We start from the raw sequence: 268,616 nt of genomic DNA on the forward strand, positions 1-268,616 counted from the left end.
TATTGCAAAAACAAATTTTTTGTTACTCATTATGATGATTGGCTGACCTATTGGGTGGGAGGGAACCAATTGCGTACCCTTAACACTAAGATTTAATAACTTCGAGTGTTTTGCCAAACGTTTGACTGCTTTAGTCGACTATACTAAGGCAATCACGATAAAAAAAATCCACGGAGTGAGATTCGACTAAAATGCCACGGGTTGTGCTCTACTCGACCAAGACTCTGACTTAAATAATAAGGCGTGCTGACTAAATAAAAAAAGACTGCCAATAACCAATACTTTGAGATAAAATTCAGTGGAGGTCAGATGACCTTGGGAGACCGATGTTACAAGGGCATAAGTCTCCTGATGGAATGGCTCAGCACAAGTCACCGGTAAATACACCCGAATGTAAAGATGTCAAATCTTAGGTAGCTCTCCTTCTCTGGTGCATTGGATGCAGTTTCGATTTCTCAAAACGCAAATGTATCCCTGCTCAGGCGAGCATCTCTCTTGGTGACCGTGAGACAATGATGGTGGTAATTCCACATTCCCATGGTGGGAGGGAAAAAAACCCAATCAACCCATAGATGGACTATAAATGACAGCAGGGATGCTGTCATTGTGTAATGGCACACTGGATTAGCAATTCACATGTTGCCGGTTTGATCTGCTGGCACGGCATTGCTGCAAGTATCTTCAACGCCCCTGCCTCTGTTCACGCAGCCGTATAAAAGGGGTTCACCACAGTGAGTCGATCGGCAGGTCACGCGCGGAGGGGTAAAATGTTGGCACTCCCACCTCGTGGGTTGATGTCTGGCCATCATGGAAGAGTAGGCCAAATACTCTCTAGAGCGGCTGCCTAGAGCCACTTTTGTTGGAGGCCCTTCCACCAGCAGTGGCGTGAACAAGCAATTGCAGGGCTGAATTACTGTGTCGCTCTTAGCATTCAAATGCTGTGTGTTTAAATTTTGATTTAAAGCTTTCGTGACTGCAGGGATTCATATTCTTGGTTCTTTCGGTAAAGTCACGTAGAAGGGAAATAATGAAATAATATAAATATAAAACAATAAAAATTCTCACGACGTTTCGACTGCAACACAAGCAAACGTCTTCAGGTGTGAAATCAACAACAAGAAAATTTGAAAGCTGTGTGTTTATTTTCGGATTCTTAATGTTGTGCAAAACGCTGGATGGATCGACGAGTCGCAGGACCGCGACAGATGGCGATGGCGAGATGCGGGTGGGGAGGCCTTCATCCAGCAGTGGACAGATCACGACTGCTGACGTTGATGATGAAGGTGGGCGCGGTGCGTGGGCCTCAACTCGACGAGCTTGACGAAGGCGCCCTGACGCGACAAGGGCTCCGTGTCGGACGGCTCCATTGTGGTTGCGTGCAGAGTGCCTCTTCCGTTGACATTTTCACCGCGGACCGTGATATCGGTTACGGAGATGGGCTGGCTCAATTATTTTTTATTCATCATCCTCAGCCCAACTAATAGACAAATAATTGTGGCCGTGCACGAGCAACGGGCATTTGTATTTATTTGGCGTTTAAATCCCGCAACGTCCATTAAACACCTCCAGAGTTAGGGGAGGATTAACGAAAATCGATCACTCGCAATAGCGTACGGACGAGTCTTTAGATTTTAAGGTCGACAATGTGGACAAGGGAAGGACGGCCACTCCAGGCTGTAAGAGCAGCACGAGAGCGAATGGCATCATCAGTCACCAACGGTGGTAGGCCGTAATGCACCTGCCACAGTCCAGAAGCTTGAACGTAAATTTAAATGAACAATTCAACAGCCCTTTGTCAATACACTGCTGGAAGAAGGAGGCTTGTTCACACTCTCTGGTCGTTTGGGGGGGGGGTTGGTTCACCATACTTCACCACGCTGGTCAGTTGTGGACTGGTAAGCGAGAGAGGGGCGCGTTTATGACTCGCCACTGATGCGAGCCGTGGCCGGGAGTCCAACTCGGGTCGCCGGGGTTAGTGAGCACAGCGCAGTGCTAACCACCGTGCCACAATGGAAAGGTACACGAAGTAACAGTTCATCTCTGCATAGCTGTGGCCCTCCATCATTAATCTCAATGGGTTCTCACCTGATTAAATGAAGGACATTAATCAAATTATAAACATTTTATTTGCTATACGTTTTTTTTTGCACGGTCAATTAAACACTTAAGCGTAATTGATATGCCAATATTCATCATCGTCATCATTAGTCTTGGTCAATCCACTGCTGGATGAAGGCCTCCCAAAGCTATTGCTATCTCGAGGTGAGAGGATATGACGCGAGCTGATTTCATCGCTCCATCTCCCCGGCGGACCTCCGTTTCTTGGTAGCCACTCTCTCACTATTCTTGACCACCAGCCTCCATCCCTTATTGTCACGTGCCCCCCACCCCCACCCACTGCACACAGCTTTAACGAATGCTCTCCTTCCCCCACATCTCCGATTAGCGCGGTTGGCTGCGTACGGTGCGAAAGAAAGTTCAACAAACATACTTAGGTCTCTAATCCATGTGTTCCTCTTTAGGGAATTTCAATACCATCACCATTAATACAGCGCGTATATATACATCTACACGGTAATGCACTGTATCATAAACATTGCATTCATTCCACTCGGTAATAACTTATTCAGATAACTTATTACTTATCAGTATAATTGAGTAAGGCCCCGCAGAGCTATATCGCCCTTTTTTCAGAGGCGACCTGGCCACACTTGATAGCTCAACGAAGTGGCTTATCACGTGGAAATTTATAACAGCCAAATTACTCTGAACGCACGTTTCTAAATGTGAAGGGGAAAAAACCCCAGAGGGACCTGGAGTAAAAGCCATGGGACCACGCGGCGAGAGACACGCAAACTCAAAGTATACAGGGTCAGGGTCGGGATCAGAACCACACGACCTACTCCATACCAGGCGAGGCAGATAACATCTCGCCACCGTGGTGCTCCTCGTATTAAACTCACTCAATGATTTCCTGCTCAAATGAGCATTGAGGCAGTGCTCCATCTCCCGTTTACAGCCCTGAGCCAGTACGGTATTGGACATTCCACGTTCCTATGGCGGAGGCGAGTCTGAATCGACGTAATAGCTTTGAGAGGCACATAGTGTCCGTTGGAGACACCCGGCCTCATTACCGCACATCCACCATCAGCGCGCGTTCAGCATCAACATCACGGGGGACATGCGGACACACCGAACCATTGCACAGCCTCACAGTGCTCACCACTGTCTACCCACACGCACTGAGATGCTTACGACACTCACGCTCATCACTAACCACCCACACGTGCTTACTGCACACACTCACCACCAACTACAGACACATGCTTACCGCACACGTGCTCATCAATATCCATCCACACACAATGCTTACTATACACAGGCTCACCATTAACGACCCACACACACACATTGCTTCCTACACACACACACATTCATCATCAACCACAGACACACGCTTACTACACACACACTCGCCACCAATCATACTCACAGGGCTTACTATACACACAGTCACCGTTACCCACACACACACAGGCTTACTACACACAGTCATCGTTACCCACTCACTCACAGAGCTTACTACACACACAGTCATCGTTACCCACACACACACAGGCTTACTACACACACAGTCATCGTTACCCACACACACACAGGCTTACTACACACACAGTCATCGTTACCCACACACTCACAGAGCTTACTACACACACAGTCATCGTTACCCACTCACTCACACAGCTTACTACACACACAGTCATCGTTACCCACTCACTCACACAGCTTACTACACACACAGTCATCGTTACCCACACACTCACAGGCTTACTACACACACAGTCATCGTTACCCACTCACTCACACAGCTTACTACACACACAGTCATCGTTACCCACTCACTCACACAGCTTACTACACACACAGTCATCGTTACCCACACACTCACAGGCTTACTACACACACAGTTATCGTTACCCACACACACACAGCTTACTACACACACAGTCATCGTTACTCACACACACACACAGCTTACTACACACACAGTCATCGTTACCCACTCATTCACAGGGCTTACTACACACACAGTCATCGTTACCCACTCACTCACAGGCTTACTACACACACAGTCATCGTTACCCACACACACACACAGCTTACTACACACACAGTCATCGTTACCCACTTACTCACACAGCTTACTACACACACAGTCATCGTTACCCACACACACACACAGCTTACTACACACACAGTCATCGTTACCCACTCATTCACAGGGCTTACTACACACACAGTCATCGTTACCCACTCACTCACACAGCTTACTACACACACAGTCACCATTACCTACACACACACACTAACACACACTCACAATTACCCACAAACTCACACACACTAACACACACTCACCATTACCAACACACACACACTAACACACACTCACAATTACCCACAAACTCACACACTAACACACACTCACCATTAATCACCCACACACACACTAACACACACTCACAATTACCCACAAACTCACACACTAACACACACTCACCATTAATCACCCACACACACACTAACACACACTCACCATTACCCACTCACACACTAACACACACTCACCATTACTCACACACACACTAACACACACTCACCATTACCCACACACACACACTAACACATACTCACCATTACCCACACACACACTAACACACACTAACCATTACACACCCACACACACACTAACACACACTCACCATTACCCACCCACTCACACACTAACACACACTCACCATTACACACACACACTAACACACACTCACCATTACCCACCCACTCACACACTAACACACACTCACCATTACCCACCCACTCACACACTAACACACACTCACCATTACCCACACACACACACACTAACACACACTCACCATTACCCCCACACACACACTAACACAAACTCACCATTACCACAACAACAACCGCCATTCGCCACTAAGTGGCGGTGACGTCACCACGACGCTTGTGCCAGGCCATGTGCACCTTGAGGCCACGTGAAGTGTCGAACGCCCGCTGGCAGGAGGTCACGGGGCAGACCCAGCAGGTGCCACGGGTCGACTGACCGAGATGACCGAGATGACTGGCTGATGCACCACCTGTGCCCCCTACTGTGCCAACTTGCTGTGCTTTAGCCACCCGGCGCTCCGCTCGTTGTTGTGAGCGTCGCTCCTCCGCCCTCCGTTGTTGTTGGAGGGCGACTGCCTCCAACTGCCCAGTAGCGTCCTTCACGAGCCTCCTCCACTGAGGCCGATCTTGACACCGCTGGTACCAGTCATCGGCAAGTCCACTCAGCTCCACGTCCTCCTGTACCACATCACTCCATCTCTTCTCTAGCCCGTGCCGCGCCCGTTTAGCCCCCTCGATCCGGCCGAACAAAAGCTGTTTAGGCATGCGGTGGCTGGGCATGCGGGCTACATGACCCAGCCAACGCAGCCTTGCCTGCCGGAGGAGCTCACTGATGGGACTTTGCCCAGATCTTTCAAGGACTTGTGAGCTCCTCACACAATCCAGCCTGGTTAAACCCAGGATGGATCGTAGGCAGGCCAGCCTAAATGTTTCCAACCGGCGAAGATGCTCCACTAGGGGGGTCCACGTTTCGCAAGCATAGAGAAGGGAGGGAATGACCGTGGCCGAGAAGACCTGAAGCTTCGTGCGGAGCGACAGACCAGGTAGCTTCCACACAGCGTTACGCAACCGATGAAAAGATATTGCCGCTCGACTGATTCGGAGTGAGACCTCTGCTGATAAACTGGAGCCGGTCATGAGCACACTGCCCAGGTATGGGAAACTCTCTACTCTCTCCACAACTGCCCCATCACCGATTGGGAGTTGTGGGGGTGGAGTGCCCGATGGTACAAAATACCCAGGCAGGTGCTTAGTTTTGGTGGGGCTGATGGTAAGGCCCCACCTCTTAGTGGCACGCTCCAGTCTCAGCAGCAGCGTCTCCAACTCCTCTTCTGAATGAGCAGCTATTACCAAATCATCGGCATACATAACGTGGTTGACCAATAGGGAGCCATCCCTTGATCGCACCCGGGCGTCGATCAGCCTCCCATTGTATCTGTACCAAATGGTAATTCCCCCGGTACAGCTATTGAAGGCTTCACGAACTACGCAGTCGAAATAGATGTTAAATAATGTGGGAGCCAGAGGACATCCCTGTCGCACCCCAAGGTGTACAGGGAAAGGCTCCGACTCCCGGCCACGTAGTTTTACCCGGGCCCGCTCACCATCATGAAGGTCCTTAATGATCGTGAGCAGAGGGTCAGGGACTCCGAAAGCACGAAGAACAACCCAGAGCCCAGTCCTACTGATGGTATCATAGGCCTTGACCAGGTCAATAAAGCAGAGATGTAGGTCTTTTTGGAATTCCCTACACCTCTGCTGTAGCAGACGGACAGAAAATATGGCATCTGTGCAGGACCGCCCTTTCCTGAAACCACATTGGGGCTCCGCAAGCCTCTCCTCAGCATGCCTAGCAAGGCGATGTTGAATAATCCTTGCCAGGACCTTACCCGGCACACTGAGGAGTGAGATGCCCCTGTAGTTGTTACAGTCGGTACGGTCCCCCTTCTTAAAGAGGGGGACCACCAGGGCATCCTTCCAGTCCTGCGGAACCCGTCCAGTGGTCCAGACTGTTGTTATGATGTCATATAGGGCAGTCTGTGCACAAACGCCACCATTACCACACACACTAACACACACTCACCATTACCCCCACACACACACACTAACACACACTCACCATTACCCACACACACACACTAACACACACTAACCATTACACACACACACACTAACACACACTCACCATTACCCACACACACACACACAGTAACACACTCACAATTACCCACACACTCACACACTAACACACACTCACCATTACCCACACACACACAGTAACACACTCACCATTACACACACACACACACTAACACACACTCACCATTACACACACACACTAACACACACTCACCCTTACCCACACACACTAACACACACTCACCATTACACACACACACTAACACACACTCACCATTACACACACACTAACACACACTCACCATTACCCACCCACGCACTAACACACACTCACCATTACCACACACACACTAACACACACTCATCATTACCCACACACACACTAACACACACTCACCATTACACACACACACACTAACACACACTCACCATCAAACACACACACTAACACACACTCACCATCACTCACACACACACACTAACACACACTCACCAACACACACTCACAATTACACACACACACTAACACACACTCACCATTACCCACACACACACCATTACACAGTCACACACTAACACACACTCACCATTACACAAAGATAAAGATCCCCCGTATAGCCTTAACAGACTGTAGGGGCAAGTGCTGTTAGCGAGCACCTATGAAGGCCGGAACGGCACACGAGGGGGTGGGTGGCCAGCACCACGCCCGGCCGCCTTTGTCTCCCCAGTGGTGATGTTTTACACACCGCACCAGGTACTCATTTAAGGCTGAGTCGACCTAGGGGAGGCCCAGGACCGGTTCAGATAATCGTCACTGGTGTTGGCCGTGAGCGGGAATCGAACTCGGGTCGCCAGGTTCATAGCGCAGCGCGCTAACCGCTGCACCATCGCTCCCCACCATTACACACACACACTAACACACACTCACCATTACCCACATACACACTAACACACACTCACCATTACACACACACACACACTAACACACACTCACCATTACACACACACTAACACACACTCACCATTACCCACACACACACTACCACACACTCACCATTACCACACACACACTCACCATTACACACACACACACACTAACACACACTCACCATTACACACCCACACACACTAACACACACTCATCATTACCCACACACACACTAACACACACTCACCATTACACACTCACACACTACCACACACTCACCATTACCACACACACACTAACACACACTCACCATTACACACACACTAACACACACTCACCATTACCCACCCACGCACTAACACACACTCACCATTACCACACACACACTAACACACACTCACCATTACCCACTCACTCACACACTAACACACACTCACCATTATCCACACACACACACTAACACACAATCACCATTACACACACACAATTAAGCTTAGATATACCCACTCACACACCGATTCGCAACCCACTTATTCATTAACTGTACACACGTGAACAAAGATCGGCAGGCATATGCGCACGTATTGATCTGCGGTACACCCACATAGACACATTCTCTATTCGTATGTAGATGCTCATTCTATTGTCACGTTTGTATAAGCCCGCACACATCCATATTATGGGGAAATAGAGTACAGACATTCACACACACACACAAACACCAATACACATATACAGACCTATACACACACGTATACACACAGACACAACTTACCTATGCACATTCAACGTATCCACACTCAACAAACGACACGAAAACAACGCACACACAGAGCGGCATTTGACAAGTGCCCACATGCGGTGCTGTACCCGGGACAATTAAGCACACGCATGAATAGAATCGTCCGGGCATATTCACACACGCACACACTCACACACACACGTGGCCACGACAGTCACGGGCCATTCGCCACGAAGCGGCAGCGACGTCCCCGCGTCGCTTGTGCCAGGCTAGGTGCACCTCGTGGAATGTGGAAGGCTCGCTGCTGGCAGGAGGTGACGGGGGTCAGAGGCAGGTGCCGTGGGGTTTACCGAGACGACTGGCAGATGCACAAAGACAAAGGTGCCCCGTGTAGCCTGTTAACACACTGTGGGGGCGAGTGCTGTTAGCTGTTAACCCTTATGAAGGCTACCGGCACGGTGGCACACGAGCAGGGATGAACGATTACAAATCGATTTCAAATCGATTAATCGCAATTAGAAACAACGCGATTGGCAAATCGCAAAGGCTGCGATTTTTTGGGATTTGAAAAGTCCCTTTTACTTTCTTATTGGAATTGTTTTATTTTTTATTATTATAACTTTATTGATTTAATTTAACAATTGTTCTACGTTTGACTGTTCTATTTCAACTAAAACATTTGAAGAAATACACGTTTGGAAGCAATTCATATATTTTAAGTTCTCATCCTTGCATTAGAATATATAGAGCAGTTCATATTTTGATGGTATCATGTGGTCATGCTCCATCACATGTTTTAAATCTATTACACGGTGAATATTGAACTGAAGCTTGACTTCAAAATTTTGTAATCGCAAATCAAATCGCAATATCTGTCAGAAAAATCGCAATTAGATATTTTCCCCCAAATCGTTCAGCCCTCCACACGAGGGGGGGGGGGTGGCCAGCAACCACTTCCGGCCGCCTTTGTCTCCCTAGTGGCGATGCTTACACATATGAGAAGCACTCATATGCACAGGAAATGTGCACTCAGTTGGTAACATTATACATGAACGGTAGTCACATAGCAACAGACCTATTCGTATTGATCTGCAGTATACCCGCATAGACACATTTTCCAGACATTCTATATTCGTATGTAGATGCTCATTCTATTGGCAAGTGTGTGTATACGCATGCACACACACACACATCATTATTATGGGAAAATAGAGCACGCAAATTCAACAAACCAATACACATATATAGACATACACACACACAACAAAACAGACACAATGAACCAATAGACACATCGATGCAAAGGCATACACACAAACCAATGAACATATACTCACAACGCACCAATACACTCACACGTACAAACACCAATCATCCGATACACATTCTTATACCAATATAAACCCACCTACACACACAGACCCATACCAATAGACCTTCAATCCCCAATGAAGACGTTTACAGACTGTTGGGGGCAATTGATGTTAGCGAGCAGCACCTATGAAGGCCGTGCCGACACGATGGAGGTGGTGCGACCCAGCCACCTTTGTCTCCCCAGTGTTGATGTTCACACACACGCTTCGTTTTAAGGCCGACAACGACGCCGCTATTGGTATCGTGAGCCACCGGAATCAAACTCGGGTGGCCAGGGTTCGTAGCGCAGCAGCGCTAATCGCTGCGCCACCACTCCCCCCCACCCGTGGTTCGGCCCCAGCCACCTTTGTCTCCCCAGTATTGATATTGACACACACACACGCTTCGTTTCAAGGCCGACGACGACGCCGCTATTGGTATCGTGAGCCACCGGAATCGAACTCGGGTGGCCAGGGTTCGTAGCGCAGCAGCGCTAACCGCTGCGCCACCGCTCCCCCCCACCCGCCCGCCCGCAATGCATTCCCACCACGCACACCTGCACACACGCACACGCGCGCGGAGAGAGGACGATACCCACCAAATCACTCGGCGATGCCCATTGAAGACAAAGCAATGCAGCAGCCTCTGCTGCTTCTCGCTGTGCAGCAACAACAACTCCTCAACGCCAGCCTGCCGCCCCTGCCCTGCATCGGCAGCGCAAGGCTAAAGGCAAAGATCCCCCGTGTAGCCTGCACAGAACGCCGGGGTCAAGTGCCGTCAGCGAGCACCTCCGAAGGGCCGAGACGAGCCCGGACCGACGAGTGAGCGCTGGTGTGTGGGCAAGCACGCCGCAAACCCGGCCGCCTTGTCTCCCGTCAGTGGTGATGTTTGACACACACACGGTGCCAGATACGAATTGAAGGCCGAGGCGACCTAGACGTTGGCCCCAGTGGCAGGGGCGTTTTTAAAGATATTGGGTCACTTGACGTTTGGCCGTGGAGCGGGAATCGAACCGGTTTCCTTTCTGGTGAGAATTTATGTATATTTTTTTTACACAGAGTAGTGTGCTACCACAGTCTCACACGGCGTAATACAAATACAACGCATCATTCACCTAAAGCCCAGTGCACGGCGTGTGTCATGCAAAGACAATAGGAATTCATGTGCTGAACCCCTGAAGGGGGGACAGCGACTTGGGGGGGGGGGGGGGTGCCTTCATGCAGTAGTGGATTTATCAAGGCTGCTGATGATGGTGATGAATATGAGAAGCACACGCGCAGGACCACATCAGCCGGCATGTGTCTCCGATCTCGTCAGATCTCGGAAGCTCAGCGGAGTCGAGCTTGGATAGCAATGATTTGGATGGATGACCACAACGGATGTTACAGGCTGCTCTGGTTGCCCAGCAGACGGCAGTAGAAGCAAACACCCATTGTTGTACTGTAGTTTATAGGCTTCCACATTTACCTATGCTCCCCTGGCTTTCACCAACCCCAGCGTGGTGAAGTATGGTCAAATACTCCGCAATGACGGACGCGGCGTGGGCGAGGGAGGCCCACATCCAGAAGTGGATCGACAACAATAGCTATATACTGTACAAGTGCATTTACGAATTAAAATATGAACAATTCAGTTAAATATATCAATTAAAAATGTGTAATGGTGTGTGTGTGTGTAATATGGAAATGAAGGCCAGACAATAAAATCGTGATATATATTTGTTGTCATTTAAATGTAAAATGGCGATTTATATATTTTAAAGGATTATAAATACAAATATATATACTAGTTCCCGAATGAATTATTGTATATGAATACAGCTACAATCAATGCTTCCACTTGTGTGTGATGTCATGGGTGCACTACACAGCACAGAAGTGGGGTTTTCCCTATATTCACTAACACATTTAACACATTTGTACATATAGATCTCACGACAGTCATACCAACATTATTCCATTATCACTATTATCAATAAGTAGTATCTGTTGTGTTATTGTAAATGGATATAGATGCGCACTGACCGGATGACTTTAATTCTTCTTGGCTTGAATCATCGTCCGGTGATTTAAATTCGACCGTAAATACCAAATCAGCACCCCCTCCAATACTACACCTTAACAAAAACGCACCCCGTGTAAAAAAAAAATAATGAAAACGATGCTGTTTGACTATGACTTGGTATAAAATACTAGAAGAGAAACGTTAGGAAAATATACTGGAACCGACACGCCACCACTCCTACCACCACCACCACCATCACACGCGCACTTAAATTGTTCCAAGATGCCAGCCGGCTGATGAGATATCTTAAAGGAAATAAGATGACGATGTTAAGAGAGAGACTGCCTGAGATGTCAGTGAGCGATGTGAGAGGGAATACAGCAAAGGAGGAGGAAATGTGCGCTAGAGAATGGATGAATACAGTATAGAGTGTATACTGTGCCGATTACGCATGATATACGACGATGGTGTCGAACACACGTGCACGCCATAGCGCACGCGCGCGGTGCTCAAATAGAACAGCTGATTTGAGATCATCATCGTCGTCATCAGCATCCCGCATCATCATCGACGTCGTCACCATCGCCATCATCGTCACTAAGAACATCGTCTTCAACATCTCCATCACCACCGTTAGCCGTCAATATCATTAAGACTATCATCTTCTGCATCTTCATCACCACCACCACGTGTACCATCATCATTGTCATCATCGTCACCACGACCATCACCCATCAACATCACCGAGGCCATCATCTTCGACATCATCATCGCTACCACGTGCACCAGGCCATTGTCATTATTACCATCATACACCAACATCATCTACACCATCATCTTCAACACCACTACGACCACATCACCGTTACCACCACTGTTATCATCGTTAACATCACAAGACCACCATCTTCAACATTTCATCACCAAAACCAGCACCAACACGTCATCACCGTGTTTGAATTAAAATGATAAATTCACTTAAATCATTAGTATCAACATTCATGCAGAGAAATAATTCATGAATGACTTACTATCATCTCGTTAACCATCACATCTCGCAATCATCACCACCATCATTGTGATCAATCAATACCAACATCATGCACACCATCACATCACACAATCATCAACAGCATGATGATGTTGCAATGGTACGTGTGTTGCATCACACGTCACCACCACCACCATCATCAATACCAACATTACGTTCACAATCACCACATCGCACACTTAACACCATTGTGACCATGTATTGTTGCATGACGATAACTATACTACCACCAATAGCAACATCACATTACTAAGTTATCTTCATTACCACCACCATAATGTTTATGATGTTGTGTTTGGTAAGCGATCTGTCGCATCAAACATCACCACCACCAATCAACACCAACATCACCTAGATTTGAAGCTTTCGTGACTGCAAGGAATCATATTCTTAGGTTTTTTCGGTAAAGTCACGTAGGTAAAACATCAAAATTAATGAAAATAAAATAAAACAAAAAATCACGACGTTTCGGAGGCAACACAAGTCTCCGTCATCAGGTAGTCACCTACGTGACTTTACCGAAAAAACCTAAGAATACCAACATCACCATCACCGCCAACATCACAACGCACTGTCACCACCATCATCGTTACGTTGTAATGCTGCGTGTGCCGCGTTGCATCGCAATGACCTTACCTGGGGGTGGGGGCTACTGTGGGGACTGGTGAAGGAGGGGTAGAGAGGAAGGCGGAGGAGAAGGAGGAGGAGGAGATGATGATGATGACGAGGCAGGGGGTAGGAGCCTTTCCCCGAAGATTTTGACGTCAAATGCCCTCGAATAAAAATCCTTGCTTCCATTTGCCCCGAGGGCGTCTCTCAACCGAATCCGAGTTTTCTTCCACTTCATTTCCAATGCCTTAAGACTCGCAATGCATATAGTGCCGTATTACACACACACACGATCCGCCACCAGTGGGGTGTGCACTGTGCACATACATATGCACAGAGTGATACGTGTGTACAGTATATGCGTGTGTGTGTATATATACAAAACGGTAAAATCTTCTTGGTTCTTTCGGTAAAGTCACGTAGAAGGGAAGTAATAAAATAATAAAAATAAAACATAATAAAATTATTCTCACGACGTTTCGGCCACAACGCAAGTAGCCGTCCTCAGGTGAAAACCAGGTCCGTCGAGGCGACAGAGTCTGAATGAAAGAACCAAGAAGATGAATCCCTGCAGTCACGAAAGCTTTAAATCAAAACAACGGTAAAAGTGCAGCCCTGCAATTTCCTGCTCACGTCACTGCTGCCGGAACGGCCTCCGCTCGAGAGAGCTTTCCTCTCCTGTCTTTAGGGTACTTGGCCTACTCTTCCATACTGGCCAGACGCCTTGGAAGAGGTGTAACTGCCCACACTTTACCCCACCCCCCACACGGGTTCACCAGTCCAATTAGCGGGTTGAGTGTGTGTGGTGGGTGAAAGTGTGGGGACTCCCACGTCTTACAAAAACGTCTGCCCCAGCGTGGCGTATTTGGCCAAATTCCCTCCGGGGAAGCTCTCTAGAGCGGAGGCCGATCCGCCACCAGTGGAGTGAGCAGCTAATTTCAGGGGCCTGTAGCTTCATATTTACAGTTGATCATTATTATTATTAGCCATGAACTACATATTTTAATTTCTATCATCAGAATAATCAGCCTGGGTCAATCCACTGCTTGATGAAGACCTCTCCCAATCCGCCGCCTTCTCCCGCGATGCAAGATCACCTGTAGCACCTGGACACGAGCTAATTGCATTGCTCCATCTCCCGCGTGTGCGAATCCTCTTCGACACGTTCCATTAACTGGATGCCACCCGTAATAATTCCTCACCATCGTCCACCATCAGCATCCCTTCCCAAGGAGAAATGACCTGCCCAAGCCTACTTTGCCTTTCTCAACAAGTTTGAATTCTGTCTCTAACCGGCATGTTCTCTAACCCACGTGCTCAGCTTCTTTCTGTCTCTCAATGCAATTTCCAGCGTGTAACTCCATGCTTGTTTGGGCACTCTTTATTCAATTTATTCTTGTGCGGGTCTTTAAGAGTTATATACCGTATTATTATTATTATTATAAAATAGAGACCCCCCCACCTTATAACTATTACAGACTTTTGGGGCAAGTGCTGTTCACGGACACCGATGAAGGCCGGCACGGCACGAGAGGGGGTGGGTTGCCAGCACCACGCCCGGCCGCCTTTGTCTCCCTAGTTTACACGTCACACCAGATGCAGTACTTATCGAAGGCTGAGTCGACCTAGGAGAGACCCAGGGCCAGTTTAGACATTTGCCACTGGCGCTTGCCTTGAGCGGGAACCGACCTTGGTTCGCCGGAATCGAATCGCAGCACGCTCACCGCTGCACCACCGCTCCTCACCTCTATTATTAGAGCACCGTATTATTAGACGTATTATTCGGTGACGTTGCGTTGGCTTTAAGTGTGTTATTAGAGTATCATTACACCTGCCTTATTGCAGTGTTATCGATCTGAAATGTGGTATTGATCCGAGATGTGTCCACACAGCCCCCGCCTTTGTCGCAATTCGTGGCTGAATGACCTCATCACGCGGTCAGTGGTGGGGCCTGGGACCATGAGCAGACTTGATTTTTTTATTACAAAACTCGTAGTGAAATAACAGACATGAGATGGATATGCAGTAAGGTAAGAGAAATTGCCAAAACAAAAGAGATCCATTGGCTTCGTACGGTAATCAGCTTTGTTAAAAGTAACATTTCGTGCTGATTGATGCACCCGTATTCTTCATGAATATAGGGCCCCTTGAGCTACTTGGAGGAGGGCCCCCATGCACTTGCTTAGCTTGCTTTTGCCTTGCACTCGCACCGCACAGAGTCAACGTTGCACGAGGGCTGAAAAGCTGGGCAACGAAACGTCGAGTTGAAGGACGGGCAAATTGACCTTTGAAGAAGTTGAGCGTTGGCAATGTTTAATTTATTCTTCACATTCAGAGGAGGAGGGCATTTTTTGTGAAACTCTTGCAGTGGTGTGGCTGGCCGGAAGGTTTAGACCGTGCTGCATAAGTCTCGCACAGCTTAAATGACGTAATATTTAGGATTAACGTCTTACACATTAATATACACTTATTAAACGTTCTATGGTATCTACTCTCCCACGCGTACGCAACTGGCGCGTCTTATGGGCTTGCCTTGATAAGCAGCTTGAAACCTTGCGACACCATCCGCCCACTGTCATCTGCACTGACAAGTAAGAACATTTACACGGTGCAGTCAAAAATAACACTTTTACAATGTGTACCCAAATACAACCACGGCCAGAAAAAAAAAATGTAAACATACATAGATATAAACGTACCACTACCTTAAACGGACCCTGCCATGGTCCAACGATCACCAAACTGGGCTTGTGCACGAGTGCGTTTTGTTGCTGAAAAGTGGCACTGAATTTCCACGGGCATATTCGATATTTCTCCTGCACAGTATCCATTCCGCGTACTGTGCCCTCCCCTGAAAGACGAAGAGGCATTGCGCTAACCACTGCTCCACCATTTTATTTCTGGGTACAGCATGTAAATATACTGTGGGGGGGGGGCACACCCTTATGTGAGGTGTTGGGCAAACAGGAAGGATAAATGAAAGGGGGCAGTGGTGGTGCCAGAGGAAAGGGCAGGCCCGAGTGAGTGGTTAGTGGGGGGAGTGGCGGTGGTGGGGGGTAGCAGTGGTCATGATCCACGTGGACAGAGGGGCACAGTAAGGGGCAAGGCAGAAGAGCAGGGGACAGCGAGCCAGGGCAGCACCAGTAATGTGGGGCAGCTAAGAGTTCAAACTTCACAGTAAGTGTACAACCTACGATGTGACATTAATGTTGTATATATATACCATACGTAGAGAGTGTTGTGAACCTCGAATTAATATACGTAACATATTGCCGTATATCATTTAATGATGAAGTTGTACACAGTAACACACACCCACTGTAGGAAAGTTAAATACATAAGTGCAGATTAACCCGTCATCAAACATGATTCGAGAAAATTATTAAGTGGCAAAAGCATATTCCCATACAATTTTCTGCGCAATTCATTAGATAGCAAATGTAACCCATGTTGAGAGAAGAGCAAGTGGGTTGGTGTAATATAGGATTAAGTTAACATCATAATCATACAACAAATACAGAAATTGTGGATTATATTGTACATTTCTGTGCATATATAGTACACATAGAGATTGCATACTAAATCAAACACGCTGTGTATATATTTTTTACATAGTGTAAATTACAGTCACACCCATACACACGTGCATACAACAAGGAGCCAGAAGCTGGCCTTATCCATATTTCAGTTTTTTGCATCACATTCCACGAGAGGCAAATGACTTGGTCCGCTGATATCGGAGATCGAAAATGTTGAAGTGTTTAGCGGGTCTTAAACCTTGGTACTCCCACCTATCATGACATTAAACCTTCGAGTGTAACCAATTACCCTCCAAGCTGTTACTTTTTAAACTAGTTGGCTTTGGGGATTTTTCGAGTTACAAGCATCTCGACGTGGCCATATTCGCATCAAATTTCTCCCCATTCCAGACGAGCATAAAATACATCAGTCACGCTCATTTGCTGTGCATTGGACATCCCGAAGTCAGGTCCACACCTAACCCTTGTGCAGATTTCACTGGCGGCTACCACGACCATGCTGAGCCTGCTGCTGAGCCTGCTGTTCGCAGGCTGCCCTCTCCCCTCCGATGCTGCCACATGCCCCCCGCAATGCACCTGCCCGATCCGGGGCTCCGTGCACTGCAATGGCCTGGGCCTCAGCCTGCCGCCCACGGGGCTGCCCTCCTTCACCACGGACCTGCAGCTGATGGCCAACCGCATCTCCTCGCTGCCCTCCGGCGCCCTCGCGCAGCTGCCGCAGTTGACCTCGCTGGCGCTCTCGAAGAACGCGCTGGAATCCCTGCCGCCCGATGTCTTCCACCAGTGCCCTCGTCTCGCCCGCTTGTCCCTCTCGAACAACCGGCTTGCTCGGCTGCCCCCGGAGCTCCTGGAGCGAACGCCCGAGCTGTTGGAGCTCTTCCTCTACGGGAACGCTCTGAGGGGTGTCCCTCGGGGCATCTTCGACGAGCAGAGGCAGCTGCAGCAGTTGTGGATCAACGACAACCGCATTGTGGACCTGCAAGAGGGCGTCTTCTCGCGCCTCGCTCAGCTCCGCAACCTCAGCCTGGAGAGAAACCAGCTGAGCGACCTCCCGGTGGGCATATTCGTCGGCCTCGGTAACCTGACCGGCCTGTGGCTGTCTTGGAACCGTCTGACCTCCCTACCGGAGGCGGTGTTCCACCCGCTGAGCTCCCTGCAGGAGCTCATGCTGTTCGGGAACTCACTGCGGTCCCTGCCGCCGGACCTGTTCGGCGGTCTGGAGTCGCTCACGAATCTGGGTCTGTCGCGGAACGCGCTCACGACTCTGCCCGCGGGCGTCTTCGGCAGCCTGCGGGAGCTCAACCACCTCTCGCTCTTCACCAACCAAATCTCCGTGCTCCCCGCCGGCGTCTTCGACCCGCTCGTCAAGGTGCAGGAGCTGTGGATGTACAGCAACAACCTCACTTCGCTGCCGGGCGGCCTCTTCTCCCGCATGCAGAGCCTCGAGCTGCTCATTCTGAGCAAGAACCACCTCCGCGATCTGCACCCGGACACCTTCCAGGACCTGAGCGGCCTGACGGAGCTCTCGCTGCACACCAACTTGCTGCGCACGCTGCCACGCGGCCTCTTCCGTGACCTCTCGTCGCTGCGGTCGCTGTCGCTGCACTCGAACCGGTTGTCATTCCTCGCCGGCAGACCCTTCCGTGGCTTGTCTGGCCTGCTCAACCTGCAGCTGCACTCCAATAACATCTCGTCGCTCGACGAGCCGCTGGCTTTCGAGGACCTACGCGCCGTTGCCAACCTCACGCTGCACGCCAATCCGTGGCGATGCGACTGTGCCGCCCGGCCGCTCGGCGCGTGGCTGGCCGGTCGCTCCATCTCCCTGGGCAACACGGAGCCGCGGTGCGAAAGCCCCCTCTTACTGGAAACGGTGGAGCTGCTAAACATGGACGTGTGGCTCGATCCCCTGTGCTCCACCTCGCCCGCTCCTTCCACGACGACGACCGCGGCAAGGAGCACGCGCGAGGCTTTCACGGTGGAAGGCGTCACCTCCGGTCGTCGGTCCGGTGGGACTTCACCGGACACTTCATCTCCGCCAGCTCTCAACTCCTCTGCAGGGCCGACAACAGAAGGGCATCTTCCGGACTCGACCACGAAGCATTCTACGCGCTCCGCCACACCGCCTGCTCCGTGCGGGGCGCGATGCGAGTCGTTCGCCACGGAGGCCGTGACGGATCTGGTGCCCGGCGTTGAGCGTGGCGGCGTGGGCTGGCACCGGGCCGGGTTCATCGTGCTCGTGAGCGTGGTGGTCGTGCTGCTGCTGCTTCTGTTGTTCCTGCTGCTCGTGCGGTGCTGTCAGCCGAAAGCGCCCAATGTCAGGCTAATCAGATATCACACCAGGCCCATGTTTTAATTGGCGATTGGAAGCATCCAGTCGACCGGCGTTGTTTGACCGCGCTGCGTCTGATCGAGATGGACACGGGACTGTCCGCGTCGGAGGCACGGACTGCTCAGTTCATACTCTTAGGTTTTTTCGGTAAAGTCATCACGACGTTTCGGAGGCAACACAAGCTTCCTTCATCAGGTGTAATAAAATGCACAGCAAAATAACTGTAGCGAGAGTTATTTGTGTGCCCTTTTTACACCTGATGAAGGAAGCTTGTGTTGCCTCCGAAACGTCGTGATTTAATTTAGTTATTTTCATTTATTATAATTTTATCTTTTTTTTTTACCTACGTGACTTTACCGACATTGGGCTCTAGAATCGGGTGCAACCGCAACGAACAAAAACACGAACAAGAAACATCAGCGAGTGACGGGAGAGGTTTAAGGGCTCTCACAAGTCGTTTATCGATCCAGCGCTGTAGTCGGTAGTAGTCGTCGAGGTTTCATTAAATGTCTCACAGACGTTGCGTTAAACAAAGCCAAATATCCCACGTGTAGCATTTAACACGCCGTTGGGGCAAGTGCTGTTAGCGAGCATGACCCGCGAGGTGGTGGTGGTGGTGATCAGCACCTTGGCTCGGCCGGCGTTGTCTCACCAGTGGTGATGTTTACCCACCACACCAGCTCCTGATTTAGAGCCGAGTGGATGACCTAGGGGAAGCCCATGACCGGTTCAGATAATCGTCACTGGTGTTGTCCGTGAGCCAGAATCGAACTTGTTCGTAGCGCACCCCGCGCTAACCGCTGCACTACTTCTCCCCCCAGTGATCACCGCCACTCCCCACACACACAGACACACGTTCACAAACACTGTGACACGTTGACCAAACTGTGGTGGTTTTCACATTTAATTTCGAAATATTCCGAACGATTAGCAGACTTGGACAATGTCCAAAACTATATTCAAAACTATATTAATAGTCTTAGCATACAAGCATCGCCCAGTTGAGAAGAAAAACTTCATTTAATACCTGTTAATCACTATGAACATAGTAATAATTGTAAAATAACGATAAGTAATGTATCCAGAAATGCCTCGCTAAGGGAGGTCTTGTGTGAGATGTTTGGCCAATTGCTTTTTGCGTATTCAACAACAGCAAGGCATGGTGACGAAATCAAGATATCCATTATACGCTCAGTATGTGTGCAACGTCCAGATTAGCGTTGTCAAGTCAAATGACTTTCAAGATCTTGTCCGATAGGTTTAGAAGAAGAAAAAAACATTCTGTTCAAGTTGCTCTGGAATCGAGGCATTACAACACTTGCTTTGATCAGAATCTTTACCGGAGTGTTCAGTCAACACCCCGCGGCCATGATTTTCCACTGCTGGATGAAAGCCTCCCCAAGTTGTCGACAATCTCTTACCAGCAATAGATTAACATTTTTACTTCGTGATACATGCAGCAGCCACTGGTTGCTGTGGGATTATAGTAACTTTATGAGCGTTGATTCTTACACTTAGCCATTTTACGCGTGCGTCGTGATCATTCGGAATCGAGATCGATACATCATTGATACCAAAAACACATTCCTGCGGAGGGAGCTGGTAGGAACGTTGGGTTGCTCGGTCAATGGCCAGGGTCAACGGCGGCGTGGTGTATTCCGCAAATATGCCCGACTGTGAGGGCGGGCACAAGCCGGCGTGAGTAGGTTAAACGTTGAGTTTTATAAGGGTACCACGGGGTGACCAGCCCCTCCCCACCCAGCCCCACCCCTCCCACCCCCCACCCAGCCCCTCCCTCCCCACCCAGCCCCTCCCCACCCAGCCCCACCCCTCCCACCCCCCACGCAGCCCCTCCCCACCCAGCCCCTCCCCACCCAGCCCCACCCTCCCCTCCCCACCAAGCCCCTCCCTTCCCACCAAGCCCCTCCCCACCCTCCCCTCTCCACCCAGCCCCACCCCTCCCATTTTTGGATGCACGACGGACGGACGGACACAATAATCCCCTGTGGGCTGGTGTAACCAGGAGGGTCCTACCAGTATAAAGTCTGCGTCGTTTATAGTGTGAAGTTACATTTAAAACAATATTTATACAGAACGATGAGTTTCATTGTTAATCAACTTCATTATGTTTGCAGTGTTGTAATACATTTTTTGAAATCATAAAATGAATCAGTTTCAATCCACTGCTCGATAGGCCTCTTTCATGATGACAACTCCCACACTCATGACCTTTTGTATTATCACGTGTTATTAGAGGTTATAGCTCAGAGCCTGTAGTGGTAATATATTGCTATAAAATAGATTTCTGTTTATATGATTGTGGTTAAGGTTGTACTTTATTAATCCCTAATCTCTGCCATTATATACAACGAAACAAGGTAAAAAAAATAAAAAAAACAGAGCAATGTAATACAATACACTATTAGACATTATTGTAAAAAAGAAAAGTCGTCCCATGTGTTAGTGAATTTTTTTTATATTTTAGGCAGGAAATTCGTTTTCAAATTTAGATTTTTTTCTGGGGGGGGGGGGACCCCCAGACTCCCTGTAAGATTTGGTCCCCCCTAATATTACTCCATGGCTACGGCCCAGTGTTCCTTGTCAATTCACTGCTGGATGAGAGTATTCCCATTCCGCGCGGACTGTCAAGAGGTTACTTCACCGCGTTGGTCAGTGGTGGTTGGTTAAGACAGGGAGCATTGAGGCAGGGTGCACAGAATTATAGTAACGACAATGCATAACGTGGCGTGCCAGCGCACGAAGGATTGCAGAATGGCCATGGAGATGGCCCAGGACAAGAATGAGTGGAGGACGAGGACCTGGGAAGGGAGTTTCTATACCAGTGGGGAAGATGCCGAGACTTAGGGAACATGGAGTTTTCGTAGCGTTGTATCAAATGATGTGCAATGTCACCAATAACACAAGCACATATTATTATTCGCCGAGACACGCAACGCCAGAAGGTGGCAGTGTCACTGCACAGGAGCGGTGATTAAATTAGAATTGACTGGAATCGGGGCTTTGTACATTGACAAATCTCAGCTGGGGGGCAAGATGTAGACTTTTTGCCGCGAACATCGCAGCTGTTTCTGCACGACAACAAAGCACGAGCGTGGCCGCATGGCACCATCATTAGCGGACAGCCCTTTGTCAATCCACTGCTGGATGAAGGCCTCCCTGGGATGAGTTGTTTTGGTCATGGGGGTGTGACCATAGTTTGTTAAAGATGTGACGATGACGGTGCTAACGGAAATCGTGAATTCGAGACTTCGGAAAAGGCTGTAAAACGCATTAAATCAAGCGCTGCCTTTATTTCCCTTTCAAAAATGCCATACGTGGGGGAGGACCACCCTACCTCACTCGGTGACCTTTCCGTGGATAAAAAAAAATTGGTCCGTGCACCTCAGCTATGAATCCTACTAAAGATTACTGTGATAAAAGTATATTAGCCTTACTCATCGTTGATGTTAGCCAAGGCCGGGCAGCTCATATCACAGTGCACTGACCACTGCACCATCACTCAACCCCCATGGCACCTTCACTAGGTCCTTTATATTTCAGCGCGTGGGTGACGGTGAGGTTAGTGAGGGGGCGGAGGAGTTCACGAACCTGGGTAATTTGAGGCTACGGCTCTCTCCTCGCTGCAGAAATCTGTGCCGTGGCTGCGTAATGCTGCGTGGAAGCTGCCTGGCCTGCTGATCCACGCAAAGCTTCGGGTCTTCTGGGCCAGACACATTAATGCAGCCATCTCTCTGTGCTCGACAGATATGGGACCGCCTTGCCAAAAATAATATCTGCAACAGCTTCATATGGTTAAGTTGGTCTGCTTAATGTTTGACCCATTTTGGCTTTGTCTGGTTTGAACCTCATTATAATAATTAATAATTTACAGCCCTATCTCAATCCGCTGATGGATAAAGGCCTCCCCACATCATGTCGATCACGAGGTTTGGGCCAAACTTCACCACGCAGGTGAGTGCAGGTTGATAAAGATGGGCTGGTGGGGTAGGGTGGTGCCCAGGATCATTTAGAATATCACTCGTCACTGATTTTAGCCGTAGCCAGGATTCAAACTCAGACCTCTGGGGTTTGTTGTCGCAGTTTGCTAACCGCTGCAGCAACTCATTAGCAGGACACAAATGTTTGCAAGACCTGGATTGCTATCCAGACAGAGGATCCTTTGGAATATCGACCTCCCATTCAGTCAATTATTTGTGGAATAACTTAACAGCTATTGATGTAAACTCTACCTGCACAGATATTCCCAACATCTGCACATACAGGGAGGGCATCTTTAAACAAATTGTGTGCATGTACATGAGCGTGTATAAAACAATCTTTACACAGACACACGTGTATAGAGCAATCGTGAAATTACACATGCAGAAGGACAAGGTTCTTTACATATCATCTGTACACAATACGCAGATCCAATTATAGATACCCCACTAAAATAAGCAAGAAATTATAGATAAACCAAGGGTTTCATTTTCAAAGCTTCTACGTGCCTCTCACCATTTTCGATGCACTTATTAAATATTCTTTAGCGCTCTCCCTCTGATAGACGCAAAACGATCGATTTCACAATACAGTACTGTGTATTCAATATGGTAACCTGTTGGAAAGAGGGTCATTAGAAATCAGTGTGATATCTATAATTGGATCACCCTGTATAACAACGTGCACAAGATGGGGCTGAAGCAAGGATCCTGCCCCTTCCCAAAAGTTCCACGGTTCAGCTCTGGTCCTCGAGCACAGACGAACTGCTTCTTGTGCTTAGTTTGTTGTCCTTTCCCCCCCCCGCACCTCCGATTAGCGCGGATGGCCGCGTGCGGCGCGAAAGAAGTTCAACGTACACATGCGTCACGCTCGTTCAACAGAGCACAAAAGCGTCGAACATCTGAGTGCGACACGTCGGCGATTTGAGCTCGCGCGGCGCCGCCTTCGAGCCATCCACATGGGAAGGTTCGTGGACGAGAAGCGTTCCTCTGTCCACGTGGCGTCTCCTCCCCCCTGCATGCTTGGCAATCACTCGCTACTCGCTCGCAGGTTGAACACATTGCACACCAACAGCAACGCGGCAGCACAATGTACCGAGTGCCGGAGCTTCTTGCGTTTTATTGTTACAGTTCGTTTCGGGTGAAGCAGACGATTTGTGTGCTATAGGGGGGGCGACACGCGGCATCGAAATAAAATGTCAGGAAGGACTGTGCTGGCAGTCGTGCAGCAACGGAAGCCGGACCCACAGAAAATAAATACCTGACTATTGTCTTGAAGTAGCACCGTCTAACACGGGAAAGGCATAGACCCGCAGAGTTATATCTCAATTATTTGTTGGCAGATTATCCAGGTCGCAGTTCAAGCAAGCTTGGAAGAAATACCAAAAATGTGTGTAAGCCGCTCCTCGCTTGTTGAGGGTCAGCGGACTCGGTGCTCCCGTGAGCGTAAACGTGTCGGCAAGCAAAGCAATTGCTTGTGCAAGGGGAACACACGTGCTCTTCAACCCTCATTCTACGTTATTTCAACGATAAATATATATTTTTTCAGCCTAATTTACATATGGCTCACATCACCTGTGATTGTGTTAGCCACGGCATTCCTTAATTCCCTCCCCATTACCCCAGATAACTGAGAGTTGACTCATAGCAATTAGAGGATTATTATTGTTTTTACGGTCAATACATTAATACAAATTTGTTATAAGACGGCACATTTTTTGGTGATGACGGTGCCGAGATTTATTTTTATTTTTATTCGGTCCATGCGAGCAAAAACCGTAAGTTTTATGTCCATAAAACATTCAAGACGGCCGTAATAAATGGGTGAAAAATGTAACGAGCCATCACGGCGCAGGCAACATAATCAGCCGATGAACGAGAGCGCATGCCGTGCGGGTCTGCGACGGGGTGTGAGCCCAACAACAGGCGTTGACATTTGGCTGTCACAATCTCGGCTCACTCCGAACGAGACCGCCGAGCAACGTGCACAGCGCGGCTGGAATGATGGCAGTTCGTGAGCACGTCCAGCCCTATACTTTAATCAGACGTTAGATAGAGCAAGCCAAAGCCATCGGTCATCATCAATCTAACACAGCCGTGTCCAAGCAGCATTCCCCCGATCGCCTCGGCACCAAAGCCAGTGAGTGATTATTAGACGACTAATCATGGATAAACCACAAGTGCACAATGATAAACCCATACGCAAGCAGTAAGAGTGAGCAGTGGAGGGGGCGGGAGGGAGAGGGATTGAAGGTTGGGGTGAGAGGTGAAAGCCAGGGGAGAGGCAAGGAAGGGGACTGGCAGTGATGTTATTTGACTGGACAGGCGAAAGAGACCTCTGCACAAATGGAATTAAGCAGCGATGCCTAGTTTAGACTAGGACCAGCGTGTGTACAGTCTCTCTCTCGTGTGCATTTGCGTACCATACGCCTCTGCCGATACCAATGCATGTTTGAATTAAGGCGCCTAAAGTCAATCGACTGCTGGATGATTAGTTGAGTCCATTCATCGACCAAATATTGTAATCGACTATATTTTGGATTACTCGGGCCCCTTTATACACGTTGGCTACCCCAACATCCAGGCTCCCGAAGGCAGGCAACCCCCTACCATCCACGCCCAGTGTGACGCAATTGAAGATGCCGATGATGTCGCCAAGCTCTGCCTATCACCTTCCGTCCAACGGCACGTCAAGAGAGGTGATCTTTTTTTTACAACAATTTTTGCATTGCCAGTAGTTATCGATAAACTTAGATAATCAGATATCCCAGCTGGTCGAGTGTTCATTAATGCTAACAGTGACAATGCATGCATACGGTTGCCAATGTTATGCATGTAGCATTTGCGTTGTGCACAATTTAATTATGCCCGCCCATGGCCACGTGGCCTAATAAAGGCCACGTTGTGACATAACTACGAGAAAGTGGCTATGACCAATCTGTTGTGGAGAGAATATCTCATTTGAATTAGGGCTGGTAGCCCTAGGCCATCTTAAGCAATTGGAGCACACCAAAGACACTTGCATGGTGCCAATTGCATAATCCAACGATTTTGGCGCTTTAATTTTTGTCTATGCACCAAGTTTGCAATGGAATCTTGTTGGCAGTGTAACATTTACTTAAGATTATACAGTAATAACAAATGCTCGATTGCCTCTCAACTTTCAATGTAGTTTTATATATGAAGGGGTTTGTAATTAGCAACCTTCACAAGTTTCCAAATCATTCGAAGCATTCTGAAGTGAATAAGTTGTGTCATCGTAATTCACAGAACCGTCAATGTGCTCCTGCTGAAGACCTGCCCATGCCGTGTCGGTGAATGGAATTTTTTGAATAAAAAACATATATTTTAGCAGGATAAGGCCCACTGAGCTACATAGATATATATTTTTTAGAAGCGAGCCAGCCACAAATGTTAGCTCAACAAAGTTGCTTATCATGTGGAAATTTATAGCAGCCAAATACTCTAAACGCATGCTTCTAAATGTGGAGGGGAACACCAGAGAAAGATCCATGCCACCACGGTGAGAATATGCAAACTCCAAATATATAAAGACGTCAAGGTCGGAACTCACGCCCTCCTGTGTACCAGGCGAGGTAGTTTATATCACGCCACCGTGGCACCCACAGTTCATGCTGGCCAATGTGTATTGGGAAAAGGACCCAGAACGGATTCATACATCACTTGTCACTGATGTTAGCCGTGGTCGGATATCAAATTTGGATCGCAGGGTTCATAGCACAACGCACCAACCACTGTGCCATCACTCCACCCCCCCCCCCATTTAACAGAAACCACCACCGACCATAAAAATACGGCTCGCATTAAAATGGGAGCTCAATTTTCTACAATTAAAAAATATTGTACCAGGTTATTTACTCTATTTACAGGGGATGTTTTTTTTTATTTAAACATAGGACGTGCATTTCTAAAACAGGGCTTTAACATGAACACTGAATAGAACATCACCTCGAGATGACATATACGCTCCGTCTAACTTAGCTGGGAGAGTAATGTCTGGAACATCAGCCATGTGCTTGTACACCCTATTTGTCACTCCACTGCTGGATGAGAGCTTCCTTACGCTGTGCGGGTAGTTTTTTTTACCATACTTCACTGTTCATATCAATGCAGGTTGTTGAAGGCTGGAAGCACATAAACACACAAGGCAGTTGCTATACTGCCCTCTGCTGCCCACACAGAGCCGCACAGCCTATAGCAACCCAACTAGGACCACATCCAAGAGAGGCTACTTGCCTATAAACATCTGGCAATGCACTTGCATCGGTTAAAACAATTCCTGACTCTGCTGATGAAACATTTTAAGTCGAACTTGTCCGGCGTTTTCTTGTGTTCAACCAATGCTGCTGAAAGCACTCGTGCATTGGTGGTCACCCATCCAAGCACTATCCACTTTCTGAATGGGTGCATTCCAGGTGATTTGGTCATAGGCGGGCATGAGTGATACATTTCAGAAAATAAAAAAATATCTGTCAGAATTTATATGATGCAAAATGGCCATGACATTTTTTGGATAAAGTCACAAATTGGGTTGAGTCAATAATCAGGTAAAGTATTAACTCAATTAGAATAGAGACACCGTGTTCCGAGTTTTGTGTCATCTCTTTTGGCAACATAAAAAACGTGCGATATCTCACAGACACACATATGTTTGAAACACCAAAACCACATGTACTGAATATGTAATCTGGGCTCTAAAGCAAACAGGGCAGTGTACAATTTAAGCATTTGTCCCTTTGCATTGAAGTGAGCAGAAGGTTTATCGAGGCCAAAGGAAAACACAGTGTGCCGTTTATATATTAATAAATCATTTTGCGGTTAAGGTATTTATTTTGAAATACATTTACACTGGACATATCCACCGAGACGCATACATCTTGTTTTACTTTCATGCAATCCCGACACAGAAACAGCACATTTTTTATAAATTAACCATATGGGTGAAATTTAGCTAAAATCCAAGATGAATATTATTTAATTATGAGCTGTGTAATGACATTTTAGCAGGGACACTGGAGCTAACAACTCTTCTGAAATCAAGAGCACCAGGAGCATCTTAAATATCCACAGGTCTGACCGCACCTCACTTCTATAACTCTCATCCATATATTCATTCTGAGTTTCTCTCGTGTTAAAATAAGTCAAGATTTAAATAACATAAATAAAAACAAACAAACACGGCTCACACATTCCCAATTATATTCGTCATTCGCTCACTGCATATCCGAACAGCTTTTATTACCAACAGGCCAGGGATTGTGGCATCTCCGGGGTCATCTTACAGGCTGCGCACAGAAGTTCACGTTGATCAATGACTACTTGTAAATTCACTTTCCCCACTTAACAAGTGAGAAGAAACTAGCGATCGTTTTTGGAAATGTGGAATTTGTGTGCAGCTAATAAGGCTCGGAGGTAACACATCCCTACAACTCAAGGCAGCCAGAGGCACATGCAAAAATCCGAGATCTAAAATTGATGAGTTTTTTTGTGAGATGTAAAAAAAATACAATTATGATGGGGCCCCCCCGTCCAGTTCAATTCATTAAACCGCGAGTGGTTTTTACAGGAAATTACGTTAAATATATACACACAAATAATCCAGCATGTCCATCATCAGTGAAGATATGTAAAAACATCTATTTTACAGAACTATAAAATTCATTAAAAATACAAAGCGGTTCAAACAAATAAGCAAGTGCTTTTTCATGAATCCTCTACCAAACGAGCACACGACTCGCGGAAGAAGAAACCTATCGTGTGAGAAACTGTAATAATTTACCGTAAACTGTCAGGTTGAGTGATCCGCACGAAATGAAACCTTGACAGAGACTGCTTTTCCTTTGAACAAAGGTGGTTTTGCAATTCACAATGCTGTAGGATTTGCTCAGAGCAGGCTCAAAGTGCTAAATGTCCAAATGATAACAGTGTTCCACTCATTATCAAAGCAGCGCGCGCACCTACGTGGAAAAAGAACGTCTATGACAAATGGCCGCCTTCTGGATGTAATTAAAGGCAACGAGCACAAACCACCACCATGGTAGCTTGCGATACGTCACGTAGATGCCTTACAGTCAACATGTATACGAGGTACGTGTAACTGCTATATTTGTGTGTGTGCGCATATTATTTCAGGACCATACTTTCCAGGTCTGACTAAAAACAAATCAGGTGCTTCTTGTATACGCCGTCACATAAAGAAGGACATTTTAACGATGTGACGTGTTAAAACCAGAACATTCCTATGCGAGGTACACAGTACACCTAAAATGAGGTTGAACAAATGAGGACCATCACTCGACTTGTTAAGAGGATCTGTAAATTATTTTAAATGAGCATGGTGCTAGCAGTGGTTGTCTGAGAATTTACACGCAAGGCTCATCATATGCAAATTTACTGGTAAGCTACGATAGAGGGGCACTGATAGGCAGACGGGCATGAATCGTGACTGATAGGAGAGATGGTGCAGGAAGAGAATCACTTTTTTGTAGGGTGAACCGATTAAGGTTCACGGACATTAACCAGACCGGGTGCGCGTGCGTGCAGTCGTAGTATGTATGGAGCGGTAGTATCCCGGTTAGCGCGCTGCGCTACGAACTCGGCGACCCGAGTTCGATTCCCGCTCACAATGGCGGTTGGCCGTGGTGCTGGCCACATTTGCGCGTTTACCGTTCCAGTACTTGCCCCAACAGTCTGACAGGGCGATAAGGGGACTCTTTATCTTTGTGTAGTATCGAGACGCTCTCAACAACGAGCGGAGCACCGGGCGGCTAAAATGCAGCAAGCTGGCACAGTGGGAAGCACACAATGATGCACGTGCCCAGTCATCCCAATCAACCCACGGCACCTGGGTCTGTTCCATGACCTCCTGCCAGTGAGCCTTCAATACTTCACGCGGCCTCAAAATGCACCTAGCATGGCACAAGCGCAGTAGTGACATCACCACCACTTAGTGGTGAACTGCAGCTGTTGTTGTGAGTGGCTCAGCCTGCATCGTGTGTACAGAATTGCAATAACCTGGGCTAGTTTCAGGTCGGAGTCCTGTCTCCCCAACTGAGTGGAGTGATGCATCTTACACTTTGGCTTTCTTTAGTTTAAAAACAAAGCAAGTACTTAAATTAAGCATTACAATTGCTGTAAGGCAAAGTACTATGCTCTGCTGATGATATCATTTACAACAATAATAAATAACTCGCTTATAACTCCGTTAGATAACGCCCATTATATAGCAATAATACATCTTAAATTAAATTATACTTAAAACTAAAGCTCTTCCCCAAAAAAACACACATTTCAAGGTGGATGAAGCAAGCCCGAGGCAGGGGCAACCTGAAAGGAAACACTTGGGGAGTTGAAGGGTGCAAAACCTTCCTTCCATCTGTAGGACAGGGGAGGCAAATGCTCATATAATAATTGCCAAGAAATGTTTGGTATGCTCGGGGAACTGTTTTTTTAAATATAAATTTAAACCCCCCGACCCTCCGATGCATTCCTGCCCGTGATATTTAACGTACAATTTGTTCAAACCGCTTGAAGTCCAAAACTTCGCGCAAGCGGTGACGCGTCTGGACACCGAGACGACAGCGAGGGAAGAAGTTTATTTACAAAATGGGTGAGATCCTCCCCCCGTGCTGCAGTCATTACTAAGTTATTGAGAATCCTAGCCAAGTATGACTGCATCAGTGCGAATTTCCATTCCCGGGTTAAGGATCAATCCTGCTCCAAATAGTTTGATGTTACATTTGGAATAAAATCAAGACCTGTAATTCCCCTGTCAGTTCATCGTTGAAAAGAAGCAGCACTACCAGGTTTTCCAGACTCCACAAGACGGATGTCAGTGCTTTAGTAAGTGTACATTAGTCACATCAGCGGCTGCAGCCAGACTACCAATGCGTAGGCAATGTTCCAATTAATCCGAGGAGTGCGTTTAAGCGTCACGGACCCAACAGGGTTCAACCCAGTTCATCGTGGCCCGGGCCGATTAATTTATGTTTACAGTTGATTAAACTGCAGTGTGTGCCTCTTAGGCACGGTGATGCCATATAAATAGTTTGTGATATACACAATCGGTAATTCATGTAAACGTCCATGCTTTCTGGGTTCAAAATATTAACCCTGCCCCAGAAAAAAAGACGGACTAATATACCTCGGTTTATTAAGTAACAGGTGTAAATCAGATTTTTTTAATGTGTCCATGCATTTCGTGTATATTAAAAAGTACGTTCCCATGAATTACATCCCAATGTGATGCCAGTGTCGGGTATAAAATATAGAAACTATCACTATATTTTCAAGATTAATGTACACAGGGGAACAAGCTTGGAAGGTGGCATTATCGGGACGTGGATTAATTCTCATCCATTGATCTCTTTTGACAAGCCACAAGGTGTCGCTCTGTATCTGTGCAGGTGACCGAGAGCTGCAAAGTTGTTGTTGACTGACGTACACTCAAGAGATGAGGATGGCAGTTAAGTGCAGTTGTACCTGTTGTTATGATTGGGGTTCTCTCTCTGCATTGGTGAAGTTTATATTTGAGGACCCTGTTATGAGCACCCGGATACCTTGTATCGATGTCTTTTACTCCCGACAAGATATAGCAGAATTGCAGGGAACTGGGAAAATCTATGGAGCATCAGTGCCCTGCAAAGATAAACAGAAACGTTCAGCAATACTTAAAAAAAGCATGAGTGGTATCAATTCATATTTCTTTTCCAGGAGACCAATTTTTTTTTTTTAATTGACGCAAACCATAATTTTGCATCATACATTGATGACTAAAAAATCCAGTGTGGTATTTTTGATTGCACGATTGGAAAATGTAAAGCCATCATAAGCCAAACACCTCCTGCTGTTGGGGTAGAGGACTAAAGAATAATGTAACATTGATAAAAGACAAAATGTTCCGTATCAAAAATAAATTAACTTGAGATGGCGCACAAGAAACAAACAAAATAAGTATAACCCGTAAAAACTAAGTTTTTCACTATAAATCCTTTATATGCGTGGCAGCGAACTTAATATAAAGGATTTCAAAATATATTCGCCTGTGGAGGACGCGGGGATCGATCCCGCGACCTTTGGCATGGGAAGTGAGGGCGCTACCAACTGCGCTACTCCGCCACGGCCTGTGGAGGGGTTACGCTCTGGGCTCTTACACTGTGACGTTCAGCCAAAGCCATGATTGAGTTCTATTTGAATATATCTAAAATAAAACATTTTTGCCTAAAAAGTGTAAAATTTTGGGAATTTTTTTTCACGAACATTAATTGTCTCGCACAACGAGTCTGTGTGGAAAATGTCAGCTCGATTGGATCACGGGAAGTGGGCTAAAAAACGACCGAAAGATTTGCACGGTCGTAAGCAAGCAAGCACGCAAGCAAGCAAGCACGCAAGCAAGCAAGCGAACTTAATATAAAGGATTTAAAAACCTTTATTTGCTTTTCCACTGACCCACCAATGCAGAGCACAGTTTATATATTGCTCAAGTTGCGGTCAACATCTGGACCACCCATTTAGAATACAGAGCTGTTGCTCCACTTCAGTCGCTCTGCGATCAGGGGAGAAACGTTCTTGGTCGGCTGGTACGGCATCACAAAAACCTCCCCCCACACTCTGCTGTGCTCATGCAGTGACCTGAATCCCCGTTCACCTGGAACCGAGTTCCAAGACACAAAGAGGCTCTCTGTCTGTATTTATCCTGTTTGTGCTACCCCACATCTCACTTGGGCTATGGGAGCCACGTGTGAAATCCAACCAACAAACATATACGCCAGGTTTCTATCGAAACCATTAACCACGCAAAAGCAATGTGACGTTTGCATATACGGTACATTTGTTGTTCACATATCATAAATATATATAAAAATAATTATTTACACACATTTGTCAACCCACTGCTGGATTAAAGCCTCCCCTTGCCACGTCAGTTACGGTGGCTGTAGGATCGTACGTCACCAGACTGGTCAGCATGGGATGAAGGGGAAGATCAGTACTAGTTCAGATATCACATGCCATTGAAATCTGGCATAGCCAGGAATCTAACTCAGGAGGTAGGAGGTTTCATAGAGTAATGCACTAGCCACTCTCTGTTCAAAATGTGAAATTAAATATTTCGTAAATACAAGTTATACAGCGTCGTTCAAAGGGATCGTACACAGCTATGTCGACATTTTGTTGTGATACGCAAGTCTTGTTTCTTAAATCAGTGGTCAAGAACTCTAAATAACCTCAAGCCTTACAAGCACATAAAAAAATAACAAAAAATCTGTACTAATATAAATCCACGTATTGTACGTCTATTAGTGTTACTAAACAGAAACTACCATGTGCATGCATTGCAGAGACGGAGAAATGGATTCCACAATTACCACCGTCTGTAACATCCACAGCAGCAGTACGACCATGGCAAATGTAAACTGTAAAAACGCAACGTGGCATCGTCTCATGGCAGTGGGGAGGGGCAGACCAGCGGTTGGTGGTGGAGGGGGTAGAGAAATAACAAATTCCTCGCGTGGTGCTACATCAAAGCAGAACGACACGACCCAATGCAATGCAACCACGCGACAACACTCGCACAAGCATCGGCGCCGCCTTTGTTGCATATTTACTGCTACAAATTGAATCAAAGACGACGGTGTCAATCTGTGCGCATAAACACAAGAGGACCGTAGCAGCGAGCCATTGGGGGGCATTTAATGAGGCGTCAAGCGGAGAAAAGTCTGCATATCCCCGAGCCACTCTGTGGGTGGGTGCAACATGCCTGTCACATTACATTTGGATGTAACGGTGCATGTGTACAAGCATCGGTTTAATTTTTTTACCCAGCATGCTGCACTGCTGTCAAGAGGCGGCGATCTTGCTTGCTTCACGCACCCCGCTCAAGTAGGCCCCTGTGACAGTCTGCGGGAAGTGCCTGTTTGTTGCCTAAAAAAAAAAATCCATAATTGACATTGACAGTGAAGTTAAAAAGTGTCTCCATGCTCAAATTCGAGTGAGGCAGAGGTGGTGGGGTGGCTCAGAGGTCAGAGCATTGAGTTGGCAGTGCTGAGACCCTTGGCTCGAAACAAACGCTTATCTAGTCTCAGCTCTCTGCCACAAATGACTGCACAAAAACCACTAAATTCACATTAAATGTGCTTAATTCAGCTAAATTCCAGCACTGAGAATGACAAATATTTGTTTTTATGCACTGAACATGACTCTCAGTGGTAGAGCTGATGGGAAAGTGCTGCCCCCTCTACTTTGTGAACCAGAGGCCACTTTGAGGGATTTCAGATGAAACTATTTTGGGGAAAAATTACGATGAAATTTGCATGCGGTGATGCTCATCCACGTTGTCGACCGTGAGGTACGAGTGGAAATATTAAATTCTGACAGCAGTTTCCAGTTGTTCCATATGACTACCACACTATTGGACTTTCCACTAATTTCCACTCATTTTATGAATCACAGGAGGGATGATGGATCTAGTTGACCCTGGGCAGTAACTTGAACACTGGCCTTTCTGCGAGTTGAGAACTTTGCCACATCGCCACCCAGCCAGAATTTACCATTATTACTTATGAGATTAGAGGGTGTGCGGTTCAAGACTATCTGTGCCTGGAAAATAGTATTCGCAAGTATGCAGTGGGCAATGACAAAAAACTACAACAGTGTTCACTTAATTGTGTATCAATGCCATTTTCAGAAGAGTTCTAAGTCGGCTGCATTCCCTAAGGTTGAGAACCCCTGTACAAATGTCCTTTAAAGTAGCCACCTGAACTCACCTCACCAGCGAAGAAGAGCTTGCCATTGAGGTCCTGGGCCAGCACATCATAGGCTTCGCCAGTGCCGCCAGGCCGTACGTAGCTGTAGGCCATGAGGGCCCAGGGGTCAGAACCCCACCGCGTTACGAACCAACGCAGGGGGTCGGGCACGTTCTAAAGTACACACACAACGTTTCCACAACTATAGCCAACAGCAGTGGCAACATGAACATTCATCTCTTTATGGCTGTCATGCAATTATTTTTGCGAATAATAGTGTATACGTATATCTGTATCTTGGTGGACTCCTTCAGTACGTGTGTGTGTGATGTGTTGCAAAGGGGCACTTGCCTGCTCAGGAAAGATGGCCCGCAGTGCCTGCATGCACTGAGACACCACCTGGGAGTCGCTGAGGTCACGGATCAGCGCTACCGAGTCACCGCTCACAACGGACATGAGCACGCACTGCTCTCCCTGCAACACACACACATAGACAATGATCCCCTCCTCTCAGAGCTTGTAACAGACTCTCAGAGCAAGTGCTGTTAAGCAAGCACCTATTCATGCCGGCACAACGCTAGAGTGGGGTGCTGTGGCAACCACCACACCTCGCTGTCTTTGTCTCGCCTGTCCCGCTGCTGACACACTGCACCAGGTACTCATCTAAGGTGAAGTGGGGGGGGCCCAAATATTCTCCATTGATGTTAGTCACGACCAGAAATTGGACTCGGGTAGCAGGGTTCGAAGCAGTGCACTAACCACTACGCCACTGATCCCAACGCAGTGATGCACAAAAATAGAGGAAATCAATAAAGGAATATACAATAGTTAGGAGGGAGGGTCAAAGGCTGTGAGAAAATCAGTAGTTGAGAAAGTGATATGACGTCAACGTTGGAAAGATGGGAGGCGTGAATAGATGCGATGAGGGCAAGAAGTCGAGAAAGCCAGAGAGGACAGGGAGGGGTTAAGGCAAGGCCTACCTTGGGATCCATGTCGTAGAAGACCCCAAAGAGACCCCTACGGTCATGACTCGGTGGAAGGTGTCCAAAATAGTCGGCTCCGCGGATCTTGTGCTCCCAGAAACGGAACGGGAACTGCAGCCCGATCTGTGTGTAGAAAGCCAAGTGTGCCATTGCATTCGTTCGCTCGCTCACTGTGCCACGCCGTGATACGCAAGACAACAAAACAGTTCGGGTCCTCGTCAAAAATTCCCACAAGCATTACACCGACTTCGAAGGAAATTGTGCCGCGTGTGTGTGTGTGTGCGCATTACCTTCTCGATGAGCCCGGCGCCCAGACTCTGCAGGGCCTTGATCTTGCGCTCAGGAAGTGGGGGACAAAACTCCAGCACTCCCAGCTGCATGAGCGCCAGTGGGATTGTCACCAGTACCTGGGAGCAGCACCGTGGTAATACACCATTACAGTAGCACACGTCGCACTTTCACAGCATCCACCACCACATGATCACACCGTCGGTGGACAGTAAAACCTTGGATTGCGAGCATAATTTGTTCCGGAAACGTGTTCGTAATCCAAAGCACTCGTATATCAAAGCGAATTTCCCCATAAGAAATAATGGAAACTCAGATGATTTGTTCCACAACCAAAAAATACTGTATTCATATAAAAATTATTAATACAAAATACCTTTTTATATTTTTATTATTTACATTTAAAGTAATCAAATTTATTAATCAAATTTAATCGTGGCTGGTTTTGAGGGAGACGAGAGAGAGGAGAGGAGGAGGAGGGTTATTGTGTAGGACGACTTTTATTTTCAGTACAGTTACTAAAGAACAGTCACTACACTTGGACACCAAAATAAAAAAATGCTTTACGCACACACGTGGTCACAACACTATAGTAAGCAGTATACGCTCGCACGGATGTTGACTATACGAGTGAGGCACGCCGACTGAGACCGAGCATGGGAGACCATTACCCACAATCCCGCAGCGAGAGAGAGAGAGAAGAACCATCGGCTCAGTTGTGATCACGTGACGCTCAGCAGACAAAGCGTATACCGTACGTACTGCTCGTGTTGCAAGATATCGCTCGTTTATCAAATTAATATTTATTAAAAATTTTTGCTCGTCTTGCAAAACACTCGCAGACCAAGTTACTCGCAATCCAAGGTTTTACTGTAATTGTTTTCAGATGCAGATAAACTGCCAACTGTGGTAGCCTCTATTGCATTCTGAGATTTAATTACAATTTTATTGCACAGACAAATGTACAGCTCTTTGTCAATTCACTGCTGGAAAAGGGTCCATTCTTTACCATGCTGGGTCAGTGCAGGTTGGTAAAAGCGGGCAGCAGATGTACAAGCATAGAAGTACAGAACCATGAATATTTCTGAACAGTCCTCTACTGGCTCACCACATAGCCATGCGGGGGGCTTCATCAAGCTGTGGACTAACAAAAGGCAAAAAACTAACATATTTTTCTAAACCTGATTAAAGTAGCATTAACGTAATTTATACATGGATATCAGTTTCATACCTTTTTAATAGTGTCTGTGCGCCTATCTGCATTTCCCACAGTCTCCCTCGTAAGAGGAAATTTGCATCTACAGACTCATTGGTTTCTATTGAACCAGATTCTAATGACCCATGCAGAAGCAATTTAGATGCAGTGTGAATGTCGCCTGACCTTATCAGCAATGTAGGTCATCCCTGTAGCTGTATGCACCTTCACACATTCCCCCGAGTAGTCCACTCGTTTTACCTGCAGATAAAACAAAAGACAAAGATCACCCATGTAGCCTGCAACATACTGTTGGGGCAAGTGCTGTTAGAGAGTACCTATAAAGGCCAGAACGGCACACGAAGGGGTGGGTGACCAGCACCATGCCCGGCCACATTTGTCTCCCTAGTGGCAATGTTTAGACATCGCGCGAGGTACTCATTTGAGGCTGAGTCGACCTAGGGGGAGGCCCAGAACTGGTTCAGATAATAGTCACTGGTTTTGGCAGATGTACAATGACAAAGATCCCCAGTATAGCCTCAACAAACTGCTGGGGCAAGTGCCGTTAGCGAGCACCTATGAAGGCCGGCACAGCACATGAGGGGGTGGGTGGCCAGCACCACGTCCGGCCGCCTTTGTCTCCCTGGTGCCGATATTTACACACTGCACCAGGTACTCATTTTCAGGCCGAGTCGACCTAGGGGAGGCCCAGGACCGGTTCAGATAATAGTAGCTTAGTGCTTAGCTCACTCCGATACAAACCCAGCAGCCCTAGTTTGATCCCCAGCCACAGCTAAAATCACTGGCAATTGCTACCATTTATCCTACTCCCTGTGCCTCCCCGAGGTCGACTCACCCTCAAATGAGTATCTGGTGTGGTGTGTACACATTAGTGTACACATTAGCACTGTGAAAAGGAAGCTGCGGGTGGTTCTGGCCATACAACCCCTCCCTGAGCCATGCTGCCTTTCATAGGTGCTGATACTGGTAGGAACCTCCTGGTTACACCAGCCCACAGGGGATTATTGTGTCCGTCGTGCAGGGAGGGTCTGGGTGGGGAGAGAGGGGTTGGGTGGGGTGGGGAGGGGCTAGGTGGGGAGGGTGGGGAGGGGCTGGGTGGGGAGGGTGGGGAGGGGCTGGGTGGGGAGGGTGGGGAGGGGCTGGGTGGGGAGGATGGGGCTGGGTGGGGGGTGGGAGGGGTGGGGCTGGGTGGGGAGGGGCTGGTCACCCCGTGGTGGCCTTAGAAAACTCAACGTTTAACCTACTCACGCCGGCTTGTGCCCGCCCTCGCAGTCGGGCATATTTGCGGAATACACCATGCCGCCGTTGACCCTGGCCATTGACCGAGCAACCCAACGTTCCTACCAGCTCCCTCCGCAGGAATGTGTTTAATGGCACTTGGCTTAACAGCCAGTGTTGGCTATACGGGGGATCTTTGTGTCGTTGTGCGATGTGTTGGGTGTGCAAAGAGAAGTGGTGGCGGCGATGCAGCGGTGTTGCAGGGTTTAACACACTGTGCTACAGTCCTGGTAAACCTGAGTTTTATTCCTTGCCATAATAAAAAAAAGGCTAGAAGTGGCATGTGAAACCAGTCCTTAGTCTCCTCCGAGTATTCCGTGCGGCATGTAAACATCAGCACAGGAAACACAAAAGTGGTCGAGCATGGTGCTGGCCACCCAGTTTCGTGTGTTATTCTCACTTGAGTAGATACTCTCTTGTAGCACTTTCACTTAAGATTAACAAATCTGGCAAGTTGGGAAGTGGTGGCAGAGAGGTAGCACACTTCACTACCAACCCGGTATAAAGAAAGTTAAATTCCTGACCACAGCTGTAATCAGCGAGGTGTGATATGTGAACTGGTCCTGTGGTCTACCCTCACCAGAACGCACTGACCAGTGTGGTGAATAATTGTCAAAGAATCCCCATGACCGACAACCGTGTGGGGGGGGAGAGGGTCATACGTACGGGGGTGTGTAGCCGAACGTCCAGGCCCTCGGCCAAGCGGTGTAGGATGGTAGAGTACCCGGCCGTCAACAGGGTGTGGTCTCCGGCAAACTGAGCAAAGAACTCATTGTGGTCCCAAGAGCGTGCGGATACCTGGGCACACAGATACAACGATTCCCCCGTTCAGTTCTGCGGACTCGTGGTGAAAGCGCTGCTACAGGCACATTTCACAGACGTATGCGCAAAGACAAAGACTGCCTTGTTTAGACGTATTGTTGGGGATTGTGCTGCTACAAGCACACGTACGCAAACTCAAATGCACATGTACGCAAGTGTAGACACTAGGGGAGGCCCAGGTCTGGTTCAGATAATCGTCACTGGTGTTGGTTGTGAGAGGGAATCGAAGTATAAGCACGTGTACATATGCACAATACCAACAACTGCCATTTGCCACTAAGTGGCGGTAACGTCACCATGGCGCTTATACCAGTCGGGCAAAAACAAGCCCCTACCTCCTCAGTGGTGCCGGACGTGAGCAATGCCATGCGGGGAAGGCCAATTCCAATCGGCTGTTCCCCTCATGGTGCTCATAGCCACCACAGTGGCCAATGGGCTGGTAACCCCTCCACCTTCAATTTACTTACCGCAAAACCACGTAAAACCATGTATGCACACATACACACACACATCGATAGAGATAGCCCGTTTAGATGCAGACTTGGAAAAGGTACTGCTCCAAGCAAATGTCTGTATGTATGTGTACACACGTGTGCACTTGCGCACCTCCGATTAGCTCGGTTGGCTACGTACGGTGCGAAAGATTTTCAACATACATACGTACGCATGTACACGTGCATACACACACAAAGTGCCACGGCCTTCAACAACACGGCACTGTGCACCTGGCGTAGGTTGGCTCCGCATGCGTACTCCAGGTTAGCCAGGTGGAACTGCAGCAGCTTCTCTTCAAGCTCCCCAAACGAGAGCCCCGACTCCTTGCGGAACGCGTGAGTCAGCTCCTCCATCTTTTCTGCTCACACACACAAATATAAAGAGCCTCCGTGTATCCTTCACAAGACTGTTGAGGCAAGTGCTATTAGCGAGCACCTATAAAGTTCAGCATGGCACAGGAGGAGATGGGTGGTAAGCACCACGCCGGGCCACCTTTGTCTCCCGAGTGGCGATGGATAAACATCGAACCAGGTACCCATTTCAGGTGAAATTCGACTTCGGGAAGGCCTAAAACCGGTTCAGATAATCGTCACTGGTGGTGGCCATGAGCGGGAATCAAACCAGCCTCACCGGGTTTGTCGCGCGGCACGCTAACCACACAACACGATCGCACGTGCGCGCATATACACACCCCCCCCACCCAAACATAAACACACACTTGAACGCATGCACGCACACGCACCTCCCAGCGAGACGTCGTGAGCAGGCTCCGTGGTGGTGCGCCACTGTGCGATGATGTCGAGGAGAGCGTTAAAGTGGAAGTCCATGCGCTTGTCCAGCGCTGGGTCGGTGACGCGGCCGCTCTCGTCCAGCAGCTCGCAAGCCTCGCCCAGAACGTGCATGCGAATGCCCAGCTGCCGGGCGGCACAGGTCGGGATATCGTAACCATTCCCCCCGCCCCCTCCACCGAGCATTATCGCGATGACAGTGCTCACACGAGCGTTTAAATTAGGGGTGGGGGGAATTTTTTCCTTACTTAGGGCGGAATACGGCTTTAAGAGAGGTTTGGCAGGCCTCGTATTAACACACACCTTAGCCTTATGCAATAATAACACGTAAAAAAATATAGGGGCACACCGTTACCGAGTGGGCTAAAATGAGAAATACAGTGCTGCCACGTCTAAAATATTCCCCTCCTGTACTGGAAAAGTGCAGCTAAAATTCTTGCACAATTGATGAATAAATATCATTTGTGGGCCGTTTTGAAATTGGGATGTCCCATGTGACCAGAGGACGCATAAATTCAAGTCGCTGGCTGTAAGGTTCCCCCCGCTCCTGATATAAACGGAGACTCAATTCCATCCATTAGTCATGTAACGATTCACCCCCTCCACAATGCGATGAACTGTCACAATTCAGGGGCATGATTTTATGATATGCCATGAACTGGGATCATGGTTTGAGGAATTGATTCACAGATAAATTATGTTCTTGCCCTTGCGGTTCATGCATAACTTATGGTGATGTGAACCAATGCAGTCTATAGTGATATACATGTACATGAATCTGAATGAATTGATAAGTCGTTAAGATGCCACTATCCATAGCGAACAGCTTGAAACTCAATGTTGATATATTAGAATGCAGTGTATGGGAAAAATACAATAAAATCACAAATTGTTGGCGTAATACTGTGATATCAACTCATGAACCACGTTTTGTTTAATTTAAACACAAATGACCAATTACTTTGAAGTGCGTAATTTATACACCAATTATTTGTGATTCATTTACATTCGTAATTAACATATACATTTAGATGCGTTCACGTATCAAAACGTTCTGAGAAACAGCAACACATTTAAGTAAACAAGGTTCTTTTTTTACAACAAATTTTTCTGCTTCTCTATCTCCACACCCACTCCAACCCCTCACCTGTTCACACATGAGGCTGATCGGGTTATTGACACAGCCGTTGACAATCTGGGCCCCCCGTCCGACGGTAGTGCCCCCCAGCGAGCGGTCGTCCCACACGCGCCCCCCTATCCTCTCTCGGGCCTCAAGCACAATCACCTGGTTGCACACGGACAGACGCAGAGGGTCCTTCACATTTACTTATCTTCGCTCCAACACCACCAACCAAGCAATACATTACATGGGTCGTTTGGGACTGCTCTATGGACTCTGTCATGGACTGTGAAGGCCTATACACAGCAAGAGGAGTTATATCATTAATGGCCTCTTAACAACAGCTAGTCTGGGTCTAAGATTATGCCCCTAGGACAGGGTGCTTCAACTAAATTTTTTGACGAGCCCCATAATGAATTTAGTGTCCCGTGTACGAGCGCTAAGTCACGAGGTGTCATGATGTTAAAATATCTGTACATACGACCGCTCTTTTGTTCTTATTACCGGGTCTTTCACATTTATCTTGTTTATCTCACTTTCAACTCACTTATGTTGATCTCTTGTCTACAGCTCTATCTCTGTATTTTGCTTATCTATAATTTTTACATTATTTTTCTTCATACCTAAGCGAGCCGTAGCTCTCGGCCAAGCCTTAGCTTGGCGGGCCATTCAAAGAGTCCATGGGCCAGATGTGGCCCCTCAGGTGGCTAACTGAAGAACCCTGTCCAAACAAAAACCCCATGATCCAAAGCAAATTCGCTTTTACCTTGAGGCCAAAGTTATGAAGCTGCCGAGCAGCGGCAAGGCCTGCCGGACCGGCTCCAATAACCACCACGGAATTCTGTACAACATAACATACATAGCAAAATTATGTTCATCACACAAAGGCAACACTAAAGGATGCGCAAACAAATACAACGTTATATACTGGAGCTGAAGTCGCTGAGCTGTGAAAAAGCTCAATTGTTAAGAGGAACAGTCTCCCGGGCTTAATGGCATGAGTTTAAATCCCAACGAGGATCAAAGAAGAGTAGTTGCATTATGAAAAGGAAAATTGATACCATTGTAATAATAAAAAAATTGAACAATTTGCCACCTTTTGTCAATCGACTGCTGGACAGATGCCTCCCCACATTCGGCAAGCGGGTAGGATGCTGGTGATAACTGTAGCCGGGAATCAAACACGGGTTTCCGGTTCATAGGGCAGAGTGTTAAGTGATCCCACCATAAATACCAGTAATTTCCACTACTTGCCATGAACACCATCAGGACCACAATCGGATATGAACACCACCCATTGCTTATATGAGAAGTGCTAAAATAGCAAAAAAAAATTGGATGATGATTATTTTATCGCTGTCGCGGATGACGGTGCAATAAGTGATTTTAAAAATGGCAGCAGAGATGATGATGTATGTGACGATGATGATGAGGGGGATGATGATGATAACTGCCAAAGAAGGTGATAACGATGCTGACCACAAGCATTGTGGTTAATGCAGACATGATTCCTTGTAAAAGGCTTCAGTTTGGTGTTTTAACATCTTAACACCTGCTTTGTTGCCAGAAAAAAGGGGAAAAACCCTATTATCATATTTGGTACTGACAAAGGAGGTCCCATGATGACAGTGAGAGTGATGACCATATGGAGGGTGTGCCTGCCTTGCGGTAGTGTAACGGTAAGAGCGGGCGTCCCGGGTGTGCAGAGAGCAACCCGGTGTTGATGAGGCCCTTGCGCATGGCGAAGTGAAGGATGCCCTCCAGCTCCTGCATGCAGCGCACACGAATCAGGCCCCGTACCAGCAGGTGCTGCATGCACTTCTGCACCGTCAGGAATTCCTGCATGCACAGCGGGAGCATGCACACAACAACACACATTAACCATTACTCCAGCCCCTCCACTGGCTCCCAATGCAATCCCAGACAAATGTTAAGACTGCACTCGCCCATCGTCAAGATGCTTTATGAACTCGCCACTACCGACCCCTCCTCCTTCATCTCACTCTAATCCATACGCTAGCCCACCTCTCCCATCTCATCTCACTTTATTCTCCTCCATGCATTCTCCGCTCCAGCAACCAAGGCCTTCTATCAAACCCTCCAGTCAACCTTTTCTCAGCGGTAGGTAGCCCATTCCCCTTCTTGGTTCAGAATACAGTACAATGGCATTTTTTGTACTGCCTGTGTTATACTTGGTAGTCGCCCATCCAAGCATTATCAAGGCTCAACCATGCTTAGCTTCGGAGCCAATGAGTTTGAGCGCATTGCAGGTACTTGGTCATAGACCATGTTTAGGTATGTATTTTTTTTAACCCTTGATTTTGTACGTCTCTTTCTGTCACTTCTTGGCCGAGTGAATCCATGCATTCCATCATTTGGGTGAAGAATCAAATTTGCTGTCGGTGCATAATTTCGGCCAAAGTGAAGTGTGCAACGTTGAGGCAACCCATTCACGTAGGAATCACCTTGCAGTTGATGTTCCACAGCGCCAGGATGAGGTTGCGCAGTGCCAGGTACATGGTGGGGTCGCGTGAGAACTCGGGGAATTCATACAGCTCATCCAGTTCCATGACATCTGGCCGCACGCACAGGGCCTTGCCGCTCTCGTTGGGCTGGTAGAAGGGCTGGAAGTATGGGTTCAGGCCAGGCACTGGCAGCACAAAAAACATATACAGTCATACCTTGGTATACGGCCGCTTTGGAAAACGTCATATTTGGTATACGTCGTGTTTTGACGAGAAAAAAATGTCTTGGGATATGACGCCTTGCTTGTGATACGACGTGCTTGCTAGAACTTGTATGGGTCGGGATGAGTCACCGCGTACAGTACCCGCGTACACAATACTGTTACGGCTCTAACAAGGCAAAAACAAACTTCAATGGACAGGTTTTTAGTAAAACTCAAACCTGGTGAGCCTCAACCAGGTCCAAGTCAAGAAAAAAGACATTAAAGAGAAAATGAAAAAACCCCAGAATTTCAGCTTCCTGAAGTTTTAATGGAAGGGGACTCTCCTTCAAAAAAAGAACATCTCCTCCTCCTCCCCTTCCTCACCATCATCCTCGTAGGCTATCAACTCCTCTCAGCAAGGTAAAGTGATGTTAAATTTTATTTAAATTTATTTTAATTGATTTATGCATTTATTTTGATTTATGTATGCTTTTTAGTAATAAGTAGTGTCTACATTGTTTTTTATACAACCCCATTAATGTATAATATGCCATATAAAATATCATTTCTTATACTCTGGAATGGATTATTTCCTTTCCCTTTATTTCTTATGGGAAAAATTCGTTTGGTATACGTAATTTTTGGGAAAATCCTACCTTCTGGAACGAATTAACGACATATACCGAGGTACCACTGGAGTGTACATGTACAGCTCTGCTGGATGAGGGCCTCTCCAAGCCATGTGGATCATAGAGTTGATATTTTTTGTTACCACATTTCATCATAATGGTTTCTGAGCACAAGCCCAAAGTATCAAAAATGACAAGCAATCAACAACAAATGGTACTATTAAGTGTGTTAAAGATGACATTCAAAACGTTACCTAGGATCTTTGGCATGATGGAGTGGAGCATAGATGTTGGATTACACAAGTACAGTACAACAATGCATTTTTCTGCACTGCTCTCTGATATACACATATGAGTCCCACTGTCTAAAGGCTATAACTAATGTCAAGCGCAGAAGTCGCCCATTACAGCACTATCTAGGCTCAAGCCTGCTTGGCTTTTGAGATCTGATGAGATCAGGTGCTATTCAGGCGATTTCCATATACTTTATGCAGAAACACAGTATTTCCAGATAAAAAAAATTCCCCTCTAGTGTCCGATTAGTGTGGCTAAGATGCTTGCAGTGACAGATAAATATTGTTTGCAGGCTGTTTCAAAATGGTAGGTCTCAGGTAGGCGTGGGCCGTATGAAATGAAATCACGGGCCATTCCTGACCTTTGGGCCATATGCTTCCCATCACTGGGTTAATGGGCTAGTCTTTTCACCTGCGTAGGTTATGCTAGGATAGTTCTCTCTTGGAGGTAATGTGCTCTAAGAAATCTGTGACATTATCCCAGGACATTAAAAGTCCAAGTTTTTGTCAGTTGCCTAATAATGCACCACTCAAGATAGTGTATATACATGTCGTTCTCACCACTTCGGGTATGATGGGATCTTGTCCTACCCATGATATATCCCAGTTACTTTTCAGTTCAGAGGTGGCGACCCCATAGTGGGCAACTGTGTGAATGGTCGCATAGCCAGCAGCAGAGGTGTGGTGTGAGCATGAGCACCTGTGGTGTGTGGCACGGCATGCGAGTAGTTCTCGAGGCTGGTATATCGTGGCACCGAGCGCTCCGTGCCGGCGCATGCCGGGCTCATGCCTACGCAGTCCAGGTAGTAGGCCGAGAGGAAGGGAGCGGCGGGACTGTCCTTCAACAGCGGGGGCAGCAGCAGCATTGCAAACCAGCGCGGTTCGCTCACCTCGACCACCCTCTGCCAGCCACACAACAGAGACATGAGATCTCCGATATAAAAAGGATTTCAATGTATAATTGTAACATGTTTTAATAGTACTAAACTATTATACTCAATGTTCAATGCATGAATATTAATATTTGTAATGCTTGAGCTAAGCTTGTCAAACATACCGAGTCTTCTGGTGGGGCGCATGGATCAAAACCTTCATTCTGTGAACAAAAGAAAACAATGTTCCACACAGATGATCAAACCCACAACAACATCCATCCATACCAACGGTCGTACATCTACAGGCTTTTTATGCATCCACTGTACCTTGCGGTTATTGGCTGTTATTGGACTATTCTTCACCACGCTGGCCAGTGAGGGTCGGTGAAGGTGGAGAGTATCAAGTATAAAATAGTAGAATGGATTTTGCTGCACTACCCTCTGCTGACAACAGTCTTGTAACAGTGTAAAACACCTGCTTTATATGCACGGTAGTCGTCTGAACAAACACTTATCCAGGCTAAAGTCTACTAAGCTTCAGATATCTGACGAATTCCGGGTGATTTGGTAATAGGTATCAAACAATTAAGAGGGTTTAAATGCTCTGTTGGCACGACAGTATGTTCCCTTGTTTTGTAAAATGGAAAGAAAAACGAACAGCGTTAGCCTAAATCTGGACAGAGAGTACTGAAAATGTGACACGGAGGAAGGTTGGCACATGTTACAGCAAAGCTCAAAATGACGGAGAGTGCAGTAGCTTCATCATCGAGATGACAAATACCCAGCAATGACTAACGAATGCGTCCTTACCTTAATAGCGGAATTTACTTTCATGCCGCAGCAGTACGTCTGGGCGAGCTCGGTCGTAAGCATCACCTCTCGTGTGAGCTGCCTCCACTTGCCACAGCCCGGCTTAGTGCACTGCACCTGCACAAATGACAAGCACCGCACCCACCAATTTACTTAAGGACATTTTAACTGTTGGGATCTTTCATAGAGCAGCGCAACGCTGCCATGTTGGTGAATAGCCTGCGGTTTTTGTTGTCGGAGCTAGCTCGGAGACCCCTTTAAATGACCTCTGGTCCACACAGTAGGATGCAATCCTTTCCCACAAATAGTTGCATTCTCAGTCTGCAGATACAAATTTGTGTCAAATAAAATCTTATTAAATTGTTTTTTTTATGTGGCCATTGTGGCCAGACTGATACCATCAAATGACTACACATGAGAACGAAGTTTCATCACAAGTGTCTGTCCAGATTGTAACCCAAGAATTCAGCACTGTCAGTTCAGTGCTCGAGCGACCTAAAAAGATATTCAAAAATAAAACTGGGTGTAGTGATGCAAGCATTTAATCCCACAATTTAGGTGAAGTGATCTGTGGATCACTCATAAATTGAGGTGCCTGAAGAAGGCAGTACAGCAAGCAGGGTTCCAAGCTACAGAATGTGTGTGGAGCATTACAGGTATTGCCTTGACTTAAAGCTTTCGTGACTGCAAGAATTAATATTCTTTGGGTCTTTCGGTAAAGTCACGTAGATAGGTTCAAAGAAAAATAACAAAAAACTACGACGTTTCAATCACAACACAAGCGGTCGTCATCATGACGATCGAAACGTCGTAGTTTTTTGTTATTTTCTTTGAACCTATCTACGTGACTTTACCGAAAGACCCAAAGAATAGGTATTGACTTGTATATGTGGGTTTTTTCAAAAGTACTCAGGTTTCCACACCAAAAGAAAAAATACAAAAGTAATTGGCCAAAGTCCCAATGCCAAAGTGGCATGAAATATAACCTTGAGACTCAGTGACTTTCTTTGGTAAAAAAAATATTATTATTAAGCCCAAGTTTGCCCAACGATATGAAGCTATTAAAAAACACACAAGCAGATCTGAAATGGAAACATTTGAATGGAGCCATTCGGTCTGCAGATTCGCTGGAGAACCTATTTTTAAATCCTTTATATTAAGTTCGCTTGCTTGCTTGCGTGCTTGCTTGCTTGCTTGCGTGCTTGCGTGCTTGCTTGCTTACGACCGTGTAAATCTTTTGGTCGTTTTTTAACCCACTTCCCGTGATCCAATCGAGCTGACATTTTCCACACAGACTCGTTGTGTGTGACAATTAATTTTCGTGAAAAAAAATTCCTAAATTTTACACAGTTTAGGGAAAACAAATTAAATATTTAATTACCAATTGCTCAATGGTGGCAGACAATCATCTGACCCATAGGTGGCAGCCATCTCAAGCCAGAGGACGAGAGGACTCTAGCCGCCACGCATATAAAGGATTTATAGTGAAAAACTTTGTTTTTACGGGTTTACTTGTTTCATATGGTGGGGAGTTATCTCAAGTTTGTTGAGTAAGTAGATTACTTCAGGAGTAGCCTGGTGATGAACTAAAATGCTGCCAGGGAATGATAAAAATGGGCAGTGGTGATACGCTGTGGTCCATTGTTTGAGACTGGTGACCATAGTCGCACTGCAAGCTATTTCTTAATCAATGGAGAACTGAGAGCACCGAACACTCAATGCGATGATGATGCTGTGGCCTGGCTCATAAGTACGCAGACGCTAGTAGCAGTAGTCTATTCTCCTATGAAGCGGTAGTTGCATTCCTGAACAACACCGCGTTGTTAAAACATTGCGTCATAATAAATAATATATTATATAGGGTAAAGTAAATCCGTGATAACAGGTGAGATGAGTATGCAAGCTGAATAAAGACTGAGGCGCGTGGGTAGTATCTAGAAGCATCCAGCAGCATCCTGTCTTGTGTGATGCTACACGGAGGCAACCTTATATCCGCTTATTCCTAATCGCGCGACGTAGTTCTGGTCACTCAATGCGTTATATCAAAATTGGCATCAGCGTGAGAAAAATGTGTTTCCTCAATTCGCGTGATGAAAACATGCGTTATAGGAAAACAGACAGTACGCATGCAACAATGCCCGCTGTGACGAGTCGTACCCAGTAGGGCAGCTGTTGATCAGCCATGAAGGCCTTGATGCTTGGTTCGCTCTTCCCATTCATGGTCCACACTCGCTTCCAGCTCGCGTAGCGCCCGTAGCCATCCTTGTGACTGCACATACGTATTTACACACAGGGCATGTATACGTTTTATCACCCGAGGGATTACACCGAGAGACAAAAATAGGAATGCGTGGATTAGAGAACATGTAAAAAAATACATACTGTCGACTGTTGAGAAAACCGAGTGAGTTTGGGCCGGACACGTTGGTAGAAGGGATCGTTGGCAAGCAAAAATAAAGATGGAGTGGCAGCCAAAGGAGGGAAACGTGTCCAACGGAATGCCCGACGTGAAGATGGAGGCCCTCATCCAGCAGCAGATTGACAATGGGTTGTATATGTGGATGTACTTCTTTAGATGTTATGCTCCATTTACATGGCTTGCTTTCGGAATTATTGAAATCAGCAATCCCATAAGCTGTCAAATTAAACGGCATAATGTCCGAGTTGTCTCGCCACAATGATCCTTAAACAATTCATGACCCACCTTCGATAGTGGTGGTCGAAGCACTCGTTGCAGAAATGCTCCCCGCATGACAGGTGATACCAGCGTGACGTGTAACCGTTCTTCGCACACCTGCACAAAACACGCAGACACGAAAAATACACACGTGCTCTCAATTCAAGGCAGTCCCCCTTGCTTTGAATCACAGTTGCAGCAAATAAAACACAGCTATAACTTCAGCAGAAATTTCGGTCAAATTATATGCACGTAAAAGTTGGCCCCTTTTATCAATCCACTGATGGATGAGGGCTTCCCAATACAGTACAACCCCTCTTAACGACGGACATTGGGTCCACGAAACAGGTCGTTAAGTGATTTGGTTGTTAAGCGAATATAGGAAATACCTGTTAAAGGATTCATTCGTTCTGATAGCATCGTATGTTACTATATTTCACCCAAAAACGTACTTTATAATATTTAAACAATATATATTAATACATAAAGATACTGACTACATTATAAACACATAATATTAAAAGAAACATGGTTAATGCATTAATTCATATTTAATGTACCTACAACAGCCTGTCGTTAACAGGGGAATGTTCGGTAAGCTAACACATTGGGCTCTATGGAGGCTCGCAATTAAGCGGTTAGTCGTTAACAGGGGTGGTCGTTAAGAGGGGTTCTACTGTACTGTGTCCATCATTGGGGTTATATTGAGAGCACAGATAGTGAAGCATAGATGTACAGTACAACACTATAGTGCATTGCCCTCTACTGCCCATCACGTAGCCCTGCGGCACTACGACAACCTTTTTTTGCAGGCTGATCACCTTTCCAAGCACTACCCAGGTTCAGCTTCCGAAATCTAAAACAATCGGGTGCATTCCAGGTGATATGGTCAAAGGCTGAGTGCTCACCAGTGCAACATAGCAGAAGGCGGCACCTATAGTTGAACTATCACACAACGTATGATCAAGGCTGGCTTTCTGCAATCAGGGTTGGTGACAGTACCATGAGCGTACATAGACGGCAGGAGGGCAGCTACCTTCTCACCCCCACTAACGTTTGGGGACACGGACAATCCATGTAGCTGTGCTCCTTCAATTAATACAATTAATGGGCCCCATTAGTTACGCGGCACGAGAACCTACTGTTACACGTTAGCCGTGCCCACACCCACCCCCCTCCCACGACTTCAACATTGTTGTCATGCGCTGGGGTCACCCACCGCTCGCTGGCGCTCACGAAGCACACCGGCACGGTGACCATGCAGCCGACCTTCTCGCACTTGCGGTAGCGTTTCTCGTCATCCTCCTCGGGTTCCAGTCCTCCTGGCACCTTCTTTTTTATCTGCAAGCCGGGCGTGGTGGGCACAGAGATCACGTAGAACGTATCACAGATTGCGACGCTCGACAGACTTGCTGTAAGTGTTGCACTGCGTAACTGACGACTTTCCAACACTGAAGCGGTAGACTGACAATTTTTTAACTGTTTACCACTTACCTATTTTTCAAATCTAATCATACGGATTCATATAAACATTGGTCGGGAAAAAAAGTGATGAAAAGGTATTTTGGGTTTAAAAATCAGTACAAGAAGAAAAGGGTTTAAATATCGGCAGGCTGACACTTAAATCGGTAGGGTTGGCAAATACGCAGCCATAACTGTGGGAATCATTACCTGCCGTCCTGAACTCCGCACCATGGAGTTTGCAGTGATCATCTCCAACACAACAGCTTTCCTTTTACCTCGTGGCCGGGCAGCAGCCATCCTGGCAAGGGAACACGCAGCATGGGCAATGCTTTTGTATGCTAATGGTGGCCAGACGGCAACCATGATACCAAGGAAACAGGCGGGACTAGGCAGGGAGGGGGTTACGTATGCTAATGTCGACTGATCAGCGAGCGTAAAATGAGGGATACAAAAGGCACGGGCAGCATAAGCTGTAATAACCACCGAGAGGTGACTATAATGCTGGCAAATGCATAGGAGCAAAGGGGTTGTTGATTAAGGTAGATTAAATGGGTTTGCAATCCATAAAAATACTATCTACTCACTACTCTTATCTTGTAGATATGGCCTAAGCTGTTTGTCCGTGGCTATAAAGAGAAACACTTGAAAATCAGAGTCAGATATGCTCGAGCAATATTTGCAATAAAATATCAATCTTATATTGCAAATAACCAAAGTCATGATGCAGTAATGTCACTCAAGCATTTGTGAATGTGATTTTAAAGTAGTTACACATTCATGTTGGACAGCAAGAGGCACAGCCTAGGTGTGTATCACAAACAGCTATTTGTGCTTTGGGCTGGACCATCCTTTAGTCTATTCCCGAGGGGCCACAGTAACAATACGGACTTGCATGGTGTGATACGGGCTGTACAGAGAACGGTGAAAGGCACAAGATTGGCCACAATCACAGCAGCTTACCACTGTTAAGTAGGCTTGGTTGATTATCCCGTAGTGGACTGTGTGTGCTCGCCACTAAGCCAAAGGTTCGATTTCCACCGATGTCCAGAAATGTCTGCCGGAAGAATACCAACATGCACGCCCACAATTAATACATAGCACTGTTTCTTCGACTACGCCGTTATCCACGGGATCCTTCTTTATAACTATGAGCATTCAAAATTCCCGGCATAGGCCACAAAACACGTGCAACGAAGGCTTGGAGATGGTCCCTAAGAGACCGCTCCTGCCACTTCACTTACCACACACGTTACCATCAATCCCTCACTTGAAACACAAGGTCATTTTTTACCAAGGTAATAAACCGTATTTAAAGACACCATGATGCTACTCTTAATGGAAAACGAAGATTTGAAAGATCACCACCTACATTTTTGAGCAGCCTCCTGAAGGGACTGCAGAACTAATTATTTGCCAACACCTTCCGTGACAATTCCCTGACATTATAACACGACACTCTACGGACTTTGAATTCTGAAAGGACATCACTTCACTTTGTGATAGGACTCCCATATCAAGTGTGGTACAGCCCTTTTGTGAATACACTGCTAGATGAGGGCCTCCCCATGCCTTTGCAGGTCATGAGGATTATTTGACTATACCTTAATAATGCTGGTTGGTGTGGGATGTTGAAGGTAAGCAGCAGAACACATTGTAAACATTCTATCGATTGGTTGGTACTACTCTCTAATGCCTACCACATAGCCCCACAAGCCTGATGACAACCTATTTGTGTATGGAGGTCACCCATCCAAGTGCTTTTCAGGTTGAATCGTGCTAAGCTTCTGAGTTCCTATCAAATTGGGTGCATTCCCCGGGAATTCTGTTCCAGGCAAATTGATGGCAATAAAGAAATAAAAATAATCTCCCATCTTGCCAGCGAAAACCCATTTTGCCTAAACCATATGTTTCTCTATATGGATGAACGCAGTTGACACATCCTGTGTGTATGGTCTACGTGAACTGTAAAGGAACCATTCAACTGCAAACATTCTACTGTTAGCCACTCCTTGTATGGGAAATCTGGAAAAACCGGCATGGCTTTTGGCGCCAATGGTCTGCGGTATTATCAAAAACATGCATTATCACATCGTTTGTTCTTCAAATCTTTATGACAATACAAAACAAAGTTTCAACCAGCGTTGTTTCCTGTCCTAGTTTTCCTAGGATGTCCTCATTTAGAGGTTATCCTGACAGTCTGTATGTATTACGGATATATTAAAAGTCTCAATTTGTCAGTTTCATAATGATTCACTGCTCAAGGCAACGCATTTACATGTCGTTCTTCCCTCTTCCGGTATTGTGAGATAGTTTTGTTCCAATGATATGTATCAGTTTTTTGTACGTAAAAGGTGACAACCCTCATTTTACCAAAGGGGTGGAGGAGTGGCACACTGGTGAGCGGACTGCACGACGAACCTCGCCACCTGAGTTTGATTCCCAGCCAGGGCTAATGTCAATAGTGATATCTGAACAGGTCCTCGGCACGTGGTTACAAATGCACATTGACCAATGTGGCGAAATATGATTTCTCGAAATCCCATGACCAACACCGTGTGGCGGGGGGGGTCGTCATATAGCAGTGAATTGACAAAGGGCTGTAAAAAAAAGCCGTGAAGAACACTTTTTGGACTCCATGTGGCTTGTTTGTAAGAACAAGTCACGGACTCCCCTTAGCGATGAAGGCCTCTCCTCGACGTGCAGATCACGTGGGTTGTTTGACCAGAAAACGTTCACAATCCAGCAAATTAAAGAATCGAATCTGAAATTTTCCGAATTGTACGCAATACATGTGTATGAAAATCAACATGAGAAGTTTAAACTAAAAAAGAACGGAGCTGTGGTTTGGGCTATAATCAGTACCCGGAGTGCCTTACATTTCTAATATAATTACACTTGAGTCTAAAACAGCATATAATGAAGCATTAGGGCCTCACACATTTATTGTTATCTTGTGTCAAGAGTGCCTGAGATCTACCTATTTTCTCGCCCATCATATGCTGTAGAAGCAGTATTATGGACTTACTTATATACTAATCCTGCATCCCATCGGACAGTGGTGCATTAGATTTAGATTGTAACACTGCACCTGCTTAAACAACGGGGTCACGTTCCTTTTTCAGCCGTGGATGGACGAAAGGGCTGTAGATGCATTACTGTTTGTCCTTACCATCTTAAACCTACCTCTCTTCTCACCCATCATATGTTGGCGCAGCAATGCAATTATATGTACATTTGAACACACATCATCTGATAAAACATAGGGTCTCGTACACCTATTTCCCAGTGTCTGCTGTCATCATCGCCACAATCATGTACCTATTCTCGCGTACTATCTCTGGTTCAACAGCGCCTTGTATTTACATGTTGTGCCACTCGCTTAATGTAACACGAGTTCAATTACAGCTGTCTTCTCGTCCATCACCTGCTGACAGTAGCCTCGGACACACAGCACTGCAAGGTAGTACCCATTAGTGTACAACACAGTGCATGAACACAACACAAATGTATTATCCATAATGTTCCAACGCAAGCAATGACATAACATGCCACAGGCTCATTCACGGGTTAGCATCATTCCACAACACGTTGGCCATGGGTCGATACGCTGTTGGATGGAAGAGGCCTGCCCCAAAATCACCGTCACCTCTCGTGATCACCTCGTCGCTGCACACACGAGCTGAATTGATCGCTCCATCTCCGTGGTGGATGATAACTCTCAAACACGTCGTTCCACATCCCTCCTTGGCTTGCCAATGTCATCATCAACATCACCACCACCAACCCTTCCATAGGGCGACTTATGGTGGCACAAGGCCCCAATAGGGGCCATACATTTAGTAGGTACGCAAAAAATTACGTCAAAACTTGACCCCCCCCCCCTCTCTCCCTGTACGCACGCAGACTTTATACACCCCCCTCCCAGAATCCTATAGAACTGCCGCTATTTAATCCACGCAGAAACGATCAAGGATTAATAATATTAACGTGTTCAAGCAAACAGATAGTCCACACCGCCGGACTGTCTAACTCATTTGAAGGCCAATGTCGACAAATTATTATCGAGGCTTCACCACCCCCCCCCGCCCCCGTACATTGTCAATAGAGCCCCCCATTCGCAAGTGGGTTAAGCCCCCCACTCCCCCCTCAATGCGTACGTACTAAATGGATGGGCCCCTCACCATAACACTCACTTTTACTTCACTTGCCAAAACACAAACCGTGCGGGTTTAAACATTTTTTTTGTCGTTGTTGTAACAATTCGAAAGTCACGATTATTCCCCGCTTATTTTCTTTCTAAAACCAGCGTGCGTGAGGTTGTAAACCCAAGGCCCCCCCTCACAGCTGTTCGCACACGCGCGCGGGTACAGTGCAGCGGTGGTACAACGTTGATTGAGGCGGTGTCCACAACGCCGCCAGCCAGCGGCAGCGCCACGCACACCGCCTCGGACGAGGGTGGGAAATTATCTGAGGGTTTAAGATGTTTGGCTACTGCTGCTGCTGCGTCCTTACCCGCGCCTCCTTGATTCCTTACCTCGGCTTAAACGTCGAGCTCAGCGCCCCCCACACACCCAAGTGGCCCCGCCCCCTCCCACCAACTGGCCCCCCCCCCTCCACCAAGTGGCCCGCCCCCTCCATCAAGTGGCCCGCCCCCCCCACCAAGTGGCCCCGCCCCCTCCACCAAGTGCCCCCCCCCACACACCCAAGTGGCCCCCCCTCCACCAAGTGACCCGCCCCCTCCACCAAGTGCCCCCTCCCACACACCCAAGTGGCCCCGCCCCCTCCCACCAACTGGCCCGCCCCCTCCACCAACTAGCCCGCCCCCTCCACCAAGTGGCCCGCCCCCTCCACCAAGTGGCCCCGCCCCCTCCACCAAGTGCCCCCCCCCACACACCCAAGTGCCCCCCCCCCTCCACCAAGTGACCCGCCCCCTCCACCAAGTGACCCGCCCCCTCCACCAAGTGGCCCGCCCCCTCCACCAAGTGACCCGCCCCCTCCACCAAGTGCCCCCCCCCCCTCCACCAAGTGGCCCGCCCCTTTCCACCAAGTGGCCCGCCCCCTCCCACCAAGTGGCCCGCCCCCTCCACAAAGTGGCCCGCCCCTTCCCACCAAGTGACCCGCCCCCTCCACCAAGTGGCCCGCCCCCTCCACCAAGTGACCCGCCCCCTCCACCAAGTGCCCCCCCCCCTCCACCAAGTGGCCCGCCCCTTTCCACCAAGTGGCCCGCCCCCTCCCACCAAGTGGCCCGCTCCCTCCACAAAGTGGCCCGCCCCTTCCCACCAAGTGACCCGCCCCCTCCACCAAGTGGCCCGCCCCTTTTAGTGACGTCACCTATCGGTCCCTCCCACCTCAACTCCGCGGATGTTGCCGGATCGGAGGCGGTTTTACCTCTGGCCGGCGTTATTCAAATTACAAGCGGTGTCGAATTGATCCTAGATTTGAATCTTTCGTGACTGCAAGGATTCATACTCTTTGGTTTTTTCGGTAAAGTCACGTAGGTAAAAAATAAAATAAATTGAAACTAGATTTGAATCTTTCGTGACTGCAAGGATTTATACTCTTTGGTTTTTTCGGTAAAGTCACGTAGGTAAAAATTTAAATAAATTGAAACTAGATTTGAATCTTTCGTGACTGCAAGGATTCATACTATTTGGGTTTTTCGGTAAAGTCACGTAGGTAAAAAATAAAATAAATGAAAACTAAATTTGAAGCTTTGCAAGGATTCATACTCTTTGGTTTTTTCGGTAAAGTCCATTTATTTAATTTATATTTTTACCTACGTGACTTTACCGAAAAAAACAAAGAATAGTGTCAACTTAATCGAAACTCTCAAAAACTCAAAAGAGTTTAGACTCACAAGACGTGTATTGTCTGAGTGCAACGAATCCATTGTGGTGTCACGGAGTTCCTAGGAGGGGTCCGTTTAAAAACCATGGCAAGTGTTTATTGTCGATTTAAAGCTTTCGCGACTGCAGGGATTCATCTTCTTGGTTCTTTTGGTAAAGTCACGTAGAAGGGAAATAATAAAATAAAACATAATAAAATACAATTCTCACGACGTTTCGGCCACAACGCAAGCAGCCATCCTCAGGTGAAGAACAGGTCTGTCCGAGAGACAGCATCTGAATGAACACCACCAAGCTTGGCAGCGTATATTTAAGCTGGGTTAGAGGAGGAGGGCGCCTTGACAAAGGAATTTGTATATCAACAGAGGAATTTAGCATATTTATGGAAAATGCAGATATGGGACAAGTAGTGACTAATCTCATATCTGTGTCCTCTGGTCGAGCACCAATTGGGTCGAGGCTCAAAAGAAAGCCGTCCCTTGGTGTGGACCAATCAGTTTCAAGGACAATGCATATATTATCATCGTGTTTTTTGTTTGCATTTGACTGCAGGTATTGTGGTTAATGCAGACATGAATCCTTGTAAAAAGGTTTCAGTTTTGTTGCCAGAAAAAGGGGGAAAACCCTATTATATTTTGGTACTGGCAAAGGAGGTCCAATGATGCTATACTTTGTATTATATTCAATAAGTAACTGAAGTTTTGATTTCTTTTTGGTGTCTTAATGTGGAATTTTGATGGACAAAATTATTTTTTAGGAAACCAAATGGGGGAAAAAATAAATTACAAGATAACCAAGTCATATGTTAGTGTAGATGAAATGGTATGTGCAGAGAACAGTGTAAGTGGTAGAGTCAACATGTAGAGGCAATGATCCAGCAGTGAATGGAGCATGGCGATATTAACGCTCCTGTGGGGACACAGTCACTTGAAGTTCAACACATACATGTAGTGTCAGACTTCACCATATCGTATTAACTTTATTATTTATATAAGGCAGCCTGCACAAACAGTACATTATGCATGCTTTTTTGCATCTATACAGAATCGTCATCATGTGGAGTTCAACATAATTCAGAACCAAATTGATTAATGGAAGCAGAATTGCAATTCATAATTTTATTTATGGTATAAAAAAAATCATTAAGACCATTATTTATCCAGGAAAACCTATTTTCAGGAGGCCCTTACATTGGGATGTTTGCCAAATTCCAATATTGCATGTTAGACATGTGGAAGGGAAACCAGTGCTGAAAGAAAACCCCACCTATAAGGAGATAAAACAGAAACCTCCACACAGATTGATTAAATCCACTTGCAGTACTGCCATCACCTAATTTCATCGTAGCCCAGCGGGTTCGAGAGTGATCCACCATTGCCTCCGAAGTGTTTGACGGCAGGTGTACACCACCATGCCCGGCTCAATTATATTTACATGTAGACCAGAAGAAAATCTTAGGATATTTTTATTAAATGACTAGCATAAGTACCCGGCGTTGCCCGGGTGAAAAATATATTTCTTAATAACCTTACATATATACACAGATGGGCTGCTACCCCTGCCCCCCCCCAGCCACGATCTCCTGGGCAACTGTGCAGAAATATGTACGGCCTATAGTGTGGTGGGGTGTCGAGGCCTAGTACCGTGCAGAGCCTCCGGCCTCGCCTAAATTGCCCACCCGGCTGAGGCTGGGTACAGGGGCCGTTACCACCCCCCCCCCCCCCGCGCTACAATAATACTGTCTAATCGCTATAATTTTATTATCTACCGACCCTATAATAGTAATTGCACACATTGTGGTGGGGGGGGGGGGAGTGAAGAGGACATGAAACTTTGATGAATTTACCTCAGAGTCGCATGTTAATGCGTGCACATATTTTTAACGGGAATTAAAAATGGCGTCCACCCCGCAGTGAATGCGTCGCTACCCGTTGCCAGGGGCAACCGCCGTCCAATGAAACTGCGTATGGTCCGGCGACACACAGACAAACAGACACACACACAGACAGACAGACACACACACAGACAGACGGACAGACAGATTTGCGATTTTATATATATATAGACTCCGTAACTTTTTACATACAAAACGCGTTTAATATTAAAGCAATGGAAGTCCGCTTTCCAATTCACATCACTTAATATGTATTTTGATCATACCTTTCACAAGGCGTTGCCTAATTGTTTTTGCTGATACGCAAAAATAATTATGCCTGGTTCCCTGTTGGGGGCATCTTAAAAGGGGCGACATGGAAAATGTCTTGCAATCACACACAACTCAGAGGCTGCTACAAAGCCTCAGTAGTACCTCTTTTCCACTGTATAACCGAGCCACGCTGGGCAGCACCGAGCCTGCCCAGCACGGTTCAGGAAGTGCCAGGTTGTTTTTCCACTGAAGCAGCCGAGCCGTGCCACTTAAGTCACACACAATGAACAAGTCGAGTCGCATGCAGATGATGCCGTGTTCTCACATTGTACTGTCACACGCAAAAAATGAGTCATTAACCATACTTGGCGCTAGGCCAGATTCAGATATATTGCGAGGCAAGTATGTCACAGTTTGGTTCCAACACAGCTCAGAAAATAGCCAGTGGCATACCACTCGTACCTTGAGGGTCCCATGCTGGCATACCTCAGATATGCCAGTGGAAAAGAGGTACATATGTATGTTGAAGTTCTTTTGCACAGTACGTAACCAACCGTGCTAACCCGAGGTGCAGGAGATACAAGTGTAAGGAACTACAATGGGACTACAATTCCTGTCTGTGAGGCTAAGGGGGCAGCATAAGTGTGGCGTGTATGCATTCTCCAGGGCAAGGTCATCGCTTGGCACCAGAAGTGGAAGTTGGGTCTTTGGAGTCCTTCTGAATGCTATTCTCCTTAAAAGCCTGGAACATCTCTTTGGAGGTGAGAAATGCTCCCCGCATGACAAGCTTGTCTCCGTCATCTGATGAATGCACGCAGATACAACACACACACACGACACACTTTCTCGGTTAACTTCATGTAGTTCACCAAGTAGGCTCAGTAGTGGCGTCATTCACTCATGCAACGTCTGGATTTAAGCATTGGTAAATATAGAAAGGCAGAGATTGGATGCCTTGAAGTTTACGTGACATTCACGACCACTGAAAAGCAGACCTAAACCATGCCAAGACATTCCAGGAACAAAAAGGCCCAGCATGTCCTGAGCTCCCCATCTCTCTTCTGCGTTGAACCTGTGACAGCACAACAGGTTCTGTGGGTGGCCTGGGTGAAAGCCTGCAGCTCCCTTAAGAAAAGGAGCCACGTAGCCTGACAGATGCTGGTTTGACCCGGTTGAGGCTGGATTTACCTAGAAAAGCTACCCTGATAATCCTCCTTGAGGCTACTTGCCCAGTTTTTTTCCCCAGCAGTTATGGAAATGTGACTTTAGGAGTTGCACAAGGCCGTATTGATAAAGCAGGGTTCTTCTCACATATTTTCCAGTAGGCCATATTATGAGACGTGTGATGTCATACATCATGCAATATCTTAAACCTCAGTGTCATTTGTAAAGATGTTCGAACGTCACGTGGTTTTATAACGTCATAATGCCTGAACATTTTATCACTAATCCGTATTTCTTGTTATCTAGCTTTCATCTCATTGATCTTCATATTTTGTCTACAGCCTCTCACCTGTCTCTTGTTTGTCTCTCTTTCATCTTACTAATCTGTATCTCTTTATGTCTGGGTCACCCACATCTGTTGGCAGACTACAGAACAGCTCAGCAGGCCGTTCCAAGGACAACCAGTTGAAGAATCCTGTTGTGAAGATAGCGGGCTAATGTATGCAGCACTCACTGAAGGTGATGTCCACTTGCGGCTCGGAATTGTCGTTCCGTACTTCGGTTGTGATGTTGCATTTGTCGTTGGAATCGCGCACCTTATCCGAGCCGATCAGCATGAGGAATTCCCTGGGAGGTGAGAGGTCGAGGGCCGCGGATACATACGCTGTCAAATAATGTGTAATTAAGTCGTAGCTATGCAAAGTAGATAATATCCAAGCCAATGCACGACCCTTCTCAGGTGTTTTGAAACTCCCGAGAGGCATTGTGAACATTCCTATATCACAACGCAGAATTTCACCAACACAACATTCACAACTTTTTGACCTCCCTGCTTTCGGTTTGTGTAAGCAGTGGTTTCTTCAGTTGATGAGAACATAAGTTCGACCGCAGTCTGGACTCATCTTCCATTATCGTCACCACCACCTCAATAATTATCCCTCAGCGGTTGAGAGATTGCGCATTATCTGGCGGGGCTACATCACCAACCTGCATGGACACCGGAAAACGGTGGTTGTCCATCGAATATACAGCAGAATATGGATACAAGCACGCCCAATATAAGCACAGTTATGAGATAACAAGCACATCCTTACATTGAATTAGCGCGGGGTTGTGAGGCTCTAGGTAACTTCTGATAAAAAAACACACTTTGGATATAAGCACACATTTCCTCGTGGCTCCAAAAGATGTGTGTTTTATATGCAGCTTCTGCACTGGGCTCTGCCACGGAAACATGGGAGTCGTCACCACCACTGGCTCAGCACTACCAATTGAGGCGGTGAGCGCCTTCAGTCGATCGCGTGGACGGTGACACTTTTTTTTCCCAAATCCGCGTTTTTTCTTGAAGCACGTGGTGGAGGGCAGGGGATGTATGTAGGGTAACAGTATGTTGAACTTCTTTCGCACCGCACGTAGCCACCCGTGCTAATCGGAGGGCGCCCGGGGGGGGGGGGGGAAAGGGGGCACACCTCTTGACATTGACGCGCACCGTCAGGGACATTCGCGACACGTGGCTTGGGGGTGACTGCAGACGATTGATGGGGCAACACAGGGAGAGGGTTGATATATCGTGTCAATTGGCATCCTCCGTTTGCCCAGCAAGGCCTCGCCGCGTCTCACAAGACACTGCAATTGCCAATCAGCTTACAACACGACCCGGCTCCTTCTGATCTCAATCAATTTGCCTTCCTCTCCCGCAATGCATCTTCACAATCTATAGCTCGATTTGCAAAGCGACTGGGAGCTGTGCACGTTTGCATCTAGATGGGGGTGTTTAACCAATGCCAATGAATGAGCGTTTGACACGCGTGAGATAACCGCAGAACGCACGCACGCTACGCCAGTTCTACAGATGGATTTAACAATCTAATCATGTACAGTGCTGTCATCTCCTGGCCACCTGGGCATCTCATCGCTTTGAGATCCTTGATGAAAAGCGCTACGTAAATATATGTTTTAACTAATAGCATCCCATTCAAGTACAGTAACTGTACTGTACTAGACGTACTGTAAGGCCGTGAGATAAGAGGGTAAAGTGGTGGTGTTGTGGTTGTTGTGACGGCGACTTCCTCGCACCTGGTGGACCTCACGTTGTCCTGGAAGGGACACAGGCGGACGGAGATGCTCTTCACGGCCTTGAGGGACAGAGACGTCGCTCCACGTGCAGCCATGGTGCCTGCCTTGCCCTCCACCACGACAGGTCGGAATCGATTCCCCGGTTTGACCGCAGAATCGATTCCGCCGTGCCGGCAGTCACTTAAGGAGGGGAGGGTGGCGCGCGATAGATTCGCGGTGAATCGATCGCGCGTGTACGGACGTGCGTAGGGTTTACGTTACTGATAGGAATCGATTCCATTTCGTGAATTGGTTTGTCGGATCGCGTGGATCGTTGGTGGTGGTTTGCCGGGTCGGAGGTTTTTCCGGCTGCGTCTTTGAGGGTTTAAAAATGGAACGCGTTGCGAAATTGTTAATGTAACACTAATAATTAATTATTACAGCGCTGGATTATGTTGTAACTTTCAAACTCACGATGCGTGCGTGTGATAGCAGTGCTTTGGGCCGATGTGTTTACGATTCATGATAATTGTATTTAATAAATGTTAACTGCGTTCAACACTTTGAAAAAAAATCAGTTTTCGGCGTTTGGCAATTTTTTATTTTAAGGCCGCGGTGTTATTGACGAATGTGTTGAATGTTTGTGTTGTGTTTATTGTGCTTGGGCACCCCTGCCAACGAACAATTTGTTTCATCCCAACATTTATTAAGGTTTTGTCTTTCCCTCAATTTTTATCCCAAATGTGTCGCGTAAATCCAAATGAAAATCTCGCATTACTCCTTCACATGGCTGATTTAGATGTAGGCAAACACTATAATTTGACATTACCCCCCTCCAAAAGGGCAACATGCGTTTAGATTATTTAGCTGCTATAAAGTTCCACATGATTAAGACCACTTCGTTGAGTTCTCATTTGTGAAAAAAGAAGCTAAGAGCTCAGTGGGATTTGCCGTGTAAGATAAAAAAATTGTAACTTTCAGACCCGCCCCTACTGGACATCTGTGAAAAAGAGCTTTATCGCTTATCGGATTCCTCCAGTACGAATAAACACATTCCTGTGGAGGGAGCTGGTAGGAACGTTGGGTTGCTCGGTCAATGGCCAGGGTCAACGGCGGCGTGGTGTATTCCGCAAATATGCCCGACTGTGAGGGCGGGCACAAGCCGGCGTGAGTAGGTTAAACGTTGAGTTTTATAAGGGCACCACGGGGTGACCAGCCCCTCCCCACCCAGCCCCACCCCACCCAGCCCCACCCCTCCCACCCCCCACCCAGCCCCACCCTCCCCAGCCAGCCCCTCCCCACCCTCCCCACCCAGCCCCTCCCCACCCTCCCCTCTCCACACTGCCCCACCCATCCCATTTTTGGATGCACGACGGACGGACGGACACTGATCCCCTGTTGGCTGGTGTAACCAGGAGGTTGCTACCAGTAAGATTCTGTTTCTGATATAAAACTGCCGCCGAAATTTTTGCAAGGGATCTCATCCACACTAGGGGGCAGCACATTCCCACGTGCCCAAGTACCGAAAGAAATGGTCACGGCATGACGGTTAACCAGAGATGTTCATATCGGAGCTGTCATTTAGTCAAATTAAATTAAACAAACTACTGTATGATGTATGTTTTTGTGTAGTTATTGGTGACTAGGCTGAGACTAGCAACTCCGTACACTTCACCTATTTTAAGCAGCGCAGCTGAACGGCCTTGAGGGACAGAGACGCCAAGGTCAACTCGTGCAAATGAGAGAGATTCTCACCTGGTTCAATAAAAATAATCCTGGTACTGTACTTTATCCTTGGTATCTCAGTGATGCCAGCTCAGCGCTCTGACTTATGAATGACCCGGTCACTTACGTAACCGGTCACAGAAAGCTCAATATGAAATTGAGTATATTTCGGAAATATTTTTTTTATCTTAACATTCAGCTGCCTTGAAAGTCCACAGCAACAAGTGCAATCGCAGACTCCCTTATCAACGCGCCATTTGCGGTGAACAGAAAATAAAAGATGTTAGTGTATTTAGGACAAAATAATCCTCAATCGGGAATGAAAGCTATTACTCTTATAGGTGGAATGGACACGAGACAAGGCGGTAATAACAACATACAATTTAACACACGGCTCTATAACTATGTCTAAAGAGAAATACTGATAGCAAGAGAACCACAGTGCAATTCGTCAAGAACTGCTTATATACTCTTTAGTTCTTTCGGTAAAGTCACGTAGGTATAAAATAAAATAAATCACGTGATTTATTTTATATTATCTTACCCGACAAAGCCCACTGAGCTCTTAGCTTTTATTTTCAGAAGTGAACTATCCACAAATGATAACTCAACAAAGTGGCCTTAATCATGTGGAACTTTATAGCAGTCAAATAATGACGTGATTGACTTTATTTTTTTACCTACGTGACTTTACCGAAAGAACCAAAGAGTATGGATTCCTGCAGTCACGAAAGCTTCAAATCAAGATTGAACTGCTTATACTCATGTAGGTTTAGTCACGCAATCACATCTACAGTTGGATAACGAATGTGGTTGGAACAGTTTACCCAACGACCCAACGTTTTCCCGGTACGCACCGAGCTAAAACCATTACAATTATAATCCCTCTTCTGAAACATTACGGCCAGAGGTTTATCTAGGCCATGAACAACTGTGCGAGATTGTGTCCATTTATTGCTCAGAGGTGCACATTTGTACACCACATTTTCTGAAGTGCTGTAATGTGATACACATTCCTGCGGAGGGAGCTGGTAGGAATGTTAGGTTGCTCGGTCAATGGCCAGGGTCAACGGCGGCGTGGTGTATTCCGCAAATATGCCCGACTGTGAGGGCGGGCACAAGCCGGCGTGAGTAGGTTAAACGTTGAGTTTTATAAGGGCACCACGGGTGACCAGCCCCTCCCCACCCAGCCCCACCCCTCCCACCCCCCACCCAGCCCCACCCCACCCACCCCCCACCCAGCCTCTCCCCACCCTCCCCACCCAGCCCCTCCCTCCCCACCCAGCCCCTCCCCACCCTCACCTCTCCACCCAGCCCCTCCCCACCCAGCCCCTCCCCACCCAGCCCCTCCCCACCCAGCCCCTCCCTGTACGACGGACGGACGGACACAATAATCTCCTGTGGGCTGGTGTTACCAGGAGGTTCCAACCAGTATTAACAGTACAGCATATATAATTCAGTTGATGTCATTACTATTTCAAAAATTCCATAAATATATATTATATAGTCCTGTGATTACACACCAAAAGCTATGCTCACTTCGCTGAGAGCATTTTTAAAGATGTGTTCATGATGAAAAAAAATCCATCCAAAGTCATGCTCAATAGTACTCTAGTGACGTTGACTTCTCCCGACGTTGACTTTAAACACTTTTTTGTCATTAACGAGACTTTAAACTATTATAAGGCATCGTTAATGGCGAATGTGGGGGGGATATTTCAATTTCATAAAATATGACATTTATATTTTATTGGTTATGTTGTCACGAATTGGATCGGTTTGCCGGATTATTTATTTGTAACCGTTTTTAGAGACATTTGAAAGTATGAGCATACGGAATAGAGAACACACGCAGGAAAATGACATCACTCAAACGACAGAAACTGTGTTCATAAAAAGCTAAGTAGGCTTGGCAGGACACTGGAAGGTAACGTCTAGAAGCTGGGATGATAGGATTTCTCCACAACTTTGGTTTCCGCCTGATGAGGCTGGTTGTAATTATCGGCGAAACGTCGTATTCGAATCGTAAACGTGTGGGTTTACTCTCAAACACACCGGTGTGCTGAGCTAGTAACGAATTGGCATGTTGTGTTTACGTGACAAACCTTACTAATTGGCTGTGTCGGGTGGTGGCAGGTTTAACGAAATATTTATATTTACGTAATCTAACCCAAAAACCTGTTATGGATGGTCAATATTAATAAGACAGATGTGGGCAGCCAAGGAATTGCAAACGCGTCCAAGGAAAGATTGAGCAATGAAATCTGGTCATGTGCAGGCACAAATTGGATTATTAAAATTGCAGGATTATGATAGATTGTGGGGGACAGAGTGGGAGGATGGCGGCTCCAGCTTTGGTGTTAAGCCTTCATCCAGCAGCGGATTGATCGAGCTCTCTGGTTTCCCCCCTCCACATTTAGAAATATGCGTTTAGACTATTTACGTTTCTTTGCTGCTATAAATGTCCAAATGATAAGCCACCTTGTTGAGCTATCGTTTGTGGCCAGATCGCTTTTGGAAAACAAGTTAATACCTCAGTGGGCTTTGTCTGGTAGGATGTGGGATGGTTTCGTTTCATTTGTATCTGTTTTGGTGAATTGTTTACCTTTCTTGTACTTTGCACTCCTATGTTTTGTTTTAATACTGTTTGTTGCTGTCACGTTCTTACCCACCCCGACTGGACATCTGACATCTGTGAAAAAATAGCTTTATAGCTCATCGGATTCTTCCTGCAGTATAAATAAAAATTCTGATGATGAGACCCCCCCTTTCTCTTTCTCTCTCCCTCCCTCCCTCTTCTCTTGGCGACAGTTGCCACGGCAACGAACCCCCCGCATTGGTCCCTCGCTCCTCACGTCACTGCGGCAAGGCGCTCCCTCTGCAGCGTGGCGCGGTGACGTCGCTGCGGCACGCGCTCGCAGCCACCGCCGCGAGAGGGGGGCGGGGTGGGGGTGCGCGTTGTGACGTCACTGCGGCAGCGTGGTGACGTCACAGCAGCCGTGTGTGTCTCTCTTGACACCAACCTCATCCGTCGACATTTGCGAATCCGAGGAGGCGGCAGAGAGGAAGAGACCTCGCCAAAAAGTCGTCGTTCCACTACGCATTTGGGCTACGTGAGTATAGATTATGTGCCGCTTTGATCTATTGAAGCTCTGCATTTTTATACGGCGTTGTAAATTGGGTGCGCGTGGAGCGTTTCACTCTTGGTTGCAATTGTGGTTGATTTGTGTCGTTTAATTGCTTTGGTGGAAGGCATCGGTCGGTGAATGAATTGGGCATTGAATGCATGAGGGAATACGCAATGGCATCTGCTGTGACGTCTGATACCTGCCCCGTCTTGCCTGCAGGGTTGGCTAGGTGAATGCAGATACGTTCACGCTCTATTGCCCAGTCAGCAAATGTGCACGACTGTAGCTTTGTTGATGTACTTTGTGTCCCTGTACGAGCTTATTTAATCGCTCCATCTCTCCGCGTGGGAAGATCTCACGGCCGGATGTCATCCACTGGCAGCCACTGCCGTCATTGTACTTGACCATCGGCTAACGTCGTACCTGCTCGCGACTTGTCCAGCTGGGATAATCGGCGACGTTTCGGGAAACGACCCTTCACAATTTTCTGATAACTGCCAACGCGGTATGACCAAATTGTTCACTGCATGTATAACAGCCCTATTGCCAATCCACTGCTGAATGAAAGCCCCCACCCCCTCTCATGCCGTGTGGGACGTAGGGGTTGACGTGGGATTCTGACCACAAGTATTGTGGTTAATGCAGACATGATTCCTTGTAAAAGGTTTCAGTTTGGTGTTTTAACATCTTAACACCTGTTTTGTTGCCAGAAAAAAGGGGAAAACCTATTCTCAAATCAATTGATTATTCTGCCCACCACATATCCCCGCAGTGGCCTATCACAACCTGTCGATTGTGGTGATCACTCATCCATGCATGCATTATCCCGACTCAATCCTCATTAGCTTCTGAGGTCGGGTGCATTTTGTGTGATTTGGCCATAGGCAGGTGATAATTCATAATGACAGTCTGGTGAGTCTCAAGATATTTGTAAAGGGGGTCCTGCAATGGGATGTTTGGCAAATTCAATTGATGCCTGACAGGATGATGATTTTATGTATTAAATCCTCGATTACCTTGTAAGAGACTTATGGTCACAATGGGCTCTCACATTTTTTATGAAGGTCATCTGTTGATCGTGATGATGGCAATGCAAATGTTTGGAGGTGGAGTCCTAACCTTGACAGCCGTGGCTATAAATGGCATCATCATTGTTAAAATTACGTCACGAAAATACGATCAATGTGATCATTGGGCTGTATAATAATGGTGAAGGGGGTAGTGTGGGTGATGGCAGTGATGATTGGTATAGACATATAGTAATGCCGCTGATGGCGATGGTAACATTGAGAATTATTATTCCGGATGAAGTACAGTGGCGCAGTAAATCGCACGCTGCGCGAGGCACCCGGTGAGCCGATTAAAATTCCAGGATGCGGCTAAGATCAGTGGTGCGTGATATCCGAAGCAGTCCTGAGCTATCTTCACCGACCGGCACTGACCTACGTGGTCATTAACAAACCCTATGACCGATACGGTGTCTGGAGGCCTTCATTCTTGCAGTGGCTGGACCAAGGGCCATAAATAATGACATTGAAATTAATTATTTTGAGGTGATTAGTAGACATGTAACGGTTCACCACCATCATGATTCGATTGTCACGATTTGAGGGTCAACTTGTGACTCAAGAATCGATGCTTGTAGTTGGGATCTGGAGTGCCTGCAGGGTGTCTATGAACCCCATATAGTACGGAACATACATCGACATATTAAACAATTGATTCCAAAACATACGCTTGGATGCACGTATTGTAAGAATCACTAGGTCTAAATCCAATTGTCATATCCCTAATTACGATAATAAATTGGGTAATGATGGTCTTAGTGATTGATGAAGTGATGACATTACAATGATGATGATTGTTTAACGTGATGATTTTCACTCAGTGCGAGGTCGCTCTATAAAACTAAACTATGAATTTAAATGTTTTTTATTTTACCAGGTAAGACCCATTGAGCTATATAGCTATTTTTCAGAGGCGATCTGGCCACAAATAATAGCTCAACGAAGTGGCTTATCAAGTGCAAATTCATAGCAGCCAATTACTCCAAACACGTGTCTAAATGTGGAGGGAAAACCGGAGGACCCAGAGAAAAATCCACGCGACCACGGGGAGAACATGCAAACTCAAAATATATAGGCGTAGGGGTCATAGTCGAACCCATGACTGCCTGTATACCAGGAGAGGGAGTTAACATCTCACCACGGTGGCTCAACTGCCTTTTCCCAGCCATCCGTGTTCAAGAACAGCCCCAAGACCATCCTTTCTTGCTCTGCTCATGACTGCCTTTTTTGTTTAATATATAAAGTAAATAAATAAAAATACATCCAACGTGTTTCCACCGTGTTTCTGCACAGGGTCTTGAAGATCGGTCACATTATTGAAAATAACTCGTTATGGTTGTGAACCTACCCCAGCAGGTTGTGCTTGAGACACAGCCACCATGTCCATCCTGAAGATCCACGCACGGGAAATCCTGGACTCCCGGGGCAACCCCACCGTGGAGGTCGACTTGCACACGGAGCGCGGTGCGGCAAACACTGAAACTGCTGAGGGTCGTGGGATTGACGTGCAGGCAACTGCGGTAGTGGTGGCGCTGATGTTGTTGACGCTGGAGCAGTGACGTGGTAGTTACCACGCTACACTACGAACCCCAGTGACCAGAACTCAATTCCTGACCGTGGACATAGTCAGTGTTGAATATCTGAATGGGACCTGGGTGTCTCCTAAGAATTTTCGGATTTAAATCAGTACCTGGTGCAGTTTGTAAACATCAGCACTGGGGAGACAAATTTGGTCACGTGTGGTGCTTGGCCACAACACTCACTTTATGAGTGTTCTTTCGGCCTTAGTAGGTGCTACCTAAGAGTACTTTTCCTGACAAATAACTTCATTTCCACAGTTGTAATTCTTTTTTTTTTATCGCGCAAGGCTATCACTAAGGTGCTATGTTTCACAGACGAATATTTGTCTGAAGCAGTTTCACAGTAGGGCCAATGTTGCAAGGCGGTTTTATCCAATTCATTAAATTATGCAATTAATTAAATTAAAACGCTATATAGGGGCATCTTTGTCTTTGTTTCAATAATGATAGTTGTGATAATTGATAGTACTGGTGGCAACGGTAACTTTGGTGGTGGTAGTGGTGGTGTTAACATGCAGCTCCTTCATAATAAAGATTTTTTGGGTGAGGTAGCGCAAGTATAAATGTGTCGAAACCCTCCACCACCCGACACGGCCAATCAGTAAGGGATTTGTCATGTAAACAAAACGCCAAATAGCTACTACTTCAGCCCACCGGTGAGTTGAAGAGTGAATCCACAACATTTACAATCTGCGTAGTACGACATTTCGCTGGTAATTACATCCAGCATCATCCGGCGATTTGCCAGAATAGTGAAGCAATCCACCTGCTTCCGGTCTTAAATTGAGCAGCAGGACGACGTCATCACTGAACCCAATCAGGTGCAGAGATCAGAGGCGGAGGAGGGGGGGGGCGGTATTGTAATTATATACTAGATTAGTAATCAGTTAATTAGTATGATTCCTCGAAAATGAATTGGAATTGGAATATGTATTACTTAATAATTGAACCCAATCACTGAACCCAATCAGGTGCAGAGATTAGAGGCGGAGGAGGGGGTTATTGTTATTATATACTAGATTAGTAATCAGTTAATTAGTATGTGTTTCCCCTATAAGGAATTGTCATATGTATTACTTAATAATTCGCTTCCAGGCCCTAATAACAGCTCCTAATAACTGGATTGATGATTCAGGGATGTTCCGGGCGGCGGTCCCAAGCGGGGCGTCGACTGGGATTTATGAGGCTCTGGAGTTGCGAGATGATGACAAGGGGCGCTACCTGGGCAAGGGTGAGGACATCACCACCACCATCATCACACAGCAGCAGCAGCACCACCCAGAAATAACATTGTCACCACTATTAGCATAGACATCAACAATACAGTAGAACCTCGGAGATCGAACGCACCAGAACTCGAACAAATCGGTGTTCGAACGATATTTCTGAACATTTTTTGCCCCGGAAAGCGAACGAAATTCGGAGGTCGAACGGGCAATCGCGACTTGAAAGAACCTGTACGGTTGAGATGCGTATGGCCAGCGTGCATGACGCTTGCCCAGACAAAAGGTTTTACCACCTCCTCCTCCTCACCACCTTCCACTCAAGCCATTAACTCTCCCTACTACAGGTAAAGTGAAGTTCAATGTTCATTTATTTCATTTATTCCATATATTTATTCATTTATACTTGGTTCTTTCGGTAACGTCACGTAGGTATAAAAATAAAAATAAATAAATCACGACGTTTCGGGCGCAACACAAGCGTCCGTCATCAGGTAAAGAACCAAAGAGTATGGATTCCTGCAGTCACAAAAGCTTCAAATCAAGATTTATTCATTTATTCCATTTATTTATTGTGTTTCTTGTTTTTTTGTATGATTTTATGCATGTAATTACTCTAAACTTCGTGTAAAAATGCTTTCTAATGAGATATTTCTTGTGTCTGGAACCAATAACATTAACTCTTATGGAGAAAATTAATTCGGTGTTCCAACAAATCGGTGTTCGAATGGCCTTCTGGAACGAATTAAGTTTGATCTCCGTGGTACCACTGTATCATCACTATATTGCGTCAGAGTTTCCCAAACATAAGTAATCGCAATACACCATGGTACATCTGTTTATGTTTACCGGTCTTCTTTGTTCAAGTAAAAATGAAGTTGTTATAAGCAGTGCACGTCTATTGATTGCTAAACATGTCCCAATTGACATAGAGAGTGCTGATTCAAATTAAGGATGCTCTCTACTTAACGTGTGGCACACACCCACAACAACAACAACCAACAACAACACACACGTACACATATATACGCATACAAGATGTTGCTCTTGTTTTGAATTTGTACTCTCTTATGTCGCACGGCACACGTTCAATAAGCATCAGGCACGTTCGGTGTGCAGTGCTCTAATTTGTATTTGAATGAAGAAGGCTGGTACACATGGGTGGGTTTTGATGACTGGACTTTGGGTCACCCTAATCTATTGTCACCAGTTTTGTAGAGAGGTCAACATTAAAAGTACGTGTGGTACTCGACAGGGTTTCAGACAGGTGGACTTCAACAAAGCTACTGGAAAACAGGTTTCTAGACTTTCGATACAGATCTGCGGCATGGGATGATAAACATTCACGGAAGTGTAGAGTAAGCAGTTACAAATTCAGAACAGGATGCGGCAAGAACGCGTTGTAGACGCAGTCGGGAAGAGGAGGCTGCGATAGGTGGAGCACATGTGCTTGATGGAGGAGGTCAGGTGATCGAGACGGGCATTGCAGTGGCACCCAGAGGTCGACAACCGAGGGGTAAACCTAAAGCCAGACAGCGGGAGACTGTAAGAGCAGGCCTTTGTGAATGGTTTTCAATTTGGCATCAGCTGTAGTATGTATGTATGTATGTTGAACTTCATTCGCACCGTACGCAGCCAACCACGCTAATCGGAGGTGCGGGGAAGGATAGCAAACTAAACACAACAAGAGTTTTCAATCTATATTTAAAAGTACATAGCTCCAGTGGCTTCCTGATATCGGAAAGAAGAGTGTTCCAGATGGATGCAGAAGCGCATCTGAAAGCGTGGGAATATATATATCAAAATGAAGTTATCGTGAAGTGATAACCGTCACAAAAAAAAAATTGAAATATACAAAATTAAGTGTCATTGATTCCAACAACAGCAACGTCGTGTTTAGCATTGTTGGTAGGTAGGTTAGTGACAGTTATTGAAACCAGATGAGAGCCCACTGAGACTGAAAGTCAAAGCAGACCTGAATCACGCAATAATAAAGCATACAGGTGAATAAATAGTCAAATATAGCTTATAGGTTCCGGATATCAAACACTACAGAAAAAAAGCAATACAAATACAGTTTATGTGTTTTAAAAATTAAACATTAAATGAGTAGTGGTGCACTGCGCTAACCACGATTTCGATTCACGGCCATGGCTAACACCGATGGTCAGTGCTATCTGATCCAGTTGTACCCCCTACTGCCCCCACTTTACCAACCTGCAATGACCAGCGTGGTGAAGTGTGCTCAAACAAACCCATCACTGACATGGCATCGGGAAGCCTTCACGCAGCGGTGGATTGACAACTGGCTGTAAAATGATAATCATGATTAATATGCTTAACAATGGCATATGGTATGATTCAAAAGCACTCATGTTCATAATCTTCCAGATAATGATCCCATTTCACGTGTAAGGCTGGAAGAAATCGTTTTCTAAACGTGTTCCTCCGTGTGCCGGTGTCACGTTGTCTGCAGGTGTTCTTCAGGCTGTGTCGCACATCAATGACACCATTGCCCCGGCCCTCCTCAGCCAGGTGGGGGTCTCTTACCAGTCCAATTTAACAGCGCACATAACCCCGCTTTGCCCCGTGCCAAAATTCAGCCGCGGGTACTCGGCTCGACAGAACGCGCCCGCCAACCGCGTCATAAAATAACTCCTGCGGTCTGTGTTTGTTTTTATTGTTTGCAAGCCGCGTATCGCTATAGCAATATAATGAAATGCCCTCTGATGTTTTTGCACGACGTTTTGCAATAAAGTATTTGGGTGGCCCCATGGAATTCGGGTAACGTAACTGTTTATGGCTGCGTTGCTGGTTCGTGTTACGTACTTTTTGCTGTGTGGCGCTGTTGTGCTGTGTGGCTGCTGCTTGCTTGCAGAGCTTTAGTGTGGTGGAACAGGAGGCGATTGATCAATTCATGCTGGACCTCGATGGAACTGAGAACAAATGTGAGAAATACAGATTCATTGCCTTTGAGTACATGTCATCATCATCAGCATCGCTTCCACTGCAATCCATTCACCTTTCAAACCGTGATGCGATGGATTTTTGAGATTCAGAATTGCAATTTGGGGCTGGAGGGATGACGTGAACCCATTCAATGTGTATCGAAATGTATCATTATTATTTGATTCATTGGATTGGAGTATGAGCATAATCATTTATATAACTACATTTATGCATTGTTCCACTTATAATAATCCTCCATAAGAAACTATCCATACATTCCAAAGCAGGAACCTGGAGTAAAAGTCACGACTCAATAAGGCTTTCCTAATGGTCTATTGTTATATATTTACGTTTTTGGAACTAGTTTTAATAATTTCCAATATAGTTTGTCGATTGGCATGTTGCTTATGGTGGGGGGAAATGTGGGTACTCCCAGATCTCCTGGCCAGCGTGGAATAGTAGGCCAAAACCCTCTGGCGTGTCCTTCGAGAGCTCCCTTAAGTGGAGGCCTTTTCACCAACTTTTATATCACGGCTGTAAAGTCAGCATTGCACGAATTAGGATTGCAATAGAATCCCTTTGAATCAGATTGCACAAAACAATGTTCCATTGCAACGCATGCTCAAGCCAACGATTGAAGTTTCTGGTTGTAGCAACACTATCTAGAACCGCCAGGGTGTGCAGTAGCAGCGTTTATTACTTTGATGATGGCGCCGCGGTGGCTAGAAGTTGACTACCTCGCCTGGTATACAGGAGGTCGTGACTTCGATTCCGACCCTGATGCCTTATTTTTGGAGTTTGCACGTTCTCCCTGTGGTCGCGTGGAATTTTTTCTCCGGGTCCTCCGGTTTTTCCCTCCACATGTATAAACACGCGTTTAGAGTATTTGGCTGCTATGCATTTCAACATGACGAGTTATCGTTTGTGGCCAGGTCGCTTCTCAACAAGAGCTATGTAGCTCAGTGGGCCCTACCTGGTGAAATAGAAAGTTTAGTTTTTAGTTCAGTTTCGTACTTGCAGCTCACTGCCAAATCTCAATGGGTTTGTTATGCAAGGCTGCATTTTTGTTTTACTGACTGACGAATCCTATGATGTCATGCACACACAGCCTTGTTTAACATCTGCACACTCATTCCATGCTCCCTACGCACTGGTTGCATGCAGCTTGAAGCCACGCGCACATTTAATGCGGGGGGGGGGGGTGTTGTTTTTTACGAGCTGCAACGTTACATGATTGAACACCAACAATGTCAGGGGTAATTATATTATCACAGTTATTGCTTCGTAGATAACGTCGCCTGTGCTGCTGTGCTGTGTTGTGGTTCTGCAGAGGGCAGTAAAGTGCAATATACTGTTGTGCTGTACTACGCTTCCAAATGTATGCTCCCCCTTCCTTCACCAACCCACACTGGCTCGTGTGGTGAAATATGGTCAACAAACCCCCTTGACCCACACGGTGTGGGGCTGCCCTTGTCCAGTAGTGGATTGACAAAAATGGATAGTAGATTCACTAGGTCATATCTAGGGAGGTATTTATATTTCCAATAATTTAAATTGTTCACGTTGTCATTGGCACATTCAAAAACTACCATCACTAACGACGGCATTCATATGAAAGGTGAAAGCCAAACGTTAGGCATACTCAAATGAATGTTGGCCGATAGCTCCTCTATGGGCACTCCTGAATCGGGAGGAGGGTATTCCACATTGCTGCTGGCAGGATCGGCATAATCCAGATAGCAGCCACAGTCATGTAATAATAAACAAGAAAGGACAACCATGCGTTTGCATAGATTCAGTTACACTTGCCTACATGCATTAGTCATCGGGGGCATTTAATTAGCGACAATAACGTTACGTTTCAAGCTGAACAAATGAAGATGTCACATGTTACGTTGTGTGACATTGAGAGGTGACGTCACAGTTAATAACATCGCCCTGGGCCAGCAAAGGTCAATCTTTTTATCGCTTTTAGGCAACCATTGTATTAATATTGATGGTTTTCTCTGGGGTAGTAAGTCCTGACTCGAAACAAAATTGTATTGAAACATTTTGTTTGGATTTGATTATATTTGTAGTAGTATTCAGCAGAGGTGTGGACTCGAGTCATGTGACTTGGACTCGAGTCAGACTCGAGTCATGAATTTGATGACTTGCGACTCGACTTGGACTTGCATAACAATGACTTTGTCCCACCTCTGGTATTCAGGAGGCTTGACGACGGGATCGGAGGCACACTTATTTATTGACACCAACTTGTGTACAGTAGCGGATACACACAGTACTTAAGGGGTTAACGTCCCCTTTACTCAACTAACAGGGAGACACGACATCTAACCCCGCTAACCTAAGCCCGAGTCCTCCACTACGGAGCTAAGGGAGGCTACCTATCCCAGCCCTGGTCAAGCTGGGATCCCGGCACCCTGAGTCTGGGCTCTCGGGGCCACGCCACCGGCTTGCCCTGGTCGGCCCTGACAAGGACAGCGAGCCAGGGGAGCTCCGGGGCCTATGCAAGCTGGTCTTCGGTCTTCGCTGGTTAAAGCTGATACTCCGACCTCGAGCACTCCGGCTCACCACCTTTTATAGTACTCGGCCCCCGGGAGGGGCCCGTGGGGGATGCAGGTGCGGACGTCGGTGTGAGCACCTCCTCTGTGTACGGCCCTAACCACGCCCCTTGTGTTTGTTAGCCATCCGCGCCCATACACAATTGCACCTCTACATATTTATAAAAGTTATCATCCCCCCCCCCGTTCTCCCCATATCCCCCCTGTTCCCCTCCCCCACCCCGATTATTACAGACAAAGCTAATGCATAAACGATTTGGTTGTTATGATTCAAGATAATTGAATCATAACAACAAGTCGCATGAGTCAAATGCCAGTGAATGCGTGTTGTCGTTGAAGAAACCTTTAAATATAAAACGACACTAATAACTTAATCTAAAAATTCAACTGAAGAGATTTAAAAAAATGTGGAGTTAACATCTCACTCATGATGATGATGATGATCTGTTGTTGTGGAACGGGCAGCCAAGTTTGGAGCGAATGCTGTGCTTGGCGTCTCGCTGGCCGTGTGCAAGGCCGGGGCGGGCGAGAAGGGGGTTCCGCTGTATCGGCACATCGCAGACCTTGCCGGGAACTCTGAAGTCATCCTGCCTGTCCCGGTGGGCAACTGTACAAGCATCTGCGTGTTGTATTATACGTACATCTGCTTGCGCCCGTGGGTTTCTGTTTAGTCTAAAGTTGTTTGCGCACTCCGATACGAGCGTGGCGACCCGCTTTCGATTCCAGCATATGGCTAACATCCGTGGGGAACATTTGAATATTTGAACCGAGGAGGACTTAATCTGGTGCCATGTGTAAACATCAGCACTGGAGAGGCAAAGGCAGCCCAGCGTGGTGGCGGCCACACCACCCCGTTGTGCGCCGTGATGGCCTTCATGGGTGCTTCTCACAGCATTTTCCCATAACAGACTGTAGAAGTTGCTTGGGGGATCTTTGTCTTGTGAAAAAAAACCTAATTTTTATCACGAATGTACTCTCGGCATCATGTCATGAGAGGGAGTATCCATTTTGATCTCTCGCAGAACAATGCAACCCTAAAATGTATAGACTGGCCCACAGAAGTGAATATCACAGAGCTACCGCTAAGATCCCTTCAATTTGACCTCTGGTCCACACAGTAGGGGACACGAAGAGTTATTTATTTGCCAAATGACAGTCGAATTATATATTTTGTTCTCAGAGCTGGAGTTTATCAAAATAAAGTCCAGAACCAAATTTAATATGATGGGATTTTTCTTTGCGTGCAGTCATTGGTGACTGGGCTGAGACGAGCAACTCACTATAAAAAAAAACCAATTTGAGAACACATTATAATCACAGTTGGCTGCCTGGATTCTTCGTGTATATGTGTCTCAGCATTACTATTACAATTCAGGACTTTTATACAACCACTTCTGAAATGGTATGTTTTGTCTGTCGATGGGTACATTTTTCTCATCTGTATGTGTGTCTAAGTGTTTTAATGTGTTACCCTTATCATATGTGTGTGTGCATATGTTCACGTTTGCATCTTATTTTTTTAAATACATATTTATGTCCGCATTTGTTCATGCATTTGAATTGCCGAGAATTTAATTGGCGTTGGCGGGTCTTTGAGCGTGCATCGATAGCTCAGTTCACATTGACATTTTTACATCTGCGTCTGTGTATCAATGTCCGAGCGTGTGTTAGTGCTTTCTCTGCATGTGGGGATCAGTAGTGCAGTGGATAGCACGCTGCGCCACGAACCCGGTAACCCGAATTCGATTCCTGCTCATGGCCAACACCTAGGCCGACTTAGCCTCAAATGAGTATCTGGCGTGGTGCATAGACATCGCCACTGGGGAGACAAAGGCGGTCGGGCGTAGTGTTGGCCTCCCACACCCTCTTGTGCCGTGCTGGCCTTCATAGGTGCTCGTGGACAGTACTTGCCCCAACAGTCTATTAAGGCTATACGGGGGACTTTTGTCTTTGGCTCTACATGTCAATGTCAGCACCCACCACTGTGCTCAAATACATTCGCCCATTGGCTCCTGTCCCATGTAGAGATGGGATATCAGACTATTGAAGTAAAATCACTCTCCTGATTATTGGTTCAATTACCAGACTAATCGGACGGCACAAAATAGTTCCAAACATGTGCCGGCTGGACGGGAGGTGATGGGCGTGGCTAAGTCATCGGCATCATCATTGATCTTTGTCACACTGTGCGTTGCTCGTTGAAGGGTTTTCTACCTTCGGTAAGCAGGATGAAAGGGGCGGGTTGTGGCAGTCAGAGAGGATGGCTTTGGGGGCAGGGTGTCTCCTGATTGGTGAGGGGTTCGGATTGACAGGAGTGCATGGAGCTTGGGTAAGGGGAACCAGGTGACAGGAGAGGAACGAGCGGGAGGAGTGAGGGACGCGCGTGTTGGCTGTGCGGCGTACTGAGTACGAGTTCAAACATTTGATTTGCTGTAGTGAGGGCCATTGGTGCCTGGAATGAGCTAAGTAGTGACAGAGGACATTTTTGGTAACGGAGCAAAGTGTCAGTTGGAAAAGAAACATAGCGTAGGGTGTCAGATATTCAAACGGCATCGCGGCCGTGGTGGTGTGCTCGGATGTATTGGTGAGGCGGCCATTTTGTCGTGGAGGTGAATTTTCGCTGCGTCAGTTTTGGATGAGGCGGCCATCTTGAAGAGGACAGTCTGAAGTTGGAGCCAGGAGTGTTGGTGACGTCAGATTGCTGGCTGACGAGCACAACCACCTGGAGTCTTATTGTGGACAGCGGTTATGTTCACCTGTTCACCACCCAAGAGTGGATCGTCACAGAAAACCATGAAAGTAGCCCTCCCGAATGCTGAAAACTGCGGGGGTTTCGACAGCTGGGGACACTTGTGGGGAAGAAGGGAGTTGACCACCTGAGGGCTGTGAAGTTGTCGTTGGAATGTTTTATTTAATCTATTCAAGAACTGGGGGAACGCTTGATACGTACCCTGGATGGTTACTCCGCAGTGGTCATCTTTCGGCGTTCGTATTTGAAGAAATCCGTGAAACCGGAATTTGTTGGGTTGCTGTAGGATTGTGTTGCTTGTTGTTGCTGTTATGATGGTGATTTGGGTTGCTATATTTGCTGGTGATATTTTCACTCCCCCGGGAAGTAGCAAACGTGCAACTATTAAATGATTTAATGACTGTATTTTATGGGTCTTTTGGTAAAGCCACGTAGATAGAAAAATAAAAAAAATATCACGACGTTTCAATCGCAACACAAGCAATCGTCTTCAGGTGTATGTTTCTATCTACATGGCTTTACCCAAAGACCCATAGAATATGTATTCCTACAGTCACGAAAGTGAAGATTTAAAACTGCAAAAAAATTGTATTTCAGTATACTAACAGTGATCCTTGTTATACTCTGCACACGGTCATTGGGTGTGTCATGTAAAACGGGTCCCACCATAAAATAAACCACAGCAGTGCGGGTACTAGAGCTAGGGTCGGCGATGGACCGAAACCCGCAAAAGCTCATGTCGCAAAAGGACGCAGCATTACACCGGTGTCATTAAATTGAGCAAATTCACAAAAAAAAGGTGGCCTGGTACAAATTTTGGTTGATCAATCGGCTTAATAATCGCCCCAGCTCTCATCCAGATGGGAGACCTTAACCAATCGCCAATCCCTCGTGCCTCCTCCAGGCATTCAACGTGATCAACGGCGGCTCCCACGCCGGGAACAAGCTGGCCATGCAGGAGTTCATGATCCTGCCCGTCGGGGCGGAAAGCCTCTCGGAGGCCCTGCGCATGGGTGCCGAGGTCTACCACTCCCTCAAGGCCGTCATCAAGAAGAAGTATGGCCAGGACGCGACCAACGTGGGCGACGAGGGCGGCTTTGCCCCCAACATTCTTGAAAACATGGAGGGTGAGTGCCGAGTGCTGAATGAGGGTGCTGTGAAATCCTTCCTGCATCCCAGTGGTGTAGCTGTCGAGTGTGCAGGCAGTGCAACATCACTGGCCGGAGGGTCTCAAGCACTTAGCTTGGACGAGGGGCCCCAATTCATGGTTTGCACCAGGACTTATTCCATTGCTGCATCCCAAAATCCCTCACCCTCAAAACGCCGGATGATCCAAATGACGCTGCCAAACTCCTCACTCCCGCACTACTAAGCAAGATCACGTCACTCCAATGGTCGACTGATGTGCTCACCCCACTGGCTCTTAATCCAGTCCCAGATTAACTTTAAATTCTCCCTCATTGTTTTAATCATCCACCATAGAGTTTAACACGTCGGCTTTCGCGACCAATATCATCCATAATACAAAAAACCTATATTATGGATCCCCCATAGACTACCCCTGCATAGTTCTCCCCTCTCAAATCGTTCTGCTCCCCTTAATGAGCCCTCCGCTCCAGCAAGCAAGGCCTTCTGTCAAAGCCCCCGCTCATCCTTCACTCGGTGGGAGGCCACTCCTCCTCTGCTGCTGCCCCCGTGGTCTCAAACCTCCTCCCCCAAGGCCATCGGTGATCTCATCTCCCTGCCCCCATTGAAGTCCGGACTTGAGGCTTTCCTCTTCTCTGGTTACATCTTCTTCCGTACAGCGTCTTGAGATGTGGTTGCAGTTAATAATAATTACGATAATGACAATAATAAACGGCAATTTGTCAATTTCACTGTGGGAAATCTCCCCGATGTTGTGGAAGTTCATGGTGGTGGTGTGGCCAATGCTTTACCATGTGGTTGAATGTGGACTGAGGAAGGGGGTGCCCAGAACACAGACATAACCCGCCGCTGATGTTAGCCTCAATTAAATTAACCCCAAGTGAAATTTTTACTTGAAAATATTATGGTTACTGTTGGCATGGGACATGGAACAGCAATCATCTCCATTGGCATTCCTTGAGCCTTCAGTGGAAATTCTACATTGATGGTTGATGGTAATACGCGCCGTGCACGTGCATTGCCTTGTTGCCTTGTCAGCCCTGGACCTCCTCACCCAAGCCATAGGCAAAGCCGGCTACACCGACAAAATTGTCATTGGCATGGATGTGGCCGCCTCCGAGTTCTACCGCGACGGGAAATACGACCTGGACTTTAAGTCCCCCGCGGACCCAGACCGCTACATCTCTGCCGACGAGCTGGCAGACCTGTACCGCACCTTCATCAGCGACTACCCAGGTGGGTGCGGTGGGCACAGCTGTGGAGGCCAGTGGCTCATAGGTGAGCGAGCCTGGGGTTATGGTGCCATCTCACCTGCAGTTTATATTATGTGGCCAGATTACCCCTGCATGTGCCCGATCACGTCAGATCTCGGAAGCCAAGCAGGGCTGCGACAGGTTTATGCTTGGATGGGTGGCCACCAGGGCTTTCCACGTGTTGCAGGCGTGGGGATGTGAGGTGGCCAAAAGATGGTAGTGTTGAGTGTCACCTGCTCGTATCTGTGGATTTCTCCAGGTTCTCCGGTTTTCTCCCACATGAAGCCAAACACTCAGTCATGGAATTGTCCAAATATTCCCAATGGCAGATCCTGCTGAAAACGAGTTTTCAGACTCCGATAGGCTTCCCTGGGTTAGTAATTAAATGGGATATTATTTGGGTCTTTAGGTAAAGTCACGTAGAACTATTTTTTTTACAAAAACTACTTTACCGAAAGACCCAAAGAATATAAATTCCTGCAGTCACGAAAGCTTTAAGTCAAGATTTAATTAAATGAGATATTTGGAAAAAAAGAGGTACAGATTAGTGGGCACATGTACAGACATTATGACGTCAAGACACCATGTGACTCGAACAGAAAATCTAGTTTCAGAAAACTGTCCAAGTTAATTTGCAAACAATCACTTATCCATACCTCTCACTACCCAGTAACTCTCTTACCCTTCCATTTAATCTCCATCCATAAACTCACCAGTGCTCACCGACCAGCATGGCCGGGGGTCTTGCGCTGTGATAAATGCCCTTCCATCCGCTCGCCCACCACCTCCGTAGTGGTGTCCATTGAAGACCCGTTTGACCAGGACGATTGGGAAGCATGGTCCAACTTTACTGCCAACGCTGGCATTCAGATCGTTGGCGACGACCTGACCGTCACCAACCCCGCACGCATCCAGACCGCGGTGGATGTCAAGGCCTGCAACTGCCTGCTCCTCAAGGTCAACCAAATCGGCAGTGTCACGGAGTCCATCAAAGCGTGAGTGTTGTCCGCCAACCCCGTGTGACCTATAGGCAGTCCAACTGTACCAGGTCCCATAATCTGATGGGGCCTAGGGCTATGAAGAGGAGACAAATTGGGCATTGGGGGGTGGACCCCGTGGAATTCTTTGCACCAGGGCTCATGCCAACCATGCTAGAGCAATTAAGTCGGGCACCTAGCTCCACTTTGGAGTTGTCGTGGCCCAGTAATGCAGCCATGGGAACCAGGCCGGGCCCAGTTGCCTAATTTGTAAAACCGGACCGGTCCGCTTCAAAGTGCGGCCATGGAAATACAGCACGATTTTTTGACCTCATGTTGCGGGTGTCGGCAGATGCAAGCTGGCGCAGTCCAACGGCTGGGGAGTCATGGTGAGCCACCGCTCGGGCGAGACCGAGGACACCTTCATTGCTGACCTCGTCGTGGGGCTGTGCACTGGCCAGGTGAGCCATTCACTGGGTGGGTGGTGTGGCGCGTGATCAGCGGTGGTGGGAAGTGGCGAGCGGTGGCGAGCAGGAGGGAACGGCTCTGTTGGAATCTTCGTGTTCGTGTGTGTGCAGATTAAGACAGGTGCTCCATGCCGGTCTGAACGTCTGGCCAAGTACAATCAGCTGATGAGGTGCGTCAGCTTTCATCATTTTTTACCACCACGATTGAACACCATCGTTTTCCACGCGAAGAATTTTTTCCATTATGAATCGTTCGCAATACGTAGTATGTTATTTGAGAACATCACTTACGAAATGTACTAAATATATGGGAGGCGAGCAGCAGCACAGTGGTTAGTGCACTGCCCTCACCTTGGTGAACAGAGTTCGACTCCCATCCATGGTTAACAGTCCTGGGTGCACACCTTCACCAAGCCACGATGACCATTGTGGTGAAGAATGGGCAAACGACCCCATGGTCGACACGTCATGGGGAGGCCTTCTAACAGTTATATTAGTGATGCCCTCCAATTGTATTTTCTTATAAAAATAGATCCATGTTTCACTCTGGTCTTACATGGTTAAACATGTTTCCATCTAATATGATGTTCAGTGGTGTAGTGTAATAAAATAGCGTTTTGGGGCATAAGCTCGTCATTATCTGTCACATTGGTGGGTTTAACACTCCCAACAATGTTCTAAAGTCAATTTGACCATATTTTATGTCAATCAGTGTCCGCTTATAATATTTAATTTGAATGAACACTACTTGTACATTTACATGTACTTGAAGATATATAAAGGATATTTAAACATTTATACGATTTCTAAAAAGCCCAAAGTGATGTTATTAGTCGTGCAATGAGGCAGGTGGGCCGTGTGAAGGCTACCATCTCCCTACCATTGCCAATACAACTGTGGTACTCCATTAACCGTGTCAGAACAGCAACTGGTCGCTACACACACCACTTGCATAACGGACCATGTCGCGAACAACTGCATTCTATGCCCGTATATTATTCACGCAAGTCCTGAAGCTATCGGATCGCTCACAAGCTTAAATCTAGATGTATAATCAGCACCTGCTTGCCATACACTAGAAGAAGACTTATTAACAATAAAAACAACTGTTGCTTCTCCATTGCAGGATTGAGGAAGAGCTGGGGAAAAAGGCGCAGTTCGCCGGCAGGAATTTCCGCCACCCCCTGGCTTGAAAATCCGTAATGCAAGCCCTTCCGTAGAAACGTGCACGTTGAAACCTATAGCACCTCCTACCTCCCCCTGTTACCATCACCTCTCAGTTGTGCTGCCCACCACATATTCACTCCCCAAGTAACACGAGTAGCACAGAATCCACGTGGCGGCTTGAAGAAAACTGAAGTTTCTGGTGACCGTGTTAGAAGCAATGGCGTGGCGGGGGTGCATGAGGAGAGATTACCAGAAGTGGCCCGAATGGGGGACAAATGTATCCGGAGCGTTTAAACATATGAAACTAAAGCGAAAGTGACAAATAGATAATTAAATAGGGAAAGATTGTTGGTCAAGGCGGATAGGATTTGCTGAATAAGTTTGCTTGGAGTTGTTAATATCGAGGGCTCAAGAAAGGTGTGAATTGGCTTGTGACACAGAACCTACTAAACAAACACCCAGATCGCCGATAGCTGATCAGTTTGTTGAAAATGTTTATGAAATGTGAGTAATAGCTTAAATATTGAACAAATGTGAAACTAGGACTTAAACATGAAAATATAAACTGAAAAATACTCATCTGAACAACGTAATAATTGGCTTCAATTTTGAGAACACTTGATGGTAGTTATGATGGTTTAGCCTGTTTAGTGCAGTTGGGTTGTTGGACCCTGAGAGGGATGGGAGCATCGTGTTTAGTCGGTTCACGTTGTTCAGTGAGTTTGCTGGACCGTGAGAGAATGTGAGCATGGAGTCTGCAGGCCAGAGCCCTCCTCTCTCACCTCCTGAAGAAATGGGCCAAGGCGTTTGAGTGCAAACTTGAGTGAAGGAGCTGGCCGAGGGTACAGAGTGTTGGCGAGGTGTAGTGGGATCAGTGGCTTTGGTCATGATGACATATATGTATGTACGTATGTATGTATGACATCTTGACTTGAGAGTGTAGTTGTGACGACTCCTGTTATGAAAGAAACAAAGCCCAGACACGTGCACAGATGTTATATACAGAGATATACGTGAATGTTATGTAAAGCTACTACAAAAAATAATCGTCCGACAAGCCTTTTAAGTCTAATGGCTCATCAAGTTAATTGTGATCCCACGTCCATCCCGTTTGTGAGTGTTTTCTTCGTGTAAATGTGTACGTGTGTAAAATAAAATGAAGTGCTGAAGAAACCTTCCGTGGAACCAGCGAGTCCCTTCATCATGCTACACTGTATATTATCAAGGTTTTGCTGGCTGGCGGGCGTGCGGGCAAGTGCGTGGCGGTTATGTCACCGCACACAGCTACGTGATGACGACATCCGAATCCCACACGCCTTCCCTGCACCCACCCTCCCATGCATATGTGCAGGCAGTGATCGTTTTAAGAGGTTTTTTTTTGTTTAGATCGCGTAAATATATAAATGTGTCGTTAAAACCCACCACCACCCGACACAGCCAAGTAGTAAGGGGTTGTCACGTAAACAGAACGTGGCCAATTCGTCACTAGTACAGCACTAGTGTGTAGTGTATAGTGTAGTGTATAGTGTAGTGTATAGTGTAGTGTACAGTGTAGTGTATAGTGCAGTATACTAGTACAGCACTAACCCGTGTGTTGGAGAGCCAAAGCACAACATTTACAATCTGAGTACGACGTTTCGCCAGTAATTACAACGAGCATTCATCAGGCGGCAGCCAGATTTTTGGAGAAGTCTTACTGTTTCGTTTCTTATATAGAGGCGTAGATGTGGTGACCACGCTTCTGCGTCCTTGTGCCACGTGGGGGGCGGGGATTACTGAGGCAACGTACATTATGCATGTCCATTATGCGAGCCCTTTGAACTTGTCTTTCCTGTCTAATGTGTGTATTAAAATAGCCGTACCGACGGTAATCTCTATTGAAGTATGCTACCCTTCGTAGGCATGCATTTAAATAATGTATTATTTGATTATTTGCTTCCACGCAGCACTAAGGCGCTTGCTATCCGATCGGTTAAAATTATTTTTATTTCTTTACATTTTGATAGATTCTCTAATTAGTCTTGGCCAGTAGTAGCTGGTTTTGCACAGAACTTCAACATTATCAACATCCATTGAGTGTCCTTGTTGATGACTTGGCAATCATTGCCAAGTTATCAATTCCAAAGGAAGAGTATACCTGATCAAACCAAGGGCATTAAAACCACCAAGACTTTATGGGCTACCAAAAATTCACAAACCCGATGCCCCATTAAGAGCCTCGTTAATACAATAGGCTTTGCCACGTACGAATGAGCACAAAACGTAACGAAACAAATACAGCCCTTCATCGGTAGGACCTCTTCGTTAATCAAAAACTCTGAACATCTCGTAAATATAATGAAAGATTTTAAGTTTAACCCTAATGATATTCTCGTAAGTTTTGATGTGACTGCTCTGTTCACGAGGGTTCCGGTCAACGAGTCAATTAGATTACTCGACACTCTGGTAACGAACAAAGGTCTAGAAAAATATATCCCAAGACTAGCTAAACACTGTCTAAAGAACACTTCTTGTGGCATGGTGACTTCTATAAACAAAAGGAAGCAGCAGCAATGGGCTATCTTTTGTCTCCTGTGATAGCGAATTTGTGCATGTTTAGTGAAATCGGGGATGTCACTGTATGGTGCCGGCCCAGAAGGGCCGTGCCGTTCGATGTTCCTACATCGTGGACAGCACCGTGTGGGTGGCTGTGTGTAAAACCAGCCCTAGCGGGGCTTGGTGAGCACTGGGATAGTGCGGGCACCACGCACAGCGTGTGGTGGGGGCTCCCACGAGGGGGAGTAGGTGAGTGTCGGCCCAGGGGCAGGGTTGCCCCAGGCCGTGGCACTCTGGTTGACCCCGTAGACACGTGATCCGGAGTGTCCACACAGGGGGCCCCAGGTGGGGGGGGGGGGGCTAGTGGGTGATCACGTGTCCGGGGAGAGCTCTTGAGAAGGATCGAGAGGGAACGAGAATGTTCGAGAAGGTGGGCGGGGCCGAGGGCGGAGCGGCCCCGACCGTAGGGGGATATAAGGCGGGTCCCTAAGAGGGACCGGGGTCGCTGCATTCTACAAGCTGGAAGCTCAACACCTACAAGTGGGAAACTCGACGTTTCAAGCTGGAAGCTCTTCGTCTTACGAGGCAACCACGTGGTCGGAGACCCGAGTGAGGGTCCTACCCTTTGTAGCAGTAACCCCTCTGGAAAGTGTAGTTAGCTGGGTGGTCACCACCCTCGGCTGTATCGGGTAAAGGGGCCGTTACCCCTTTGTGTTACAATAAATGTGTTGCCTCTAAAAGAAACAACGTCTGCGACTCAGTTGGACTCACTACACATGGAAGATTTTGAAACAAAAGCAATAGCTTCAAGCACACTAAAACCATCTACTTGGTTTAGATATGTTGATGACACATTGATGGTCTGGCCACACGGCAAAGATACACTGAACGCATTTCTAAATCATCTTAACTCACAAAACCCATCCATCCAGTTCACCATGAAAGTGGAAGCTGACAAAACTCTACCATTTCTGTATATTCTGCTCGGACGGGATCAAAATAGTAAAATAACACACAGTGTTAACCGAAAGAAAACGCATACTGACGCCTATCTGAATGCAGTCATACCATCACCCTGCACAAAAATCTGCTCTTATCAAGACACTCATTCATTGAGCTAAGAAGTTAACGACACATTTATATATTTACGCAATCTAACCCCAAAAAAACCTCTTATGGATGATATTGGTCGCGAAAGCATACGTGTTAAACTTAAAGTGATCGTTTTCATGAATTACATTTTTTTAATGTAGCTCTGTGATGTGTTTTTGGGTCACACAGCATGCTGAATGACCCGTAAACACAGAGGGCTTTACAGCACAACCACGAAAACGTTTGCAGTTTCAAAATGTCATACTCGCAGAAGTACATATTGAACGTGAAGCACTACTTTCATGGGATAATATTTGATTTGTACATTAACTTGTTCAATGCAATGAATTATAGACGTTCGATAATTATCGGTTTCTGATCATTGTCCAATTCCAAATCAACATGAAGATGGCTTTGTGTAACCTCTTCTTGATTCTTTCGGTAAAGTCACATAGAAGGGAAGTAATAAAATAATAAAAATAAAACATAATAAAATAATTCTCTTCTACGTGACTTTACCGAAAGAACCAAGAAGATGAATCCCTGCAGTCACGAAAGCTTTAAATCGAAATTTGTGTAACCTGTTGGGCACAATACCCAGGGACAATGTTAAAACGAGACCATCAGCATTGAAACATTGGCAAGATATTTATCCGTGATGTTTCAGCGTTGTTGAATCGGTGCTAAGTTTAGTGCAAAAGTTACATTGTTGAAGCATTGACAGTGAAATTAGACTCGCATATCCAACTCTCAATCTTAAAACACAAATGAGATGCCAACGCACGCAGAATAGTGTACAATTTCGTTGGATTTTTTTTTATTTCACACCGACACAAATAAATACGCAAACTTCGTACAAATCTTACACAGGGCCGCCCCGACAGCGGTCAAATAGGGCCGCTGGATTTTCCACAATCGAGTTTTACTCAACACCCCTTAAAAACATTTAAACGTGGAAGGCTATACTTACCGTATCAGACATTACAACAGCTTTGGCTGGAACGAGCGAAGCAAAGGACTACAACCGATAATGTTTTCATTTAAACAATAAAAAGCTAAATAAGGCTCGGTTAGTGCAGTAAAGCGAGTTAATTTATTCCATCAAGCATCACCTTGGCGACAATGGCAGAGCCAGGATTTTCAGGTAGGTGGGGCAACCCCTCCAGCAATGAAAAATGATAGGAGTTGTTAGAAAGTAAGGACTTGTCCCTTGCTTTTTATTCGACGCGTGTGCGGCGATGGCGCAGCCATCGATCGAGGGTCGAATTCGAACCGTGTGTGATCGGCATCGCGCTCGCTGAAGGTGAATGCCTTCAGGGAAGTCGTGTACTGTATACGCAACTGCGCACAATTCTGTGAGTCGCTTATAACTGCTTTGTCGTTACTTATTGCCAATTATGGACTCAGACTATTGTCCTATGCATCACGACCGAGGCTGAGCTGAGCCACAGATATTTCGTTTTCAACGTTAGCCAATCCTGTTCACAACCACGAGAGAGCAATTTCACGACGTGCACTTTTGCGCACACGAGTTGCTCGGCGGATCCGAAAAGGCTGAAACGTTGCAGTCGTGGGAAATTGCGTACTGTAATTTTGAAGACTAAAAAAACATTCACTTTGATTAATGGTTCGGGCCACTTTGGGGCAGTGGCATGACCTTCTGGTAATGAAATAAAAGAGTGGTGTATAAGGAGTGCATAGTTGCATTTATGAGAAGGGGCCAAACGCGTGTTTCAATTATGAAAAAGAGCCTCATTTGACTCCAAACTTTAACACATTATCCCAGACGCATCCACCCTGGGTCACATATGGGAATGTGGTCTTTGGTATAAAAGGCAAATTGTATCGGTCCCCTATGACCCACGCCATCTAACAATGGGGTGGGGTGGGCTGCGTTAAGTATGAGCTGCCACCTGCAAGCAAGCACGTTGGCTCTTTTCTGTGCCACCAGATTCCTTAACGTGACTGCGAAACGTTTCACGAAATGAAAATGCCGCTGGGAGACTGTTAAATCGAGCGATTCGGAGGCCGGGATGGTAGATGGCACAAATTTCATCGAGCGTGTGCGACTCTTGTTCATGTTTTTGTTTTTTGTTTGTTGCAGTTGCACCCGATTCAAGAGCCGAATGGCTCACAGGGCTATACCAAATAAATGAAACTGAAAACTGAAACTGACTCCCAATCTGCAGAGTAAAAACTGTGGCTCATCGGATGGTAGTACGGGCAAAAACACTATGCTGACTTTCCTATCATTTGTAAATAACACTGCGGCCTTAATAGGGGAAATATATTTAATTGGGGAATGTCAATTCTTCTTAACATATTTGCACTTGTCCACTACTGCCAATGCAGCATCACCAAATAATGAAAGTTTGACCCTCTGACGGAATGTTATTGTCTCGAATGTACGTGGAGTTTCTCTGCGTGCTGCCGTTTCCTCCCCCACGTGAACAAACGCCTATAAAGATTTGTCCAAAAATACCAGTTTGCAGATTTCTCCTCTCTTCGAGAATTATGCCATATTCCCTCTCTATTTTCATAATAGTTTTCATATATATAATAAAAAAAAGTAAAACGAAGCAAATAATAAAATAAGCTAAAACCGAGCAAAATACATTTCCATAATGTGTCATCAAATGTGTAGCATGAGGGTTCTTCGTTGGAAACGTGACCACGCAACTCTGTGTACCTCTGGTGTGAAAGTGAGTGTATCCGATTGAACACAGCTGTGCGTGCGCGTACCTGCATTATTTCTGCGTAGCTGCACGCAAGTTTGCGCATAAACTGTGTGCATGTGTGCGCACACGTGTGGGTCAGTAGCCGTCGGTATAAAACAATGTGTGCGGTTATAATGTAGTCAGTTGTGTACAGGCATAAGGCACTACTATTTTAGGTGTAAAGTAATTTACTTGTCGGTATAAAAAAAGCAATGTGGGCAGCTATGACCTGGTGGTTGTTAGTTATCAAACATCGTGTGAACGTTCAATGTAATCAGTGCATCGTTGCTTTCCTGCCACTGTGGGAGGCACTTCATCACTCAAAGCCACCGCCCAATGATGGAGCTGAAATCATGAAAGAAAAGACAAAGTTAACACGATGGTTTGCATGCAAACCGAGATGGTGTTTGGTACAATTCCGTGTTCATGACTTTTTAAAAGTATTTCTGTCACTGCAATTATCTTACCAAGTCAGTTATATATATGTATTTACACATCAGCGTGTAGTAGACAATGATAAATAAACGCACATAGAGAATACAAGCACATTGTACAAACTTGCATGGACACTGGTTTGCTGCACTATCTGTATGGATTGTATCACATCGACTGCTCTGACTCCTGTGCTTTCGCCGGCTTCTCCAGTTTCCTCCCGCATGTGAGATGACCAAGGTATTGGCCAAACATCTCAACGAGTAAGCGTCCTTGTGAAAGACAGCCTTGAGTCTCGGTGCGGCTTTCCTCGGTAAAATACGAACGAATGCTATTTCACTTGCAGTGAATATCTCTGACTCTAGGTTAAGGCAAACTGCAGTAGAGTTGTAGGTTTAACACACAAAAAAACCACTCAACACCTTTGTAAATTACGCTGCCTTAAAAAAAGATGTATATATAAAAGACGACGCTTTGGGCAATGACCATTCTACTTCTTCGTAGTGCAAACCATTTAAATCCGCTGTCGCACTCTACTCACATGCTCCCACATCTCTGCTGCCCGCCTTCACCAACCCGCACTGACCAGCGTGGTGAAGTATGCTCAAAAAACCTCATCCAGCTGTGGATTGACAAAAAGGGCTGCAAATTAATTCACTTCAACCGCGCTCCGACGTTTTTTTTTCGGGTTGTGCCCGCGTGCACTTTGGCGCGACCTTTCCGATGTTTCGCTCCACACGCTAAATAGCTTCTTCAGCAACTGGATGCTTCAGTCTTGGTTTCTGAAGAAGCTTCCGGTGCGTGGAACTAAAACATTGGACGTCGTGCCCAAAACACCTCGCGGTCCGGTCCCGAAAACACGCCGGAGAGCATTACAGCGCAACCGCAAAACTCGCGCGCAATTGATTTATTACGTATTATTATTATTAATAAAAAAAAACTTAAACAAGAGTCCCGTACAAAGCACGAGCGATAGGGAGAGGAGGGAGTACAGATATTCTGCGGACGACAAGCCCGAGGCCAGATGCCCATCCCGTGAGTACAATTTAATATTGTGAACTGAATCCGTCTATCTCTCGGTGAGAGCACAGTCCCTAACTGTTGGTAAGTGGTCTAAGTTAAACACTACCTGCAGTGTAAGACACAAAGGCCAGACAGGTTGAGGTGTTGAACTGTGTAGTGGTTGTAGGCACGGCCGAACCGAGCCGCCCTTACCTCCAAAGGAGTACCCCGCACACTGAGATGAGTCGCAGAATCCAGGGGGTCCCGGGGGGCCATTGGACCCAGGGGATCCGGGTCGACCCTGGGGGCCGGGTGGCCCAGCCATACCGGGTCGGCCCGTGTTGCCTGGGACCCCGGTACCAGGGCGGCCTGGCGGGTACACACACACGCACGCATGCACGCACACACGAACACGTGCGAGAAGTGAGATTAAGGTTGCCACCTTGTCCTGGTTTCCCTGACGTCCTCTTTTCGAGGCTTGACAGTGAAATTAGACCCACACATGTCCAACTCTCAATCTTAAACCTCGTCATAATTGAGCCGTTAACGCACGGGGGCATTAAAAGTCCAGGTTTTGTCAGTTGCGTAATCGTTAATTTCGATCATATCATGGGGTTTATTAGTAATAAATCTGCATTTTGTAACCCCCACTGCCACTGTGTAGCATATTATTACGTTCCAGGGACTCTATGAGATGATAGGACAATAGTCTGAGTCCATAATTGGCAATAAGTAACGGCAAAGCGGTTATAAGTGACTCAGAATTGTGCGCAGTTGCGTATACAGTACACGACTTCCCTGAAGGCATCATACCTTCAGCGAGCGCGATGCCGATCACAGAACACGGTTCGAATTCGACCCTCGATCGATGGCTGCACCATCGCCGCACACACGTCGAATAAAAAGCAAGGGACAAGTCCTTACTTACTAACAACTCCTATAATTTTTCATTGCTGGAGGGGTTGCCCCCCCTACCTGAAAATCCTGGCTCCGCCATTGCCGAAGCATTATCCAATAATAATAATGCGAAACATAGTAAAGGCTGTGCTTGTTGCCAGGTTTAAAATATTGCCCTCTAGAACCTCCTAATTATTTCTGCTAAGATGCTCGCAGTGATGGATAAATATTGTTTGCGGCCTGTTGGGAAGTGGCGAGCCTCATGGGGTCTCGTGAAATGAGGTCATGAGCTGTTTCTTGCCTGCGTGGGCCGTAGGTTCCCCACAACGGATGGGGAAGGGTGGGGAGGGGTGCTGGAGGAACAAGGGAGCGGGGCTGACGGGGGGCAGGGAAATTATACCTGGGGGGCCGGGGGGCCCGTCCTGTCCACGGATACCATTTCCAGGACCACCCCGCTCTCCCTTCTCTCCTGTCAAACCTGGGGGGGGGGGCAGAAACATTGGTGAGAGTGGCACGGACAAGCACTGGCACACACACACTAAAAAAAAAGATCCTCCGTATAGCCAACGTTGGCTGTTCCGGCCTTCATAGGTGCCTGCTAACAGCGCTTGCCCCAACAGTCTGTTAAGGCTATACGGGTGCATCTTTGTCTTTGTATATATGCAAGGATGTGTATAGGCGAGAGTGGGAGTGCATGTGCGTGCGTGTGCATGCGTGTGTCTACCTCTCCCTCCTTGAAGGCCGGGGATTCCAGGAGACCCCGGGAACCCGGGACGTCCTGCCGCACCGGGCTCCCCTCGGAGGCCAGGGCGGCCCGGGGGTCCCTGGGGACCTGGAGGTCCTGGCTCGCTGCGCGCGGGGGCTCCGTTGTTGGGGATCTGGTTTATCATGGAGTTGAACCTTCGCACGTGCTCTGCGTGAGATGAGACACAAACAAGCGCGCTGGTTTTTTTTCTTCTTCCCACAACGACGGAGGTTCGTTGTCCGGTCGTTCGGTGTCGTACCGCGCGCTGTCCGGCTCCCCAGCACGTCGGACATCGTGCCGAACGGAACTCGGTACAAATCCCGAAAACACATCGGGGAGTCGTACGGCACAACCGCAAAAATCCCCAACCTGCCGAGGCAAGTGAAACCACTTGATTTGTCGTCATGTACAAATGTATGTACATTTAAAAAAAGGAAAGACATTTACTATCTATCCACGGCTGCATGAAGGCCTCCGCAAGCCGTCTCAACCTCTCGCGGTCTGGCGAAGAAACAATCCACCTCGCTCATATCATTGGGGTTTATTCGTAATAAAGCGGCATTTTGCAACCCCCACTGCAACTGTGTAGCATATTATTACGTGCCAGGGACTCTATGAGATGATAGGACAATAGTCTGAGTTCATAATTGGCAATAAGTAACGGCAAAGAAGTTATAAGTGTCTCACAGAATTGTCCGCAGTTGCGTATACAGTACACGACTTCCCTGAAGGCAAACACCTTCAGCGAGCGCGATGCCGATCACACAACGCGGTTCGAATTCGACCCTCGCATGGATGCATGTTAAACTTCTTTCGCACCGTACATAGCCAACCGTGCTAATCGGAGGTGCGAGCTGATGGCGTCGCTCCATCTCCGCGGTGGACGTTCTCTGTGGCGTGTTGTCTCCTCTGGCTGCCACTCCATCGTCAGTCTCGACCACCGGCCATCGTCTTCCCTTCTAGCGACGCGCCACGCCCAAGCTACACTGACTTATTTTATTTTACATCATCGTTTTTCTTTCAGAAACAAAGCCCATTTACTTTCCTCAGTCGGCGACAGCCAATATGATGTCCCGAAAACATTGAAGGGGGGGGACACAACTGAGAATCGTATCAGAGTACGCGTACCCAGGGCCGTTATTGAAAGTGGCCTGGGATTACGATGGTGAACTAAAGAGGCGTACAAGACAAGGTTGGAGTGCTTAACGGAATAAAAATAAACATCAGCGTAAGAATATATTTCACAAAGGGAGGGTGAGTGTGCAGCAGACGCAAACATCCGACACGGACCAAAGAGGACCGAACGCTCACACTCACCGTTGATGATCTGCTCGCAGACTTGCCGAGCCAGGGACCTCACCAGATTCTGACTCTGAGAGTCTCCCTGTGGAAGCACGCACACAAGTGCGTGTAAATGTCCACACAAACACGCATGGATGCACACATACAGCACATGCGTGTGCACACATTTACACACACACACACTGAACACATGTTGGCACCATGTGAATGCACACAAGCACACAAAGATTCCCCGTATAGTCTTAACATACTGTTAGGGCAAGTGCTGTTAGCAAGCACCTATGAAGGCTGGCACGGCACATGACGGGGTGGGTGGCCAGCACCACACCCGGCCACCTTTGTCTCCCACGTAGCGATGTTTACACACTGCACCAGGTACTCATTTGAGGTTGAGTCGACATAGGGAAGGCCCAGGACCGGTTCAGATAATCACCAATGATGTTGGCCGTGAGTGGGAATCGAACCCGGGTTGCCGGGTTTGGAGCGCAGCATGCGAACCGCTACACTACCGCTCCCCATCACACACAAAGCCACACGGCTAAATGAATGCTTAATTATTTGACTGCTTAGTCACGACTGCTTAGAATGCCAGGGGTTTAATATTCAAGGCAATGAGCCAGCCTCCCTCACCCTCTTGCTTCGTGCCACCTAGCTTCAGGTCACTGTAACTAAAGCATCTACATAAACCCACTCGTTGAAATTATATTTGAACAAATTTCAAAAGGTTGTATAATTGCATTTATATGGAACCTGCCATAGGAATGTGGAGGGTTTTTTTTACTCCTGGACCTGGGCCGCAAACAGAGATGAGTGCACCCCCCTCCCCCCCATGCTGGTTGGATTTGAGCAAAGGGGATCGCTCTGATCTCGACCTGGGTTTAATTAAGCAATGCCGCAAGACGCCGCCGCTTTTGCAGAGTTGAACAATCACGACCCCTCAGGGCTGTACATGAACCTGCACAGTGGTGTACACGTTCACCATACCGCTAGACGGCCCAATGAAGTCACCACTAAACATCACCGACGATGGCTGCACCGAAAACGTTGCCGCGCCCTCACGGGGTCTTACCCTCTCTCCTCGCTCTCCTTTTGGTCCCGTTAGACCCTGAAACAAAAAACGCGGCAAAATAATGTGATTGTTACTGCTGCTGTTACCATTATTATAAGTGTGTGTGTGTGTGCAAACGGATTTGGATTTATAGAGCATTGACATGCGGCTACGTCGAAAGACGCTGCACAGACACAGTGGGCGTATTTATATTGTAGACAAAGGCAGCCAGTAATAAGCTGAGGTATAAAGTAAGGCCTTGAACGTGCACTGAATTAAGGGCGGGGAGTTGACACCACGGATGGCCTGGGGAAGGGAATTCCATACTCTGGGGACAGCAGAGGAGAACGAGCGACCTCCCACTGAAAATGTGTCAATAATAATGTTCATTTTTTATTTATCTAGAAGTGCCACACTGAGCCCAAGGACACTCTTCTCAGGAGGATCCTGCGTAGGATTTTTATTTTAAGATTTTTTTTTCAGCCAATTGACGAGTTGTCTATACTGTACATACAGTATGAGAGGAAACCGGAGCACTGGAAGAAAACCCACACGCTCCATGAGGCGACACTCCACCACCGTACAGATGGAAACAGATGGCAACTATTCCACTTGCTGTAATGCCCTCTCCTGCCCGGGGGTATGGCACCTCGACACCCACGGGAAGGGAGTATCACAACATCTGTGTGATCCACCAGGCCTCACTGCATCTACAGGTGCTGGATGACAGGCTACGTGCATAGCCACCGCCGCCGGCCTTCGCCACCACCTTAGATGTGCACGTGTGTACCCGTGGGTAGAGACCGTGTCTACGTACACACCTGTGTGTGAATATAGGAGCACGTGAGCACACGTGTCAGTGCATGTGTGTATATGAAACACTGAATGGTGGATCGGTAAAACAATACATGATTTAACATAGAAAAACGAACTTTACTTATGTACATTTGCGGAGTGTGAATACATGAGTGTGTGTGTGCACGTATGCGAGAATATGTACGTGTATGTGTGTAAATGTTGGTGCACACGTGTACCAGCTGTCCCTTAGGCCCAACAGGGCCGAGTTTCCCTTCGTTGCCTTGGATTCCCTGCGTTCCAGGTCCACCCTGAGTTGGGAGAGACAAAGGTCACATATGCTTAATAAAAATAAACATTTTCCCAGCCTCTTGGCAATCCACTGCTGGATGAAGGCCTCGGCATGCCGTGTCAGTCATAGGGGTTTAATTGAGCAGACATCACCAGGCTGCCCAGTGTGGCTTGGTGAAAGATGGAGGGAGAGGGGAGATAGGACGAGTTTAGAAATCGTTTGCCACCGATGTAAGTCATATGCCGAGAACTGAACTCGGGTCCATAGGCTCATGGCGCAATGTGCTAGCCACTGCACAGATCGTTCCACCGTTGTGTTAGCTTACGTACAGTGGATTATTCATCAAGGTCTCACCATGGGGCCTGGAGGGCCAGGTGGGCCTGTGCCTCCATCTTTTCCTGCAGGGCCCTGGGAAGAGGAGGAAAAGGGGGACACAATAAGAACGTGACACTGATATGGTGTTTGGGGGGATGGGGGGGTGTTCAGGTGTCAGAGATACTAAGCAACACTTCACTGAGATTATCGTGTTCGAATCCAAGTTGCAGCCATCCGTAATTAAACTGGGATCTCAATTTTTTGTTACTATTTAAAAGTTTGTTAGGTAAATCCCACTTGAGCTCTTTTAGCTCTTTTTCAGTAGCGACCTGGCACTAGCGGTGCTCAACGAAGTGGCTTATCGTGTGGGCATTTATAGCAGCCAAATACTCTAAATTCATGTTTCGTAACGTGGAGGGAAATACTGAAGGACTAGAAGAATAATCCACGCGACCACGGGAAGAATATGTAAACTCCAAATATACAGGCGTCAGGGTCGTGATTGAACCCATGACCTCCTGCCTACCAGGTAAGAGAGTTAACGTCTCACCACCACAGTGCCCCAGTTTTCAGGCGATGCCAGTCGATGGTCTCAACTTGGTGACCAAGGACTGGGCCAAAACAAACTGTAACATTAAAATTAATTGGCCTTAATTATTAAAAAAAACTTTGTCTGACTGCCACGTGATAAACTTCTCCAAAGACCGGCACGAGGGAGTGTGCAGGTCATTTGAAGGGATCCCGAAAATATCTCTGTGATATCACCTTCGGTGTGGCCATTCCCTATAGAGAAGCGCTGCACTATACTACAAGGGCTTTGCGGGGACATTCCTTCACCTCCTGACGTGACTCGATATCACAGTTGGAATAAAAATTTAGAAATTAGGCAAGAAATAGCGCATGATGACACTCAAAATTCTTTTTTTGCATGGTGGGGAGTCAGTTCTCTGACACCAGAATCAGAATATGTATGAATACTGAAAGAATCTGATGAGCTATAAAGCTCTGTTTCACAGATGTCCTTCATGTGAGGGTGATTGAGTGAGCCAGTGCACTTCCACAAGTATCAGCCTCATGGTGAATATCTGAAACGCTGCCAGTAAATGATGGAACTAGGCAATATGGCTCCTATGTGAGCCTGCGGTTTAGGATGGGTGACAGCCGTCGTCGCACTGTGGGCTATTTATTTATTGTCCACTGGTGGAGGATATGCGCGGCATAGTGTACGATTGAAACTGTCACTGGGAAGGCAAATCTTACCCGTTGTCCCGCAGAACCTGGTCTCCCCATTACTCCCTGCGGGCCTTGGGGTCCCTGAAAAAAACAACACATCACAACGTGATTATTTCTCAAATAGTGACAACATTGGACCATGACACTGGCACACATTAAATTTTGTCAAGGGATATATAATGTCCACTGTTCGGTGGACAACGATGTGTGTTTATCATTAATACACCCACAGTAGTAAGGTTCACCCAATACCCACTCCTTCAGGGCATCGGGAGAGAGATGTTTCATTGTGACACCTGCAGTGGTATCTGCGTTTGGTCGGATAGAGGGGGCTAAACGGGCGAGGCATGGGCTGGCAATGAGATGGGCTGATATGGTATAGGAGGAACTAGAACTGAGTGGACTTGTTGATAACTGGGATCAGCGGTGTCAAGATTGGCCTGTGTGGAGGAGGCTCGTGAATTATGCTAATGAGCAGTGCCAGGCTAGATACACTTTGAGGCTACTGGGCAGTTAGGGGCAGTCACGCTCCAGGAGGCAGAACAATAGGAGGCAGAGGAGCGACGCTCAACAATTAGCGAAACACCTGAAAGCGAAAGCATTAGCGCACATTGGCACAGTGGAGAGCACCGGTAGTGCATCTGCCAGTCAACTCAAAACACCTTGCTTGGTCTGTCTCGTGACCTCCTGCCAACGAGCCATCCGAACTTCACATGGCATCAAAGTACACATAGCCTGGCACAAGCACTGTGGTGGCATTCCTGTAATTTAGTGGCGAATGGCGGCTGTCGTTGTTGTGTGCACGTGATGCGAGTAATTTGCATACCGGAGGTCCATTCTGTCCCTGAATGCCCGTTTCTCCTTTCTCTCCTTTCCGTCCCTACAAACACACGCAAGCACCCACACACACATGTAAACTTTAGCACGCGTGCAAACACACTTGCACAAACGTGCACAAACAAATTAAAATAAAAAAAACAATTATTTAGACCCGTTTGTCGATCCACTGTTGGATGAAGGCCTCTCTATGCCGTGTTTGTCATGGAGATTTTTTGTCCACGCCGGACAATGTAGGTGTGATGTTGAGTGAGGCAGGACCGGTTGGGATATCACTTGCCACTGGTGTTAGCCGTGGCCGGGAATGGTACCGAGTTCATAGCTTGGTGCGCTTACCTCTGCGCCACCATCCTACCCCCGTGCACACAAATATGTATGAAATATATAGATATTCAAGATAAATATTAAACTGAAATATATACAAATACATATAAAATACAAACTAATACATACAGTATTCTCTCATTATTCATGCACTTGCTATCTGCAATTTTGACTGCATCGAGAGAGAGAAAGTGATGAGATAAAGTGATGGGAGGTAAAGTGATGAGATAAAGAAATGTCTTATTACAACTGTCATGTATTTAATAGCTTATTTATGTATTTATGAATGTGATTCTAAATCATTATCCACGAAATTTGCGATTCACGAGCATCTCCGGAACGTATTAAAGCAGACACACGAATGAATAAAATCAAGTCAATAAAATATCCTTATATTCAGATACTAATTTCCCTTTGCATGCATCATGGCCAAGAGTCGAACTTGGGTCTTGGAAATCATAGAACAGTGCGATGCACACTGAACAATTTATGCACATGTGTACACATGTATACGGCAACCAGCGTACTTCTGTGCGCAAAGGTACACGTGAACGCACGCGTACACATCAAATACAGACGCACGCATTCTCACTCACCGGTTCCCCCTGCAAGGAGAGACCATTGGGGCCTTGAGGCCCAGGAGGACCCTGGGGTCCCATTGGGCCTTGATCTCCCCTGAGACCGGAAGATCCCTGAAGATACACAAATAAATATACGCACGCACCAACAGTTTCAGAGCCACACATGCATACATGCACACGTGGGCAAATGCACATGAATACACACATGCACACAGACGTAGAGACAAACACACACAAACACGCAGGCACACACATACACACACGAGTGCGCTGATGCACACACCAAGACAAAGTTACCCCCGTTCGTCTTATTAGACTAGTGGGGCAATTGCTGTTAGAAAGCACCGATGAAGGCTGGCACACACACACATGCACAAGCACACCCACAAAGTATTTGCACACATACAGACACAAAAACATACACACAGGCACACACACATTAATATTCTCCATGTAACGTTATAGACCATGTGGAAAGTGATGTTAATGAGCTCTTACTAAGGTCACGATCCTGGTCGTAAAAAAACGGCTTAAAATTCTTCTTGCTGATGGAATGTGTGATAGCCAAACGTTCCCATTGTTGCCTGGTACCTTTCACACACACACTGTGTGTGTGTATATATGTGGAGACATGTCAAGATGTAACGTTGCTGCTTAGCTTTTTTGCGACTGTGGTTCATAGCTCTCCGATGCATTTCCGGGTTGTTAGGAATGATGCCCGATATTCAAAATCCCAGCACGTGGAGCAAAACGTCGGACATCATGCCGAACAACACATGGTACAACCCGAAAACGCATCGCAGAGCTGGGATGTAAAGTAACCAAAAAACTAAACTATTTTAAAGGTCCACTGAGCTATATAGCTCTTTTTCAAAAGTGACCTTGCCACAAATAATAGCTCAATAAAGTGGCTAATGACGTGGAAATGTATAGCAGCCATATACTCTAAACGCATGTCGATTCTAAATGTGGATGGAAACACCGGAGGATCTGGAGAAAAATCCACGCAACCACAGGGAGAACATGCAAACTCCAAATATACAGGCATCAGGGTCGGAATCGAACCCACAAACCTTCTGTATATGAGGCGAGATGGTTAACATCTCGCCACCATATTGAGCGCGGAGAGAGTCAATTTACGGTGTGTGCATTTGTGTACATGTGCAGAGGGGCTGTACCTGAGGTCCTTGCAATCCAGATTCTCCGCGTGGTCCCCTTAACCCAGAACCACCCTGAACAGAGAAAACAGCAACAACAACAACAGGGGTGACGTCACCACATCATCTGTGCCAGGCGAGGTACATTTTGAGGTTGTCACAATATGCTGGGCCGACTTTGTCCGTGATCGTGCTGAAATTTGCACACCGCAGCAGGTACACATTTAAATTGAAGCCCGTTAGAGGTTCATGTATACACTTGCAATTGATGTTGTTCATATCCAGGAAACGAGCTTTGGTCATCAGGATTGCAGGCCAGGGTGGTAACTACTGCACCGTACAACACTGAGTGTTGTTACCACGGCGCTTGTGCCAGGCTAGGTGCACCAACACATTTGAGTGAGTGGCACTCATCACCACCATCTCCTGTCCAATGTATGTGTACACCTGTGTAATTGTGCATGTGCCTATGTGCACACACGGACATGTGTGTATGTATATGTACATGTGTGTTTATGTGTATATATGTACATGTGTGTATACAGGTGTACATGTGTGTATATGTGTAGGTTTTACCGGGGGGCCAGGAGGACCAGGAGGGCCGATGCTGTCCTGAGTGCAAGTGCAGGCGTGGGGGAGCGCGGGGCATTTGGCCTCATCTCGCTGTGACCACGCAACACAAATGAACAAGACTCAGACACCCCATTTCCATTGGCATTTTCAAGCTGTGCCAGCACGGGGCCATCACAGCATAGGTAGCTTTCCATTGGCAATTTTCCAAGGCGAGCCAGAACCAAACTGTGAATATGTGGCCTCAAAAGACATCTGAACGGTTTGGGGCCAAGCAGGCCCAGGGGCGGGGTGGATCATTTACGGCGCACGTTGTGCCCCCGCCTGACTCGACTCGTCCGTTGGATGCGACGTCAGCGGTGTGGCTCGGGTTCTTCAGTGGAAAAACAACCTGGCGCCCTCATGAGCCATGCCGGGCTGGCTCGGGAGCCGTAACGACCGTAGGGTTAGGATGCTCACGGCGAGCACCTGTTACGGTTGACAGGGACTGCATGCAGGGGCTGGTGTGACCACGCACTTCGCACGGCCCTGCCACCACCTTTTTTCTCTGCAGCGCAGACTTTCATGATTGCCCTCTGGTGCTAATTTTAGGTTGTGCCGACTACTCATCTTCATTGTGGGAGACCATGAGCATGATTCTCATGAAAGCGGTGGCTAAAGGAGGCTTCGGAATGTGGTTTACGAGATTCATAGTGCAAGTACATCTTCCAAGAGCAAACAAGCCTCTATCATGCAGGGCAAGGGCGCTCACAACGGGGTAGTGGGATTCTGAGAAGCCGTGACATAACCAAAGGCACATTAGTCTCCAGTAGAGATGATAAAACAAACAACAGGACAATGGGACTCTGGGAAATCAGAGTATCACCAAAAGTCGATGTGACGCAAGAGGAACCAATGTCAGAAACAGAGATTGGGAATGGAATAGCGACGTCCCACAGTGTTCTACGAGCCACCAAACATCCACACCATGCCATGGAGGTGCGGTGGCATCAAAGGCATGAGCCATGATGACCTCCTGACCCTTGACCTGTATTATGAGACCCTGTGAGGGACATGGGTCAAGCGTTAGACAATGTACAAATGGAATTATATATATTTGTTTTAAAGAAACATCTCACCAAGTGGGGCAGTTCGCAGCACTTGTCTCTCTCCGCCCAGTTGACGCTGCACACGATGTCGAACATTTGCAGCTGGAACTGTTGAGACAAAGACAGAGATCCCCCATTATAGCCTTCAATAGGCTGCTGGGGTAAATGCTTTCAGAGAGTACCTATGAAGGCCAACACATGGCAAAACTTGTGTTGACTGCCGTGTGTTGAGGCAGTGGCACACTCGAATTGCGATTTAATTGAGGGGAAAATTGTATTCCTACTCAGAGCACTAAAAAATAAGCATCATCAGTCACGATCACTCCACTGCTGGGTAAAGGTCTCCACAAGCTGTCGCCATCTCGCATGGTTTTGCGATGTCATAACCGACCTAAGTAGTTGCACAGGAGAGCACTGAATCAATTACATACTTTTTTAAATTTCCAATGTAACACTTGAAATATCTCAAAAATGGTCGGAATAATTATTGTATTTGCCCCCCCCCCCTCCCACCCAGGTGCACCTCCGTGTCCCGGTGTTCATCCCGTGCGCCCGTATCCCCGGTGCTGCGTGTGGCCGCCCCCCCCCCCCCCCCCCGACTCTCCCCCGCCCCGTCACCTCTGCGCTGGCGGAGTCTCCCCGGCGCCGGCCCAGGCTCTGCTCTCCGGCGGTGCTCACGTTGCCCAGGGGCCCGGACGGCTGCTCTTCGACGGCGCGGCAATCCACGTGCAGCCGCACCGCCGAGTCGTTCACCACCACGTGCACCTGCCGACGGCATGCATACACATGTGGGGTAAATGCACGCAAATCTATGCACACTTGCAATCGGACACACAAACGCAAATACAGACAAAGATATACCCCCATAGCCTTGACTCGCGAGCACCTATGAAGGCTGGCACAAGACTACGCGGGCTGCCTTTGTCTTCCCAGTGCTGATGCTTACACACAGCAACAGGTACTCATTTAAGGGCTGAATCGAACTTGCGGAAGCCCAAGACCGGTTCAGATATTCATCCCTGGTTTTAGCCATGAGCAGGAATCGATCCTGACTGACCTGGTTCTTAGGGCAGCATGCTAACCACTGGTCCATACATATGTAGTGGGTTCGATTGAGGTGCACACTCAACTTGGAGGCAACACTATTTATTAACGCATAACAACCAATGTGAACACTATACATAAGGTGGTGACCACCATTCCTAATCTCACTAACACTCGGGGAATACTACACAGCGTGACCAAGGCAAGTGACGGGTTGCCTGGTCACGAACGACGATCAGAGACTCGAGGACCGCTGATGGCGTCTTCATCCCGGGGTTGAACAGCCCAGCGCTCTGTTCACACCCCACTTATAACTCCCGCGGCGTGGCCGGCTCCGACCCAGGCCACGCCCCCCTTCTCGATCCTTCGAGAAGGTTCGGGTCCCCAACCACGTGACCCCCAAGCTCCCCCTTGGGGCCCCTAGCCCCCCCCTTTATCCGGTCACGTGTCCTGTTGGGTTCATGCAGAGTGTCACGGCCTGACACGACCCCCGTGACACCCGCCTACAGCACCCATACCGAGCCAACACAGTAGTGACGTCATGTGTCCCTACGCTCGTACAGTCCCGACACAGTAGTGACGTCGTAAGTCACTACACATATATAAACAAAAGACACAGATCCCCCCGTATAGCCTCAACAGACTGTTGGGGCAAGTGCTGTTAGCGAGCACCTACGAAGGCTGGCACGGCACACGAGGGGGTGGGTGGCCAGCACCGCAGGTGAAAACGCACGGACCTTGTGGAAGCTGCCGTAAAAGAGCTTCTGAACATCCGGGCCCTCGAAGTTGGTGCTTTGCGACTTCCCCGCGTCGTCCATGTACTCGAAGGTCAAAGACTTCGCCTTGGCTGCAGCGCACGTGTACACACACGCGTTACCGGTGTTTGGACACATTCGGTTATACTATACGAGCTTTACTACCCGGCTTCGCCCGGGACTTGGATTCACCACGTCCGGCCGCCTTTGTCTCCCCAGTGGCGATGTTCACACACCACACCAGTTACTCGTTTGAGGCTGAGTCGACCTAGGGGAGGCCCAGGCCCTGTTAAAATAATCGTCACCGGTGGTGGCCGTGAGCGGGAATCGAACTTGGGTCGCCGGGTTTGTAGCGCAGCGCGCTAACCACTACACTACAATGCGTTACGCTTCCACATGCGCGGGTCACATGACAGATTTGACGTCACAGCTCACTTGCCGTGCAAAAAATATATGCACCAATGAGTTTCCCCCCCCCCCCCCAAAAGTGTATTTTCATAATTTTTGCATGGTGTACAGTCTGGAAAGTACCCAGATGACAAATTTCAAGTTTGTTGCATGTCGGGAAGTACGCTAAACATTTTAAACAGACACACATAATCACAACTTTGCCTTTCATATATATGGAGATATACACGTGCACGCCACAGTCTGCAGGTATGTACGCACACGAGTGAATGCACGGTACACACACGTGGAGTCAGAACCAATACATTTGTGTGGTTGCGTGCATCTCCATGTCTGCATGCACCAGGCGGCACAGCTATCAAGGGTGCAGGAAATGCAACTGCACCGGGGCCCCTGGGCTGGGGGGGGGGGCTAAGGCCGACGAAGAGGGTGGGGGAGGAAATTGTATCGGGGGGGCCGGGGGGGACCCCCATTTCATCCCCTGCATCAGGACCAGTTGCCAACCAGACTACGCGACTGATGAGGGTTACGGTTGCACGGCTGGGTGGTAGGGCTAGGGGTAGGGGCTAGGCTAGGGCTAGGTTTAAAGTTATGGATCAATGTCGGGTTTGTGTTAGGGGTCAAAGGTCAACGTTCGTTCGGGTTCAGTGGCTTAGCTATCTAGTGCGCAGGCGGTGCAACTGCGTCGGAGAACACAGGCGGCATGCTGTGGAAAGGATGGGGGAGGGAAATTGGACAGGGTGGGGCGGGCGCAGGGAGAGAGAGGAAGGATGCCCATTTCATTCATTGCACCAGGGCCGAAGCCACCCACGGCACCCCTCTGGGGGTGGCCGAGCGATCACGCGCCGGTCTCACCGTCGAGGAGGACGCCCACTTGGAGTTTGTCTGCTTCGTCGCGGAGCTCCCACACGGTGAACGGCTGCGAGGGCGTCTCGGGCAGCATGCGCATCATGAACGACACCGTGTATGCGGGGGGCAGCCCCTCCGGCAGCACCTCCCTGCTCACGCCGCGAGGGAAGACGCGGGGGGGGAGGGGGGGGGGTCGAACCGTTTCAGCGGGGGCTGTTCTGGGCCGTGTACCCCGTCAAATCCGCACCCAAGTGTACCATTCGCTATGGCTGTAGCTGCTACAGTGACGTGCCACCTACTGCAGTCTGCGTGGCAGCACGAGAAATATTTCGAAAATAGAACAAATTATTTGAAATGGATAAAGAAGCATGGAGAAACGGACCCTTTGAAGTACATCAAAGACAGAAAGAAGAAAAGGTGGATGAGAGAACATACAGAGTTAGAGACATCATATTGACTATTGAGAAATGTAACTAGGCATTGGCAGGCCACGTCGCTAGAAGGGACGATGGCCGGTGGTCAAGACTAACTACGGAGTGGCAGCCAAGGCAGTAAACACGTGTGGACAGCATGTGGAGATGGAGCGATGAAATCGGATCATGCGCAGGTGGGACTGTCGCATCTCAGGACCCTGACAGGCAGTGATGGCTTAGGACAGAGCCCTTCATCCATCAGTGGATAGACCATGGATGCTACTGCTGCTGTTGATGATGACAATGAACCGGGTTTCATTGCTGTATATATGTGTGCACACGTGTACGAGTGTGTGCATGTTGGTGTACGTGCGTGTGGCCGTGTAGTTGTGCGAGCACACGCTACCCGTGTGTGCATGTGTGTGTGCGTGCGTGCCTGGTAGGCTGTCTCAGCACTGCCTCTTTGTGAATCCGAAACGAGGGGAACGAGTTGAAGGAGCCGGGCTCCATGGAGACTCCGCTCACGTTGGCGTAGAGACGCTCGGTCAGCTGGAACGCCTCCATCATCTTGAACCCTGCGGCGGCGCACGCCACATTCACACGAGCAACCTTGCAACGAAGGATTTTCCTCGAGCTAGGCCCAGGCGGGAGACTAACACGGGGAGGCCTTGGTACGGAGAAGCATAACCCAGAAGCGCTGGTTCGTAATGAGGTCATAGCCGGTGTTTAAAGTAGCACGAAAAAGGTTCCGGCATGCGGAGAATAAATTCTACGACAACACGGAATTGTTTTGAAGTGGATATACATTATATACGATGTAACGCACTAGAGGGCGTTTAATCGTACATTCTATTTTCGTACATTATATTCTACGTAAGATATTCTCATACGTTGATTGTACATTGTACACTACGTAACTTGCATTTCATATACGTTACACGCTACAAAACAGGATTACAATGCATTGAACATGTACATTGTAATTCGACTCTCACCTCCCTTCAACACAATATACACCTTGCCTCAATCTGGCTGCACCAATTTTATGTACGCATGCATGTCGAACTTCCTTCGGACCGTACGTAGCCAACTGTGCGAATCAGATGTGCGGGCTGGGGAAGGTCAACAAGGTGAACACAAAACTCCGCTCTGAAGAAGTGAAACGGCCACCGATTGGCCACCAAACGCACGTCCACGCGAAACGTCAGACGCGGCGGGTCGCCTGTTTTGCATCAGTCCGACAATCACGTTGTCTTCCCCCGCCCCCCCCTCCAGAGAGTTATGATTTTCTCGTGGCCAGTATATCGGTCCGTGCACTCCCTCACCCGGTGCGTATTGCATATACCCCGTGCATGCCGTCTGCCGCCTTTAACCGTCCGCCGGCCGTACCTGAGATGGTGTAGCGGTCGAGGTGGACGAGCGGGCATGCTGCAGGCCGGCGTCACGTTCGAGCCACGATCGATTGGCGCCGCAACGGGGGAAGTGGGGGGAGAGGGGTTGCGGGGGAGGTGGCAATGATGCGGACACGCGGGGGGACGTGCGGGGGGACACGCGGGGGGACACGTGGGGCCACGACGGCGCACACAGGGGGGCAGAGACGTACGAATAATTAGAAAAATACCATGTTGCGGTTCAGTTGCGCATGTAGTACAGTACTCGTGTGTTTATTTCTTACTATTCATTGAATTTAAAAGTAGCAACAATTTATTGAACTGAGCAGGTGTCCTGGAACACCTTGATGACACACATTTATATTTTAACACCAATATATTAACAAAGGATGTGTTGAGGTTTACATTTTTTTTCAAATTAAAGATAACCCATGCAGGCTTCACTGGAACACGATACAATCCACGTTATTATTTTATCATCTCCCCACGTATGACCGCACAATTAACTGAATAATTGATTTGTTTTCCATCCACTTGACTAAGCATCATCTCAACAAAAGCGAACAGCGTTTTTTTTTTGGCGACAGGATTGCGCAGCGCCTCACAGCAAGAACGGCCTGGGTTCAATTCCCGGCTTTTCCGCGTGGAGTTTGCACGTTTCCACCCCTGTTCCACACTGCCCTCCCATCACTAAAATAAAACACACACATTGCACCCTCCCCACGACTGAGAAAACTGGTCAGGGCCCTCGTGAAAAAGTGTCTTGAGACTCGGTGAAGCCCTGGCCGAACAAGCACAATGATGATACAATTATCCTGGACGATGCGAGCGCACGCGTTGAATCTGAGTGCCGGCGTACTCACTTGCGGAGGCGGTCTCGCACACGAAGGTGATGAGGTGGTCCTCCAGGGAGCGGAACGCCTCGTAGTCCTCCACCAGGAACACGTGGCGCTCGCTCGGCAACGAGCCGATGGCGCGCAGCTCCGCGTAGTCGCCGTCCGCGATGCCGATCGCAAACACGGACACGCCTGCGCGCGTACGTGGCAAACACAGAGACAAAGATCCCCCGCGCCCACCACCTCAGCATATTGTTGGGGCAAGTGCTGTTGGCGAGCACCTATGAAGGCCGGCACACCGCGGTCACATTTGGAAGATGTTTAAATGTTCCGCCTGCCACATCGTAGGTGATTGCACCTGCTGTCACTGCTATCTCATGTGATAATACAATCGGGTTAAATAACAGTGGATTGACACAACGGCTCTGTTCGTACATCCAGCATTCATACCCAGCACTTAGCAGACTGAGCTGCAGGCTGGCCGAACATACACACACGGGGCTCGTTGTGTGGCCAGCACCGTGCACAGCCGACCTTCTTTATGTCTCTCTGGCAGTAGCATCCAATGCACCGCCATGACTGCACCATGTATTAATTTTATAGTCCATGGGCCACAGCAGATATTGGTACCACCTAAGGTAGCAAAACTTTAGTCGTACCCATTTATTTACACAAATGTTATACAGCCAATATGATTGAATTACTAGATCACGCCACACGTTTCACGTGGTTACCTCATAATTAACTGTTATTGGCCACATAAATAAATTGTGAGCGATAAAACTATTCCATCCCAAAAGCAATATTTGATCTGGGCTTGAGGCTGAAGTGACCTCGGGGAAACTCAGGCCAGGTTCAGAGACCGTTTGTAATCAGTCTGGTGCTAAACGTGGCCAAGAATCACACTTGGGCACAGGAGCCGCACTGTAAATTTCCATGTGAAAATAAAAATAGTAAATTTTTACAAAAATCTATTTTTTTGCGATTTTCTCACCGTTCCTATAATTTGTGCGCTGGTGTTTTTGTATGCTTTGTTGTTGTAACTTTCTGACCCACCCCTTACCGGAAATCTGTGAAAAAAGATGTATAGCTCATCGGATTCCTCCAGTATAAATAAAGATTATGTGCATGTAGAAGGACATAACGAGGGCACACAGTTGCGTGACGACGGTGAATGGTACAGATTCACGCGCGCACCGAACACACACGACATCGTACCGTCCTGCTGAATCTTTTGCGCGATGGCCGACACGTCGTCCTGCGAGCGCCCGTCCGTGATAACAACGAGCACCTGCGGCAAGCCGCGGCGCACGCCCGACTGGGCGGCGAACATCGCGTCGCGAACAAACTCCAGCGCCTTGCCTGCACACGGCGCGACCGTCCACACCGTCGCCATCGCCACCACCGCCGCCACCGGTTAAACAATGATCCACCGTTAACGTCACCGCCACCACCACCACCACCACGGTCAACACCATAATCATCATCACCATCAAGCACGTTTACCACCATTAGTTAAATAATAATCACCACCACTGCCACCACCGCCAATACCATCATGCTCCACAACCTAATCATCATCACGATCTCGACCCTTGCCACCAACATTTAAACAATAACAACTGTCACCACCATCAACACCCTCACACTCAACACCATAATCATCATAACGATCACCACCATTTCCACCACCAGTTGAACCATAATCACCACTACCATAATTACCATCAGCAGCACCACCACCACCACAAGCACGGCCAACACCACCACCACCATCACCGCAATTGTCAACAACACCACCACCACCGTCATCACCACCACCACCACCAACACCACCACGACTGCCACCACCAATTAAACAAGGATAAACCACTTTGGCCACATATGGCCCATTACCACAGTTCAAGAGCCCTGGACTTGGAGATTCCCAGAACGGGTTCAGATACCACTTGCTACTGATGTTATCCATTGCCAGGATTCCACACACACACACAGCTGAACACTTCAGAATATATTCCCACCGGTAAACACTGAGAATGCTAACAACGAGTATTTTATATTACTCCTTAGGGGTGGGATTGTGGCACATTGGTTAGCACACTGGGGCTACAACCCAGTGACCTTGGCTCAATCCCTGCCATGGTAAACATCGTTGGTGAGCGATATCCGCCATGGTCCTGGGTCCACCCTCCAACGACACCCCACCATCAGCTTGCGCTGACAAGCTTGGGTAAGTAAGGTAAAACGAACCACATGACCGACATGGCGTGGGGAAGCCTTCGTTCGGCAAGAAACTGACAAAGGTCCGTAAATTATCTGTATTATTATTCTTTTAACAATCCCTCCCCTGCAAAACCCGTCTGCTACCTGTTCCCCAGACACCCCTCAATAACACGTAATGGTATTCCCAGGGTAGAGTGTAACATGTTAGACCGGGAATGATCCAACTGCTGGCAATGGGGGGGGTGTTTTGGGAAAAGTGAGGCCCCTTCATTAATCTCTGCCATGGTACCACCAGGGATGAATGATTCATGTTAGATGATACTGAGAACATTCTGTGGGTGAGCTCTGAAGAGACAGAGGTGAAAGCGAGGGGGGTGAGGCGGGTGGTTGGGGTTGTAGGGGGCATGGTGGAGATTGCATTAGGGGTGCGCACCACAGCTACATAAATCATTACTGCAAGCAGCACTGCACCATATGTGGTGATGTTTAATTATTGGGGGAGGGGGTGGGGATGGGAGGGGTGCATTGCTGTATTTAGCATTCAACAAAATAGATTGCTAAGCGATGGAGTGCGAGCGAGGACAAAATGTAGAATTTATGAGGTGCCGCTGTTACACAGCAGGAGGAGAAGACAAGTTGAGAGACTTGTACGAATGGCTTGTTTTTCGCAGGGCCTCGCTAAGTAAGGAGGGGTCCTCTCCAAGAGTGCTGCTATGGTAGACCCTTTGCAGGGCGCTGGTTCGTAAAAAGTAGTCGAGTGCATCTGTTTTGGGTGTGTGCTAAGCATGCGACAATTAACCTCTCACTCGATTCAATCAATTGCCGCGATCGGGGGGGTCTTGATTCAACTTGGGTTTTTGTTTGTTTTTGTGGCTGTACTGGCAGTGGTGCGCAAGCACAATTAACAACAACCACTCAACGCGTGTGTCAATAACACTGGAGTGAGGCCTTAAAACAGGGACAGCAGGCGACGTTTTGGGTAATGGCCCCTTTCATCACAGCAAATGATATCTACGCAGGGCCAGCTTTCGGTCTATGTGCATTACCAGTCTTGGTGTTGCCGCCCTTGTACTGGATATTGGTGATGGCTTGGAGCAGGGTTTCCTTGGAATTGTGCATCTTGAGGGTGAACTCGGATCGCGATGTGTCACTGAACTGCGCCACCGCGACCTGTCGACAGCACCACCGCCACCACCACCACCATCATCGCATGGCCTCCAGTGTCGCTTGCCTCTTTTCCACTGGTATATCCGAGCTGTGCCAGCGCGGTATGTATGCATGTTGAACTTCTTTTGCACTGTACGTAGCCAACCGTGCTAATAGGATGTGCCCTCATGGTACGGGTGGTTTCCCGCTGGTAATTGGCCATGCGAGCCAGAACCAAATCACGATGCACTAGTCTCACGAGGCATCTGAAAAGTGGCCCCAGGCTGAGTAGGGCCAGAGGAGTTAATGATGCGCTCATTGCGTGTGACGTACGTCTGTACTGCGCGGACACAGCGTCACCGACGTGCGGCTCGACTCGTTCGATGAGTGCGTGACATCATAGCAGCAAAGCTCAGTTTTTTTGCAGTGGGAAAAAAAGACAACCTGGCGGTTCCCTGAGTCCCATCAGGCTGACTCGGCATACAGCGGAGAAAGTGGTGCGAGTGTTTGCCCGTGACCCAGCGTCCGCTCCCGCGTGCAAGTTGGCGCTGGACTGTACCTGCATGCCGTCTTGCCCGATGCGGTCCAGGGCACCCACCATGTTCCACAGGAAGTTGATGACCTTTTGGAAATTCTCGTCTCCGATGCTCCAAGAGCCGTCCACCATGAACACCAAGTCGGCCTTCGCCCCCTTGCACTCTGCAGGGGGGGTGGGGGTGGAGTGGGGGGGGAGTGAGGGGGGGGGCACCGCCGCCACCGAGTTAGGGGAACTCGACGTTGTCCGCCTTTTTCACCATGCCCATGTTCGCCAGCACGACCATCGTCCTCAACAACATCGAGGCAATGATCAAGATGAACATCGCCACCAACGACTACAACACAAGGAACTTCACTGTCAGCGAGTTATTCGGTCTGGGTTACTTAAGTAATTAATGTGGTATCAGTAGCATCATTCTGCGTCATGATCATCGTCACCATCTACAATGATATCATCATTGTCACCACCAACACCACCAACACCACTGGCACTATCTTATCCCCATCACGATCGGCAAAATCAACATCGTTATCATCAACATCATCGTTGAATCTTTTAACAACTTCAACTATCTTCTTCTACAAACGCTACAAAGTGGTTGCAAAATAGGGCAGTAGATTTTTCCTTTACTCTTTCATTCTTATAATCTTCATCAGCACGAGCCGAAGCATTATCGTCCATAGATTTTGTCATGATCATTGCAGTCATTGTTTAAAATATCGTCATGATCATCACCACAGTCTCCATCAGCACGGCTGTAATTAACGGTACCTGTGCGTGCAGGAGGGATGGTGGGCGGAGGCTTGGGAGTTGTGGGAGCTGATGTTGGGGCCGGCACTGTGAAAAAACGATCACGACAATCCCAAACCTCGTTCCCAGCCACTGCGTGACCAGAGGTCAAGTGCCTCTGTGCCTACCCTTACAATAGCGCGACTGTGTGTGCATGCGAGTGCATGTATGTATGTAGATGCTCGCTAACAGCACTTGCCCCAACAGTCTGTTAAGGCTATACGAGGGAACTTTGTCTTTGTTTTGTATGTGAGTGCGTGTGACAGTGTAGGTGAGTGTCTATACAGTACGTGAGTGTGTGGGGAGCGTTAGTGCAGTGGTTAGCGTGCCGTACTACTATCCAGGGCGAGCCGAGTTCGATTCCCGCTCACGGCCAACACCAGTGACGATTATCTGAAACGGTCCTGAGCCTCCCGTAGGTCGACTCAGCCTAAAACAAGTACCTGATGTGGTGTGTAAACATCACCACCGGGGAGACAAAGGCGGCCGGGCGTCGTGTTAACCACTCACCCTCTCGTGTGCCGTGCTAGTGGCGAATGGCGGGTATTGGTAGACTGACTGGAGTCTGTTAAAGGCTGTACAGGGGGATCTTTGCGAGCATGCGAGTGTAGGCGCACGTCAGAGGTCGCAACCGGGTACCCGATACCCGTACCCTACCCGATACCTGGCTACCCGTACCCGGCCGGGTACGGGTACCCGTTTGCGACCCTGGTGCGGCCGGGTACGGGTACGGGTAGGCCGTGAGTCACTGGTGAGTAACTGTTTGTCACTCATTTCCCAACGTCTTGTCTCTTCTCACAATTAAGGTTCCTAGAATCAACCCACCCGTGCCTGCAACATGGCTTCATCCCAGAGGTCGCAATCAGGTACCCGATACCCGTACCCTACCCGTACCCGGCCGGGTACGGGTAGGGTAAGGAATCAAAACCCGTTTGCGACCTCTGGCGCACGTGCGTGCACTCACATGTGCGCTGGTTGATGGTGGTGGGAGGGCCCTGGTAATCCGGCAGACCCACAGTGATGGTGACTCGGTACTCCTTGCCCGGGACCAGGTTGTACGCGCACTGATTCGTCACGCTCCCCGGCACCGGGAACTCATGCCTGTCGCCACCTGCCACAACACATCATCATCATCGTCATCAGCCGTGATTGATGCACTGCTGGATGAAAGCCGCTCCAAGCGGTCGCCAGCACTCACAACCCCCACAATCGCACAATTCAACGATCCATGTAGCGCCTGCATGGGAACCGATGTTTGCGGATGTGGGTCGTCCCTGCGTCTGGAGGATGCGACGTCGCTCCGAGGGCGACCACAGGGGCCCTTCTGTAGCTCCCCCCATCTGGAGAACGCCCTCCCCTCCAGCCACAATCTGGGACTTGGGCCCTGTCGATGTTCTTAAGTCACGACTGAAAAGGTTTCACTTCTACTACACCACTGCTCGTGGAGCACTTCTATACCATTGCTTGCACCTCCCGATTAGCGCGGTTGGCTACGTACAGTGCTAAAGAAGTTCAATATACATACACTAGACCAATGACTTGGTGCAATCCGTTTACCCTGATTCTATTGGCTTGTACGGTGCTTTTTGTTGGTGCTCAGATTGATGTAAATTTGTATGTGTTCACTTTGAGGCCACGTGAAATGTTGAAGGTTCGTCGACAGGAGATCACGGAACAGACGCAGGTGCCATGACTGGCAGATGAAACAGCTGTAACCCCTACTGTACCAACAGACATGTAACATACATACACACAAATGCTCTCCATTTAGCCTACCAAGACAGCCGTGGATGGTTCCATTAGCGAACACTTATTATACACCGCGCATGCCATCCAGCACACACACACGCACGCAAGCGCACACACGCAAGCACGCACAAACACGCACATCGTGCGCGCATAGATTTGGGCACGCACACCTGGTTTTATGCAACAGCATGTGCGCTGGCTTTTCCATCAAAGCGCTCAAGCTCAGAACGCAGCAGTAGCAGCAGCAGCATCTCTCTTCTCAGTACTTCGCGCAGAGCATGCTTCGGTAGCCTGGCAGCACTCCCGCTGGCAGCGCCAGCTCATTCCAGCATTTACAGATCACAGGAGTGGCAATAACTCATTATTTAGCGGAGGGGAGGATAAATGACTGGGCGTTCTTGACTGGGCGATGGTGATGTGCAAGGGGGTCTGTGCATTTTTTTTTCGTGGACATCAATTAGACCGGCGCGACAAATCAGGAGAGGGTGAGGGCTCCTCCTTTCTTGGGATGGAGAGAAAGTCAGTGGCCCTGGTAAAAAAGAAAAATAACTTTTCCACGCTGAAACTCTGCTGAGCGTCACTCACTGACAGATTCACGGTCCGGTGCTGTTTTTTACGATAATGGAAAGCAGGCAAAAAAACCGAAAATTATGATTCCATTAACTGAATGCACCGACGCTGTAAAAGTATCAGCTATGCGAGGTCAATTGTCGATCGCCAGCCTTCGTCCCTTCAAGCGACGCGTGCGCCGTCGCAAGCCCACAGGCTTTACTTAACCATCAAAGTCGCGCCTTGAACCTGCGTATATTACCTAATCTACGCGTTCTTTGTATCTCGGTGTAATTCCAATGATTGCAGAGGAGCTACTGAGGGGCGCCTAAAATAGGGACAGTGCTGGAGAGGGCGATTAGACTGGCTCATGCGTGTGTATGCATGTATGTTGAACTTCTTTCGCACCATACGTCGCCAAGCACGCTAATCAGAGGTGCGGGTTGCTGGGTTGTATTGCGGGACCATTAAGGATGGTGGCGACTTGGGCAGGAGGCCTTCATCCAGCAGTGGCTTGGCCATTACCGATGTTCAATGATGATGATGACTACGAGGCATGGAGCGCACGAATCAGGTGACCGTTGGAGGCTCACTCACCGTCAACCGGCTCGAAGACGACGCGATACGAATAGGCGTCGCGAACGCGGTCCCACTGCACACAGAAGCTCTTGGGCGTGATGTTGTTACTCCGCAGGTTCACCGCTTTAGGGATGACTGTCGAGGGGGCACAGCATTTCAATTGATCAATCAGTTAAAGGTTATTCCTTTAAAGGTGCCTTTCTGAAAACAAGGCCCCTGTACATTCATTATGTATTCGCCAATGATACTTTAACCACCGGGCAATAATAATAATTAGGTTAATCTAAAACTATACCTTTTGTGACGATACGATCATCTTCATCTGCCCGCCCCCGAGATGTCAATGAGAAACGTGTTGGGTGGAAGCTCAACCTCCTCACTGGGTGTTGATGATGGTGAAGATGATGGTGATGATTATGATGGTAATGATGGTGATGATGATGGTGATGATGGTGATAATGATGGTGATGATGGTGATAATGATGGTGATGATGATGGTGATGATGATGATAATGATGGTGATGATGGTGATGATGATGGTGATGATGGTGATAATGACGGTGATGATGATGGTGGTAATGATGGTGATGATGATGGTGATGATGATGGTGATAACGATGGTGATGATGATGAAAGTCGAGCACGGGGGCGATGTTGAAAACATCACGAGTACGACGGCGGGTTCTGCGAATATCCATCCACGGCAGCGCGCATGAGGGCGGCTACTCACGCGTGGTGCCGATGCCCTGAATGGGCTCGCTGGCGCCGTTGCCGGGGTACAGGGCGTACACGTTCACATCGTACGATGTCCCTGGCCGTAGGTTCGTGAGCATCGTGGTGTCCGTGTCGCCGACGATCACCTCCATGGGCGTTCCGCCCGCTGTCATTGGGAGCCCGAGCACGCGTGGCGGCAAGGTCAGTCACGGTGCCGTGGAACTGTCGGGCTCTTTAAAAAATATATATACACGGTTTAAATTTGCCCCACACCCAACACAAGTCTCAGTTATTACGTCTTGGGGGATAACTAATCCAAGTTAAAATGACGATCTGTCAACTCGTTTAGAATTCAGGATTCGATTGTGGTTGTTTCGGCGCGTTTTTTTGCCATCTCTCTGTTGTCTCGTTTGTACGGTTATGTTCGGTCCATTGGCCTACACGTAACACAAGCATATCGTTTGTATAAACTGTATAGAGTCGTCGATTGTCTCACGCGCCATTCGATGGCTGTATCTTGGACGTAACAATCATTTCTGATCGGGGAATCGATGCTCATCGCATGACTCTGCCGTATACATGTATGTTGAACTTCTTTCGCACCGTACGAAGCCAACCGTGCGAATCGGAGGTACGGGGAAAGGAAATCAGAGGTGCAGTCTCCAACTATAATAAGTCACTCAAAATTATTTTGCCATCTCTCTGCTCTGAAGAAGGACCATCTTCCCAAAACATCAACATAAATGCGTAATTATCTGCTGTAAGGAAGTGCTATTTATTCACGATCTGGTGAGAGATGTTGTGATTCGTATAAGAATTCACATTGCATGGCTATGCAGTATCAGCGGCGCATCCGGGGGTGAGGAGAGGAACATGAGGTAGTGCCGTTCCCCTCCCCCCCCCCAATTTACCAACCCTCACTGACCAGCATGGTGAAGTATGGTCAAACAACTCCCACAACCGACACGGAGCCGTGGGATACCTTCATCCAGCAGTGGATTGACAAATGGCTGTAGATATTAGGCAAATTAATTTCCTCCCTCCAAAATATCTACGTGGTGTGAGTGCATGGGTGCCACTGTGGGTGCCACTGTAATGTTGTGGAGTACGGCGAGAGTCTGCGTGTCGGTCTGGGTCCGTGGCCGTCTGCGCCGTCTGGTCACCGATTGGTCGGTAGACGACGCGGTAGCCGTTGGTGGGCCCGAGCGTGCGGTCCCACGTGACCCGGAACCGCGTGAAGGACTCGTCCGTCACGCGCAGGTTCTGCGGTGCCTCTTGGGACACTGGGACACACGGCCACGCACACAGAGACACGAAGACGCCTCCAGTCTGAACACACAGGTCGTACATCAACAGCAGCCCTAGGAGTACAAAAGTGGGCAGACCATTCCTTTGCGTGCCATGCCGTGCCGGCCTTAACAGGTGTTCGGTAAGAGGGGCACGTACAGTAATGCCTCTTGTTACAGAAGCTTGTGGTTCGAGCTCCGCGGCCACCCTGGTGAATACTGCTGATGCATTAACCATAACTAGGCACCGCCCGCTTCGCAATGGATGTTAGACACGCCGTGACGTTCTTTTAAAACGTCGGCCGCTTGTGCCAGCGTCACGATCCAGATTCGATAAAATCACTCGAATATTTACTTAATTGGGAAAATCCACATAGCATCATCGCCCCTGACTCGCAAACTAATGATGCCCATTTGCAGGCCGGATATGTGTATGCCTCGCGCAGCACAGCGACAGCTGCAGCAGGGCATTGGAATGGTTTAGATGTGGTTAGGGGACTTTGAGTTATCGAAACATTTTAGCAAGCTCCCTATAACAGTATAACTACAAATCATTATCCTGTCTATGCGTACGTGCATGTGTGTGTGCGGTACTGTAGCGGTTAGCATACTCCGCTACGAACCTGGCAACCCGAGTTCGATTCCTGCTCACGGCCAACAACAGCGGCGATTATCTGTATTGGTCGTGGGCCTCCCCTAGGTCGACTCAGCATCAAATGAGTACCTAGTGCGGTGCGTAAAATCATCGCCACTCAGGAGACAAAGGCGGCTGGGCGTGGTGCTGGCCACCCCACCCCCTCGTCTGCTATACCGGTCCTTTCAGAGGTGCTCGCTAACAGCACTTGCCCTAACGGCCTGTTAAAGGCTTTACCGGGGATCTTTGTATTTGTTTCTTGAGTGTGTGCGTGCGTGTGCTCACGCGTTTGGCCGGTCCCCTGCAGCGGCTGGCTGTCTCCGCTGGGGTAGATGGCGGAGACGCTCACGTCGTACTCCGTTCCCGGCTGCAGGTTATTCAGCATGGCCGTGTTCGCGCCATCCGCCACCGTCACCTGCATGGGTTGCCCTCCCGCTGGAACACCCCACACAGGCGCCGCCGACGCTGCTTTAGCTTTCATTAATTACCAGAGGCACCCAATGAGACGGGCAGGAAAAGCAAATAAGTTCGTACAATCCGCTACCATGAGGGTCGTCCTTTCGTTCGCATGTGTGTGCGTATGTTGAACTTCTTTCGCACCGTGCGTAGCCAACCGTGCTCATCAGAGCATGTGTGTGTTTGTATAGAGATCCGTAGTCCCGCTACGAGCAGGGGACTCTACGGACACGTCCTAGGTTGTCAAAGAAACCTCACGAATTTCAATGGCAATTCCTGTGTCTCCGTTCCAGTGAACGGGATGCTCGTGCTAAATCCAAGGATCACCACTTGGTGGCACGCTTTGGCACTTCTGAAAACAAAACACCCGTGAATCCTATGTTTTCGAAGGCCTCGTAAATTCCATTAAAACTTGTACTCGACTCAGGAAAGTCGCATTCTCATTCCGGGCTCGCGATCGTTGGAATTGCCCAGCACAAATGGAGATATCAGCACGCTTTCGGAAAAATACAATGTTGCGAATCGTCGGTCTCTACGTTTCCGCACTGCCAATCCTAAACCGACGCTCAGACAGTCAGATTGATACAAATAAAAACTTTTTACCAAATAATGACGACGAAAACAAAGACAATGGTAACTTATTGAAGTGTCCGCTCTAGTGGCAAATACATCAATCCACGTTTACAGGTGGATTCGTCAACATGGTAGCTCGACGCCGACGATAACGATGATGACGACGATGTGTGCTTACAAGTGCGTGTGCGCGTGTGGCAGATGCGCACACGTGTGTTTGATCCGAACCTCGAGGCCGATAGACGATACGGTAGCCGTTGGTGGGCGAAGGAGCGCGATCCCAGGTGACGCGGAACCGCGTGAACCACTCCTCGGACACACGCATGTTTTGCGGAGACTCTTGGGAGACTGAGACGTGAGGGCAAGAGACGCACGCACACACACACAGGCACACAATGACAAAGGACCCCTGTATAGCCTTCAGCAGACTGTTGGGGCAAGTGCTGCTAGCGAGCACCTATGAAGGGCGGCACGGCACACGATGAGGGGGTGGGTGGCCAGTAGAAATGCAATGGCTGCCTTTTTATTTCGAGTGGCGATGATTAACACATCGCACCGGGTACTCATTCGAGGCCGATCGACCTCGGGGAGGCCCAGGGCCAGTTCAGATAATCGTCACTGGTGTTAGCCGTGAGCCGGAATCGAACTCAGGTCACAGGGTTCGTGACAGAGCGCGCAAACCGCTACTTTACCGCTTCCCAAATGTATTGCTACCGCCACAGTTGCCGGAAAGGCCTGCGCTAGAGGAAGCTCGAAAGAGCCCCTCTAGAGGGTATTTGGCCTCCTCTTTCATGTGGGCCAGATCACACGAGGCCTGCCGATTGCCTAACTTTGGTGTAACCCATTTATACTGCTGGGTGGACAGAGGCGGGAGGCGGGGAGGACGGTGGAGTGGAATTTAAAATACATACCCATTGTTTCAACTGCTACACCGGAGGATCAAACAGGCGACCTCTGAATTGCAAGTCCAGTGTGCTAAGCATTACCACGGCAGCATCCCACCTTATCATTACTCTTCCCATAGCCTTGGCAAATGCACGATCAGAGCACTTGCTAAATTAGCTTAACCAGAGCAGAGCAGCTTCTTGAAGGAGGATCTATGTGTTTGAGCACGTGTGTATGCATGTGTGTACACATGTACGTGTGTGCGCGCATGTGCATGTATGCGTGAACGTGCGTAAGCGTGTGTAAGTGCGTACGTGTATGTGCACATGCTCACGGGTTCGGCCGGCTCCCTGCAGGGGCTGGCTGTCTCCGCTGGGGTAGATGGCGGAGACGCTCACGTCGTACTCTGTTCCGGGCTGTAGGTTATTCAGCATGGCCGTGTTCACTCCGTCCGCCACCGTCACCTGCACGGGCTGCCCCCCCGCTGGAAGACACAAACAAGCCACCACAACAACCATCGCCGCCGTCATCAGCAGCGTTCTGATAATTCATGAACCCCAACGCGTATCGTCAATAACACTGCCCGAAACAGGAAAGCACACATATATATAATCGTACATTTCAGGCAATGATCCAGAGCAGTTGTTAATGACGAATATGTTGGAGATTTTGGAACTTGTGCTCTGTGCACCACCGCCAATGCAGTATCACAAAAAGCAACCATTACGGTCACAAAGCTCACGAAAAAAGCGTCGATGTCTTCATCCCAGAAAACTGGGTTTAAATAGGCCGAATCCAATGCGATGCGTTGTTTTTTTTTGGAGCCCGTTTGGTCACGATGGGAAAAATCGGGCGCCACGTGTCGTCCAGCTTAGATGAGGCAAGGGGCAGTGCTCATCTCTGTTGGCAGCCCTTGAGGCAGTTGGAGGCGAAATTCCACAGCCCCCATGACAGTGGGACCCAAGGCTCTCAATAAGGTCAATTTTGAGCTTCACAAAAAGAGTAAACCGTTAACTATATCACCATGTAACACGATTTTTGTTCCTGGGTAGTAAGTGCTTATGCCTCAAAAGTATTATTCCCCCACAAACTTTGCTTTTGTGACCAGGACTTTATGTGAAGGAATGACACAAATGCACACAATATGTACATTTCTAAATATCACTGTCCTAGTCACAAAAGCAAAGTTTGTGGGGGATGATAGCCAATTTTTGTACTTTTGAGGCATAAGCAATTAGGAAATAACACTTACTACCCAGGAACAAAAAAATAATACATCTGTTACACAGTGAATTATATAACGGTTGCAAAATGCACAACGGTACATCCATGCACATCCAACTTGACGTGTAATAATCCGATTGAGAAGCTGTCACAACCACCAAAGCAACTAAACACCTGATCTCACAATGCACACAAGAGGTGGAACATGTGAGCAGAATGTGCACCGCTCATGAGAGGGACGCCTTGAGGGAAGGGGGGCAGCTCGGTGTCAACTGGACAACACGAGTACTGTACTGGCAAAAGGAAGGAAGCGATGGTTGAGGACGATGCCATCACACCGGCATTGACCGTGCGTGTACTTATTTTTGTTTTCATCTTTGTGTCTGGGAAACCCTCAAATGAGTCTTCAGACAAAGTTTCAGGAGCGCCATGCTAGCCGAACATGTTAAGCAATTTCCCTGTTGAATATTGTCGAGGAGGGCCAGTAAACCGGACAATAAATATTTAAAAAAATTGCTACCAACCCTCCACCCCCCACCCCTCTATAGATACGCTCGCCAACCTACTTGTTGTACAGCCTCCTACAGGCCCAACACGTGGTTCCCATTTGCCATCAAATTCCTTCCACGCTTTGGATTTTTTGACACGTCTTATTGCAACCGTATATCACGACACTGCGCGAAAAGCAGGGGAGCGGGGTGCGGGGTGCGGTCGTAAGCAACCTAAAGTAGAGCAACACGGAGGATGTGTGCCGCACCGTCGATTTAGGGGAGTTAAAATCAGCGGGGAGATTATTAACGTGGGGGGGGGGGGGCAGTGCGGAGGAAGCGGGTGACATTTATTCATTAATCCCCTCTCTGCGCAATCACCGTGTAATTGCATGGCCTCTGGTACTTGCCCGGTGAAAGTTTGAGAGGGGTTTCTTTTTTTTTAAACAGCTAATTTTATTCACGCGTTTTTGTGTGTGTGTGCACGGGTGCGCGTAATCTAACTCAATGCAAGCGGTGACTGAAGAGGAAAGGATTGTGTTGATGATGTCACGATATTGGAAACACATGCCCGCACAAACCTGCAGCAGCCCTCACACTCAGCTTTAATTCACGCTGCTGCTGCTGCTGCCGTGAGTGATTTGCCGTGGAGAGAAATTGCATCGTTTGTCTCCAAGGGACTCCCCCCCACATCCCACCGCTGGTTCAATGATTCAGTGCACGGCTGTGGTCGAGCGCTGTGGAGTAAGCTGTGAGGTTGCTGGATTGTGCGGAGAGATCCACATGTGAGCGAGCGGGCAGCGAGGGAGTCGCCCGTCTTCCTTTGTTGGGTTATACGGTTGCCCATGCAAGGTGGTACAGAAAATGAGCCATTTGACAACTCCGTATAGATATCACCGCTTTAGTTTTCACAGTCATGCTGTGTCGAGCTCTCCGATCTGGGTGTCGGGATGTAGCGCGTCTGGCTTTTCGGGGGCACGTGCAGAGAAACGTTGGACGTCACGCCCAACAACACGCGGCGCAACAAAGAAACACATCAGAGAGCTTTATCTGAACGGATTTTTTCGAGCGCTATTCTTCCATTAGGATGGGTTATCTCCAGACACTTTGATTTCCTCCCATATAATAATACAAATTTAAACCCATGAAAAAAAACATGTTCGTAATAGCATTCCCAACAGACCTGTTTGAGAAAAGTCTTGAGACTCAGTTAACATTTTCCCGGGTAAATAAACGATGTTTATATCATTACTTTACATCACTGCGCATCTGTAGGGCACAACGATCAGTGAGCAGGGCAAGACTGTTTAAATCCCGGTTGAGGGCTCATCTGAACACTTCACCCATCTCCCAGGCTTAATAGCACGAATACCACTCGTGGAAGTCAACGGTTTAGTTACGTTATGGATGAACGCGTCCCTGCCACAGGAATGAAAAATTTCCACCGCAGGCTTTTAAGACAAATATGAGTACCTGCCCACCACGCTCATCTATGCAAGAAAACCACAAACTTTTTTTCCTTCCCTTTACCGTATTCTCCGGATTATAAGACGCTCCGGAAAGTAAGACACACCTCAAAATTGTGTGCCCGGTCTCAACAATAAATGCATCGAAATAAAGTTATAGAAATCCAGTCAATAAGGTTATACAGTAATGTCTTTATATGAATCTGATTATAAGATAGACACTCCCCTCCCCAACTTATTATTTAAATTATAGTGGGAAAAAAGTGTTTTTATATATTTTATTCTGAATGGGTTTTTTTCGAGTGATGTATCTGACCCAAATATCATTACAGGGAAATTATCTTTCTTTTTCGAATTAAGTTTATGTTTGTGCACTTTTTTCGATTTCTTCTGCAATGTTGTTGTTTTAATTAAATTCTGTTCATCGATGTTTTTTTATGATTATATTTATTTTAATTTTTTTTTGGTGACCCAGATCACTCTTTAAAAATTATGCTTTCCTGGTCTCTTGGGTTCTCACTTGGTTAAATGAAATAAACCACAAAACTCTTCAACTTGAGCCTTATAATTTGGAAAATATGGTACTTGGTTCATTCGTTCACTGACTATTTAAAGAATGGACACTTTCCAACGGTGATATTTCAACTCGAGCGATTATTCAGGTGAAATATTTGAATACTGTGCAGAGACGTGATAACGAAGGAAGAAAGGCAAATGAAAGGGACACTTGAAAGCACAGAATTGAGAATGCTCAGGGTGCCATTGTGGCGAGATGTTAACTCCCTTGCTTGGTATACATGAGGTCATGGGTTCGATCTCGCCTCAGATGCCTGTATATTCGGACTTTGCATGTTGTCTCCGTGGTCGCATGGATTTTTCTCCGGGTCCTCCACTTTTCCCCTCCACATTTAGAAACATGCGTTCAGAGTGTTTGCCTTCTATCAATGTCCACATGGTAAGCCACTTAGTTGGGCTACCACTTGTGTCCAGGTCGCTTCTGAAAAAGAGCTCTTTAGAGCTCAGTGGGCCTTACCTAATAAATACAAAAAAGTTTTTTTAAATAGTTTATGATATTGGGAATAACTCTCAGGATAAGGAACACGAACGAAGCATTTAGAGCCATAGTAGTAGGGTTTTACCAATGTTCACCAGAAGCTCAGGGAGGCAAGACTTAGATGTTTTGGACTCGTGTTGAGCAGAGAGAGAGAGAGAAGACGAGTTACCTTTGGGCTGGTAGGTGACGTGGTAGCCGTTGGTCTGGACAGGAGAGAGGTCCCACGTGACGCGGAAGCGTGTGTACCACTCCTCCGTGACACGCAGGTTCCGAGGGGCCTCTTGGGACACTGCGACGGGCAACGCGTGCACACGTACACGCACACACACAGACTAAAACCCCCTGTTGTAGCCTTATCAGACTGTTGGGGTCAAGTGCTGTTAGCGAGCACCTATGAAGGCCGGCACAGTACATAAAGGGATGGGTGGTCAGCACCACGCCCGACCACCTTTGTCTCCCCAGTGGAAATGTTATTACAAACTGCACCAGGTACTCATTTGAGGCTGAATCGACCTAGGGCAGGCCCAGGACCGGTTGAGATAATCGTCACTGATGTTGGCCGTGAGCGGGAATCGAACTCGGGTACCCGGGTTTGTAGCACAGCATGCTAACCGCTATACTACTGCTCCACACACGCACACACATGTACACGCACACACAGGTACACGCACACACATGTACACGCACACACACACGCACACACATGTACACGCACACACATGTACACGCACACACACACGCACACACATGTACACGCACACACATGTACACGCACACACACACGCACACACATGTACACGCACACACATGTACACGCACACACATGTACACGCACACACACACGCACACACATGTACACGCACACACATGTACACGCACACACATGTCCGCACCTCACTGGTGAATCTCGGTAAAGTCAAAACCCGGTCCAAATGTGCACTTATTTGATGGCATGTTTTTTATTAACAATGCCACGGAGAAAAAATGTAATCTGGAGCAAGGCCAAGTGGCTGATGTATGCAATGTTGTTTTAATTTAACGACCCAATGAACATGCTTGCCTAGCCACTTTTTTTACAATAATAATCATCATAATATAATAAAAAAGTAGCTTCCAGGCCTTTGTCAATCCACTGCTGGATGAAGGCCTCCCCATGCCACGTCGGTCGTGGGATTTGTTTCACCATATTCCATCAGTGCGGGTTGGTGAAAGGGTTGGCCCAGGCCCGGTTCAGGTATTGCTTGGGAATCAAATTGAGGTTGCGGGTTTCAAAGTGCAGATGGGTCAACAACTTGAATAACCACTTCACCCCTTAATATTGGATCTCTAATAATAATCACTAGAGTTGCAATTGCATTACTTCACATTTAATAACATTTGCGTACCTATACAAAGGCAAGTGCTGCGAGCGAGCACCTATTAGAGCTGGCAGAACTCAACCAGGGTGTGTTGTCGACAAACACGAAGCACATACGCACCATCACCTCTGCCAGTAGCTCATGTTGATCACATTGCAGCAGCTACTAATTTTTGGTCTGAGCTGACCTAGGGGTGGCCCAGGACAGTTTTAGATGCACCCTATTGAAACTCACCCTGGACGAGGAATTACATCCTTACATCCTGGTCACCAGGATGATAAGTACGGCGTAGTAAACTCTCCATGGCTATGGCCAAATGAATGCACTGCATTTACAAAAACACACATGTGCATGCGCACACAAAAAAAAATTGGCTGTGTCGGCCCATATGTTTTGTGCATTCTGGTATGTGTGTGTGCATGCATATGTGTGTGGTTGGGGGGGGGGGAGGGAGTGGTAGTGTAGAGGTTAGCGCACTGCACTACGAACCCGGCGACCTGAGTTTGATTCCTGCTCATGAACAATAACTGTGGTAAATCTTTGAACCGGACCTAAGCCTCCCCTAAGTCGACTCAGCCTTAAGTAAGTACCTGGTGCGATGTGTCAACATCGCCAATGGGTATACAAAGGCGTAGTGTTGGCCACCCACCTCCTCGTGTGCTGTGCCGGCGTTCATAGGTGCTCGTTCAGAGCGCTTGCCTAACAGTCTGTAAATGTCTATATGGAGATCTTTGTCTTTGTGGCTTAGGGTACTCATGGCCAGGTCTGATTTGGCTGCAGCAGTTTCATTCAGAATAAGTCATGTCACGCCAGTTATTCTCGGCCACATTAATGCCCGTCTTTTCTCAATGCTTGCAAAACGTGAAACCCTTTACCAGAATGTCTCTGCCAGCTTGAAACATTAAAGCCGGCCTGGCCACGATCCATCCCGGGTTTATCCAGACTGGACTGTGTGAGGATCTTACAGTTACTTGAAAGACCTGGACATGGTCCCATCAGTGGGCTCTTCCGGCAGGCGGGAATATCTTGGCAGGGTCATGTAGCCCACATGCCCAGCCACACCACATGCACAAACGGCTTCTGTTTGGACCGATAGAGCTCAATGGATATGGGCTGATGTGGTGCAGGAGGATTTGGAGCTGAATGGACATGCCGAGGGCTGGTATAAACTCTGTCAAGATCAGCTTCTGTTGAAGAGGCTCATTGTGTTTACTTCTGAGTAATTGAAAGTGGCTGCTATGCACACCTTACGTAAGGATGGAGGAGTGATGTTCAGAATGGGCAGAATGCTGGGTGGCTAAAACAGAGCAAGGTGGTTGATTGGTGGGTGCAGGTGATGCATCTGCCAGCCATCTCAGTCATTCAACCCACGAGAGTAAGCCTTTATCACTTCACGTTCCCTCAAAGCGCACCTAGCCTGGCACAGTGGCCGCGGTGACAACACCGCCGTTTGGTGGTGGATGTTAATTGTTGTTGTTGTTGTAAGGTTCGGCGGATACCACCTTACCCCGCGATCCTGGTGACCAAGGTTCGATTCCTGTGCATGTAAAACATCAATTGCAAGTGGTATTTGAACCTTTTATGGGTTTCGCCTCGATTCACTCAGCCTTAAACTAATACCGACTGGCGGCACTGGAGAGACAACAATGGCCACACGTGTTGCTTGCTGTGTTAACCTCAGTATTTAGACGTAATGGCGGTACACCGGTGCAGCATAACACACCGATGCTCATAAAACACTCTGACGATGTCGCTGTTGCCCTCGAGTGAACTACAGACTCTCCATCAGCAGTTGCCTTGGATTCAGCAGCTGCTTACCCATTCGAAGGTGTGACACGAGTCAGAATCTTTTGACGGCACCGTCCGCCATGAAATAATTCTGGAAACGAATCGAGGAACCGTCCGACCAAGTCAAGGGCACGGGTCAAATCTGCCTTTGGAACACGGAGCAGTCAATCGTCATCAGGCTGGGTGCTATACGGCAACAGACTGCAAAGCTTCGTGTTCAGCTACTGACAACGTTCGTCGTACGACTGTTTCGACATCACAAGAACTGATTTTGACACACTCCGCAAAATTTTGTGACCGGGGTTGGGAATCGTGGGATTTTTGTATTATTATTATTTGTCTAATCGATTTATTTATTTGTTTGTACCGCGCACCGGTGTACCACCAATATGTTCATTTGGCCCCCTGTCTGTCTGGGTGAATGGAGGGGGGGGGAGAACTGTCGTTTTGATTGAATGAAACAAATTAACTTCTGTTCTCTAGCTTGACATGAATAAAGAATGCCTTTCAGTCTACGCGCCTACGAAGGTGGGGAGTCGTAAACATCCGAACGAGCTTTTCGCCCTTCATTGGGCCCTGTCGCGCTGATCTCGGGTTCCTGTTCACGGAACATTTGTTCCCCCTCCTGTCTGTGATCGGCGCTTTGTAACGTGCTTGCGTTAAATTAGAATTTAAAAAAACACGTGGGCGGGCGTGCGTGCGTGTGGGGGTGCACAGTTGCTCACGCGTTCTCCCTGTGCCGCTGACGGGCTCGCTGGCACCCCCGGGGTATGTGGCGAACACGGTGACGTTGTACTCGGTCCCGGGATCCAGCTCGGTGAGCATCATCGAGTTGACGTCGTCGCCGACGAACGTCTCCTTGGGAGCTCCGCCCGCTGTGAGAACAACAGACATTGGGGGGTGAAGTTCCGGTTTCAAGTTTCATTTTGTGCGCCCAGGTGAGAACCAGGTTAGAACTGCTTTTTGTGTTCAGTTTGTTGTCCTCCCCCCCACTACACATACAAGCAAAGTCAAAGTGTTTCTCCAAAGTGATTGCTTCATCAAAAGAGCGTTGAGGCGGTGTTCATCTCCTGTTCACAGCCCTAAGCCAGTGGTGGAAATAATGCGTTCATATGGCGGGGGCAGATAAATCCAATGGCACGCCCACTGTTGACCTCCATACAAAGTGGAACTAATTTTATTGACCCTGGAGGGATGATCGGCCGAGCCAATCCACAACCTGGATTTGAAATCGCAACCTTCCCGGTCGCGAGACGCCATGCTCTACTTCTATAGTGCTATTCGCTCAAGGCCTCTAAGCGCTTTACATGAAGTTCAAGGTATGGAGATAGCCTGGAGTAAAAACAAGTGAGTTTTAAAACGAGATTTTAAAAGTGTAACAGATTCAGATTTCCTCGTTGAACGAGGAAGGGAATTCCACAATCTGGTGCTTTGGAATATTGCACTGGTGAGTGAGGGGGGGGGGGGGGCAGGCGAAGGGCAGCTTCTGATATTAGCACACTATTTTGGATATAAGCACACACAGACTTCCTCCCAAGGGGTGTGCTTGTGTAGAGGTGTAGTGGGTGACATCACGTCACGCTCGCTCTCGGAGAGAGTGGCGTCGCAGAACGTGACGTCAGGTGGGCCTTGGGGGACGGTGACGTCATACCCCCAGGGGGGTATTTAAAGGGGGACCCGGGATGTAACCGGGGTTCGTCGGGGGTAGGAGTGGGGACTCGGGTAGTTGATCCTCACACGAGGCTAGGGGAGGCTACTCCGCCCGACCGGCCGAGGTTGGGGTAGTCCCGGCCCGGGGCAGGGAGGAGAGCCGAGTTAGCCGGGGTGTAGGGATCCCAGTACCTTGCCCCTGGGGAGTTATAGGCTAGGGGGGTTTTGGTTCGGCGCAAGCCCTTAACAAACCTGGCGTAAGCCCCTAACAGCAACCTGCCTTGGAGTCGTGAATTGTGCTACAACACTTGTATCCAGATCCCACTGTACGTGCACAACAGTGGAACCTTAGCTGCAAGCGGCCGTGATGGCGCAAGGCTCCCCGGCGTTCTCGCCCTCGGTCGTCTTGGTGAGAGCGCAGAGTTCAAGCGGCACGCCATTCGGAGCTCCGCGTGCCATGATGGAGAGATCTCTTAACGCGCCGCAGCAAGCGTTTATTTTTGTGCCGTCTGGATGAATAGTGGGCACCCTTAGGCAGGTCAGGACAAACAGTTGGGCTGTAAAAAGTGATTTAGAATGTTGCGAAGGGAGTTGTGTATTTTTCTTGTTTGTTTTCGCAGCTACTGGCCCAAGAACTACGAAGAAAAGTGGCCGGCCAACGAAGAGTGCTAACAATAGTGTAGCTTCTTGTATTGAGCAGGGTCATGGTAACTTGGGAAAAGAGACGATGGAGGGGCAGTCCCAAAACCGTGCTGTGTGAGGAAAGAAGCAGGGATTGAAATGTTGCCTCTTGCAATAACAGTGTCGCGAATGGCAGTGTGTGTGTGTGTACGCGTGCATGTGGGGAGCGGGAGTGTAGTTGATAGCGCACTGCTCTATGAACCCGGTGACCTGAGTTCGATTCCCGCCGAAAGCCAAAATCGGTGGCGAGTAATTCAACGGGGCCAGACCCTCCCCTAGGTTAACTGGGGAGACAAAGGTGGTCGGGTGTGGTGTTCGCTACCGACCCCCTGAAAGTGCCGTGCTGGTCTTCAAAGTTGCTCGCTAACAGCACTTGCTGCAAAAGTCAGTTACAGGCTACATAGTTGTCTTTGTGTAGGCATGAGTATGTGTGTTCACGTGTGTGTATGTGCGTACACCTGCCCCCTCGTGTGCCGTTCCAGCCTTCAAAATGTGCTCACTATCCGCACTTCCCCCACCCAACAGTCTGTTAAGGCTACACAGGGGATCTTTTTGTCTTTGTGTGTACGCCACCTTTACGCTGATGTACGACGCGGTAGCCGATGGTCGGTGACGACGCTCGCTCCCACGTGACCCGGAAGCGCGTGAACGATTCGTCGGACACGCGCAGGTTCCGGGGCGGAGCTTGGGGAACTGCGACATGCCGAGCGGCAACAACAACAATAACAACATTAGTTCATCCCTCCTCTCGTCTCGTCTCCTTTTAGAATCCACAGACGGGTGCTCTACTTTACCTATTTTTGTTCCGCTTAGCGTGGTGCACGAGTGCGATCAACGTGATGGGCAGTAGCAATCCTTAAGATGTGTCAATTATTGTGAGTTTTTTTATCGCAAACCGTCAATCTCTAACCATGCTCGGTGCGTCACAGCACGTGACGAAGACATGCCTTTAATAGAAAAGTATCTGCTGCATTACAGGACGAGCATCACATTGAACCTCTTGCGAGTGACAGAAGTGACCTGAGGTGTGCGTGTTAAGTGTGCACCGTTGGCTACGTACAGTGCCAAAGAAGTTCCACGTACATTACATACATACATACAAACATACGTGTGGCCTACTGCCAAAATTACGCGGAAGCCCTGTTCGGCTCTCGGTGAGGAAAACGTTCCCCCCTCGCCGCTTCTAACCCCACCTCCAAGTCGCCGGTTTTGCAGGTGCACACCCACAGATCATGCTCAAAATCACTGAACTGGGAGGTTGTGGTCAGGTGACTGCCAGGAGGTTTGGATGTTGGGGGTGGGGTTGGGGGGTGGAGTGGAGGGAGCAGACTCACGTGTGGTGCCGGTTGTGGAGGACTCGTCACCATCTCCCTCCGGGTAGACGGCGGTGACCTGCAAGCGGTACTTGGTCCCCGCGCGCAGCTTCTGCAGCTTCACTGAGGACCGGCGCCCGGGCACAGTCACCTAGGTCAGCACAGATCAACGACAAAGTCGACCTAAAGATGAATATATATGTAAAAAATATATCTATTATATTAAATCTTAACTGTTCCATCATTCCAATCCGTCAAAACATCTGCTCTGGAATTGGCTGTGATGAGACCATGGGACAATGAATTAAGGCCTGCTAAGTGAGGTCAAGTACAGGAAACTGCAATATCCTGGACACATCACCACAATGGATGGTGACTGGCTGCAAAGGATGGTGATAGAGGGAACACTGGAAGGTGCCAGGAGAAGACTGTGGTCTCAGTGGACGTCAAATATCCAACACTGGGCGGGGTGGAAGCTGTCTCAGTTGAAAGACGCAGCGATGGACTGAGAGAGCACCGCCGGGAGATATTGGTTGAAGGAAACGATAATGGCCTCCAAGGTCCAAAAGGCCGAGGAGCGATAAGATGACGGCTCAACAAGGGAGCACGATGGGGCAGCTCAAGGACAGTAGATTAATGAAAAAGTGGGCAGCAAAAAGGCAGACAGCGTGGGTGTGGAGTGGGGTCACCGAGGTGGCCGCACCGTTTCCGAGCGGCCCATCCCATCCGGGGGCGTGTAGGTGATGCGATAGAGTCGCACGGGCCCATCGGCTGGGTCCCACACCACCTCCATTGACGTCGTCGTCTCGTCACGCACTTGCACATTACGGGGCGCGCCGCGCACTGCCAGACACCACCACCACCGTCAACATAGTCAACGTCATCACTGCCGGGCACCGCACCATCAACATTTTTAACATTGCCGAATACCACCACCGCTGTCAATATCGTCAACGCCGTCACTGCCAAGCACTGCGCCATCGTCAAAATTGTTATCGTCATCATCATTACTGCCAAACATCGCCACCGCCATCAACATCATCAACATTCTCAACATCATTATCGTCATCATCATCATCACTGCCAGACACCAGCAACAACAACAACTGATATTCACCACTAAGTGAAGTTGACATCACCAGGCCGCTTGTGCCAGGCTATGCGCATTTTAAGGCCACGTGAAGTGTTGAACGCCCGCTGGCTGGAGGTCATGGGACAGACCCAGGTGCAATGGGTTGACTGACTGAGATGACTGGCTGATGCACCACCTCTGCCCCCTACTGTGCCAACTTGCTGTGTTTTAGCCACCTGGCTCTCTGCTCAATGTTGTGAGCTTCGCTCATCTGCCCTCCATTGTTGCTGGAGGGTGACTACCTCCAACTGCCCGGTAGTGTCCTTCACGAACCTCCTCCACAGAAACCGATCTTGGCACTGCTGGTACCAGTTATTGGAAAATCCACTCAGCTCCATATCTTCCCGTACCTCATAATTCTATCTCTTATCTGGCCCATGCCGCGCCCATTTAGCCCCCTCTATTCGGCCGAACGAAAGCTGTTTGGACATGCGGTGGCTGGGCATGCGGGCTACATGACCCAGGCAACACAGCGTTGCCTACCAGACACTGTCGATATAGTCATCATCATCACTGCCAAATATCACCACCACCATCAACAACATTCTCAATATCACTATCGTCATCATCATCATTGGCAGAGACCACCACCACCACCTTCAATATCGTCATGCACTGCACCATTGTCAACATCGTTATGGTCATCATAATGACTGTCAAACACCACCACCATCAACATCATCAATATTGTCAACATCACTATCGTCATCATCGCCAAACACCAACACCATCGTTTGTCGATGTCATTCTCGTAATGACCATCATCATCACTGATACTCTCAGCTTTACCATTATTCTCACAATGATCACCATCAGCACCATGAGAGTGAAATACTAACTACAAAGATCATCAGTGAAGTCATCAACATTGATGCATGAATCATTAACATCGCCGAAATCACCATCTTCACCGTCTAAGGGCGCTGCCATTCACCGCAATGGTAAAAAAGTCGTATCTTGACTTTAAACACTACTCCGAGTCACAACAAATCAGTATTGAATTGCAAGATGGGTAAATAGTTTCAGCCATAGTCACTGTCATCAAAAGTGGAATCATTGCCACCACCATCAAAATACAAAGATCCCCGTATTACCTTAACAGACTTTTGGGGCTGTTAGCAAGCACCTATTAAGGTTGGCACGACAGACGAGGGGGTTGGTGGCTAGCACCATGCCCGACTGCCTTTGTCTATAGTGGCAATATTTACACATTGCACCAGGCACTCATTTTGAGTCAGCCTAGGGGGGGCCCAGAACCGGTTCAGATAATCTTTACAGGTGTTGGATCGCCAGGTGAGTAGCACAGCGCGCTAACCGTTACACTACCACTCCACCACCACCACCACCTACACCACCACCTACACCACCACCTCCACCACCACCTCCACCACCTCAATGTTAACTTTAACGACATCATCATTATCATTATCGCCACCATCATCTGTGGGCTAAACATTGCGCAGACAACAAGACTATGCTCTCACCTGGAGAAGAAGTGGGTGGAGGCTTCCCGTCCACTACAAACACAACCACAAACAACACACGCATTACATGCTGCATGCAGACATCGCAAAGCCAATACACGATAACCACAGCAACATCATAGATTTGTGCTTGTGCAATGTTTTTGATGTCTCATGTGACATGGTTGTTTTTGTTCTGGAACTTTCCCCACTGTTCCAACTGCCACCCCAGAAGGACGAACCGGCGGCCTCTGGTTTGGAAGTCCAGTGTGCTACCCATTCGTGATATAGGTACCCTGGTGCATCATGGGATCTGTCCTTGCATCGTAGTGCATTATGAGAAGTTATAAGCGTGCCCCGGTGCATTATGGGAAGTGATACGGGTGGCCTGGTGGGACGCGTTGTGGTGCGGTGCTGCGCTGTAGGCTGGTGCGTTGTGAGCGTGCGTGGCCAGAGCGCGGCTGTGACGTGCGATGGAGTACGGGTTTTCTGGGCGTCGGACAGCGGGTCGCTCTCGGTCTCGTCGGGGTACACTGCCGTCACGGTGACGACGTACTCCGTGTCCTCGGACAGATCCGGTAGCACGGTGCTCGTGACGTCGCCATCAACGATTGTCTGAGCGGTGCGAACACGGACAAGGGAATGGGGGAGGCTGGAGTGAGCGGACGGACGACAAGGGTGGAACAGGCAGAGGACATGGACCACCCAGATACAGTTGGACAGGCACTCGGAGGTATAGGGAACACACGGACGAGTGGAAAACACCCAGAGCACCTGACCATACTTCTCCAAACATCAGAAACAACGTTTCGAGGAACACATGGGACACACACAGACGCAAGCGTGACATCACGTGAACGCAGACAATGAGAGCGTAAATTCAGAAACACGTGGCAATGATCTCACTGGCTTGGCCACCAACACCTGCAGGATGTTAATTACTGCTGTTGGAAGAGTAGCTCTCCGTTGTATTTTAGGGTTGTACCGCGTGTTGGTCGGCACAACAGCCGCCGATTTACTCCACGTTCTGGGTGATTCTTCAGGAACCAAATTCACCAAATCCCCGGGGACGAATCCCCGGGGCACGTGGAGCGAAACGTCGGACATCGCGCTGAACAGCATGCGGCACAAGCAGAAACCTATGCGGTGTGGGAAAAGGTGTTATCGTTCTAACTTGCCTTCTCACGATCAAAAACACGGAAAAAAATGTCCACATTCTCAAGTCGGTCGCTGGCACAGGTGGCTGCCCACTAAATCCATCCGTGGCCACCTCCGTAATTTTGCCGCCGCTTCTAATTTTCCGCCCTGGGCGTCTGCCTATTTTGCCTTCCCGCTTAAGCCGGGTGTGGCCACATATGCGGTTAATTACGATTTAAAAAACCGTGAGTGTCTCCGCCCCTCCCCTTCTTCCCTCTTTCCCCCACCCCCCCCTGAAAATATGCTGCTCCCGAATTGTTGGCAATATGGTGGTAGGGCAGTAAGCCCAAGTGCTTCCAGTCGGTCACCTATTTGAGGGCGTATTTCTCTGGACTGTTACGCGATCGTGATCTGTTTCCCTCTCGGATGTCTGCGTTGTGCTTTTGGGTTCTTGGGGACAAAAACGGGAAAAAAAGTGAGTGTTTTTTGGCAGAGCAGCCTCTGAGGTCTTGGTGCTGCACACCTCTTTGGAGGGGCTTCCGTCGCGTGGGGTCCATCGGATGGTGTAGAGCTGCGCGTCGGGAGCGGCCGCGTCCCACGTGACGCGGAACGAATCCTTCTTGACCTCCGAGAAGCGCATGTTCCTCGGAGGGGGGCTCCTCACTGTCACGACAATCCCCCCAACCACAGGCAGGGTGGAGCAATCAAACCACAGAGCTCACAACTGCACCATCACGACAGTAGTTCGCTTAGCCGGGAGAGCTGTAGCCCCTATTTCCACTCTACAACTGAGTCGTGCCGGGGCCCTGTCGAGGGCTGCGCCTAGCCAGCAAGTGCTAACAGCACTTGACACAATTGTCTATTAAAAGGCCAAATGGGAGATCTTTGTCTTTGTGTGTGTGCAGTTTAACACGTAAGCTTATTATCTATAACAGAGGTTTTTGGGTTAGATCGCGCAAATATATATGCGTGTGCGCGTACGTGTGGTCTCGGCCCCCGTCAGCGGCTCAATGTCTCCTTGAGTGATCACGGTCGTCACGGTGACGTTGTAGCGCGTGTTGGAGATGAGGTCCTTCAGCACGGTCGAAGTGGAGCTCGCGTCAACAACGACCTGCGCACGAGGGTTGCGGGGGGGAGAGCGGACACTCCTCAGGGAGACGCACGGCGGTCACGGTGGCCCGTGTGAAACGTGGCAGGGCGCAGCTCTGGCTTAGGCCGACAATGTTCGTCGCGAGCGTGGTCCGTGCCCTAAACTTGCACCAGAAGACAACGATAGGCGAACCAAGTTAAAGTGTCTCCCCATGCCCATTTCCACTCGTGGCCCCGTAGCCATTGGTGGAAATCCCACATTTCCATGGTCGAGGCCAAGTCCAATTTTAGGATAACCGAAGTTACCACAGATTGACACGGGTGGCTTTGGCCTCTTGTCCTGGAGGAAGCACAAGGTCGTGACCTCCCCTGCCCTGTTCATAACTTCTGACCTCCTCTGGGTCGACGCCTGCGGCTTGGTAACGCAGGCGGTAGTGCTGCACCGGCCGTCGCGACGGCTGCCAGGACACGGTCATCGTGCTGTGGGTCACGTCCGACAGGCGCAGCCAACGAGTCACAGCCGGCACTGTACACGAAAGACAGAAAAAAGCGTGAGGGACACGGGACACAGGAGGAGATGGGACACAGAACATGGGCATATGGGACACAAAACATGGGATGCAGGACATGGGATGTGGGTACAAGACACGTGGCGTGACCAGACAGAACATGGAGGGGATGTGGCGAGGGAGTATTAGGTAAGGTGCTACAGTGTCACTTTATACGGTGCAGAGATGCGAGCACTGACGGAATAAAGGAGAAAGAGTGCTTGACAAGGCAGAGATGAGCACGCAGAGATGGATGCTGGGGAAATCTCTAAGGGAATGCAGGAGGAATGAAGAAGAAGGGAAAGCCTCATTTAATTGTTACAAGCTCAAAATAGAGAGCAGAGGGTGAACTGTTACAGCAACAAAATCCATTCACGTGCAATACTGCACTTTAACATCTATGCTGCTGGCTTTCACCAACCAGGGCTGACCAGCAAGGTGAAGTATGTCAAAATAACCCCCTTGGTCCGCACAGTGTGGAAAGCTCCTTATCGGGCTTGGTAAAAAAATAAAAACACGGCTGTACGTCTGCACGCTCACGGACTGATGAAACTCCCAACGAGGGAGCTGCTACAAGACCAGCATTCAGAACAGACTGAATTTGTGACAGTTCAAGTATTTCTAGCAGCACGTGCTTGCGCAGGATGGCCGCACTGCTGTGGACATGTGGCGGCGAGGCAGAGTGCGTGTGCGGCGGTGGTGCAGTGGTTGGCGTGCTTGCGCTACGAACCAGGCGACACCGAGTTCGATTACCACTCACGACCAATAACAGTGGCGGTTATATTTGAACCGGTACTGGGCCTACACCTAGGATCGACTCAGCCTCAAATGAGTACCTGGTACGGTGCGTAAAAAAACACCGCAACTAGGGAGGCAAAGGGGACGGGGGGGGGGGGATCTTTGTCTGTGTCTGTGGCGTCTCTCACGAGTGCTCTCTTTTTTGCGCAGAGGTTCGCTCCTTCCTTCCGGGTAGCGGGCAACAAGCGACACGGTGTACTCCGTGCCCGGGAGGAGTTCCGTCAGCTGCAACTCCTCCTGGTCCTGCCCGACGTCCACCTGCATGCACAGCGTGGGGGGTGGGGGGCCGGGGTGTGACGCGTCCGCGAACGCGGGCTATACTCAACTGGCAAGCGCGATGCGAGCGCAATGCGAGCGCACATCACGCACACGCTGCACGCAAGCCAACATGCTCGTAGTGCACGCACGTCATCGCCTACGGATGTGACAACACAGCGGCGTGTTTGGTTGTGAATTTTAGGCCCCTGTAGCACACTCTAGAAATCTACTCGTTATTGATGATTTTTGAGATGGGATTGTCACGTGAATAAATTTCCAATATGTGTGGTACACCCTCCTCCAACCGACGACGCAGCCAAATAAATAAAGTTGTTGCGTAAACGAAGGAGCGTTAATTTATTACTGCCCCAGCAAAACAATGTGTGTTAGAGAGCGATCCGCAAAGTTTAACGATTTGGTACGACGTTTCACTGGCAGTTGCAACCAGCATCATCGTGGCAACTTAATTCATTTGGTTGCTGCTACATGCGTTTAAAAAAAACTGTTTGCAGTTAGGCTTCCTGCTAATATGTTTAGCTCTGTGTTTTAAATTTCCACACGAGAGTTTATGATGAATGATGTAATTATTTGGACCCGGGTCTTCCTTGAAAACGAGACCTCTGGTCTCAACAGGCTTTTCTCAACACACAACATCAGCCACGGTAAATCCACTGCTGGATGAATGCCTCACCAATCCATTACATCTCCCACAATCCTAAAATTGTAATAATTCACCTAGCACTGCACACGAGCCGATTCCATTAATCCATCTTTCTCAACGGACGTCCTCCGGGACACTTTACGCGTTCGGCTGCTGCTGCGCCATTATTAATGACCACTGGCCGTCATCATCCCTTCTAGCGACGCGTCCTGCCCAATCCCCACTCACTTTTCCCAATGTCTTAGAATTTGTGCCTTTAATCTGCACATGTTCTCTGAACCATGTTCCTCATTATATCTCACCCCCCCCCCCGCCCCCCCATCGCCTGTCACCTCCTTACTGCCCCCCCCTGAGGCTGGCGTGTAGAGCAGCGAGTAGCCGATGGCGCCCGGGATGCGCTCCCACGTGGCCCGCATGCTCGCGTCGGTGACGTCCGACAGACGCAGGGCGCGGGGCACCGCCAGCGGCACTGGGGAAACAACGATTGCAGATGGGTGTTGGGAGCTGAATAGTTTTAGAGTTCGTAGCGTTTAACTTGTCTGCGACGTGGATACCAAGCAGGGGAAATCTCGAATGCGCACAGGGAATGGCAGTGCAACATCGTGGCAACAAAACACACGGATACACAACATGAAACACGTGCCTTAACTCACGCAAAAACACAAGAACACCACGTTGACTCCAAGCTTGGACACGTCACCTGTATATCGTGGCCTTAGAAACCTGGGAGGGGAGGGTGTTGTGGGGGCTAGGTTGGAGGGGGTGGGGGAAGAGCAGGAGTGTGTGGGGACCAGTGGCCTTTGTTTGGGGGGCTGCCATACCAACAAGGTTGATGACCATTGCTTCTGAACGAGGCTGCATCTCAAAGACGACCGTACGGAAACGGTGGGCGTATTTACGTTTGGAGGCAGAGGCAGTCTGCTGCTGTTTCCCATGGTGTTCGCCTGATTTTTTTTCTTTCCATCTCCTGATAGGATTAAGGTTGAGTTCCGGCGGTGGGGTTATCGGGTGTGCAGGCGGTGCACCTGCACCGGGGTCCACTGGTCAAAGGGGCACCAGGGCCACCGGGCTATGAAGAGGGGGCGGGGGCAAACTTTGGGCAGCGGACTCCCTTTTTCATCCCTTGCACCAGGACCTTTGCCGACCACGCTATGCCACCGGTTTGTGCAATCGTTTAACGTTAGACATGTGGCTTATTGTAGGGGTAGCACATGCCTGGCGGGTTGAGAGTGATATAATTACATTGCCGTATGAGCTGGGAATATACATACACTGTCTAAATGCTGTGTGGAACAGCAGGACATTTGCATCACTGGGGAGAAATAAGCGAATAACACACCACACATCAGTTATAGACAAGAGACAGTCAGAGGCAGAGAGAATAAAAAGGAAGTTCTTGAGCCTGGACTTGAACAGGGGCAGGGAGTCGACAGCACAGACCACTGGGGGCAAGGGAGTTCCATAATCATGGGGCAGATGACAAGAACGACCGACCTACCGTTCAGTGATTGTACGAAGAATGATCTGTGTACAAGAATACTGTATTCTCAGTATTATAAGACGTTCTGGATAGCAAAACATACTCCCAATTTGTGCACGGTGTCAATAAAGTTACACAAATTTGCCCACGCATCACACAAACATCCCTCCCAGGCAATAAGATGTCAGGATAGAGGGGGAGGACGGAGCGTAAAAGTGCATCATCATAATTATTATCTTAACACTTGATTACCCAGCATATATATATATATTTTTAAAGCTCTTACAATCTGGAGAATACAGTAAAACATTTATTTAATTTTATATACAAAAATCCCCTGTATAGCCTTAACAAACTGTTGGGGCAAAGGCTGTTAGTGAGCAGCACCTATGAAGGCCAGCACACCACACCCGGCCGCCTTATAATGACATATATATACACACATAGACGTAACGTAAAAAAACTCAACGCGTTGGTCAATAAATAAGCGGAATCGTTTAACTGGTGAGCATTCGCAGGCCGCTTGTAATGCAAGCGTGGGTTCCCGGGCTGGGCTGCATGACTTGTTATTTATAAACCACGCATCACAAACACATGTTACAGACTTGCATGTGTGTATGTTAAACTGCTTTCGCACCGCACAGAGCCGCCGTGCTAATCGGCAGCAGTTGATTTCATCATCATCATCATAATTTACTGCATCGCACGCTTTCAGATGCGCATTTTCTGCGGCCGTCTGGAACGCTCTTCCGATATTAGGAATCCACTGGAACTATTCACTTTTGAAATCGAGATTGAAAACGTATTTCTGTTGAACTGCTTTTTCTGTTCAGTTTGTTCTCCTTTCCCCGCATCTCCAATTACCACGGTGTGGCTACAGTGCAAAATAAATTCAACAAACATCCATACACACCTCGGAGGTGCGCGGGGGGAAGGACAACAAACTAAACATAAAAGCAGTTCCAAAGAAACAAAAAGGCAGTTCTAAACAGAAGGTGCCGAGAGCTTGGGCCTTGAACAGGGGCGGGCAGCCTGCGGCGACGGCTGGGGCAAGGCAGCATTTCCCGTAGGCAGGCGTGGTACCCACGTGTGGTCTCGGCCCCGGAGAGCGGTTCACTGTCCCCGACCGGGTACTCAGCGAAGACTGACACCAGGTACTCGGTGAGCGGCTTCAGGTTCTTCAGCGTCGTCAGCAGCACGGAGCCGTTCACGTGCTTCTGCTCGCGCGGACACAAATCGTCGTCGTCAATCAACCATCAATCCACTGCTGGATGAAGGCCTCCACCTCGAGCTGTTGCCGTCTCTCACGAACCTGCGACGTTAATGATCCACCCTGCACCTACGAAGCAGTTGATTTCACCTTCGTCACTCACATCGTCATCATTTTCATCATCATAATAATCTTCAGTTTCATCATTATCGTCATCATTATTGGCATCATCAGTAGTGTTGTTATTATCATTATCACCATTGCACCACTGTTTTCTGATATGCAGGATAAATTACTCAAATTATTCGAAGAAGTTGAGCAATTTCCCAATTCCTAGAACGTTCTTTCTCTCAGCGATTTATGTTGATCGTCCCGATTGTAACCATGATTTATAGGAACATTGGAAAAATTAATGCTTTATACGGAGAGCCAGCCAGGCTGAGGCTGAGCAGGGAAAAAAAAGGGAAGCGTTTTGAGATCTGGCTAATGAAGATTGAGTTGACCACAATCCTGCGCATGAGCTGATGTCATCGCAACCACCTCCACGGCAGACATCCTCTTTGGCGCGCTCTGTTCGTCGGAAGCCATTCATTTGGTCACCAGCATCATAAATTGGCCACCGTGCCTCTCCTTTCAAAGTGTGCTGCCCAAGCGAACCTAATATTTATTTTAAAACAGTAAATATCTCTCCAATATGCATTGATTCCACCGATCTATACCTTCCTGTTTCTAGGTGTAATCTTAGAATGCATCTCTCCGTGCTGCTTTGGCGGTGCGGTCAAACAACTCCCATGAATGGAACAGGTACGAAATACGACTGCCAAAAATCCGTTCCCCACCCAACGTTTAGCATTCTCAAGAGTGGATCGCATTTGCACGCACGTGGTGTGAGTGAGTGCCTATTTAATGAGGCTGTAGTGACACAGAAAGGAGCACTGCAGCCAGCACCACACCCAACAGCATTTCGTCTTCCCAGTTACAACAGGCACCGACATTGAAGTTTGAGTCAAATTAGCGGGGTCCCAGGATAGGTTCAGATGCCAAGTGCCGGAGATGGATGTGCGCGGCTAGGAACTGAACCCAGACGTTGAGACTCAACTGAGCAGTCTGCTGACCATTATAGCGCAACCTCCCAGGCATGAAAAACAAAGAATCTCCCATCAAAGCCAGGAAGAATTTTGGAGCAAGTGCTGTTAGCAAGCACCTATTAAGGCCGCCACGGCCCATGAGGAGACGGTGTGGCAAGAAGCACCACGCCCGGCCAGCCTTGTTTCTCCCCATTGCTCATGTTTAAACGCAGCACCAGGTGCACACATATTCAGGTTGAGTCGATCTAGGGGAAGCCCGGAACCGGTTCAGACATCACCCGCAAACATTGCAGGCTGTGGCCGAGATTCGAACTCGGATTTCGCAGATTCGTAACGGGGTGGCGCGAACCACTGCGTCACGTCTCGCCTTACAACATTCGCAAAAAAAGGGAGCGGGAGAGAAAGAAAGTGAAAAAAAGAAGCAAAAATTGGCTTGGGGATGAGCATGAATTGTGAAGGGACAGCTCCAAGTGTGCGGAGTGGCGTGGGGATGGGGGGGGTGTGAGTTTGGAAAGGAGAGGAGAGCAGGAAAAGGGCCTGGGGTGGGGGCGTATCTGGGCACACATGTTTGTAATAAGACTGCTGGTATTTCCTCCCATCGTCCAGCCGCTACTGTCTAACCACTGCTCTGCAACCGCTCGGTGGAGGCGCGCATTTTTTAACCCTTTCGGGCCGCAGGGTCAGCCCGGCTCGTAGAGTGCCGAGGCAAAAACACACGTTGGAGCGTTGAGACGTGCGCAGACCAGGGAGGTCTTTGCGGTCGCTCCAGTTATTGGAAGCAGCGGGGAGGTAGGGGGGGGGCTTTGGATGGCTGCTGTGAAACTGGTTTACAGAGTGGCCAGGTGGTGAAGGCGTTTGTCACTGAGATAATCCACTCGGGTTTGAAGGCCTGATTCCCGGAGCCGCCACCAGTTCGAGACTAACGATGGAGTAGCATCCAAAAGAGGGAACACGTCCGAGCGGAATGCGTTCCCTCCGTTAAAGAATCTGCTCCGGCTTAAACGCTCGATTCCCGTAGCCACACGGTCATCTAATAGCCGAGATACCAAATTGTGCCGAGTGTCATGAAGCCGGATTGCACCTACGTGCTCTTACTATTGCTCAAAAGCCGACGTGTGAAAACCAATAAAACATTCATCGCTCCAATGGCCGATTGCGACAGAGACATCTCAGCCTTTCTGCCAGTTCTGAATAAAGCACTCGTGTCGTGCGCAAATCTCTCTGTTCAAGCCAAGTCTCTTCAGGTGGTCTATATTGTGGTGTGCACATTTGGCGAAGTATTTTATTATTGTACATTTATTATACTTCGCAGCCCTTTTCAATCCAATGCTGGATGAATGCCTCCCCCATGCTGCGTCGGTCATGGGTGTTGTTTGACCGTACTTTGTTACGCAGGTCACAGTGTGGACTGATTAAGTGGGGAGGGCCCATGACCGGTTCAAGTGTCGCTCGTCACTGATGTTAATCACAGCTGCAAGTCAAAGGGAGGTCACCGGGTCCATAGCGCGGTGCGCTAACTACTGCGTCACCGCTTCCTCCCCGGTACAGGATATATATATGAGCATAATTCGTAATGACGGGCATTTATTAAGATTTAACGAAGGCCATGGAATACGCATTGCAGGAAAACCCGTTTCATGTAGAGGCATAAACTTTTAAAAATTAAAATAATGATTGCGGACTTGAGGGGTGTACTTGACTTCATGTCAGTGTAACCCACATTTAAATATGAGTAACTGTAGTTATGTTAAAACGTAAAAAATCCTCAAACAATACAACTCCCTTTCAGTGCCCATTCACAAATGTAGAGGCGCAGCCCTGCAACTGCTCGCGTGCACCAACGCTGGCGGAACCGTGTCCACTTAGTAGAGGGGTGGGAGTTCCCACTGTTTACCCCATCAAGCGCGACATGCTGATCAGCTGTGGGTTTATCCGTCTGTACCGCTGGGAGGACGGAGGCGACTGCCGCGTCGGGGAAGACGGAATCGAACTTCCGACCTCCGGATTGCAAGTGCTGTGTGTGCTAACCGTGAGACCTAATGGTGTGGGCAGCAAAAGGGCAGTTGATGCGAATGCTGTCACAAGAGGTCACACGTTTTCGCTGCAACGGCCCTTCGTTGACTTTGCGTGATGAATGAGTGAACGAATGGGGCAAAAGCAGTTGTCTTATTTGCAAAAGGAGTTTATATATATGTATACTGCATTTTCCCTGAGTTCGTTCGCTAATGCTTTAAGTATGGTTAACCTCGTTGGAACACAGGTCACGTGACTTGAGACTGCAGTTCCTGGGGACGAGGAGATGAGTTTTTCAGCCACGTTTGTGACCTCAATGATGTATGCTGCCAACCAATATGGTGTCTTAATCAAACGTTTTCTTTCACTCGATAATTTAAATTCCAGGCGTTAATACCGTATTCTCCGGATTACAGGACAATATTTTTTCCCCCTGTATTTTCATAAAAACTTGGCGGAGTGTCTTATAGTCCGGAGAATACGGTAACTCATCTTCTTGGTTCTTTCGGTAAAGTCACGTAGAAGGGAAGTAATAAAATAATAAAAATAAAACATAATAAAATAATTCTCACGACGTTTCGGCCACAACGCAAGCAGCCGTCCTCAGGTGAAACCAGGTCTGTCGAGGCGACAGCGTCTGAATGAAACAGCACACGTGCTTGGAGCATATATATAAGCTGGGTTGGAAGGGGTGGGGAGGAAAGGGCGCCTTGACAAAAGAATTTGCAGTCACGAAAGCTTTAAATCGAAAAATACGGTAACTGTCTATCAAGTGTGTAAGAAAAAGTGAGGGGGTAAGGCTTCAAGAACCCAGCACCCCAGACCCCCATTAACTCCCTCAATGATCTGATGAATTGTCACAATTCAGGGTAGTGATCACTTCGAGGATCATCAGAGGGTCACGTGAACGTATTACACACGACACCGATATCAGTGGTTCTCAACTTGTGGACCACAGCCTTCTAGGGGGAGCGCAGGCTGCAGCACGGACGCCGTGCAGGAGAAATTGGAATGCGGAATGGTCAGTGCCACATTGCGGTGCCAAAACGCACGACATCACACGCATGCTTTGCTAACACAAAACACACTCACGCACAACATTACACACATGCCTTACTAACACAAAACATGCTAACATACAATGACACGCATGCCTTATACTAACATAAAACACACTAATGCACAACACGACCCACGTGCCTAACACAAAACACACAAGACGATGCATATACCTTATTCACATCACTAACACGCAACACGAAACAAATGCCCGACTAATACGGTGTCTACTCGAGGCGTGGACATGTGATCTCTGTGTATTTTGGCTTGAGTGACCTGAACGGACACCGTGCACGAATTTGAAGATACCGGTTCTTACATGCAGGCCCATCCCTAGGGTACACGGTGAATCTGGGCGACCGCCCTGGGCCCCGCGTTTTGGGGGGGGGGGGGGCCCGTGCTGCGACGTCACGGTGTCAGATGTAATACTCCCGGTTTAGTTTGAAGGCGTCGGGGGGGGGGTCTACACGGTGTGGTTTGTCCCAGGCCTCGCACCCACCCCTCTATGGATGGCCCTGCTTACACGTAATCACTTCACCACCATGTGTGGCAAGCTCACAGGGGGGAGGCCGATATTAAATGACTCCGAGCCGCTGCATGATTACACTCCCTGGATAAGAGGGAGGACAATTTTACTGCGCTGGGGTTTAATGACACGAAACGCAACTTTGTTTACTTGGGAATGCCACGTCGAGTCCCGAGGCTCTTTCTCAAGAGTGTCCTGCGGCCATGTTTGGCCACTAACAAGGGGTAGAAAGTTACGGTTATTTTATTATCATTACTTCAGCCCATCAGGCCAAAACGTATAAATGGCGCGCACATTTCCAAGGGTTGCTGCACTTTATGCACCGTGATTTGTGGAGGCGTCAGTGCAAATTAAACGGCTCGTTTGCGATTGGTTGGATAGTTTCCCTTGCTTCTCCGTGCCGATTGTAGAGAATAGTTCATCAAAAAACCTCCGCTTGGTTATTTCTGAGCCTTAATTACAATTCGCAAAAGGTACTGCATGTTCCGTCAGCTTTTCCCTCCTTTTCCGTGAGAGGCTATCGACTCAGGCTGTGCGCCTAAATGTTTTGAAATGTGCACGTGTGCAAATATGCAATGGCAATGATCGGTTGTGTGTGTCTGTGTGCGTGTGTATGTGTGTTTACAAGCGTAAGTTCAGATCTGGAAACTTTGGGGACAGGATGTGATGTTTCAGTATGAAATTCGTGAGAGCGCGCATCTGTGTGTATGGTTCTGGTGCATGCATGTGTGTGAGTTTGGATGCAAGGGAATGTGTGGACACACGTGTGTGTTTTGTGTGTGGGATCCAGTGGCGCAGAGGTTGGCGCACTGCACCACAAAACCGGTGACCAAAGTTCGATTCCCGCTCATGACCAATAACAGTGGCGAATATTTAAATTGGTCTTGGGCCTCCCCTCGGTCGTCTCAGGCTTAAATCAGTACAGTACTTGGTCTGGTGTATAAACATCTGAACTGGGGAGACAAAAGCGGCCGGGCGTGGTCCTGACCACTCACCCCCTCGTGTCCCATGCTAGCCTGAATAGATGCTCACTCATAGCACTTGCCTGAACAGGATGTTAAATGCTATACAGGGGACCTTTGCCTTGTCTTTGTCTTACATGTGCTCGTTGAAATCTGGAAACTTTTGGGGGGGAGGATGTGAATTATAAGTACGTAAGTGCACGTGTGCGTGCATATGTGTGTGTGTACATGTTGGTGCGTGCATGCATGCGTGAGTTTGGATCTGAAAAAGGAGGTTAGATTTAATTTTCCCCAAAGGATTACGTAAGTGTGCCCCTGCCTGCCTGTGTGCATGCATGTGTGCGTTTACACATGTGCGAATCTCATTTGCTGTCAGCGCGTTCGGACCCCAACAGGTACATTAAGAGGTAAATGTACTAATATTCCTCGCAGGGATAAGTGTTGTGCCTGGGTATATATACGATCCAGTTCCTGCCTAAGCGCTCTCATTTGAAAAAGCAGGTTAGAGTTACCAAGACGTAATGCTCCTTTGAGGCGCAATTGTGTACGTGTGTGTGTGCAAATGCTCGATTATGGATGGGAATTTGGTAGTTTTGGTCGTTCTAGGGAATACGCGCACGCACGTGTGTGCGCGCGTGTGCACGTGTGTGTGTGTGAAAGAAGTGTTTTCACAGGTGGCTGGGCTGCTTAAACATTTACACCCGGGCTGTTACGAGACCGCGAAAAACCTTCGCCATGGGTTTTACGAGTAAAGGCTACCTAATCGGTCTAAATGCTTGGATACGCTTTTACAAGGCCGAAGGATTTTAAGTGAAACCGCCGTAACAAGACAAACGTTAAAACTTATTACACTTTTCCGGTTAACTACACGGTGGCCTGCAGAAGTCAGTACAGAAAGAAGGTTACGAGTCTATCTATATTGCAGCCATTTTCAATCTGCCAAATCGATAAAGTCCTCCTCATGCTTTGTCAGTCATGGGTTTGTTATCTTCAACTATACCTCCCCATGCTGGTCATTGTGGGTCGGTTAAGGTAGCGGAGGAAAGTAGGACTGGTTCTGATATCACTCGGCAACGATGGTAGCCTTAGGGAGGAATCGAACTTGGTGTGGTTGCCAGCCTGCCTTGCTGCTTATACCCTCACACGCGTGGTTTCCTCCAGACATTCCAGGGGTGAATATAACCTATGAATAATTTGTCACCCCTCATATAAAAGAGTCGAGACTCAAAGAAGCATTTTTGGATAAATGTATGACATTATTTTTTATTTAAGGTTACAGCTATGCCAATTTATTTGCAAATAATTTGTTTTGAGTTATTGCAAGTACCCTGGCCTGAATCTCGTAATAGACGCAACGAAGATAAAATGTGCAGCATCACACATTCCAGATGGTCGCTAAATTACCAAACCTTTGGTTTGAAAGCTGTCAACTCTAACTGCTTCCTACTCTTGGCCTAAGGGGCCCCCAAATGTGGTAAAGGTGCAGACCTGGAATTTATTACTAATGCCACTGCTGGTAGAAAGGCCTCTTAATTAAGGGAGTGCTAGAGACCTTTCTGTCGGGTATTTTGGCCGAATATTCTACTTTACCGAGACATCTTAGAAGAGGTGCACATACCCACACGTTACTCCACTGCATACAACCTGCTCACCTGGCGATGCTGCTGGGTGGACAGAGGTGGGGAGCATTTCAGAAACTTTCCCAATATTTTCAACTGCTGCGCCAGGAGATCAAATCAAACGGTGACCTCTGGATTGCCAGTCCAGCGTGTTAACCATTAAATGTAACACTGTAGCATGAGAGGAAATCCTATTGGCAATTTAAGTCACTATGCTGCGCATTACTACTAGTTATGGGCAGAAATTAAAATTGTTTCGCTCGTTTTAAGTTCGATTTAGCTTTATAATTCACACATCACATTTAAATACGATAAATTAAATTACCAAGGTGGAATTGGGCATGGGTGTATGTATGTTGAACGTCTTTCGCACCGTGCGTAGCTCATCAGACGTGCGGGGGTAGGACAAAACAATCTAAACCCAAATAGTAGTTGGAAATAAAATAGATGGTTGAAAAGTGCAGAGCTACCAGTGGCTTCCTCATATCGGGAAGGAGAGTTGTCCAGAAAGGCCACGGAAGGTCCGCCCCCCTTAAATGACCTCGAGCGGGCAGCAGCGCAAGCGAAGGGCGCGAGTGAGAGGGTGGTGGTAGAACAGCCCATGGAATGGAAGTAAATAGACAAAGAGGGGGGGGGGGCTCCCAACACTTTAATGGCCCCAGGTACCCCCCTTAAGCTTAATCCGGCCTCATCCATGGTTGCCAAGTCCCAAATCCTGCGTTCTACCAAAACCTCTAAGCCTATATCACGAGCCACGTCCGTAAGGCTCCTGCCTCTCACCCAGGCCGCTCAACCTCACACCGGAGCAGCCTGACCTCACCCGCTTGGGTTCGTGGCCTTAAAGCCGCCCGAGGAGCCTCTTGGCTCTCCTTTGCGTTTGCGCCTCCTATTTTCCGCCAACAGCTCTGGGTCTGTTTAACTTTGTCTTTTTAGTTGACAGTTCCCTGTCAATACGCCGTTGGATGAAGATCTTCCCCCACACCATGTTGGACACGTCAGGTGGATGACTGGTAATTGTGGGTTGGAGGCTGTGACCAGTTCAGATACCACTCGCCACTGATGGCTGGGTGTTGAATTCAGGTTTGCCGGGACCTGCATTTGATTCCCAACCACGGATAAAATCAGTGGTGAGTAACATCTAAATCGGTTCCTGGGTACCCCTTTACCATTCAACATTGTCCAATACGGTGAAGTATGGTCAAATAAACCTCACGACTAGCAGGGCATGGGGAGGGCTTCATTAAACAACTGATTGACAAAAGGCTGTAACTGAAAGGACAAAGTTATAGACCGCCTGTTTGACGACTGATTTCCCTTCCATCGTTGTTTTCGCCATAAATTATTGTAATATTATTGCTCAATTCAAGAAACATGTCGACCTTAATCTCTTACACCTTCAATAGCACTGTTTGTTTCTGGGAATTTTCGGGCATTTGGGTGCGTGCACCGCGACAAAAAACAAAAGGCTGCAATTTATTTACCCCTCAACTCAATACGGGGGCAGCATTTCCTATGTGTGTGTATGTAATGGGAATCACGCGACTCGTGGACGTGATGTTCACCAGAATGCCCAAAAAAATGACCGATTCTTGAATGTTGGCTATTCACCGAATCGCCAGTGTTCGGTGGAGGGGGGAGGGAGGCGGTGGAAGGCAGTGAATCATCACAGCTCTATCAGACACACGCAACATCACTGCATCTCGGCCTACGGTGGCAAAACTCTCAGAGTTGGCAGAGACTGCGTGATGGAAATGAATACTCCTGAGGCACGGCTATTTGACACAGACAAGTCCCTCAACTCAATCCCCCCCATCCCTCCTCCTCATTTAAAAAAAAACAAGGAACAGTCTTTCCTACTGACGAAATGAGTCCATTCCCTTCCAAATAAAACCTTAACACTCTCGACACATCAAGAGAATGCCAAAGGCGTTCCTCGGGGGGAGGGGGAGAAAGGCGAGGGTTTACAGACTTTATAGTAACAGTATGCGTTCATTTTCAACGTATGGGGGGCGGGGGCGATGCTCGTGGGGGAGCTTGCTTGTGGTCTCTCAAAAGGAAGCTTTCTTTATGCAGAGTGCAATGAGAGACGACACGGCGCCCTAAAGCGTCGCTACCCGGTCTGGCGCAACGTTGCGGCGGATAAAAGATCTGGTTTTCTCCCGCTCAAGGGGAAATTTGTGTCAAAAGTCACGACTAACTCGAACAAGTTGTTGTGGTTTTGTTTCAGTTGCTAACCTGTTTTTGTTTCTCACATTGAAAATTGCCTCCCATCGTCATCCATTTGCCGAGTTCTCGTACGTGGCCTTGCTTGATTCAAGAAACGCACATTAACCATTCCAAATTACAGCTCCAACGGTGCTGCTTTGTTGCTAGGCCACTTGGCGCCCCTGAGCCTTTGGGCTTAGAGCTGAGCAAGCCGTGATTAAAAAATAAATAAAGGCGGTGACTTTTTTTATTGCTCGTTTTAATTTCAGCGCAGGAAATGTTTGACTCGATGTTTTTTTTCTTTGCAGATTTATGAAAGCGCTTGTTATAATTTCATTTGTAATTTGTTCAGGTTCCATTTTAACTCGTTTCACTTTCAGCGCTGGTATGAATGAAATAATAATTCTCAGCTAAAAGGTAAAGGTCCAGCCCTGTGAATAAATTGCTCATGCCGCCAATGCTCCTGTCAGAGCCTCCATTTAGAGGGAGCTCTAGCGAGCCCCTCGAGAGGGTATTTGGCCAACTCTTCCAAGGTGGAATCTGTTCGATTGTATCTAGTTTTTGTTCATAAGCAGGTAAAGGTGGCGCCCTGAAATTGCATGCATAGTGTCTGGAAAATCACTCAGTCGGCACGTTGTTACAGATCACCTGCTTACACTTTATTATTCTATTCTTGTGTAGAGGTGTTAGAGAGAGAGCCCGTTATGCATGGCAGCTTAGGGCAAACAAACACAGTGGGCGGGGCTACGTGAGTGCACAGGGGAGGTGCTCTCTACGACGTCCGCGCCAGGCACCCGGGTGGGGCCCCCACCCCTCAGCGGGGGGTTGGGTATAAAAGGGGATGTATCGGAGGGCTCGGGGTTCTTGTTAAGCTAACCAGTGAAGACTGAAGACGTCTTAGCTAGAGCCCTGGACTCCCCTGGTTCGCCGTCCTTATCAGGGCCGAACAGGACCGAGCCAGTGGCGTGGTCCCGAGATCCAGAGCCGGTGCTCCTGTCAGCGCTGGTTTGGGACTCAGGGTACCGGGCCCGACTTACCAGTGTCGGGCCAGATAGCCTCCCCTAGCCCGTTAGAGAAGGACTAGGAGGCAGGCTAGAAAGTAGCTAGCGCGTATATCCCCAGCTAGCCGGGTGAGGGGGCCGACACCCCCTCTAGAATTGTATGCCACAACCGTGCTGTGTGTAATAAACCCGTGTGCCTCCAACTCCGGCGTCCAAGAGTCGTGAACTCTACTACATCTTGGAAAATCACTCAGTGGGCACGTTGTTACAGATCACCTGCTTACACTTTATTATTCTATTCTTGCACCAGTTGTAGGCACTCCTATCTCTGTCTATATGGTCACTTTTGTTGACTAACTTCCCTTATCTACTTCACACCTCACAAACCTCCCTGCGGCAGCTCTTCCTCTCAGCAGCTCCGCACTCGAGGCTCCGCACTCAGCAGCGCTCACACAGAGCTCGCACACAGCAGCGCTCACACAGAGGCTCGCACACAGCAGCACTCACACAGAGGCTTGCACACAGCTTCCCTCACTCTGCGCCGCTGCCCTCGCCTACGTTCCCTCAGACCCACTCACTCGTCCGATCCAGGCGGGGGGAGCAACCATCACCCGCCCGGCGACTAGCGAGGGTTGAGGTCCGTCCCTGGCTTGAGTGGCAGCGGCGAGATGTCTTCTCCTTGGTCCCAGCAACCCGAACTCCCGCTCCGCTCTCACGCGCCTCCTTATATCCTCCTCCCAATTACCCAGCTCCTCCCTTGTGTCTCTTTAGGGCCAGACAGGCTGGCGTCTGTCAGGCCATCAATCACCCCTTATCGCATGTCTCTCTGTTGCAACACCTCCGGTGTCAGCGTGTAACCCCGGGCCGACCCCGTCTGCACCCGATTATCCCCTTAATGAGGTGGAGGTTTGCTCGTGCAACCTCACGTTGCACACGCGCACCTGCCTGCCCTCAGTTGCCCTCGGCCAACAGTGCCGCTACTGGTGGAAGGTCCTCCACTAGGGTGGTAATGAGAGTCCCTCTGGAGGGTATTTGGCCAACTCTTCCAAGCTGGCCAGAGCTGGGAGTACCCACACATTTTCTCACCGCACGCAACCTGCAGATTTGGCTAACTGCCGTGTGAAGCCTGTTACACCACTGCTGGGTAGACACAGGTGGTGAGGAGGGAGGATTGTAAGAAACTCACGCCGTTGTTTCAACTGCCACACCTGGGAGATCGAATCGAACTGGCAACAACCCCATTGCATGTCCTGTGCGCCGCTAACCATTGCGTCGCAGCAGTTAGATTGCTGTAAATACCTCATCCAAATTTGAGAAGTCGAACTACCAGTTGGACTGTTTCACCTCATCCATACTTGCAGATGAGAACACTCTTTTCTGCACACTCCTCGACTTTGGGATTCCCTTCAATCGTTTTATAGCCTTGCTCAATTCAAGAAACATATGAACTCATTTATCTATTGTAACTTGAAAAGTGCTGTTTAATTGCTGACTGCCTGGCATCATGAGGCTATGTACCTCGACTCAGCAACCATGATACAAAAATATATATCACGAAATAAAGGTGTTCTAGGGTTGCGTTTGCGTCTGTCTCCACTGCCGCCCTTTTCTAGCCCATTGCTCTTTGTCCAAGGCAAGCCAACGAGACAATTCCAAAACAGGGCTTTTTATGGTCAGACGCGGCAGCACGGCGTGTTCTCCACTATCGAGCAACATTCCACACCCCTCTGTCTCGCACAATTGCGGCAGAAAAAAATCATATTTATTATTATTGATGGGAGTGGGAAAAAAAAACGCATGCACCGATCTTTTCAAATGTGCGTTGGACGATGAACTGTGCCAAACAGGAGCTGATCGGTCCCAGAGCATGCGTGTCTGTGTTTACTTGTGTTGTCTGTATGTGCGTGTTTGTGTGCATGCACGGGTATGTGCGGCAGAAGGCCAGGGCAAGGACGTGGACATGGAGGTGGTGCTTATCACGTCGTAATTACTAACAATTTTTATTTTACCAAGTAAGGCCCACTGAGCTATGTCGATATTTTTCAGAAGCTACCTAGTCGCAAATTATAGCCCAAGGAAGTGGGTTATGTGGAAATTTATATCAGTAGCAAAATACTCAAAACGTATGTTTCTAAATGTGGAGGGAAAAAAACGGACTCGGAGAAAAAGCCACACGACCACAGGGAAAGAGAAGATGCAAACTTAAATTATACAGCAGGCATCAGGGTCGGGATCGAATTCACGACCTCCTGTATACCAGGCGAGGTAGTTAACATCTCGCCAGCGCGACACCCCAGTAATGGTGAGTTACATCCCAGTACATCATGTTCCGTGCCTGGCTGTGCAGACTCCAGGCAACCAGTACGATAAGTCACCGACTTACGAACGGGTTCCGTTCCTGAAACCCGTTCATATAAGTCGAACGGTTCATAAGTTGGAGCACAATAATGTACTGTATTTAAATTAACGTACGGTCAGTGTTATAAAATAAGTTGCGGTTCAAGAAAAAAGGGAAAGCACTGTTAAACTCATGAATAATAAGAAATATTGTACATTTGCACATTTGCCGAACTGAATAGTTCCGCAGTTCAGTTCGCAAGTCGATTGGTTAAAATAGACATCTTATGGAAACTCGTTTGGAAGTGCGTTCATAAGTTGGCGACTGCCTGTATTTGAACCTGAACCGAGCCAAACCTGTTCTGGACTAAGCCTACCATGTAGGCCGAGAGCCTATCGGGAGGGGGGGGGATTAACGACAGAACCTGGAGGAGACGGAATTGACTCGGAGATTTTGTCCCTGACCTCACCTCCATTTGTTTCTCGCTGACAGCGATTTCCTCCAACAGTCCATCCAGTCTAAAGGGGGCACCCTTCATGTGAATGAGCATCTTCGTTTTTATATACATGTGTGTGTTCATAAGCATGTATGTTGGTGTTTGTGCATATTTGTGCTTAGATTAGCTGTTAGTTCAGTCACCATCCCCTCTCCCGCTGAACCAGCTTCCCTCATTTACTTCACTAAATGCCTTTACAAAATTCAACTGCATGAGGCTGCACAGATATAATTTACAAACACACACCTTATATTTAATCCTCGGTAATTATGGTTTTTTTTCGTGTGTGTGTATGTTTTAATTTACAGAGTGAGTTAGAAACGTATTCTTTGGGTCTTTCGGTAAAGTCACATAGATAGGTTTTCTTAGAACCTATCTACGTGACTTCACCGAAAGACCGAAAGAATATTAATTCCTGCAGTCACGAAAGCTTTAAGTCAAGATTTGAGTTATAAAGTTTTTTTTTTAACCCGCACGACAACGGTACACATGGAGCTGCTTTTTCGAACCGCGCCAGACATTATTCACGACCACGGGACAGCGCATGGAATGTCCTCTCCCCAAGGATGGCACGCTCTCACGATGCCATTCCTCGGCAGCCCTGGCCTTGAATATGATGAAGCAGGGGGTGTTTGCACGCACATGTCTGCGTGTGTGCGCACATGGGTGCGCAGCGTGCGTTCGGAAGCGGCTAGAGAAGCCGGGTTGCCTTGCTTGTCGGGAACCGCACGACGAACTTATACCCATTCAAAATGCGCCAGCACGGGGCTGGTGCGGTACAGGTGGTTTCCCACTGACCCGCCAGAACGAAGCCATGCTACGGAGCCAAGCTGGGCTGGGGATGGGACTAGGCACGTGTGCAATATGTGTGTGATGTCATGACACCTGAATAACATGAATAAAAAATGGCATCCAGCAGATCATTGGGGCGCTGCAACGTGTGTGCGTGTGCGTGAGCGTCACGCGATGTCAGTAATACGGCTCGGATTGTGCAGTGGAAAAATAATAATTTACACCTCCTGAGCTGTGCCTCGAGCTGGCTCGGCACTGGCACCAGCGTGGCTTGTTTTGCCAATGGAAAAGGGGCATTTGATGACGCACGCGACGATTATCAGGGTTGCATCATAGCGCTCACGATCACCACTCATAATCGCTGTTCACAATCACCACTCATGATCACCACTCACAATCGCCGAGCACGATCAGCGCTCACGATCTCCACACACGATCGCCACTCACAATCGTAACTCACGATCGCCACTCACAATCGCCGCTCACGATCGCCACGCACAATTGCCGTGCACGCATCATCGATTACATGCGAGCCACTTGCGATCGAGCGAATGCGTGCTCGGCCAACAAGCGCAAGGGCAATTGCCAAAATCGGTGGGCGTGCAAATCTCTGCACGGTCCACGACAAGGCAGGCGCCTACATTCATGCTCGCGTTGCGGAGTATGATGATGGAAAATTCCTGCAGAACCAAAAGCTTCTCTCTCGCGTGCTAACAATGCATCCAGCGTTGGGAAGTCATTAATTATTGTGCATGGCGAACGCTGAGTGTGCACGTGTCCAAAAGTAATATTATTCCTTTTGTATTGTTACAGGTGGGATTTGTTGCAGAGTGTGAAAAAATACACCAATGCCTGGTTATCCTGCTGCACAGGTTTTCGCAGCCGTGCTGGCTGTTTAGTTCTACGGTGCGTTTTCGGGTCGACTCAGCCTCAAATGAGTACCTGGTGTGGTGTGTAGTAAACATTGCCGCTGGGGAGACAAAGGCTGCCGGGCGTGGTGCCGGCTACACCCACCACCTCGTTCGCGCTAACAGCGCTTGCCCCAACCGTCTGTTAAGGTTACACGGGGTGGGGGGGGGGGATCTTCATCTTTGCTGTGTGCGAGTACCTGTTCCGGGTCGCCTCCCTTCTTGGGCACGTACTCCAGACGGTAGCGCAGGGGGGTGGCGCCGCCGTCCGGGTGTTTCCACGCCACGCGGAATGAGCCGTGCGTCGGGTCCGACGTGACGAGGGCCCGAGGAGAGAGGCGCGGCGCAGAGGTGGGCTCCTCTATTGACAGCAACATAGACATCTTTTCAATTTTGTTTCATTCGTAAGAAAGGCGAAGGCGCCCTGCTTGCAACTGCGTGTTTATGCCTTGCTGGTCGGAAAAGTTTCCGCGAGTGCTCCAGGGAGAGCCCCTCTCGGGCAGTTGTTTCTCAAACTTTTTGTAGCCCTTTGGACCACTCAGCCCCCCCCCCCCCGCTCCACTCCTGGTGACAAAATGCATTCACTTCTCTCTCTAAATACAAGAAATATAAAATTATTAATTTGACCAGGTGGGGACGAGGAGGGGGGCATTTAGATCTTAGGGTTAGGGTAGTTTAATCAGGGCAGTTTACCAAACTTTATTTTAAAAATAAAAATCACAAGTAAAATATTAATTGTTGTCCGAAACAAAAGGAATAATAAACATTGTCATTACTCGAATTGTAGATGTTGTGGGTTTATGTGACAAACCTTACTAATTGGCAGAGGTGGGACAAAGTCATTGTTATGCAAGTCCAAGTCGAGTCGCAAGTCATCAAATTCATGACTCGAGTCTGACTCGAGTCCAAGTCACATGACTCGAGTCCACATCTCATAGGTGGGACAAAGTCATTGTTATGCAAGTCCAAGTCGAGTCGCAAGTCATCAAATTCATGACTCGAGTCTGACTCGAGTCCAAGTCACATGACTCGAGTCCACACCTCTGCTAATTGGCTGTGTCGGGTGGCGGCGGGGTTAACGACACATTTATATTTACAAGATCTAATCCAAAAACCTCTATTATGGAAACATTGTCATTATTGTCTGGATCAAGCTGCATTAGCACCACAGCCCTGCGGACCACCTGGAGGAGGGTCGCGGACCACTGATGCTGGTCCGAGGACCGCACTTTGAGAACCACTGCTCGGGGGGGAGGGGAGTGTGGGGTATTTTGGCTTCCTCTTCCTCTCGCAAGAGGTGGGGAATACCCACAGTCTTCCTGGCCACACACGACTTGCCGATCGACCGTGGTGCACACATTTCCACTGTCGGGTGGGCAGAGGTAAAAGGGATGGCGGCGGGGGGAATTTAAGAAACTTGCCCCATTATTTTAAATGCCATGCCGGGAGGTTGAATGGAATTGGCGACCTCTTGAAGTTCAATGTGCGAACCTTTGCACCACGGGCAGCATTCCTACTGCTGCTGAGATCAATATTATATTTTCTTAAATTTGTATTGTAAAAGAAAATATTGTGTTCAGTTGAGCAGTGCCGCAGAGTAGTGAACACAATATGTCATGAGTTTTATTCCTGGCCAAGGCTGGCATCAGTGGCGAGTGATATTTAAATCTGTATTGGGCCATCCCTCCCCCCTTGCTTCACCGACACGCACTTTACAAGTGTGGTGAAGTATGGTCAAACGACCCCCAGGACCGACACTGCATGTAAGATACCTTCAGCCAGCAGTGGATTGATAAAGGGATGCAAACTACGATTGTTTTTGTTAACTGTGTTTTTAAATGTACACTGTATACGTAGTTTATTTAGTATTGTGTTTGAGTCTGTACTTTGTTTTTAGTCATCATGTGGCACTGTTTTGAAAATTCTTGGATGATGTTCTTTAAATTCTGTATTTCCTCGTTAATTGCGTTGTTCCTGTTTTTTTTCATTTTCATGTTTTGAATTTTGTTTCCACTCTGGAATCCGTTTGTAGGAAGATGTGTTTATTTGGAGCCAGTTCTCCCTTGAAAAAAAAAAATGGAGCTCTGGTTTCAATGATCTCTGAATAATAATAATAAAACCCCTTTTTGTAATCCACTTCTGGATGGTCTCTTAACACCCATGTCAGTCATGGCGCGGGGTTGTTTGATTATACTTCAGCACAATGTTCAGCGATGGATAGTGGAGCGGAGATATCATGTCCGGGACACATCCAGATATCACACGCTGCCGACGGGGCGATAGCAAGTAATTAAATAGAGGTCATAGCTCAGTGTGCAAAACGCTCCGGCCACTGGGTCCAAGTACGTGCTCTCACCAGGCTCTAAAGTGTATCCCTCTGAAGTGCAGAGCAAACAAGATGTCACCGACTGTCATTAGCAAAACCGAAAACACCCCCTCACTGATCCACTCAGTGGCAGAGTCAATGTGCTCTAGCCTGGCCCGGGGAGCTCGTGCACAAGACTGCTCGATGCACTGTTGGTTGAATAATACGATGTGCATCATAACAAAAACACTGAAACTGACGCCGATCGCCTGGCTCCATATCCTGACGAAAAATTCCGCCACCACACATTTTCGTGCCAATGACAACGACCCTACCCATCAAACGTGACCTCAACAAAGTTCCTTGCTGCTGACTAAAACCCCTTCTGGGATCACGCCGTTACCATCGTAGAATCTCGCTCAGACCCAGAAGAACGCTGGCGAACAGAGTGGAGCAACGTGGACGTTCAGAATAAATACCTCATTTGAGACCCAAACATCACACTCGCTGGCTTTGACATTCCTCGAAGACACTGGTTGTGTAGTCATCAACCGTATCAGAGTCGCCGGGTTTGTAGTGCAGAACAACCACCACAATCAGTCCCACCGGCACCACCATCACAACAAACACTGCCGTGGCAGCCATTGCCACCTCACCCCCCCCCCCCCCGCCGCCACGGTTACCATTGATGAGGATGAACTGTGCTTCAACGCGGTTGCAGAGCGTGCGGGTGAGGCCCTCGATGATGGAGTCCAGCACGTTGAAGTCGGCGACGATGTACATGTGGTCGGCGTGCGGGGGTGACGCGATCAGCTGCAGCTCGCTCTCGTCTGCGTTCTTGATGCCTGCGCCGCCGTCACCGCCACACATGCCCGACAATAATGGGCAACGCCGCCTCCGTCAACATCGCCGTGCAGGTTGAGATGTTAACTACCTCGCCTGGTATACATGTGGTTGTGAGTTCGACCCCGACGCCTGACGCCCCTGTATATTTTTAGTTTGTATGTCTCTCTCTCTTTTGCATCCACTGGGATTTTTGCACACAGTGTTGGTGTACGGTGCTTTTTCTGCAATATTTTGCTGTCTTTTCTTGGATTTTCTGTTTGCACATAGTCACTTTAAGATGTTTTCTTGTTCATGTTTTTGTTTTCTGTTTGTTGCGGTTGCACCCGATTCAAGAGCTGAATGGCTCACAGGGCTATACCTAATAAATGAACTTGAAAATGAACTTGAACTTGAACTCTCTGTGGTCGTGTGGATTAGTCTCCGGGTCCTCCGGGTTTTCCCTCCACATTTAGAATCAACATGCATTCAGAGCATTTGGCTGCTATAGATTTTCACATGATGAGCCACTTCGTTGAGCTATCATTTGTGGCCAGGTCGCTTCTTAAGAAGAGCTGTATAGCTCAGTGTGCCTTACCTGGTAAGATAAAAAATTGTTGTCCTTTTGTATGCATTATTATGAATGTATTAATCTGCCAAGTTAATTTGATTTGTTTATGTCATTCATTTGCTACCGGGTTACTGGACACAGCCGAATCACGATGAAACAAATTAAAGTAATTTTACATTGTGAAACTGCAGTGGTGCCCGAGCGCAGATATGAAGAACTAACCACACTCATTAATAACGCTGCCCTTAAAGGCAAAGCCACAAATATGTGCATAACAGGATGATGTTTCAGTGAATAATAGTTGGAGATTGCACTATACACCTGGACTGCAACTATTCTCCACTCAATCGCTCAGGTTTCTCCATCTTTCTGAAAATGAAGGAGGGGCATTGCCCTAGACGTTGCCCATTTATACACACATACACATATATGTCAAATTGAGTGCAGAGTTTTTGACAATCGTGTTGAGTTGCCGTGTACCGCTGCTGTGTCTGCATGTCCCTGTGTGGCTGCGTGCCAGTGATGGGGGCACCCACCGATGGCGAAGAGTTCGATGCCGCGGTCGCGCATCTGGCGAGCGGGTTCCTGCACCTCGTCCTGCGATTTCCCGTCCGTCACCAGGATCCCGATCTTGGGCAGCAAGGAACGTGCCCCCCGCTCCATGCCGAAGCTCTGCTCCAGCACGTGCAGCAGCGCCAGCCCTGCACAGAGGGAGTTGGGGGCGGGAGTGGGGAAACCAAAGTACCGGTATCCATGTTTGATGACCTGAGAAGTGCCGGCATGGTGTACTGTCGCACACTGACCCATTGAGTCCACTAGCTTTAAATCAAGAGACCTTTTTCTGTCTTACTGATGTGTTGAGAATCACACATGCAAAAAAACTTTTGACTTGAACGTAGGGTTGGTGGACAACTCAGTGATTGGGCCATCGTTTGTGCGTGTGTGTTGTGATGTACCAGTGGTGAAAGGCGGTTAGCATGGGCCCTGGTGCAAGCAATGAAATGGGAGTAGCCCCCTGGGCCAATTTCCCCTCCACTCCTCCTCATATCTTAGCACCTGCCTGGGCCCCTTCGGCCCATGGGGCCCTGGTCCAGTTTCACCGCATGCACACTAAGCTAGCAATACTGCTGCGATACACCCACATCATGTTAAGGCAACAGTGTGGTGGCCATTAGGTGGGGGGGGGGGGCAGAACAGAAATAAGGTTTCTAACCCATCTGTGGGAAGTTTGAGTGTTGTTTTACTTTTCTTAGGGCCGCTCTGGTTCGCCCCTCCCGCAGGCAAGAATACAGTACATAACAAACTAGGCAAACATTCTGAGTGAAACTCTTGAAAAGGTGTCCTGGGACTGGGGGTTTCCTGACTGAAAAAGAAACAAGTGTAATATTGTTCTTAGCCATCAAATAATTCCTCATGTTTTGTGGAACCCTCCATTTATATATACACACACACATATACTGGAATAAACGGATGTACAATCCACTGCTGAATGAAGGTCTCCCAGTGGCGTGTGGGTGATGGGTGTTGTTTGACCAAACTTCGCCACGCTGTACAGTAGGGGTTTGGTTAAGTGGAAGCCATGAATCAATTTAGATGTTACTCGCCACTGACATTAGCCTTAAAAAAAAATCAACTGGGCACCGCGGTGGCGAGGTGTTAACTACCTCGCCTTGTATACAGGAGGTCGTGGGTTCGATCCCGACCCTGAAGCCTGTATATTTGGGGTTTGCAAGATCTCCTCATGGCTACGTGAATTTTTCTCCGGGTCCTCCGGTTTTTCCCTCCACATTTAGAAACATACATATAAAGTATGTGGCTGCTGTAAATTTCCACATGATAAGCTATTTCATTGGACTATCATTTGTGGCCAGATCACTTCTGAAAAAGAGCTATATTGTTCAGTGGGCATTATCTAGTAAAACAAAATAAAAATAGTTTAGTTAAAATAGTTTAAACTCAGGTCATTGAGAACATAGCAGAGTGCAATAACCTCTGCGGCCACAGCTCCATGCCTATATAAACAAATATATACACATGGTTAACATCTTTAAAGACGTCTAATCAGCATGGAAGAGTAGACCAAAATATCCTTCAGAGGTGCTCTTAAATGATCCCCCGAGTCTAGTGGAGGCCCAATCGCCAATCGCGGCCAAAGATATCTTTGTAGTAGGGCCGCACCATGACCTATTACACACGGTAAACATTTGAAACATCCATATAAAAAAAATATATTAGTACTGACAGTTTAATTTTTCCAGCAAGTCCAACTTGACATTATTAGCTGTTGTTTGGCACTACATTTATAGCGATGGTTAAATCCCCTTGTAGTTTTAGCGAGCTAGTTTTAAAAACAGATACATGAATGCATAAACATGACGGATGGCAGTGGGCACTTCCTGTGGGAGATTATAATGCAAAAGCACAATTGCGTCAATAGGATAAAGACGTTTCTGAAAGGGTCAGCTCCACACCGATACTACTGGGGTTAAAATAAGGCCCAATTGGCCGTCTCATGAGAGAAATTGTGATTATCACGGCATTAGCCATTAAATAGCGGTAACGTTTGTCCGTGTTGGCAACGGGGTTTGGAAATTATATAAAGTAAAATAAAATTATATAAAGTTGAATAAAAAATGGGGGGTGGTAGTAAAAATGAATAAAAAAAGAGTAGACCACAAAAGAAGACAGGGTGAGAGTGACTGTGGTTTTGATATTTGAGCCAGTTTGGCCTTCGGACAAGGCACACACACACGCACAACTATGAGCACATTCCTGAATAATCACCTCAACGTATTTGGCATCAGTTGTCCATCACAAATTATATTTAGTTCAAAAACTTTTAAAATAAAATAATACATAATTATTATAAGAATTCATAGACATTGTTTGAACTAACAGCCCCCATCAGGTCAACAAATGAGTCACCTCACACAGCAGTGATGGATAAATTCTTTACGGACAAAATATGTTTTTTACCAACTCCTGTCAGGTTGAAGAATTATGTTCCATGTGGTATTTGCGAAATTTATTTAAAGCATGATCTCTTTTTTTTATTGTGCCACCGGCTCAAACCCACATCAAGGCATTGATTTGGAGTTTTTTTTCCTCCTCCTCTCATGCTCTGTTCCTACCATGGTTTCATTTCTCTCGCTGTCAGTTCGCCGCACAAACGGAAGTTATTTGGTGGAGACGCTAACGCCGGAAACACATCACAGTGTGCAGATGTCCATGGGCAGTTATTAAATGCAGATCAGGACTAAATTTATATATATAAAGATAAGATTTTCTTTATTTCAACAGGAAGGGCCTAAAAAGCTATTAGGCTCGACTTCATGGGTGTCCCGTGACGGTACAGATTTTCTAAAGCGAGGAGGTAAATTGCGAGCGGGATGGAATGCAATAGGAAAAACATGATTTTTTCACCATACCATTGGACCTGCAGAAAAAAGTTTTCAATCTGTGCACATAAATCACTGTGGCATGGATCAGAATCAAGGGTGGCGTTCACTAATAAAATGGAACACACGGTGAAAAGTGTCCAAAATGGAGATTCACCCTTGGAGTTACATCGAGAGACAGAAAGAGGAGCACATGGATCAGGGAACAAACAGACATCGGGGACATTGCCGTATTGATTGCAAGGGAAAGTAAGTTGAGCTTGGGCAAGGACAACACTATGGCCAGAAAGGGATGATGGCTGATGGAAGAGACTGGTGACGGAACGGACGCCGAAGCAGAGAACACACGTGAGCGGACGAGGAGCGCTGCGGAGACGGAGCGACGAGGTCGGCTCGTGTGCGCAGGAGCGAGGTGGATCGTGGCATCACGACACCATGTAGGATAGCGACGGCGTGCGGGGGCCTTCATTCAGCAATGCGTAGATCATGGCCGATGATGGCGATGATGATGATGAGGGATGATGAGTGAAGCTCCCATTATAGATATTGGGTGCATTGTAAATGCCCAGTCTCACAGAGCCAAATGGAAGCAACCTCAGGAGCTCAACGTTAATACTCAAGGCACGTGCAATGGCAACAGTGTGCGGACACGTCCATCCAGCAGTGGACAGTGTTATGTTTCGTTGTTTGGGTGTAATTGTCCACGGTCCCTAACGTTATGTCAAGCTTCGCTAGGAGCTATAGAGGACCGCGGTCCCTGGGGTTCGGGGCCACTTCCTGGAGTCATTCAGTAAAGCGCCCGTTCATGTTGAAGCTTCACTGCCTATGGTCTGATTAAGGAGTGAGACCGGGGTTGCTCTGGAGGGTCAAGACACAACAGACAGAACGTTATGAATGATGATAATGATGGCGACTTAGGGTTTAAGGCCTGTGCTCGTGCTGGTGAGAGTGCATTGACGAGGGGTACCTGTGAGGGTGTTGCCCCCTTTGTATGGCAGGTTCCTGGCGGCCTCCAAAACCTCTTCCTTGGTGCTGTACGTGTTGAGGTCCCACTCGGTACGGGGGTCCCCACTGTACTGCACGAGACCTGACAGCATCAGTAAAAACGACATTAGACATCAATAACAAAAGCAGCAGAAGTCACATTAACAGCGGCGACAACAGAAACATCAACAGGACCCGCATCAGCGGCAGTGGCAACATCAACAGAAACATCAACAACAGCCGCTCGCAACTTAGCGGCAGTGATGTCCCCACGAGGCTTGTGCCGAGCTAAGTGCACTTTGCAACTTCCAGTGCACATAAACAACAAATACAAATATCCCCCGTATAGCCTTTAACAGACTGTTGGGGCAAGTGCTGTTAGTAGCACCTATGAAGGCCAGCACGGTATACGAGGGGGTGGCTGGCCAACATCATGCCCGACCACCTGTGTCTCCCAAGTGCCGATGTTTACACAGCGCACCAGGTACTCATTTGAGGTTGAATTAACCTAGGGGAGGCCCAGGACCGGTCCATATAATTGTCACCTGTGTTGGTGGCCGTGAGCGGGAATCAAACTTGGGTCACCGGATTCATAGTGCAAGCGCGCTAACCACTACACTACCACTCTCCAGTAACAACGAGCACACACACACACACGTTGATTCTCATATGCCAATTCCCTATTTTTTTTTCTAAAGCCGTTCCCTTGCAGTCGGATTTCAGTGGGACATTGGATGCTTTTGCTCGGTCTAACAAATGTAACCGCTTTTGAATCGTGCCCTATTTCGCAATTGAATTCTTTCTACTTGGGATTTTTTTTATCACGGTGTGCCAAGGAGAACGCCCCATTGGCTCCGATATGCCAGGCGACCAGCAACAAAGAGCACTGCAATTATTACAATTGTAAAGGGCAGGAGTAATTGACTTTTCTTCAATTGAGAAAATTTTTCTGAGGGCAGGGGTGATTCCAAAGGGGAACAGCGCGACGGAAGAAAGCGGAACAAGAAGTATGTTGTAACCTGCGGGCTTGGGTTGGTTTGAACACGGTGTGGAATCAACAATATTATGGCAGATTAATCACCAGGTGAAGTTCAAGGGAAGAGTAGCCATGGTTGTAGGGTCTGGCCGCTGGTGAGCGAGTGACTGGTTGTGAATCAATTATTGCTGGCCCATAAATCAACACACAACTCCGGCCAAAATTCAGCTTTTGTGCAGAAGTACAAAGGTTGGAAAAAAAAGGGCTTTGGCATTGATAAAAAAAAACCCAGCTTCTTCGATGCCTCCCGAGCCAGATTCGCGACACAGCCATTCCAAAATATAACGAACAGTTGTTTTTTTGTTTACGCGCTACTTATTGACGTTTGCGACGACCTAATCGCCAAGAATGCACGGATCTCATCAGATAATGAGAGCTAAGCAGAGTTGAACCTGGACGAGCACTTGCTTGGATGAGTGATCACCACACGCAATAGGCGTTGTAGGCCGTGGGGCTACATGGTGGGCAGCAGAGGCCAGTGCAGCCAAAATCCATTGTTGCTTTGTACTTCTACGAGGGGTGGAGGGAGGAGGGGTTTATGCAGTTTACCTCTTTATAACGACCAGGTCAGTATTGTTCGGGGGGGGGAGGGTGATTGCTTTTCCTTTTCACACGTGGTGCCAGGCCCCACTACGGTCCCTAGTGAGAAGCCGCCACTGATTCCAGCCCCCAGCAGATCACGAGTTCATGGTGTGGGTGTGTGTGTGGGATGAGGGGTAGGGCCAGAAGCAGATAGCGCAGCGCTTCCTCTAGAGTAGCTGTCACAGTGCAACCTCTATCGTGGACATCATAGGGCTACCACTATAATGGACATAACAGCACTTCTCCAAGAGCACATCTTAGAGTTACCTCTATAGGGGCCATCGCATTGCTGCCTTTATAGTGGATATCACATAGCTACTTCCATTGCGGATACCATGGCCCTTCCTTTATAACAGATATCGCAGCGCTACCTCTACAGCAGATATCGCAGACCTTTGTCCATGGCTGATATCAAAGGGGTGCAAGGGCATGGGCGCGGTGGCCTCACCGATGCGCGTCTTGTCGGAGGCCACGTTGAAGGCCTGCACCAGGGCCTCAAGGAACTGCCGCACGAGGCGGAAGTTGAGGCGGCCGATGCTCCATGAGCCGTCCACCAGGATGACGATGTCGGCCACTGACGGGGAAGAACACTCGAACGACGCTGCGGAGGAGAACGAGGGGCGGAGGGAGGGGGCAGCCCAGCGGGGGTGGCTCAGTGGAGACGGATTAGAACATGAGAATTCTTCCAAAAATTTTTTTTACGAATATAATTGTGATTAAAAATTGTAGGATTCAACAAATATAAACACATTTCGTTTTCAGTGTCACGCTTGAGACGTGTCAATCGATTAGGATCTATACTCTTTGGTTCTTTCGGTAAAGTCACGTAGATGAAAAAATAAAATGAAAAATAAAATAAAATAACTAAATTAAATCACAACGTTTCGGAGGCAACAGAAGCTTCTGTCATCAGGTGGAACAGCCAGAGCAAAATTACTGTAGTGAGCAGAGAGAGCTATTTGTGACTAGCGATTACATAGAGTGATACTGTGCTGGCAGCACAGCACGCAAGTACAAATGGTGAATACTCGACACTTTCCCCAATAACACTGTGGACGCTAAAGAGGAGAAAACATGGAATAGGTGATGTTTCGGGCTATGACCCCTCTTTAAAGCAGAGAATGGCCCGCAGAACCGAATAACACACAGCTACCTCTGATATCCCTTCGAGTGACCTCTGACCTGCACAGCAGGGGGGCAACACTTTCCTACCCACGCTACCACTGAAGGTAATGTTCGTTGCATGATAGCTAAACCAAAATTTGTATTTCTCGGAGCTGAAATACCCGAGTTCAGCGCATATATTTGTAGTGAGTCCAACTGAGTCGCAGACGTTGTTCCTTGTAGCGGCAACACATTTATTGTAACACCGTAACACAAAGGGGTAATGGCCCCTTTACCCGATACAGTCTAGAATGGTGACCACCCAGCTAACTACGCTTTCCAGAGGGGTTACTGCGACGAAGGGTCGGACCCTCACTCGGGTCTCCGACCACGTGGTTGCCTCGTAAGACGAAGAGCTTCCAGCTTGAGACGTAGAGCTTCCTGCTTATAGGTGTTGAGCTTCCAGCTTGTAGAATGCAGCGACCCCGGTCCCTCTCTCCCTACGGTCGGGGCCGCTCCGCCCTCGGATCCGCCCGCCTTCTCGAGCATTCTCGTTCCCTCTCGATCCTTGTCAAGAGCTCTCCCCAACACGTGATCACCCACCATACAGTGACATCTCTGTAAATATGTAGTGACATCTCCGATGTCACTACATATTTACAAAAAAATTGTACAGTCATTGCTGACTGAGCTGAGAAAAACGACTCACTACACTTGAGTATCCAGTTTGAATCACATTTTCTCTGCCTGGATTTGAACGCAGGTTGTCAGTGGTGCCAGTGTTCAGCAGCACACTGACCTCTGAGCCACCCCGAGAAGCTGCAGAGCATTTGTTTTTTTTAAAGCTAAAAATACACAGGCCCCAAAGTGCACCTAGCATGGCACAAGCGTCGTGGTGACATCTACGCTACTTAGTGTCGATGGGTGGTTGTTGTTGTTATTGTAGTGTGCACGCGTGGGTGTGCGCTACCAGGTGAGGTGGCCCCTGGTTTTCCCGTGCGGAGCGTGCCCTCTGTTGCTGGGCTCATGCCAGTCTTGTACACGGCTTGCACTCCAAAGCGATACAACGTGTCTGGCCTGCATGCACATAAAAGCACGCATACCCACACAAACGCACACACACGCGCACCGTACACATGTCAGAACAACCGTGTCCTCAAAATAGCGTGATAATTCACGAGTGGGGTGTTTGGAGAAAAATATCTAGGGAGTTTGAAGATCTTGTTTTATTTTATTAATGTAGGGAGGAAAATGAATATTGTGGCAGGCCTGTGGGAAATTGAGATGCCATTATGGTAGAAGTTCAGGCTAATACTCTTCATAGGGAGAGTGAAGGCAGTCACAGGCAGAAGAGAAGTGGAAAGTCTTGAGCCTGGACTTGAACAGGAGGTCTTAGCAGTGTGGATGGCCAGAGGAAGGGAATTTTGGATACGTGTAAACACAAAGACAATGATTCCCTGTGTAGCCTACACAGGCAATTGGGGAAAGTTTTGCTGGGAAGCACCCATGTCACAAGAGGGGGTGGTGTAGTCAGCACTATGCCCGGCCATCTTTGACTCCACAGTGCTGATGTTTTGCACACCAATCTAGGTGCTCATTTAAGACTGAGTTGACCTAGCAGATGCCCAGAACCGGTTAAGATATTGCCCACTGATGTTAACCATGAGCAAAAATGTTGTGCGCACTCCAAGTGCACACACACACAAACATATACAAGCAAATTTAGACACAGACTCACAGACACAACACACTCACAGGCGAGTCGATGTGAGCCAAAAGATGTGACTCACAGTCCTGCACATAAACCATAATGTGGCTTTCTTCAGCGCAAAACCATTTGGCACAAAGCAATCCATGCCAACAAGAAACTGTGCGAAACGTTAACAAATTGCAAATATATTTCAGATTTAAAGTTACATTTATCATTGTGGGATTGCTAAAAAAATGCTAGAACCACATTTCACATGGAGATCTTCTTACCTATAAACGTCATTTTTTGTCTGTCTGTCTGTCCGTCTGTCCGTCTGTGGACGCACACTTGTGAAGTATTTGGCTCGCAAACCATGGAGTATACATTTTAAAAAAGTAGCCAGGTACCACGCCGTAAACCCGTGATGAGCCAGCGCTATTCCGTGTTCCCATCAGTCAACGTTAAAGTAGTTAAATAAGTAATGTAGTGGCATTTATTATTTATTTATTTAATCGCGCCACTCTGCGAGCACTAAAGCTGCCCAGGGGTTGCCCCTAGCAACGCAACGTCATCAGTGGAGGGGGGGGTTTCTCATTCGCGTTAAAAATGCAACAACAAAAAAACACAACGCTGAGGTTAATTCATCAAAGTGTCATGTCCTCTTCGCCCCCCCTCCACCCCAATGTGTACACTTACTACTATAGGGTCGGTAGATACTAATATTATAGCGCTTAGATAGTATTATTGTAGCGCGGACGGGGGGATGGTGGGGGGGGGGTAGCGGCCCAGCACCCAGCCTGCCAAGGTGCCACCTTGGCCGGCTGGGCAATCTAGGCGAGGCCGGGGGCTCTGCACAGGACTTGGCCTGACCACGGCACTCTGTCAGGTTAGTAGTTTGCAGAGGTGTGGACTCGAGTCATGTGACTTGGACTCGAGTCAGACTCGAGTCATGAATTTGATGACTTGCGACTCGACTTGGACTTGCATAACAATGACTTTGTCCCACCTATGAGATGTGGACTCGAGTCATGTGACTTGGACTCGAGTCAGACTCGAGTCATGAATTTGATGACTTGCGACTCGACTTGGACTTGCATAACAATGACTTTGTCCCACCTGTGGTAGTTTGTGCTATAGAGTCGATATATACTGCTATAGAGTCAGCATATGCTACTGCAGTCATAGCAGGTACCACCACAGTCGGTATGCACTGCTGTAGTGAAAGCAGGTACCACCACAGTCAGTATGCACTGCTGTAGTGATAGCAGGTACCACCACAGTGGGTATGCACTGCTGTAGTTAAAGCAGGTACCACCACACTCGGTATGCACTGCTGTAGTGATAGTAGATACTGCTATCGGGTTGGTAGATACTACTATAAAGTTAGTAGATACTAGAGCAGTCAGTATATACCACTACACTCAGTAAATACTGCTACAGTCAGTAGATACTACTATACAGTCAGTAGATACTATTACGGTCAGTAGCTACTGCTATAGAGTCAGTAGATACTCCAATAGCATCAGTAGAAACAGTAGTTACTACTATAGTAAGTGGATACTACTATAGAGTTAGTAGATACTACTATAGAGTTAGTTGTTACTACTATAGAGTCGGTAGATACTAATGTAGGGCCAGAAGATACTACTACGGTCAGTAGTTACTACAGTCAGTAAATACTACTATACAGTCAGTAGCTACTACTGGCTCAGTAGATACGACTGTATAGTCAGTAGATACAACTACAGAGTCACTAGATACTACTTTGTTGTATGTAGGGTGTGTAGGTATATATACCTACGCGGGGGTAAATATATTTTTTGAGGGGTGGGGGGGTCGACAATTTTTGTAAACCTTTTAGATCAACTATTAACCCCCCACTTTCTATTACTCTTTGGACATCTGCAAGCCTCGTATAATTTTGTTGGTGGAGACTGGACAAACGGCCCACTGGGCTTTCACAATAGCTTAGTATCTGTGTATGTATATGTCAGGTTTTTAAGAGAAGTTTTGAAATATATTTTTTGCCTGGGCAATGTGGGGTACTTCCCGCTAGTAGCATATATTTGTTTCCTCCATATCTTAAAAGTAAGGATAAAAGTAACTTATAAGGCATCGAAATAGTGGACCATCGCGATGCTGCATGGGGGCAAAGACAAGGAGTAAGCACAACGCAACGTCTGAAATTAAATAAGGTGCACAATGTTGCATATCCGACTACCTGCAGACTATCATATAGGCAGATATATGGAGAGGTCGGCTGCATGTCCATCTATAGCAAGCGACGGTTACACAATCTTGACTTAAAGCTTTCGTGACTGCAGGAATTCATATTCTTTGGGTTTTTCGGTAAAGTCATGTAAATAGGTTCAAAGAAAATAACAAAAACTACGACGTTTCGATCGCAACACAAGCGGTTGTCATCACAATCAAGCAAAAATATGGAGGGCGTGGAGGTGAGAAGGGGGGCCGCGGCCACGCTGTACAGTGGGGGTTTGGTCAAGTGGGGGCCATGAATCAATTCAGATGTTACTCGCCACCGACATTAGCCATGAAAAAGAATCAACTGGGGACCGCGGTGGCGAGGTGTTAACTGCCTTGCCTGGTATACAGGAGGTCGTGGGTTCGATCTGGACCCTGAACGTCTGGTGTATATTTGGAGTTTGCATGTTTCTCTCTCCCCGTGGTGGTGTATATTTTTCTCCGGGTCCTCCGGTTGTTGCCTCTACATTGAGAATGAACAAGCGTTTCGAGTATTTGGCTGCTATAAATTTCCATGGGAAACCAATTCGTTGAGCTATCATTTGTGACCAGGTCTCTTCTGAAAAAGAGCTATACAGCTCAGTGGGCCTTACCCGGTAAAACAAATATATAATTTTAAGTTTTAAACACTGCACTGAGCATAGGTGATTAAATTGGTCATGGTGGGTATGTGATGGTCAGATATGCGACACTGTACTGTAAATAGGATTTTTTGGGGGAAAAAATAATAAAACTCAAGGTGGGCCAATCGAGAAAGCAGCGCGGATTGTGAATGGCGAAGGCCCCTTACTTGAGGTTCGGCAGCACATAGGTGGTGTCGGAGGCCGGCATAGAAGCCTTTTTGGGGGGGCCCGTGGACCCGTCGGCATGGTACAAGAGCTGGTATCCAGTGGGGGGCCCGTTGGAGGGCTGCGGGGCTGTGGGGGGCTTCCAGGTGAGTCGGGCGCTGGTGAGTGTCACCTCGCTTGGCGTGAGGTCCCGGGGAGGTCGCAGGGCATTCACTGCCGACAGTGCACAGTCAGTGGCATTGACAGCAGTTATCAATATCGTCTGTAAAATTTTATATATTTTTTGACGAAACACACAATGAAGCATGCAATAAAACGGGCACATACCGGCGGACCCCTTGACATCGTACGTCGCGTGTACAGACTTGTATTACATCAGATGGCCTCTTGACATCCTAAGAGTCTACATGTGATCGCCAAACCTCTTCTCCTGGTCTCTCATCTCTCTCATGTTTGTCTGTCAAATCTCTCTCATCTGTATCTCGCTCTACAGCTCTCTCATCTCTCTCTCTCTCGTTTATCTCTCTTTCATCTCGCTAATCTTTATATTTTGTCTACAGTTCTCTCTCTCCTCTCTCTCATCTCTATCGCCTGGTCATCTCTATTTCATGTTTTCACGTCACTCATCCATATCTCTCTACGTGTCCACGAGTCACATCTCTTGCTGGGCCACAGCTCGGTGGGCCACTCCAAGGGCCTTCAAGGGGCTACACCCGGCCCTGTGAGTTGCCAGATAAAGAACCCCTGGTGGTACAGATCTTCCCGCGTACATTACACGATCCCGCAGCACGTGCCCCACCGCATACAAAATACCCCCCACATCCCCCCCCCCCCCCACCTTGGCCCCCCAGTGGCTCGGCTGCCAGATTCACTCACCCGCAGTGGTGGAGCCTTTGCCCTGAGCAGGCTTCCCCTCGCCCGATGCGTACACGGGGAACACGGAGAGCTGGTACTCGGTGCTGGGGCGTAGCTTCTTGAGCACGATGGACTGGGCGGCTGCGGGGACGCGCACGGACACGGACTTGCCCGGCCCGCTCTCCGGCCGGTACAGCAGGCGGTAGTTCTCCACCGCTCCCCTGTGACAACCCGCAAAGGCAAAGGTCACCACGGGATGCCTACACAAGACTGTTGGAGCAAGTGCTGTTATAGCGAACAGCACTCGTGAAAGCCGACTTGGCACAAGAGAGGGTGGGTGGCCAGCACCACGTCCGGCCGCCTTTGTAACTCCAGAACTGATGTTGACACACCGCGCAAGGTACGATTTAGCGGAGGTCCAGGACCGGTTGAGTGTTTTTGGTCATGAGCAGGAATCGAACTCGGGTCACTGGGTTTGTAGAACAGTACGCTAACCACTGCACTAATGCTCCCCACACACGCACCTCTGAAAAGCACGGCTGGCCATGTAAGTTTCACATGCATACAAACAAACGTACAGACACACAAAGACAGATTCCCCCATACGACTGTGTAGACTGATGGGTGACCATGAAACACAGCAAGTGTTTATAGGCTACGAAGCTACGATCCCACGTCTATGCTCCCCGCCTTCACCAACTCACACTGACCAGCGTGGTGAAATATGCTCAAACGACCCCCATGGCCCGCACTATGAGGGGAGGCCCTCATACACAGCAGCGTATCGACACACGCTATTTCATGGAACAAAGAGATAAAATGGTACGGAAGCCAACATAAAAATTACGCAAAGGAATGCAGAAGCCATGTATCACACAATACCGCATTTGGAAGAAAACAAGGATTACGTAGAAAATAAGAATCTCGCCAAAAACAAGAGAACTTGGGAACATAACTCATCGCTCTGGGAGACCACAACTGGTGATCAAACACTTCTGCGTAGGTTTGCACGGTTGTGCCGTACAACTCTGCGATGTGTTTTCGGGTGGTACCGGGTGTCCTGCGCCACGGTATTCGGTCTCCAAAGAGAAGCTCCCAGCAGAACAGAGTGAAACGTCAGACATAATTCCGAACAACACCCAGTCACAAACCGAAAACACTTGGCAGAGATGATCTTAGAACAGCAGCCAATTAATTGATGGAATACTTTTTTAAAGGGACACGCTAGTATGGGAGATGGAGCGATTAGATCGGTGCAAAAGAGTGGAAGTGAGGTGGACTGTAGCTGCCACGAAACAGAGGTAATGGCATTAGTAATGATCGGCCTTCATCCAACAGTCGATAGAGAGCGGATGATATTGATTGAAGTAATAACACTCATGTTGTTGTTGACTTTGTTGTTGGAGATAATAGTGCAATAGCTGATGATTACTTTGCTGATGATCATTGTAATAAATTAACTGTAAAAGGATGATAGAGTTGTAAAATATTGTGCCAGTAATCGCGTATTATAACTCTTTTTTTCAGAATAAAATTAGACATACATCAGATTCTGGAACTTAAATAATTATTTTAAAACATAAAATACCAGCCTTCGTTGATGATAAAAAATTATGCAGTCAGCAATCAGATACTTATCGCTCGGCACCAGTCATTCTCTCTCCCAACACTGCTGGCGGTGGAGTTGGCACTACTGCTCCCTGACAATGACGGTTAAGGCGCAAGCCCTGCAAGTTACTTGCTCACACCGCCGCTGGCGGAAGCGTCCTCGCTCGACGGAGTTCTAGAGAGCCCCTCGCAGAGTGAATTTTGGCCTACTCTTTCATGCTGGCCAGACGTCTTGAAAATATTTCCCCTCCCCCACTTTACCCTACCACACAATTGGCCCACTGATCGAACGACCGTGATAAACCCCATTGGAACTGCTGGGTACACAGAGGCGCGGCTGGATTTTAGAAACTCGCACCACTGTTTCAACTGGCGCCGCTGTCGCTGCTGGGAGATCGAATCGAACTGGCAACCTCTGGATTGCAAGTCCGGTGTGCAAACTGCAATTCCCTGACAAAGACAAATATCATTCATGATGCTACCCATACTGACGATGCCCAGAAAAATGTGTGGGTGGGTGGGTGAGTTGGTGGGTGGGTGGGTAAGTGACTGGGTAAGTGGGTGGGTGAGTACCGCACCTTGCTGCCTGCCATGATACACGGAAGCTGTTGGGAGTGCTCTCGGATACGGTCAGCGTGCCAGGGTCTCCTCCATCTAAGTGCGAGCACACGTGGACCACACGCACGCACAGGGCACAGAACACGGCAACCGATCCACATTACGGCTCTCCCCGGTGTGTGTTTTCTGGGTTTGTGCCGCTCATTGTTCGGATTGGCATCCGACGTTTAGCTCCCACGTACTGAGAGCTTCTTCAGAAACTAAATTGCTTCCATTGTGCCAACCATCACACCACGGCAGCATCCCTATAGAAGGTGGACTGAGATAAAATTTATTAGAGAGGCAAACGCTGTCTAACCGAATGCAACAGATGACACGTGACAACCGGATGAGGAGGAAGAAGGCATGATTGCCCACCTGTGGTGATACAGCCCTCTCTGTGGGTGGAAGAGGGAGGAGGAGCAACATGATCCGGAGGAGGTACGGGAATGATGATGATGATGATAATGAGGAGGTGCAATCTACCACTTTTGGTGGTGCTGCCTTCCCTGTGAGCGGAGGAGGTGCCCGGACGAGTATAAGCATGATGGTTATGGGGTAGGAGGTAGGGGAATGATGATGATGATGAGGTAGGAGCAGGGGGTGCGGTCTCCCACCTGTGGTGGTGCTGCCCTCCCTGTGGGCAGGCTCCCCTTCCCCAGCCGCGTAGACCGCTCGCACTTCCACACGGTAGCGCGTGCCGGGGTCCATTCCGCCCAGCACGGTCTGGAAGTCGTTGGGCCCCAGCATCACCTTGCCCGGTTTGTCCGAGGTGCCGGGGCCCGGGGTCACTGGCACGTAGGTCACGCGGTAGCGTTGCACGGGGCCAGGCGCAGGGCCCCACGTCACCGTCATGCCGCTCGACGTGAAGTCCGTCAAAACGATGTCTCCTGGACGGCCGCGTTCTGTGGTTTAAAGACAAAAGGTCGAGGTGGTCGGGTGGTGGTTCAGAGGTCAGAGTGATGAGCTTGGCACCGCTGAGAACCTGGGTTGGAATCCAGGTAGTGGCCTGTGATGAAAACTGAGTGAAACTAAACTAAGCTATATTAATTTTACCAGATAAGGACCACTGAGCTATTAGCTTCTTTTTCAGAAGCGACCGAGCCACAAACTCAACGAAGTGACTTATCAAGTGGAAATGTACAGCATCCAAATACCCTAAAAGCATGTTGATTCTAAATGTGGAGGGGAAAACCGGAGGACCCAGAGAAAAATCCACATGACCACGGGGAGAGAGACATACAAACTCCAAATATCCAGGAGTCAGGGTCGGGATCGAACCCACGACCTCCTGAATACCAGGCGAGGTAGTTAATATCTCTTGAAAGGATCTCAGAAGTAGTTATGTGAGATACAGTTCCCACAGACACAATGTCTTGTCGCACACTTCTGCAAGATATCTGCACTGATTCTCGTGACATTAAGCCAGAATAAAATTAATTGTGACCACAAATAAATATATATTTTTTAATTAGCGACAGAATGTGTACGTACCTGCATGCCAAAGTGCTTGCTAACAGATCTTTCCCCCCCTAATCCGTGCATGGCTGCGTCGTTGCGTGCACGCGCGAGTGTGCGAGCGCACGCACGCGTGTGGATTTCGTGGTGTGGGCGCGTGCATCTGTGCACGCACGCGCAGGCACCCACCACAGCGCCTGGGAATATGTGCTCCCCTTCAATGTGGAGCCCTGAGTGACACACGTTGACATCACTGGGGCTCCCTATTTGGAATCCATGCAACTTTATCCTTGCCAAAGAGGCCTACATTTTGCAGCATCCACTTCTGGCGCAGAGCGCAGGGACACAAGCCAGCACTGATTAAAACCAGAAGCATCCCCCACCCCACACATCCCTCCCTGTGTGTTATTTATTTTATTACCGTTATTGTTATTTTTTTATTTTTTTGAACATGCAGTTATATATTTAATTTTGATACCAATTTTTTGGTTATATTCCACTTGAGTGACTGGGCTACTGGAAAGTGGAAAGTGTGTGTGGTCATGGAAGGAATTTTAAGAATTTTCACGCCCCCCCCCTCCTCTCTGCATTTCCCCCCCTCTTATTTTCCCTCTCCTTTGTTACCGTCTCTCGCACTCCCACTGTTTATTTCTGCGTCTATCTGTCATCCCTATCGCACACACTGATGCTCACCCCCCACATATCCCTCCACCCCTTGCACAACTCCACCAGCCACACCATCCCATCCCACCGTAGATGACAACTGGCACCTTTCAAACACACAAATCACCACTCGCACTTGGCAACTCATCTGTCACACCTCCTACCTCCATTCCTTCCCGTGCTAGAGTTCAGGGCACTGCCACCAATTGGGCCACCAGCAGCAGCAGCAGCAGCCCCCACACCCATTCCTCACTCTCTATCCCACATCCCGATGCTCCCGCTGAGCGCTCCGCTCACGTTCCCACCCGCTTAGGTGCTGCGCTGCTGTGCCGGAGACGAAGGCATTCATAAGGAGCGCTTTGTGTGTGCGCGCGCGTGAGCGCTTATTCTTGTCTGCGCACGTGCGTGTGTTTGTTTATGTGTACGAGTGTGTGTGTGATTGTGTGTGTGTGTGTTTTCTTGTGTGTGGGGAGCAATAGGGTAGCGCTTAGCGCTACGCTGCGCTATGAACCTGGCGACCCAATTCCCGCCCGCGGCGAACACCGGTGAATATTATTTGAACCGGTCCTGGGCCTCCCCTAGGTCAACTCAGCCTCAAATGAGTACCTGTTGTGGTATATAAACATGGCCACTGGGAAGACAAAGGCAGCCAGGCGTGGTCTTGGCCACCCACCTCCTCGTGTGCCGTGCCAGCCTCAGTAGGTGCTCGCGAACAGCACTTGCCCTATAACAGTCTGTTAAGGCTATAAGAGGGATCTTTGTTTGTGTGCGTATTCATGTGTGCCTGAGCGTGTTTTTTTGTGTATATCTGTGTGCGTATTCTCGAGTGTGCGTGCGTGTGTATTTTCTTGTGTGCGTATTTTGAGTGTGTGCATGCGTGTGGTTTATTGTGTGTATGTGTGAAGTGCATGTGTGCATTTGTGCTGGCCCCAAAGTTGGCTTGTGTGCCGTGCTGACCTCACTCAGGCTAAACGAGGGATCTGTGTTTGTATGTCCCTGTGTGTGCGTGCAATTATGACATACTCATCAGTATCATTATCCTCAGATCCCGTTCATCTCCTCAAATGTTTATCAATTTGAGGCCTGTAGTTGAAAGGAAAGTTATTAATTCCATCTTAAGAATACAATTTTAAATCAAAGTTGTTTTTCCGCTCAATTGAATAGGGGGCAGCAATCCATCTCTTGTTTTACAGCCTCGAGTCAGTAGAAGAAATGTACAGATTCCTATGGCAAGAGCGAATGTCACCATAGACGAGTGGGGTGAAAATCTGACTGACTGACATTTGAACTTGCGATCTTCTGATTGCAAGCCAAGCGTTCTACGCTGTGAGCCACGAGATGGGTTATCCAAGCACCAAGAAACGGACAATTGGTCATAATGCATTCCTACTTGGTGACAGGTCTCGGTACTCTGGGTTCACTGCACAAACATCTCTCACAAACACCCCCCCGCATAGCCTCAACAGATTGTTGGGGCAAGCGCTGCTTGCGAGCAACCTATGAAGGCAGTAACGGCACACGTAGGGAAGAGTGTCTAACACCACCCCCGGGCCGCCTTTGTCTCCACAGGGTACTCATTTGAGGCTGAGACGACCTAGGAGCCGGACCAGGACCGGTTCAGATAACCGTCACCGGTGGAGACGCCGCGGTTCGGACCGCAGCGCGCTGTAACCGCCACACGACCGCCTCCCCACCAACATCTCTCACACACACGCACGCGGTAGCCCAACCACGGCTTCAAGTTAAAGTATTTATCTTCCGATCTCTATCAAACTGCCGCTGCCATTTACAGTAGCTCGGTTTCTGCCATTTTGGCAGCGCTTCAATTCCCCCCTTCCTCGCTCGGAGCAAACTTCTCAGCGAAACCGGACCCATACTGCCAATACTGTACCGGGTCCTCCGACCTCTTGTAAAGGGGCTCATGGTCTACCAGTGTTCACGCCGTTTCTCCTCCTGGAGGGGAGGCGGCGTGAATAGTCGAGAGAAAAACACAGTCCTGCGGAGGGAGCTGGTAGGAACGTTGGATTGCTCGGTCAATGGCCAGGGTCAACGGTGGCGTGGTGTATTCCGCAAATATGCCCGACTGTGAGGGCGGGCACAAGCCGGCGTGAGTAGGTTAAACGTTGAGTTTTATAAGGGCACCACAGGGTTACCAGCCCCTCCCCTCCCCACCCAGCCCCACCCCTCTCACCCCCTACCCAACCCCACCCTCCCCACCCAGCCCCTCCCCACCATCCCCACCCAGCCCCTCCCCACCCTCCCCACCCAGCCCCACCCTCCCCACCCAGCCCCTCCCCACCCTCCCCTCTCCACCCAGCCCCACCCCTCCCATTTTTGGATGCACGACGGACGGACACAATAATCCCCTGTGGGCTGGTGTAACCAGGAGGTTCCTACCAGTAATTGAGATGAAGGCGTCAGACACACGCCGCACACGCTGCTGGACAACCTCCCACCTGCCTTGTCATCTTAAAATTGCGCCCCACCGCATTGGAACGAGCTGCTGCTGTGGTGATCACAATCCACTGCTATTTAAAATAGATACCGTGATTATTAGCCATATTGTATAACCTCGGGGGATGCTGGTTGAGCACGCCGGTCGGATTCAACCTCCCGGTGCGGTAGTTGTAACCGTGGGCAATGGGCAGGTCACATCTAAGGGTGGGTAAAAGTATTATCCAAGATGCCACAGTAGGCACTGTGCCTACGGCCTACGAAAACTAAAGGGCCTACAGAAAATAGTTTTCACCATGTTTTTATTTATTTATATGATAAAAAAAATGTAACTAAGATATCTTCTTGAATAAATATATTTATATATAGCAAGGATAGGCACAGTGTATATAGAAAGAGGTAGAGTCATGTCAATCTTTTTTTTAGATATAAGGTGAGAGAAATTAACACCGGAGATGATCCTTTCGAGATTCTTTTCATTGCAAAATTAGTAATAACATCTTCAAATGGTGTTTTTTAGCACAACCTCATTCTCAATAGAGAGGAGCGCAAGGGTGGTGACATGGGTAGCAGTACCAACTGCAGAAAGTTATCACTAAAGGCCTACAAAACATAAACGTTTTCAAGGGCTTAAAATAAACTTAATCCGGCCCTGGGATAAAGGGTGTGCGTACTTCGATGTCTCTCAAGACGTCTCAACAGCGTGTCGCTCAAGACGTCTCAACAGCGTGGAAGAGAAGGCCAAATACAGTCTAGAGCTCCCCTGCAGTGGAGGCACCTTCTGCCAACAGTGGCATTGAGCAAGCAAATGGCAGGGCTGCACCTGTGCCTTTATATAATGACTGCTCAAAAAATTGTGTTTCTGTTTTATTTTACCCTTCACTTGCTTTTAACTTTTTTTTCTGCAATCTTGCTTCAATTACGTTTTATACCAGATCGTTTTTTATCGAAACCTTCATGTGTTGTAAGAGTTATCTAGTGAATTCCTTTGAAGTGTGTCTCCGCTATAGCCGCAATCAAGGTCAAGAGGTCATAATTGCATTAACGCCATCAATACCACCACCACGACCATCAAACTTCGCCATCGCTTCCTTCCTTCCACTAGACACCGTGGCTGTTGTAAAGTCAACACCAACTTCCTCTTGAGGTTCCTCTCTTACAGTCTCATCCCCACCGCCACCGTCTGTCTTTAGGTCTTCCCCTCGGTCGCGAACCTCTGGGTGTCACTCCACTGCCACTCTTGTTGACTTGGCCTCCCTCCATGCCGCACAGGTGTCCCAACCATTAGTTACATCGACGGCTCTTTCATGCTACGATCTGTTCCCAACCTCCAAGTCGCTCACGCTATCTTCCTCCACCCCAGCATACGTGTCCGACCCATTGCAACCTTATCCTCCTGATTTCATCTACAACACTTTCTTACCATGTTTGATTACAGGCTTCCAAGTAGCGTACCCTATCCTTCCATGAAATTCCAAGCATTATATGCACGGGTTTTAAGATGCTCCGGAGAGTAATACGCACCCCAAAGTTGTGCCGAGTGTGGGTAGTTGTACAAATCTTATCAGACACTCACACACACATACACCCTTACCACACCCAAAATGTTGCTCTTTAAAATACAGTGGGGGGGGGGGGGCATAAAAGTTAATCTCATAGTCTGGATAATTAAAAAATAACATGTACACACATTTCATGAATTATTACATTTTGAACAGCACCCCCTGACGTCCCTGCAATCTGTTATTTGGTTTTACGACCCACCAATGGACTCCACTGCAGTAGCTTCTGCGTTTCCCAGTGGCCATGTATGCATTTCATCATCGTCGCAATAATGATAATCGTTATTGCTCTATTTAATGATTCTCTTATGCGTGGCGTTACGCCTCACAGCGCACATGAAACACAGTTTGTACCGCAATCAAAGGCAAGCGCAGCAACTGAGGACACAATCGCTGTATCAACATAACGCAGCCATTATCCGTTTGACCTAGGCAAGGATGCCTAACAAACTCAAGCGTTATTAAAATATAAAAAATGACATAAAACGTGACGTGTATCTATGATTAAATCAACATAATGCTTCACTGCGCTATAATCGGTAGAGTAATTTGTGCCAGAGCTTGATGAACCGCACGCAGCTGCATTGCCAGCAGACCCACGTGGCCAACGCGAGGCCTAGCATGACCTTAATTCTCGTTACCAAGACCCTATTGAGAAGGGGGTTGGGGAAACGTTTTTTTTTTCTGACCGAGTGCCAAATAGGACTTTCAAATCAACTTTGGCGGGCGACAACACAGATTTTCCCACACCTTAGCGTCTTCAAATAAGAAATGCTGTACAAAAAACAACGTGAGCATCAAGAGGCTCTTCCAGTGATGGGAGCAACGGAGCATGCGAAAATTATAAGATTAAATTCAGCACCACACATGATCACCTTTATCTCCCCAATAGTGACATTTGCACAACGATGTCTGGAAAATGCGAGTTGCTCAGTGCAGTTCCCGAAGAAGCTCCATAGACACGTGGGAGCGAAACGTCGCGGGATCGTGCCGAACAACACCCATCGGACAGCTTATGCCGCAGAGCCGCAAAAACCTACTCGGTATCAGTGTTGCCAAACCGAAAATATCCACCACTGGTTATCCTATTAACGGGTCCAAGATGCTTGCAGTGATAGATAATATCGTTTTGAGTGACGGATATCGTTTTGAGTGACGAATACATTTAATTTCCAAGTAGTAGGCCTCATAGTGTATATGGCCCACAGGCCATAGGATCTCCACCCCTGCCGTTGAGGCCAAGGGCTGCTCGCCATCACCCCATGGACATCCACCTAGGGTTGCAACCTGTGCTGGCCTTTCCCAAATCATCATCTCTTTTTTAGGTAGCCGTCCTGGCAAAACGTCCAAGCCTTCACAAGACAATATAAAACCAAGTTTTTGTCAGTTGTCTAATAATTTAACCACTCAAGGCAATGGATTTAGCAATGCATTTCAAAATTGAGTTATCCCCTCTTCCAGTATTGGAAATATTTTCTTTTAATCCCATGATATACGGTATATCCCGGATTTTTTTTTTTACCGCAGAGGTGGCGACCCTACATCGGCCCCTAATCTCACTCGTCCTCCACCACCCTGCCACGACTGGAGCCTATTTTAAAGACGGATCTTCACACTGCTTAATGGAAAATCTACTGTCACAAAGGGCACAAAACCTTTACTTAAAACCTATAATTTATGGACATTCCAAATTTTACAAAAATAAATCGTTTAAATGTCGGCAGCATTTTATTATTATTATGTGGTGAGCTATCGCACAATCCGTTCTTCCATCGTGACATCATGGCACAGAGCGAGCGTAAATACTGGGCCTCACTCGTCACATTCTGGCAATGACCTTACGAGCACTTTTACATCTTAGAGGAAAAAACCCTCAGGCACTATAATGGATCTGCACAAATGTCACAGTGTAGCCTTTATAAACAATCTGTATTTTCCTTTCACGTAATCTTTATCTTTAATCATACACAACCTGTCAGTAAGTCCACGTGTTTTTGTCTTATTCCCCATTCATCTGTCTTCGAATGTACGTGTGCATGCATGTGTGTATACTATGCATGCATACGTGTGTGTATGTGTTTGCGGAGTGATGGAATAGTGGATAGCACACTGCATTATGAACCCATCGAACCTAGTGTGAACCTGGTGTATGTGTTTGACCCGAGTGTAATTTCTGGCCATGGCTATGGTGTATGGAGCCGTAGTGCAGTAGTTAGCGCAGTGCGGTATGATCCCAGCGTCACCAGTTTGATTCTTGTTCATGGTCAACATCAATGGTGAAAATCTTAACGGGTCCTGGGCCTCCCCTATATAGACTCAGCCTTAAATTAGTGCCTGGTGCCATGTGTAAATATCAGCAATTGAGAGACAAAGGTGGCCAGGGTGGTGCTGGCAACCACTCTTTCATGCGCTGTACAGACCTTAATAGTTGCTCTCTAAAAGCACTTTTCCACAACAATCTTTGAAGGATATACAGGGGATCTTTGTCTTTGTTTTTTTGTAAGGAGCAGTATCACAGCAGGGTCATGCACTGCAAACATTCCAGGCAGACCAGGAATGTATAATGAGGCCAATGTGCAATCAGTGGCACACAGTGTCTGAAAAAAATGTCCTGGGTCTTCCCCAAGTTGACTTGGCCTTAGATAGTTATTTACGTTAACTTGGCCTTAAATAACCATCTGCTACGGTGCACGACCATCAGTACCGGGAGACAAAGGAGGTGGTGTGTGTGGGGGTGCTGGCCACATCACTCCTTCTTAGCGCGGTGGTCTCGATAGACGCTCGCTAACGATCGTTGCCTCTGCAGTCTGTAATAATAAGCGGTGGCCCGCAGTCTTCGGATATCCCTTAGGCATACATTGATTCAGCCCCCTTTATGATTCCACGAATTCTCACTCCTTCAGAGTTGTGATTCCTTTTAAGAATCGGTTATCGTTTTGCCATGGTGGTGCATGTTACCCCAACTACAAGAAAAACATAACGAATATATTCTTAACAGTACAATCCCATGCATCGTGAGCTTAGTATGAATTTTTAATTGATTAAGCAAAACGCTAATTATTGAGGCCATACATTCTAGTCCGCCATCCCCAGAATCTGGAACTCCTTTCCATCCACGCCCCATCCACGCGTGCTGTTGACTCCTTGTCTATGTTCAAGTCAAGGCTCAAAAACTTCTTTTATACTCCTCTGCCTATGACTGAATGCCTCTGCCTATAAACTGAACATGCTCATGGGTTCTGCAGCGTGTCTTCATTTACGATCACATTCAGGTGCAATATAAATCCACACCGCAGTGTGTTCGTTCGCATGGGAGACAGGTGTGAATCACCCCCTCGCCTGCGGGAGAATGCCTCCGAGGTCTGCATGCTCCACGCAAAAGTAGAAATGTCACAAGTTCAACTCCAGGTGAAGCCTGAACCCAGCCGAGCACCCCTCCCGTGGTCGACACGGCAATATAGAGAAAGGCAACCTCCCCAACCCCCCCTGGCCACGGTAATGTGGACTTCCCACCAGCTACATCCCGACCGATCGCCCTCCCTCCTCACCTGCGGGAGTCTTGCCCCGACCCACGGCCGGGTCGCTCACGCTGGAGTCGTACTCGGCCACGACGCTGATGGCGTACTCCGTGTCGGAGCGCAGGCCTCCCAGCGTGGCGCTGCGCTCCTCCCCCGTCACCAACACGTCCCCGCTGTCGGCGTCGCTCTCGCCGCTGCGGGCGCCGGCACCGCGGGCGCCCGCGGCCGAGTAGCGCACGCGGTACGACCACACGGGCCCCGGTGCCGGTATCCACTCCACGCGCAGGCTCTCCGACGATTCCGCCGTCACCTGCACGCTCGTGGGGTTTCCCCGCTCTGCGCCGGAGCCGCGCCCGTGACACCGCAGTTACCAATTGACCGCGATTTCGTGCACCTCCGATTAGCACGGTTGGCTACGTACGGCGCCAAAGAAGTTCGCACATACATACAATAGAGTGCAATTGCAACGCGGTGTGGTTACAACGCGATACTAATGCAGTGCAATACAAGTACGAAAACATGGCTGCAATGCAATACGAATATAATGTTCTATAAAAAGTGTGTCTTTGTGCTTGCCCCTACATATGTCTGTTCGTCTTTTGCGCGCGAATTTGCGTGTCTGAGTGTGTCTGCATGTATCTACTTGTCTGAGCATGTCTGCGCGTGGCTGAGCATGCCTGTATGTCTGCGCGTATCTGAGCATTTCATCTGAGCGAGTCTGAGCGAGTCGTCCGAGCGTGTCATCTGAGCTTGTCGTCAGAGCGTGTCATCTGTACGTGTCGTCTGTGCGTGTCTGAGCGTGTCGTCTGAGCTTGTCGTCTGAGCGAGTCGTCTGTGAGTGTCTGAGCGTGTCGTCTGAGCTTGTCGTCTGAGCGAGTCGTCCGAGTTTGTCATCTGAGTGTGTCTGAGCATGTCGTCTGCACGTGTCATCTGAGCGTGTAATTTGAGCTTGTAGTCTGAGTGTGTCATCTGAGCGTGTAATCTGAACGTCTGAGCATGTCGTCTGAACGTGTCGTTTGAGTGTGTCTGATCATGTCGCCTGAGCGTGTCATATGAGCGTTTCTGAGCATGTCGTCTGAGCGTGTAAACTGATCGCGTCTGAGCAAGTCGTCCAAGTGTGCCGTCTGCGTGCGTCCATTGCGCGCGTACGCTCACCCTCCTGCGTGGACTCCTCGGCGGTGACGGGCTCGCTCTCGTCATCCTGGTAGATGGCGTACACCCTCACCTCGTAGGACGTCTGCGGCGTCAGCCCATCGACGAGCACGCTGTTCACCGAGTCCTTCACCTGGATGAGCAGGCGAGCGAGCAAGCCAGCAGGTGAGCACGTTCCGGAAGCAAACCGAAAGCCCGAGCCGTCGTGCGGACCGGTGGAGCGTTTAAGCCACCACTCGGTAAAGCCTCTAAATCCAGCAAATGGGACACGAGGTCGGACGGGGGTCAACTGAAAACATCGGCGGCCGCGTGAGAAACCCAAGCCCTGAGTGCGTGCGTTCAAAGGAAGAGGAACACACGGATTAAGAGAACACACGCAGGTTGAAAGGCATCACTTTGACTGTTTAGAAAGAGTTAGACGGACGTGGGCAGGACGCGTCGCGAGGAGGAATGACGGCTGGTGGTCGAGACTGACGACCGAGTGGCTTGCCAAGGAAGGGAAATGCATGTGAGTGAATGTGCTCCATGGAGACGGAGCGATGAAATCAGCTCATTGGTTGTGTTGTTTAAACCAATGTTATAACAACATTGATTTTAACAATAGGTCACCCCGGTGGCGAGATGTTACATGCCTCGGCTGTTATGCAGGAGGTCGTCGGTTCGATCCCGACCCTGACGATGCCTGTATATTTGGAGTTTGCATGTCTCTCTCCCCGTGGTGGCATGGATTTTTTTTCCAGGTCCTCCAGTTTTCCCCTGCACATTTATAATCAACATGCGTTTAGAGTATTTAGCTGCTATAATTTTCCACATGATAAGGCACTTTGTTGTATGATCATTTGTGACCAGGTCGCTTTTAAAAAAGCCTTACCTGCTAAAATAAAAAGTTTAGTTTAGTTTTACATGGTTGAACAACATAAACTTGGGATCTATGAGTGCAGAATTGTCAATCGAGCTGACTGCCCTACGTTAAATAAAAAATTATCACAGACAATTAACATCAACATGATGGCGATGACGACGATGAATTGAAAGTGTTTCTGCTGCTGTTGTTACGGTACCGTGACGCTCTCCTCGTCCCCACCCAGCACGGCCCGGGTCTCAACGCGGTACCCACGCAGCCCCCGCCCGCGAGCGTGGGTCCACGAGGCGCGCATGCTCTGCGTGCCGACCTCCGTGAGCTCCAGCGCCTCCGCGGGCAGCAGCTCTGCAATGACCAATGGGAAGCCAGCGTTAGGGTCAGGGGTCAAAAAAAAAAACTCAACAAAAGAGCGATGATGTTTGTACGAGAGGCGCAGCAATGCGTAGATTCGTCAGTTGACGGGGATTCATTTCGGCCCAGCTGTGTTATTGGCGTCATGTCAAGAGGTGAAGAAACATTCAATACGAAACTCACAGAGCAAAGCACCAACCTCTGTTGGAGAATCGCTCTTGGAAGGTGGTACCACATAACTTCTTTTGAGATCCCTTCACATGACCTCTTATTATTCTCACTGGGGGTGCTCCCCTTTCCCACTCACCCGGTTAGACAGGTCTTCATCACATGACGGTCAAACCAATTTGCATTTTTTCCTATCAAATGTACAGAGCTGAAAATTAGCCACAATTAGGTGAAAATCCAACGTGGTTTTTTTTGCGCAATAATTGGTTACTAGGATCAGACCGAGTAACTCACTACACTTGACAACACGGTTCAATCACAGGTGGCTGAAACCTGAATTCAAACTCAGGATCTCAACGGTGTCTAGAGCCGAGTGCTGTGACCCCAAGAACCATCCAGCATAATATATTTTAAAAATTTATGTTCAACTTTTTATTTTCTTTACAATAGTGGACTTGGATTCTGTTCACAAGACACGAGACTATTAAGATTCCTTCGGTTTAACCTGCTCACAAGGATGACAAAATCATTTCTTGCTTCAGTACAATTTGCTGATTCAGTGTCCGCTATTATATTCTGCCCAAAGACACTTTTGTTCGAAAAGACTTTTAAAAGCATTTTACTTGGCAGAGATGAGCCGCGTTTTATTTAGTCGAGCTTGAACGCTTTCCAACCGAGTTTAAAAGGATTTGAAACGTTAATGCATTAGCTCTGTAACCGTCCGTCGGTCAGAAATATAGGCTCATAACTCTCCTTACGGTGATCCAATGTAAACTAAACTTGAGCACAAAGGTATGTTGCTGTCAAGGACTTGCCGCAGAGAAAACCAGCCAAATAGAACAAACAGACAGAAACCAGCGTAAAGAAGACTATCTGCGAATATGCAAATATTTTTTTCCCCGACAGATACCTGTCGGCTTCTATGCTAATTAAACACTTCCAAGGACAAGAAAGCATGTTGGAATGTGTTCTTTTTCTTCCTCGTGTTACCTACTGTGGTTTATAGTGGCTTAGGTTTATGGTTGCCATGTTAAATTATTTGTGACCCTCTCGATCCATAACAGAAAAAAAAACATATAATAAGCGACGCTTCGGGGAATGGCCCTACGTCAGAGGAGAGAGCTTTAATTTAATTCGAGTGCTGACCTTTTCATTATTTGTGCTTATGCGCCAACGCCAATGCAGTATCGCATGTACAGACTGCACCTAATGTTGCACTGCAATGTATGAATGTATGTACACAACCAACAATGCTAATCGGAGTCAAGCTACCTTGAACAAGAACACATTTTGATGTTGGCGTTAAGGCTTGAGAAAAACAGGCAACATTTTTAAGACCCGCACGCACGATGAACTTCTTTCGCACCGTACGTAGCCAACCGTGCTACTCGAAGGTGCAGGGGAAGGACAACAAACTAAACACAAAAACAAGCGCTTATCTTAACATAATTTATGTAGCGCCTTAATAAAGGCGCTTTACAGATAATGAATAATGGTACATATGAATGTAATGGAGACGAGATTAATCAAATAGATGAGACACAAGGGGCAAATCTGTGATGTGTGAATTCGGGTCAAAGCGAAACTGATGACAGTAAATTATGATGAATGGATTGAATTAATGGGGAATTAATGATAGCCATAAAATGAGAATATAAAGGGGAAACAATAACGGTTGTGGTTATGAGGAGGGAGATTAAGGGGTCGTGAGGTGAGCTCGGGTAAATAAGTGAGTTTAGGGTAAGGAGCGGACATTAGTGAGCAAAGGTGACTATTTAATGTAGAGGGGAAGTTTGTTCCAGTAAAGGGTGGCGAGAAGGGGAAAAGAGCGAAAGCGTGGATTGAGCACAATCACAAGAGATTAGTTTTCAATGTCGACAATGTCAACGGAGACGACGACATTATCGTTTCCAACAAAACGGGTCACGGGTGCAGCCTCCCGCACCGTCGGGCGCGCTGCGCAGCGACATCTGCCGCACGACGGCGTTGCACACGGTGCTCACGAACGTGTCCGTCACGCCCTTGATGTCGTCGAACTCCGTGGCCATGACGAGGTGCTGCGAGATCGGCGGTGACACCACCGACTTCAGCTCCTGCTCGTCCGCTTCCTTAATGCCTGCGAGGCCCCCGCCATGGTGGAGCGAGAGAGGGAAGGGGGGGGGGTGGAGGGTTATACGTCAGCATGCGGAAAAGTATACATTAGGTCAAGGTGAAGGCACAGCCCCCTGCGACTGCTTGCTCAGGTCGCTGCTGGCGGAACGGCCTCTGCTAACTAGAGGGAGCTTATGACAAAGCCCCCTTTGTTGGACTCCCCTTCATCAATCCACTGCTCTAACAAGGCCATTCCCACGCCCATGTAGGTTATGGGAAATTGGTTGACCATACTTCGCGATGCTGGCGATTGCGGGTTGGTGAAGGGAGGTTGGTCCACCATGGCGAGATGTTGACTCCCTCGTCTGGTATACAGGAGATCGTGAGTTTGATCCCGATTCTGGTCAAATTAAAATCGTTGAGTTTTAATTTAAGAGTTTATTTTGGCCTATTCTTGCGCGATGGTCAGCCATCTTGCAGGAGGTGGGAGCACCCACACTTTATCCCAACACACACGACCTATAACCTAAACCATTTTTATTAACCAGGTAAGGCTCACTGAGCTATATAGCTCTTTTTCAAAAGTGACCTGGCCACAAGTGATAGCCCAATGAAGTGGCTTGTCATGTGGTCATTTATAGCAGCCAAATATGCATGTTTCTAAACGTGGAGAGAAAAAACACAGTACCTTGAGGAAAATCCACCCGACCACGGGGAGAGACGCGTGCAAACTACAAATATACAGGCGTCGGGGTCGGGATCAAACCCACAACCTCCTGCATACCAGCCGAGGTAGATAATATCTTATCACCACGGCGCCCCATCTTGCCACCTGCCAATTGACTAACTCTTAAGTAATAATTTGGATAGAGAGGGTGGGGCGGGTGGGGGGTATAAGAAACTTGCACCACTGTTACAACTGCCGATCCTCAGGAGACGGTAGATATCGAACCGACGACCTCCGGATTGCAACATGCAAACCGGGACACAACTGCAACATCGACGGTCGTTTACTAAATCCCGACTTGCTGACGTGGTTGGTTGGCCTTCAAAAATTGCCTGTTATTCTGTTCCCAAATTTGAGGGATGCTGATGACAAGTCTGGGGAGGCCTTCATTCAGCAGTGGATAGATCAAGGATCATGATGATGATGGCGATAATACAGTGTGAAGTGGAATGTCACACTGGGTGATTTACTGCAGCGCGATATGTTCAGCGTACCATAACAAATAAATGATGTAGAGTTTGGTTCGTGGAAAATATGAGCATGAGAAGAGCCAGTACAACAGGTTTTCTGAATAAAACATTAAATCATAGTTGGAAGGGACACAAATGGAAAGCACAGTAGAATGTGTACCTAGGGCACAATCTAGATTATGTAATAACTAGGGCAAAGCAAGAACATATTGGAGTGCTTTAATAAAATTGTATATGAAAATAGCAAAATACCGACATGCTTCGTAGAAGAACGTGTCTAATGAGTGTACATTACTTGCGTTGGCACGTACATCGGAAAGATTAAATAAAAACGCAATGAATAAAAACTGAAAAGTACTCAAAGAAGCGATGCCAAATTAAATTTTATAACAAATGATTTGCTGCTGCATAGACAGCAGTGCATAGGCACAATGAACAAAAATGTAATACATTCGTCAATAACACTGCGGCCTTAAAAGGAAAAATATATATGTGACGCTTCGGGTAATGTCCCTCCTTGTCTTCATATGCCATTAAGAAGGGCCATTGCCCGAAACGTCGCCTATAATACATATTTTTTCCCTTTAAAAAACCATAGTAAATGTATCCAATTTTATAAAAAATTGTGTAGGTTTCTTTAGAACAGTCATTGGTGACTGCAAACATAAAATTCCAGAATTCTCAGAGTTGTTGATGTGCTTTAACATGTATCAAATGGTATTATCTGTATCATTACATGAGACAGTACTCAATGGTCGTTGTATAGGTAGACTTGCCCCTGCCAGAGGAATGTGGAGTTACTTCCACTGGATAAAGATGAGAAAGTTTGAGCAGAAACCCACTTTTGAGGGTAATGGAGGCCAACTTTGTAGAGACAGAGATCTCCCATATAGCTTTAACAGACTTTTGGGGCAAGTGCTGTTTGTGAGCACCTTTGAAGGTTAGCACAGTAAATGAAGGGTTGGGTGGCCAGCACCACGCTGGACCACCTTTATCTTTCCAGTGGCGATGTTTACACACTGCACTGAGTGCTAAATTGAGGCTGAGCCGACGTAGGAAAGGCCCTGGACCAATTCAGACAATGGCCACTGGTTTTGGCCGTGAGCTGGAATGAAGCTCAGGTTGCCGGGTTTATTAGCACAGCGCGCTAACCGCCACACTACAACTCCCCACCATAGTACACACACACGACATACACACACACACAGCATGCGGTGGCATTTGGTTTTTCTCAGTGGCACAGCTATCGAGTGAGGAGGCGGTGCAACTGCATTGGGCCCAACATACCACAGGTAAGGCCCACTGAGTAACATAGCTCTTTTTCAGAAGGAACCTGGTAACAAATGATAGCTCAACGAAGTGGCAAATCGTGTAGAAATGTAAAGCAGTAAAATACTCTAAACGCGTGTTGCTAAATGTGGAAAGAAAAACCGGAGGACCAAGACAAAAATCCACATTACCACGGGGAGAGGGAACATGCAAACTCCTAATATACAAGCGTCGGGGTCGGGATCGAACCCACGACCTTCCTATATACTAGGTGAGGGAGTTTACATCTCGCCACTGTGGCGCCCAACAGCAGGAGTGGAGGGAGCTATTTAACAGAGCCCCCCGCCCACCCCACTGATTAAATCTTGCACCAGGGGGCATACGCTGGTCTCTTTACACCGCTGGCCCGGCCTCGCATTTGCCGGTAGCCTGTTTGGTGGCTCTTGTCTTAGTGCTTCACACCCACCCAGAGCGAAGAGCTCCACGCCAGCCTGCTTCAGCTCGAGCGCGGGATCCATCACCGAGTCCTGGGAGCGCCCGTCCGTCACCAGTATGGCCACTCGCGAGACTCCGTCCCGAGCGCCGGCCTTCTCCGAGAATCCCGACTTCAGGGCCATGGTCAGAGCATCGCCTGTTCGCAAAGCAAGTTCACGTCGACACTGATTTATTTTTTTGTACAGATTTCATTTTGCCTACACTGTGGGCAGAACTTTCCGATACCCCTTCACATCCAAGGGGCTAGCGGATCTCTGAAAGATAGAGCTATAGGGGATATCCCCGTTCAACCTGAAAGACAATATTGTTTCCGCTCACTGACACCCACCATCGAAGTGAAGTAAAAAAAATCTGCGCTGGCGGAAAGAAAACATAACATCACACAGATCAAGTTGTGATAGTGCATAGAAAAAAAAGCCACATGTTAAGCTGTTTAAGGCTGGGTAACTAAGAATCAGACAACTATGCACAAACACATCAAGCGAGGGCATTTGGGGTGCTGTGGCTTTCTCCCATGATGCCCGGCGGCCAAATGTGGTAACATCTTGGCAAGTGTTCATTTATATTTAGTCTTGGACCGCATGCACTTCCTTTTTTGATCAGAGTTTTCACTAGCAGGAGAGAGAGAGAGGAAGAGAGAGAAACAGAGAGCACTGCTAGTTTGTTGCACAAGCCCTCCAGCTGAGCTTATTTATCGGCCTATCGAGGGCTGCCATGGCGCACGTGGAGGGTGATGCTGCCGCTTCCCTTACCCGTCATGGTGTTGCCCCCTTTGTAGGGCATCCCGTTGAGGGCCCGGGTCACCTGCGCACTGTGCTTGTAGCGCTTGAGCGGGAACTCCTCCCGCGCGTCCGTGCCGTACTGAATCAGCCCAATGCGGACCTTGTCGAGGCCCACCTGTGCGAGGGGGTGAGAGAGAGAGAGTGAGTGAGTCACAAAATTCAGAGCACAGCAGGGGCCTCGTATTTCTGCGGTGAATTCGGCTGTTATACAGTAAGATATTTAGGATCAGTAAATGACGATGAAACTCCATCGCGATGGAGGAAACGTGAGAATAGGTTTTCCCCTTTTATTCTGGCAACAAAATAGACTAGGCTCGAAAGAAAGTTGTCTCTGGTGTGGACCAATCAGTTTCAAGGGCAATGCATATATTCTCAGAGTATGTTTTTTGTTTGCATTCTGACCACAAGTATTGTGGTTAATGCAGACATGATTCCTTGTTAAAGGTTTTAGTTTGGTGTTTTAACATCTTAACACCTGTTTTGTTGCCAGAAAAAAGGGGAAAACCTATTCTCATATTTTGGTACTGGCAAAGGATGACGGAGGACACATTCTGCACTTGGCCCACGTTTCTGCATTGCGTTGTTTAAACACCATAAATAATACAGACTCTACAAATTCGTCAACAACACTGCCCTGAAAGGAATATATATATGTAAATACGTAAAATTTGGGGAAATGGCCCTTCTTTATCATAGTTTTTGCCTGTTTTGTGCCAACGCAGTATAACAAAATGTTAAGTACACCACAGATGAGACAACTGCGAATGTAACAATAAACATTTATATATTTTTCCTAGACGTATAATACAGCATCACTTCCAAAATACGCGTCAAAAATTATCACATCAGGTGGGCATGCTTGCGATTACATTGCGCGATGGAAAGAGGAACATGTGGATTATAAAAAAAAATAACACCAAGTTAGAGATATCATATTGACTGTTTTGAAAACAAGTGGGCTTGGGCCGGACATATTGCCAATAGGGAAGACGACCAGCCAGCGGTCGTGACTAAAAACAGCTGCAATCACAGGAGGGAACACGCCCCAAGAGCATGTCCACTGTGAAGATGGAGCAATGAACGCAGCTTGATTGCACGCACTGGGTGGATTGTTGCACTGTACGACTGTGAGAGATGATGAGGGCTTCATTCAGCAGTGGCTTGATCTGGCTGAGGATCATGATGATGATGAGGTCGCCAGTTGGCTCCGAATAGCACGGTTGGCTACGTACGGTGCAAATGACGTACAAGTCAGAGCACTGAGGCAGAGTTCAAGTGAGATCCTAGGTTCGAATCAAGGTTTTAGCCACCTGTGATTTAAACCAGGTGCTCAAGGGAAGTGAGCTGATGGTCTCATCCCAGTCACCAATGACTGCACACAAAAGGCCCTTCAATAAAATTTGGGGTTTCACTTAATTTAGCAAAAATTACGGCTCTGAAAATCAAAATTGACTGTCATGAGACAAAATACCAATCTCACAGCAGAGTATGTGGGAAAGTGCGCTCCCTATTGTGTGATGGGTAAATAGGGGAAGAAAAAGTAATGCGAAAGATTGCCTGCGTGGCCATTCCCAGAACCACAAAGGTGTTTGTTACACAACCCATCAGGGCCCCATGGCCTTCTGGGAGTGAGAGAGCGGCAAGACGGGCATATGGATACATAGTGACATATCGTCTGCTGATCTATTTTGCTATTTTTAATTCTCCAAAACAAGTTTAACTTTCAAGTTTTGTTAAATTTAATCAGGAGAGAACTCAAGAGACCAGCACACATTAGCCAGAGTGACCCCAGAGCATTAGCCTTGCCGGTAGGGGGGCGATGGCTGCTGTGCGTATAATCCCGATTGAGTAATTTAGTAATTCACATTGACGCTAATTATTATTTCAAAACAGAGAATCACAGTGCTGTGTGACATTTACAAACTGATTCGATTGCCGCTGAAATAGCACGTTAAGAATAACATTAGCGAAACAATTTCAAGTAAAATATTTAACAAAGCAATATATAAACAAGACGCGAGCCGCACTACAATGGCCGACGTACAGTGACGCGATCATCGGTGACATAAGACTCCCGGTACATGCGCAAAAAAAGCTTTTAATTTTTCATGAATTCCTCCAATAAAGAATCGACGTCATACTCATGAAAAATGTAACATCGGACTGTCACAATGTGTCATTTAAACACTTCATCATGAATTCTGGAATGCAGAAAGGGCGAACTTGAAGCGCAGCATATCGACCACGTCCTCAGTGACCTGCTCTGAGACAGCGCTGTAGCTATAGCATGACCTTGTTTAAAGTGGAGGGCATACGGAAACCCAGAGGGGGCATGACACACTCAATGTCAAACAAACTTTAAACAGATGTTCAACGCTAAGCAGATTGTGTAACGATAAGATCTGCCTTGCCTCTCCTGCATTCTGCTCTGGCTCTCTGGCCCCACTGTCTCCCTATATGTATATCACTACTCCCTGTGTGTATGTATCTCACGACTATCTACGTGTGTATGTATCTCACGGCTACCAAGGATCACTGTTCCCGGGAACTTCACCCATTGGTTCCTCGTCCCACTTTGAGGGCTCGATCTACCAAACAGTGACTGTTCCGCTCCATCCGCACTGTGTTTCCCTCATGTTGCTCGACTTTGGAATGCACTACCACCGTTTTTTTTTACTTTGGAGAATTCAAGAATTGCGTTACACTCTTATGTACGTTACAACTTGAACCGCGCTGTTTGTTGCTGGCCCCTCGGCGTTTTGGGCCTTTGAGCCTTTGCTCAGCAACGGTCATTAAAAAAACATGCGCACAAGCAAAGAACATCTGCGATGTAAATCTCTCAATTTTACCAAAAATGTTTGTACCTACACATTTACAAATTTAGAAAGGGGAGGGCGGCTTAGCCTTGAGCAGGTGAAGGGGGGGGGGTCTCCTCCAAGCTCTGCCCCCCTCCCCCCGCCCCCCCTCACCCCGCCCCCCCCCTCCCCCACCACCCCCTGATGTTAGGGGGGTGCTCAGAAAGACCGACTCGAATGATCTCTCTCTCTTCAGACCTGCCTTGGAGCTGCCACAGGACCACAATCCTGTGGCTTTCCTGCTAAGTCGAGGAGCTAATGGACGATAATTATTTAACATGTCACCCTCAACCACATCAAGATATGTATTAAGGTCAACGCAAAACCACTCCAACATGCCGTAGAGTGGCTTTAACTGACATTGTGTCGGTGGAGAGGGCCTCGGGGGAGGGCGGGGGGAGAGTATTGCGGATAATGGGATTTTGCAGATGCGGATAAGATACATTTCTCCTTGGGTACACAGCTAACAAATCCATCATGGCCAATCTGCGTTTGAAGCGGATGCTGAGTCGTCCCACCATAACTCTGCAATGCAAGTAACGAGAAGCGCCTCTCTGTGCAAAATCGACAGCAGCAGTTTACTAGACATTCCCGTCCCCGCCTTAAGAACGTGGAACCGTCACCACTGGTTCTAGACCGTTAACAGTGACGAGCACTGCCCAGTGTTTGCTTAAGCATGTGGGTGACGAGTCCTCACGACCTATAAATGTCCAAATGATGGGCCACTTTGTTGAGCTATCATTTGTGGCCAGGTGGTTTCTGGAAAAAAAGTTTCTACCTCAGTGGGCTTTGTTTGGTAGGATGGGGATGGGTTTAGTTTTATTTGTATGTGTTTGGGTGATTTGTTTACCTTTCTTGTACTTTGCACTACTATCGTGTTTTTGTTCTTACCCACCCCTACTGGACGTCTGTGAAAAAGAGCTTTATAGCTCATCGGATTCCTCCAATATAAACAAATCTGATTCTGATATCAGCCGCTTAAGCTGTGATGTGCGACGAGCAGATGCAACAACACATCTAGCCAATCAGACCACAGTGAAATGCCTCTGTGATGTGTGGGCAGGGGGGGGGGTGCTTGTGGATGATCCTATTAAACATGTTCTCAAGTGCGGATAATCGGATTACTTTTCCCTCACTTCCGCGTGACTTCTCTCATCTGCGCAAAGGCTCAGGTAAATAGGGTGAATCGGGGATTTCCAGGACACCACTTCTGGGTGACCTGTTGTTATTATTAATTATCATCGTTAGACATGGATATAGGTCTCCTCACACCATCCATTATCAGACCTGCCTTGCTACAATCAATATCCATCTTGCACATGAACCGATCCGATCACTCCATCCCCTCCGTGGTCCACATCTTTTGCTCTTTCTCTGAGTTGCCATTCTGTCAGCAGTCTTTGCGTCCTATCAAAACCGAGGCGTGGCCTTAATCCAGCAAACGGATCGATGAAGTCCTGTGTAGTACATTGCATTAGAATGGTGAGAAGATGAATTTCACGCCGCCAGGTAACTCCCAGTGAGATCAAGCGGCTGAGGCAAATTGCGTGGTGGGTGCTGGGTGGTGTCCTCACAGGCAGGGCGGTGGAAAACGCTTGCAGGAAAGTCCGGATCTGCTGGAAGTTCGGGTTACCAATGCTCCAGGATCCATCCACGATGAAGACCAGATCAACCACAAGATCCGGGGAACAGCCTGCACCATTAACATAATCGCCAGCAACATCGTCAACACAACCACCACCAACACTATTGTCATTGCCGTCACCATCACAGTCATCACGAGTTCGCCATCAACACCGACGTCAATATTACGAGCAATGATGTCTCCAATATCAATCGCCATCCATCGTCCTGTAAAGTTGTCTATTATCAAATACATCACTACAAACGTCATCGCCACCATCACAAAATCACCATCAACGCTGAAATCAACATCATTAACACTGCACCCATCCTTCACTCTGTAAAAATTAACCAATATCATCATCCCTATGAATGTGATTACCATAATCAGCTGACCTCGACACGTCTGAAATTCTCAAATGTTTATACAGGTGACTACGAATCGATGGAACCACACACACACACACAAATAAACACGATATACAACCACACACAGATACACTACACACACCCACACTTAGATACATTTAGACATATGCACAAACGTGCATGAACAAACAAGGGAGATGCTCACAAAACATTAAGACAAGGATCCCCTCATATAGCCTTTTAAGTGCTCTTAGCGAGCACCTATTACAGCCTGCACAGTGGATAATAGGGTAGTTTGGCCACCTTTGTCTCTGACAGTGCTGGGCACTCATTAAAGGCCAAATCAACCTAGGGGAGACCCCCGGGAATTGTTGGATACCGCTTGGCACTGGTATAATCCATGGTCTGGAAGCTAACTCAAGTACCAAGTTCGTAGCGCAGTGGGCCACCCACCGCACCATGGCAAAAATGTGGCGGCCACGAACAAAAAATGTATAAGACGAAACAGCTAGTGAAATATTAATTTCCGATGAAGCCTTTTAGTTCAAAAGAGTTTCCAAGCCACGCTGTGACCTACTCTTATGAATAAAGTTGCACAGTGTCTTCAGTCTGCTTCCTAGCGGGTGACATATTTGTAATTGCCCACAAACCCACCAGGCTGCCATGGAGATTGATTCAATGACTCCATGCAAACTTGCTCATTGGTCAAAACACAAACACCAGAGATACTTAACCACCGATTGTCTGTCGTTACAGCCAACTCTTAATTATCCAGGGTAATGGGATGGGGGGCGACTCGGATAAAACAAAAACACGGTTAACGCGAAACATGAAAATTGGACTCTGAAAACGTGTTTATTGTTTTAGCAACGCAGAATGGACATGGAGACATAGAATGTGCCGTCTGTTTTAGTTTTTTTTCTTAAAGTGTGCGGTCACCGAGTCATGAGTGAGGAGGGGTCTAACACTCGAAGTAGCACGTGTCAATGCACCAATGAACGTGGAATTATCCCCACTTTATATTTTTTCGCAATAACTCAACAAGCATGGTTAATCCGCAAGCCGGATAATCCACATGCAAAGTAATCGCGCGCTAACTCTCTATACCTTTCTGCATCATAGTCAGTATTATTCTCTGGCGGGCAGGCGGGGCGCACAATACTGGTAATGATTGGATGGAACACTACGAACGACGATACCTCGGAGGTCCAAAGCCGCTCCCCTTGCCAAACAAACCGTGCTGCTCTGCACCTGGGGAAATTGTTTCCAGTGTCGAATTCTAGCCCCCCCCCCCAACAATGGTCCAAAACTTGTTGACGCGCTCGCAAAAAAAACCGAAGGGTTTAACGCCTAAGAGCGTTTGCAGACGGAACGGTTAACGCGAGCGGATTATCGTAGCAGCAAAAGTAGCTACATATGCTATGGGCCCCACACTTTCAAGGGCCCCGTGCTTAATGATTTCAATATATCAATTCCGGTTCAGTGATTCTGCACTTGCTCTATTACTATAGTCCTATACCGCCTTCAACTTCTACGAACGACTGGGTGTTTAAGGTTTAGCGATTTGTCGTATTATCTGGCTGTATTGAAAAAAATATACAATTACTTTGCTATGCAAGTAAAAAAATAGTTTTAATGTTTTTTTTTATTGAGGGGCCCCTTTATAACATATGCTACAGGCCCCGCACTAGCTTAATCCGGCACTGGTGGTGAGTCCGACGTGGCCTGCACGAGGCAAGGGTCTCGACTGAATGAGCGTGAAAGTTAAATCGTTTTCATTTCGCTTGCGAGACATGTGCCACACACGTGCAAGCCACATGGACATGTTTTGCTTTCCTGTAAAAAGGCCGTTATTGTAAAGCAACATGAAAATTGACCCAATTTTATTCCCCTCCCCACCCCCACCTTTACATATATTTTTGGAAACTTGGACGCGAGCCCACGTCTGGGACGTTAATCCACCGCGATCCATTCGAATGAGAAAGATTTATTTCAGGAACATTACTTTTACTCTTTTCAAAAATAAATGTAAAGTTCCTTTTCGTTTTATACCTATGAAGAGGAGTCGTAGACTGGTTAAGCACTTCTTTATTTTTCAAACCACAGCCACACTCGTTCCTCAAAACCAACCCCGAAACGCGCGTTTCACAGCCCCTTTTAAACCCTCCATCTCCGCCCTCCTTCCCAATCCACATATTTGTCTCGCGCGCCCGTGTGACGTCAGTGGCCCTTAACCCTTGACCCCCGTCTCGTGTATTCCCGTGCGTGTGATTGGTGTGTGCTATGTTGATTGTGTGTGAGGATGGCTCAGACATCCCCTCCACATATATAAAAAAAAGTAACCTAGACAGCCTTTCCATTCCATGCAAGCATTGTCTACTCCACAAACAAGCGCTGCCTATGTGCTACCAGAACAATCAGCTTAATTTAGTTGTCCTTTCAACTGATGCCCTGGGCGAGCGTTATTCCACTGCCAGAACGGAAGTTCTCTTCATCGGCAGACAGTCCACGATCACTAAAGGCTCCAGTATGAGCGTGCGTTTCCCAAACCCTGACCTCACGCTGGCAACGAGAGTGAGTAATCTTAAAGAGTCGTCATAGATTCCGAGTTGTCATGCTCTTCCCACGTATCTCAAACTGTGCAGGATCTCGTGGCTCCCTCCTGCTCACCATATCCCGCACCCGAAATGTCCGTATCCTAGCTGCTGCTGCTGCTGCTAAAGAGCCTCCTCGGCTTGTATCTTCATCACATGCCAACGCGACTACTGGAACTCTCAATGTTAACTACCTCGCCTGGTATGCAGGAGGTCCCGGTTTGTTCCGGGCCGTGACGCCTGCTGTATATTTGGAGTTTCCGTGCCTCTCTCCCCGTGGTTGCGTGAAATTTTCTCTAAGTCCTCTGGTTTTCCCCCCTCCCACATTTAGAAACGTGCTTTTTCAAGTATTTGGCTGATATAGATTTCCACGTGATAAGCCACTTCATTGAGCTATCATTTGCCACGAGATCGCTTCTGAAAAAAGAGCAATATAGCTCAGTGGGCCTTACCTGGCAAAATAAACAAAAAAACCTTCAGTTTTTTTAGTTTTAGTCTCCTCAAATCCCTCATCTTCAAGCTCCAGATGATCCAAAATGGAACTGCCAGACTCCTCACTCGTAAACGAGACCCATCCCTCCACTGGCTCCCAATACAGTCCCAACAGGTAAACGGCAAGATTGCATATTCTTAGGTTATTTCGGTAAAGTCACGTAGGTAAAACATTAAAATTAATAAAAGTAAAATAAAATAAAAATCACGACGTTTCGGAGGCAACACAAGCTTCCGTCCTCAGGTGGAACCGTCACAGCCACGACAGCTGTATCAAGTAAATGAGATTGCACTCCTCGCGACTCACCGCCGCCTACAGCTCACCTCACCCTACTCCCCATCGCGTGCTCTCCAGCAAACCAAAGCCTTTTGTCAGAACCCGCAGTTCAACCCACCCTCAGTGGAAAATCACTCATCATATGATGTCCATTTGAAACTCGTTCCCAGCCTCGCCATCCCTGTCCATGTTCACATGCAGGTTCAAGCCCTCAATTATTCTCCTCTGCCCACGACTGCCTCTTGTCCATCGTACTCGATTATTGTTTCAAAAGTTTTGCTGGCTGGTTGACCGTCGCGCGGGCACGCAAGTGACGTCACCACCTCGCACATCTGCGCGATGACGTCACCCGCATTCCGCAGCGTTGAGCCGGGTTCGTGTGTTGCGGTGACGTCACTCCCCCACCCCCACCCCACTCACCCCACACCCCATCCACCCCACCCGTGTATCCCACACAAATGTGTGGGCATTGCGAGGTATATTCTTTGGGTCTTTCGGTAAAGTCACGTAAATAGGTTCAAAGAAAAGAACAAAAAATAACAAAAAACTATAACATTTCGATCGCAAACACAAGCGATCGTCATCAGGAAGAAAAAGAGGGGGGACAGCTGCTGAGGCAGACTGTTTCAAAGGTTTAAAATGACTGTGCATGGTAGACCTACTATAATCATCACCCAGGAATGTATGTCCTTAACGCTCTTGACGTCACTCCACATCGACCAGCCCCCCTCATTAATATTCATGAGCAGGTGACGTCCTCCAAATGGACACCCCCCCCATTCATAATAATTAGTGGGTGACGTCACTCCACATGGGGAGCCGAGGCGCCTCCTCCGCCCTCCTTGGCATCAACTTACAACCCTCACTACAAAGGCAAAACCCTCACGTCACGCGATCTCCATAACGCTATTGAGACATCAAAGTAAAAAGGACGTCGTGATGAACAAGGGATTATAACCTTCAAATGAAATAAGTCTGTGTCACCGCGCCCTTACAAATTGCACACGAATGGATGCAATTATGCAATGAATATCACGTCGCGGTCTGTTTTTTGCGTGCAAGTTTCAGATTTACTGCAATAGACCCGTCCTTGGACGGGCAAAAGGCGAGTTATTAATGAAACCGTGTGTACGTGTTTAACTGTAAAACTTCCTTTTCCATTGTGATGCAAATGCCCCACAATTTCGCATCTGGATATGTTGCATTTCGATTGCAATGACCACCAATTGTATTGCACTAAATCTTAATTTTGGAGCTTTCGTGACTGCAGGAATTATGCTTTGGTTCTTTCGGTTAAGTCACGTCTAAAAATAAAATAATAAATTAAAATAATAGCGACGTTTCGATTGCAACACAAGCAATCATCATCAGGCATAAAATAAATAGCAATAAAAATCTAACTAGAAAACTATAGACAGACATACAAGCAGACAGACATCACAAGGACACACAGAGAAAGGACACATATCGGCACAGAGAGGGGTCGTTTCTGTGACGGTCCCTTAAATATAGAGAGGGGGGGCGGGGACGGAGAGAGGGAGGGGGCAGAGAAAATTAGCATATCAATGAGTGGACGGCAACGTGTTGCTGCTGCGCAAGTAAGATGACGACGTGGCCAGGCACACAAGCTTGAAAATTAGGAGAAAGGCACACTAAAATTAAATAACCTCGTATTGCACTACACTCAACACACCATGCAGTCGCGTGTGTGCATTTCATTATTGTCCTAACGTGGCCCGTATGGGGGCTTGGGCGGCATGGCACGCAATGGGTCACCCTGGACAATCCCCCCCCCCCCCCTGTTTATAGAGTGGCACCTGAACCCCCCCCCCCCCCTGGACCCCCCCCCCCTGTTTATAGAGTGGCACCTGAACCCCCCCCCCTGGACCGCCCCCCCCCCCCCCGCTTATGGGTCCCGGTGCAGTTGCGCCACCGGCACCCTCGATAGCTGCGCAGCTCGCTGCAACACGCACAACGCACGCGCCGCGATCTGCGAGCACCCCGATCTGAAGGGTTGACGTCTGCGTGGGGTGGAACTCACACTGCCGCCTTGCTCCTTTTCTCACATTCATCCGCGATTGTCGCTGTGGGTGCGGTGACCAAAAAACACCAAGCGCCCGCCTGCTTCGCCATGGGCGTTAAAAGATACCCCCCCACCACCCCAACGTCATTCGCAATAGTAGGCCACTTGCGTGCAGGCGCCAGGTTCTGAATTTTCCCAATTGGACAATTGATCCTCATGGCGGTACCCCAGGCAATTAAATATTTTATTTCTGGAACACTAATTTTTTTTCCAGGGGTGTATTTAACTCCGCGACTAGGGTACAAATCAATCCGAAATCAGTGCTACTCCGCGATGTCGAAACGCAGCGAGGACGATTGCGCCGAAACCCTGAACGCTTGCAAGCACCGTGGTGGTGCATCGTGTACAGCTCGTCGAGATGAGTCGATTGCCGCATCGCCGACCATCAACAGACTAACAATGACTACATCACAGACATTATGTCGAGGTACTATGGTACGCCCTTTGTGTCGGCACAGGGACAGCCGCCACTGGGGTTGCCCTTTCAAATGTTCCGAGACAAGATGTACAAGTGCTCAGAGATACTACGGCGAATAGGTGGGAACTATATTAACAACAAATCATTTGTTGCGTGCGTGCGTGCGCACGCATGCTTATTGTTGCTTGAAACTAACTCAGCCAACACATGGGAAATGGCAGCAGCAGCCGCAAGCTGGCCTACTTATTCTAGAGCGTATTTGGGGGTATACACAGTGCCGGATTATCCTAGTAGCAAAAGTAGCATATGCTACGGGCCCCGCACTTTCAAGGGCCTTGCGCTAAATGCTTTCAAGCTATCAATTCTGGTTCAGTGATTCTGCACTATACTGCCTTCAACTTTTATGAACTGGGTGTTTAAGGTTAGCGATTTGTCGTATTATCTGGCTGTATAGCAAATGAAAAAATACAATTACTTTACTATGCAAGTAAAAAAATGCGTGTTTTAATATTTAAACATAATGTAGGGCCCCTTTATAACATATTCTATAGGTACCGCACTAGCTTAATAAGGCACTGGGTACACGGCATGGGCACACAGACCGACGCAGATAACGAGTTCTTTGCAGTGTATGAGGGCACTGTATTCGCGGGCTCCCAGAGGTAAAGGAAAGTCATGTCGCTCTCAATTAATAGTGAAGACATTCCGACGTGGTTCCTAGTTCTGTTTGTCATTAACGCAAACGGGGAGGGGGAGGGGGGGGAGCGCAGAAAATGTGGATTGCGTTGTCGCAACCAGAACTTATGAGAAATAGAAATGAAGCAATTTTTGTGGGAATAATAATAATTTGCTGCTATTTGCAGCCATCTCTTAATCCACTGCTACATGAAGACCCCCCCACCGATGCAGTGTCAGTGTGGTTTGGTAAAGGTTAGGGGACATAGACGAGGACTGGTTCACATATCGCTCACCACCGATATTGTTATCCTTGGCCCAGAATCAAACTGGGGCCGCTCGGTTCACAGCGCAGTGTGCAAACTGTCACGCTGTCGGTCCTACGCCTGCACGCTTGTAGCCTTACTTCGTTCATGCGTTACATTAGCAGAGGACAGGTTTGAGATTTGAACCTTATGGCAGGACCACGGGGTCCCGAATGAACGGAAGTCAAAATCGAAACCAATTGCTTAATTAATTAATTCATTTTTGGCGACTCCGTCCCACCGCGCACATAAATGCCGCGACCCACCGGAAATCAATCCTCTCGTTCTTCACCAAGCACCCGTCGTTGCCAAAATTGCCGTAGTCATAATCGAAACTTTGAAACTTTGATTAGCGCATCGTGTAGAGCTCATCGAGAGGAGTAGATTTCCGTATCGTTTGCCTTCAACAGACATAAAATGACGTCGCTACGCAGTTAATGGACCCCAGGGTCCCGCCAAAAGGTTCATTTGTACCCGAGAAAGAATTATGCCAGTGTTTTAATTGGGTCAATGTTAAAAAAAAAGATTCCTTTCTCTGGCTGGGCCGATCATTCCAGAGTTACAATCTCTTTCAATATTCGAGCCGGTGATTTTACTTGTGCCAACAATCCGCACATGTCACAACCAAGTGGTTTAAGTGGGGCGGTATGCGCCATGATGCATACCGGTAGTAAAAAAAAACGGTATGACCACGCTCGCAAGAACAATACTGAAAACTAATTTAAAGATTTATATTTTACCAGGTAAGGCCCCCACTGAGTTATATAGTTATTTTTTTTCAAGCAACCTGGCCACAAATGATAGCTCAACAAAGTGGCTTATCGCGTGTAAATTTAGGGCAGCCAAATACTTTAAACGCACGTTGATTCTACCTGTGGATGTCAAAGCTGGAAGACGCGGAGAAAAATCCACACGACCACGGGAAGAGAGATGCAAACTCCAAATAAACAGCCATCAGGTCAGGATCCAACCCACGACCTCCTGTATAACAGGCGAGGTAGTTAACATCTCTACAAGGTGCGCGCGGCATGATGGCACTGATGTAAATGGCGGGTTATTTGTTTAATGTGCATTTGAAATGCACGAGAATAAGTTATGCAGCAACGACATTGCTTGCTCACACCACTGTTGGCACAATATAGCCTCCACTGGAGGGAGTTCAAGACAGGCCCTCTAGGGCAGGGGTCCCCAATCTCCGGGCCATGGACCGGTACCAGTTCGTGGCCTGTTAGGAACCGGGTCGCACAGCAGGAGGTAAGAGCGGTGAGTCCGCACGTGGCCCGCCCCCATTACTTTATTATTTACCACTTCCGTCCGCGCTTCTTTCCCGCACTGCGCACTTGTCTCAGTCACAGTGTTGGTAAGCCCACAAGCTAACCCCTAGCCACAATGAGTAAAAAAGAAACGTCGCTGGGGAGCTTCTTTGAAAAGGGGGAAAGACCCAATGATGACCCCCCCCCCCCCGTCCGTGAAAAAATTGTCTTCCACAAAACCGGTCCCTCGTGCCAAAATATAATGTATATAAAATGCATTGCAATACTGTTATGTAGTATATTATGCACATTAAATACGATAAAATACCGTTATGTAGGACACAATGTGAATGAAATGTAGATTTGAAGCTTTCGTGACTGCAAGGAATCATATTCTTAGGTTTTTTCGGTAAAGTCACGTAGGTAAAACATCAAAATTAATGAAAATAAAATAAAATAAAACAAAAATCACGACGTTTCGGAGGCAACACAAGTCTCCGTCATCAGGTGGGACCGTCACAGCCGAATTAGCTGCATCAAGTGATTACATCTTGAATCATTGCCTCACTTGATGCAGCTAATTCAGCTGTGACGGTCCCACCTGATGACGGAGACTTGTGTTGCCTCCGAAACGTCGTGATTTTTGTTTTATTTTATTTTATTTTCATTAATTTTGATGTTTTACCTACGTGACTTTACCGAAAAAACCTAAGAATATGAATGAAATGTGGTTACCAATATTAACAGTGCATAATGTGAACGTTAAATGTAATAGTATACGTTTAGATTATATAAAATGCATATTGAATGCAACAAAATACCGTCATCTAATATACTAAATATAAAATATACATTGTGTACTTTATAATACGTATATGAAGCGAGATAAAACACTGTGATGCACGATCATTTTTACGATGCATTCTGGCTCCTTAATTAACCCACTCCGAGGAGCGCTGCTCGCACCTTGCATGAGGGTCCCGGTTCTTGACTCCGTGACCTCTGCACGGCCGGGCTTCAGCCTGCTGGAGCTTGACCTCTGCGGGGCAGAAACGGGTTTCTGCTCCACTGATGAAACTGTGGACACACGCACACACCGCGAGACAGGGATGAAGCATTCCCTGAAGCTACCAAACGTCCCGCATTGGTTGGGGCAGTCCTAGTGCTAGAAACGCTGTCTTGGTGTCCTGAAGTATTTGCAAAAATCGGGATTTTGTCCCAATCTAAAAATGATCAAGGCTCATGCTCAACTCATGCGATGGCCAAAGGGAGGGGTACCTGATCAGTGGGCGGGGCTGGCAGAGGAGTAGACAGGGCTTATGAGCAGTAGGCGGAGCCAACGTCAGGGAAGCCACTCACTGTGTGCGGTGGTGCTTGTGACACAGCGGGCGTGGCTATGTACGAGTAGGTGGGGCTGACGATGAGGAGGGGCTTCCAGTTCCACCATGCGCCCTGGTTGAGCCTCGCAATAAAATTCGGCAGCTTTAAATCGCCCCTCGCGGGAAGCTTACTTGTGAGCTCGCCGATGATGGGCGCGCTCTGCTCCTTCTTGTTGTAGGCAACCATGGTGAGACGATACGTTGACCCTGGCTTCAGACCGCTCAGCTTCGTGTTCCGAGCACCTCGGGGCAGCTCCACGTCACGGGGGGGCGCATCTGGGACACACATCATCGCAGTCAACAGCCCCGTCATCATTGTAGTCATCATCGTTAACACGGCAGGATTGTCACCATCATCAACGACTCTACCTATAAACTATATTTATTTTACAGAGGTAAAGCCCACTGAGCTATATAGCTATTTTTCAGAAGTGACCTGGCCACAATTGATAGCCCAATGAAGTGGCTTATAATATTGAAATTTACAGCAGCCAAATACTCTAAATGCATGTTTCTAAATGTGTAGGGAAACACCGGAAGACCTGAATAAATATTAATGCAACCAAGGGGAGAACATGCAAACTCCAAAGATACAGCCGTCAGGGTTAGGATCGAACCCACGGCCTCCTGTATGCCAGGCGAGGTAGTTAACGTCTCGCTACGGTGGCACCCCATCATGAGATGCTATCGCGAAATTCGTTAATATCAAGTAACTCGTTTCAGCGACTGTCACCCGTCCGTTACAAATGATGGGTGATGAATGGCCTGCAATCCTAATCCCCCCCTCTTCTATCTTTGCCTTGTCCAAGTAGTGAACTGCCGCACAATTTCTGGTATTCACCTAATATTTATAGCTTTTCCACATGAGGAGGTAGTTGTCCACTATGAACTTAGTTCTTTACACGAAAGGTTTTGTTCCCACTCTTCCAGGTCACATCACAACCTCAAAAAAAAACCTCGCTTTTCACTAAGCGGATTTGTTTGTGCTGATTATTGATGTGTTGCCCATCCCTGTGTAGTGCCACCCAACACTGTAGTTTTCAATAATAGGAGTCTTTCTTTCTTCCAGCACGAGTCATAGTCTTCAACGATTCCCTTCACTCGAAACGTCTTGTGCTCTCGCGTTTCCCCCTTATATATCCCACAAGCCCCTTTCGTGAAGGTTCCTTGACCCACTTTCCCTCCAGCCAATCACCTTCCACTTTCTCTAACGGTTCCCAACCGACCTCCATGTTAATCGTCCTCCATTTCCCGCCCTTTCCATGTTGTTGTATTTCTACCTCCAATTCCTTCAATTTCCATGCCTCTAACCAATCCCCTTTCAGGTCCGTTAAGTACCAATCAGAGGGTTTGTTTTTCCTTCCTGTGTATCTGTGCCACGTGGCGTCCACCACGTGAGGTGAATATTGTTGTGAGTGATATAATCTCTACACTTGTACTCTCGGTTCTCAAGTGATCAGTGGAATAGTGAACAAAGAAACTGACTTTCTATGAATCAGCAGAAGCATGTTGATGATGATGAAGAGGACATTATCATCAGTTATGATGTTTACGACCGTTAACATCACAAACAACATCAATATCCACGGCGACATCTTCAACATATTTGCCAATTGGTATTATCGTCATGCTCAATATTATCTCCATTAACATCTCCACAAGCAACAGACATTCAGGCAAAAGTGCCGATGATATGTATCGGCATTAAAAAAAATCTGTTGTTTTGTGAGCTGCTGCTGTTGTGAGCTCTTGGTAAACAAATGCCAAAGGCTGAGGTTGCTTAAATAAAATTACTGGTGGAGCAGTTTGTGACTCATTGCCCCTTCTCCACTAAACGGTCGGAGTGACTGCAGTTTCTCCAGGCAACATCATTACGTAACTGAACACAGCAACAACAAAAATACCCTTTGCGTTTTACAACACAAACTTATATAATGGTCGAGAATACTCTCCCTCCGTGTTTGAGGATGAGGAGGGAACTCGCTCCCATTAGTTTTGTTTGAAACGCTGGCAGGGTTTCCGCAAAATAATACCTCCACTTAATGACGATGCGCGTCGAGCAATCCTTTCCTCAGGTGCAGCCAGGTTGGTTGGTTCTCAATCCGCCTTGCTTGGGCAGCTCCAGTTGATTTCTCTTACACATGCTCTTTCAGCATACCGTTCCATTTCCTCCTGCGTGTGCCCCCCCCTAACCCCCCACTCGTCTTGGCTGGTCCGGCTGTCATTAGTTTTTGGACCCCTCTGCGCTATTCCTTCAGCTGAAAGTTCTGGCTCGCAGTTTCGATGTTTTAGAAATTCCCCACGTTTCAATTAGAAATGATTTAACTCTTTGTTGAACTCCCCCCCTTCATCAATCCACTGCTCCATCAAGGCCATGCCCACACCCATGTAGGTCATGGGAAATTGGTTAACCATACTTCTCGACGCCGGCCATTGTGGGTTGGTGAAGGGAGGTTGGCCCACCATGGCGAGATGTTAACTGTCTCGCCTGGTATGCAAGAGGTTGCGGGTTCAATCCTAACCCTGACGCCTGCTGTATATTGAGAGTTTAAATGTCTCTCTCCCGACGGTCGCAAGGATGTTTCTCCAGGTCCTCCGGCTTTCCCTCCACATTTAGAATCGACATGCGTTTAGAGTATTTGGCTGCTCTAAATTTACACATGATGAGCCACACCGTTGAGCTATCATTTGTGGCCAGGTCGCATCTGAAAAAGAGCTACAATATAGCTCAACAGACCTTCCCTGATAAAATAAAAACTGTTAAAGAGTTAATAAATAGTGAAATATCACTTGATACCGATGCTAGGCATGGCCAGGAATCAAACCCATGCTTTGCAGGTTCTTCGCGCAAGCACATTTACCGTTGCATCAACCAGAGCAGTCTCAAATGTCGCACTTCACACGTTTTAAAATAGAGAATCTAAGATTTAACTGATTCAAATGGCAAACCAAGGAGGACGCAGTAACACCCGAAAGTCCAGCGCAACCGTGAGAACCTGCGCTATGTCTGACGTTCAAAAGCAACTGGCAGTGGCAAAGTCACCCACGAGCGTTTAACCCCTTTCCCTTTCCGAGATGTCTGCAAGTTGCAGGGTGGGGTGTCCCGTTCACCGCTGAAGCGGCTCAGCATGAATTTTATTCAGTGAGACATAGCGCCGTAGCCTTTAAAGAACACTGTACTCACTGCAGATAACTGTGGCAACACGACCGCACTCTATGATAATATGGAACCAAACTGTGCCACACACCCTCCCGCGTGGCCTTGTGGGAGCCTCGATCCCGATAAAGTTAATTTATTTTAGTTTTTCTTCCGGTTTACTTTTTATAATGTCCTAAAAACGTCATCGGAACGGGAAAGGGTGAATATCCTGAACGCGCAGCCATCTTATGAGACCCCCAGAAACAAATCAGGTTTAATCCTTTATTATTATTAGGATGGGAGAGTGCCTGTAAATACCAGCTGTGATAGGCTTGGGTCACCAGATGGCCAGGAAATGGCCACGTGCTGTTCGGCACGTGGTACAACCCGACGTGTCAGGATTGGGTTTACAGTTCAACTCAACTCGAACTGTCGTTAGCATAAACCACCCATGTAAGAAACAACAATGGAAGATGTGCATTGCGTTTACAAAAGCCCGATGCATGACGCAAAACAACGTGCAAAACCACACCTTTGCGTATTGTTACATAGACTACATTTGTTTTTCCGGCCTGAACTAATTAACTCTGTTGTGCTGGGGTTTCTCGTTATTTACACATTTTTATACACCACCATGAACTTACAAGAGAGTGGCCGAGGCTAAAAACATTTAGCATTCCCACACCCGGATGGGAAGAGGCGACTCATATCTCTTTGATCCACTGTCTCTCCAGTAAAAACGAGATCAACGCTCAGTGCCAATAAGTCCTACGCCCGCCGCGGGCCAACGAAAGGTCACCAGTTCCATGCCGAGATAAGGAAAGAGGCCGGTTACCGGAGGGCGGGTCCGTCTGCAGGATGCTGATTCTGTATCCTAGGATGCGGCTCTTGGACGGGGTCCACGTCACGTGCAGGTCCGTGCTCTCGGGTAGCATCTTGAACTGCAGGTCACTGGGAGCCATCACTGCATGCGCACACACGCACGTGAGTGCGGGGGAGACACACATGCTCGAGCACGCCGATGCTCGTGCGGAGTCACCGACACAGAAAAGTAGAGGAGAAGGGGGGTGAGGAAGCTGTTTCCTTACTGGGGGCCAAAAAGGTCTTCTAGAATCTTATGGTGGGCGACAACACGTTTTGTAACACAGCACATTCACTTGCATCGCTGCAAAATACCCTTCAAGTTACAGAAGTGCAACGAAAGTAAATGCACCAGTGTTGCCAGGTTGAGAGAGTATTCCATCTCGAGTACACGATCAGAGTGATTAAGGTGCTTGCAGCGACGGATATAGATATCGCTTGCGGGGCGTTTCGAAGCACGAGGACCTCGTGTGGCCACGGGGCCATAGTTCCCCCCACCCGTGATGTGGAAGCACATGGGGCGTGTGTGCAAGTGGCTGCGGGCCCATGCGAGTACGCATGTGTGTGTGTAGACGTGTGTGTGAGCAGACATGTGTGTATGTATGTGCAGAGTGGCAGTGTAGCAGTGAGCGTGCTGCGCTACGAACCTGGCGACACGCATTCAACTCCCTCTCACGGCTAACAGAACTGGTCCTGGGTCTCCCTTAGGTCGACTCAGCCTTAAATGTGTACCTAGTGCAGTGTGAAAACTTTGCCACTGGGACGACAACGGTGACTGGGCGTGATGCTGGCCACCCACCCCCTCGTGTGCCATGGCGGCCTTCATAGGTGCTCGCTAACAGCACTTGCCCCAACAGTCTGTTAAAGGCTTATACGGGGGATCTTTCATCTCTTTTTGTGCAGACATTGGGATGTGCAGCCAAGAGGACGCACAGAAGCACAAGCGCAACAATCGAATGGACACAAAGACTCAGATGTGTGGCGAACGTGCAAATTCAAAGAATGCATATCACGTGGATACAATTTAGGTCACCATTGTTGTCGTTATAATGCCTGTCACATCACACGTGGCAAAAAGTCAAAAACAGACGTGGACTAAATTGTCTCAAAAAGTAACATCACAAAAGCTGCTCCACTTTTGGCACAGCACAACAGGCTCTGTGATCTCCTTCACAGCATTCCGTCACTGGCACGCTCGCGCACACACATACACACGCGCACGCACACAACATCCTGTGCGCATGTCAGTTCCAAGCGCTAACATCTGCCGTGCTTCCATTTGCGGCTGAGCGGGCGGATCTTAAGCCCCTGCGCATCATCGACACCGGGATTGATAGGTAAACCTGATTTTCTCTTCCTGTCGTCAGCGCTTCAGGTGGAGAACGCATTTGCGTTATTTCCACGGTGGGAGAGCCAACGCCGGCCAGAGCGCCGTTCCGGCTCATGGAGGACCGGTCTCGATGGAACGAGCGATGGCTCCAGACGTAAATGTCATCATTGTCCGCAAGTGTAGGGGGGGGGGCAGTTTCTACTCCCCTTTCCTTCCGACGCGCGGAGCGGAAACGGACGACTCGAACGATTAACTCAGCATTCTCCGACTGCGTGCCGGTTGCATCCACGACGCGTCTACGAAAACCGTATTGTGTGGCGGATGTACCTTGTGCTGCAGTGGGTGCTGGGAGGCAGAGGGAGACAAGGAGAGCGAACGTGGTACGGATACACGTGGCCCAGAGAGATTGGGACCCCATGCCTCCTTCCTCTCTGCACACACACACACACATGCACACAGTGATGAGCACATCATATATTAACATTTTTATATATGTGTGCGTACGGTTCCAGCAAGGAGACTATGAAATTCATCCAGCAGTACATAGACACAAGGGCTGAAAGTGTACATGTACAGCTAGGGAGGAGTGGTGGCACAGTGCTTAGTACACTGCTCTTAACCTAGAGGCCTGACTTTGATTCCTGGCCACAGCTACCACCAGAAGTGAGTAATAGTAGTGTAAGGAAAATTATTTTACTGCACTATTGAGTAACCAGGTGGAGCAGAGACAATGTAAACCCACTACGCTATAAAAACAGCGACCAGAATTAAATTCCAGGTCACGCCAACATTAGTTTTGAGTGATATTTTAAACCAGCCCAGGGCTTCTCCCTCACCAACCCACACTGACTAGTGTGGTGAAGTATGGTCAGACAATCCCCATTATTGACACAGCGAGCAAGTGGAGTCCTTCAACCATTCGTAGATTGACAAAAGCAGTAAACAAACAACACAAAAGCAGCGCTTTTTATATTCTTTGGCTCTGAACCTATTGCCAAAAGGTTACACTCGAAATATGCGTAATCAACCCTCGTCAAATAAAATTACGCATATTTACATCAACAAAACGTTGGGGTGTTGAAAAGGTGGGACTTTTTTTCTAGCAGCGATGTGCATATCATCTTTTACACGTCGGTTTAAAAAAATGCGGACGTCTGCTTGAGTGGTGTACAGGCACGGTGCTTGCCCCACCGAAGAACCATCCAGGCTCAACTTCTCAATTTAGTTTTTGACAAGATCTGACGAGATCCGGGTGCATTTGGAGTGATTTGGCCAAAGGGCCCCTCTCTCGCTCTCTCTTTCTCTCCCTCTCTATGGAATAATCAGCCGGAACCAATTTTTTTTGTCAGATTTCGTTTTTAGCTACATAATACCAGAGTAAATAAATGGCCCGTCTATTCCATTGAGCGAAGGTCCATATGGTTGCTTTGCAATGTATATTTTTTAAAGAATCTAAGTTGCTCGGGTAGACATAATCGTGGCTCTTTGAGCTTCAAACACTGGCAAGAATCCCGAAAAATAATAACGGAACCTTATTCTGGCTCTCCGAGCAAAAGACGTGACCATTAAACCGTGAAAATCCCAAAGGTGCCTCCTCAGTCTCGCTCTCTGAGCCGCACGCCTTGGCAGGCAGCCTTAAGCTCGAAAAGCATCACTCATTCTCACCCAACTCGTCGCGAATGATCCGAGTCAGCCGTCTTCTCACCCACCGCCTACCTGGTGGGCCCACTTACCCAGCTCGCTCAGCAAGCGAGGCGACTTTGCGGCGCAGCGCAACCGTGGAGGCTCTCGTGGTTGCGCTGCCGCACGGCTCTCACCGGCGCGTTTTTTTTAGTCGGGGTGTTGCCACGCAGCCGTTGGGGCGGGGGGAAAAATAATTATCCGGCGGTTTCCTTCCACGCGATGGGGAGCTTCTTCGCACCGACGTCGGACACCGCGCCGAATAGCGTGGGGACAGCGACACAGCAAAGACAACGATCCCCCGTATAGCCTCAACAGACTGTTGGGGCAAGTGCTGTTCGTGAGCACCTACGAAGGTCGGTACGGTGCACGAGGTAGTGGGTGGCCAGCACCACGCCTTATGTCTCCCTGATGGTGATTAGATACCGTGCCAGGTACTCATTTTAGGCTGAGTCAACCTAGGGGCGGCCCAGGACCAGTTCAGATAATCGTCACTGGTGTTGGCTGTGAGCGGGAATCGAACTCGGGTAGCCGGGTTCGTAGCGCAGCACGCTAACCACTACACTACCGCTCAGAGGTAGGGTTGACCCTTTGCCAATATTTGCATGGGAGACTGCCTGGAAATATGAGGTCTTGTAGGCTTGGGATCATAGATGGCTCAGAGATATGAAGGCACAGCAATTAGCTTCATAGTTCTATATGTGTGAAGCTTCGACCATTATCCCTCATACGCGTGGTTTTTTTTCCAGGCCACTCCAGTTTCATCCCACGAGAAGCCAAACTACTCGTTAATGGGACTGGCCAAGCATCCCCAATGCAAGACCCTGAAGTGGACGAAAAAATTGCCTTGAGACTCAAGTGAGGGTTTCCTGGATAAATTAGGGAAAGGCGTTGTCATTATTGCACGACGATGCATCGCTGTGGGTTTTAAGCTGGGGGCCCAGTGGCTCGCGTGGACCTGAGTTCGACTCCCCACCATGGCTAACACCAGTGGCGAGTGGTATCCGAGCCAGCCCAGGGTGCCCCCCTTCACTGAACCACACAATCCTGCGTGGCGAAATATATTCAAACATCCCGCATGACCGACAACACGGTGTGGGCGTGCGGGGGGGGGTAAGGGAGGCTTTCATCCAGCAGTGGATCAACAAAGAGCTACACACGACTATCTCTTATTGCGTAACTCCAGGAGACTTTGGCGCCCTTTAATAAAAATCACTGCAGCAAAAAGGCGCATTTTGCTATCGCCGTTCAGCAGGGCTTTTCTTGGGCAGTCACACAGCTGGCGATGGCAACACCGCAGAGTCCCGGTGAGTATACCCACAATTGACCTCGCCGCGTCACCTATTTTCCACGCTATTCGCCGCAGCTTGCCGGGTTCTACACTGAACACCTGAGGGCAAAGCCTGCGGTGGCAGCTACACTGAACGGCGGGATTGTGTGCTCACGGAGCGGTCGTAACACCTTGAATCGCGCCGTGCTTTCGGTGGGGACGTCGAGACGACTGGCTTGCCGACCCGTGAGCAACACTCATGGGAGTATCGTCTGCAGCCCGTTTTGTCGACCTCCACTGCTGGATGGGAGAGTCTCGCCACACTCGTGCGGGTCTCGCCAAGTTTCACGGATAATGATCTTGGCCTCGGAAAACCGTTTTAATGAATGGCCTTAAATAAAGACGTCAGCTATTAAATACATGCTCTTTGGTTCTTTCGGTAAAGTCACGTAGGTAGAAAAAATAATAGATCACGACGTTTCAATCGCAACACAAGCAATCGTCATCAGGTGGGACAACCACAGCAAGAAAAAACTGCTGAAGTAGGCGAGAGATCTGCCGTGGCACGAGGTTTTAAATGATTAAATACATGTAAATTATCATTTTAAAAAAACACATAACTTCCATCTCACCACTTTCTCGCATCATACTCTCTCTCTCTCATCACTTCATCGCATCATTTTATTTTTCTCTCGATGCAGTCGTGAAGAGTTCCAGACACGATTCGCGGAAAGCAAGTTCATGAATAACGAGGGAATACTGTACAGTACATTTTAATTATTTATATTGTTTACTTGATGTACGCAGCCGCGGCGTGTCGGCTGCTTTGTCTCACTTCGCGTGTGGTGAATAAACAAATTATTGTTTTTAATTATTATTATCGGTGACATCACGCAGAGCACATGCGTGCGGCGGATGCATTGTCCCGCCCGCTCGTTTTGCAACCTGCGCCTCCGTCGCCCGCACGGTGGCCCTCTTTAAGTGATCGCTTCGTGTGGCGTTTCTTATTAAACAACATAAGTAATATTTTTAAAAAACTTTTTTTAAAACACGCTTTTATGAAATGTACTAGCAGTGGCGGCTCCTGCAAAATCTCTCAGGGGGGGCAAATGTCTGGATGATTGATAAGGATAAGGTCCACCCATGCAATGGATAAATTAACAGCTTAAGCATGTAAAGACAACTTCACTTCTTTAATATTAATGAAAAATAAAGTGACTCTTACAATACATCTTGTTTGTTTCTATACTCACTATTAAAACAAACCACTCAAGTTTATTTTATTAAAGATTCCACTAGGTGGCGACAAATTATATTGTTGGATGAAACGTGCTTACGTATGATGACGTAAGCACGTATGATGACGTAAGCACGTTAGGGCGAGCCCTCCCGGAAACCATAGAGAATGCATTGCAGCGCCCCCGTTCGAAAAAAAACATCTTTGAATGCAAGTCTATGGGACCACTCGGGGCGATTCTCAGCTGGAGGGAAATCGCCCAAAAAGAGGCGGTACTCCACAGAACGTAGCATGATGCTGATTGGACTATATCCAGAGGCACAGTGACGGCTAGCGTGACTCTGTGGTTGAATGACATTGGTGGTGCGTCGCCCAATCGCCCTAATGAAGAAACCGCCCCTGTGTGCTAGTAATGGCAGAACTCCATGACTCCAGGAAGTGGCCCCGAAGCTTACCATAGCGTAATGGACCGTGGCCAATTACAGTCAACGTCAGTTGACCGTGGACAATTAAATCCAAGCCGAAACCTAACTAATAAAAAAGAATGTTAATTTTTTTTTTTATGATAGAATATAGTATTGTCATCAGTATTACTTAAGTATACCAAGTTTGCAGTCGATACCACATTGGGAAGTGGGTTAAAATTGAGTTACAATATTTGAGGATACAACAACGACAACAACAGAGTGAGTTAAAAGAAAGCGTGTAAAAAGAGAAGGATCACCGTTTCGTATTCACCACAGTGCATTGCGGCTCGTGAGATATTAAATTCGGAACAAACCAAAAATGGCTCAACTGGTGTTTTCCGTTGCCGACCCCCTGGTCTAACCCAAAATCCGTTTTGTGATGCGTGGCGGTCACCCATCCAAGCAAAGCGCGATCCAGGTTCAAACTCTGCTTGGCTTTCCAGAGCTGATGAGATCAAATGCATCGCTATTGCGGATGATTTTGGTTAAAGTCCGACTACCACAGCGGGGTTTTTTTCAACTTAATCTTATTTTAAAGGATGTGGTTAAGATATTCTTGGCATGAGCGTTTATACTGCACAGCAAGGCTTGGCACGCTTCTGTATTTACAGCCTCATGCATTACATTGCACCCCAGCACACTTCGAGAAGTGCTCACCCTCTCACCTACGACCCCATTAATCTGACCCTCGATAATATTGCACAACCAAAGCTTTGCAACCTTGTTAAACCAAATCATTGCACACCTGTGATAAGTTCTCTTTGAAAAGCTATTTGTGATAAGTGCATTTCATACATTCTGCATCCAGTCCCACCGTCGCCAGAGATAAGTGCCGGCCATAGTACTGTGGAATTTCCCGTGGAGTCTCGGAAATGACAAGTGATGATGAGCACTGACAGACGTGTATCGTTTTTATACAAATGCACGACTGTGAGTTCTGCTCATTCGGACCTGGGTTGAGCATGATTATGCATCGCTGGATCGTGTGATACAGAGGCCACTTGGGAAGAAGTCCCTGAATCCAGCAGTGGATTGAACATGGCTGATGGTGATGATCGTGGCAAAATTATATATGTATTTTACAGTCGGCTTCTTGCGCATCTAATTCGTACAAGGATGTTCCACGGAAGGGCTATGAAGCTGACATTTGGTATAAAAACCGTACAATTGGTGCTCACAATTAAAGACATTCGAAAACCTACCCGTTTTTTTTACCCGCCCTCAAACTTGTGCCCTCCTAAGATTTATCACCGGGGAACGTCGATTCGTTTCACTCACAGGGCAGGGGTCAGACTTAACCGTGTAAATCCATGTAATCCGCATGCTAAACATAGACAAAGATCCCCAGTAATTGCCTTAACAGACTGTTGGGGCAAGTGCTGTTAGTGAGCACCTATGGAGGCCGGCACGGGACAAGAGAGGGTGGGTGGCCAACACCACGCCCGGCCGCCTTTGTCTCCCCGGTGGCGATGTTTACACACCGCACCAGGTGCTCATTTGAGGCTGAGACGACCTAGGGGAGGAGGCCCAAGATCGGTTCAGATAATCGTCACCTGTGTTGGCCGTGAGCGGGAATCGAACTCGGGTCGCCGGGTTCATAGCGCAGCGCACTCCCCACTCACTCACACACACACACGCGCGTGTACACACTCACACACACACACGTGTACACACTCACACACACACACGCGCACGTGTGTATACACTCACACACACACACGCGTGTGTACACACTCACTCTCACACACACACACACGCGTGTACACACTCACTCACACACACGCGTGTGTACACACTCACTCACTCACACACGCGTGTACACACTCACTCACACATACACGCACGTGTACACACTCACTCACACGCGCACGGCAATTCTTCTCCTGCCGTTGAGCGCGACGCCGATGCCAACACAGTGAGCGGGCAGCAGCCCTTTCTGCACCGTCACTAAAATCGCTCAAGCCCTTCCGTGACATCGACCGGCCAGGTGGCTCAGCGCTATTGCGATGCGCAAGTTCAAATCCTGGTTGCGGACGGGGAAAATCTGTGCGGGGTGGGGGGTCGATAAAATAAGTACCACCTTGTGGGGGGGGGGGGCGGATTAATAATATAATCGGTCGTCCTAGGAATGTGGAATTTCCACCCACTGGCTCAGGCCGTCTCTGAGCAGGAGGGGAGCACTTGCCTAGACGCTCATTTGCTCACGAAATCACCGACCTGTTTTTTTTTTCTGTTTAACATGACACCATTCGGAGAAACTCTATGTGACCAAACAGCTTGCTTACACGAAGCTCCACAGACTATGCTATGTAAACACGCCCACATGTTAGCGCTAGGCACTCAGCTGATGTAATCTATATGCTATGCTGATGTGGGGAGAGAGAAAAAAAAAGAGATGCAGCTGTATAAGCTTTGTGAATTCGATATACTTAAGTCTCTTGACCGCATAAAACGTATACGCTTTCAAGTTAATCTCTTCGCATCCATTTCGACAGCACCACCTTAACACGTACCTGGCGCGGGTATGCTGCGTAGAAAAGCAAAATGAATAACAGTAGATAAAAATAGATGAAGGCGCAGCCCTGCAATTGTTAACTCAATGCCACTGCTGGCAGAAGGGGGTCTATTATATCGAACACTCTAACATATACAGTACTGCACATGTATATTTTAAGAGGACCCATAAACCTACACTCAGTTTTTATCACCCAGTCGGCCCGTAACGGCCAGGTTAAAAAAAGAATACATAAACCCCCGTTTAACTATCCAGGAGAAATGGCTGATCAATAGTGACTGACGTCTTCACGTCCCCCCATTGTTCTATGGACGGCGCTCCGTGCTCTTATCGGATTATCCGAAAGACGCGCCCCAAAGTAACTCGCGGCTTGTGTCCACAGAGTTATACAAATATGGTCACTCAGTCACTCACGCGAGTTCATGCCGGATTATAAGTCGCATCCCCAAATGCAATTTTAACAAAAAAAAGACACAGGGGAGAAGGGTGGATGGGCAAAGTGCGTCTTATAATTATAATTTTTAAAACAATAATTCATACACGCTTAGGGCAACATTAATATCCACCGACCACCTACCACTGCCCATCTTCGGGGTGATGCCATCTCACCTCGAGGCAGCCGAGGCTGGGGAATCTCCGTGCACACACCCACTGTTAACTCACATTGCAAAATGCCAGGCATCGCATTCTCCTTACCCGGGGTGGTGGAGCGTGGAAGTCAGAGTGAGGAGACAGGCGATGGGTCTCGGGGCTAGTGGCGTCTAGGCCGTTCAGAAGGGGTCTCTCTCTCGCTCTTTCCAAAGACGGCTTATGAATAGGTCAAATTTATGGGATGCTGAGTGTTTCCAAACTCACTCTCTCTCGCTCTCTACCCCCCACCCGACACACACGGCCACCCTTCGTTCCCTCCCACCCACCGTCTTCTCTGTGACTCCCTCGACTCTCCTCCAAACACAGACACCCCCCCTCCCCCCACTTTCCACACCCTCCCCACCCATTCCCCAGATCCATCTGCCTCCCCTCCTTGAAGAAAAAAAAATGAAATGACGTAAGGCTCGAAGTCTCAGTGGTGAGTGCGCTTAAAAAGCTCGCTGTGTGTTACGACTGCTCAAGGAGGAAATGCCGAAGGCTTAGCGATCCACACCACACTATGGCACCCGCAGGGTTGCTGAGGTTCAGAGAATAACTCCTTGGGAGTCAGTTCGAAAGCCAAAGGGGCCGCGGACAATTAGGAAAGAGTGAGACAATTGAGAGCGTGCAATGCTGAGGTCCTAGAGCAGTGGTTTCTTAACCTGGGGCACACTCACCTCCTGGGTGTGCGAGATGCCCTTTCTGGGGGTGCGAGACATGCCAGATTATTTTTTTAGAAGGTAAATAATCGAAAACTCAAATTAAGCACGGGCACGTCAGTACAATTACTTTTTTTTTATATCAAAACATATGTGTTAACATATATATATTTTTTACGATTGAGAACCAAAGGGGTGCAAGGCTGCAGTAAAGGTTAAGAACCACTTGCTCTAGAGGCTCCCTTATTCTAGGTTGTCAAAGTATCACGTGAAATGAGGGTTCGAGTGTTGGATTTCATCCTCGCTGTGATTATAAACAGGGGTTCTCAAGAGCTGATGGTCCAAGTCAGACCACAAAAAAACAATCAATACGTTTGCTTTTGCCCTTTAACTTGACATTCCAACTCCAAGAGACAATATCAAAGCAGGGTGTATGGGTGAGTACTACCTCTATTGTGTAAAATATTCTTTTTTTAAAGGCCGCTTGAAATATTTTTTTTCTGGAGTCGTTCTGTGAAAAATGTCTTCCGCAGCAGTTTTCAGACAATACGGAGCGCGCCGCTCTGCAATAATTCCAAATGGATTTTTCTTCTCGCAACACGAAAGCACAATTCGACTGAACGGGAATGGGGGGGAAGACAAGTGAGAAACTAGGGACTATTGAGTGAGTGATCGCGTCTTGCCATGTCCATGAATCTCAGCAAACAATAGTAGGGAAGAAGACGGCACGAGATGACTGTTTGGTTTCGAATTAAAACCACTTGCACTCGGTTGCCATTTGTCTTTCTCTGGAAAGTTTAAACGTCTCCTTCCTTCAGCCGCTGCCATTCGCACTGCAAACGCTTTCGAAAAAATAAACACGCCCGGACAACACATTTGCAGCAAGCAGCTACTGCATATACGCGCGCGCACACACACACACCATTTCTCTGCAACATCTGCCAGTGACGTTTTAGTTGTTGTTCAAGTTGCTATTGATAGTTTTATTGTTTAACAAAAAACTGAAGTCGTGTTTTTTTTTTGTCCAAAGAGTATTGTAACATGTTAACTTTATGGGGGGAGTAAGCAGTGATGCCACGGCTAACATCACTGACGATTGAAAGTATTTAGACTATTTTGGTGCTATAAATGTCCAAATGATGGACCACTTTGTTGAGATATCATTTGTGGCCAGGTCGCTTCTGAAAACTAAGTTAATACCTCAGTGGGCTTTGTTTGGTAGGATGGGGATGGTTCAATTTTATTCGTATGTGTACTGTTTGTGGTTGTGACGTTCTTACCCGCCCCTACTGGACATCTGTGAAAAAGAGCTTCATAGCTCATCGGATTCCTCCAGTATCGATAAACATTCTGATTCTCATTCTGAATGGGTTCTGCCCCCCCTACTTACCACCCCCAGCCTCCACAAAGTCGCCCTGAACAGCGTGCGCGTGTACATGGCAAGTAACCAACGCAACTAATTTAAAATGCCTTTTCAGTCAAATGCCTTTTTTTCACAAGTCCAAACACAGCCGAAGGATACAGGTAACTATATATATGTTAGGTTTATGAAGAATCCGATTCATAGTTTGGACGTGGTCAATGGTAGACCAATAAACCTTTCTTAAACACGACTTGCTATTGTGGTTGAGTTACCCTCAAAATGTTATTACCTATTCCTATTCATCTCCATGTGAATAGAGAATGGGTAAACAGTTGTAAATTAGGTCCATAAAACACGATGGAAATGTAATATAAAAAAAAACAGAGGTGTGGACTCGAGTCATGTGACTTGGACTCGAGTCAGACTCGAGTCATGAATTTGATGACTTGCGACTCGACTTGGACTTGCATAACAATGACTTTGTCCCACCTATGAGATGTGGACTCGAGTCATGTGACTTGGACTCGAGTCAGACTCGAGTCATGAATTTGATGACTTGCGACTCGACTTGGACTTGCATAACAATGACTTTGTCCCACCTCTGAAAAAAAATATAGAAACCAAGTGATATACCGCAGGAACCAACCCCCGTTTCTGAGATGATGAGGAGGAAGATCCAGGCGTCACACTTGGAAGAAGTAAACTCTCTGCCCTTCACATAATGCAGACGGGGAGAGCTCCTCCGGATGCAGACTGCATCGCTGTGGACATTGTCAAAGAAGCGGGGTGCGTTGTTGGAACGAAATACAGCAGCTACAAATTTCTACAAAAAGGAAACAACTTCTTACGCATGGAATCGTACAAATCCCACGTACGCATCCACGAGCTCAGCAACGGATATCGATCGGACGAATCGATGCATTGCTGCACCTCTCGCTGCCAACGTCACGTGCATCTTTCCTCCAGACACAGCTGCAGCTCAGAGACAAAACAGCTACTTTTATATGAAAGAAGGAACATAACCATGTTTATTTTTATTTCGAGGTGAGGATGACCAGACAGTTACCAGGCATGCCATCTATATTTCATGGGGATTTTTTTAGAGTCTGATTTATTTGTCTGTGGTGAATGGTGGAGAAACGTTTCCCGAACCCAGCTTGCCGATGTTTTAAGAATCTGATTGCGAAGGAAGACCTGAGACCCGCTCTCTACTTCTCGGCTTTACATTTGGGGGCAAGTAGCCCAAGTTACCTGACTCGGTCGAGGCATGTATCCCACTCCAGGGATTGTGTAGAGACACAATTAAAGGTCTCTTTGTGTGTTGCGCCAGCCACAGAGCTGGAGGGGCGCTGGGCGCCGGGAGCCTCCATTGGAGGGCTGAAGGACACATGACCGGGAGCGGGGAGCTCCGGGCTTGATACGGCAGGGGGCGTGTCCGAGGGCGGGGCGAGGCGGCGGCCAAGGGATAAAGGGGGAGCGCCGAGGGGATTCGAGGCTCGTTGTGGGGATCGACTCAAGGGGTCGTAGCTCTTCGGTCTTCGCTCGCCGTTCGCCGTGGAGTTTAGCTGAGGATCGAGGGTCAGTCAACGTAGATGTTAGCTGGCCTGTTCGCTTCGCTAACTCATACACACATAGCGAATAGTCTATGACAGCATAGCCACACTTAACGATAGGACTCAGTGAGCAGTGAGATTGTTTATTAAACGTGTTGCCTCCAACAAATTGTGTGTGCGCCTCAGTAATAACACCCTACAATTTGATAAACAGCGTTATCTAACCATCACTCTGTTGTCTCCACCTATGAAGAAGAAAAACATGTTTAAGTCCACTGACTGACGTATACACTTCCCAGACAAATATTATCAAACGGCATGTTTAAGCAAGCAAGCTTTTGGACGGTTTTGGATTTCCAGGTCTCATCAGAAGTCAAGCTTCTGAAACAAATACTGCAGGATTACCAGCTGTCATAGGCAAAAGAGGGCCCACATCCAAACCGTGCAGCTTCACTCAATGCACATATTAGTTTGAGACATTTCCTAAGCTTGTGGTCCATGAAACTCACCCGTCCGTGCTCAGCTGCCCTTCGTCGAGCACACCTAAATCATGATGGGGACGTTGGCCTCGATGTGCGTGAACGACACAAAACTCACTCACCTCGTCCATCATTAGTACCACATTGTGATGGAAAAATATATACAGCATTCCTCCATCCAAATCCAGACTTAAGCCCCTCTTTCTTCGTTCCGATGCCTATGACTGACCGTGTCCTCTATCCAAATACGCATTGCCTTGAACAGCGCTCAAAGCCATAGGGCGTCCATAAAAGTTGCATACATTCATTATAAAATCATTATAACGACTGCGGTTTGAACTGGTTGCGTCGACGTTTTCCCAACGTACGTCCGATTACGATTTTTTTTTTAAGTGCGAGCCACCTCGCAGAGCTCGTGGCGGGAAACATTCGAAGAGGATCCAAGCCGAGATGTTGGAGATCGCCGGGGGGACTCGCAAAGTCTCGACGAGTCGTCAACGCCGTGGTTGGAGGTTTACGGCGAACGCTAACTGCGTGGGGACATCAAGAAGAAGAAGAAAACAAACGGGAAGATGAAAACGACGAGAAATAGCTACGCGTGAATTGAATCGTAGGCCTGAGTTGCAATAATCCGTTGAATCACCGAGGCAGGTGCGCGGATCGTTACACCGCTGCTTGTACATTAAAGGTGAATAACTGCGAAAACGATGTCAGATGCGACCCATATAACGACGGTTCGTCGTTTGTCAGTTTTGAAACTGTTGGCAAAGGCCAATTGGCATATTTTTAACAGCTGTGCCGAATGAGTACGCACACATTGTTCCACAGAGCAGCCACCTCTTCGTCAATGTCATCATCATCAGCGGCAACAGCAGCTATGATCAATCCACTGCTGGATGAAGGTCTCCCCACTGTTGTCATCGCTCACGATCCAGTGATGTAACAATCCACCCAGCACCTGCACATTAACAGATTTCGTAGCTCCATCTCGAGTACATGTTCTATTACATGGCTACCTGTTCATGGCGATCGTGCCTTCCAGTGACATCTCCTGCCCAAGCCCGTTTACTTTTCTTTACAGTTTGTTTCTCTTCCTCCGATAAACTGTGTATATTCTGCAATTAATTTGTTCCTCTTTCTCTCAATATAAATCCACGCGTGCATCCCCCCCCCCCCCCCATGAATCTTTGCGCACTTTTCAGTTTTTTTGTTCTACCTTTTTTTTTGGTTACCATGTTTACGAGCCACCGCTTACACAGAGTACAAACGCCTTTTTCATAGGGTACACACATTTTTTTTTATAGGGCACAGACAATTCATACATATGGTACATATATTTATGCAAAGCGTGTCTCTTATGATTTCATTAAACACAATTTCAATCACATAAACCTACAAAACATTACCGCGGAAACCTTTCTCTAGCAACCGAGATGGAGACGGGAAGGGAAACAATTTTCAATTTTTTTTTTATCAATATCCAGCCAGATGGCTCAGCGGTAGACCAAAGGGATTGCAATTGGAAGGTTGCAAGTTAAATCCGAGTTAGGGCGTCCACATGTCATCCCTTCGAGGTTGATAAAATTAGTACCACCACTTAGTGGGGAAGTCAAAAGGAGTTGTCCCTCTAGTGATTCTTAACCTTGAGTGCAGCCTGCACCGTTTTGGTTCTCAGAAAGGGCATCTCGCACCCCCAGCGGGTGCATGCACCCCAGGTTAAGGACCACTGCTTTAGACACTCTACTCCCCCCACCCCGTCATCGGAATGTGGAATTTCCACCACTGGCTCTGTAAACAGTTGATGAGCACCGCCTGGGCTGCAGGAAATCCACTGATCTTCATTTTTTTTCACATCAATGGCGGTCATAGATCGCGCGATGAACCCGGCGACCCGAGTTCGATTTCCAACCGTGACAAAACATCTGTGGCGAGCGATATCTCAACTAGTCTCGGGCTAAACCTCCCCCCAACCTTTTCCTTATTCAATCCGCACTGACCAGCGTGGTGAAGTATGGTCAAACAACCCCAATGACGGGGACGGTATATGAAGAGATCTTCACTCAGCAGTGGACTGTGAATGACTAAACACACACACATTCACAAGGGGGTCCCTCAAACTCAGTTGATTTTTTCACGATGTAGGTTTCCCTTTTAAACCGATGGTACATCTGGATATAACGTCAGCTGTTGCAACGTTTGTAAATGTACCTCTCTGCATAGTTTGCAGCAGGAACCCGATGTAAGTATATCATATTCTTAAAACACGCTTCTCTACTGTACCCTAAGGTCTCAAGCATCAGTGGCTGACGAAAATGTGAACGTTACCGTATGATGACAAAGACAAGTTTTGTAGACCAAACAAATATCAGCTCCTGAATTGTTTTTTGCCGTTGTCAAGAAGCCCCCAGCACGTGGTAGCGAAACGTCGGACATCGGTTCGAACAACACAGGGCACAACCCGAAAAATGCATCGGAGATTTTTTTTTTATCCGCTCGTGTTTCCCATTCCAGATCAGCGGTTCTCACCCAGTCAGTCTTTCAGCCTTTCAGGGCTGTGCAGGCTGAGCCATGGGTACTGTGCAGGATAAGTTTACGTGCACGGGGAACGTCAGTGCCACGTTACAGCGACAAAACATGACACAACGTGAAACAAATGTCCTCACGAACACCGCTTTGACTATGCGTGGACATGTGACCTCTCTCTGTAGATGCCCTACCTGGGGAGGGGGGGCGGCGGATGACGGGGGCACGAGAACGAATAGTATTGATGGGGGGGGGGGCTGCCAAAACAAAGAGGTTGAGAACCACTGTGCTAAATGGAGCGTTATACATCGCAGGATAGTGAGCTATGACAACAGATGGCCAGGTCTTTCATTCAGCAGTGGATTAATCGTGGCTAATGATGCCGATAGGCGGAGGTCTCGTGTATACCACACGTAAGATGGCTAATGCCAGCAAAGAAAGTGTCCTTGCAAGGTCACCCTTCTTATTTCAGTTGAGATTGACACCCACGGCTCGATATTTGTTGCAGATGAACATTTTTGCTGCAACAATTTTATTTTAAGAGCGGTCTATTTCACAAATTTTTTTTTTGTTTACCGTCAATATTCACAGCCACGAAAACTAACGATTAAAAACAAATATTTCTCGCGTTCATCTTTAATCGTCAATATCTCACGATCTATGTGTGGCCTTTGACCCTTCTTCCGCATGTGCTCAATGTTGTGCCCCTTTTGGCGCATGGTCTGCATCCCACAATTGGCCTTCGTCATCATGAACAATTTCCACTGGGCCATAAGGCATTGATGCCTCCTGTTGGCCGTCTGTATAATAGCAAGACTCGGATTGCAAAGTGGAGATTTGACAACTCCGGTCGGGGTTTTGCAGAGGTGTGGACTCGAGTCATGTGACTTGGACTCGAGTCAGACTCGAGTCATGAATTTGATGACTTGCGACTCGACTTGAACTTGCATAACAATGACTTTGTCCCACCTATGAGATGTGGACTCGAGTCATGTGACTTGGACTCGAGTCAGACTCGAGTCATGAATTTGATGACTTGCGACTCGACTTGGACTTGCATAACAATGACTTTGTCCCACCTCTGGGGTTTTGTGTACACGTATGTATGCGAATGTTGAACTTCTTTCACACACCGTGCTTATTGGAGGTGCGGGAGAAGGACAACAAACCAAACAGAAAAAGCCGTTCTAAAGAAATTAGTTCACAATCTAGATGTTTTGTTTTTAAAACACGTACGGCTCGCTTTGTCAGCCCACTGCTGGATGCTCGTGATCGTTGGTTCACCATACCTCACCATGCTGGTCAACATGGGTTGATGATGACGGAAAGCATAGACATGGAAACTTTAATAGAGTACAATAGACTTTACTGCACTGCCGTCTGACAGCAGATATTATGGATAACTCGACATCTCTCAACTGCCGAACAGATGAAAACAATGAAGGATAAGGGATGAATTCAGATGAAACGTTAATTGAGGTGAAGGAGCAGTGATTAGCACGCTGCTCCATGAAACCAGATACCCGAGTTCGATTTACAGTCATGGCTAACATCAGTGACGAAGTGATACCTGAAGAAGTGCTCGGCTTCTCCACCTTCACCGACTCACACTGAACGACACATTGTAGGGAGGCCTTCATTCACCATTCGATTGACACGGGACTGAATAAATATTTATATATTTTGTTGCGCAAGTAATTGAGAACTCGGAACGAACACCAGAAGACAATGTGACCATCAATCATCAGAGTTAAGCGAGCCTGCGGCTGTCAAATGAAGATTATACAAGAACGCACACACCGTGGCAACAAGACAAAACTCATCACGTGCTGAGGAGCCATGGCAAGGTCAAACTTAGGGATATCACCTGAGGTACAAAAACAAACCCAGAAGATAATGTGAAGAAGAAAAAATAATGATAATAGGACAATACCGGGACAGGGGATAACTACATGTAAATGCATTGTCTTGAGCAGTTTATTCTTGCTATTATTATTAATGCAACTAACAAAAAACGGGACTCGTATCGTCCCAGGAAGACTGACATACATCAATGGGAAGCAGCTACCTCAACGAGAGGACGATCCTGTGAAAACCAGGGCAGGTGGCAACCGTCATAAAACCTGCCTCGAAGTTGCTGTGAGAATTACCTCAATGCCAAATAGGTATTTGGCCACGAGCCTGGTGAAAACGCTATTGATTTTGCGAGGCTGGCCGGCGGCTGCTTGCTAATGCCATGCTTGATTATCTTTGTAAGTACCCAATTCTATTGTGGGCCTCCAGGCCATTTGCATTTTGGTGGTGTAAACCGAATTGATCTTGTCAATGCATTTCCCACCTTGTGTTTAAACAGATTAAGCCATCTGAAACAATTTAATGCTAGATGCATTTCATTCATCCGTTTTTTTATCTCATACGGGTGTCAGTAGATCAAACTTGAACTTTAAACACATTTAATAAGTGACCCATTGCTCATTCGGTCCCTCGGCCAATGGCCTAAAATTGTTCTTAACGGTCCCACCCAGGGTGGCAAATGCAAACGATGTTTTCCTTGAACGATTTTACTTATAGATAACAAATATTTAATGATAGCATAACGCCGTTAAAGAAGGGTACCCCATTGTATATTTGATAGAGAATATACTTTTGGGGGTGGGGGGACGTGACAGGAAACATTCACTGAATATGAAAATAAATAGGAAGAGTGTTTATAAAACAGAGAGTATACGCGCTAAGCTTTCTGCCCATGGATACTGACAGCATTTGCCACCCCAGTGGTACTGACAAATCCCCATGGCTCATGGCCTAATTACAACCAGGGGACACATAGAATGCAATACAATCATTGGCTTATTATTTTTTTAAACCAAGCAGGTCCTCTCCATCCTATTTTCACTCATTATTATTATTATTTTGATATATATGTATATACTGTACTGTATATAGTAAAGGAATGTCTTTTTGGGCAGTGTACACCCGAAGGTCGTGCATTATTTCATTATTCTTGCAAGTGTAAACAAATTGTCCAGAAGTCAGCTTGACATTATAACTCTCACAATGCATACTTATAGGTGAGATTTTTTTTAGAAACTTCCAGATGCAAGCATGACACCATGCGATTGCTATAAATATAAACACGTTTAATTCAGTGTTCGTATACAATCGGTACCACTGTGCAAGCTCTGCACGGATTCTCATAAAGTGAACATTCAACTTGTACCTACTTGGTCTATAAACCATCCTCTTGGAACTAAGGGTGCTTTATTTGCAAGCCGTGGAGCTTATTTTTTTTTAGCATAACTGGTATTTACTGAACAACTAAACAAAAAGCCTACGCAAATCTGGAAGTAGCACTTATGTCGGCCGCCTCTTGCAAATCTTGGCAACCATTTTGTTGAAAGTCGCCATCTTGAAATTCTACACAGGAACTTTTTAATTCACCTGAAGGGCTTGCGTCTATGGGCTTCCCAGATAAGCCGGCACCATCGGTCACCCTCTCTGCTGCCCTCAAGCCCGAGACACCGTCTGAATCTTGCCTGCTCAATTTCACCGACGGCAAGCCGTGTTCGGCAAAGTTCACCTTTCCAAAATCCTGACACTCTGCCCAGCTGCTCCGCTGGGGCCTGCCATCGCACGAGAATACCTCTTGCACCACCTGACCCTGCGGGTAACTTGCAGGCCTTAGTGCAGCCCCCCTCCGCCCCTCTCTCTTTGTAAACTCGATCACTCGTGGCTTGGCCACATCTGCGCCAACCACGAGTCTGTCTGCAGAGAACTTCTCCGCACTGCCCCACTTGTCTCCGTTCACTTCTTTACTTTTCGCCTCTTCATTGTCGCCACCAGAGAGACCACGCCCGTCGCTGTTCCCTTCATCGTGCCTAACTCTCACTCCATCGCAGTTCGCCGCAATATTTGGCACATCTACTCTGTCTGGCCCAAAGCCTTCATTGACCTCACCGGTTGTAGGTGGAGAGGCATTAAATGCTTCCAGTCTCCCTGGATCCAGCACGAGTGGCTTATTTCTTGAGCGCCCGACCAAGGGTTGCATCTCTTGCGGTTTATCCTCCAGCGTCTGCGCTTCGTGGTCAGGCGAATCCTTGGACGACATCTCCTTGTACAAGCTCACCAGCTTCTGCACGTCCAGGTGGTGCGGAGATCTGGAGACCTCTGCTTTGGACGACGCGACGTCCGAAGCCACACCCTTGGAGGTCTTCCACCGGCTCGGAGAGAAGTAGTTCAGCTCGTCGACGCTCACTCTCTCCTTGCAGCCGAGGTTCTTGGTGTCCTTCTCCACAACGACCACCGTCTCCAGCTCGGCGTTTCTCACAAAGGCCTCCTTGGTGTTCATCGAGACGATGCTGCCGTTGCGCTTGGCCCTCTCGAGTGCCTCGCGCCGCTTCACCGCCTTCTCCTGCCGCTTCTGCTCCTTGTAGAACTCGCTGAAGTTGTTCACAATAATAGGGATGGGCAGCGCAATAACGAGCACGCCCGCAATGCAGCACAGCCCGCCGATGATTTTGCCCAGTAATGTCATTGGGTAGATGTCGCCATAGCCCACAGTGGTCATGGTGATGGTCGCCCACCAGAAGGACGCCGGGATGCTATGGAACTTGGTATCCGGCTCGTCCTTCTCGGCGAAGAAGACGAGGCTGGAGAAGATCATGATCCCCATGGCGAGGAAGAGGATGAGGAGGCCCAGCTCGTTATAGCTCCTCCTGAGCGTGAAGCCCAGCGACTGCAGGCCCGTGGAGTGACGAGCCAGCTTGAGGATCCTCAAAATGCGCATGATGCGGAAGATCTGCACGACGCGCCGCACGTTCTGGAACTGCGAGACACCACGGCTCGATTCGGTGAGGAAGATGGTGATGTAGTATGGCAAGATGGCCATGAGGTCGATGACGTTGAGGGCGCCTTTGAAGAACTTCCACTTGTTGGGCGCCGACATGAAGCGCAGCAGGTACTCCATGGTGAACCAGGCGATGCACACGGCCTCCACCTGTGCCAGCTTCGGGTTGTCGACGATGTGCGAGAACTCGTCCTTGTGCTGCAGATCGGGCAGCGTGTTGAGAGACAGCGCAATGGTGGAGAGCACGATAAACAAGATGGACACAATGGCCATCCCCTGGGAAGGGAGTAGACGGAGGGACGTTCAGAGGAGGATGGGGATGAGATAAAGGAGGAGAGCGATAGGAAGGGTTTAAGTGGCGGGAGGGTGAAAGGTGCTTGAGAGTGAGTGTGGGGGCAGGGTGGTGAGGATGCAAGAAAAGGGGTAGGAGATGCAGGGTGGCAGGGAAACAAGAGAGGCAGAGAAATATCATCAAATATGCATTGAAATACAGACACACTGACGTACAGAGACAGAGAGATAACGGAAGAGAGACGTTGCTGTAAAGAGGCTTTCAGGTATACTAAATAAACAAGGATGAAATTCAAAACGTTAACACAGTTTAATTTGAGACTGGAACTACGCAAAAAAATGTATCAATGATCTCTTTCCGATTATTGAATTGCTAATTTTCTGTGAGCTGTGAATATTTTAAGGCAACAATCTTTCTTTTACACATCAACATGTTTGATGAAAACGACTTATTATTTCACCTCACCCATCCTTCTCAGATACATCAGAAAGAATATGAATTGTTGTTATGTGTCCCATGGCCCATAACTACTGACATCCCATCACTCCTCACAGCCTCTGTGGGTTATAACCATTCACTTCCCACCTCCCCGCCAGTGATTCAATAGTCATACTACGGTTGCGGTCCAATTGGCCTAATGTAGCGGCCTCTAGTAGCTGCAGAGGGTCTTATTATTAATGCCAGAATAAAGGTGCATGCTGAAAAAGCACAAGTTTCACACGACAAAGTAATGTTTGTTGCTTGAAACTTAAGGTTTTCCAGCCTGCACTCTTATTCGGTTACGATTATGGGATTATTACGACATTTATGGATGTGATTAGCATTTGCATTAGTATTGCTGATGATAGTGTTCTGATGAGTCTTAATTCTGACAAACCAGTCTATCACAGTTGTCGATCGCTGCTTTGCTGCTGCTATTAGTCGGTCACATTTGCTCATATTTATTGCGGGTGGCCTAAGACGAGAAGACCACAATGCACTTCTTCAGGCTGCGTGTGCTCTTTGCGCACGCCTACGTCCTTGTTGAAGCCGGTAAGCGTGAATATCAGTGGCGTGAGCGCAGTTGGTGAAACGGAAGCCAGTCATAATCTATTTTCCCCAGGTTATCGCTAAAGTGGCTTCTGAGGACAAGGTCGTCCTTTAAGATGATACTAATGCCTGAGCAGGTCATGAAAATGTCACCTGGGTGAGACAGATTGTAAAGCATCGGCCGGAGGGATTAGTATAATAACAAGTTGTAAGATACTTTACTTTTTGGACAGCCCACAGTCTTGAAACTACAAATATGCCAGCCAGTCACTCGCATATATACAAATAACATGTATATATTTTGAACTTTCTTTCGCATCGTACATATCCAACCGTGTTAATTGGAGGTGTGGAGGAAGGGCAACAAACTAAACACAAAAAGCAGTTCTAAAAACATGAGTTTTCAATCTACATTTAAAAGTGGATAGCTCCAGTGGCTTCCTAATATCGGAAGGAAGGGCATTCTAGATGGCCACAAGAAGAGCATCTGAAAGCATGCAATGCAGTGACCATCTTTGTTCGATGGCCAGCCAAAGACGAGTGTGTGTGCATACAACATTTCACCGACGGCGTTCTTCGGCTGCACGGGGAATCACAAACACATGATGTTCTAAACGTATGTGTAAATGCAGTGGCTGGGCATGGCATTGCGAGCCCTTTTTGCTTGACACAAGGATTTATTTGAGAGCTTATCGAGCTTGCGATCAATGGCTCATTACTGTCGCCATATAAACGTAAGAGGACGTCTATGATATATATACTGTAGCGTATAATAATGTTAAAATGTATTTGCAAAGGAAACGCATAATGACTCCGGAATGCATCGGACGACACTGCCCCCTACTGTCCACAATGCTTGCTAAACGCATGGTAGTCCGTCCATTCTAAGCACTTTCCAGGCTCAACCCCGCTTAGTATCCCTCCTCGAAACGGTATAAGTGGCATTTCCCGCACCTCAGATTAGCACGGTTGGCTAGGCACGGTGCGAAAGAAGTTCAACATACATACGATATACAGTATATACATACAAGAGGTTCAACATACACACATTGCTTTCAGAGTGGAGACAGAGGTTGGGGAAGACGAAGGAGATTTCCCAATACACACAGAGGGAACACCACATGGGGGAAGGTGCGTTCACCCTCTGGGTCGATGGAGGAAGTGCTAACCCCACCGAGGGGAGGCACAAACTCCAATTGTGATTTCGACCAGATTCCAACGCTCCTCGGAAATGATGATGATGACGATGATAATAAACTCAACGGGACACAGTAGTGCGAGCGGGCCTGGAAGGAGAGTTAGAGCAAATGATGCGTGCGAAAAAAAACGGTGATTTATAGACAGAAAGGGACTGTGGACTCATTGAGCGCTGCTGTCTGAAGTAATTTGGGCACATTTTCTTCTCTCAGGTCGGTGGTCTGACACAAGGCCGTGCGTGTTGTACGCGTTCATTGCTTCTAACTATCCAATGTAATTTATCTTTTTGGAAATGAGTTTAGGAATAAAGGGCACTCCAAACCGCTCTTGCTCAGCTCATTAAATGAATCGAGATCCCGTTTTACGTTCAATGGTTGCTCTTTAGATAATTATGTCCCTCCAGTGCATGATTTCCTTCAATACATTGGCTTTTTGTCACCAATGTTATAATTCATAACAGATTTTTTTTGGGTTAGGTCGCTTCAGTAACACGTCTGTATCATACACCCTCCTCCACCCGACGCAGCCTATTAGTAATGTTGTCACGTGATGAACAAAGTTGCCAATTCGTTCCTGCCTCAGCACCACCAGTGTGCTGGACAGCGATTCACAAGAGAAACGCCTCCCTGCCTCGCTTCATAGGTGTTTCAATAATTTCCTGAAGTTAAAATGACAATTGGTCGTGATAATGACTGTGTGCTCAGTGAATGTGGGATGGCTAAATATTTTCTATCTTTATATCTTCGGGACAAATTTTTGGCAGTTTAAAAAATTATGAAAAAATAACAATAAATTTTACCATTTCTAGCAAAAAGGTCCCATATATATACACGGCAAAACGGTCCCATAGATAGAAGTGAACGACCCGAGCTACAAGTGTGCTGATACTTGCATTGCTTTTGTGCTGTTCACCTTCTAGCGTACTCTGGTCTAACACTCGTGAGACAAGGCCATAAAGAAGGCTGTCTCTGGTATAGGAAAATCAATTTCAAAGACAATGCCATATATTATCAGAGCATGTCTGTTTGCATCTTTTGCAACAAGTACCGTTTGTGGTTAACACAGACTTGATGCCTTGCAAAGGGTATCTATTTGGCGTTTGATCATCTTAACACCTCCTGTTTTATTGCCAGATAGGCTAAAACCTATTCTTATTTTCTCTCTCGTTATGTTTACGCTGTCATGTCAAGCCTTTGTAGACTATGAAAAGGCGTTTCACCCCCTATGGAAAATTGATTTAGTCATCCGCGCTGTCAAAAAACGAGGCCTAAATAAATAAATAAAATTTTATTATAACAAAACGTCCACTGGAAAAGAACTGAAGAGATACGCTGGGGACGGCCAACCCCGTTCCCAGAAACATAGAAGAGGTTTTTTTTTCCCTTCGCAAAATGTACGCGTAGCAATGTAAACAATACACTGTATACAGAAAACAGAGCATGTATTAAAGACCCAACGAGTAGTTACGTCATCTATTAAGTGGCCAATAATAAATGCTTCGCAGTTACTTTAATACAGTGCGTGCACGTACAAAACACGATTACGCTAAAATGGAATGTATTTTAAGCATAAGTAAAGCACGTGTGTGTTTTCAGTTACATTAGCCCCGTGTAATTAAATTGGAATTTGCAGTCCGTTGCCAATCCAGTGCTGGATGAAGGCATGTCCATGCCGTGTCAGTCATGGGGGGCTGCTGTTTGACCGTACTTCACCACACCGGTAGAGTGCGTGATGACGAAACCGGGGGGGGGAAGGGGTCAGGACGGCTTCATACATCAATCGCCTGCGCTATATTAGCCGTGGCCGGGAAATAAACTCAGGTTGCTAGCTTCAGAGTACACTAACCACTGTGCTCTCCCCCCACCACCGTATAACCGATAGCCATCATGATGAGATAACACTTCCTTTGAATGTCACAAATGAAAACGCGACAAACATATTTCCGTTTGCAGAAGACTCACAGAAGCTTGATACACTGCGGAGCTCCCGGATGGCGTTTCTCATGGAGCTCTCGCCACTGCTCACGTGACCCCGGGTGACCCCTTGGCCGCAATGCAAAGTAATAATAAGAATGTGAGAGCAGCTCTGGCCCATTAAACATTAATCGGCTATATTACAAGCCTCTGAATTATTGAACCGTCAATTATGTTTAACGTCCACACATTTTTTTTATTTTTTTTTGACCAGAGCCACTTGGATATGTGTACGCAACAAAACGTAGCACTTTAAAGAGACCATTTAATCTTTTGATGATGGTGCACTTTCACCGAGGCATCTTAAACGGCTTTACACAGATGACTCGGGATTGGTAATTTAGCCCACGGAAAATGGGGGAACATGCCATTAGCAGGAGCTCAACAATTATTTCCAAAGAGGATCATTAGCGCGCCGCTTAGTGTCAAATGCGGACCAAGTGGCATCATTCTTTTCCTCTTCCAAAAGTCACAAAGTATTGGAATTTCCACTGGCACATCCGAGCTTAGCCAGTGGGTGCGGGGGCCTCTCACGGTACAGGTGACTATTTGCTGTTCTGAGCCAGAACCAAACCATGATAGGCTGGCCTCACAAGACCGTTGAACCTGGCTCAGGGACCAAGCAGGATTATGGACGCGTTCAGTTGCGTTTGAGGTCAGCCAGTATACCAGGAGGACGGACACGGCTACACTCTCGGCTCATTCATTGTGCGTGATGTTAGCGGCATGCCTTGGCGTCTAATGTAGGAAACCTAAATGAACTAAAACGAAACTATTTTTTTTTATTTTAACAGGTAAGGCCCACTGAGCTATACAGCTCTTTTTCAAAAGCGACCTGGCCACACATGACAACTCAACGAAGTGGCTTAACCTCATGTGGAAATGTATACTTTAAACGCATGTTTATTCTAAATGTGGAGGGGGGAAATTGGAGGACCCGGAGAGAGAGAGAACACGCAAACCCAAATATAGAGGCATCATCAAGGTCGGAATCGAACCCACGTGGCGGTGCCTCCTCAGCCGCACGCGTGGGTTGGCTTAGCACGGCCCCGGCGTGGCTCAGTTGTACAGTGGAAGAGAGGTGAATGTGGGCGATGTCGCGCAGCTGTCTCGTGATTTCCCTGCCAGCGGAGCTATCTTCAACAAGGTGGATTGCGCACGTCACTAACGTCTATTACACGAGGACAGGTGAAACTTCGTCAGGCTTGCCTTCTGGTTCGATTTTAAGGATGTCTTGTGGCACCTGCTGATTCATACGTTGGCAATGAGTCACTTTTTTTGACAAACGGCAATCTTGGGAGTAAGTAAGTTGTAAGAATAAAGAGTTGCAGGAATGGAAGGCGGAATGTTTCATCAAGTGCTAAACATGTCCAAGTGGATCAGACATATTATTATGCCTTTTCTCAACGATGATATCTGAGAGAATTAAAGAGCAATGAAGATTAGTAAGTAACCAAAGCAAGCCATATATGATGAATGGGATATCAAACGCCATATCTTGCCATCATTATTATGATCATCATCATCATCATCATTTCCCACTGTCTACTGCTAGATACACGTTATTTGTAAGAATAATATATATTATCCACAAAACATAATTATTGTGTGGTGGCATCATAATCCACATCTATAAGCTGCATACAGTTGCAATGAGGGCTGTGTGCTGGCTTGTTTATCATTTTAATCTGCTTTGAATAAGAAGGGCAATTGCCTGAAACGTCCCCCTGTTATATACAGGGTGGACCAAAAATTCAAGAACACATGGAGTTATTTAATATATTTTAACATCGTCATTAAAACATTGTATTGTTCATAATTGAAGTTGATATTGTATCTATTATCGTTTATATCTATTTTTGTTCTTGCTTTTCAGATGACATTTAAAAATGGAAAAGAAATTGACTCAAGACGAACGAGTTATATTTTTCTTTTTATGCATGCTAAAGAAGGCAGCTTTGTTCTTTAAAAAAAGTCCTAAACTTCAAAAGAGAACTCATGCATGCATTGATGTTAATGGAAGTCCGTTTTAACATTTTTTAAAATAAATAAAATAACCCAATGTGATTTGTTAAAATAAATATAATATCCCTCACGTGTCCTGACTTTTGGGCCACACTGTATGTGTTTCCTTTTAAGGCCACGGCCTTATTGACGAACGTATTTAGTTTAGTAACTGTATAGCTCTTTCATAACACGGTACACGTACGTTTACTCAGACTTCCGTAGATATAAAAAAAAACGTAATATTTTTCTTTTACCAGGTAAGGCCCACTGAGCTATAATATCTCTCTTTCAGAAGCAACCTGGCCACAAATGTGGAAATTTATATCACATACTCAAAGCGCATCTTGATTCTAAACGTGGAGGGAAAAACCGGAGGGCCCGGAGAAAAATGCACGCGACCACAGGGAGTGAGACACGCAAACTCCAAATATATAGCAGGCGTCAGGGTCGGCATCGAACCCACGACCTCCTGTATACCAGGTGAGGTAGTTCACATCTCGCCACCGTGGCACCCCATATAACTGGGTCCATGAACCTCAGCATGGCCCTTGGGTCAGTGACGCGGCCTAGCAGTGGCGTTCGCCGCCTGTTGCAGAGGTCCACGGTTCGAATCCAGTGGCCGCCCTAGTTAATAATCACAGTACTACCGTTTGCTTCTCTGTGGACATTAATGATCCCCTGACATCATTCATATGAGTAGGCCACTGTGTGCCCCCGTGAGGGTCCGAATTTGCCAAATTCGAAAAAATTACACCGCATTTTACTCAGTTGGGATTGTACCCATGGCAATCACCGCGCCCTACTGTGGCAGACTTGTTGTCCTTCCCCCGCACCTCCAACTATCGTGGGTGGCTACGTACGGTGCGAAAGAAGTTCCACATACATACAGACTAATGGCACGGATGACTTGCAATCCTGGTCTCTCGAGGTCTCACCTGGTTTAAACAAACTACACTTAAAACTCTACACAAAACATGTATGTTTACGTAATCAATGGGATGCCTTACGTTGTATATGGGAAACGTGTAAAAACCAACTAAAACTTGAAATCCAAGGCATAATTTGCATTGCACTTGCACTGCGCTGTTGTGTATGGTTACTTGCCACACTTACTGAAACCACAACGATTGCTGATGAAAAGCCAACGTTCTGTCCTGCTCAAGCACTGAGGCGGTGCTCATCTCCTGCTTACAGCCCTGAGCCAGAGGTGCAAATTCCACATTCCTATGGTAGGGGTGTTTCTAACCATAATGGGGTACCTATCGTATGAACTCCCAAAGGACGATTGGGCGAGTCAACCCCTTGACCAGGATTTGAAATCGCAACCTTCGGATCGCGAGCCGCTCGCTCTCGACCGCAGAGCCACCTAACGATTTGGTAGCAATTCCACATTTCTATGGCGGGGCTCAGTGCGCCGCAACAGAACGAACGAGTTGACAAGCGCTCGACAAGTAACCCAGCCGACAATGCGTCGCCGTGCCAGCACGGACACATCCGCACGGAGCTCGATCGTGAAATCTGCGTTGCGTCGAGAAAAACACGCGCGTGTGGACGTTCACTCGCACACAACAAGCTCACAAGGGGGGAGTGGCGGGCGGGGGGCCTTCCTTATGCGAGACAATATGGAATATCACGCGCGCGCACATTCACAGACACGCGAGATTGCCTTCCTCCGTTAATTATTAACGGACAAGCCAGATGTGCTGACAACATTAACAAGGTCAGCCTGTCCGTGGTTGGTTAGGGTGGGGCCACGGCGGGTGGAGGAGGGGGGTGTAGGAAAATGAGTGATATAACTTCAATCCATCCAAGTCGTAGAGAAAAATGTCATCTATATTGCACCTTAATGGGTCTTCGCCTACTGATACGTTAAGCATTAGCGTTCTCTTTGCAAAGGTCTCCCTTTGAAGAGTGATATCCCGCTGACAGATTACATAAGCAGGGCCGCGGGAGAGATGGTGACGGCACGAGGGGGGATTTCATCTAGCAGTAGACAAACCATTCACTGCGTTTTGATTTGAATAGAACTACAATTAATTTGTAGGCATCAAGCGACTCATTTGTTTCTCCAAAACGGAATTGTTTCTCAGCAACGGCTGCTCCTGGCATCGGCTCCTTTGATTTATAGTTTTTTTCACAGCAGCTCCCCCATTATGATTGTGATTGGACGGAATCTGTCACACCGAACTTTCAACTCAAAATGCATTAGCTGCGTCTTCAATACATTTGTATGACAAAATATCAAGGGCATTTACAATTTATATATTTATCCTGTAGAATATATATTTTGGAGAGATTGTAAGACGAAAAAATTCCATCCGATTTGAAAATAAATTTATTTGGAATCCCTCTCAATGGATGATGATGACAGTTTCTGTCAAAGATTACTCTTGCATTTTCTCCAGATGCTCTAGTTTCCTGAAAACATCTTAATATAGAGGACCACAGAGCTGAGGCAAAAGTATTGATGCCGGCTCACCGCCTGGCTGCAACCTTTCCCGCTCGCCTGCGATGCCTCCATCCTCCTCCTCGTTCTCTCTCCCTCTTTGAGAGCGAGCAAATACAGTGCAGTGGCCGCTCGTTACAGGTTGAAATTATCATTAATAAGTACACCCATGTCTCCAGTAGTGTGGCATTGGTTGGCATGGGCCCTGGTGCAAGGAATAACAAACCCACAATTTTGGCTGTTGCCTGATGAGGCTGGTTGTAATTACCGACGAAACGTCACGGCACTCGAATTGTAAATGTTGTCGTGGGTTTACTCTCCACGAGCTGAACTCGTTACTAATTGGCATGTTTTGTTAACGTGACACAACCTCCCTAACCGGCTGTGTCGGGCGGTAGCAGGTTTAACGGCACATTTATATTTTACTGCGATCTAACCCAAAAAAAAATCTATTATCGATAATATTGGCCGCAAGAGCCTATGTGTTAAAATAACATTCCCCCCACCCCTACCCACTCTTGTCCGTGGGACACGGTGCAGCCTTACCGCCTGCACACTCGATTGCTATGCGCTCCTGCATGTCTCCTTGGATTTACATATTCTGGCCGTCACTATGTGACTGTACCCTCATACACCTCGCATATGGTTCTCAATAGAACATGACTTGTCTAATTCATGAAGCGACAATACAGCACTCATTCATGGTGTCACTGGGGATACTGCCATTAAAGAAGAAATCATTCAACTTCCTGGGCCCGAGGCGTCTAAAAATCCTTTTCATATATATGTATGAAAAGGTATACAAACAATCCAGGAGATGGACATACGACGACATACAGCAATTGTTTTTCTTGAATAAATCTCTGAGGACCTTTGAGTGTGATTTTCTTGCATGCGTGTGTTATTTCCAAGAATTCCCAATTTCCTCCCAACAAGCCAAATCACTCATTCATGGAATTAGCCAAGCGTCCCAAATGCAGAGGACTCTCATGAAGAATTCAGTGAGACTCATTGAGACTTCCCTGGATATATAGAGGATATTATTCCTATCATTATAAATACAACGTGGATGTACTGGGACTGTCCCAGCCCAAACCAGGACACTTGGTAGGTTGAGACAAAGAAAATCCCTTTGATATGCGGTCCTATGTGTTGCTTGCGCCTACTGGACAAGTGTGAAAAAAGAGCTTCATAGCTCATCGGATTTCCTCCAGGATAAATAAAGATTCTGATTTGCTCCGCATCCTGGGGAGCTTCTTCAGCAACTCAACTGGGCAGCTCATTTCCTCCCTCGATTGTACCGCATCGCCAGATTACGTTGCTGAATAATAAGTTCCCCGCGCGCGGAGTTAAACGTCAGACATCGTGTTGGAACAACACGCAGGGGACAACCCGAAAACTCATCTGAGAGCCACAGAGCTCTACACGGGAGGAACAAGCAAACTACGGTCATCCTCACAGCGGCTTTTTGCTAACCATCTAATGAAGATGGTCACTGCATCGCGAGCCTTCAGATGCACTTCTGCGGTCGTCCGGAAGGCTCTTACTTCCGACATTAGGAAGCCACTGGGAGATATGCACTTTTGTGTTCAGTTTATTGTCCTTCCCCCGCACCTCCAATTAGCAAGGTTGGCTCCGTACGGTGCGAAATAAGTTCAACAACATACATAACAATATACATACAACATACACCGTTCATGGGACCATTTTTTTGCCAGTATTAAGATAAAAGGGAAGAAAAAGTCTTTATCCTTTCTGTAAATAAAACAGGTGTTACAATGTTCAAACACCAAATAATCTTTCGTACGGCTAATTTAGATGCAGAGCAACAACTACAATTTCACATTCAGGTGGTCAAGCCAGATAACCACGTCAGGAGCAGCGGAGTGTACCGCTGTGATGTCTCCTTCGTATTTGTGGATTGTGCATTGCATCCTTACACGTTGTTAAGGCCTGTTCTGGATGACCACAGTCGCACCATTGGAAAGTTGAAATTTTCCATTCGTGTGTCAGGTATCTGCATCTGCCACGATTTGCGCAGCAGATGCGGTTTAGGGTGGACCACGAGCTTCGTGGAAGACACCAAGCAAGATGCCCGTGACGAGGTCTCACCGAATCTGCATTAACCACACATCTAGCTCGCGGTAAAACACGCGAAAGCAAACCGTCGCTCTGAAAACATTCGCTCACCTTGGCTGCGAGCGAGGAGTTTGGGTTTTCGAGCAGCTCCCAGAGCTTACGCCTCTTGTCGGCGCAGCACGTGCCCTCGAACTCGTCGCCCTCGCGCTCCCGGGCGCTCTCCGCCTCGCGCCGCAGCTCCTCGCTCATCTGCTCCTTCTTCTGGTGGTAGCGCGCCTGGCAGCATGTCTCCAGGTAGATCTCGTCCACGCCCCAGTAGTCGAGCTCCTGGCCGAAGGACAGCGCGCACATCTCCTCGCTCATGTGCAGGCGGCCCGTACGGTAGAAGTTGAGCACCGACGCGAAGGCGCCTGGGTGCCGATCGAAGAAGTATTCGTTGTCGGTGATGCTGTAGTCGTCGCACAGCTCCGAGAGGGCGCCGTGGGTGTTGGTGGCGTGGAGGCGACCCAGCCGGGTACGCGGCAGCCTCTCGAGCGTGCGCCACAGGACCTCGTGGACGAGGCCGCCCACGTTGAGGCGCACGCGACGCGCGGCCGCCTTGGAGCGAGCGATCTCGGCCGGGTCCGGTGGGGCGCCCGGCGACTTTGGGGAGGACCGCGACGAGGTTCCCTTGCGATTCAGGTTCCACAGTTTGAAGTTCTTGGCCGGCGATGCGCCGGCCGACTTGCTGACCTCCATGGCGTCGGAATGGTGTGGGTGGCCGTGATGGACGGTGGAGGTGGTGGGGGGAGGGGGGTAAGATGTTCTACGGGGATCGGGCGGCCTCCAGCGAGGAGCAGAGGACTCGGGATCGCGTCTTCAGAGGGAGTCTGAGAAAGAATAAAAATGGGCGCAACACATCGTTTGTTATGATCGTCAACAACGACGACGCCGTTGTTGTCATTCTCGTTATGAACATGTCCAGCGGCGTAGCTATCCAGCGTGCAGGGGGTGTTGCAACTGTACCGGGGGCGCACAAGTCGCAGGGACTCGGGCACCTGGCTACAAAGAGGGCAGGAATTGTGGACAGGGTGCCGCGCGTGATCATGAATTTCCACTCGGGGCCCATGCCAACCACACTGCACCACTCACCGTATCGCAATCATCTTAGTCAATGGTGATTAAAATGCAACCCCTTCTTCTCGCAGGTGAGGTAAGTTTAGTACATGTCCAGACATTGGGCAGATTCATAACAAGATGTTAAAGTACCTGTAACCCATTACATTCCACAACTGCGCGCCTATTAATATTTAATGATCCAAAAACAATACAATACAAAGGCCCAAACAATGAAATGCTCTGAAATGTAAGGGGATTGAATTCCCCGTACAGCCTTCAGTCAGTGTGAATAGAGAAGTTGTCAGACTCTAAACTCACTCTTTGCATTTCACGTTACGCCAGACAAACGAGAACAATTGTCCACCAGTGATTGTGATCTAATTTCAATTGCGTACGAAGGATTCACATTCAGAGTTTTATAATGCAATTTCTTGCGGCGAAAATACCGTAAATTTTTGTTATTTTATCATATCCCGTTTTTATTTGAAAGTAGTGGCGTTCAGCGTTACAGGGCCAAAAATCACGCCGCACTCAGCCACACAGATTGGCGATGGCTAACGGCACACGCACTCAACAGCAGGCAGCAGAAAGCAACGTCGGGCTTTGGATAACATCTGATAGACGGCGGGCTAATGCGTGTGAGATACAGTATTGTATTTGAATATTTATTTTAAACAAAATCGCAATTTAAACAACGCAACAATAACCACGACGCAGCTTGCACAACTGAGGCTGGGAATGTCCGATTAGGTTTACAGGAGTTTATGAAATTAAAGGCCAAACAGAAAATCAATTAGATTTATTGAGATTAAAAGGGAAGTCAGTGGCGCGCGTGAACATGTCGCAGCTAGAGATGCGGCCTCAGGATGAAACGTGAATTTTAGCCGTGTAGGATTTTGTTTTGTTTATTTAACTCAGCGTCTATATGTCCCAGAGATTGCACAAATGCAAGAAGAAAAACAATTACAAGGAAACTTAATCGCTGCAACGGTTAGATAAGACCGCGAGTGCAGCGCACAGGCTGTGAAAGGTGATGATCCACTTAGGCCAGACTAATGCGGCTGTGAACGCAAGGTTCTCGAAACACCCATTTACGGTTTGTGCGTTGACATGCTTATGTTGAAATTGAATGTGACACCCAGGCACTTTGAAAGAATACATTGGGGGAATGTGTAACCAGAAAGTGCCCAATTAGTAAATTAAGGAGTTCAGCAAAAAAATCCATAGTTCTTGCACTGTATTTCAATGTCCCAGTGTCTTTGTTCTCCGCCTTCACCAACCTGTGTGGTGAAGTATGGTCAAATTCCCACATGGTGTGGGGAGGCCCTCAGTGAGCAGTCCATTGGCAAAAGGACTGTATGCGAACATGTTAGTGGACTTACTTATTTGGTAAATTGCCCAATCGTAAAAATAGGCGATTGTTTGTTGTGATAGCGATGAGTCAAGGAACATTGAAGTTTGTGCTCTCCGGTTGCTGGGTTAAAAGTGAGCAATGTCCTTGCCCAATCCTGGCCAGCCATCTCAAAATTTCAACAAACAACCGTGCTAAATATACGCTGGAAATTAAACATGTCTTTGGCGTTTTGGTTGCGTCGCCTCCATATACGCACAATGACAAGGCCTGAACAGACGAGCGTGGATTCCCAAATGATTTTGGCACCCGCACAACTCCAAAAATTACGCATTGTTCTTTGCAGTTGAGCGCGTTAAAAAATAATTAACACATTAAAACTGCTGGACGTAATTACACCTTTGAGATAATCAACAGTTTTTTGACAAGTCAAAACAAGAAGCACTTCCACCGACGGCGAGGGACAACTGACGAATAAGGAGGAAGACAACTAAAACAGTGCCGAAGATGAGAGAAAGAAATTGAGGCAGAAATATTAGGGAAATGAAGACCACGGAGCGAGTTATGGATATGTATGTGGAACTTCTTGTGCACCGTACGCAGTCAACCGTGCTAATGGGAGGTGGATATGAATGTGGAAACAAATGAAAAATAACGGTTGTGACTTTCTAACCAAATGAATATTTCTCTTTACTCAAAACATTGTCAAACATCACGCTCTACGGTGGGAGTACCGCATGTTTTTTCGGCTTTATCTGACGTATCCCCGCACCTCCAATTAGCACGGTTGGCTACGTACGGTGCGAAAGAAGTTCAAAATGCGTACGTATCGCTCCGTGTGCTGGGAGCTTTTCCGAACGCCTCCCATGTCCAGAAATGCATTAAGTTCTGAACACCGGAAAGCTACAACATAGCACAACCGTGGAAACCTATGCGGCTTTTATCACACCATTCTGGGGCCCTTTCCTAGATCGTTAAGATGCGAGATAATCGTTTTGAGCTTATCCCTGTTCCTCCAAAGACACAACAGATTTACATCCCACTCACAAAACTGCTTTACCAACTACGGTGCGTCAAAAGCCAAATTACGAACGTTAACCCCGCCATCTCATTAAACATACAAGTTATATGTGCCTCGGCTTAAAAACATAAATATTGTTTCCATGACCTCTGGAGTATTTAGGAATGCCCCTGTCCCATCGGAGGTCATTAGCCCGTGGTGAAAATTAAAATGGTAATGACCAGACTCAAGGCCATTTTTGGAAGAAGAAAAAAACAGTTTGCCAAATTTTTTCAAAATAAGATTCGATTTGTCATTGACTGGTAATGATGCAATTTTTGGTAATCTGGGCTCCTAAAATGCATTGCAAATAATAACACTGTAAAACAAATCTAGTTTACTTAAGATGGCTATCATAGGTACAGTACTCTACATATATATTCCTTCTCGACCCTGGTGTTCACAGTCATCATCCGGTATTCAGCAAAAAAAAAAACCGCTTACACCTAAAATATTGCAAGTGCTTAAGATACTAACAGAAAACCTTTTTTTAATATTAATTAAACAAGCAGGCAACAAAGATACTTCACCCCACCAATTACAGGGCTACCACCTTTGCCCATAACCCTTTAATGAAACGTGACGCACGTTCACCTGCTGCTCACCGGTTAAAAAGTGAAACCAGCACTGTAGACACAGAACCGGCGAGCGGTGTTTGGTTACGACGGCGCACATCCGAGAGGAGGAGGAGGAGCGGCTCGTAAAGTCTGCGCAGGCAAAGAAGCCGCTCGCTCACCTGATCCGACATCACGACCAGCGGCACCGCAGGGCAGCCGACATCCTTGTCCGTGCGCGCGTCTCTCCATCGTGCACGCTTGCCCCACGTGTCCGCCTCTCCGTGTGCGCGTGTGCGTGCGTGCGTCTCAAACTATGCAAATGTGTTCTTCCCACTCAGCCTGGCTCTCTGCGACGTGCTGTACGTGTTGTCTAAGTCTTTGGCCTTAATATGCACGTGCCAACTACACACTTGTTTGTCCCGACAGTCTGCTTAGGCTTAGACGGGGGGGGCGGGCGGGGGGGGAGGTCTTTGTAGGAATCTCTCCCTTTCCCACTTTACTGTCGGTCGATGTGCATGTCTGACTCCCCGGGGCGACGCATCTGCTGTTGTATTCCACGCACACCTGCCTCACCTGCTCGGAGTGCTCCTCTCATTGTCCCGGTAACACACGCAATGCCCTCATTTATTCGGTTCACTTTCTCATCACCGTCTCCCTTCATCTATTTCGGGCAGCCGGTGCACATATCTCTCACTGTCGCCGCATCGATGCGTCTCTCTCTCTCTGCTTGTTAACGACGTGTCCGTCAATACAACGCTCCCGATTTCCCGCTGCGTATTAAGAGTCGTCTTGTTTGTTATACGGATGCCCACCTGTACATTTCTGCATCTGTGTCCTAATCGATATCTATGTCTGGTCACTCATGCGGGTATTAATGATCAATTGTGTAATCTCGTTTTGGTCAGTTCACCCCCCCCCCTACAACCTGTCTCTCTCGCCTCTCTGCTCGTCCATGTGCGCCAGCGCCTCTCTAAATCTGTCTCTCTCTGCAGCGTCAAACGCCGTCTCACTCCACAGTCCGTCCGCCCGTCTCTACGTGCATCGCTCTCCGTCCGTGCTTGCCCGTCCGTCCAGCGCCTTCTCGAGCCCTCTCGTCAGCGTCTCTCTCTCGTCTGTCTGTCTCCCTGTCTCTCTCTCTCTCTCCCCCGTCTTTCCCTGGTGTGTCTACTGCGCCGCCGTGCTACATCCGACGTCGGCGCGCCGTGCTGTCTCTCCCCCGCCCGGTGCCGTGTGGCGAGGAGAGCGCACCGTGCCGAGGGAGAGAGGGTGTAGGGGGAGAGAGGGGGGGGGGACAGGGGTCACAACTTTCTCTCCAGCTCCTCCTCCTCTCTATCGCTCTGCCTAAATCCCTTCCTTTCCTTTCCGACTTTACTCTAATCACCCCGGACGGCGCATCTGCCACGCGTATTTCACGTCTCCTATTTTTTTTTTGGGCGGCAGGGTGGCACTTTCGTCGGAAGGGCCTGGGTTCAATTATTGTCTTGTATGTTTCCGACCCAGTTCTGCGTGGGTCTCCTCAGGGTTATCCAGCGTTTCCCCCCCATCAGCTAAACATATAGATAATGTCCTTGAATTGGCGTTGGCCAAATTTCTTAAGGTTGAAAAAGAATGGCACGGAAGTCTGCGTAGATTTCCCGGGTAAATCAGTTATTTTTTATTTTGTTTACTGCTCAAACAGGTCCATGGCTCAAGCTCTTTCTATCCCACCTGATGTCGCTCCCCCCCCTCTCTCCAGCTCGTAACACCGCAGTTCACCATGGGTCTGAGCCCATGGCTGTAGATGAGACAGTTGAGTTGTCTTCCTTTTTGCATTTCCCGACAGTGTCGTGCTAGGTGACACCATCACTGCATGCCGACTAAGGTCATCCTCCCAAGGACAAGGACTGCATTAAGTCTGGTAAAATTCAAGTCAATGCATCTCCCCGTTCCAATGAGCAACGGAGACACCGCACGTGTCTCTGTTGGTGGGCCTCAGTCATTTGTGGGTCCTCAGCCATTGATGGAAATTCCACATTGCCACGGCTGGGCTCAGGCTCTCCATATGACCACCAGTCGTCTATTGGCAGTGTATGAGCGTTGCTGGAGAGGGAATATTGAAATGCTACACACTGCGCTAGGGCTAAACTGGAAGTTGAGGGTTGCGCCCTGCACACCGCAAGCACACCGCAGGGGACGTGTGCACGGCGTTTGTGCGTATCGGTTGCATGTAACTTGCGTACAATTTGCAGGTTACACACACACACGGTTTGTGAGGACTGCTGCACAAATCCGCAAGCAATCTCGCACGGGGCAGCGCGTAACCCGATGTACGGATTCGGTGAACAAACAAATGAATTCGCGAATGAATTAATAGTCCACGCGAGAATGGAGGAATGAATTAACGAACGAATTAATCAATTACACTTCCAACGATTTCGTGGGTAAACAGGAGAATTTATGGGATAAATAACGAATTCATGAATGCCTGAACGAATGAATGTATCCATACCCGAACAAACCAATGCATTAAAATGTTACGTGGTGTCTCTGAGCGATATATACATGGCATATAAAATATTTAGACGTCCATGAGACACCCTGGCAGAGGCTCTGCCTCGCCGGGGGGGGGGGGGTGTAACTGGGCCAGATATTTAGTTATTGATCCTCGATGGGATAATCGTCGGGGCGCTGCAGTTGACACTTCCCATGGCGATTACAACGGTCTGCGGTTTGTGACACGCTGCTTTACGGAACAAATTATCAAACAAATTGTAATCAGCTGGCTCGCAGTGAGGCACAGGGCGAAGCAGTCTTGCCCAACAGAAACTAAAGTTCGCATTAAATCGTGAAATAATGCGTTAATGACAAATAAAATAAAAAAACTGCAATTTTTTTTTTTGGGGGGGGGGGGGGGAGAAACCAGATATTGATGGTTTGGTGAACAGGATTCTTCATCAAGGTTTTACCTTGGCGACAATGGCGGAGCCAGGATTTTCAGGTAGGGGGGCAAACCCCTCCAGCAATGAAAAATGATAGGAGTTGTTAGTAAGTAAGGACTTGTCCCTTGCTTCTTATTCGACGCGTGTGCGGCGATGGCACAGCCATCGATCGAGGGTCGAATTCGAACCGCGTTGTGTGATCGGCATCGCGCTCGGTAAAGGTGTTTGCCTTCAGGGAAGTCGTGTGGACTGTATACGTAACTGCGCACAATTCTGTGAGTCACCTATAACTGCTTTGCCATTACTTATTGCCAATTATGGACTCAGACTATTGTCCTATCATCTCATAGAGTCCCTGGCACATAATAATCTGCTACACAGTGGCAGTGGGAGTCGCAAATTGCCGATTTATTACTAATAAACCCCAATGATCCGATCGAAATTAGGGATTTCGATCGGATCATTGAGGGGAGGGGCACGTGCCACCCCCCTCCCCCCACTGGCTCCGCCAGTGCCTCAGAGAGTGAAAAAGGTGACTATTATATACATGGGGGAGTGGTGCCGGAGTGGTTAATGCACTGCACTATGAACCCCGGCAACCGAAGTCCGATTCCCGGTCACATCTAGCATCGGTGACGGTGATTTCTGAACCGGTTCTGGGTCACCCCACACCCCCCCCTCCCTTCACCAACCAGCACTGACCAGCGCGGAGAATTTTGGGGCAAACAATCCCCGTGACCGAGACGGCACGTGGAAGCCTTCATCCAGCAGTGGACTGATAAAGGTAGGAAACATTATTTAATATTGGAGGTGCTGTGCACCACAGGGAAGAGGATGGCCAGATGCATCTCGGGGACCACAAGACGGGATGGGATCAGTCATGAAGAGACGAGGGTGAAGGCAAGAGTGCCGGTACCCATCTCAGACAAGCTGAAAGAACGTTTGACTCCAACGGCTAGGGCAGGGGTCGGCAATCTGAGACTACGGAGCCGCATGCAGCTCTTTGAGGGCTGCTTCGTGACGTCATTTACTTGTTAAAACCCCCGTCTCGTATTCACACGCATTGCAGCTCTTGAAATATAGATACATGTTTTTTTTGTAACGAAGTAAAACAGAAATTAGATTCGAAGCTTTCGTGACTGCAGGAACTACTCTTTGGTTCTTTCGGTAAAGTCACGTAGAAAATCTGATCAAATAATAATAGAATACGACGTTTCGGTTGCAACACAAGCAACCATCATCAGGTAAGAATGAATGATGAAACACAGACACGGAAACAACATAGGCAAACACACATGCAGAGAGAGAGGCACACACTTAGTGTGTGTCTCGCTCGGTGTGTCTTTGTGTGTGCCTCTCTCTGCATGTGTGTCTGCCTATGTTGTTTCCGTGTCTGTGTTTCATCATTCATTCTTACCTGATGATGATTGTTGGTGTTGCGACCGAAACATCGTATTCTATTATTATTTGATTTTATTTTCTACGTGACTTGACCGAAAGAACCAAAGAGAATAAAAAAAACAATCTGGCTATTCTTGTTATTTTGGTTGCCGACCCAGATGAGAGGAAAACCACATCGGAAGAAAAGTGATGAGCATGGAAGCACCAGACGTGGGACCAATATGCAGGCATAGATAGACAAGAGGTGGTTCAAAGTAGTGAAGCAGGATGTGAAAGTTTGGACGTGGAGATGCTGGCCCGGGACAGGAATGAGTGGGCTCACGACTTTATTTCAGCTGGCAAAGCCCACTGAGATAAGCAGCTCTGCTACAAAAGATGACCAAAGCCGAAGATCGTCATCAGTGGCGGCGGTTGCAGAACACTGGAGGGAGGGAAGTGTGGCGAAAGAGGATACATTCCAGGAACAAGAGGACAACGAGTGCAGAGGATATAGGAGGACCTCTTAACGGTACATGGTGATCCACAGTGGGTCTCTGTGTTGTTCATGGATCCGCTCGTTCTCTGTATGACAGCCCAGGAGAGTGCCTTTTTCATACCGGTGACTTCTGATAAGGTAAAAAAACAGCCTCTACAACTGCCGAGTAATCTCACCATTTCATAATAAAATTACAGCCGTAACCTTGAGAGGCGGTTTATTAAAGATCGTGTGCCGAGAGGTGTGTGCCACTGATAATACGTTGCTTCTTTGCTCCCGCATCTATGCTCCCAGTCTTCATCACCCCACACATAGCAATGTGGTGAAGTATGGTCAAGAAACCTCCATGACCCGCAAGGCTGCATGATGGGAGACGCTCGTGGGGTGATAGATCAACAACCATAGGGATGTACATGTATGTTTTAGAACACTCATGTACTTTACGAAATGTGAATATGAATACACACATTCCCTTAATACTCGTTATTTTTTTAACCGCCTTTCATTCTAGATTTGCAGTTTTCGTGACTGCAAGGATTCATACTCTTTTGTTTGACTTTACCGAAAAAATCAAATAGTATACCGCCTTTCATATTGAAATATCTCAATGAGCTATATTATTTTTATTTTGTAAACTACACTCACATGTATTGATAGAATGGATGTTTGGCTGTGTAGCCTCTACGTTGGCCAAAGGACAAGGCAGGGCCTAAACACTCACCCAAATGTGCCGAGTAATCAGTTTAATAATAAAATCAAAGGCATAACTTTGAGTGTCTTCTATTAAAGACTGAGGCATTACATTGCACACACACACGCATAGCCGTCTGAGTGCCGTGAGTATTTTGCATTGGGCCCTTCCGGATTATCTTTACAACGAGCGTAAACGTTGGTCAGCACGTTGTGCATTAAGGACATGGAAATTACGCAGTCAGCACAAGCTCAAGTTGTCCGCAAGTCGTTATTACCTAACCGCCGCAGAAATAGAAAATTTATATCTATAACAAGAATAACGGTCGGTGACATCTGATGGAAGCATCTTTGCTCATAAATCCGATTGAAAGGGGCCATCGCCGAAACTTCAATTTATTACACAATATATTTATACGCCACTGATTTATTATATGATGCGATGGCGTAACAAATGTAAGGACTATGCAAAAGAATGAGTACAGGTAACTCGCTCAGAGTTGTGTCGCGGATAACAGGAGAAACACATGGATAAGAGAACAACCAGAATTCAAGTCGCCGCCAATGCGACGAAACCAAGGATAGCCAATCATATCCAGAAGGGAGATGGTCCAATTGGATTAGCATGCACATAGGACATAGCGGAGAACATTTGCATGCTTCTAGCCAACAACATTCAGACGATTATCTGAATGGACCTTCCCCATTGTGAACATCGACTTACCGTAATGTCTATGTAGCACTTGAATAAATCATGGCAGTGCACCTCTGAGGAAATATCTCTCACGCGTGCTCTTCCGCACACCGTCGCCGCATAAACACAACACTTCAGGATGCACTCCTGCTCGGTAGCCTTTACAGTAGCCTCAATTTCCGACTGAGCAATCTGATATAACCAGCATTGATTGGCACGGCCACGCATACTCTGCACCAGTCTCAGATGGCAATGCATCATCTTGCTTTAAGCTCTTTGCATTTATGTGCTGCAGGCATGTTCTGGCTACATCTGGGAGCACATTAGTGCTCGGAAGTTGAGCAACCATCTTAGCAACTAATCACTACCCGTTACCCGTTTGATTACGCGACTAATTAGATGGCACGAAAAATTGTTACGGAAAGAATTCTCACCTTTGTTCCCCACGTTTACCCCTGGATGGGAGAGGCGATGGGGTGGGGCTTGGGGATGTCATCCTATCCATCAGCCATTGTCACACCGAGCGTAGTTTGTTGGGGCTTCCAGGCTTCGGGAGGCAGTTTGTAGGGGGTGTCCAGCATTCAGGAAGCAGGATATGGGGGCGGCCATCGTTTTTCAAGGCATCTGAATCATGGACCACAAAAATTAGAATATTACAACTATTTGTCGTTTAATGAACTTAATTTATTACTCACCCAGCTCTCCTTACGAATGAAATGATATCGACTGGTGGCGCAATGGTGAACGCACTACACTACGACCCCCAAACGATTTGCATACGATGCCTGGCCAACGGATAACATCAGTGGCCATTTATATTTGAATCGATCCTGGGCCCCCTGCCTTAACCCACGCACACGAGCGTGGAGAAGTACGGTCAATCAGCCCCCCAATGAGCTACACAGCATCGAGAGACCTTTCATGTAGTAGTGTATTGACAAAAGGCTATACATTATTTTTTTCTAATAATATAAATACGTATGATGTTAGGTGGTGTTTTGGAAAATGGTACAAAAATAATCTCCGATTACAGGTATGACTCCATTTATAATGCGGCTCTTCACCACGCAGGTCAGTGTCGATTGTATGCATGTATGTTGAACTTATTTCACACCGTACGCAACCAACCGTGCTAATCGGAGGTGTGGGGGGAGAACAAACGAAAAAAACTAAAAAGCAATTCTAAAGAAATGAGTTTTCATTCTAGATGATTTAAAATGCATATCTCCAGCGGCTTCCTAATATCGGAAGGAAGGGCATTCCAGACGGTCGCAGGAGCACATCTGAAAGCGTGCGGGTTGGCGACGGTGAAGGGGGGCAGGGGGGGGTGCACAGGACCAGTTCAGATGTTACTCGCCACTGATGTTAGCCGTGGCTGGGAACCAAACTAAGTTTTGTCACTATCACATTGCGGTGTGTAAACCACTGTGCACCGCTGCTGCAGAAAAACTAATTTCAAAAAAATATCTGGCCAAATTTGTAACCAGATGTCAATTCAACTCAATGAAGATAATAGGAATTGTAATTGTTCTGCGATTGCAAAGGTCACGAACTATTGAGCAACAAACCATTAAACATGCATATACTGACAAGCTTGACCCATGTTATTGACTCCCAAGCCATCTCTAATGCGTCATCAAAACAATTCGTAAACGGGTCGTCATATGACGAGGGTCGTTTATCGATCACAGATATTTGCGATAATTATTTATGGAATCTGGAATGGCTACACAAGACCATGGGATGGATACATCGAATGCAGATCAATTTTCGTAACGTGAGCACCACTCAACATGTGTGTGAGAATGTTCAAACCGAAACTAACATGCGGTCCAATGTCATCGGTCACACGTGGCAGACCATTACGTACAATATATGTAACATAAAACCTCACCGCTTTCCTTTGTCAGTCCCCTGGCATATGTATCTGTAATCGTGATGTTTGACCATACTTCACCACGCTGGTCCAGATTGCTTAATCAATATTCGTTTTTTTTCTTGCATGTGATTACCAACAATGCAGAAATGTAGTGTTTTGCTCTGCATCTGCAGCATACATACAAAAAAAGAAGAGAGACCAACAATGCAAAAAAATGAAATTAACAACCCTACCGATTACATTATACTCCAAACAGTTTTCCCATACAGTCATAATAATATGTTAGAAGGCAAAGGCACAAGGCTACGACTGCTTGCTCGCCTCAATGCTGACGGAAGGGCCTCCACTAGAGGGAGTTCTAGAGAGCAGCTCTAGAACGAATTACAGCATGAGAAGTTTGGCATAGATAGTGCAATGTTACTATACTACATTGCAGCATGATAAATAATGCATTGCTGCAGAGAGGACTTTGATGTTACATTACTGCATTGAAATACGGTAGAACTGTTCGTTAAGAAATCAGGCCTCAGCTACCATTACGCGTACATTTGTGGGGCTCATTAAAATTTGGATAATTGTACTTGTACTTGTTTCAGCCACTCTGGGTACACGCAATTGGTTAATACATTTTCTAAGTTCACAGCATTTGACCTAAATTCAAATTAATCAAGTACAATGTGATTTAATGCCAATGACAGCCTGACCAACTAACATGACAGATTTGGGGTATGACACATTATTTGTAAATAATGTAATGGCCTTTGTCATATAGGAATACCGTGCTAGTAACTGATGCTCTTTATACTACAAGTGGCGTGTAGTTCTCTGATGTGGTTTCAGGTTGCACCGCGTGTTCGGTTCCCGAAGAAGCTCTCAGCTTGTTAAGCGGACATTACCACACCATACAAGCCGAAAACTGCCGGATTACCATGCAGCATTTGGCCTTCATATCGACACCGTTTCTTTTTCAGAAATTCATTCATTGGCATAATTAGTTCACGAATTGTCAATACAGACTTGATACGGAATTCCCAGATTCCCGGTGCCGGTTGAGAACGTAGACTCTTCTTTACGTCTATTCCTAAAACATCACCGTCAGAACATTTCCATGGATAATAACGAGACCGTAATAAAATCACGGGCTGGCGGAGAAGTGGTGGAGTAGTGGCGCACTGGTTTACACGCTGCTCTACGTACCCTGGATTCCTCCTACCCCCACTTCCGTGGGCCGTTGTCTAACACAAAGTTGAACTGCGAGAGATCCGTGAGGATACTTTTTCTCAGGTAATGACGCTGACAGCCCATTTGGGATAACATTCATTTTTTTAAATATTAATTTTAAATAAATAAACGCGCCTTCAAGCAACCCCAACTACCAAACACAGCATGGGGAGGTTTTCGTCCAGCAGTGGATTGATAAAAGACCTGCAAATAACACGTACACCCAATTATCTGCACCCTGCAATACCAACCTGCGTGTTCCATTTAATAACGGGGGGAGGCTCTATTGCACGTCTCGAGTAACATGGCTTATTGATTGATTGACTGACGTCTTTAATTGCATCACTGCGTTATGAAGTGCGCCCGTCTCGTGTGACACCAGGGGGTATTTCCATGCCAATGTAGCGGTGCTATTACTGGTCACTCGTCTCAGGTGACACGGCACTTCGGCTGAGCTCAAGCAGCCGGTGGACTGCTGTGTGATTCCGTCCTGAAACTCGATACCAAGTTTGTGACGTAAATGTTTAAATAACAGTAATGATCTACAAAAAATAAAGTAGATAATGAATGAGTGCACAAAGAAGTGCGGGGCGAGATGCATGCTTGGAATTACACTGATGACAATGGTACACGTGGATTTGAGAACACACAGGTGAATTATTTAATTTGAACGGTAAATAAAAGCCAGTTGGGGACCTGGGCCAGTCATGACGCTGCAAGGGATGACGCCCGGTGGCTGAGACGAATGAGAGCGATGGCCCAAGGGATAGAACGTGTCCTAGAGGATTTCAACCCAGGAGATGGAGCGTAACATAATTTGGTGTGCAGGTGCCAGGTGAATTACTACATCGCAAAGCTCGTAAGAAGTTGTGGCGGCCTGTGGAAGCCTTCATCCAACTGTGTATTGGCCATGGCTGATAACGGTGATATATTTGTTGTCATTGTCCCCCAATTTGATGCCAACAGTGCTGTCGGTGTTACGAGATGAAGAATCCATTGCATCTCTCATAGAGCAGTGCCACCCTTCGTGTTAAAGAAAGGCCCATGGAAGCTGATATCAGAGAGCTCCTTCTGAGACCCCTTCAAGTGACCTCTGGTCCATACAGTATAGGGCAGCACTTTCCCACGGGCTCTGCATAAAATTAATGGTTGTTTCATGACATTAAAACTGATATTTTAATTCTCAGAGCTGGAAGTTAGCCAAACTAAGTGCACAACTAATTTAATGTGATGGATTTTTTTTGGGTTCGGTCAATGTTGACCGAGCTAAGACCATCAGCTAAGTTTGTGTCCTTCTATTCAATAGTAGGTTGGAGTGCTCTTGAAAAATAATGCACCAAAACGCCGAAAGAAGGAGTGTTTGATCAGTAGAACACACGGATCGGAGAACGTACGCTGGTCCATGCCATAATTCATATTATTCAGAAAAGTCAGTGTGCTCGGACATTACACGTCAATAAAAGGGACAATGGCCACGCTTTCAGATGCACTTCTGCGGCCGTCTGGAAAGCTCTTCCTCCCGATATTAGGAAACCACTGGAGCTATGCACTTTTAAATCATCTAGATTGAAAACTCGGTTCTTTAAAACTGCTTTTTGTGTTTAGTTTGTTGTCTCCCCCCCCCACCTCCGATAAGCACGGTTGGCTACGTTCGTGCGAAAGAAGTTCAACATACACACGTGGCCGGCGGCCGAGACTAACGACAATAAGAGCCATATACGCAAACACGCCAACGTACAGCGGCGACTCCAACTCGTGCGTGGGAGCTCGGTGGACCGTCAATATCGTAGGAAAATGAGAGACGGCGATGACTTGGAGAAGCCCTTGTCATCCAGCAGTGGAGAGATCATGATGATGATGGATTCACTAATCAGGGGTGTATACTGCTGTGACTTGGGTTAATGCCAGGTTCCTTGTCAAACCTTTACCATCTCCGTCTAATCCGCGGCAGCCCAGCCACTCCCTCCCACCGCTTGCGTTAAGCTACACTCAGCCATACAGTACAATTCCCCTGACGAAACACTTTCATGCAATCCGCATTGATCGCCAGTGCTTTGCCAGTCGAACAGGGGGCATTTCCACATACAATTATAGATTGGCAAAACCGCTGAAATGTAAGCCGCTACACACGATGCGAATATATTTTGAGTCAATATACAGCCCCCCCCTGTTCCAAACACACTTTTCCTTGGACCTCATTCTTTTCCAAATGTACATCCATACCTATTGATAATTTTAGCTTCAAGGTTGGCCGCCACTTTGACACCAATATCACACTTTGCTTCACATCTCTATTCTCGTATTCTCAAGATTGTAAGACGGCACCTTTTCCCCATGCAAACTTTCAAGCAAACGTTGGGAGCGCACGTGTTATATTCTGGTAGGTGTGTGTGTGACTCTATTTGTATATTGACTTCATTGACACCTGGCCAAAATTAGTGGTATATTTTCCACAGTATCTTGTAATGCAGAGAATACGGTACTGGTAGTTTTCTCATTGTAAACGTCCATGACATCCTGTTGCATTAACATTTTCATATTTGTAAAAACATTTCCCCGGGTTCTGTTTTGTATTTTTCTCAATGGCAAAGCAATCGTGCTATCTATGGACTGCCTGGAGCGAAACGAATAGATTTCCATCTTGGAAACTCCGGCAGAAAGCGACTAAATGAAACTATTTTATTTAACAGGTAAAGCCCACTGAGCTGTATATTAGTATAATGTTGTAATGTTATAATGATGATACTATGTAGTTTATACCTTAGTTGTTTACGTGGTGGTTTTAGTTACTGCAGCTACATACTATTAACACTTCTTCCCTTTATTAATGCTACCCCTATCCCCTCCCTGTGATGCTGCTAATCCTGCATAATGCACGGACACAAGTAGTACTAATCACATACCTGCATTTCCCATAAATATGCTAAATTCCTCTTGATATGCAAATTCTTTTGTCAAGGCGCCCCCCTTCCCCCCCCCCTTCCAACCCAGCTTATATACATGCTCCAAGCACGTGTGCTGTTTCATTCAGACGCTGTCGCCTCGACAGACCTGGTTTCACCTGAGGACGGCTGCTTGCGTTGTGGCCGAAACGTCGTGAGAATTATTTTATTATGTTTTATTTTTATTATTTTATTACTTCCCTTCTACGTGACTTTACCGAAAGAACCAAGAAGCTGTATAGCTCTTTTTCACAAACAACCTAGCCACAAATGACAGCTCAACGCAGTGGCTTATGGGGAAATTTATATCAGCCAAATAATACAAACACATAAGCAGCGCGTCGCCCCCGATGAGACAGTGACCTCTTGGAAGGGGATACCACAGAACTACTCACGAGGTGCCTCCCAATGCCCCTCATCCACACTAGGTGGTGCATGTCAATCTTTTAACGGTAATGAGTCTCAACTCTCCGACGCCAATCCTAAAATTGAGCTACAAATACAATGTGTAATTGTACCCGATTTAGACTTCAAATTAAGATCACGGCTTCGAGTCAACATAACAAGAGGAATCAGGATAGTTACTTTAAGTATTTTATCTAAACTGTTATCAAGTTTATTAACCTAAATAGTTTCCACCAGTGTCAATAATTCAGTTAGATTCCTTGTCCTGCATGCAAAGAATGCCTACTGTATATATCTCTCTTCGGCATGGTGTGACTTTTAAAAGTATTCCCGGGTAACATTTGAAAAATATTACTTGGGTATACTGTACTGTTAAAATTCACACCCTGTATGTCTTCTAGTTCGTCTGATTAATATTTCCTATTTCTTCCATCCAATCTGAATACATCTCTCTTCACTACCCCGCCCAAATACAACTTCTATCATCGCTTTCGTGATCTCGATCATCTCTTCGGCTTTGTCCGAATAAACTCTTCGACTAAAATCTAACTTCGTCCCTTCTTTCATCTCAACATACAACATCTCTATCGCATCGCGCTCCTCGCACGGAGTCACGCGGTCAGCGTTAACAGAGCCGATTCAAATTCATCGAGTTCTCATTGGGCACGTGTTACATATGAAGTATTGGAAATGACGGCAGGAAACTCCTTGACGGGTAACACACTTTTTATTAAATCTTGACTTGTCACGATACAACGTGTGGTCTCTATTCTTCTGACTACTGGTCACGATACAACGTGTGACCTCTATTACTCTGACTGCACACTTCACTTAGCTTGTGTAGACTCTATGCCTCTGGCTACACACGCATCACTCGTCTCGTGTAGACCCTATGCCTCTGGCTACACACGCATCACTCGTCTCGTGTAGACCCTATGCCTCTGTCTACACACGCATCACTCGTCTCGTGTAGACCCTATGCCTCTGGCTACACACGCATCACTCGTCTCGTGTAGACCCTATGCCTCTGGCTACACACGCATCACTCGTCTCGTGTAGACCCTATGCCTCTGGCTACACACGCATCACTCGTCTCGTGTAGACCCTATGCCTCTGGCTACACACACTGCATGCTCACACTGCATGCTCACCCTACACTCCGCCTCTGGGTTACACAGAGTCCCGGTCCCCACAGGACAGCGGGACTGGGTACCACAGGGCCCTATCTCTTCCTCTCCGTCTTCAGTCTTCGCTGGTTACACTCTCCCCGTGCGCCTGTGTGCATCACCTTATATAGTCCCTGCTCACGGGAGACGGAGCGGATGCGGACCTCGACGTGAGCATCGCTCCTTAGTTAACCAATCACGACGCGCTATTTCTACGATCCGTTTTCCCCCAGCGCGTGTTTCCACTACCCAACCAATCACGCCGCGCTGCCACCCAATCACTCCCTCTCAAGCGCGTCACCGGCACACAGCCAATCAGCACCACATAACCCACGACCCCGCGCTGACCCCTGATCCTTCACCGTCAGCGCGCGTCACCACACACACAGCCAATCACTACGCGCTGGCACCCGATCCCTACCCCAGCGCGTATCACCACTACATCACCCCCTCCCACATAGCTCGCAGCCGGCCCGGCTGCTAACCAACAACACAACACAACGTTAACACAACAAAAACCCCACCCCCCAGTGTGCCACGTAACGCAACAACAACAACACAACAGCATCCTATGTACAAATTGACAACTAACACAAGAAAAGTCAACAACAACACACACAACACCTCGATAAGAAGCTATATACAGCCCGACGAACAACACAATAAAAGCAATTTCCAGAAAATGAACGCACCCAGCGTCTCTGTGACTAAACGCAGTGACGAGGCGCTCCAGCTTCCTCGACTCCTCACATGGTAGGTCATAAAAAGTAGCGCGACCTGGCGCGAGTCCGTCTGGCCGGTCCGTCATATGGGACGGGACGCTGACGACCGTCCCGTGGCTCCGGCTGCTCTAGACGGCGCGGATCGGGCCTGAAAGGACCGGCCCCGCCGCGAAGATCCGGCCGCCGGTGGTCGGCAGCTGTCAGTTCCGAGATACCTGGGAGGAGATCAGGCGGAAACATGTGAGGATCAGGCAGAGACATTTCCCCCTTTGGGTCGTCGGTCACGTCACATGCTCGGCCCTCACGACACAAGGGGAGGCCATATGGAGGCGAGAACAGTTTCAGTCGGGAGGGGTGGACGTACCACCGTCGCTTTCCCCATTTTATCTGAACGCACTGGGGGCGTGCAACACGCACGACCTCCATGGGTCCCCGCCATGGCTTAAACAATTTAGGCGACATAGCCAAAGGTGCCTGAGGGCAATGCAGCCAGGCCCTGTCACCTGGTTTCCAGTCGTGCACGGACACCTTCCGTGCACGCAACCGCTCGTTTGCAATTTGGCGAGCCCGCGAATTAAGCCGTGCGGCCTCCCTTGCCTCTGTCAGCTTATGAATATTAAATTTAATATGTTCTGCCAATTTTGAATTAGTTCGTGGCGCGGACAGGCCAAGCTGCGTTTCCATGGGCGGGTCGGCTTCCCGACCGTACATCAGATAGAATGGGGAAAACCCCGTCGCTGCATGGGGGGCCATCCTATACGCGGCGAGGACCCCCGGGACCTGCAGGTCCCAATCAACATGTGCCTCACACACCCGCTGGCACAGCATAGAAGTCAAAGTCTTGTGGAGTCTCTCCACCATCCCGTCCGTCTGCGGGTGGTACGGGGAGGTACGCACCTTCTTAGTACCCAACAGATCGCACACCTCTTGCAGCAATTTACTTGAAAAAATTTTCCCTTGGTCGGTCAGCAAGCGTTCGGGAGCCCCCTTGTCCAGGACGTAGCCCTGGACAAAGGCGTCCGTCACAGCCGCCGCCGACTGGTTGGCGAGTGGCCACGCCATAGGCCACCGAGTAAAATATTCGACCCCCACCAACAGGTACTTATTACCCCTAGGCGTGACTGGAAAAGGCCCCAGAATATCGAGCGCAACGAGCTCGTTAGTGCGCGAGACTTGAATAGATTGCAGCGGTGGATTAGCTGCCACGGGCGGTGGTTTCCGTCTGGCGCACTCAACGCATCCCTTCAGAATATTCACCACGTCACTCCCCATCCCCGGCCAATAATAGTCACGCTGAAGCAGGGCAAGCGTTTTGTTTACTCCCAAATGCAAGAGGCGTTCGTGTGCGGCCAAGACAACTTTCCCCCTCACAGCGGAAGGCACCACAAGTGCGTGCCGCCAGGACAAACTGTCCCATCTCATTAACATGCCTTGCTTAAGTACGTAGGAGCCAGTTCGCTCCTGGTCCTCTTTGGGACCCCCCACCCTGCGGCGCAATGTTAGCAGGGAGCTGTCCGCCATTTGGAGACGGCCCCACTCACTCAGCGACAGTGAGAGCAGCGAATCCTGACCCTGAGAGGTAGCGGGGACATCCCCGATTGGTGCGCCCGCGGTCGCAGCCAATGCCCCCATATCTTCCACAACCGGCGGTTTACAGCGCGCCGATCCCAATAGACACGCACATTTATGACAAGGCAACAATCACGACAGGGCATCGGCATTTGTGTGTCGCAACCCCTTACGGTATGTAGTCGTGAACTGATAGTCCTGGAGGACTTCCAACCACCGTGACAATTGGCCCGAGGGTTGGGCGACCCTCAATGAATATTGTAGCGCCGCGTGGTCCGTCCAGACCGTAAAGTGACGACCATAGAGATACGGTCTGAATTGTTGTACAAAAAAAACAATGGCAAGCAGCTCGCGACGGGTGACGCAGTAGCGCTGCTCCGCCGGTGACAACACCCTGCTACCATAAGCGACCACCCTTTCGACTCCCCCAACGACTTGGGATAGCACCCCCCCAATGCCCGTGTCGCTAGCATCCGTATCTAGCAAGAAGGGACTCGCAAAATCCGGATAGCGCAAGGGTGGGGTACCCACCAAGGCGTCCCGGAGGGAGCAGAACGCGGCCTCCTCCTCCGGTCCCCATCGAAACTTCACTCCTTTCGCCGTTAGAGCGTGCAAGGGTTTTGCAATAGTGGCGAAGTGCTCAACGAATCGGCGGTAATAAGAAGCAAAACCGATGAAACTGCGCACGTCCGAAACTGACGTGGGTGTCGGCCATGAACTGACACAGTCCGTCTTCGCGGGATCGGTAGAAATCCCCGAAGAGTCGACAATGTGACCCAAGTATCTAACGGACTTACGAAAAAGGTGGCATTTGGCCGGTTTAAATTTTAATTTAGCCGATCGCATTCGTAAGAACACCCCTCTCAATCGCTGGAGGTGTTCCTCAAATGTTTTACTGAAAACAATGACATCGTCAAGGTAAATCAAGCACGTATCCCATTGCAAGCCCGACAAAACCAACTCCATAAGGCGCTGAAACGTCGCTGGAGAGGAGTGAAGTCCCATGGGTAACCGGTTAAACTGGAACAGGCCCCCTGGAGTCCGAAATGCTGTCTTAGGTTTAGACTCTTCGTCGAGTGGCAACTGCCAGAATCCCGATAATAAATCAAGAGTCGAAAAATATCGCGCACCAGACAATGCATCGAGGGACTCGTCCATCCTGGGGAGCGGATACGCGTCAGCCACAGAGATCTTATTCAGGCGACGGAAATCTACGCAAAATCGCAAGGAGCCGTCCTGCTTCTTAACCAGCACAATAGGTGCTCCCCAAGGACTGGAGGAAGGCGAAATAATGTCGGCTTCTAGCATATCGTTAACGGCCGACTGAACATGTTCCTTCTCAGCAGGACTCAGTCGGAAGGGATTTAGCCTGACCGGTGCCGCATCGCCCGTTTCAATGTGGTGGCGTAACAAATCCGTGCACCCAATGTCATACTTATGTTTACTGAACACATCAGAAAATTCCATTAGCAACTCGCGCAGCGCACCCAACTGTACCGCTGACAAATCGTCCGAGCCCGCGCACAGCGAATGGACCCATTCAAGGTCCTCCCTCGATTCAATGTTCTGCGTGGGACTCGGATCAACCTGCGCAACCAGCCGCTCATCCGCAGGGACCCGTGCCGCGTGAGCTAGCACGGTGCCCTGCTGAATGACGGCTGGCCGCGACCCAGCATTTAAAACCATCACAAACGGATCCTTGTCAGCCCGAACCAAAGTGTGAGCCACCGACAAACCGACACCCCCGACAGCCCTGTTAGAAGGACCCAAAAGCATGCCTTGTTCCGAAGTCTCCCCCACCCATGGTTTCCGCAACCGGAGGGGAATTCACATCTGTGAACCCGGGGGCACGTGCACGGTCTGTGTCGCCAACGCTTGTATCGTAGCGCACGCCGTCCGAATTTCAGTAGGGTTCGTCAAAAATGAAATACGGCGACCCGATGGTAGTTCAATGCAACGCTGATCGATGAGAATTTTAATGGGCATTTTAGCCAAAAAATCTGTGCCCAATAGACAAGGAACCGCCAAAGAAGACGAAACGAAAACGGGTCCCGACAATTTGATATCTCCAATGCAAATGGACGCCCTAATCTGACCGATAATGCCCAACGATCCCCCATTAGCGGCGTAAAATGGCACATCCACTGGGAGCAGCGGACGGCATTGGACGGGGAGAATGTTGTAAATGAGGTCCGATATAATAGTCGCCGACGCCCCCGTGTCCACTAACACCCTGACCTCGACCCCATCAATAGATCCCGTAACGACGGATGAACCCGCTGAAGCAGCCACAATTCTGTGCCCCAACTCCGACCATTCAATGTCTCCCCGGTCCCGGCCGAACCCCCCTCGCCGAACCGAAACCCCGAACCCTAACCGGCCCTCCTCCGCCGCAACGCGACGGCCCATGTGTGTCGAGTATGTAGGCCGAGCATGTGAGGTGCCGCGACTTGCCGGGGTTTGTAGGGATGACTTGGGCCCTTGGTCGTCGCCCAGCCGAGGTCCCATGGCGCGCTGACGTGGAGCGCGACAACTGGACGCCACGGACCTCGACGTGAGCATCGCTCCTTAGTTAACCAATCACGACGCGCTATTTCTACGATCCGTTTTCCCCCAGCGCGTGTTTCCACTACCCAACCAATCACGCCGCGCTGCCACCCGATCACTCCCTCTCAAGCGCGTCACCGGCACACAGCCAATCAGCACCACATAACCCACGACCCCGCGCTGACCCCTGATCCTTCACCGTCAGCGCGCGTCACCACACACACAGCCAATCACTACGCGCTGGCACCCGATCCCTACCCCAGCGCGTATCACCACTACACATACAACGCGACGCGGGCAGCGTCAATTGGCTTAGCGCGTCACGTTACACGTGTTTAACGAGCATCGGGCACGTGCAGCAGCGGAACGACTTAATTTGCTGGAGAACCCTTCGGCCAGCAGTGGCAAGAGCAAGCAATTGTAGGGTTGCACCTTTACCTGTTTTATGTACAGGGTGGTCCAAATGTATTGTGACCCCGCCCCCGTCCCCATTGCATTGTCCAATTCAATGATATAGCACTTAATATTTGCTCAAGTATGATGTATTTGAAACATAAATGAATACACAAAGGGGGAAAAATGTTAGGGGTCAATTAATTGGGGGGAGGGGGGTCACAAGACAGCTGGACCACCCCGGGATGTTTTTATTACTACCTGGCTACAGAATTGTATCCGACCTGATACCTAATGAAGGTATTTGGCATCATAGCAAACCACGTTTTTCGGTGCACATCATATCCTGTATAACGTATATTTCAAAGTCGCGAATAAATAAAACTAAACGTTTGGTATAGCCTAACGCTTTTTGGAAATCTCATCGTTTTGTCGATGACTGCTGGGGAGGTGGGGGGGGTTACACGTACACGACATATTTGCAAGCTCTGTTGGGTCACGGCTTTGAAGTCTTTAAACAATTATCCTCCTCACAGCGACCTGCGTTGCTTTAAATAGAGAGGAAATCTGGCTTAGAGGGCCCACTCGGAAAAGCGGTTGCACTTTGTGACGCACCCCGCCGCACGCAACTCCCAAATTATAAACACACAGGGACACCGGCACGCGCACACACAATCAGACGCAAAGACAAACATCCCCCGCACAGGCTCAACAGACCTTTGTTGGGCAAGTGCTGTTAGCGAGAGCACCTAATGAAGGCCACCTCGGCTCACGAGCGAGTGGATGTGGCCAGCAGCAGGCCCGGCCGCCTTTGTCTCCCCAGTGGCAATGTTTATAAACACCGCACCAGGTTTTCTTTTGAGGTTGAGTCGACCTAGGGGAGGGCCCAGGACCGGTTCAGATAATCCATCAACGGTGTTCGCCGTGAGCGGGAATGGAACCCGGTCGCCGGGTTCGTAGCAATGCGCGCTAACCGCTGCGCCACCGCTCATCACGGTCAGAGATGCGTAAACCCCCACAGGCACGAATAAACTATACCCAAAACTCTCTGTAAATTATGAGAAAGCCCGTCACAACAGGAGAGCGCGTGCAGGCTGGGAACAGGCACAAGACTGAGGGCATTGCATGCATGTGCAATGCTTTGGTAGTTACATGACATGCATCCAGCAAGACAAGATGATGATGATGGGAGTGGTGCCTTCCTGCCGTCGGTGAGCAGCACTCCTTTGCGTGCCATTAAATCTACGCAAATAAACAAAGCTATTGAACAGACAATGATACTGTACACATACCTTCTCATTACTTGCATGGTCACATTCTATTTTTAAATTATAAAAAAAATGGTTTAACGCATCCGATAATGCCACACAGTTTTTTTTCAACAGCACCGCTTTAACGCAAGCTCAAGTCTGGCCTGGTGGTGACATTCATTCTCCGTGTCATGGGCAGTCAAACTTGCTCAAATAAACGTTGCTGAAAACTTCTACACGTCTGATAGGCAAGGATGCACACGTGGGCAATGGTTGGACTCAAACATATCATATCTAACAAGCAATAACAATTGGCCTCCTCGTAGACAATATAAGCAACACAATAAATGAACAGAATGTCCACACAGTGTATTTGTTTTTGCACAGAAAGAAACAATCCTCGCATACAGGCAG

General features: G+C 47.9%; 6 protein-coding genes across 12 annotated transcripts; 2 read left to right on the forward strand and 4 right to left on the reverse strand.

The window, feature by feature from the left end:
- The first annotated feature begins 16,593 nt into the window (after nt 1-16,593).
- On the forward strand, nt 16,594-21,120 carry LOC144726302 (uncharacterized). 2 transcript variants are annotated; one of them, XM_078604889.1, is made up of 2 exons: nt 16,594-16,695; nt 17,530-21,120. In XM_078604889.1, the coding sequence occupies exon 2, from the start codon at nt 17,554-17,556 to the stop codon at nt 19,408-19,410; it is 1,857 nt and encodes a 618-aa protein (XP_078461015.1). In that variant the 5' UTR covers nt 16,594-16,695; nt 17,530-17,553; the 3' UTR covers nt 19,411-21,120. The 2 variants fall into 2 exon arrangements, with proteins under 2 accessions (XP_078461015.1, XP_078461016.1); XM_078604890.1 differs by having other exon boundaries at nt 16,599-16,695; nt 17,503-21,120.
- A 7,082-nt stretch (nt 21,121-28,202) lies between these two features.
- On the reverse strand, nt 28,203-56,138 carry LOC144726303 (lysine-specific histone demethylase 2-like). Of its 4 annotated transcripts, none has more exons than XM_078604895.1 (23): nt 56,087-56,138; nt 52,513-52,606; nt 51,760-51,850; nt 51,308-51,429; nt 50,116-50,205; nt 49,569-49,680; nt 47,412-47,528; nt 46,784-46,822; nt 46,427-46,628; nt 44,602-44,786; nt 43,799-43,975; nt 42,903-42,977; nt 42,164-42,301; nt 40,971-41,142; nt 40,459-40,586; nt 39,578-39,709; nt 37,799-37,873; nt 36,420-36,536; nt 36,127-36,252; nt 35,498-35,620; nt 35,173-35,320; nt 34,223-34,325; nt 28,203-32,042 (listed from the first exon to the last, which is right to left on the reverse strand). In XM_078604895.1, the coding sequence occupies exons 3-22, from the start codon at nt 51,847-51,849 to the stop codon at nt 34,267-34,269; spliced, it is 2,427 nt and encodes an 808-aa protein (XP_078461021.1). In that variant the 5' UTR covers nt 51,850; nt 52,513-52,606; nt 56,087-56,138; the 3' UTR covers nt 28,203-32,042; nt 34,223-34,266. The 4 variants fall into 4 exon arrangements, with proteins under 4 accessions (XP_078461021.1, XP_078461018.1, XP_078461019.1 ...); XM_078604892.1 differs by having other exon boundaries at nt 35,168-35,320; XM_078604893.1 differs by having other exon boundaries at nt 35,168-35,320; nt 56,065-56,119.
- Nucleotides 56,139-59,436: 3,298 nt separating this feature from the next.
- On the reverse strand, nt 59,437-62,945 carry MRPL53 (mitochondrial ribosomal protein L53). The gene is made up of 3 exons (XM_078604896.1): nt 62,785-62,945; nt 61,223-61,335; nt 59,437-60,345 (listed from the first exon to the last, which is right to left on the reverse strand). Exons 1-3 carry the CDS (start codon nt 62,877-62,879, stop codon nt 60,218-60,220), a joined length of 336 nt encoding a protein of 111 aa, XP_078461022.1. The 5' UTR covers nt 62,880-62,945; the 3' UTR covers nt 59,437-60,217.
- Nucleotides 62,946-67,478: 4,533 nt separating this feature from the next.
- Nucleotides 67,479-85,931, forward strand: LOC144726305 (alpha-enolase-like). 2 transcript variants are annotated; one of them, XM_078604897.1, is made up of 12 exons: nt 67,479-67,601; nt 70,037-70,147; nt 71,399-71,494; nt 73,963-74,021; nt 74,365-74,434; nt 77,465-77,598; nt 80,653-80,875; nt 81,933-82,130; nt 82,941-83,142; nt 83,477-83,585; nt 83,703-83,761; nt 84,718-85,931. In XM_078604897.1, exons 2-12 carry the CDS (start codon nt 70,063-70,065, stop codon nt 84,782-84,784), a joined length of 1,302 nt encoding a protein of 433 aa, XP_078461023.1. In that variant the 5' UTR covers nt 67,479-67,601; nt 70,037-70,062; the 3' UTR covers nt 84,785-85,931. The 2 variants fall into 2 exon arrangements, with proteins under 2 accessions (XP_078461023.1, XP_078461024.1); XM_078604898.1 differs by having other exon boundaries at nt 67,519-67,601; nt 70,040-70,147.
- A 3,244-nt stretch (nt 85,932-89,175) lies between these two features.
- LOC144726306 (collagen alpha-1(XII) chain-like) lies at nt 89,176-221,634 on the reverse strand. 2 transcript variants are annotated; one of them, XR_013587264.1, is made up of 67 exons: nt 221,485-221,634; nt 213,947-214,050; nt 212,264-212,392; nt 208,422-208,565; nt 207,877-207,987; nt 198,396-198,514; nt 193,937-194,081; nt 193,156-193,320; nt 190,078-190,248; nt 187,813-187,958; nt 186,755-186,884; nt 185,630-185,935; nt 176,562-176,849; nt 175,926-176,001; nt 173,761-173,960; nt 172,887-173,097; nt 169,115-169,221; nt 167,489-167,641; nt 165,406-165,525; nt 161,577-161,741; nt 160,331-160,492; nt 157,543-157,703; nt 142,213-142,342; nt 139,978-140,114; nt 138,855-138,984; nt 137,773-137,906; nt 137,273-137,402; nt 136,815-136,954; nt 135,637-135,769; nt 135,176-135,208; nt 133,263-133,402; nt 132,581-132,710; nt 131,820-131,939; nt 129,641-129,790; nt 125,939-126,058; nt 121,872-122,021; nt 120,881-121,000; nt 119,909-120,058; nt 118,867-118,986; nt 117,720-117,869; nt 117,008-117,124; nt 115,077-115,223; nt 114,095-114,160; nt 113,345-113,484; nt 112,686-112,809; nt 110,635-110,778; nt 109,444-109,608; nt 108,579-108,617; nt 107,626-107,764; nt 106,783-106,925; nt 105,502-105,611; nt 104,339-104,485; nt 103,751-103,828; nt 102,639-102,725; nt 102,084-102,137; nt 100,921-101,016; nt 99,990-100,043; nt 99,191-99,244; nt 97,970-98,023; nt 97,563-97,634; nt 96,550-96,585; nt 95,496-95,562; nt 94,158-94,346; nt 93,834-93,911; nt 92,750-92,905; nt 92,076-92,156; nt 89,176-91,447 (listed from the first exon to the last, which is right to left on the reverse strand). XR_013587264.1 is itself a non-coding variant. In XM_078604899.1 (66 exons), the coding sequence occupies exons 2-66, from the start codon at nt 214,035-214,037 to the stop codon at nt 91,419-91,421; spliced, it is 8,202 nt and encodes a 2,733-aa protein (XP_078461025.1). In that variant the 5' UTR covers nt 214,038-214,050; nt 221,485-221,634; the 3' UTR covers nt 89,176-91,418. The 2 variants fall into 2 exon arrangements, 1 of the variants encoding a protein (XP_078461025.1); XM_078604899.1 differs by lacking the exon at nt 92,076-92,156.
- Nucleotides 221,635-229,084: 7,450 nt separating this feature from the next.
- Nucleotides 229,085-244,718, reverse strand: LOC144726307 (potassium voltage-gated channel subfamily B member 1-like). The gene is made up of 2 exons (XM_078604901.1): nt 243,976-244,718; nt 229,085-233,117 (listed from the first exon to the last, which is right to left on the reverse strand). The coding sequence occupies exons 1-2, from the start codon at nt 244,600-244,602 to the stop codon at nt 231,327-231,329; spliced, it is 2,418 nt and encodes an 805-aa protein (XP_078461027.1). The 5' UTR covers nt 244,603-244,718; the 3' UTR covers nt 229,085-231,326.
- Between the last annotated feature and the right edge of the window lie 23,898 nt (nt 244,719-268,616).

This window comes from Lampetra planeri, chromosome 23, assembly GCF_965212315.1.
Source record: "Lampetra planeri chromosome 23, kcLamPlan1.2.h2, whole genome shotgun sequence".
Lineage (NCBI taxonomy): Eukaryota > Metazoa > Chordata > Hyperoartia > Petromyzontiformes > Petromyzontidae > Lampetra > Lampetra planeri.

Coding starts and splice junctions, on each gene's coding strand:
- LOC144726306 (XM_078604899.1), bottom strand. CDS start 214,037: ATGGGGTCCCAATCTCTCTGGGCCACGTGTATCCGTACCACGTTCGCT. Junction 193,321..193,936: donor AGGGGGCAACACCATGACGG/GTAAGGGAAGCG, acceptor CTTTGCGAACAG/GCGATGCTCTGACCATGGCC. Junction 161,742..165,405: donor AGGGGGCAACACCCTCACAG/GTACCCCTCGTC, acceptor CCCTCTGTGCAG/GGCTGGCGCTGCTGCACGTG.
- LOC144726305 (XM_078604897.1), top strand. CDS start 70,063: ATGTCCATCCTGAAGATCCACGCACGGGAAATCCTGGACTCCCGGGGC. Junction 77,599..80,652: donor AAGTCATCCTGCCTGTCCCG/GTGGGCAACTGT, acceptor TGCCTCCTCCAG/GCATTCAACGTGATCAACGG. Junction 83,586..83,702: donor TGGGGCTGTGCACTGGCCAG/GTGAGCCATTCA, acceptor GTGTGTGTGCAG/ATTAAGACAGGTGCTCCATG.
- LOC144726303 (XM_078604892.1), bottom strand. CDS start 51,849: ATGGCTGCTGCCCGGCCACGAGGTAAAAGGAAAGCTGTTGTGTTGGAG. Junction 41,143..42,163: donor TCAGCCTCATGTGTGAACAG/GTGAGGGGTTGG, acceptor GCCGCCCGGCAG/CTGGGCATTCGCATGCACGT. Junction 35,321..35,497: donor GGGCCATCTTTCCTGAGCAG/GCAAGTGCCCCT, acceptor TGTGTACTTTAG/AACGTGCCCGACCCCCTGCG.
- MRPL53 (XM_078604896.1), bottom strand. CDS start 62,879: ATGGCTGCACGTGGAGCGACGTCTCTGTCCCTCAAGGCCGTGAAGAGC. Junction 61,336..62,784: donor GACAACGTGAGGTCCACCAG/GTGCGAGGAAGT, acceptor CTCACCTCCCAG/GGAATTCCTCATGCTGATCG. Junction 60,346..61,222: donor GCAAGTGGACATCACCTTCA/GTGAGTGCTGCA, acceptor TGCATTCATCAG/ATGACGGAGACAAGCTTGTC.
- LOC144726307 (XM_078604901.1), bottom strand. CDS start 244,602: ATGGAGGTCAGCAAGTCGGCCGGCGCATCGCCGGCCAAGAACTTCAAA. Junction 233,118..243,975: donor ACTCCTCGCTCGCAGCCAAG/GTGAGCGAATGT, acceptor CTCCCTTCCCAG/GGGATGGCCATTGTGTCCAT.
- LOC144726302 (XM_078604889.1), top strand. CDS start 17,554: ATGCTGAGCCTGCTGCTGAGCCTGCTGTTCGCAGGCTGCCCTCTCCCC.